At 44.7% G+C, this 251,675-nt stretch overlaps 8 protein-coding genes, 2 long non-coding RNA genes, 1 other non-coding gene and 2 pseudogenes across 16 annotated transcripts; 8 read left to right on the top strand and 5 right to left on the bottom strand.

The window, feature by feature from the left end:
- Positions 1-12,856: 12,856 nt before the first annotated feature.
- On the bottom strand, positions 12,857-44,667 carry HEATR4 (HEAT repeat containing 4). The gene is given in 17 exon segments (XM_045555488.1): positions 12,857-12,903; positions 12,906-13,092; positions 22,330-22,388; positions 23,912-24,071; positions 24,870-24,948; positions 25,948-26,137; positions 26,943-27,012; positions 27,574-27,754; positions 28,741-28,859; positions 31,148-31,252; positions 31,887-32,047; positions 32,903-33,064; positions 35,748-35,891; positions 36,509-36,712; positions 40,472-40,612; positions 41,656-41,846; positions 43,788-44,667. Coding segments are annotated over 17 exon segments (3,069 nt in total). The 5' UTR covers positions 44,657-44,667.
- On the top strand, positions 20,229-32,585 carry RIOX1 (ribosomal oxygenase 1). 3 transcript variants are annotated; one of them, XM_045564198.1, is made up of 4 exons: positions 20,229-22,392; positions 23,105-23,281; positions 25,566-25,569; positions 31,837-32,585. In XM_045564198.1, exon 1 carries the CDS (start codon positions 20,289-20,291, stop codon positions 22,212-22,214), a length of 1,926 nt encoding a protein of 641 aa, XP_045420154.1. In that variant the 5' UTR covers positions 20,229-20,288; the 3' UTR covers positions 22,215-22,392; positions 23,105-23,281; positions 25,566-25,569; positions 31,837-32,585. The 3 variants fall into 3 exon arrangements, with proteins under 3 accessions (XP_045420154.1, XP_045420145.1, XP_045420138.1); XM_045564189.1 differs by lacking the exons at positions 25,566-25,569; positions 31,837-32,585 and adding an exon at positions 27,595-28,016; XM_045564182.1 differs by lacking the exons at positions 25,566-25,569; positions 31,837-32,585 and adding an exon at positions 27,487-28,016.
- A 6,363-nt stretch (positions 44,668-51,030) lies between the features above and the next one.
- On the top strand, positions 51,031-51,133 carry LOC123631124. The gene has a single exon (XR_006732998.1). It is a non-coding gene; the product is annotated as a U6 spliceosomal RNA (small nuclear RNA).
- Positions 51,134-55,893: 4,760 nt separating this feature from the next.
- Positions 55,894-64,204, top strand: LOC123639929 (annotated as a pseudogene).
- A 46-nt stretch (positions 64,205-64,250) lies between these two features.
- On the bottom strand, positions 64,251-64,854 carry LOC123639312 (annotated as a pseudogene).
- Positions 64,855-71,403: 6,549 nt separating this feature from the next.
- LOC123647020 (peroxisomal succinyl-coenzyme A thioesterase) lies at positions 71,404-75,964 on the top strand. Of its 2 annotated transcripts, none has more exons than XM_045564208.1 (3): positions 71,404-72,050; positions 73,820-74,022; positions 75,250-75,964. In XM_045564208.1, the coding sequence occupies exons 1-3, from the start codon at positions 71,537-71,539 to the stop codon at positions 75,853-75,855; spliced, it is 1,323 nt and encodes a 440-aa protein (XP_045420164.1). In that variant the 5' UTR covers positions 71,404-71,536; the 3' UTR covers positions 75,856-75,964. The 2 variants fall into 2 exon arrangements, with proteins under 2 accessions (XP_045420164.1, XP_045420169.1); XM_045564213.1 differs by having other exon boundaries at positions 71,599-71,914.
- Positions 75,965-78,404: 2,440 nt separating this feature from the next.
- Positions 78,405-85,632, top strand: LOC123647034 (acyl-coenzyme A thioesterase 1-like). The gene is given in 5 exon segments (XM_045564226.1): positions 78,405-78,644; positions 78,646-78,958; positions 78,961-79,056; positions 81,328-81,530; positions 84,899-85,632. Coding segments are annotated over 5 exon segments (1,254 nt in total). The 5' UTR covers positions 78,405-78,614; the 3' UTR covers positions 85,511-85,632.
- Positions 85,633-90,520: 4,888 nt separating this feature from the next.
- On the top strand, positions 90,521-91,498 carry LOC123647042 (peroxisomal succinyl-coenzyme A thioesterase-like). The gene has a single exon (XM_045564239.1). It carries the CDS (start codon positions 90,742-90,744, stop codon positions 91,222-91,224), a length of 483 nt encoding a protein of 160 aa, XP_045420195.1. The 5' UTR covers positions 90,521-90,741; the 3' UTR covers positions 91,225-91,498.
- Positions 91,499-91,844: 346 nt separating this feature from the next.
- LOC123646999 lies at positions 91,845-94,107 on the bottom strand. Its single transcript, XR_006738107.1, has 3 exons — positions 93,607-94,107; positions 92,725-92,844; positions 91,845-91,875 (listed from the first exon to the last, which is right to left on the bottom strand). It is a non-coding gene; the product is annotated as an uncharacterized LOC123646999 (long non-coding RNA).
- Positions 94,108-100,630: 6,523 nt separating this feature from the next.
- On the top strand, positions 100,631-132,880 carry DNAL1 (dynein axonemal light chain 1). The gene is made up of 8 exons (XM_045564161.1): positions 100,631-100,736; positions 105,354-105,392; positions 107,986-108,095; positions 111,546-111,601; positions 117,487-117,542; positions 123,075-123,201; positions 124,408-124,548; positions 128,078-132,880. Exons 1-8 carry the CDS (start codon positions 100,734-100,736, stop codon positions 128,116-128,118), a joined length of 573 nt encoding a protein of 190 aa, XP_045420117.1. The 5' UTR covers positions 100,631-100,733; the 3' UTR covers positions 128,119-132,880.
- A 2,382-nt stretch (positions 132,881-135,262) lies between these two features.
- On the bottom strand, positions 135,263-137,854 carry PNMA1 (PNMA family member 1). The gene has a single exon (XM_045564155.1). It carries the CDS (start codon positions 137,135-137,137, stop codon positions 136,076-136,078), a length of 1,062 nt encoding a protein of 353 aa, XP_045420111.1. The 5' UTR covers positions 137,138-137,854; the 3' UTR covers positions 135,263-136,075.
- Positions 137,855-141,890: 4,036 nt separating this feature from the next.
- MIDEAS (mitotic deacetylase associated SANT domain protein) lies at positions 141,891-203,467 on the bottom strand. 3 transcript variants are annotated; one of them, XM_045564146.1, is made up of 13 exons: positions 203,362-203,467; positions 158,577-160,250; positions 157,799-158,098; positions 152,444-152,789; positions 150,241-150,307; positions 149,635-149,777; positions 149,407-149,510; positions 148,982-149,057; positions 148,208-148,296; positions 145,461-145,610; positions 144,071-144,283; positions 142,526-142,722; positions 141,891-142,214 (listed from the first exon to the last, which is right to left on the bottom strand). In XM_045564146.1, the coding sequence occupies exons 2-13, from the start codon at positions 160,008-160,010 to the stop codon at positions 142,040-142,042; spliced, it is 3,294 nt and encodes a 1,097-aa protein (XP_045420102.1). In that variant the 5' UTR covers positions 160,011-160,250; positions 203,362-203,467; the 3' UTR covers positions 141,891-142,039. The 3 variants fall into 3 exon arrangements, with proteins under 3 accessions (XP_045420102.1, XP_045420097.1, XP_045420104.1); XM_045564141.1 differs by lacking the exon at positions 203,362-203,467 and adding an exon at positions 178,510-179,031; XM_045564148.1 differs by lacking the exons at positions 144,071-144,283; positions 203,362-203,467 and adding an exon at positions 178,510-179,031.
- Positions 203,468-203,598: 131 nt separating this feature from the next.
- Positions 203,599-204,915, top strand: LOC123646952. Its single transcript, XR_006738104.1, has 2 exons — positions 203,599-203,747; positions 204,149-204,915. It is a non-coding gene; the product is annotated as an uncharacterized LOC123646952 (long non-coding RNA).
- The last annotated feature ends 46,760 nt before the right edge of the window (positions 204,916-251,675 follow it).

The following is a 251,675-nucleotide window of genomic DNA, read 5'->3' as shown; positions in this document are numbered from 1 at the left end:
CCACATTCCAGGGGATTATGCAAGAATATATATACCAGCAGGAGGATCACTGGAGCCATTTTAGAAGCAACCTACTTTAGGTTAAGAATAATAATAATACCTACTTGTAGAATTCCTTTAAAAATTAAATGAAGCTGGGCATATGTCCCAGCTACTTGGGAAGCTTGAGCCCAGGAGCTCCAGTCCTGCCTGGGCAATATAGCAAGACCTTGTCTCTAAAAAATAAAATAAAATAAATGAGAGAATATGTCCAATGCACGGTCAGCATATATTATATAATATGCTAATGGTACATATAATAACTATGATTACTATTAATGCTATTATTGAGTATATAAATGGCTGGTTTTCCCTCCTAGCTTCTAGAAAGAAACCTTTTATGAGGCATAATGAGATAATATACATAATTCAGGACCTGACACATAGTAAATGCTCAATAACCATTCCTTATTATGAACATTATTAATGAATGTGGGATACCTGACTTTCTCTTCAAGCTGCCAGAAGAAAATGCTATGAACTCTAATAACTTTTCCAGGATGGTCTTATTTCCATATATTTTGTTCCCTTTTTCCATGAGCACCCTATACTTGCCAGAGCACAATTCCAGATTTGGGGTTCATAAAATATGACCAACAAAGCCATGCCCCAGTCTAATTTCCTTCCTGCCCTGTACCAAGAAGGGTATGCTCAAAACCAGTAAGACGGGCTAATTATGGCAGCACCTCCTATATGCAGAAAAGTCTTAGCCTGACTCCATCCAGGTTCCAGAGAGAAGAGTTTGCCTGGAAGAATAAGCAGGGACTTGGCCATGTGACCTTTGTCCCTTTCAAAATAAGTTGGTCACTGTGTAGTCTGCTGAGTCAGTCCTCAACTGAGAATGAGAGAAAGGGATCCTACCCAGGCTCTACAGATGAAATAAGGGAACCCTAGAGGAGGTTTCCACACCTGGGTTGGAAGCAGTAAGAACGAAGAGACTGACTAGAGCTGAGAGGGTGCTTGGCACTGCTCTGGCTCCTACTTTAAAAAAAAATAAAAAAAGAACCAAAAGACTGAATAAAGGAGCAATTTTGCAATTAGAAAGTTGGAAGAAGAGAGTCCGGTTTGCAACATAAAAGAAAGATGGCTAAAGTTGGAGTGACCCAGCAGGGCTGGGTCAAAACTGACTTCCTTATAAGGGAGGAGCGTGATGAGGGTTGGCCTGTGGCCGGGGAAAATGAGGAACTATAAGCAAGGAAACCCCATTATTTTGGCTTTGAGTCATTTCTCAGGGCTCACCCATGATTATTACATAAGAAAGATGGGGAAAAACTAAAGTGTAAATGATCCTTAAACCAAAAACACTGTAGAAAGACAAAGATCCAAGTCTTTACAACTTATCTTATCTTTTCAGGCAAAGGATATGCATTTAAATTCATTCTCTCTCTGTCTCTTTCTCTCTCACCCATATTTGCACAAGTTCTTTCCCTCTATGTTGCACACAGAAGAAAACTATCCTCACAAGAAAATGCCTTAGGATCCTTTAGGCTGGAACTGTTTCCGGATCCAGTTATTTTCTCTTGCAATTTCTACTTCAGTGCTATAGAATTGGAGTCAGTGAATATTCAAAGATAATAACAATTTACACCTCTGCCTCCAAATCAAGGTACCTGTGCAGCTGTGATTTCAAGAGGCCCACTGATTTTCTAAGCTGTACTAGCCCTGGCCCCTTCTCCTGCATGTTCCCAGACATTATCAGATCTGTGCACAGAAAAGCTCAAAGTTCTGTAGGTTTAAAGGGAGGTGTGTACCAATATCAAGTTCCTCTTCCTGTGACTCTTGTTTTCTCTCCTTCCAATTCTGTATTTCCTCTGTGTTTGAGACAGAGGAGACTTGCACATTTCAAAATCTCTTAATAGCCAGAGAAGACCTTGGTCTGTCCCTTGGCAGGTTGGCTGCTTTTAGAAGAGAAAAAGGGGTTAGGAGACGAGGACTTGCCCCCAGGAAGTTTGACTGCACAATAGGAATGATGTATTTATTTATTCAGCCCTTTCCTATACTGCAGTCAGAGCAGTGGACATTTTATTTCACCCTCAGGAAGTGTATTTAGTGGTAGGCTTTCTTTCTTTTCCTGTTAGTTTCCTGCAAAAGGACATCAATGTCTCCCTCAGTGCAGCAGCTGATAAGAAGGATGTTGCTGCTCAAGTGGAGACAGACAAACATTTCCCATCACAGCCGCAGACCATCCCAAGGGCATGGAGAATTAGACCTGGTTGTGGAAATAGCAGAAGAACCTGATTTTCACACCTATTTCCCTGGTGCCATCTTCCTCCCTGAAATACTCTCTACAGTGGGATAAAATAATTACACCTTCCACTTGAGTAGAATGTCACACGTTTCCAAAATAGCGTCACATTGTACAGAAGCAGAGTTGGAGGCACCATAGTTGGCATAGCCTGGTGGTCACTTTGGAGGGTTAATATGAAGAGGCAACTTTGGGTTTAACTTTATGTTTTGGGGAAATCATACCAATAGTATAGGTTTACCCTGTTGGATTCCATTTGCTAGCTCCTACTCATAGTACAGAGCTCATCTTCAAAGTTACTATTATGTTGAGCGAGGGCATTTCCTGATATCCCCTCTCTCCCCACCATTGGGTTGGGTGCCCCTTTTATACACACTGTGCTTCCACTTTGGATACACCCATCCCATGGGTAAACTTGCTTAGTGCCTATCCATCCTGCAACATGTCAGCATTGCCACACCAGGGACAATATCCTTCTTGCTCATAGCTGCCTAGCATAGGGACTGCCCCATTGTGGTTCACTAAATGAATGAGTGAGTCAGGAATTGTCTCTAGGAGCAGCCTGGCCACTCAACACAATCATTTATTTTGGGGTGGTACTCTGGGAGTTATAAAAAAGGCATGTGCTAATTATCATATAATGATCACTAGTGGTTATAGTAATTAGTAGGTAAAAGCACAGTGGTGGAGTATGACTAAATAAAGTTCTCCACCAGTGTGTGCGGGGCCATCCCTGCACTCTGAATTTGGAATCCCGCTGCCTGTCTCTTGGACTCTTGTGGACAGGGTCATTCCTTTGGGAAATTCTGTTCCAAGTTGCCAACATTGGGACCAGAGAGGGTTAAGCTCAGTTTCCTCTGACTCAGTAAAATCTTTCTGATCTGAAAATTACATTAAATAACAAGGCAAGGTGGCCGTCTGCTGCTTTTCCTTCAGGCTCTGAGACAGATATCTCCATCAAGGGTCTGTGTTGAGTCATCCTTCTCCTAGCAAACCAAGTCACCTCCCTCAGGGTGGGTGATGGAAGTAAAGACTCATGCTGCTAATCTCCTCCTCCCACGGAGGCCAAGGTTCAAGGCCGTGGCCCCCTCCCTGGGCCTAGCTTCAAGAAAACACAAGACACTTCCTTCCCATTTCTCCCTCCCTCACAAGCTCAGGGTCTGTGGTTTCCTCTTTCTTCCGCTGAGGGGAGAAAAGGATGAAGATAGAGCAGGAAAAATAAACCAGAGGGCACAGTACTGTATTAATACTTTGTTGGTTTGGGGAAGGTGGGTCACACAGGTAGGGGGGCATGAATTGGGATGAAGGATGATAAGACACAAAGAATACTTGGAGATTCTTCAATGATTCTCACATCCAGGACAGCTAAGGCACAGCCCAGTTGCCAGGACACCAGGGAACACAGAAATGCAATCAGTGGGAGGTGGTGACAGTAAAGAAGCAGGCAGATCTGATACACAGGCCCCTGCAAAAGAGCTATGCCCTGTGGGTGCACCACAAACTGCTTAAAAATGGGTAGCAAAGAGGGAGAGTGGGAGTTCAGTGTGAGCCCTTGAATGAGGAGGCCCACACTCTATTTCTAGCTCAGTCACCAATTTATGGGGAGGACCCAAGTAAAAGATGAATGTCAGAGATGTGGCTTAATCAGCTGCCTATGGGATGGGCAAATGTTTGTGAAATGCTTTGAAATCTCTGGATGAAAGGAAATGCCAGGAAAAGCTATCATTACTTTGAGTGCTGATCATAGAGCATCTTTGAGCTCTTGTATTGGAATCAGAGACTGCAGTATTTTCATCTTAGGTGGACCAGTTCCTGGAGACCTGTTTTCTGATAACACCAATTGAGAACAGGGTCAATGGTAAGGTCCCTAAGGAATACAAGCAAAAATCTCATCACTGGAATATAGAAATTTTCAACAAAGCTTCCACAAGTTTTTTGGGCAGACCGATTCTGCCCGGGCCTAATTAGCCTAGGGGGATGATGTACAGGTTGTGACCTGATAACACTCTTCCTCTCTCTCCTCTCTTTCTTTTACATGTGATAAGGCTACTTAGAAACTTTGACTCACCAAAGAACACTTGGAAATTCCAAAATGATCACCACAATTATAGCTCTCCATCTCCAACCACTTAGCCTTTATATAAAAAAAGGACCATGATGCGCTTAAACCAGATACTTTTTTTTTTTTTCTGTAGAGACAAAGTCTTGCTATGTTGCTCAGGCTAGTTTTGAACTCTCAGCCTCCCAAAGTGCTAGGAGCTAGACTTCTAAGTGTGAGCCACCATAACTGGCCCTTTCAGGTTTTGTTTGTTTGTTTATGTGTGTGTTGGGGGGGGGGAGGTTTGGAGACAGGCAGGGTCTCACTCTATTGCCCGGGCTAGAGTTTAGTGGCATCATCATAGTTCACTGCAAAGTCAAACTCCTAGACTTAAGTGATCCTCTTGCCTCAGCCTCCCAAGTAGCTGGAATTACAGGCACTCACCACCACTTCTGGCTAATTTTTAAATATTTTGTAGAGACAGAGTCTCGCTGGTCTTGAATTCTTGGCCAGGAGTTCAAGTGATCCTCCCACTTAGCCTGCCAAAGTGCTAGGATTACAGGCATGAGCCACCAAACCCAGCCAGATTCTTTTTCTTTCTATGCAGCAGGTACATGACCCTGGTAGTCTCCTCTATTCACCGCCCTGTATACTTTACCATAAAAACTCCCATTCAACTTTCTCCTCTGGTCTCTGGTCTACGAACCATCCAGATTGTTATTCCAAAGGAACATGCTTGTCATTGAGCTTTTAAGTGAAAATATATTCTCCTTCCTGGTTGCTCCAAAGCTAACAGGCTGGCTAGATTCAGAACAGGACTTTAAGCCTGCAACAAGTGCTTACCTGTCCAGAATGACCTAAGCAGCAGTCATCCTGGGTCACAATCATCATAGGAACAGATATGATTTTTCTGCTATTGTACACAGTGGACAAAGGTTGTCTAGCTGATGCAGAATGGATCACTTGATAAAGCCAGAGCTGCCTGTAAACCAAGAAAAATCTCAATGGGCATGTGACTGCCAGGCAAGCTCTGGGGGAAGAGCCAAGTCTATAGTATCTCAAATGGCATGGGTAGGATAAACATGGATTAATCTCTCAAATCCCTAAAATCCTAGGGTTTCAATGTCACTTACAAACTTCCAGTAGAGTTAAGCTTAGGAATGATCAAAAGGAATACTACTTCAAACCATAGGTAATAAATGCATGGAACGCATTATCCAGGGAGAGAAAGAATATAATCAGAATACAGAAAAGATCGGAGCAAATTCATGAATTGCAGAGTGAAGCTGCACGGATCTTCAACTAGCCATTTTTCAACCCTGGTCCTCTGTGAGAATCCCAGGTCTCTCTCTTAGTTCTAGGATCCCAATTCAGTAGGTTGATTAGGTTCCAGTGATCTGTATTATATTTTGCAATGCTCACCTGAGTGATTCTGATTCATAACCAGGTTTGATAACCAGTGTTATCCACTGCTGGATACCATTTTCTCCAAGGTAAGAGACGGTTGAGTGGACCATAGGTCTGACTCAGCCTGTGGTCCTAATTGTCAAACTGCTTGGTTGGCAAATGACAACTCAGGGACGGATACAGGTGTTTGCAACATAGGAACAAACTCCAGGGCAGCCATTAGCCTCTGAATCCACAGATAAAATCAAGTAGTATAACAATCCTCTGGTCCCAGGCTCATTTACAGCCTTCTCCAAGATCTGTAAGTCTTTCCCACCTCCGGGGTGAATCAGCTGGGGCTTTTAGAACAAGGTACTACATTTGGAAGGAAATATTTAGATTTACTTATCAGGATAAGATGCAGACTTCTTTACACATTTCTCTCATGGCTCTTTTTGCACAGTGTTTAACATAGTTACTAGGTATTCATTTATTCAGTAAATATTTATTGATTAAAAATTAGGTACATATTCAATGCCAATAGTTTGTTGCTAAGGATAGAAATAATAAGACAGTGGTAAAACAGAGGTGTGGTCCGCAGCCTCTTAGTTACCTAATGGGCTCTTAAAAAATATTTACCATTTTATCATAGTGGCTGGAGACAGTGAAACAGCCATCCCGGGAAATTCTACCTAAGGATCATTCTACCCTCTTAGGAACACAGCATTTAAGTTCTTCAGAAGATATAGCTAACCTGAGGCCAAGAACAACTGTAAACGGGGTGTCCACCTTTTCTTCTCAAATGTATCTAGAAGTGAAGGATAAAAATTAACTTTTGGCAGGGAGAACTGGCTCACACCTGTAATCCCAGCACTTTGGGAGGCTTAAGGCAGGAGGATCACTTAAGCCCAGGAGTTCAAGGCTGCAGTGAGCTGTGACTGTGCCACTGTATTCCAGCCTGGGCAACAGAGTGAGACCCTGTCTCAATAACAACAATAACAACAACAAAAAAAAAAAAAAAAAGGAAGAAGAAGAAAAAAAAAGAAAAAGAAAGAACTTCCAGAGGATGAGAACTATACCTTATTCATCATTCATCTCTGGATTCTCTCTACCAGATACCTTGTGCTGTGCATAGTAAGTGTTCAGTGTTTTTGAATGAGTTAATGAATGGATGAAGCCTGCATACCAGTTCTGCCACTTACTGTGTATCTATGCACAAGTCACAGAATCTTTCTGACCCTCACTTTCCTTATGATTGGGACAATAACTACCTTACCTACTTGTTATATGACTAGAAATTATGTGTTTTCAGAGTCATTAGTACTGTGTCTGGCATACAGCTGGTACTCAAATGGTTGTGGTGATGGTACGTCCATAACCAGAAGCTTGCAGGAACCTACTTGTATGATCAAAGTGACACCTAGTGGTGCAATTTTAGAATGCATGCCAAAAGTCTAGTTAATTGCTGGTCTGAAACCTAAATTGAGGAATAACTAGAACTAACAGAGCACCTGCTTTACATAAGTTCAGTAACATTATTTAATCCTCACAAGTGATTTCCAACCCTAGAGGCATATTAGAATGACCTGTGCGGCTTTTAAAATCTCCTGATGTCTGGTTCTTACCCTGAGAGATTCAGATTTAACTTGCTGGAAGTGTGGCTCAGGTGGTGACATTTTAAAAAAGCAATTTTCACCTGCAACCGGGTTGAGAACCACTGCAACAGACCCATGAGATAATTCTTCCCATGTTACAGATGATGAAAGTAAAACTCAGAAGGATAAAGTAATTTATACAAACTCACATAGTTATTATTAGCAGAAGGGAATTTGAACTCGAGTCTACTGTTTTCCCACTACATCACATTGTCTTTGCCTCTGCAAAGACAATGGAGGTCTGATGTGCTCCACTTAGCTTCTGCCTGTGAACATCTCAAACTCAGAGGCATTGGGGAGTTGCATGACCCTGTGAGCTGAAGCACTCCAAACAACAATTTGGTGTTGATAGGGTAGTGTGGTCCAATGAAGACACTAACTGCCTGATCCTCTCTTTCCAGAACTTTAAACTCTACTTCTGTTGATGGAAAATTATAGCAGTATGAGGGTGTTTGACTGAATTGAATTGCTACAAGATAAATTTAAAACTTTTTTTTTTGGCCGGGCGAGGTGGCTCATGCTTGTAATCCTAGCACTCTGGGAGGCCGAGGCGGGTGGATAGCTCAAGGTCAAGAGTTCGAGACCAGCCTCAGCAAGAGCGAGACCCCCATCTCTACTAAAAATAGAAGGAAATTATCTGGCCAACTAAAATATATATAGAGAAAAAATTAGCCGGGCATGGTGGCACATGCCTGTAGTCCCAGCTACTGAGGAGGCTGAGGCAGTAGGATCGCTTAAGCCCAGGAGTTTGAGGTTGCTGTGAGCTAGGCTGATGCCACGGCACTCACTCTAGCCCGGGCAACACAGCAAGACTCTGTCTCAAAAAAAAAAAAAAAAAAAACAACTTTTTTTTTTTGCTCTAGTGACATTATAGATATATTAGAGAATTAAAACAGATTAATCATCCATTAATGAGTTCCAGGGAAGCGTGACCATACTGCTACTACACACTTACATGTTTGGCCAAAAACAAATGAGGTGATAGATATTGGCAGATTAAGGAAAATGAAAGGGTCCAATTTCTAGTATCTGAAGACTATTTCCTAAGTTGGCTTCCCACACAGGTCCGGATGATGATCTTGAAAGGTGTGAGAAGCACAAATCTCTTCCAAACCCATTGTGTAGAAACTGCTTCCTTCGTCTAGGAATGGAAAATGAGCAGGTCCTCACTGGGACAGTGAGGAAGGCTGCAGCATCTTACACAGATGAATGGGATCCAGGCCAATGCCTGGCTCAATTACTTGCTAAGATGATTTCTCTGAATTTCATGGGGAATGTTTCTTTGGTTGGATGCTAAGCAGCATACAGGAGCAGGCTGAGAATGTTTTTGGCACTATGTTAGCCTACAATGTTTTTAATATTTTTCAATTAATAGCATTTAAAATTGGGGAGATTTCACATAAAAATCCATACTTTTGGCATGAGATATAATGCAGAGAACCTTAACTGTCCTGGCCACTGCCATATCCCCAGAGCCTAGAACAGTGCCTGGAACATAATACCTGTTCAGCAAATATTTTTTGAATTACTGTTTTTCAAAAAACAGTCCCATGAAGTATGAATTATTATCTTCATTTTATAGTGGAGGAAAAAAAATCTCAGAAAAGCAATTCACCTAAGGTCTCATAGCTGATAGGCAGCAGAATATTTTAACTCAGGTGTGTCCAAACCAATGTTCTGCCATTGCCAGCATCTAACTCTGGTGGGCCTTTCATATTCATGAAAGGATTTAAATATAGACTTTTAAAAACAGCTTTATTGAGATATGGTGAACATAGCATACAATTCACCCATTTAAAGTGTACAACTCAATGTATTTCAGTATATTCACAGGATTGTGAAACCATCACCACAATCTAATTTTAGTACATATTCACACCTCTCCCCAAAAGAAGCTCTTTTAGTGTCAATTCCCATTCCCCTTCCCCACCTACCTCTTCCAGTCCTGAGAAACAACTAATCTACTTTCTGTCTCTGTAGATTTGCCTTTTCTGGACATTCACATAAATAGAATTATATATGCATCCTTTTTTCATATGGCTACTTTCACTTAGCATAATCTTTTTAAAGTTCATCCATGTTGTATCGTGTGTCAGTAGTTCATTACTTTTTATTGCCAAATAATTTTCTATTTCATGAATATACCAAATTTTATTTAACCCTTCATCAGTTGATGGACATTTTGGCTTTTTCTACCTCTTGGCTATTATGAATAATGCTACTATGAACATTCGTGTTAATTCAGATTTTTGATATTATTTCAAAAGAAAGTTAGTCATTATAATTTTTGTGTTAAAAACAATAACTTAAGTGTATATATTAAAAATATACACCTTTTTTCTTTGAGACAGAGTCTCACTTTGTCACCCTGGGTAGAGTACAGTGGTGTCACCACAGCTAATCACAACCTCAAACTCCTGGGCTCAAGCGATCCTCCTGCCTCAGTCTTCCAAGTAGCTGGAACTACAGGCACATGCCACCATGCCTGGATAATTTTTTTTGTATTTTTGGTAGAGGCTAATTTTTTCTATTTTTTTGGTAGAGACAGGGTCTGGCTCTTGTTCAGGCTGGTCTTGAACTCCTGACCTCAAGTGATCCTCCTGCCTTGGCTTCCCAGAATGCTAGGGTTACAAGCTGAGCCATCATGCCCAGCCTACCATAGTATTTTAAAATTCAGTTTTGGCACTTCATTTTATAAAATATAACTGGAGTCTCAAAAAAGAGTGACTAGTTTGCTCTTGGCCTCTGAAAGGTTCTGTTGCTGCCTGCAACAAAACAAGTCCATTTTATCCAACTGGAAAACAAAACCCCAAAGTCACAAAAGCTGTCTTATATTTTCTGGTATATCCATAATGACTGCTAGTATGTGTATTTGGTAAACATTTGCTGATTATCAAGAAATAGTGGGGCAGGGTGGGAGGATCAAGTAATAACCTATAGGAATTTGTGAGAGAAAGGGAGTAAATTCCAAAACAGTTGCCTTCCTTCTGCCCCACAACCCCTAGTTTGCTGTTGGTCAGTTCTGTTGACATGGTTCACAAAGGGATGCTAACTTAGATGGAATGCGTAAACTAATAGAAACATGAAGTTTGGTTGAAAAATGGAAAATTTCTCCAGATGCTGACTAAGAGAAAGTCATGTGGTGTTTCTCCCACATGCTGGGCCAAATAGAAGCTTCCTTTTATGGCAGGATAGGGATCAGTCACATGTCTAATCAGCCAGTGGAGTTAATGAATGTAGTAGAAGCAAGGGATAGAAAACAGGACAAGAGGAGCAATGAAAAGGAGACACCTGAGACATTCATTGTGAGAAAAGAGAATCACCTACCAATGCCTCAGTCAGAAAGGACAGGTAGGGCTTTTATAAAGGATCTGTTGAACTTCTGGAGTATTTTGACATTATAATATTTTGTTATTATGAATAGATTAGCAAAAACATGAGGGTAAGGAGAATGAATGCCTGCTTCTCTGTTGTGAAGAAACAAGTGAACTACTGTGGAAACAGGAGAGGAAAAAGGAGCTGTCATGGAACCCTGCCAAGCTCTTTCCTTTCTCCAGCCTTTTCTCCTGTGCTTCCCCTTACCTGGAAGATCCTCCCCGCTCCTCTGCCTGTCTAAGTCTTGTGCCCTCTCAGATCCAGTGAAAATTCCCATGTCTCCATGACGACTCCTGCCCCCCAACCCTCTGAACTCCTACAACACATCTGCTGCGTGCCACACAATTCCCACTAGATTAAGCATATTGTCTTTGAAAGGTTCCTGTGTGTATGTCTTATAAAACCCCTTGTAAACTCTTCGAGGACAAGGGCCATTTCTTCTGCTACTGCTCCATCTCCCACAGTGCTGATGGCCTAATAGACCCTCTGTCTGGCCTTGCTGGCTGGCTGACTAAAGAGTTCAGTTCAGCTCTCTTGCTCTTGCCAGCAAAGTAAAGAGTGCACAATAAAGTCCTTTCACTATGAAATGACAAATTCAAAGACAGAGGGGCCAGAAAAGTACTCAAACAGAATTATTCATTGTCTCGAATGCCTCATGGTTGCCAGATCCCAGAATCCTCAGGTTAGATGTGGAAATAACTTTGATCTATGTGATAGTGCTTTTCAGATTAGTATTGCACCTAGATGGAATGTGTAAAGTAATAAACACAAATGTGGGTTACATGAGTCAAGGAAAGGGAAGAGTTTCTGATAATGCAGTTAACCCATATACCCAAAGTTTCCCCCCTCTTTTTCATAGCTGCTAGGAGTTCGTAGTAGAAAATATTGCCTTTTCTATTTCTGACAATAACAGTGCCACCGGAAGAGAGGATGTGATTAAAGGAAGAAAAAAGGAGAGAAGTTCACACTGCCATTATTTTCATTATTGAATGTTTCAAAGCTTTTTAGGCTATAAACAGCAAACAGTTTTTAGGAAAGGAAGCTGGATTCACACTGCTTGGGATTCTGGGCATCTCCTTTTCTATGGCAATTTTTGGGGTATCATGTGCTCTTACAGAATCCCATCTTATGGTACAGATTCGGTTTGCAGCTGTTCCATGATGCCTAAATCTTTTAAGTATTAAGTACACCGAGATTCATGAGAATTGCTAATTGGCCTTGTGAAACTGTGGAATTGTTTCCCATCTAAATGTGTTCATCCCCACCCAAGCAGTACAAAGAGGGAAATGATGTCCTGGCTTGGTTTTTTTGTAACAATTCTGTGACATGGCTTTCACGTTGCCCTGTGGGCTGCAGTTAAAGAACCTGCTCCAGTACAAGACTAGACTTGTGAACTAAAAAAAGTCACCTGAGCTATTTCTTTCCTAGACAAATGGGATTCTAGTGTGGGTTTCAGAGGGTGATTTCTACAGCTTGCAAAAGATGCTGGGTCTTCTTTTTTTTTTTTATAATTTTTTAATTTTTTTTTGAGACAGAGTCTCGCTCTATTGCCCGGGCTAGAGTGTGGTGGCGTCAAGCTCACAGCAACCTCAAACTCCTAGGCTTAAGCAATCCTTCAGCCTCAGCCTCCTGAGTAGCTGGGACTACAGACATCCACCCCCATGCCCAGCTACTTTTTTTTCTATATATATTTTTAGCTGTCCAGATCATTTCTTTCTATTTTTAGTAGAGACGGGGTCTCGCTCTTGCTCAGGCTGGTCTCGAACTCCTGACTTCAAGCGATCCTCCTGCCTCGGCCTCCCAGAGTGCTAGGATTACAGGCATGAACCACTGTGCCCGGCCGATGCTGGGTCTTGATATTTTACTCTAGCAAGATTTGGAGCTCTGACCCATATTTAGCATATGATCTTTCTGGGGTATGGAAAAATATGCTCTATCACCTAATGTGATGTCAATTTTCTTTACCCCTTTGTGTAAATGGTGCACATTAAGATATCAAGTCTACTGTTAAATAATGTTTCTTTATAAATATAGTGACAAGATTGAACAATATCAATTAAAGAGACAAAATGGGACCAGGTCCTCTGCTACCTGTGTTGTGAAATAAAAGCGCTCAGACTAGAAATGAGCACCTTTCCTTTCAGAGGGAGAAGATATGATGCTGGAAAAAATCTTCTCTCCGAACATTTACCCAGCTAGAGAGCTGAGTTGTCAGATCCAAATGGCCCCATAGCAATTCTTTTTTCCCGGGAGGTGCGTAGATCTTTGACAAGTAGTGAGTGACCTCTGCTTCCTCTGGTTAAGCCTGGAACTGGACTTTGTAACCAGGGATTTGGTGTGCGGGGCTTCACAGGCTGCAGAGAAATATTAACATATGAGTGTATATGCCAAACATGTGTCTCATATGAGAGACAGACCCAAAGTGAAGGCCTTTTTGACCATGCTTTATCAGAATAGCTCTCTTAACTACTATATTAGATTAGAAAATAGAACCTATAAGTTGAAGACCTGCCTTCCTCAACCCTAGCCTAATATGGAGAATAGGCCTGAATTGCCCACCTAAGAAAGTTTGGGCATCAGTTATCTTTGGGGTTAGCCAGTGTTTTCTATATCTTCATTATTACGCAGAAGTAGCCGTAACCATGGGACACTCTTGTGGCTGTGAGTAAAGACCCTTATTCTTGGGATGTGCTGAGGAGAGGGAGTCATTCAGAGTTAACCGCCCACTGCTCTGTGTCAACCCCATAAGCCAATGTAGTGATGGCCAGGGTTGCACCCAGGTTAAAGCACCCCAGGAGTCTAAATAGTTCTAATATCAATCAAGGTGTATATATAACTCCATGGAATAAATAGAGGGATATCCTCCTCACCCTCAAATAAATTCTCTCAGCCTGGGGCAAAAGTACAAATGGAAGTCTATTTATCATAATGTCTAAATATTTAAATATTACAAATCAAGCTAGCAAAACTTTCACTAAAATACATTCTATCACCAACCTTGACAGGGAGACCAGGTCTGAATTTGGAGTTCTCATGTTCTTTGGAGTTCCTTACCAGAACATGGTGGCGCAGGAAATCTGACCCTCAGCTCACCCATCTCTTTCCATTCCCAGCCCCATCCCACACTCTGAGGACCTCACAATCACACACAAGGACAGGAGACCCTGTTGCCCAGGCTAGAGTGCCGTGGCATTAGCCTAGCTCACAGCAACCTCAAACTCCTGGGCTCAAGCAATCCTCCTGCCTCAGCCTCCCAAGTAGCTGGGATTACAGGCATGTGCCACTGCTTCCGGTTAATTTTTTCTATTTTTCGTAGAGATGGGGGGTCTTCTCACTCAGGCTGGTCTCGAACTCCTGACCTCAAGCGATCCTCCCACCTCGGCCTCCCAGAGTGCTAGGATTGCAGGTGTGAGCCACCACGCCCGGCCACATTTTCTTTTTTTGAAAGGAATCAAGCAAAATATATTTTATCAGAATTTGTGTGTTTACTGGGAACAAATCTGTAGTGGTACTACAAATAGTGAGTTTATCTTTGTGAATATATATCTTCCTCTTGCATTAAATAAATAGGAAAATTTTTCTTATGATGTCTAATGAATTTAATAGGCTTATTTCTGGTTTTTATACTTGATTATTCTTTTTTATTGTTTTTTTGTTTCTGTTTTTTTGAGACAGGGTCTTGATCTGTTGCCTGGGCTAGAGTGCAGTGTATTCATAGTTCACTGCAACCTCAAACTCCTGGGCTCAAGTGATACTCCTGTCTCACCCTCCCAAGTAGCTGGGACTACAGGTATGCGCCATGATGCCTGGCTAATGTTTCTATTTTTAGTAGTGATGGGGTCTTGTTATGTTGCTCAGGCTAGTCTCAAACTCCTGAACTCAAGTGATCCACCTGCCTTGGCCTCCCAGAGTGCTAGGATTACAGCACCCACCCGGCCTGAACTGCATTTTATTTTTAAACAAAAAATGGGCAATATATTGTTCTACAATTTGATTTTCCAATTTACAAGACATTTGGACATCTTTCCTTGTCATTCTTTTTATTTTTATTTTATTTTATTTTATTTTTCCTTTTTTTTTTGAGACAGAGTCTCACTTTGTCACCTGGGCTAGAGTGCTGAAGAATCATCACAGTTCACAGCAACCTCCAACTGCTGGCCTCAAGTGATCCTCCTTCCTCAGCCTCCTGAGTAGCTGGGACTACAGGCATGTGCCACCATCCCTGGCTAAGTTTTTCTATTTTTAATAAAGATGGGGTCTCGCTTTTGCTCAGGCTGGTTTCAAACTCCTGACCTCAAGTAATCCTCCCACCTCAGCCTCCCACCCTTGTCATTCTTTTTAGTAACTCTCTATTAATAGATGTTTGAGTCATTTCCAGTTTTGAAATTAGAAGCAATAAGCATCTCTGTATATATTTGTACACATGGGTGAATTATTTTTATATTTTAGAGATAGGTTCTCCCTCTGTAGTCTAAGTTGGAGTGCAGTGGCTCAATAATAGCTCACTGCAGCTTTGAACTCCTGGGCTCAAGTGATCCTCCTGCCTCAGCCTCCTGAGTAGCTGGGACTATAGGCACATAGCACCATGACTGGCTAATTTTTTTTTCACCTTTTTAGGTACAGGGTCTTTCTATGTTACCCAGGTTGGTCTCAAACCCCTGAGCCCAAGTGATCCGCTTGCCTCAGCCTCCCCAGTAGCCTGCATTACAGACTCCAGCCACTGTGCCTGGCTATGTGTGAAAATATATATATATATATAAACAAAACAAAAATAAATAAATAAATATATTTATTTATTTATTTTTGTTTTGTTTTAGGTGTGTATAGTTTTGTTTTTGTATTGTGAGACAAGGTCTTGCTCTGTTGCCCATACTGGAGTGTAATGGCGTGATCATAGCTCACTGCAACCTCCAACTCCCAGGCTCAAGCAATCCTCCTGGCTTAGGTTCCCAAGTAGCTGGGACTACAGGCATGCACCACCGCACCCAGGTGATTTTTAAATTTTTTTGTAGAGATGGGGTCTCACTATGTTGCCCAGCCTGGTTTGAGCACAGGAGTTTGAGACTGGCCTGGGCAACATAATGAGACACTGTCCCTAAAAAAAAAAAAAAAAAATATGCATCTACTCAAGAGGCTGAGGCAGGAGGATCACTTGAATCCAAGAGTTGAAGGTTGCAGTGAGCTGTGACTGCACCACTGCACTCCAGCCTGGGTGACAGAGTGAGCAAAAACAAAAACAAACTACATTTTTAATTGTACAAGTGACATATGTTCAATGTATAAAATTCAGAAAATACAAATAAGCAAAGGAGGAGAAAATAAAAATCACCTGGAATTCCACCACATAAAGATCATCACTATTAGATGTTGTGGTGTAAGGACTTTCTAACTTTTTTCAGTAGTATGTATGAATGTGTGTATGGATAGGTAGAGATATATATATATACATACACACTGACACATACAACATATTTCCCAAGTGGAATCCTACTCTAACACTTATTTTGTCTGCTTCTTTTCCCCATTCAACAATATACCAAAAACATTATTCCATGTCATGAAGTTATACATGTGAAAATAATTATTAATAGCTACTTTTGTAGTGAGAACTAAATAAAACCACAGTAAAAATGATGAAATTAAAGATAAGTCAGATGCCAGGCCCGGTGGCTCATGCCTGTAATCCTAGCACTCTGGGAGGCTGAGGCGGGGAGATCATTTGAGCTCAGGAGTTCGAAACCAGCCTGAGCAAGAGTGAGACCCCATCTCTACTAAAAATACAAAGAAATTAGCTGGACAACTAAAAATGTATAGAAAAAATTAGCCAGCCATGGTGGTGCATGCCTGTAGTCCCAGCTACTTGGGAGGCTGAGGTGGTAGGATTGCTTAAGCCCAGGAGTTTGAGGTCACTGTGAGCCAGGCTGATGCCACGGCACTGTAGCCAGGGTGACAGAAGCAGGACTCTGTCTTAAAAAATAAATAAATAAATAAAGATAAGTCAGGTTCCAAAAGGCATAGCCCAGTCACAGGGGAAACTAGAGTACAGACATTTCAACAAGACCCTTTATTTGCAAAAATCACAAGACATTGAAAAAAGAAAAGGATGAGGTCACAGGAAAGATTGGGAGGAGACATTTGTATAAGACTGCAGTCCCCAACCCCCAGGCCTCAGACTGGAACCAGTTCATGGTCTGTTAGGAACTGAGCTGCGCAGGAGGTGAGCAGCGGGTGAGCGAAGCTTCATCTGTATTTGCAGCCACTCCCCATCACTCGCATCACTGCCTGAGCTCCGCCTCCTGTCAGATCAGCAGTGGCATGAGATTCTCATAGGAGCACGAACCCTACTATAAACTGCGCATGCAAGGGAGCTAGGTTGTGTGCTCCTTATGAGAATCTAATGCCTGATGATCTGAGGTGGAGCTGAGGCAGTGATGCTAGCACTGGGGAGCAGCTGCAAATATAGATTATTATTAGCAGAGAGGTTTGACTGCACAGAGACCATAATAAATCAACTGCTTGCAGACTCATATCAAAACCCTATCAGTGGGTTTGAAAGTGACAATGAATAATAATAGAAATAAAGTGCACAATAAATGTAATGCACTTGAATCATCCTCAAACCATCCCCCCCACTCCCTGGCCCAGTCCATGGAAAAATTGTCTTCCATGAAACCAGTCCCTTGTGCCAAAAAGGTTGGGGACTGCTGGTATAGGATGTGGTAACTACAAAATGATGGCGCGCCTATAACTGAGCACAGCTTTGCAGGCAGAGAAATATGGTCCCTCCAGGTCACTGTAGGATGTGTCCTTTGTTTACTGAAAACAACTCTCTTTTGAAAGGGCAATTAAAGCTCCCAGTGACAAATGTGACCTGCCTTCTTCTTCAACAATTCCCAAGGGGATCTGCTATCAGGGCCCTGCCAACACATATAGGCTTTGTGTGAACTGGCAAGAGGGGGACACCCTCCTGCTGCTCCTTCCTCCAAATACTGCATCCTCCAAAAAGTGCACAGGACTTGCGAGGAGAACACTGGTTGGTTTAGGCCCCTACTCTGGCCCTTGACCAGGTACCTTTGTGAAGAGCAGTACCTGCATGACCTCGCACAATGGCCTTGTCTGATATGGCCCCTACTGATCTACTCAAGCTTCCTTTGACATATACAAAAATAATTGTAAACACTCTATTCTCTACTGCCACCTTGCCCAATTTAAGAACTTCTCTGTGCCTTCCCCACCCCCAAAACACACACATACCCATTCCTCCCAACTAGGCCAGTGGCACACAAGCCATTCTATAGGGCTTTGCTCCATAATAATAGATTATTATTACAGCTACCATTTTGAAGTGTTTAGCTCTGTACCATGCCCTATGCTAAGTGCCTTACACGCATTATTTTATCCTTACAACAACCCTATAAAGAAGTGGGTTCAATTATTATCTCCATTTTATAGACGTGATAACTGTGACCTGAAAGAGTAACTTGCCTGAGCTACTGTCACAAATAATGAGTGGGAGAGACTCAATTCTTGTTGGTCTGCTTTCCACAAACATTTTCTGTGTACCTTCTGTGTGAAAAGCATTGTGCTAAATGGAAGAAAGGGTGGAAAAAGGCATAAGGAAGTCCTTTCCCTGAAGTTAGGAAGGAATACAAATACATAAATCACCAATACAAGGCACAGTGTGTGTTTTCCTTTGTTGGTTTGTTTGTTTTTAGAGACAGAATCTCACTATATTGCCCAGGCTAGCTTCAAGTGATCCTCTCAACTCAGCATCCCAAGTAGCTGGGACTATTGGCTCATGCCAACACACTGGCTCCACAATGTGTTAAATTCATGTGAAAGGGTCAATGTTCTCTTGTGATTAGAGAGAGAGATGGTAGAGCTTTTGAAGAGAAATGGAATGTGAAATGGGCTTTAATTAGAGTTTGACAAAAGATGATTGGGAGACATCATTTAGAGGGAACGGCATGAGAAAACATACAGATGACATAGGCAAGGAACAGCAAACAGTCTAGCTTGTAGAAGTAGAGTTTAGGGGAGTTGTGGCTGATAAGGCTATAACATTATGTGACTTCCGTACCTAGCTGAAGAGCTTAGATTGGTCAATGGGGCAAATGGATAGGTTCTGAGTAGGGAGAGGACAGGTTTGAGGCCACAGCTTGAGAAAATTAAGCTATCTGTGGTATAAATTGCCACGGGAGAGCATAAAGGTAAAGAGACTAGTTGGGAGGTTATTTGTAATAGACCAAGGTTTCTCAGCCTCAGTACTACACTGTTGACATTTTGGGCAGGAAAACTATTTGTTGTGGGGGGTTGTCCTTTGCATTGTGGGATGTTTAGCAGCAACCACTCACCAGATGTTAGAACCACCCCCTCCCCATATGACATAGCCAAATGTCCCTGGGAAGGCAAAATTACCCCCAGTTGAGAATAGTGTAATAGACCATGTGAGAAATAAAAGAGTGCATATCAGACATGGGTAGAGATAAAATCTAAAAACTTTGGCAAGTGTTTGGATAGCAGTGCAACTAAGAAAGAGAGGGCAATTGGAAGCTCAAATAGAAGCACGGAAAAGGTCCTAGAGGCCATGCACTGTAGTCTAATATGCTTACGTTAATAACTGTAACACTGTAAACCTTTTTGGAGGGCAGTTTGATAAAAACCTATTAATAATCACAAAAAGTATCTTGCCCTTTAACCCAGCACCTCAAACTCCTGGGCTCAAGCGATTCTTCTGCCACAATAAGTAATCTTTATGTACAAAGCACCTAGTTGCATGAAGACTGTGACCATGTTCTCAACAATTACACACCTTCATGCCTACTACATTGCCTGTTAAATGAGACATAGATTTACGATTCACAGGAGGTAGAGGAGAGAAATGGTAGCTAATGAAACGACGGCCCAGAGGATTGGGAAGGGCAAGTATCAAGAAGGCAAGTAAAGAAGTTAATTACTTCTTTTTCAGAGACAGGACAATGACTGCCAGGATTTCTAATGGACAAAGGCGGGAGACAAACTCTTAGGGCTTCCATCAATGAAGCATCTGCATTGCAGAGAACCTAGTGGAAGGGCGATTTCCGGTAGAATCCCAAACTTTGCCCGAGGCATTCCGAATCCCGAACTTTGCCCGAGGGCATTCCTTGAAAACAAGAATTGTGCACTTCCTCGTGGGAAGCTGCTGAGGAGCATCCAGTTCAGAAATGAGGACGTCCGAGGAACACTGCAATATGCAGAGACTAGCAGGAAAAAAGAGTTAAGTAGCCAAATGTCTTTCTCCTGAAGTCCCTAGCAACCTGCTTATTAAATTGCCTTCTGAACATGGAACCCTTGTTAGTTTGGCAGGGATTCTCCGCTCTGACGTGAACCCATGCATTTAAAGATAACGTTTGCTAACACGGCGAGCGGGAGGAGCCGAGTTGAAGAATGGTGGGCGTGGCCAGCCCGGAGCAGCTGGAGGCCGCGCCTCCTTCCCAGAGTGCACCGCAGCCGCTGCCAGCGTGAGCGCTTTCCCCGTCGGCTCCGGCCGGGTCCGGAGGGCTGTCCGGCCATGGAGGGGCTCCGGGCTAGTGCAGGGCTGTTGAGGCGCGGGCGGCCGAGGCGCCGGCGCCAGCCGCAGCCGCACAGCGGGTCGGTCCTGGCCCTACCCTCGAGGCCCAGGAAGATACGGAGGCAGCTGAGAAGAAGTGTTGCGTCCCGCATGGCAGCGCTGAGGGCCCAGACGCTGCCGAGCGAAGACTCGGAGGACTCGAGGGTGGAGTCCACGGCCGACGATCTGGGGGATTCCTTGCCTGGCGGGGCAGCGGCGGCGGTCGCCGTCCCGGACGCGGCCCGGCGAGAGCCTTACGGCCCCCTGGGGCCTGCAGAGCTGCTGGAGGCCGCGCCCGCCACGCGCTCACTGCAGACCCCGCCGGCGCGCCTGGTGCCCCCTTCGGCGCCGCCCGTGCGCCTGGCGGAGGTGCCCGCTGCGCCGGCCCGCGTGGTGGAGAACTCGGCTTTGCTGTGCACAGCCCAGCACTTGGCGGCCGCCCCACATTCCGGAGCCCCTGCGACGCTGTCGGGGCCGGAGGTGGATAGCACCGGTGGGGAGCTGTCCTGCGACTCCCCCCTGCAGCGCGTCTTGGCCGAGCTGAACCGCATCCCCAGCAGCCGGCGGCGAGCGGCACGCCTCTTTGAGTGGCTCATCGCGCCGATGCCGCCGGACCATTTCTACCGGCGCCTATGGGAGCGGGAGGCGGTGCTGGTGCGGCGGCAGGACCGCACCTACTACCAGGGCCTTTTCTCTACCGCCGACCTGGACTCGATGCTGCGCAGCGAGGAGGTGCAGTTCGGGCAGCACTTGGACGCCGCACGCTACATCAACGGACGGCGCGAGACCCTGAACCCGCCGGGCCGCGCACTGCCGGCCGCTGCGTGGTCCCTGTACCAGGCTGGCTGCTCCCTGCGCCTCCTCTGTCCGCAGGCTTTCTCGACCACCGTGTGGCAGTTTTTGGCTGTGCTCCAGGAGCAGTTTGGAAGCATGGCAGGCTCCAACGTTTACCTCACGCCCCCCAACTCGCAGGGCTTTGCCCCCCACTACGACGACATCGAAGCTTTCGTGTTGCAGCTGGAAGGTAGGAAACTCTGGCGTGTCTACCGACCCCGGGTCCCAACTGAGGAACTGGCCCTGACATCTAGCCCCAACTTCAGTCAGGACGACCTCGGTGAGCCGGTGCTGCAGACCGTGCTGGAACCTGGAGATTTGCTCTATTTTCCTCGGGGCTTCATTCACCAAGCTGAATGCCAGGATGGAGTCCACTCTCTGCACCTCACCTTGTCCACTTACCAGCGCAATACCTGGGGTGACTTCCTAGAGGCTGTATTGCCTCTAGCTGTGCAGGCTGCAATGGAAGAAAATGTGGAGTTTCGGAGGGGTCTTCCCCGAGACTTTATGGATTACATGGGGGCCCAGCATTCCGATTCTAAGGATCCACGAAGAACCGCTTTCATGGAGAAGGTCCGGGTCTTGGTTGCCCGGCTGGGACACTTTGCTCCTGTGGATGCTGTGGCTGACCAACGAGCCAAAGACTTCATCCATGATTCTCTGCCCCCTGTTTTGACTGATAGGGAGAGGGCACTAAGTGTTTACGGGCTCCCAATTCGCTGGGAGGCTGGAGAACCCGTAAATGTGGGGGCCCAGTTGACAACAGAAACAGAAGTCCACATGCTTCAGGATGGGATAGCTCGTCTGGTGGGTGAGGGAGGCCGTTTGTTTCTCTATTACACAGTGGAAAACTCCCGTGTTTATCATCTGGAAGAGCCCAAGTGCTTGGAAATATACCCTCAGCAAGCTGATGCCATGGAACTCTTGCTTCGCTCCTACCCAGAGTTTGTGAGAGTAGGGGACCTGCCCTGTGACAGTGTGGAGGACCAACTTTCCTTGGCAACCATGTTGTATGATAAAGGGCTGCTGCTAACCAAGATGCCTCTAACCTAAACTACTTTCTTGTTAATTGCTGGAAGCAAGGCAGTAGTGATTCTCCTCTACCACTGCCACTTTTTTTTAAAATTCATGTTCTTACCTTGATAATCATCAGTGTGCTCACATTTACCTTTATGACTGCTTCATTGTCACAAACCTCAGACGGTCTTCTAGGAAGAACCACCTCATCTAGGTACAAACATAAAAGCAGACATTGGAGGTGGAAAAGTAACCTTGATCCCTGATCACTTCAGAGTACCAGCTTCATCACCCTTAGGCTTCAGTGTACTGTGTAGCACTGGCCATGTCATTCTGCTTGAGACTTAGAAGTTTTTATTTGGAATTTGCATCTTTCATTTGAGTTCTCTTTCACCAGTTTGGGGGGAGGGTTGGAGTCAATCCTGTTTGTTATTAACTTTGTATGGATGTTAGAAAAGTTATTAAAGTGCCAAAGACTGTTTCCCTTTTCTAAGGCTAGAGTATTATGTGGGATGGTTTGAAGAAATGTGGGAGGAGGTGGTAGATAGAGAAAAGCTATAATGTCTGAGATGAAAAGCAACTTGGGATGGTTGTAGGATGTAAATGGAGAAGGTTAACCATTTAAAGAAGAGAAACTTCTGATTGGGGCCAGTTCTCTAACTTTGGGGGTAATTTATTCATTTTAATTATGCTACTTGAACCCCAAACAGCCCAATCCTAGTAGAAAAGTTATTTTCCACTAGCAAGGTCAGCTTTATATTGTTTTTGCTCAGTGCTTGCTTTATCAGTGGCTGGCAATGCTTCCACAGGCGAAGCATGTCACCTAGTTGTGCTGTCATAGGCCTTAGTAAACCAACTTTTAGCAAGCTGGCCATGAGGAAAGGCTGGTGTTCAAGTTACTTTCCACTTTCATTTTTTTCTGGCAGTTGGAAGAAACTTCCCCAAATCTGGCAAGTGAATATTCTCATGGTTGCTGGAAAAGTGCCTGTTGTACCAGAAAGAGCACTGGACTTGGAACCAGAAGACCTGGGTTTGGGGTGGTAGCTGGTAGGCAGCTGGCTGAGTGACCTGAGGCTGCTGCTACGCTTGGGCACACAGATTTTGTAAGTATATTTTGGTACAGCTTGATTTCTGCACCCTCATCATTTAAGTCGTGTCTGGGATCCTATCACCATAAGTGATAGGTTCAGTTATTTAAGGTTGAGAACTTTATAAAGTCTTTTTTAAAATGTTACAAAAGCATAGATGTACATCTATGTAAAAATGATAGCTCTCTCCAACCCCACTTTCCAGAGGCAACCACTATTAAAGGAAGCTTATAAGGCTTTTTTTTTTTTTTTGTGCTCAAACATACACAGCTCTTGTTTTATAAAGACTCGTGTTTGTCTAATATGTCCTTTTATGACCTAACTTCTAAATCAGTTCAAATAGAGCTACCTCATTCTTTTTTTAAGGGATAAAACAACAAATGAATAAAAACCTGGGAGACGGGGAAAAAAATAACAAAAACTGAGTGGATGATGGTCAAGAAGGAAAGGAAAGTAGCCTTTCCTGACTCTTTCATCCTAGAGGGCTCATTACTAAGTCCCAAAACATCCAAATCCTGGAAAAGGTTTATTAAAGGAGTCAAGGACCATTATCATGTGTAATCAATAAATGATTTAATTCTCTTGGGAAAAAAAATAAAAAAAATAAAGGAGTCAAGGGATAGGACTCACCCCTAGGAAACCTACCCTGAAAAGTTGCTTGGAGTAAAGTATGGAGTGCCAGTGGTTCTTGATCTTCTTTGGGTTGAGAGTAAACACGTTTTGCTTCTTCCCTCAGTTTTCCCATGACCTTCTCAAGCTTGAATATTTTCTGTGTCAGCAAGTCCTTTTGGTTTAGTGTGCTAATCTAGATTAGAGCAAATGATGTTAAAAAAACAACTGTACTACCCTAATATGCTGAAAAAAAAAAAAAACTGTACTAGGCAGCAAATCAAAAGGCATTAATAAAGTAACTGATTGCCTCATGCTTTATTAGTATTAGGTGGTACAGAAATGCCTAAGAACATTGTTCTCTTGTGATATTGGTTGGAAATTTTTTACACTGTTAATGAAAATTTTACCTTAGTTTTTTGGGCATGATGAAAGGAACCTGCTAAGAAATTCTTGCTTAATCTGAAGTTGGTTTCGTGAATTACCTTTTTAAAATTCTTTTCCCTCTATTCTTTCATCTAATAGCTTTGAGAAATTAGAACAACTCTTTCAGCTGGAGAGTTCCTTTGGTGAAGAACCCAGATTTGGAATTAAGGAAAATTAAGAAGAAAATCTAGGGGGCCAGCTCCAGTCCCTTATTTCTTTTCTATGCCTATCTGCAAAAATAAGAAAGAAGAACTAGTTGAGTTTAGGAGATAGTGGTGAGAAAATGGCGAGGGACATAGTATTTTAGAAACCACAACAATAAACCCTGATTTTGAGGGCTACTTGATAGGACTAATAGGATTTTGTTTTGTTTTTATCTTTACTAATAGGATTTTATAACCTATTCTTGCATGGATGTTTTATATCTTCAAACAATATGGTATCTGAATTTGTAGAAAGTATTTCTGTGGTGGGGAAGAGGGTATGTACATGCTTGGAGGAAAAAAGGGTCTGAGGAACTCTTGAGAGCCCCACATTTTCTCTTGAAAACTGACTTGCACTTATTTACCTTTTTCTTGATCTTCTGAAGCATGTCTTGGTTTCCTTCATTTTCTAAGTTGAGTGTCTTCATTGCCTGGTAAATTTCCCTGAAAGGTAAGAAGCACTTCTTAGATTGTTCTACCTCATCCTTTAAAAAAGCATAGGGGGGCCAGGTGTAGTGGCTTACACCTGTGATCCCAGCAGTTTCAGAGGCTGAGGCAGGGAGGATTGCTTGAGGCCAGGAGTTTGAGACCAGCCTGGGCAACATGGCGACACCTTGTCTCCACAGAAATATTTAAAAATTAGCTAGGCATGGTGGCACATGCCTGTAGTCCCAGCTACATGAGAAGCTGAGGCAGGAGGATCCCTTGAGCCCAGGAGTTCAAGGCTGCAGTACCACTGCACTCCAGCCTGGGTGACAGAATGAGGCACTGTCTTAAATAATAATAATAAATAAAAGAGCATGGGAGTAGAAAATATAGAACTTGGAATCAAGCAAGAATCCTAAATTCTGATCCTAACTGTGGTTTTGCTGAGCCTTATCCACAAAAATGGTCTGATGCTTAGTTTATAGGGATGATGTGCAGTTTTTGAGATGATATATTTGAAAGTACTAATAGTTACCATTTACTGAGGAGCTTTATGACAGGGGCACTAAAAGTGTCATCTCATTATCTCCACAACCTTATACTGTAGACTGTCACCTGCATTTGACACATGAAAGAATGGTCTCAGAGTGTTTAAGTAAGTGCCTTGCCCAGGCTCACATGGCTATTGCATGTCAGCTGGAATTCAGACCATGATCTTTTTGACTCTAAAGCCTATTGTCACAATAGGCGCTTGATAAATTTTAGCTGAATATATGAATAACTTAAAACCACCTGTAGCGGGGAGAAAAGGTACATGAACTACATGAACTTCACTTTCAATCCAATTTAAGCCAGTTTTTCTGTTAATTTCTTGGGTAGGTAGGTGAATGCCACAGGTGAACCTGTGCTTTTACTGCCATTAGGCAGCCTGGAAAGACAAGGACATACTCAGTGAGCAAGGATGGGAGAGCCAGCAGAGCAAGAGGTCATGGCAAGAACCAGAAGTTTAGTACTTACTTTAGAACAGCGTCATGGTTCTCCAGGAGCAGCACATCTAGGAAGGTGTCCCTGACCTGGTCCCCTTGAAGTTTGAGGGCTAGGATGCTACGGCAAGCTTCCAGTCGTACGCCTGGTGACTGTTCATAGTGGATGGCCCAGAGCAGGAGATCTGTCAACTGGGGACTTACTTCCCCAATCTGTCCCAAAGCTGCAGAGATTAAGGGGCAGCATGTTCCACTGTCCCTGAAGACAGAATTGGCTAAATCCTAGCATCCAGAAATAAGTTGAGTATTGCAAACAATATCTTCCCTTTTGGATGGCAATTAGTCACCACTGGAATTTTAGGAATAGGTTAGAGTGGGACATTACCTCCAAAGGATTCCTTGAAGGGGAACGTTCCATCTCATCCTTGCCCATTAGGATGAGAACATAGACTATTTTCCCTATTTAGGGATGAGATATGGGACAGATAACTTGGGAGACCAGCCTAGTCAAGGCATGGTGATGGGGAAGGGAGGCACAAGGCACGATTACTTCACAGGTTTACCTAGGGCTGATTCTCCTAGGGACCTGCCATAGACTACATCAAAGAGAGAAGCAATGCCCAAGACCCTAAAAAGAAATTAGGAAAATTAGGGGCAGGGTTTTAGTTCTCTAGCAGTCTTGAATATGGTCTGACTTTGACAGAGTACAGTAGATAAAACCTCCAGGGAAAACAAGACGTATCCAACAGCGGATACCTACTTGGAACTTATCCTTAATTCTGTTGGCAGGGATTGTCTTGTCAGCTCTTCACCTTAACAAGTTTGACACGGACCTAGACTCAGGATCCTTAACTGAAAATTTAAAAGGAGAAAATATTCTTTTCCTTCTCAGGCAAGGAACTTCTGAGAAGCTAAGATTATTCCCTCTCCTACACTTCACCCCGTTATTAGAGAGTTTTGGGGAATCATCTATACCAGCATAGGGGAAGGTATTTCATTGAAGAATTGGGGCCACTACTTCTGTAATACCTCGAATGGCAAAGGCCTTGATTTTCCAGTAAGGATCTCTCTCTATCAGATTCAGGAGGCATTCAAGCACCTGGGATGGATAAAACGCAGTGTTGGGTGAGAAGAACAAGAACGAGAATGACCCAGAAACAGGGACCCCACTTATCTCTAAAAGGTGCTATAACTGAAAAATGATCTATCAATTTCAGCGACAAATGAGTTGGAGTCTGAAGTACCAACCTGTACATATAGTATATTAGCTGAATTATCTGGTATCTGTAGATTGATTTTCTCAGCCCACAGGTCTGTGGCCATATAGCTTCTTTTGAACACCTCAATCAGATTTCCCCCTAGTAACTAGGAAGTATAACTCCATTCACTGGAGTTGATGCTAAAGCCCATCAGCACCTAGGTAATGAGAAATTAGTTAACTGAAGTGAGAACAGGGTTCAGGGCTGTGCTCTAGAGTGAAGTGTGGGCTGGCTGGGAGCTAAATGGTCCTAACTGACAGATGTGGCCTATATACCCCCTCACTTTCCTGATCTCTCATTTTGTGTCCTTACAGAATGGTGAGTGTGCTATGCACAACAAGGGAAGGTAATGCTCTCATTAGGTCAATAAGGTAAGATGAGAACACGTTTCCCTGACTCACCATCTTGTCGCGGATCTGCAGGGCACCAGCTGCCAAACAGGCTGCCCGCCGAACTGCTGTGAAGTCATCAGAGAAACAGCGCAGGAAGCTTGGAAGGAGCTTGGCGGTCATGAGCTTGAGCTCACCTATCAGGGAGAGGGCTTCCACACGCTCCTGGGAATTTCCTTGACACAGCTTGATCCTGTAAGGCACAAGGTGCCTTTATTTCCCTCCTTAAACTTTCAGTGCCTACCCCCGCCCCCTCCCCACTAATTCCTTCAGGATAAAATCCAAGCTCTGTGGGCTCTACAGTATCAAGCCCCACCCTTTCCTGTTTAGCCTTGCGCCCATTAGATAAGTTTCGCTGGGTACAGACCTTGACTGTCTTATTTACTTGAAGCTCTATTACCTAGCATATGTTAGGCACTCAGGTACATTGAATGACTGAATAAAGGAAAGTGTCAACTTGCACCCTTTGTCACATTCACATTCTCTTCTCCACTGCCCTCACATGTGCCATCCTCATTTCTGCATTTGGCTCCCATCCTGGAATGCCTAGGCAGTCTTATCCATGCTTCATGAATCTTGTCCTTACTCCTCGAGCCCACATTGAGTATTCCATTTTTCTGCAATAGCAGTTATGGTATATGCCATTTGTTCTAGTTTTTAATAGTATTTGGTATTCTTATTATTTTATTTTTCAGAGACAAGGTCTCGCTCTATCGCCCCGGCTGGAGTGCAGTAGTATAGTCATAACTCACTGTACCCTTACATTGGGAGGCTCAAGTAGTCCTCCCACTTCAGCTTCCCAAGTAGCTGGGACTACGAACACTTGCCACCCTGCTAGGCTAACTTTTAAATTTCTTTGTAGAGATGCGGTCTTGTTATGTTGCTCAGGTTTGATTTGGTATTTTTAATTAGGTATTTATATATCCTGCATGTGGTCATCAGAATTGTGTCATACTTTCGAATTCCCTTAAACGCCCAAAACATTGCTTCATACCTAGTGAGCACTCAATGCTGCTTTCCCTAGCCACATTTAGTTTCTGGAGGGACTGTTAACTTTTTACAGTGGGATCTGGTACAGTGCTGAGAGGAGTTCAACAAATGCTGGCTGGCCGGATCCCCGGCCTCCTAAACACTTCTAGGAATAGAAGAGTATCTTTCCTCATGTTGACTCAGTCTTACTTGATTGTGTCGTGCAACTCTTTCCCAAGGCCCATTTGCCCCAATGCTTGTGCTGCTGCATGCTTTACTTTCTTATTCCAGTCATTCCACATCAGTTGGATCAATTTATGTTTTATATCCTATAAAAAGGTATAATAATTAGCCAGTGCTTATTGAATATTAATTTTGTACTTGGCATTGTGCTAAGTGTTTTTACCCATCCCTTAATCTCCCAAACAATCCAATGGGGCAGATACTATTACCTTTCACAGAGGATAAAATGGAGGCTTTGATTAACTTGCCCAAGGTTAACCTGATGAGAGCTGGAACCAGGGCTCAAACCTGTGTTTCTTTCCCAAGCTCATCCTTTCATCTACTATATAGTGTCAGTGCCAACATAATCTGTACCCAAGAGACAAAATTTGAAAGTGATGCTTAAACTCATCCCAGTTTGCCTGGGACTTTCCTCATTTTAGTACTGAAAGTCCCATGTCCTAGAGAAACCAGAATAGTTGGTCACCCTATAAGTGTACTTCTCAGAGGGGAGGGGACAAGGATTACTACATGATGATTGTGTACATGTGCCCAAGCAAGTTCTCCCTGCTGGAAACATCTCCCTTCTTCACCCCTACCTGGTACCTGATATTTTCCTACTCTTCCTTTACAATTTAGCCCAAAAAGCATCTCCTTAGTGAAGTCTTCTCTGCCCCCTGTAAGCATAGGAAACCCCCATAATACCTTATAGCTGCTTCTGTTATAGCCATTTATAACATTTACCAAGAGAAGAAATAACCTTTGCATCCCTAGTGCTAGCATAATGCCTAGCATGTCAGATGTGGTCAGAAACTGCTTGCTTACTGAATGAGTGAAAGGATTCAGACATAGCATCTTTCTTAATTCCAGCAGTCTGACACGAAGTCCTCCTCATCTTTACCTCGTCCCCTGCTAGCTCTGTATGTCTTTTTTTTTTCTCGTATGTACTTAGAATGAATGCGTGTCTTTTTATTTTAAGTTGGCAATCTGAGTGCCAAGTGCCAAGGAGGTGAAGGTGCAAATGAATCGGATGTTAAAATGATACTGTTAAAATACAGATTCTGAGTTGGCCTAAGGTGAGATTTTGCAGTTCTAACAAGCTCCTAGGTGTTGCCTGTGCTGCTGGTCCAGGACGTTAGCATCAGGGTCCTACAGCACTTGAGACAGAATTAACCCAACCTGAAACCTCTTCAGGTGATTACTAAATGGCCAGATTTTGTGCTTCCCATATTAAAATGTGAGGGTTAAGGAGTGGAGGGTGTTCACATCTCATGGGAATGGCAGTGTTCTGGGCCATTCTGGAGATACCCAATGTTCTAAGGAAAAGATATAATAGCACATAGAAGGGAAAGGTCCCATTTGGACAGCTGAAGATGATTGGGAAACAATGACAAAAAGGTCAGGTGAAAACCTAAATGGTGGTCAGGGTTTCCCTAGCCTGGAATTCTCTCTTTAGTTCTAGCCCAGTTCCACACTCCTTCATAGAACTCTAACCAGTAAGTTCAACCTACACTAATCTCTGTCTCTCTGAAAAGTTTTAAGAGAGTACCTTACATTTATTGCTTGTTCTTAAATCGTTTGTGTATGTTAGTCTTGTTGTTCTAACTGCCATGTCAGTTTTTTGAAAGTAGGGACTGTGGGGGCTTTTTGCTTTTTTTTTTTTTAAGAGATTGGGTCTCACTCTGTCACCCAGGGTGGAGTACAGTGGCGTGCAATCATAGCTCACTGCAACCTTTAACTCCTGGCTCAAGCAATCCTCCTGCCTCAGCCTCCCAAGTAGCTGAGACTACAGGCATGGGCTACCACACCCAGATAATTTTTCTTATTTTTTTATAGACAGGGTCTCCCTATGTTTTCCAGGCTGGTCTTGAACTCCTGGCCCCAAGCGATCCTCCTGCCTTAGCCTCCTGAGTTGTTGAAGGGAACTTTGTTTTATATGTGTGTGCTGAACACTCAAGAGAGCCAGCACAGACCCCTGTATAGTTGACTTGTTGGGTAGTTTAAGTCAGTGCTTCTCAAACTATCTGTAATGAAGGACCAGTTTTGAAGGGGAAAATATGTCATTGGCAGGTACTTTTGTAAAGTCCATTGATACTGAGGCAGGGTAAAATTACTAAAAAGTTCTTTAAACTCCTCTCAGTTTTTGTGCTATTTCATTGTGGATCAGTAATAGTTTGTGGACTGCCACCACACTGAGAAGCACTGGTTTAAGTCACAGAAAGACGTGTTGGCATTTGAAGATAATTGTGGGCTAGAACTAAGAAGTAACAATGTGGGGACAGAGATGTATTCGGTAAGAACAGGATACTTGATAGCAGCAAAAAGTGGAAGAGCCCCCAAGCCCAGCCTTGCTTAGGCTTTTTGTCTCCTGGAAGCAAAGAAAGAGAAGGTTTACTAAGCAGATATCTCCACTGATCCGGCACAAAGCCCGGCAGGCCATTATCCGGTCCTCCCATTGATGACTGTTCAGCTCCACGGCAAGCATGGTGTGTATCAGGGTCTGAGGAGAGAAGACTTGTGTGAATATTCACCATCACTTTTAGAGCTGCTGGAACCTTAAAGTTACATTCAAACATGGCTTCCTGCATAATTAATGTCACAGCACATGAGATGCCCATCCCTAGCAAAGGAAAGAATGAGTTTACAAGAGATAGGGCACTCTGCCATTTAAGCCAACTGACTCTGGGATCATAAATCAGGGAGCAAAATACAGATTTAATAATCTGAACAGAAAACTCCTGGGACCTACCCTTCCTGACTTTAACTATTTTTACCCCTAAAATGATTTGTATGTGCCTGAATCTTTGTGAGTTTCACATTTCTACTGAAAGTAACTAAATACAATTGTAAGTCTGTGCAGTTTTTAATGGTAAACTTCTAGCAAAAGCAAATTCTACATGTCACAAATCTTCTTGCATATATAGAGACCCTTTGCAACCTACTTTCTTTACTTTTCGCTCAGCTAGCTGTTGCCACTTCCTATATATACCTCTATACCCAGGTTCACCCACATTTAGTTCACTTTTACCTATGCTGAGATCATCCTACCCAACCATCTGCACTTTGTATTCCTTGCATGCACAGACCTCAAAGACCCAATTGTTTCCCAAAACTTGGTTGTAATGTACACATACTGTCTTCCCACTGAGACGACTCAGGAGCACACAAGCCCGGTCCTCGGTGTCCTCATTCTTCTTGTGAAACAGCTGATGGAGGATCCTCTTAATCACAGGGTAAGTGGCATCACCTTCCAGAGCCAGGCACTGAGCTGCAGCCCAGCTATCCACACTGTTACCTGTCTCAGTGGGGTGAAAAAAGAAGTTCAGAATGGTGATCTGTTTTCCCCAAAAGAGAACAGTCTTTGGGTTGGTACCCAAGGCTGCTACCAGCCTGTTATCTCACTTCCCTGTGCCTCACTTAGTCTAGAAATCCAGTCCCTTATTTAAACCATACTTAAATGGATCATATCAAGGTTTTAAATATAAACCTCAACCTGAAAAGTTAAATCCTAAAGGCTCTTGTTAGGCAACAGCCATAAGGCACTTCTGACCTAGCTGAGGGATGCAGTTGTTTTCTCCCCTGGAGATTAAGAAGGCTGGGGTGGGAGGTTTTCCTAACACAGAGGAATTAAGCTGTTGAATGTCTATATGCAGAAGGCCAAACCAGTCGGCCAGTTGTTCCCCTCATCAAGGCAAGCAACAACCCATCTTAGAGACAGCAGTTAGGCACCTTGGGCCTTTCACCCGACAGCCTATTTGATTATGTAACTCCAACAATGCATGTGGACAATGCCTGGAAGTTAATACGCAAAAAATAAAAGCATGATGTGTTCAGCTGGTGATTTTTTAATTTTCAAAAAGTATTTAATATTGTTACATCATCTTTTTGATTAAATCAAGTGTGGAAAAAGGCATGGTTTCTAATCAAATGCATCTATGAAAAGCTTAGTCCAGGTACCACTTGGTGGCAGTGTACCTATTTCGTTAAAGTGCCTAGGAAGAACTAATTTTTGAATGTGCTAATAAAAACCCAAACCCAATATAGCAGACGTCACAGAGCATGGTAGTGGAGAGGAAAGCACTGGGAAAGCTAATAATAAATGTCCCTTTATCCTGTATTTCCCAGTGAAAAGTAGTGGGGAGTTACTCACCCTTCAGAAGGGCAGTCTGCATGATGTCCTGGGCAAGGGGATTATGTGACTGAATGGCATATTGGCATATTGCTGCTGCCATCTGTACACTGGGATTCTTGTCACAAAGAGCAGCCTCCAGGGCTGGCTGTAGAACCTCTGGCAAGTCCTGGATAGATGAGGCTTTTACCGTCTCCTTGTCTGTGTCAAAAGAGCCAGGGAAGAGTACTAGCCCCTTTGTTTTTCTCCCCCCCCACAGCTTCCTTCCCACAGCCATGTGGTGGCCAACCTCAGTCTCAGTTGCAGGTGCTTACTGCCATGTAATATAACTAGAGCTTGGCTGAGCCCCTGCAATGGGCAGGATTTTATGTGAAGGGGGTTAGTGCTCACTTCTGTGCTGGTATGTCAGTTCCCAATCTTTCATCATCTGGCTCTAAAGAGCTGTATTTAAGCTGAACAATGTTTCCAGCTAGGCTATGGTGACCTTCATCATTAGTTTTAGTGATGAAAATCAACCTATTTGCCCCATGAGGCTTTATATTTTTAGTGATAATAGCAAATATATTTAGGTAGTGCTTTGGCATTTATTTATAGTGTCTTCACATTCATTTTCTCATTCAATCTTCTAACCCTGGTTGAATTAGGCAAGGCAGGTATCACTTTAGAGCTCAGCAGGTAGTCTTTAGGTTTAACTAAACATTCAGGTTCACAAGACTGTCATAGGTCATACATGGCACCAGAAGGATATGGGACAGAAGCACAGTTTGTCAACAGGGCAGCAGCATCAAGCATTCCTTTTGGCTTGAGTTCTTGAGGCTATTTGTGTAGCATTCCATAGAACCTTCTAGGGACAGCTCAGAAGCATGGAGTTCACTTTGGGTGAAATTGTGCTTTACAGGAATTAGTATTAATATCTCTCTTTTTTTTTTTTTGAGACAGAGTCTCACTCTGTTGCCCAGGCTAGAATGAGTGCCGTGGCATCAGCCTAGCTCACAGCAACCTCAAACTCCTGGGCTCAAGTGATCCTTCTGCCTCAGCCTCCCGAGTAGCTGGGACTACAGGCATGTGCCACCATGCCCAGCTAATTTTTTCTATATATATTTTTAGCTGTCCATATAATTTCTTTCTATTTTTAGTAGAGACGGGGTCTCGCTCTTGCTCAGGCTGGTCTCGAACTCCGGAGCTCCAACGATCCGCCCGCCTCGGCCTCCCAGAGTGCTAGGATTACAGGCGTGAGCCACCGCGCCCGGCCTTAATATCTCTTTTAACAACTCCATAGATATAATTCTAGGATCCACAAAGGGCATGCCTGTTATAAGTTATAGCATTCAGGGAAGCCCAAAGTATGGTGTCCCTATCAGGTATTTATATTTTACTTACAGTTCTTCCTACTCCTAATGTCATTTATCAGTCAGCGTTCATTTTTATCATAAGCAATGTTGCCTATACAGACAGTTCCTATCCTTATCAGGGGAACAGGTGGACATTTAACTGAAGTTTCAAATTCTCAAGCAGAAGAGGGAAAGGTTTTATTCTTCCACAACTATTCTCTTTTTACAGATAAGGAAGTTGAAGCTTAGAGAGGTTAGCTGATTTTCCGAGAAGTAGCAGAACTGAGCCTGTGACTCAGATTTTAGGATATCTAATCATCTGTTCTTTTTACTAATGCTGTGGGCCAATATGCCATCTGTTAAGAATGGACCAGAGGCTGGGCACAGTGGCTCGTGCCTGTAATCCTAGCACTGTGGGAGGCCGAGGTGGCTGGATCCTTTGAGCTCAGGAGTTCAAAACCAGCCTGAGCAAGAGCGAGACCGCGTCTCTACCAAAAAAATAGAAAGAAATTAGCTGGACAACTAAAAATATATAGAAAAAATTAGCCAGGCTTGATGGCACATGCCTGTAGTCCCAGCTACTTGGGAGGCTGACTGAGGCAGTAGGATTGCTTGAGCCCAGGAGTCTGAGGTTGCTGTGAGCTGGGCTAACGCCATGGCACTCTAACCTGGGCAACAGAGTGAGACTCTGTCTCAAAAAAAAAAAAAAAAAAAAAAAAACTAGACACTCAGGACATTTGAAAGGGATCACATGAAAGACAAAATTCTGAGTAAAACAAAAGTGTTCTTTTTATGTATGTGGAAGATTTGGGGATATGATTATAATAATATCTATTGCTGCTTATTGAAGGCTTTCTCTATATGCCACACACTGAAAATACATCATCTCATTTGACATCCAAGGAAATAAGCAGATGCAATAAAAAATGTTTCTGTGTGGAAGCATATAGCAGGGAGCCTGAACCCAGTCTGCATGGTGAGGCAGGGAAGGCTCCTCAGAGGAGGTGACACCTTAGCTGAAAATTGAAGGGCAAGTATAGAAGTTAATCAGGTGAAGAGAGAGATGGAATGTAAGGAAGGGGGTCTTTGTCAAGGGTGATGAGTTCAGTTTTGGACGTATTGAGTTTGAGAGTTTGAGATGTGCTGTCCAGGGGTGTAGGGGACATAAAAAAAAGAGAGAGAGAGAGATGTTCTGTCCAAAGAAAGATTAAGATGGAATTGGGAGAAAAGTGTACGTGTGTGTGTGTGTGTGTGTGTGTGTACACACAGACACATTTTTATGAACGGGATCTCTAAGTGGGAAAATGTGAACTTCCCTGCAAGCCACTGAGCAAACAAGAGGTGATGAAGTGTAGTGCCAAAAATACTGGACTGGAAGTCAGGAATTTCAGTCTCATCTCTGTTGCTGATAAGCTGTATGTATTTGGTTTCCACGTTTGCAAAATGATCTCAAACTCTAAGGTCCCCACTAATTCAAATATTCTGTGGCTTTATGAGTTGTTTATGTTCTCAAGCAGTTCAGTCCTGGCTCTCACCTGATTTCCTCTCGCTGGTGACAGTCCGGGGCCGTTCCAAAGCAGCTGTGGCACATGTGACGATGGCTTGGATCCGAATGTCATCATGCATGCCTGTCAAGCTCCGCAGCAGGTTCTCCACTGTCTCATGGTGCCACTCGATGACTATGCCACAGTGAGGGAAGTGAGAAGAAAACCATCTGGTTACAGTTAGATGTTGTGCTGCAGGCAGGTGACAATAAGTCTGCCCTCTCCCAAGACAATTCAAGCAAAACATTAGCTCATAAGAATAAAGGGCCTGGAGGTGGGGTCTTTAGGGAAGTTACTTCTCTAATGATCCATGTACCCTCTCAGGTAGTTCCCAGACAGAACTCCCCCCCAATCCCATCCTACATTCTATCTGTCTTTGCTAAAGTAACTTTTTCATTGTAACCATCTAAAAAATAAAAGGGGCAATAAAACAAAGTGGTTAAGGATACTATGTTGAGAAATCAATAAGACAGGGTCCCTGCCTATAGAGAGTTCTCAGTTTAGTGAGTTTCCACAAATTACTGAAGTAATACCCACCCATGTAAAAAGCACCCAAATATATAAATCAGCTAATGTTCGTCTAACACCCACTGTGTGAAAGGCTCTTATTTAGACTAGTCTTAATGAGGCAAAGAGATTTTTACATTTCATAAGAGAGGGATGGATTTTCGAAGATTGAGAAACACTAGTCTGAGGTGACAATCACCTGCTCACAAATGCATACCAATATCTCAGGACATCCCTTCACTCACTTAGAGCCCATGCTGTCTTCCATTCCTGAAGCATCTTCTGCAGCATCGCCAGGTCCCAAGTCACATCCTCCTGCCGTGATTTTGCCAGCTTCTTCAATTTCCTGGCTTTAAGAGACTCATCCTCCTCACACCCCTGCAGCAGCCGATCCTTGGCTGGGATGGGCAGGGCAGTCCAGCGAGGGGCTCCTTTCACGGGCCTACAGGCTGTGTAGTGTGGCAGTGTGAGGCCTTCTCACCCCACTGCCTGAGGCCCTGCCACATAGTGGTCCCAGCTTGCATCCCATTCTATTTGTGACTAACACCAGGACAAAATGAAACTTTCCCATGATTCTATAGGGAACTGAGTATAAGTCCCACAGGGAATTATGAAAAGTCCTGACTACAGACATGGTAAGCCCTGAGGATGATGGGGTGAGAGATTTGGGGAAGGGGGAATTGAGATACATACATAAACCTTTAAATTTAACAAATCTTTAGGAACATAAATATGTTTATATGTAACAAGGTTTGCTCATAAAATTTAATATTTGATATGCTGCAACTTAGAGTGTAATTGGCCATTAATTCCCAATTTATTAAGTTTTCTTTTTAATGTTTTTAATTTGGGGAGAGGAATGGTGCTATATAAGCTTTAAAATTTTAAAGATTTTGGCATCTCTGAATTTTTCCTAGTATGACAAATAACAGAAACTTGAGGACAAAAGAAACCATAAATAAATATTACCTAAATATAATTGTTATATTTAAAAAGTTATAGTTGTTGTTATGTTTTCTGGACTTAATGTCCTTCATGGTGCCAAACAGATTCAGAAACCCTCTTTCTCAGAAGAGCAGCTGTGTGGGGAAGGGGAAGGGAAGACAGATAAGAACATTGCCAAACTTACTAACTTCATTATTTGCCACATTGCTATCATCTCATGTTCTAATCAGTCACTACCAGCCATTTCTGTTTCTTCCAAGATTTCTTCCCAACTCTAACACCTTTAGATTTGCTCAGAATCAATTATTTCCTTTGAGCAAGGAGGGCAATAACATTTCTTTCTTTCTTTTTTGAGACAGAGTCTCGCTCTGTTGCCCGGGCTAGAGTGAGTGCCGTGGCGTCAGCTTCGCTCACAGCAACGTCAATCTCCTGGGCTTAAGCGATCCTACTGCCTCAGCCTCCCGAGTAGCTGGAACTACAGGCATGCGCCACCATGCCCAGCTAATTTTTTCTATATGTATTTTTAGTTGGCCAGATAATTTGTTTCTATTTTTTAGTAGAGACGGGGTCTTGCTCTTACTCAGGCTGGTCTCAAACTCCTGGCCTCAAGCGATCCACCCGCCTCGGCCTCCCAGAGTGCTAGGATTACAGGTGTGAGCCACCGCGCCCGGCCATAACATTTCTTCTAACATAAAAAGAGTCCTTTGAGACCCCAGGGAAATTGAGCAAAGATGTGCACACAGTGCATCTCTTCCAAATGGTCCTCCCAGAGGGTGTGTGCAGCCAGGAGCTGTAGGACACCTGGGACAGGTCAGCTCCTGGTGGTTAGACACCTCTCCACCTGACCTTCCCCCACTTCTTTCAGCCCACTTGAAATCCCTCCTGAAGAGGTGAAAAATAGCTGAATTAACCCCATTTCTCCTCTATCTCCCTGCTCAAGGAGATGAAATGGATTTGTGGTGAGAAAGTCTAAGATCTCTAATATTTAACCCGTATGGGAATAAACAAATACAACTGCCACCATTTACTTTCCTTCCAGTTCTTTGAGTTCTAGGCAGATAGAAACACATCCACCAGCCAATTTCCTCATCAAAAGTCATGTAAAGGAAGTATACAAAGAAAGGACTCTTTCATTTTCTACGGGACAAAAGGGGCTATGTACTTTGTTGGCAGAAACAAATGGTGCCTTTGTATCTGTGACTTGTACAGTGAAACCCATGCTAGGTATTTAGGAACATTAATGATGTGGGCACACTAGACAGTTTTATGATCCAATTTTGGGGGAACGAAAGGCTGTCTACTAATGGGTACACTTCTTGAGAAATTTCATCACTTTCAGGAAATCATCTCATAAGTTTTTTAATTCAGTCAAAATGGAGAGGGAAAAAAATTTACTACCACATCTAACCCCAGGAATTTTCCTATTTTTGTCTAGGTTCTTTCATACCTAACTCTATTTCCTGAGATGAGATGATAAAGAATGGTTATTAAAAGGTGTGTATGTATTACTATTCTGACTTTAATTCCCCCAGACCAATCTCAAATGCTATTTTTAAGATTTTGATATGAGTATTCCTGCAACATCAGCTCATTAAATGACCTGTCCTAGGAAAAGGAGGGCAGAGGCCCTGCACCACTGGTGAAGAGAGTGCCTGTGAGCCCGTGTGCTGTTCTCCCTCCTCCCAGCCCCTGGCAAGAAGTGGGCAGTGGAAGCCTCCATGAATGCAATGCAGCAGGATCCTCAGAGCAGTTTCTTTTAACAACAATTTTATTGAAGTAGAATTCACATTCTGTAAAATTCATTCTGTTAAAGTGTATAATTTGGTGGTTTTTAGTATATTCACAGAGTTGTACAACTATTACCACTGTCTAATTGTACAATGTTTCCTCACCCCAAATAGAAACTTCATCATCATCCTTCCCTCCCTTGCTCCAACCCCTAGCAACCATTAATGTACTTTTTGACTCTGTGGATTTGCTTATTCTCAGAATGGAGTTGGCTTATGCAGAAGGTAGTATAGTAATATTAATAATAATGTCTTGAGTTTGTTACAGCATTTAACCGTTTACAAACCACCTCATCCAAGTATTGCCAAAGTGCCTTGCTGCATGAATGATTAGTGCCTTCATTATAATGAAGCAACTGGGCTTCGGAAAACGACCTGTCAAGACCCACTCCAGAGCTTCTCTGGGGTCCTTTCTCTAACTCTGGTGTGAGAGTTTACAGAAGCTGCCCATAGCTGCCATCATTAGCACCTCCTTTACCCTGGCATTGCCTACCCAGCTATTGCCTATCCAGGCAGCACTAGAGACAGAGGTTTGGGGCTGGTGGGAAAAAGAATGGATAACCACTGCTGTTAGTTCCTGCACACCAGGGCGGCCACCTGAACAGGGATACTGCAACGAAAGAGTGGTGGGAAATGGAAACATGGAAAATGGAGTCTCTTAGAGAATATGCATGTTTTGTTTCATTAAGCTCATTTCTTAGCCACCTCCGTTCCCTCTTCCCTATTTGGCTTACAGAACAAGAATGGTGTACTTATGAAACAGAAACTTATGACAGATGAAAACCCTAGGGCCTGAGGCAAGCATAGGCCTGAGTGTGGAGGGTACAGCCAGCCCAAGGGAAAAGGGCAGAATGTCATAAACTTGATGTACTTCCTCTGTAAGCATTAAGATGACATCTGCCTTAGTAGTAATTATTGGCCCTAACTGACTTGGTTACACCTAAGTTATGTCTGATTTCAACTGAATCCATGTTCCACTGAGGCTCTTCCTAGTTAGAGTTAGTATTTTGTTTTGTTTTATTTTATTATTATTTTTTGAGAGAGAGTCTCACTCTGTCACTCCGGGTAGAGTGCAGTGGCATAGCTCACCTCAACCTCAAACTCCCGGGCTCAAGCGATCCCTTTGCCTCAACCTCATGAGTAGCTGGGACTCAGTAGTAGATGATAGCTATGGGTGCGCACCACAATGACCAGCTAATTTTTCTGTTTTTAGTAGAGATGGGGTCATGCTCTTGCTCAGGCTGGTCTGGAACTCCTGACCTCAAGCAATCCTCCTGCCTTGGCCTCCCAGAGTGCTAGGATTACAGGCATGAGCCACTGTGCCCAGCCAGTATTTTATAATGGTATGAGGTGATTTTTGATTGGTAGGAAGGTAGTTGCCTGGATGCTGGTGGTGCCCCAGCCCATGAAGTAGGGCCCTTAAAGAAATAGCCACATTTTCCTCTCCCCCGCCCCCATTATCAGCTTCCTGCTTACGTGCTTCAGGAATTGCCTGGGAACACCACTTTTCTGGACCTTCAGGGAAGACCTCAGATAACTGCTTGCTGTACTGATTGAGGTTTTCCAGGAAAATCTGGTCTCGCTTTGCACCAATTGGGTGGATGATCTGGACTTCATCTGTGAACAAAGAAACAGTGAGTCCCCCAGTACCTCCCTCTTTCTTTTCATCCTGGGTTTCCAGTCACCAGGATCAGACCCTTTCCTTTACTCTAATCTAAGCCCATAGGACCCAGGACTGCCATATTGTGGAGCATTCCTTGAAGGTGACTGTTGCTTAGAATTGTCACAGCTATAAGTCACCATAGTGTCTGTGGGAAAAAAACAGTCACAGCTGGTGGCCTCACAGAGAAGTCCTTTAGAGGCCTGGGAGCCAAGGATGGCATTTTTCCTTTAGTAAGGCAGAGCCTATCTAACTTACAGGCATTGTCCCCTATGAAAAGCTAGACACTAAAGAAGGGGTGCCAAATTAATCCCATCAGTCATGAATGCCTTAGAATAATTTGGTAAACACTTTAGGAAGACTTTCAGCTGACAGCAGTTTAGGAACAGATGGGGGTTGGGAAGAAACAGCTTGGAACATGCAGATCAGGTATCCTGGAAGCCCAGAAATCTAAAGGATGCCAAGATGGAAGAGGAGGGTAGTGGGCATTTATTGAGCACCTTCTATGTGATGGGCATTGGGTAAGAAGCATGCCTTATAGATGCTTTCTCATCTACTCCACTTGAAGTGCAGTTTTCTTAACCTTGTTTTACAAAGAAGGTGCTTAAGGCTCAGAAGGATTTAAACCCAAATCTACCTGACTCCAAAGCCTGTGATTTTCTTTTTCCAACATAGCACCTCACTGGGAGAATATCTCAAAATGAGAGAAGGGAGAAGGGTAGACAGAGAAGAGGTGAGTTGTTTTCAAAATCTTGCCTACTTTACAGTCCATCCTCCACTGCCCCCTTAGTAAGACATGGGGATAGAAAAAGGAGGAAGATAGAGAATAGTTCCCTCCCCACCAGCTGTCACTCCCCCTCCCTGCTGTGCTAGTGACCATGAAAACCTGGGTCATCCAGGGCCTCCCATCCACACCCACAACTGTTTCCAGCCCCCAGCAACCTTCCACTCCCTGGCCCATGTCCACCTCTGCCCCCTCCACAGGGCCCAACTTTATTACCAAAGTAAATCTCCTGTTCAAAGGTGTTGTCTGTGGAGTAAGCAAACTGTCCAGCTTGGGGATTCACCTGTCGGAAGAAGCTCTGGTTTGGGGCCTGAAAGATTCTCTTCTTTTCATTGATACTCTCAGTGGTCTTATTGTCGCCAGGCATGATTTCAGCTGTCTCAGCTCGTGAGAAGTAACTGGGCAATCTTGACAGGGGTGAGAAAGGGGGAAGAAGGGGAAAGGGCAGGAGATGGGCCCTCCTTTCCATTAGATCCACAGCTCACTCCCTTTCCTCTTTAAGCTCAGCTCGTACACATGTGAATATCTAAAGAACACCGATGTTTAATTATTAGCCTTGTCCCCAAGGTGTCAGTTCAATATGGAGCTGCCAGAAGGGCCCATCTATAGCCACCTTTCCCCTCCACAGACAGAGCCACACCTTCTGTAGCCACTGGACAGCAAGACAGAGCAGCTGTGTTCCCAGCATAACCCTTTTTTTTCCTGCTTAACTTTTCAAAGTGCTAACAGCATAACCCTTTTTTTTTCTTTTTAGACAACTGGAGTCATGTTTTACAGCATAACCCTTTTTACATTGATACCCTTAGAGGGTGCATGGATTTGGGGAAGGGAACCCACCTCCTATATCACCTCAATCTTTCTGTTATGTTGTGTGGTTATTTAATGTCTGTCTACCCAGTGGCAGGATGTAGCTCCTTAAAGGTACAAATATATCATTTTTTTTTTTTGGAGACAAAGTCTCGCTCTGTTGCCCTGGCTAGAGTGCCGTGCCGTCAGCCTAGCTCACAGTAACCTCAAACTCCTGGGCTTAAGCGATCCTTCTGCCTCCGCCTCCTGAGTAGCTGGGGCTACAGCCATGCGCCACCATGCCCAGCTAATTTTTTCTATATATATTTTTAGCTGTCCATATAATTTCTTTCTATTTTTAGTAGAGACAGGGTCTCACTCTTGCTCAGGCTGGTGTTGAACTCCTGAGCTCAAACGATCCACCTGCCTCGGCCTCCCAGAGTGCTAGGATTACAGGCGTGAGCCACTGAGCCCGGCCCAAATATATCATTTTTACATTGTATTCCTAGTACTTCCCAGAGTACCTTGAAAGTAGCAGGAACTACTGCTAGTTCTTATAGCTTATATTTGTCCAATAAATGAATAAATAAATGGATTTCCACTTATTTTTATTTTACTCTTGGGAATCAGGGATAGTATAATAGCTCCAGTCTTCTATCTAGCTATAAATGAGAAGGAAAGGCCGGGCACGGTGGCTCATGCCTGTAATCCTAGCACTCTGGGAGGCCAAGGCAGGAGGATCGCTTGAAGTCAGGAGTTCAAGACCACCCTGAGCAAGAGCGAGACCCTGTCTCTACTAAAAATAGAAAAAATTAGCCAGGTGACTAAAATTGGAAAAAATTTTTGTTGGCACAAGCCTGTAGTCCCAGCTACTTGGGAGGCTGAAGCAGGAGGATTGCTTGAACCCAGAAGTTTGAGGTTGCTGTGAAGTAGGCTGATGCCATGGCATTCTAGCTTGGGCAACAGAGCCAGACCCTGTCTCAATCAATCAATCAGAAGGAAGCAATCTGAGAAATATGTAGGTTGTTTGGTTCTCTGTCCTGCACTGACTGGCTCCTTATTCAAAGTAAGGCAGGACCAAACCTCAGTGCCATGAGGTCTCTGCCTTCCTCACTCCACCATGGATACATTTCTGGGAGCACCTGGACTGTCACTGGATCAGCAGTTTGATGGCTAAGTCTGCTGGGGAAGGCTGAGAGCAGATCCCTTTAAGAGTAGCGGTTCTCAACTAGGGGTGATCTAGTCCCTGTTAGAGACATTTGGCAATGTCTGAGACATCTTTGGTTGTCACAACTAGGAGGTTGTGATCTGGTTGGTAGAAGCCAGGGATGCTGCTAGCATCCTACAATGCACAGGGCAGCTCCTCACAACAAAAAATTATCCAATCCAGAATGTCAACAGTTCAGAGGTTGAGAATTCCTTACTTTGAGAAGATCGGAGCGAGCAGGTTGGCGGTGGAGAACATGAAGTTGATGGGTGAGTGCATTCTGAATTACGGAGTATGAACCCACCTAGGAGCCTTTGAAGGGGAGCAGCTATTCTCAACAGCCCTGGCCAGTTACCTGTAGTAAACAGGAAGCAGCAGCTCTGGCTTCTTTTTTTCCTCAGGGGGCAGGATGACAATTTGATCCTCAAACTCTGCTATCTCTTCCGCCTCCAGCTGTTTCAGGAGCTCCAGGTCGCTGGTGGAGGTAAGCTCATCCCGGATGTGGCTCCAGTCATACTGCTGGCGCAGGAAGGCCTGCCACTTGTTGGGGGATACCCCAGACCTTAGAGGACGCTTGTTCTGGATCCATCGGGCCGTGCGCTTGTCCAGCTTTTCTAGCACGATGGCCTCCCAGGCTCTAGTCTCCTTCTCAGCAGGCGGAAGCCAGGCTTCCCTCTCCTCCAGGTTCACATCTGGAGAAGGTGGCAGACCCAGCATATCTGGATCCCTGCAGGGACGAGGGATGCGGGGGCGAGATGCTTCTTGGACTACCCTTGCTGGCTTTGATTTCTTCAGCTTCTTTTCAGCATTGGCAGAGCTTTTTGTCTTCGTAGGCTGAGAGGTGTCCCCTGCTGAGGGACCCAAGAACTTGAAGCTGGCAGGTTTCTCAGGTTGGGCCTTCCTAACCTGGGGAGGCTGGATGATGTCATCTGTGTTGTAGAGGTGGTCAAAGCGGGACTGGCTGTAAGGAATGCCGGGCAGCCCTCGTTGCCACACCACCTCCTCAGAGAAGGTAAGGTTTGCAGCGGCGTTTTTCAGATATTGGCTCCTGAGGTCTGCGTAATGCTGTGGGCTGAAGGGGAAGACTGGGGGCACATTGGAGATGGTGGCACCTGCCTCCTTGCTTTTCAGTTTTGGGTAGGTCATGCCCCATCTCAGCTGTGGGGGCAGTGACTGATAGAAACGATGGGAGAGAAAAGTCTTTCTCTTTCGGGTCCTGGTCATATTGTTTCCCAGCAAATGCTTTCTTTTACACTGACTGGCCCAGAGGCAAGGCCTGGAGATGTGACCAGACACCTGTTAAAGGGATGGGAGGAACTGGTGAGAGCTCTAGGTCGGCAGCAATTGGTAGCCCACAGTAGTTCAGAACGAGAATTACTTGGAAAACAGATGGGAAGGGAGGCCAGGGGAAAACCATGTGAATTAGAGCAAAAGAAAGAAATAGTGCCACATTCTAAATGTTTCTTGTATCAGACCCTTGCATCCTGTTCTCACACTTGTTCCCATAGCTCAGAACTTTATCCCCTATGAGGGATACTGCTTTCCAGCAGTATCCCACGCTTCCAGTATTTCTTCAAACATTGCTTTTTCTCTGTTCAAAAAGGCTAATAGCATAATCAAGTTCAGGCAACTCAGCCTGGCATTCAGGGTTCTTCACGAATATAACCCCAGTTTATGACTCATCCTGACATGTAAGCTCTGCTTAAGCCAGTTGAGTTTCCTAGCAGTTCTCTGAGTATCCTTCCGTCTCTGTATTGAGTGGAGCTTCCTTCTGAGCCCTCTACATGGAATGGCCTTCCATACTTGACACAAGCTCTATCCATCCTTCCAGGCCTAGCTCAATCCTACCTGGTCCATAATTCTTCCTTGACCAACCTAGGCCATCATGTCATAACCAATTTTATAAATCCCTCTTGGTCCATACTAGGTACTCTAACTTAACCGTGTGACACCTCACATTGCTAAACATTTGGCTGTCTGACTGCACTGCCCAGTAACCATGTCTCCTGTCTCTTCTGTCCTTCAGAATCACCCAGCACACACATTGTTACATAGTACTCCTTGTTAAGATGTTTAATAGCTGTAGCATATTTTATCAAGTAGGTAAACGGCTTTGGGTCTTCCTTAATTATCAGGTGGGTTGTTTCCCCACGTTAGGTAGCATGGCAAGCACTGTAGATAACAAATGCTTAGATTTAGTGTTTTTTTTTTTTTTTTTCCTTCTGAAGCACTCCCTTGGCCTAATTATGATAGCTGACAATTTTAGAGTACTCCGCTAAGGGTTTTACATAAAGAAAATATTATGGTCTTCATTTCCTATGGGAAGAAGCTGTAGCTCAGAGAGGTAGGTAAATGCTTCACATCACATAGCTCATAAGTACAGGAGTCAGTTTCAAACCCAGTCTGCCAGATTGCAACTCTGGAGCACTTAACCTCGGTGCCATACTGGCCTTGGCTCACCTTCTGCTCCCCACCACTCCCTGTGTTGGCCTTGCCACTGCCAGTAGCAGGTAGGCCTCCTCACACACAAAAATGAAGGCAAGACCATTATTCTGTGTCCTATCTTGTTAGTGCCAACTCCTGCCCTGTGTCAAAGGTGCCCCCACAGACCAGATCTGACTTGTTTCTCTTCCCTCCCTAATACCCAGCACATACTCTCTCTCCTTAGGGCCTGATTTATCCTACTGTCTTCCATGTATAAAACCTGACCTCATGGTGTTTCTTTCTGTTACGGATCAGCTTTCATTTAGATGCCACTAAGCCAGAATGGATAACATCCCTCAAATTAAGTCACACATGATTGATATGCTATCCCTCCAGGATTTTTTGCATGTAAGACTAAATTTAATAGTTGCATCTATTCACAACCATGAAGGCAATGTGGCCACAAGGGTGCTTGGTATTTAAATAGCTGGACTAGAAAAATCAGGGCAAAGATAGAATGTAGTTACAAGGTGATATTTTTCCTGAAACAGTGGCTACTCTGACTGGTTGAAAATGGAAAGGCTGGAACAAGATGGCCAAATAGAACCCTCTAGCAACTGTCTCCCCACAGGAACACCAAACTGAACAACTATCCACACAAGAAAAGCACCTTCATAAGAACCAAAAGAATCAGGTGAGTAATCCCAGTACACGGTTTTAATATAACATCAAGAAAAGAGACATTGAAGAGGGTAGGAAAGACAGTCTTGCATTGCTTACATCACCCCTCTCCTATCCCCCGGCGGAACAGTGCAGAAAGAAAAGTCTGTGTGCTTGGGGGAGGGAGAGTGGAATGTGGGACTTTGCATTGGAAACTCAGTGCTGCCCTGTCACAGCAGAATACAACACAGGGCATTTAGACCAGCCCTGGCCAGAGGGGAATTCTTAAGCCCAGTGGGAGAAACCTACATCCAGGCTGCCTCTACCACTGACTAAAGTGGCCTAGGGCCACTTTAGAATAAATCTGAGAGGCAGGTCACAAGGACTGCAGTCCTTGGGGAAGCCCTGGTGCTGCACTGGTCTCAGAAGCAGTGCATTTGAGGTGCATGTGACCCAGTGTGACACCAGCTGTGGTTGACAGGGAGTGCAGCTCAGGGAAAGACTCCTTCCATCTGGAAAGGAGAGGGGAAGAGTACAGAAGACTTTGTCTTGCAACTTGGGTACCAGCTCAGCCACAGGAAAATAAAGCACTAGGCAGAATCCTGAAGCAACTGATTCTAGGCCTTTGCTCCTAGACAGTGTTCCCCGACCCACCCCAGGCCAGAAGAGAATCTGCAGCCCTGGTGGGACAGACCTAGTCCTGTCAGAATTCATCATCTGCTGACTAAAGTGCCATCAAGCCTTGAATAAACATCAGCAACAGCCAGGCAGTAGTCACCATAGGCCTTGGGTGGGACCCAGTGCTATACTGGTCCGCCAGGCTTTAGATGTGACCCAGCACAGTGCCAGCTGTGGTGGCCACAGGAGTGCCTGCCTCACTGCTCCTCCAACTTTAGGCAACCAGTGTGGAGAGAGACTCCTTCTGATTGGGGAAAAGAGAGGGAAGAGAGCCAGAGGCTTTGCCTGATAACCCAGGGAATTGTCAAGCCCACGAAGGATGTATCTAGGAGTCTGCAAGAGTCGCAGCATTTATGAACTTAGGGTACCCCCTAGTGCTGATATGGCTACAGACACTCAATCCCCTTTGAATTTGTGGAAAGCCTTCTCAAGAAGGGTGGGTACAAACAAGCCCAGACTGCAAAGATTAGAATAAATACCTAACTCTTCGATGCTCAGACATTGACGAATGTCCACAAGCATCAAGAGCATCCAGGAAAACATGACCTCACTGTAAGGCTGGTGGCAGTCACCCCTCCCCTCCCTAATGGATAAAGAAGAAGCCCATGAGACCTGCCGAAAACAATGCCTGCAAGGCCCAGCTAAGTTAAAGGATGACTACACCTGGATGGTTACCCTGATAAGAGTCATGGTTCCTGGAGTCCACACATACCACCAGCCCCTCCTATTTCTCAATACACGCCCTAAAACTACAACAGAAAATTCCTTGCTCTCCCTACTGTAAATCTTCCTGCCAAAGAAACACCTACCCCCAGCCCTAAAAACATATATAAACCCACTCAGACTTCTGGGCGATGCCACTTTTCGGGTCTCTCTGTCTCTCTCTCTTTTTCCCGGGACCTGAAAATCTCACCTGGGCCCCTCTCTTGGGACTCATTACCCTCACTGTTACCCTCACCCGGGAGCGCGCCAATAAACTCTCTTTACTTATCTCTTTCAACTCTGCTCGTCTTTCTTTCTCTGGTGCTGGCCAATCCAAAAAACCTTACACTCACCAAATGGACTAAATAAGGCACCAAATAACCAATCCAGGAATGACAAAGATACGACCTTTCAGACAGGGAATTCAAAATATCAGCCTTGAGGAAACTCAACAAACTTCGGGATATCACAGAGAAGGAATTCAGAATTCTATCAGAGAAATTTAGCAAAGAGGTGGAAATAATTTTTAAAAATCAAGCAGAAGGCCGGGCGTGGTGGCTCATGCCTATAATCCTAGCACTCTGGGAGGCCGAGGCGGGCAGACTGTTTGAGCTCAGGAGTTTGAGACCAGCCTGAGCAAAAGCGAGACCCCATCTCTACTAAAAAAAATAGAAAGCAATTAGCTGGACAACTAAAAATATATAGAAAAAAACTATAGCCAGGCATGGTGGTGCACGCCTGTAGTCCCAGCTACTCGGGAGGCTGAGGCAGAAGGATCATTTGAGCCCAGGAGTTTGAGGTTGCTGTGAGCTACAATGACGCCATGGCACTCTAGCCTGGGCAACAGAGTGAGACACTGTCTCAAAAAAAAAAAATCAAGCAGAAATTCTAGAGCTGAAAAATTCAGTTGACAAACTGAAAATGCATCAGAGTCTCTCAACAGCAGAACTGAACAAGCAGAAGAAAGAATTAGTGAGCTTGAAGACAGGCTATAGGAAAATATACAGTCAAAGGAGAGAAAAGAATAGGAAAAGAATTAGGTATGCCTACTAGAGCTATAAAATAACCTCAAAAGGGCAAATCTAAGAGTTATTGGCCTTAAATTTAGAGGATATAGGGAGAAAGATCAGGGTAGAAAGTTTATTCAAAGGAATAATGACAGAGAACTTTCCAAAGCTAGTGAAAGATGAATATTTAGGTACAAGAAGGTCATATAACACCAACCAGATTCAACCCAAATAAGACTACTTCAAGGCATATAATAATGAAACTCTCAAAGGTCAAGGATAAAGAAAGGATCTTAAAAGCAGCAAGAGAAAAGAAGCAAATAACATGTAAGAGAGCTGTGATACATCTGGCAGCAGACTTCTCAGTATAAACCTTACAGGCCAGGAGAGAGTGAGATGACATATTCAAAGTGTTGAAGGAAAAAAACTTTCAACATAGATTATGTTTAGCAAAAAAAAAAAAAAAAAAAAAGCCTTCAAACAGACAAACAAGGTAAGGGATTTTGTAAACACCAGACAAGTCTTGCAAGAAATGCTAAAGGGATTTCTTCACCAATGAAAACGAATAGTCAGAAGAAAACAATGTCAATGTTCTCTTGTGTATTGCAGGAGAATATAAAACACTTTATGTTCCTAACACATCAGTATGTCCGCATTTTGCTCCTAAGGCAGGGCGCACTTTGATCCTAAACATTTGAAAAATGAGATGAGGACTTCTTCAGCCCAAGATGACTACATGTAGGGAGTGATTTAGGGTATCCCCAGATATATCCCCTTTGGCCTGTGACATAAAGAATCTTGGGTTACAGTATAAACATCCCAGAAAGAATACCATATTATTATGAATTATTATCTAAATTCTTGAGGAATAGTTATTATCATCTAATATGATGGCCTATTGAGAAGAAAGGAAAAACATGATAGGTCCATGTTGAAAAGGAATGGGGATAGGACAGAATATTGTGAGATTTGGTCAAAATAGGTTTGTTCTGGCTTGTCCTTGTCTGTCTTGGAATCAGATTCTGTACTTTCAGCCATGTTACCTTGGGCAAATGATTTAAAATCCCTGGTTTGCCAATTGGAAAATTGAGAGTCTGATACCTGTTCTAATTTAGTGTTGATAAGAAGCTCAAAATTGGAAACATGTATGAAAGTTCTTTGTAAGCTGCAAAGTATTATATAAATATGAAGAATTGTTATTATTTGTTTAGAGGATACACTATTGTCCTTAAAAGGCAAATCTCTGGTATCCCACAGTTAAATGCACTGGGTGGGCACTTAGGAAAAAATTTAGGGGTATTAGGGAACTAGGCACTTAAAAGAGAAGGTACTTAGAGAAGGGAGAAAGGATTTATGAATGGAGTTTGGAGGCTCTGAATTATTCAAATTTAGATGTTACCAGATAAGCATTGTGAGGTTGGGCCCTCACTCTGAATAAACAACCCTCTGGAACCAAAAGCAGAGTGGCAGGTCCCAGGTCCTTTTGTACACTGACAGTATAAAAAATTGAATAAGTCAATCCCTGGTGTAAGTGCGGACCAGGCCCTGCAATCTGGTAAGCAGCAACCATCAGCATTATCTCTGCACTTCTAGGAACGTGGGCCAGAAGGGCAGGAGTAGGGTTGGAGGGGTTAGGCCACATGCCTCCAGGTAAAACCTGATGAACTTCCTAGATCCCCAACTGTAAAATGTGGAAGTTGAACTAAAGTCCTTTCCTGCCTCTGATATTTTATGAATGTAAGACCCCAACTCAAAATGAGTAGTATATCAGAGATTCCAAATTTAGTTCTACTCTTTTGTTCACCTTCCTAGTTCCCTATCTTCAGCCTTGGTCTGTTACCTTTGCTCTGCACAAGTGGTTGATGTAGGTTGAGTAACGTGTGCTAAAAATATCTTGCTTTTTTTCTTCCTTTATTACAACAGACTGCCTTGGAAGAAGAGGCTACAAAGCAATATGCCTTAACATCTGTATCTTCTGAAAGCTTGTAAAAAATAATACACTGTCAACTCCACCCACAGATTCTGATTCTGAAGTTCTGAGGCAGAATCCAAGAGGGACAGTCACCTTCTGGGGCAGTGTTTCTTGGATGTGGTTAAAGAACTTTCTGCATTAAGATCACATCATGAGTGCTCACTTTGGCAGCACATGTACTAAAATTGGAACAATACAAGATTAGCATGGCCCCTGTGTAAGGATGACACACAAATTCGTGAAACATTCCATATTTTTTTGTAAAATAAAAAAATTAAAAATAAGATCACAAGAAGATTCAAGTCAACGACAAGTTTAACTTGAAAAAAAGGATCACATGAAGAGCTTGTTAAAATGCAGATTCCTGACTGGGTGCGGTGGCTTGCACCTGTAATCCCAGCTACCCAGGAGGCTGAGGCAGGAGGACTGCTTGAGGCTAGGAGTTTGAGACTAACCTGGGCAACATAATGAGACCCCATCTATAAAAAAAATTTTTTTTAAGTTAGCCAGGTGTGGTGGCACACACCTGTAGTCCTAGCTACTTGGGAGGCTGAGGTGGGAGGATTGCTTGAGTCCAGGAGTTTAAGACCAGCCTGAGCAAGAGTGAGACCCTGTCTCTACCAAAAATAGAAAAATTAGCCAGGTGTTGCGGTATGCCTGTAATCCCAGCTACTATGTAGTCCCAGCTACTCGGGGGGGCTGAGGCAGGAGGATCACTTGAGCCCAGGAGTTTGAGGTTGCTATGAGCTATGATGAGGCCACGGCACTCTACTCAGGGCAACAGAGTGAGACTCTTGTCTCAAAAAAAAAAAAAAGCCACCAGCCCAGGGAATGAGCAAGACCCTATCTCAGAAATGCACATTCCTGTTTCCTACTCCCAGAATGTTGACTCAGTAGGCTGCAGATGAGGCCTAGAAATCTGTATTTTAACAAGCTTTCAGGAGTTTTTATACACATTAAACTTAGAGAAACCCCAGTGCCAAAGGGTATCAGTGGGGTGTATGAAGGAAGCTTGGTTAGTGGGGAGAGTAGGATCAGGGAACACAGCTTCTTAACCTGGCTTGTTTCAAATCCTCCTTTCTGCCTCCTCCTCGTCAAAAAGTTCCCCTCACTTTTTAAATCTACTTTCTAATTTCCATTTCTCACCAGCACTTACACAGCTATACAGCTATCTCCAAGAGATCACTCTGGAAACTCTACCATAAAAACAATCTGTTTTAATATATTCGTCTTAAGGATTCCAAAACCAGGGCTGAGAGCAGGGACATGACTAAGATCACACAATACTGGTTAGTATCTGACCCTTTTGACACCTAATCTAAAGTCTTCAGCTACCTCAGGCTGCCTCTCATCTTTCCGCTGATGCTAATGAACACCTTTCAGATATTGGCAAGGCAGCAGTGTTTTGAAATTACCTTCAAAATGGCCTCCTACAGCACAGTCCTCGAAGAGAAGCAAGGTTCTGTGTCTTAAACCTTTCTTGGTTTCTAAGGGTCCAAAGGTGTTTATATCGGTTGCCAAGCAACCAACTCTTTAGAATTCCATGAGTCTACTCATAGAATCTGTGGGTTCAAATGGGATATCTTCAACTATCTATTAAATTTCCTTCTTATAAACTGAACTTTGAGAAATTGCATCATATTCATTGATTGATGGTTTAATGGAATTCTTGGTAATTCTTTGAAAAATAAACCTCTAGGTCTATGCAGCTCAATATCTTTTCCCTATAGGGGTTTGTAAATCCTACTGAGAAAGAGCCAAAGCACCAGAGGAAGCAAGAAAGGGGTAAAAAAAAAAAAAAAAAAAAAAAGGCAAAGCAGGGAACATTTGAATGCGTAGCTCTGACATGCTTCAGATTACCAGGCTGGGAGAACAAATGGTAAAGTAGAAGCTGTCTTTGGGGCCTTTTCCATTCCCCTTTCATCCGCTCCACTGCTACTTAATCTCCTTCATCCACACAGTTCAATTAATTCCATTTTTCCTGATCCCCAAATTCTGGCTAGATTATTAGTCATTAACACTATTTTTGCAAGGGGATTTTTCAAGTCCTGGATTTCTATTATAATAGTATAATTTCAGGCCCACAGACATAATGATCTTCAGAAGTCTCCTTGTGAAACAAACTAATTTATCCTGACAGTAGGAAATATTTCTGTGCCTAAGGCTCTGCCTAAGTGACCCAGGTCATGCTATTCAGGTGGTCACCATCTGTTGTTTCAGGTGAGACTGGCATTGCTGTCCAATAGGGAAACTGACTTTAGTGCCTGGCTCCAGCTGTGCTCAGACCCTTGGGCCCCCAGCAAAGGGTGAGAGGGTACATTCTCTGGTATGAGACTGAAAGATGAAAAAAATTAAAGATTTAAACACTGTTGAAGGTTCCTCAAAAAATTAAACATAGAATTACTATGTGATCTAGCAATTCTACTTCTGGGTACTCATATCTTAGTGGACACATAAACTGGTATAAGCTTTTCAGGGCAATCTGTGTAAAAATATTTAAAAGATGCATTCTTGCTGGGCACGGTGGCTCACACCTGTAATCCCAGCACTTTGGGAGGCCAAGGCAAGAGGATTGCTTGAGATCAGGAGTTCAAGACTGGCCTAGGCCGGGCGCGGTGGCTCACGCCTGTAATCCTAGCACTCTGGGAGGCCAAGGTGGGCGGATTGTTTGAGTTCAGGAGTTCGAGACCAGCCTGAGCAAGAGTGAAACCCCGTCTCTACTAAAAATAGAAAGAAATTATATGGACAGCTAAACATATATATAGAAAAATGAGCCGGGCATCGTGGCACATGCCTGTAGTCTCAGCTGCTCGGGAGGCTGAGGCAGGAGGATCACTTGAGCCCAGGAGTTTGAGGTTGCTGTGAGCTAAGCTGTCGCCACGGCACTCTAGTTCAGGCAACAGAGCGAGACTCTGTCTAAAAAAAAAAAAAAAAGACTGGCCTAGGCAACATAGCAAGACCCATCTCTACCAAAAAAAAAAAAAAAATGCATTCTCACAATTCCCCTTCTAGTAATTTCTTTTAAGTAAACCGTTATGAATGTGTGTAAATATTTGGCTACAAGGATGCTTATATTTTAATAGAGGAAAAGTCAGAAACAAACTAGCAACATAAGTTTGGGTTAACCAACTTACTTGTGATATCATATAATGGAAGAGATATAGCCATTTAAAATGATGGCAGAAGAATACATAATGAAGAAATTTTCATGAAATTAAAAAAAAGGTTAGAGAACAGTATATATTTTTTTAAAAAATAGTAATACATTAAAAAAGACTAGTCAAAAACTACCCCAGTAGCTGATCATGGTGATGTGTCCTCAGGAGGCTGAGCTGAGAAGGTTGCTTGTGCCCAGGAGTTCAAGACCAGCTTGGACAACATAGTGACACCGTGTCTCAAAAAAAAAAAAAAAAAATCTAGTCTCTTCCAAATTCACAGAGAAAAGTAAATATCTCAGCTGGGCATCTCAGAGGGTGCAGAGTTGATCAGAGAGCCTGATGTTTGAATCCCAGGTAGGGTGAATGAACATTCTGGTTTGCCCAGGACTGAGGAGGTTCCTGGGATACAGGTCTTTCTGTGCTAAGACCAGGATAACCAGGAAGGTTGTTCACTTTAGCAACATCATTGCTTTGTGGCGTTGTGAACTTCTCTCCAACCTCCAGGTTTGCTGTGAGAGTTAAATGAATAACACTTGTAAAGCTCTTGAAATGGGGCCTGACATTTAAAGGTAAACTCATTCATTCATGCAGTAAACACTGGAGGATCTAGGCCCAGGGGTACAGAGGCGGGGAAGACAAGGTTCACATCCACATGAGCTTAAAGTACCAGCTGGTGACCAGGGGAGAGGACTAGGCAAAATAATTTTATAATTCAAAGTCTAACAGGGAAATTAACAGGACACTGATAAGGAATAGTGGAAGTGGAAGTAGACGAGAAAGTGGATGGCTCTAGCTTAGGAAGAGCCTCATTTAGAAAAGATTGAAATGTTACCTACTATTATTAGTATAGCAGTAGTGTTATTAGTTATCTCTGAGATAATTCTAGCCATTAAATTTTCTTAAATCTTTTCGTCTTTGCAGTACCACTTATATGTTAGAAACAAAATAAATACATAAGCAAATTAATAATTATTTAAAAGCTGCCAAGTAAACTTATGTTGATACTTAGGCTTTTTTCTTTTCTTTTTTTTTTTTTTTCTTGTTTTGGGACAGTAGAGTTAGTAAGGCTTTTTTCATATATGATTTTATACACATACATATACTGTGTCTACTCATTAACTATTTAATTACCTCAAATCTTCTTTGAAAAAATAACTTTTGTGTGTGCGTGTGACAGGGTCTCACTTTGTTGCCTAGGCCAGAGACCATCATAGCTCACTGCAACCTCAAACTCTTGGGGTCAAGTGATCCTCCTGCCTCAGCCCCACAAGGAGCTGGGGCTGCAGGGGCACATCACCACACCTGGCTAATTGTTTTATTTTTTGCAGAGACAGGGTCTTACTATTGCTCAGGCTGGTCTCGAATTCCTGGCCTCCAGTGATTCTCCCACCTCAGCCTCCCAAAATGCTAGGATAATAGGCATGAGCCACTGAGCCTAGCCAAAAAAATATTAATTTCAGGAAGAAAAATTTTTGTTGAAGTACTTGCCCAACACTTACATGTGCATCTTGGAGTCTTACACACAAATAGAGTGCTATTTAGGTTTACCTTAAAGCTCAGATTACCATGAATTTATGTGGGTGAAGGGCCCACTGAAGTGCAAAGGCACCAGAGACTAAATATAAAACATTTTTTGGATTTGTTTGAGTGCTTCTTATTGACAAGCATCGTGATAAGTGCTTTACATTTGGTTTCTCATTTGATCTTCACGTTGACTCTGTAGCATAGGGATTAGCCTCATTTTACTGGTGAGGAAATAGCTTTATAGAGGCTTAATGACTTTTTTTAAAGCTAGGATATTGGTAGAGCCCAGATTCAGGCTCAGGTTCAGGTGACTTCCAAGGGTGGTCACTATTCACCATGCTACACTGTTCTCAGACTCATTCTTCTTTTGTCCTGTCCCTTTCTAAGGGTCCAGGAGTCGGGCTGCTTGGAATTTCCAAAGGGGGTGATCTCTGCCTTTCCATGGCCTCTTTCCTGAAAGGCATCACGGCTGCTGTCATAATCAGCGGCTCTGTGGCCAATGTCGGGGGAGCCTTACACTACAAGGGCCAGACCCTGCCCCCTGAGGACTTCAACAAAAATCAAATCAAGGTGACCAAAGATGGCTTTGCATACATTGTGGATGTCCCGAACAGCCCTTTGGAAGGACCTGACCAGAAGAGCTTCATTCCTGTGGAAAGGACTGAGAGTACCTTCCTGTTCCTTGTAGGTCAGGATGACCGCAACTGGAAGAGTGAGTTCCATGCTAATGAGGCCTCTAAATGCTTACAGGCCTAGGGGAGGGAAAAGCCCCAGATCATGTTACTCAGCGGCAGGGCACCATATTGAGCCTCCTTACTTCCCCTTGTACCGGGCTTCCCTGCACACCTTGCTGGGCAGTCCTGTCATCTGGGGAGGGGAGCCCAGGGCTCATGCCATGGCCCAGGTGGATGCTTGGGAGCAACTCCAGACTTTCTTCCACAAACACTTGGGTGGTAAAGAGGGGACAATCCCAGCCAAACGTTTATTTCATTGTGTGCCATCTCTGATGCTAACCTTTCCCAGAAATAGCTGCCACAATTGGTTTGTGTATGTGTATTTCTTTTTTCTTTTCTTTTTTTTTTTTTTTTTTTGAGACAGAGTCTCGCTTTGTTGCCCGAGCTAGAGTGAGTACCATGGCATCAGCCTAGCTCACAGCAACCTCAAACTCCTGGGCTTAAATGATCCTACTGCCTCAGCCTCCCGAGTAGCTGGGACTACAGGCATGCGCCACCATGCCCGGCTAATTTTTTGTATATATATATTTTAGTTGGCCAGATAATTTCTTTCTATTTTTAGTAGAGACGGGGTCTCGCTCTTGCTGAGGCTGGTCTCTAGAACTCCTGACTCAAACAATCCACCCGCCTCAGCCTCCCAGAGTGCTAGGATTACAGGCATGAGCCACCGCGCCTGGCCTCCTTTTTGCTTTTTGTAACTACTTAGAGCATTTCCCTCTTCACTGTTAAAATGAATTTACCAGTAAGAATGAGTTTTTAAGATTTTTATAAATTTTAAAAAAGTTTTATACACTGTATACTTTATCAGTTTGGGAGAGGAGTGATTCTGCAAAACACACAAGAGGTCAGAAAAGCATGCCGCTTACTATCTCACAGCACACAACTGATAAGGCTTCAGCTCTGAAAGGAAAGGTAAGCAATACCACTTAACAGTGCCTGGTACATAATGAGAGTTCAATAATTATTTGCTGGATGACTGATTAATAAACAAATGATTACAGTTGGGCACAGTGGCCAAGTTCTTTGGATAGTAAATGTACAGCTGGGGCTTAGTGTCCCCAAGTCCAGTGTCTTCTCCCTTTGCTAAGCTGCTTTATTTCTGTGGTTCTTCATTTTACTTGGGCACAGAGCCATTTGTCCATCGATTTCTGCCACTTCGCAGTTGACCCAGTGGAATGTATGTTTGTGGGTCTTCACAGTCACACAGTGTTGTGTGATTTCAGGTGCATCATGAATTCCCTAAAGCCTGTCCATGCTTTCTGCAAGACAGTAGCCCCAGCTACAGGGAAAGGAAATGGCTCTTGTTTCACCCATATAAGCTTTTGAGAATTCCTAGATTTGGTGGAGGTGGGGGATGTTTCAAGGCACCATGTATTAAAAATACATAAAAGAGTAGATCTGGGAACATACTTAAGCCCTGGCCTTGATTCAGCACTATGGTGTTGGAGGAGGAATATGAATGACAACCAGCCCCACAATGCCTACACCCCTTCTTTTGATTATTAACAATGTATATGTGATTTGCCCCTTATGAAAATTGATCATATGAATGGGGTCATTCTTGTATCCAACTAAAACAGAGTCGAGAGGCCAGGGGAAAAAAGCACACAGGGCACATAACATTGCTCCAAGAATGTAATTTTCTGCAAGCCTGGCAGCTTAAACAACCTGCTGTGACTCTAAGACTAGTTTTACCTACCACTGTCAGTCACCAGTCAGAGCTTGCCAACTCCGCAGAACTTTACTAGAGCCAATGAACTTTCCTTCAGAGCAATATATAACATTTCTCCTTTTTATAAAACCTCCAAGCTTCTCTTTGTTCTTCAGACATACTTAAGATCACCCAGTCTGTGTATAAGCCTCAAATTGTAATTCTTGCTTTACAAATAAAACATTTAAAATTTAGAGCTTTGTCTTTTTTTTTTTTTTTTTGAGACAGAGTCTCGCTTTGTTGCCTAGGCTAGAGTGAGTGCCGTGGCGTCAGCCTAGCTCACAGCAACCTCAAACTCCTGGGCTTAAGCGATCCTACTGCATCAGCCTCACGAGTAGCTGGGACTACAGGCATGTGCCACCATGCCCGGCTAATTTTTTCTATATATATTTTTAGTTAGCCAGATAATTTCTTTCTATTTTTAGTAGAGACGGGGGTCTCGCTCTTGCTCAGGCTGGTCTCGAACTCCTGAGCTCAAACAATCCGCCCACCTTGGCCTCCCAGAGTGCTAGGATTACAGGTGTGAGCCACCGCGCCCGGCCTGTCTTTTTTTTTTTTTGACATCTTCTCTTCAAAAGCACTACAAGGGGCCAGACACGGTGGTTTATACCTATAATCCTAGCACTCTGGGAGGCAGAGGCGGGGGAGTAGGAGCTCAGGAGTTCAAGACCAGCCTGAGCAAGAGTGAGATCCCCGTCTCTACTAAAAACAGAAAAATTAGTCAGTCGTCATGGTGCTAGCCTGTAGTCCCAGCTGAACTCCTGAGCTCAAGCAATCCTCCTGCCTCTGCCTCCTAGAGTGCTAGGATTACAAGCATGAGCCACCACGCCCACCCGGCCAAAGCCCCACCTTTTAATACTATCATACTGGGTATTAGGTTTGTTAAATACGGAGTACAGTAGGCCATTGTTTTGTACTAAGCTCCACATTAGGTTCCAACAGACCAGACTAAAAATCAAAATGGAGTCACCCATGCTAAAGTTCCACCTTACCAAACCCAGAGTAAGTTGTTATCTGACCTTCCCAGAAATCAGGAGAGAGAACAGATTTCCCACACAGGCCAGTTTTTATCTTCAATTGGCATGATAATGAAGTTCTCTCTAATTTAATCCTTACACAAAAGAAGTAGTCTGAAGTAAACTGATGTTAACTGATAAGTTATTTTTTGTTGTTCTGTCTCCCAGTCCCAAGCTTACAAGAAAAGGAGCTTCTAAATGGCCAATAATCTCTTTGCTTTGCTTCTGCTTTCTTTAGCTCTTTCTGTCTATAACGCCAACTTCTGCTCAGCTCATAGGAACACTTACTCTATTTTATGTAATGAACTGTTGCCCAATCCTAGAATCACAATAAAGCCAACTGATATCTTCAATTAAATTTGTTGTAATTTTGTCCTTTGATGATTTCTAACATTTGAATTTAGAATTCAGGCCATAGCAACACTTAAGATCTACTCTCTTAAGAAATTTCAAGTATACATTATTAACTATAGTCACCATGCTGTACATTAGATCTCTAGAATTTATTCATCTTATAACTGAAAGTTTGTACCCTTTGACCCACATCCCTCCATTTCCCTCTCAGCCTCTGGCAACTGCTGTTCTACTCTGTTTCTGTGAGTTTGACATTTTTAGATTCCACACTGAAGTGAGATCATGCAGTGTTTGCCTACGTCTAGCTTATTTTACTTAGCTTAATGTCCTGTTGGTTCATTGGTGGTGTTGCAAATGGCAGGATTTCCTTCTTTTTTAAGGCTCAATAATTTATTCCAGTGTCTGTATGTATGTGTATGTGTGTGTGTGTTTATATATCATACTTTTTTTTAAATCCAGTCATCTGTCAAGGGACACTTAGGTTGTTTTTATATCTTGGCTATTGTGAATAATACTTCAATGAATATGAAAGTGTAGATATCTGTTTGAGATACTAATTTCATTTCCTTTGAATATATACCCCAAAGTGGGATTGCTGGATCACATGACAGTTCTATTTTTAGTTTTTTGAGGAACACCCATACTGTTTTCCATAATGGGTGTACCAATTTACAATCCCACTAACAGTCTACAAGGTTCCTTTTTTTTCATATCCATCCACATTCCTTACGAAAAAGTGTTCAACATCACTAATTATCAGGGAAATGAACACCAAAACCATAATGAGATATCACCTCACACCTGTTAGTATGGTGTTGACTTAAAGGAAAAAACTGAGGCAAACTTAATAAATAGAGAGTTTATTTGGGCCAAGTTGTAGCACTGCAACCAGGGAGCACAGATAAATTGCCCTGAATATACACTTTGATTATACACTTACAGGTATATTTTTAAAGGAAAAGAGGAGGCAATTTCTAAGTTGCTTCCCAAGAATTTACATTAAAATAACATAAGCTTTTGTAGTGGTGTGTTGTTCTTTGTATCACAAATTCCTGGAACATGAAGATAATGAGTGAGGCAGTTAGTCAGGAACAAAATGCCTTTAACGATTGCCCCCCATGGGTGCAAGAGCATGACTGAAGGCCAAATTCATCTCTCTCTGGGCCTGATAAATTTTGGACACCTCACATAGCTCAGACTGCTTTGAGGTATTTTTCTTTTCTCAATGGCTCTTATCAAAAAGTAAAAACAGACACACACACACACACACACACACACACACACAAGTGTTGAAGAGAATGCACCTTTTTTTTGTTTTTTGTTTTAGTTTTTTATCCTAAAAAGTTAAGATGAATGTTGTGTTGTAACCATTTTAGGATACAGATGGACTTTCTTTTGTAGATGACTCTTTCACTTTTCCTGAAATAGGACACATATGCACTCTGATAAAGCAGAATGAAAAGTCTCAATTCATGGGAGGTCCTGTACAAGGCTCTGATACTCTGTGTTTGGAGCTGAGCTCCTCACAGCAGCTTCTGTCAGCTTTCTTATTATGGGAATGGTGTTCCTGTGAGGCAGGAAATAGATTGGTGCTAACCGACTTTTCTCAATCCCCTCTTTCTCCAGTGGAATAAACCACTTTCACAAACAGCCGCCCTATGGAGAACCCACATTTTTCTAGCTTGCAACAAAATGATTAGGGACAAATAGAAAAAAAAAAAAAAAAAAGAAAACGAACACTGAAGCAATCATACTCTCATGTCTCTGAATATAGAAGTATTGGTAACTTTCAACCAAAGGAAATAAAAAATATGCAAGTCAACTACCTAGTTCATTCACCATTAGCTAGATTTGTTCCCTTAAGGCTTTAATCCCTTTGCAAGCCAACAATTTTGTCTTAATCCAGCCATGCTTCTCATTTCTTCTTTTTTTTTGAGACAGAGCCTCACTCTGTTGCCCAGGCTAGAGTGCCGTGGCGTCAGCCTAGCTCACAGCAACCTCAAACTCCTGGGCTCAAGCAATCCTCCTGCCTCAGTCTCCCGAGTAGCTGGGACTACAGGCATGCGCCACCATGCCCGACTAATTTTTTTCTGTATATATTTTTAGTTGTCCATATAATTTCTTTCTATTTTTTAGTAGAGATGGGGTCTCACTCTTGGTCAGGCTGGTCTCGAACTCCTGAGCTCAAACTATCTGCCCGCCTTGGCCCTCAGAGTGCTAGGATTACAGGTGTGAGCCACGGTGCCCTGCCTAGCTATGCTTCTAAGAACGGAAATGCAAACATTTCCCATACATATACTTCACTGAGCCTCTGCATTTGGTACCTGGCAGTGAAAAAGCATGTTTTCCAACAGGTCAGTATTGAAGACTAAGAATGAAAAATCCAACTAAACAACACTCTCTCACTCAGTAATATGTTATCCACACTTTCCCTACTCTCATATTGCCAGAAGGAATCCACTGAATTTAGTTTGTTGGGACTCAGAAAATAATGCCCCAAAATGAAGACCTCAGAAGCAAGTTTTTCTCTGACCTTCTCCTGCCCTCCTGTCTCTCAGTCCCATTTCCCCCTGAGGCTAGACATAGAAACTAGAATCCCTCTTTCCCAAGACAGATCACAGAAACCAGAAACCCTTTTCCCCAAAGCCAGCCATAAAGCCTAAAAATATTACTCTATTACTCTAACTTTCCCTCCGCCTTTCTGTGTAAAAACTGGCTGTAAAGAAATTATCTGACCTACCTTGTCTGACTGTAGGTCATAAGACCCCCGTTCCAGAGAGGGTTCTACCCATACCCAGAAGGAAGGAATGTACGCTCAGAGAGAAGAATCTAGACAGACAGGCCTTGCTGGGTTTCCCCACTCAGTCTACTAGCATTAGATCATACCCTTTTTTGTCCAAACATATTTCTACGTGGCTGTCCATACTTAGTTGAACCTAAGCATAAAAATGGACAATTTTCCTTCCTTTATCTTTGAGTCTTCATTCTGAAGGCTCCCATGTATACATGTTAAATATATTTGCATGCCTTTTTTCCCAGTTAATCTGCCTTTTATGAGTTGACTTTTCAGCAAACCTTCAGAGGGCCTTCAAGGGGAAAGTTCCCCTTGCCCCTACAAGCTCAATTTTCTGCAAATAAGCATCACCACCATAATTTTCACTTTTGAGGAAACTACCTCAAACCTTTTATTAAAGGAAAAATGAATAAAGACATCCTCCCAGCTTAAGACCATCTTCTATCCTTTTGTCTTCTACTACAGGGTAGAATATAGGTTATGAAAACAGGTTATGAAATATAGGTTATGAATAAAGGTTATGATCATGAAAATATAATTTCACATGTGGCACTAGGAAAATGGAATGCTATAAAAATAATCCTCATCACCTAGTGCATATGCTGATGCTTTCATACTGGGTGTTCACTGACAGTAAGTGATGCTGCCTCCAAAGGAACAGCTCTACAGAATGTTTTTGGGTTAGTGTTTCCCCAGCTTATTTCTGGAATGGGGAAAGGAAATTCCATACTAAAAAACCAAAAAACTCTAGAAAATCTACAGATGTTAACCTTTAAACACCAATGAAATAGATAACTGATAAGGAGAAAATATGTAAGAGAAAGACAGACCTCATGAACAGCCCAACAGAGAGAGACCAAATTCTGCAAATGGAAATTTTAAAGCTCACTGAGTAAATCTGTCCTAGATCCAAACAAGTCCTACAATAGCAGATTTTTAAGTCCTCAATTCACAGAATTAAGAGTCCTTAAGCTGTTAACTTTGTCCTGTGTCCTCCTATTTAGAAAAATTTCTACCTAGAATCTGTACAAAAGTGACCAAGACACACCTGCAGGATGTGACAACACGAGATGTTCTCAGCTCTTTTATGAGATGAAAGTCATTTGTTTTTTTCTTAAAGATTGGGGGATCTCAACGTATCACCCAGGCTGGAGTAGCGCAATCACAGCTCACTGCAGCTTCAAACTCCCAGGATCAAATGATCCTTTCACCTCAGCCTCTCAAGTAGCTGGAACTACAGGCGGGTGTCACCATGCCCAGCTAATTTTTTAATTTTTCTAGAGACAGGGTCTCTCTGTTTCCCAGGGTGGTTTCAAACTCCTGGCCTCAAAAGATCCTCCTACCTTGGTCTCCCAAAGTGCTGGGATGAAAGTCATGTTTTATAATTGAAAATGAAAAAGGAAGGTGCTGTAGAGAGAAATGAAATTTCATAGCAGTAGAAAAGCAAAGACTGGCTGAAAGTTTAACTTTTTAAGTAAAAATAACAACAATAATAACCCACTGTATAATTAACTCCTCCATAGTGGACAATCTGCCACACATTCCATGAAGAATGACACCAGCTTACTACAGTGGAAACCTACTGCAACTGCAGCTGCAAGGCCAGGGTTCTGCCCCCTTTCTAGTTCTTTGTACACAAGCTGATGCCACCTACTATATACAAGGCAGTTAGTTAAAGAGACAAGTGAGCTCAGAGTAGCTTCTCTCACCTACCTGCTAACTCAGCAGGAGTAAGTTCACCCAACTGAGCTCTGGCCTCCAATGTGTATCTGTACATAATTTTATAAAGTATCTAAATGCCATTCATTAGTTTAAAAAAAAGAAGAGAAAACTCTAGACCAATAAATTGCGAACTTAAAAAATTAGGAGGGATACCAATTACATTAACAGCACTTTCTTTAAAAAACTGAATCACTTTCTTTTGAAATAAACCACAGTAGTGAGAAACATTTTTCTTTTCAGGTGCCCCATGACAGCACAGAGCTTTACCTGGCAAATCCTGCCACCTTTCAAGTCCTGGGATACTGACCTGCACTAGCACATGGGGCAGCATTACCTCCCAACAGTGTGGAGAAGAGCACATGTCACCACTGGGCAATAACAGAGCTTACAGAGACTTTTGGCTTCTCAAAGCCACACGTAGTTGGAGAGCTTTCCTTGTTCCATGAACATTTCCATGGGGCCAGCCCAGCATGCATCTCCTTCAAGGTCACATTCCACTTTCCAGTGGCCTGTCCATAATGCCCAAATATCTCATGAAGGTTTTCTTCACTGATTGCACCTGTTCTGTCAGTTTTGTTACCCAAGTTAAGGATTGGCAACTTAGATATTGTTTCATCAGTCATTAAAGCATTAGCTCAACTTTGGATTCCATATTATGGTGAGAATGATCTGCACAGTCCATTAGAAAGACAATCCCATTCATTGCTGGGAGATAATTTTTCCAAACCCAACATGCTTGCTCATGCCCATCAAGATCAAATGTTGTAAATGTCATTGCAGCAACTATCAGCTCTTCTGTCAGAGGTAGTGCTGGAACATACTGACTCAATCTATCATCTTTGAGCACGTGGTTTTGCCTGCATTGCCCAAACCCAAGAATACAAGTTTTCCAGATTTTGCGTAGAGTCCTGGGAACTGGAGCACATTGTTGAGGCCATTGTAAATCCACTCAAAAATGAAAGACATTATTTTTTTTAATTTTTTTTTTTTTGAGACAGATTCTCGCACTTTTGCCTTGGCTAGAGTGTCGTGGCATCAGACTAGCTCACAGAAACCTCAAACTCCTGAGCTTAAGCAATTCTTTTGCCTCAGCCTCCCAAGTAGCTGGGACTACAGGCATATGCCACCATGCCCGGCTAATTTTTTTCTATATATGTATTTTTAGCTGTCCAAATCATTTCTTTCTATTTTTAGTGGAGACGGGGGTCTCGCTCTTGCTCAGGCTGGTCTCGAACTCCTAACCTTGAGCGATCCTCCCTCCTCGGCCTCCCAGAGTTCTAGGATTACAGGCGTGAGCCACTGCACCCAGCCCGAAAGACATTATTAATGCTTACAGCGGACAGCTTGGACCCGCCCTCAGAGCACACAGACCAGCAGGAGCACCCAAGACCACCAGCTACTCACTGGATTGAGGATTTGCCTTTTTTTAAAAAAAATCTGAATACCTAATTTTCTTTTTAAAAGATTCCTATAGACACTCAGCAGAAGAATGCTGGAAATCACAGAGAGAAGACTATCCACAAATATTTGGTACATCAACAAAGTCTAAGAATAACAAAGCCTACAGAAACTTGGCTAGTTACATACTACAGTACTAATATAATCAGTATAAAATTTAAAAGCTTTATATTTATAATTTAAAAATTCATATTTGTAGAAGAGCAAAATTTAAAGTAGTCACTAATTGAGAATTACAGAGAAAAGTAGCGGGAAAGGTAAACCAGCTCATTAGAGTTGTAAGGTCATATCAACTGCCAAACCAGTGTAATTTCTTCTTTACTCATGGAAAATATTTCATATTTTGCTTCCATACTGTGTCCAATACTATTTTTTTGAGACAGAGTCTCACTGTGTTGCCTGAACTAGAGTGCCATGGCATCAGCCTAGCTCACAGCAACCTCAAACTCCTGGGCTCAAACGATCCTCCTGCCTCAGCCTCCCGAGTAGCTGGGACTACAGGCATACACCACCATGCCCGGCTGATTTTTCTATATATATTTTAAGCTGTCCATATAATTTCTTTTTATGTTTAGTAGAGACGGGGTCTCGCTCTTGCTCAGGCTGGTCTCGAACTCCTGAGCTCAAACAATCTGCCTGCCTCGGCCTCCCAGAGTGCTAGGATTACCGTGCTAGGATTACCAGTGCTAGAGCCACCGTGCCCAGCCTGTGTCCAATACTTTGTTTCTGTTTTTTCTTAGTTTTGTGGCGATATTACCATAGAATATATATATTTTTTTGAGACAGAGTTTCACTCTGTTGCCTGGGCTAGAGTGCCATGGCGTCAGCCTAGCTCACAGCAACCTCAAACTCCTGGGCTCAAGTGATCCTTCTGCCTCAGCCTCCCAAGTAGCTGGGAGAAATAAAATATGGGCCTGATAGGAATTATGACTATTAATGGGGAAAATTAAGAAATCTGGAACTTGGAGGTTGACTTTCAGAAGACTGTGGTGTATTTAGATTTGAACATAGAAAACATATGGTGGAAAACAAGAAGAAATTAAACACATAGCAGTATTTCACTGCAAGATGAAAATTCTTCCTCAGTTTATCTTCTACCCTGAATATCAAGTAGGCATGAGATACCCTGTGGAAACAAGTCAGGTGAGATAAGGTAAACCCATATGTGTTCCTAGCAGAAATTTTATTGACATTGGAATAGTAACAAGTATTGAAATAGAGCAAAACAAGTGGATGTTGCCAAAACTGAGAAAGAAGCAAGAAGTGTGTCAAAATATAATAGATTCTATTCTTTTTTGTTGGTTTTTATTTATTTATTTATTTATTTTTTTGAGACAGAGTCTCCCTCTGTCACCTGAGCTAGAGTGCTGTGGTGTCAGCCTAGCTCACAGCAACCTCAAACTTCTGAGCTCAAGTTATCCTCCTGCCTCAGCCTCCGGAGTAGCTGGGACTACAGGTGTGCACCATGACACCTGGCTAGTTTTTCTATTTTTAGTAGGGATGGGGTCTCACTGTCACTCAGGCTGGTCTCAAACTTCTGACCTCAAGCGATCCTCCTACCTCGGCCTCCCAGAGTGCTGGGATTTCAGGTGTGAGCCACCTGGCCTGGCCTTGAATCTATTCTTGATGAATCTCCAAACATGTATATAAATACTCTTGTCAGTAAGCTCAATGAACACTCTGTCCTGATACCCTGAAGAGCTGATGCAGAGAAAAAAATGCCACGAATGACTGGCAGCAGGTTATGGGGCTGAAGAAATCATCTATTTTTCTACACCAGATGGGGAATTATTCAATTTTTCTATATAGGCAGGAAATGAAATAAAGTCAATATTCTCTCACGCCTGTAATCCTAGCACTTTGGGAGGCCGAGGTGGGTGGAAAATTTTCCTTTCTTGCCTGAAATTTTAAAAAGCTATCACTACCAGTGAGTTTCCTCCACCACACTCATAGATATTATCAGGTGCCTACTCAGCATACATTATCTCCTTCCCTTTTATAAGCATTCCTGATTTGCATTCAGGTATTGCCCTTCCCCTTGCAACTGTGGGTTTCAAGGAATGCTGTACTCCACCCCAATCCAGGGGGAAATGATGGTGATCTCCAGTCTCAACATTCTATGATAGGAGAAAGAATGTGACTTAATGCTTACTTGGAAATCTGGACGTTCTCTCCCCCACTAAACATTAACAAAGAAGCACAAACGCTGATTACTCTGGCAACCACCTTATCACGTTGTGAATGGCAGAGCAGATAAAAAGAACCAGTTCTTAGTGTCATCCTTGAGCCACCGGATCAATCAAACATGAAGGGAGATCTACTCCTGACTTTTCAGCCAATAAATTTACTTATTCTGTAAAGTTTTATTTTTTAGAACAGTTTTAGGTCCACAGCAAAATTGAGCACAAGGTACAGAGATTTCCCATATACTCCCTTCCCTCAACCCATGCACAGTTCCCTTCCGTCCACCATCAACATCTCACACCAGAATGGTACATTTGTTACAACTTATTAACCTACGGTGACACATCATTATCACTCAAAGTCTCAGGTTTACTTTAGGGTTCACTCTTGGTGTCGTGCATTTCATACCTCTGGACAAATGTCTAATGCCATGTGTCCACCATTATGGTATTATGGTATAATACAGAATAGTTTCACTGCCCTAAAAACTGCCTCTGCTCCAACTATTCATCCCTCCCTCCCCTCAACCCCTGGAAACACTGATCTTTTTACTGTCTCCATAGTTTTGCCTTTTCCAGAATGTCATATAGTTGGAATAATACAGTACACAGTCTTTTCAGATTGAGTTCGTTCACTTAATAATATGCATTTAAGGTTTCTCCCTGTCTTTCCACGGCTTAATATCTCATTTCTTTTTAGTGCTAAATAATATTCCATTGTCTGGATGTACCACAGTTTAATTATCTATTCACCTATTGAAAGACATCTTGGTTGCTTGCAATTTTTAGCAATTATAAATAAGGCTGTTATAAACATCTGTGTGCAGGTTTTTGTGTGGTCATAAGTTTTCAACTCATTTGGGTAAATACCAAGGAGCCTGACTGCTGGATTGTTTGGTAAGAATATGTTTAGAAGGTGAGAAACTGCCAAACTGTCTTCTAAACTGGCTGTACCATTTTGCATTACCATCAGCAATGAATGAGAGTTCCTGTCACTCTACATCCTCACTAGCATTTAGGGGTGTTGGTGTTATGGATTTTTGCCATTCTATTAGGTGGGCAATTTCTTTTATTTTTGTTTTGTTTGTTTGAGACAGAGTCTCACTCTGTCACCCAGGCTGGAGTGCAGTGGCAAATTCATAGGTCACTGCAACCTCAAACTCCTGGGCTCAAGTGATCCTCCTGCCTCAGCCTCCCGAGCAGTTGAGACTACAGGTCCGCACCACCATGCCTGGCTAATTTTTCTATTTTTTTGTAGAGCTAGCATCTCACTCTTGCTCAGACTGGTCTCAAACTCCTGACCTCAAGCAATCCTCCTGCCTTGGCCTCCCAAAGTGCTAGGATTACAGGTGGCAGCTACCATGCCCAGCCTGAATTATTTTTTAATTACGTTGTTGTTACTTGCACTCAGAAGAAGCCTAACTAACTTAACTGACATGGTCATGGAATCATTAAAAGACCAACTTCATTCAAGAGGAATAAAATTTTTACTGATAAAAATAAAGTCATATGACACTAGAAGAAAATAAAATAGAACAAATTTAATAATGCTAGGTAGAGGAAGGTATTTCTTAACATGACACACAGCCTAGAAACCATAAAGGAAAAGACCAAGAAATTCAATATCATAAAATTCAAAAATAGGGCACAAGATAATTAATAGACAAATTACATAATGGGAGAAAACATAGCATATAACAGGTAATATATGAAAGGCTATATAAAAGGTTTCTACATAGTAATAAAGAATATGGGCAAAAGATTAAAAAACACAGCTTTCAGAAGGAAAATATGAGTTGATAATAAATATAGGAAAATAATATTGGGTCTACTTGATGGACTAAATTCATTACTCTTCTTCCACAAATCCCTTAAAATGAAAGCAAAGATAAATTTTAAAAAAGGAATAATTCATAACAGTCTTAGAAGATGAAAAAAGAGTGCTATTTAATGTCCAGAAAGTATGAGGATATAGTATCCCAGAATATAAAACCAGAAGAAACAAGATCCAAAGGAATAGAGGATGTCAGAGGCCAAATATGTGCAGAAAAAAGCTACTCAGAATGGAAAAATACCACCGGGCACAGTGGCTCATGCCTACAATCCCAGCACTTTGGGAGGCCGAGGCAGAAGGATCAGTTGAGGCCAGGAGTTTGATGTTGCAGTGAGCTATGATCATGCCACTGCATTCCAGCCTGGGCGACACAGTGAGACCCTGTTTCAAAAAACAAAACAAAGCAAAGCAAACAAAATAAAACAAACCCCACAAGGACATCTCTAGCCAGTTGCCTAGGGCAAGGGAATTGTGTTATCCAAGTGATGCTATGCTATGCTGTGCAATCTGTGAAATCACAGTGGCTTATGACAACACAGTTTTATTTGTCACTCTTCTCACAATATGCAACACATTGCACAACAGTACCTATCCTCAGTAACTCTTATTCAAGCATTAATTTACGGGTTCAGGTATGTTCTATAAATGTAGCTATATTGTCTGGAACACACTGGTTGGCTTCCAAAATTGCCATGGAAAAAGGAGTAGGGAATCATGATTTATGACGGGTGGAGAAATAGGATGTTATCATTTTTGTTCTGATCTCATTAGAACTTAGTCATACAAACCCAGCAAGTCTACAGAGGAGGCTGGGAACTATAGTCATCCTAAGTACCTGGAAAGAGGAAATGAACTGGTAACAATGAATTTAAAAACTGCATTCAGAATGGTGGGGCACTGGGAACCAATCAGGCTCTTCTGCAAAGACACACATACTGAACTGCAGACCCCTGTGGCATTTAACCTTGGATTATACCTGAGACTGTGCTCTATAAAAAGTGAAGAATCTTCCAGGAGAAGGATCTGAGTTATAAATATATACAGGCTTAGAGACAGAACAGATCTTGAAGTTACTTAAAACCTCCACAATAGAGGGAGGTGGGTGGAGAGGGAAAGGCAGCTCTTCCTTGGGCAACTATACTATTAATAAATACCTCCAGTTCAAGAGTTATGTAGTAAACTCCTCTTTTTTGGAAATAGGGGAGAGGTTGTCCCCAGCCAGCTTGCAAGCTCAATGACCAGAAGTTAAGCCTGATACGGATATTCACATGGGGTACAGATTTACACAGAGCGTATCCAGTCACTTCCCATTCAGGAGAGACCCCCAAGTGGATGCCAGAAACTGTGGACAGTACCAGACGCTACATATACTGTTTTTTCCTACACATACGTTCCTATGATAAAGTTTAATTTATAAATTAGCAACAGCATTCTTGCACTTTGGGGTCATTTGTAAGTAAAATAAGGGTCACTTGAACCCGAGCCTTGCAATACCTCCATGTGGATCTGATAACCTAGATGGCTGCTAAGTGACTAACAGGCGGGCAACCTACACAGCCGGAATAATCTGGACAAATGGATAATTTATATTTCGGGCCAGATAGAGCAGGACAGCACGAGATTTCATCACGCTACTCAGAACAGCAAGAAATTTGAAACCTATGAATTGTTTATTTCTGGAATTTTCCATTTAATATTTGTTCACCCCAGTTGACCACTGATAACTAAAACCACGGCAAGTATGTCTATTGGGCTTGTGCAAATTCACTGAACTGTACACATAGGATTTGTGCATTTCCGGGGTATGCAAGTTATACTTTATTAAAAGCTTTTTTAAAAAAAAAGCTGCCATACAGCCCACGAAGGGACTGGAATTTGGCTTGATCTCACTCACCTCTGGTCTCAGCACGAATCTATTTCGCAAGAACTTTCGCTCCGAGAGCGGTGTGGGGCAGAGAGCCGTTCTGGGAGCGGATGGGGCCACACCCCAAACCTCTAGAGGCCCCGCTCGCCCGGCCCCAGACCTCAAGAGTCCTATTTCTATTGCCTCAGAGGAGACCGGGCCATCGGGTCCACGGGTCTGAAGTGACCAGACGTCTCCCAGGGCGGCTCAGCCATCGGTCGTTCCTGGTGTTGGGGAAGCCAGACTCTGTCAGGACTCGCAGCGCTCGCCATGACCTCCGACGGGCCTGAAGACCTCGCCCTCCGGATCACCCGCTCCGGGTCCGCGATGACGGCCACGCTGATCCTGGAGCCCGCGGGCCGCTGCTGCTGGGACGAGCCGGTGCGCATCGCCGTGCGCGGCCTGGCCCCCGAGCAGCCGGTCACGCTGCGCGCGTCCCTGCGCGACGAGAAGGGCGCGCTCTTCCGCGCCCACGCGCGCTACTGCGCCGACGCCGCCGGCCTGCTGGACCTGGCGCGCGCGCCCGCGCTGGGCGGCAGCTTCGCGGGGCTCGAGCCCATGGGGCTGCTCTGGGCGCTGGAGCCCGAGAAGCCTTTCTGGCGCTTTCTGAAGCGCGACGTGCGGACGCCCTTCGCCGTGGAGCTGGAGGTGCTGGACGGCCACGACCCCGAGGCCGGGCGGCTGCTGGGCCGGGCGGTGCACGAGCGCGACTTTCTGCGGCCGGGGGTGCGGCGGGAGCCGGTGCGCGCGGGCCGGGTGCGCGCCACGCTCTTCCTGCCGCCAGGTGACCCAGGGGGCGGGAGTGTGTGAGGGTCAGTGCCCTGGGCCACTGGTGGCCTCCGTGCTGCTCTAGCTGACGTTTGGCTCTGGAGCACGGGCAGCAAAGCTGGCATTGGCTGTCAATAGCGCTCAACAAAAATGGAGGATTTTGGCGCCAGGTTCTGCACTATGTATACCATTTAATCTCTGTAATATCCCAATGAGGTGGGTGGTGTTATGCTGCAGATGAAAAGCTAGGGTCAGATTGGTAGGTACATTGTCCTCTTTGCTATTAGTCACTCCTCTACAGGTCCCTGTAGGCATCAGCCCGACTGGTCATAGGCAAAATGCTGACGGTCAAGGAGGCTGTTGCCATGTCCCCTTCTCTAGTGTCCTGGGCACACTGGGCCCCTTTTCCACTCCTTCATGTCCCTCTTAACTGCAGATCACAGTTCAGACTTCACTGCCTTTTCATCTAAAGCCATCTTTGGATATTTCTTTTTCTTTCCTCATTTTTAAGTAGACATCTGAAATATCAGTACACAGAAACCCTGAGAGTTGACGCAACACAATGTAAGCTTTATTTTAAATTCTTAATTCTATGTCCAGTCCTCCAACAGAGCACTCTAAGTCAACACCATCTAAAATGTGAAATCCCTCCTTCCATGATATTTTCATGAACAAAAGACTTTTTTTATTTGAATCTGCTAAACTGTATTTGGAACTGATAAAATGCTTGGAAATGACAAAATATTCCTAGAGACAAGACCTTGAGCACAAAGTCTGTCTCCACCATGAAAGTTTTACATATACTGTACAGAACAAAATCAGCAACGAGTGATCTTTGGCACTGGAACAGGTAATTCCTTAGATATTCATGTAGTATCCAAACTGCACACCACATTACATCAGATTGCTGGATAACATTTGAATTTTACATTTAAATTATCTTAAAAAGTTAGAAGTCCTAGCTAACTTTTTCGCATCAGTATGCTAACCTTATCATAACACTTAGTGCCTGAGGTAGAGACTGCTGTAAGAGATTTAAAAAAACACAATTGAGAGCACAATAAAGAAAACCATTTTCAATCTTGGAAGCATATAGCCAAATGTCTTCACCTGGTTCAACAAGCCAACTCTGAAATGCAGAATTCTTTTTATCTCTGTAGAGATTTTACAGTGGAGTAGCTCTTTTATTTGGACTCCTGGATTTTGGAACGCTATGGATTGCTTCTTTAAAAAGTATGATTGTTAACATGGAATGTGTGTAAACCAAATCCACTTAATATCATTATTAAAAACAATAACAGAAATACATTAGAGACAATAGCAAATAAAAATGTTTCAGCTCTTCATGATGTGTGGTAAGAATGAGGACAAGTATGCAATTCAATCTAATGATTCTAACATTTGATGGTGAGTGAATTATTACAGATTTATGAGTTGAAATTTTGTTTCCAAAGTGCCGTGTATAGGTACAGGGGCTTTATTACTTTTAGGTGGTGAACAAAAGACTTGGTTACTCCCTCTTATGACAACTTAAAGATTCTTAGAATTTTGCAAATAATTTATCATAGAATCATCTGGACGGTCACATCATCAATGAGAAGGTACTCTGTGTTTTAGATTTTTCTCTCCCCAAGCAACTTGTGTCCCTTTTCAGTAGTGACTCAGGCATCTGCTCTCTTTCCTTTAATTTATAGGAACCCACTAAATAATTTAGAAAGGTGTCTAAAAGGAAAGCACATTCTTAAATTGTATAATACCTTTTGTCTATAATGTTCCCTTCTCTAGGACCTGGACCCTTCCCAGGGATCATTGACATCTTTGGTCTCGGAGGGGGCCTGTTGGAATATCGAGCCAGCCTTCTGGCTGGCCATGGTTTTGCCACGTTGGCTCTAGCTTATTATGACTTTGAAGATCTCCCCAAGCAACTGGACATCATACACCTGGAGTACTTTGAAGAAGCCCTGTGCTACATGCTTCAGCACCCCCAGGTTCTCCCATGTCTTTTATTTAATCAGTCTCTCTAGAAACATCTCCACAGAGGGTGTCCTTTACCAGGTGCAATGAGGCTATTCTGTTCTTCTTTCACAAAGATTTCTTTTGGAGACTTTTTGAACTTAAGGTACATATTATTTCCACTTTCTCTGCCAGATGGATTCATGGTGTAGAATTAATGGTAAAATCCATGTGAGATTCTTCTTAGTAATATTAAGATGCCTTTTGGTTTTATTTATTTATTTATTTTTATTTTTTTGAGACAGAGTCTCGCTCTGTTGCCCGGGCTAGAGTGCGTGCCGTGGTGTCAGCCTAGCTCACAGCCACCTCAAACTCCTGGGCTTAAGCTGATCCTACTGCCTCAGCCTCCTGAGTAGCTGGGACTACAGGCATGCCGCCACCATGCCCGGCTAATTTTTTCTATATATATTTTTAGTTGGCCAGACAATTTCTTTCTATTTTTTAGTAGAGATGGGGTCTCACTCTTGGTCAGGCTGGTCTCGAACTCCTGACCTCGAGCGATCCACCCGCCTCGGCCTCCCAGAGTGCTAGGATTATAGGCATGAGCCACCGCGCCGGCCGAAGATGCCTTTTGTAATGCAGATTTAGCTTCTAACTTATTTTCTTTGTATGTTTTTTAATCTTTAATTTTCTGTTCGGCCGAAGATGCCTTTTGTAATGCAGATTTAGCTTCTAACTTATTTTCTTTGTATGTTTTTTAATCTTTAATTTTCTGTTATCAGAGTAGATTCTCAGATTTTTATCACCTGTGTCCACTCCTTTAAGAAGCTAAGAACTACTTATTTGGGCTCCTAAGTCTTGTAATCATTTGCCAATATATATGGATGGGGCCTGAAGAATGATTCAGATCTTGAAATAGAACTTTAGATCCACACCATTGGATACACAACCACATTAAAACTTGGATCAGGCCTACCCAAGTGAGGCCCTGAACTTGATAGTCTCCATGAGGCTCAGCATTCTCTAGAGGATGATCCTCTGGAACATTATCAAATATGCCAATGACTTTAAGATTTGTTTGCCATGTGTTCAGCTAGATATTTAATACATGAGAAGAAACTCCACAAATGGTCAGCTGAGGTTCAGGTTCATTCTCTTATGGGCAATTCTCAGATTAAAGCTAGCAATATTTCTAGTTGTGTTTTACAAATATATTTTTGTATTAGATGAGTTCTTCAGTCTTCTCTCTTCTTTTCTTCCAGGTCAAGGGCCCAGGCATCGGGCTTTTGGGCATTTCTCTAGGGGCTGATATTTGTCTCGCCATGGCCTCATTCTTAAAGAATGTCTCAGCCACGGTTTCCATCAATGGATCTGTGTTCAGTGAAAACAGAGGCATACATTATAAACAGACTAGCATCCCACCATTGGGCTATGACCTGAGGAGAACCAAGGTACCTTTCTCAGGCCTCCTGGACATTGTGGATGTACGGAATGATATCGTCAGAGGGTACGAGAACCCCAGCATGATTCCAATAGAGAAGGCCCAGGGGCCCATCCTCTTCATTGTTGGTCAGGATGACCACACCTGGAGGAGTGAGTTATATGCTCAAGTAGCCTCTGAACGGTTGCAGGCCCATGGGAAGGAAAAACCCCAGATCATCTGTTACCCTGGGACTGGGCATTACATCGAGCCTCCTTACTTCCCCATGTGCCCAGCTTCCTTTCACATATTACTGAACAAACCTGTGATCTGGGGTGGGGAGCCCAGGCCTCATTCCAAGGCCCAGGTAGATGCTTGGAAGCAAATTCTATCCTTCTTCTGCAAACACCTGGGAGGTACCCAGAAGAGAGCTATCTCCAAACTGTAATGCATTTGTCTGTTGACCTGAGAGACTCAAGGTCAGAATCTAGTCTTCAATAACCCTGTGTGAATCGGATATATCATGGATAACATTAAATTCACATCTTTGCCATTAATGGTGTATTGTAGGTAACTTTATTAAATAAATTTTGTCATTAATTTTACTAATGTAACATATACTTGTAGAAGATTCAACTATATGTATAATAACACAAAAATATCTCTATTGTTAAAATTTGTGTTTTCTTCCAATTTTTTTTAGGTAATGTTTTAAGACATAGATGAGCTTTAAAGCTGTTGACTTTCTCTGTCACTGTAAGAATGGTCATCTAATGATTGCTTTTAAGCTACTGGTAGTAAGGTAGAATTGTCTTTCACCAAAAGGATAGAGAGAGGTGTTGATATAAGGATGGGCAGCTGACCTTTTCATTCTAGAGGTCAGAGAAGAATCCTTTGAGAGGAGTAATCGGGGGCATCTGTCTCTAGAAGAGTTAAGTCTAAGGACTGTTCCACGAATGAATGTCCCTCTCATTTCCTGGCTCTAATAACAGACCTTGGAAAATCATAGGATGATAATCTTAGAGGAATCATTTCTCACTTTGTCTTCAGGCTACAAATCACCATTAAGAATATTTGAAGAGGTAATGGCTGAGAATTTTCCAAAACTGATGTCAAAGACATCAAGCCACATATTCAAATAGCTCTATAAACCCCAGGCAGAATAAATACAGAGAAAACCCTATCTCATACGTTCTGTGACATTTCTCCCATAGGTGGGAGACCTATGTTCCTTTCCTTCAAGTCTGGATGGACTTCTGACTGCTTCAATCAGAGTAGAGCAGAAGTCATGCTATGTGACTTCACAGGCTAGGTCATAAAAGGCCATAAAGATTCTACTTTGTTTGCTGGGAACATCTACTTTGGGAGCTTGAGCCACCATTTGAGAAGCTTGTCTACCTGGAGGCTGTGTGATGCTGTGAGGAAGCCCCAAACACATGGAGAAGCTAACTGTTGGCACTTGGCTGACAATCCCAGTTGAGGTCAGCCTCTGAGTCATCTCAGCTCAGGTGCCAGATAAGTGAGTGAGAAAATCTCTAGATGATTCTAGCCCCTACCTGTTTGCTTTTCCCAGTGAAGGCTTCAGATAACCTAGAGCAGAGAAGAGGTGTCCAGTCAAGCTCTGCCAAATTGCAGATTTGTGAGCAAGAGAGATTGTTTTTGTTTTATGTGACTGTGTTGAGGTGTGTTTCAGTTATCTGTTGTTGTGTAACAAACCACCACAAAACGTAGTGGATTACAACAATAACTATGTATCCTTCTTGAGTCTGCAAAGTGGACAGGACTCAGTGGGAGTGGATCACTCCTGTTCCAAGTGGCAGTGGCTGTGGCAGTTGGCGAGGCTGGAGGATCTACTTTCAAGGCAGGGATGCTGGTGCGGGCTGCCAACGTGGTTTAGGGGGTTCTCAATTTCCTTCCATCTGGGCCTTTCCATTGGCTACTTGGGCTGAGTTTTAAGAATGAGCATCCCAAGACAGCAAGGCTGAACTGCATGGCCGTGGTTTGATATCATGTTGGAAGCTACATACTATCACTGTTGCCTTAATCTATTGGTCATGCAGTCAAAATGCTCACTGAAGTTCCAGAAGAACATAGAGTCCACCTCTTGAATGGAGAGTGGCCAGGTTCTAGAAAAGCATGTGGAATGGGAAATATTGTAGCCATCTTTGGAAAATACCATCTGCCTTCTGACTACAAATTTCTCTCACATGTCAAATGTACACATCCTTCCACTAAGCCTCCTCTACCCCCTACAAATCTCATTTCAATATAGTATCACACTGAGGCTTAAAATCCAAGATCTCCTTATCTGTATCAGGTCCAGGTACACAAGAGGCTCCTCGGCCAGGCATGGTGGCTCACGCCTGTAATCCTAGCAGTCTGGGAGGCCGAGGCGGGTGGATTGCTTGAGGTCAGGAGTTCGAGACCAGCCTGAGCAAGAACGAGACCCCATCTCTACTAACTCTACTAAAAATAGAAAGAAATGATCTGGACAGCTAAAATTATATATATAGAAAAAAATTAGCCGGGCATGGTGGCGCACACCTGTAGTCCCAGCTACTTGGGAGGCTGAGGCAGGAGGATTGCTTGAGCCCAGGCGTTTGAGGTTGCTGTGAGCTAGACTGATGCCAGGCCACTCTAGCCCCTAGCTGGCGATGGAGCGAGACTCTGTCTCACCAAAAAAAAAAAAAAAGCCTCTAATTCGTAACAAGTGTGAGTTACTCAATAACGTGATAAAACTCAATTCCAGTCCTGAATTCCTCTTAGGCGACTGGTGACTTTGCTACCTGGCAGGTTCCTCAAGAGCCAGCACACTCTTCGAAGGCCAGTGAGCTTCTGAAAAGCAGCAGTAGAAGTTGTTCCGCAACATAAAGAGGTTTTCGATACAGGAGCCCTTAGGCAAGTTCACGTGTGTCTGTATTCGCTCTTGCTGAAGGACAGGGCTCTGGCTCTGGCTTTTCCAGCTCGGATTAGCAACTGCTCTGCCCTAGTGGGCACTTAGCCAGCAGACAGACAGCCCTGGAGGATCTCAGCCACATCCGTGTTCGGTTGTTCCCACGTCTGAAATCAAGGCGCAGATTTGTGGCCTCGTCTCTTGCTGTCCTGCGAGCGTCCGGGCTGTGCCGAGGGGGCCTGAAAAGTTGGGCGCAGTTGCTGGGGGCTCCACCGCTGAGACTACGTGGCCGGATCTCTTGGGTTCCTGCCCGTATGGCGGCGACGCTGATCCTGGAGCCCGCGGGGCCGCTGCTGCTGGGACGAGCCGGTGCGCATCGCCGTGCGCGGCCTGGCCCCCAAGCAGCCGGTCACGCTGCGCGCGTCCCTGCGCGACGAGAAGGGCGCGCTCTTCCGCGCCCACGCGCGCTACCGCGCCGATGCCGCGGGCCTGCTGGACCTGGCGCGCGCGCCCGCGCTGGGCGGCAGCTTCGCGGGGCTCGAGCCCATGGGGCTGCTCTGGGCGCTGGAGCCCGAGAAGCCTTTCTGGCGCTTTCTGAAGCGTGACGTGCGGACGCCCTTCGCCGTGGAGCTGGAGGTGCTGAACGGCCACGACCCCGAGGCCGGGCAGTGCACGAGCGCGACTTTCTGCCGCCGGGGGTGGGGCGGGAGCCGGTGCGCGCGGGTCGGGTGCGCGCCGCGCTCTTCCTGCCGCCAGGTGAGCTACTGCTGGCCTGATTGTGCAGGTCTGCTGGTCTGTGGTCCTTGCGCTTTTACACGGAGGAAGGAGGTAGCTCCCAGCATTCTGGAGGTCAGTGTCAAGGAGACAGGAAAGAAAAGGAAAGCTGGCAGGGGAGGTGGCCCCGTTGCTCCAAAACTGAGAGGTCCTTCAAATCGGGTGCTGTTACAGGACCTCATAAGGAAAGTTAGAGGACACTTGTAATATTTAAAATAAAAACCATTGATAGTTTAGTTTTGATTTTTTAGTGTTTTTCAGTTTTGCAACTTTTCTTTCAACTCTCACAGCGTGTTGTTTAAGTAAATTAGCATTTAGGAAAGGAGGAAGGCCTCTTGCTGTCAACTGGAAATCTGAGATAATTGGATATTTTTACACAAAGAGCAGTCGGCCAGTGATAAAGTGAAAAGATGCTTGTCATTAGTAATCAATGAATGCAAAATAAAACTACAGAGTACATTTCACACCCTCAAAAGTGGCAAAATTTAAGGCCAGGCGCGGTGGCTCACGCCTGTAATCCTGGCACTCTGGGAGGCCGAGGCGGGTGGATTGTTTGAGTCAGGAGTTCAAGACCAGCCTGAGCAAGAGTGAGACCCCGTCTCTACTAAAAATAGAAAGAAATTATCTGCCCAACTAAAAATATATATAGAAAAAATTAGCCAGGCATGGTGGCACATGCCTGTAGTCCCAGCTACTCGGGAGGCTGAGGCAGTAGGATCGCTTAAGCCCAGGAGTTTGAGGTTGCTGTGAGCTAGGCTGACGCCACGGCACTCACTCTAGCCCGGGCAACAGAGCGAGACTCTGTCTCAAAAAAAAAAAAAAGTGGCAAAAATTTAGAAGTCTGACATTACCAATTGTTGACAAGTATGGAGAGGTAACTCACGTGCCCTGCTACCTGGAGCCAAAATATTCACCTACTCTGGGAATCAATTTGTCTTTACTTAGAAAATCGAATGTGTCATTCTACTTGTACATGTTTGCCAGGAGACATATTGTCTATAAGAGCAAAAACAACAAGAAATAGCCCAAATGTCAGTAATAGAATTGATGAATAAATTGAAGTATATTTCCAGCAGTCGAGGTGATTCAACTGCAGCTACAAGCATCAACATTGATGAATCTCCAAAATAATGTTAAGTGAAAACAAACCCCAGAAGAACACATTCAATATCATTCCCTTTAGATAAAATTCAAAAAATAGGCAAAATAAACAAAATATTGTTTACAGTACACATTTAAGTGCTAATACTGTAAAGAAAATCAAGAGAATGGTAAACACAAAATCCAGGATAGGGGAGAGGGAGGAAAGGGGCACATACTCAGGGGGCCTCAGTACTAAACTCTTTCTTTCTTTCTTTCTTTCTTTCTTTCTTTGTTTTTTCGTTTAAGAATTACCACAGTTATCCAAGTAGGTACTGAACTATTTCTTAAACTAGTGTTGGCTATAAAACATTTGCTTTATCATTCTTTAAATTTTATATGTGAAATAGAAACTTTTTATATAAATGAGAATATCCATTAAGTGGAATCATACAGAATGAGTATGTAGCCTTTTGAGTCTGTTTCCATTCACTTAGCTAACTGCAGAATGCTAAGTGCATTCTGGTAAGTGAATGCTTTTGAGATTCATTTGTGCTCTTCTGTGTATCAGTCCTTCTTTTTGTTCCTTAGTAGTGCTCCATGATATGGATATACAACAGTTTGTTTATTCACTTACCAGTTGAAGGACATTTGGGTTGTTTCCAGTATTTGGAGATCATGAATAAAGTCACTATACACACCTCCATACAAGTTTTTGTGTTAACACAGTTTTCATTTCTGTGGTAAGTATATGTTTAACCTCATAAGAAACTGCCCAACAGTTTTCCAAGGTGACTGTACCATTTTGCATTCCTACCAGCATCGTATGAGGGTTTCAGTTGCTCTGCATCCTCATTAGTATTTGGCATTGTCAGTTTTTGGGGGGAGAGTGCAATGTTTTTGTTGTTGTCATTGTTTGTAAATTATTTTTAATCTCAAAAGTAATGCATGCTCTTTGTGAAAATCTGTGGGGCTTCGAGGCTCTGGATGTAGAGAGGAATGTAGATTTAGCCTGTGCTGCTCTCTTTGGATGTCTGAAGGCCAAAGGTCTTTCAGTATTTCTGATTGTCAGTAGAAAACTTTGTCATCACCAGGTAGGCAACAAATGGTTTTTGATATGGCTGCAAAGTCTCAAGAATAGTTTAGTTTTGTGTTTTGTTTTTTCTTCCCAAGAACCGGGGCCCTTTCCTGGGATTGTGGACATTTTTGGAGTTGGAGGTGGCCTCCTGGAGTACCGAGCTAGTCTGCTGGCTGGGAAGGGTTTTGCTGTGATGGCTCTGGCTTATTACAACTATGAAGACCTCCCCAAGGGCACTGAGAACCTCCACCTGGAGTACTTTGAAGAAGCTGTCAACTACCTGCGCAATCACCCTCAGGTTAGCTCTTCTCTAAGTTGTATGGGCTACCTCTCAGGTCTCCTCCTCCAACAGAAGTTGGCACATTCATGACAGCTACTCCCTACCCCAACACACACTACCTTTTATAGTCACTTCTCATAGACATCTTCTGCACAATTCTGTATTACTGTCATACACTTCCTGCTAGTAAAGATGTTCTTAGTTGTTATTCTGGTATTTTAAATTCTAGTATGTTACAGTATTTCACAATGAGCCCAAACACATTTGAAAACCCTGGGTTTGACATAGGAAGTAAAAGGAAAGAAGAAGGTATTACTGTCTGTAGAAGGTGCCAGTTTAAACGTTTAACAGTCCTTTCTCCCCTGTACTTCCTGTCCTCTGCACAGGATTAAGGTGTTTTTTTGTTTGTTTGTTTTGTTTTGTTTTTTTAAGTTTTAAAGAAGGAATGGCAGCCAGAGAATCTGGATACTAGGAAATGTCTTGAGGGTTCTAGACTCAGAATATCAGGGGATGAGAAGATAAATCTGGCTTATTATATAATTCGGTCAGAGCTCAAGGTGGATAGAAGCATTGAAGCTCTTAGAAAAGCTGATAGGAGAGTTGGGTACAGTAGCGTGAGCCTGCAGTCCCAGCTATATGGGAGACTGAGGCAGGAGGATCACTTGAGCCCAGGAGTTCAAGGTTGTGGTGAGCTGTGATTGTGCCTGTGAATAGCCACTGCACTGTAGCCTGGGACTTTGTTTCGATGAAAAGAAAAGAAAAGAAAGGAAAGGAAAGGGAAGGGAAGGGAAGGGAAGGGAAGGGAAGGGAAGGGAAGGGAAGGAAGGGGAGGGGAGGGGAGGGGAGGGGAGGAGAGGGGAGGGGAGGGAAAGGAAAGGAAAGGGTGATAGAGTGTACTGTAGTAGAACCAGCATTAGCTATATAGAGAGAATAAGTATATTTGAGTTTTGATTTTGCCATTTACTACCTTCATGACTTGGGACCTCTATCTCTTTGAAAAATGGGGATGATAATAATATCATTTAATTCCTAGTACTTTTGTGAGGAATACATAGTTGAAACCAGTCAAGGGCGCTGTTGCAGAAGCCACAAGAAAAAAAAAGACTTCATTTGAGAAGTCGATCAAGTGACATTTGTTTATAACATAGAGGACACTGGTCACCGGGACAAGAGCAGTCCTTGTGGAATAGTGCAAACCCTAATTACCCTGGAGGAGATGGGGTAGAGAATGGAAGCTAAGAAAGAGCAACTACAGACAACTTTTCCCACAGATGTTGCTTTGAATGGAAGTAGAGAACTAGGGCTGTAACTAGAGTAGATGGGGCTAAATAATTGCCAGTAAACTGTAAGAGATGCCAGAGCATGGAAGTACACTGATGGGAAAGAGCCAGCAGGGAAGAAAGCTAGCAAGGCAGAAAGAGGGGGGCAGTAATTACAGGAGTGAAATCCTGGAGAATGAGATCCCAAGTATGAACAGAGGGGTGGCCTTTGTTAAAAACAGAAATGTGTTTATTTTTTTCTTTCTAATTATATCTTGAGGTCTCCGTCAGGAGAATGGCAGTAAACTCTAGCCCTGCCATGTTGGGATTCCAGGAGATTTGGATGTGGCTGTTTGCAGTGTGCCTTTCACGGGATATTTTTTATCCTGGCAGATGATGGCCGAATGCCTAAGTGTCTGACATCTGACCAGACGTCGTTAGAGGAAACTTGTTTATACTTCTTTAATGCTCTTGTGACTCTTACTTGACCTGTGGCCAGTTTGTTCCTACCAAGATAGCCACTCTGTAGGATAGCCCTGACCTGAAAAGAAGTTAGGTGTGTGCGTCAGGTGAGACACAGAGGAAGCAGCACAACAAAACACATGAAATAACAGAAGCAGTTAATTACTGACAGCTCCAGACAAAAGAGGACAGTGTGCTTCACAGAGCCACCAGGAAGAGGGGAACTATCTGGGACACGCACATTCAACTAGGGGATAGGGAGCAAGAGGACCTATGGGCCAAGTGCTTCATTGGGGCCCAGGGTGTTACCCAAGCAGGGGGTGGGGGGATGGAGGGGGGATTGGCTAGTTTATAGAAAACACACACAAGGTAGGGAATTTATTTACATGAGTCTGGTGTCGGCCATTAGGTTTCAACATGGTCAGCAGCTGTGAGGTATGTTGGGTTTTGGGTCAGTGGGATGAGGAACAAGTGGGCTATATCACAGACAACCACACACAGGGGAAGTTTTCAGTAGGCCAAAGATGACAGAGTATGACTGGGTTTCCAATAACTTATGTTGGACTTAAAAATAGATGCTGAGGCAGCAACTATATTCAACAAATTTATGTCAGATGCTTCTTTGGAAACAGGACAGAAGACAGGGAGTTTGAGTTCATTTGGAAATGGGTAGATTTGCCAGTGAGAAAATGAGAAGTTCCTACCAAATAGTGTCTGTTGTCATCTCAATAAAAGAGGAAGAACTGATGATCACACCACTGCACTGCAGCCTGGGCAACAGAGCAAGACCACATCCCTACCAAAATAAAATAAAATAATAAAGTATAAGGAGCTGAAAGTAAAGGGGAAAGTGGGAGTTAAAGGGAGAAGATAGGAGAAGGCATGAAGTAGTCTTTTAGAGAAGTGAAAAGTGAACATACCAGTGAAGTGTGGCAGGATTGATGGGCACTGGGGATGCTCATTTGAAATTTGTGGTCATGAAATGAAAGGAAGATCTGTTAGCACAAATGTGTATTTTTTCCTCCAGCAATGTTCATTTGCACAAATGCAGGCCTGGAAGAAGTGAATACATAGATTTAACCAGAGTTAGCATTTTTCTAGGCCTGTATGATCAAAGTTTGCAATGAAGTGATGATACCAATGAAGCATGCAATCTAAGCTGGAGGAGGTGGGAAGTGAGAACATGAGAGAGATACTGAGTGTGAAAAAGTGGTAGCCAGGGTCTCAAGGAGATGGACACGGGTGTTACCAGAATGGCTGAACTGAAAGTATTGAAGATGGTGATCTGAGAGTAGAATACTTGAAGCTGACGTTTTGGAGATGATATAGATATTGATGATGACTCAGTTTAGTTATGACAATGGGACTGGGTAGCTGAGATAGGATACAGAAAAAGATCATTAGAGATACTAAGTCAAGGAGCTGAGCAGCCAAAGTAATTGACAGATCATCCACATGGTTGTCGCCAAGAACGGTTATGGAGAAATTGTGGAAAGGAGGACACAGAGGGAAAGGGTAAGTAAATTTCCCAAGGTTCCAAACTGGGTAAATGGTGGAGCCTAGATTCAGGCTCAGGTTCACCTGACTTCCAAGGGTGGACACCACTCACCATGCTACACTGTCTATTGTTTCATTCTTCTTCTTGTGCCCCTGTTCCTTTCCCAGGTAAAGGGTCCAGGAGTCGGGCTGCTTGGAATTTCCAAAGGGGGTGATCTCTGCCTTTCCATGGCCTCTTTCCTGAAAGGCATCACGGCTGCTGTCATAATCAGCGGCTCTGTGGCCAATGTCGGGGGAGCCTTACACTACAAGGGCAAGACCCTGTCCCCTGTGGGCAGTAACAAAAATCGAATCAAGGTGACCAAAGATGGCTTTGCAGACATTGTGGATGCCCCGAACAGCCCTTTGGAAGGACCTGACCGGAAAAGCTTCATTCCTGTGGAAAGGGCTGAGAGTACCTTCCTGTTCCTCATAGGTCAGGATGACCGCAACTGGAAGAGTGAGTTCTATGCTCATGAGGCCACTAAACGCTTAGAGGGCCATGGGAGGGAAAAGCCCCAGATCATCTGTTATCCAGCGGCGGGGCACTGTATTGAGCCTCCTTACTTCCCCTTGTGCCGGGCTTCCCTGCACACCTTGCTGGGCAGTCCTGTCATCTGGGGAGAGGAGCCCAGGGCTCATGCCATGGCCCAGGTGGATGCTTGGGAGCAACTCCAGACTGTCTTCCACAAACACTTGGGTGGTAAAGAGGGGACAGTTCCAGCAAAACTTTTTATTTGATTGTGTGGCATCTCTGATGATAACCTTTCCCAGGAACAGCTTCCACAATTGGTGTGTATATTCCTTTTTTCAATAACTACTTGGAGTTTTTCCCCCTTCACTGTTAAAATGAAGTTACCAGTGAGAATGAGTTTTTAAGATTGTTATAAACTCTAGACTTTATTAGTCTGGGAGGGGAATGATTCTGCAGAAAACACAAGAGGTGGAAAAAGCATACCTCTTGCTGTCTCATAACACATAACTGATAAGGCTTTAGCTCTGAAAGGAAAAATGTGTAACACCAATTCACAGTGCCTGGTACATAATGGGAGATCAATAATTATTGCTGAATGACTAATTAGTAAGGCAATGATTACCTACTACGGAGGAAAGGCATATAGTATCAAAAATATAATATCAGATTTGTGTCTCCTTTATAAATGGAAGTTAACATCTTAGCTATAGACTGATTACTAATTAGATATAAAACTACTAAAAAATTTCAAAACAAATATATTTTTAGTTCTTAGATGTCTTCTGCTTGGATGAATAAGGATTCTTTTAGTATTAATAAATTTTATGTTCCTTTTTATACATATAGACCCTTAAGATTTAGTTGTTTCAAAAGCTGGTAAAACATCTTTTAGATGAATTACATGAGTGATTTAAACCATGATAAATGTGAAAATAAAATGTTGGAAATTAAACAACATGCTCCTGAATGATCACTAGGTCAACAAAGAAATAAAAATGGAAATTTAAACATTTTTTGAAAGGAATGAAAATGAAAACACAACATACCAAAACCTGTGGGATACATAAAAATCAGTGCTAAGAGGGAAGTTTATAGCATTAAATGCCAAAATCAAAAAGGTAGAAAGAACACATATTAACAACCCAACATTACGTCTCAAAGAACTAGAAAAATAAGTAAAAACCAAACCCAAAGTTAGAAAAAGAAAACAAATAACAAAGATCAGAGCAGAACCAAATGAATACAAAGGATAATTGAAATGAAAAGTTGGTTCTTGGAAAAGATAAACAAAATTCATAAACTACTAGCTAGACTAACAAAAGAAAGAAGAGCCAATTAAACATAATCACAAATGAAAATGGAGACATTACAACTGGTACTAAAAAATACAAAAGATCATCAGAGACTATTATGGACAAATAAATGTTCACAAACTAGAAAAACTAAAGGAAACGGATGAATTCCTGAAAGCATACAACCTTCTGAGATTGAACCAGAAAAAAAAAATAGAATTCCTAAATAGACCAATAATGAGTAGTGAGATTGAATCAGTAATAAAAAATATCCCAACAAGAAAAAGCTCAGGACCTGATTGGTTCACAGCTGAATCCTATCAGACATACAAAGAAGAACTGGTACCAAACCTACTGAAACTGGTCCAAAAGATTCTATGAAGCCAGTATCACCCTGACACCAATGTCAGGAAAGTACATGCAAAAAATGAAAAGTGCAAACCAATATCCCCCATTGCACAATGATACAGAAATCCTCAACAAAATACTCGCAAACCAAATCCAAAAGTACATCAGAAGGATAACTCACCATGATCAGGTGGGTTTCATCCCAGGAATGCAAGAATGGTTCAATGTATGCAAGTCAATAAATGTGATTCACCACATAAACAGAATTAAAAAGAAAAACCATATGATCTTCTCAATAGATGCAGAAAAAGCATTCAATAAAATCCAGCACTGCTTCATGATAAAAACCTTCAACAAACTAGGCATAGAAAGAACATACCTCAAAATAATAAAAGCCATATATGACAACCCACAACCAACATCATACTGAATGGGGAAAAGCTGAAAGCATTCCCCCTAAGAATGGGGACAAGACAAAGGTGTCCACTGTCACCACTTTTATTCAACATAGTACTGGAAGTCCTGGCCAGAACAATCAGTCAAGAGAAAGAGATAAAGAACATCCAAATCAGAAAAGAGGAGATCAAAGTATCTTTGTTTTCTCATAATATGATCTTATATATAGAAAACTCTAAAGACTCCTGCAAAAGACTCCTAGAATTGATAAATAAATTCAGTAAAGTCTCAGGTTACAAAATTAATGCACACAAATCCAGTAGCATTCCTATACACTAATAACAGTCAAGTTGAGTGTCAAATCAACTACTCAATTCCATTTACAATAGCTACAAAGGAAATAAAATATTTAGGAATATACGTAACCAAGGAGGTGAAAGATCTCCACAAGGAGAACTACAAAACACTGATGAAAGCAATCATAGATGACACAAACAAGTGGCAATCATGGATTGGAAGAATCAGTATTGTGAAAATGTTCATATTGCCCAAACTGATTTACAGATTCAATGCAATTCCCATCAAAATACAATGTTATTTTTCTCTGAATTAGATGAAATAATCCTAAATTTCATATGGAATCAAAAAAGAGCCTGAATAACCAAAGCAATCCTAAGCAAAAAGAGTAAATCTGGAGACATCACAGGACCTAACTTCAAATTATACCACAAGGCAATAGTAACCAAAACAGCACGGTTTTGGTATAAAAATAGACACATAGATCAATGGAACAGAACAGAGAACCCAACAATAAAACCATATACCTACAACCAACTGATTTTTGACAAAGCACTCAAAAACAGACTCTGGGGAAAAGGTGCCTTATTCAATAAATGGTGCTGGGAAAATTGGAAAAATGTATGTAGAAGAATGTAATTGGACCCATATCTCTCACCATATGCAAAAATTAACTCAAGATAGGTTAAAGACTTAAATGTAAGATCTGAAATCATAAAAATTGTAGAAGAATACATAGGAAAAACTCTTCTAGATATTGGCCTAGGCAAAGAATTTATGACTAAGACCTCCAAAGCAAACACAGCAATAGCAAAAATAAATAGGACTTAATTAAACTAAAAAGTTTCTGCACAGCAAAGGAAATAATCAACAGAATAGACAACTTACAGAATGGGAGAAAATATTTGCAAACTACACATCTGACAAAGGATTAATATCCAGAGTCTACAAGGACCTCAAATATTTAATAAATTCACAAGCAAAAAACAAACAACCTCATTAAAAAGTGGGCAAAAGATTAGAACAGAATTTTTCAAAAGATATACAAATGGCCAACAAATATATTAAAAAAATGTTCAACATCACTAATCATCAGGGAAATGCAAATTAAAACCACAATGAGATACCACCTTATTCCTGTCAAAATGGCCATTATTAAAAAGTCAAAAAACAATACATGCTGGCATGAATGCAGTGAAAAGGGAATCCTTATACACCGTGGGAATAAAAATTAGTACAACCTCTATGGAGATCGGTATGGCGATTCCTCAAAGAACTAAAAGTAGACCTACCATTTGATCCAGCACTCCCACTACTGGGTATCTACCCAAAGGAAAAGAAGTCATTGTATCAAAAAGATATCCTGCATCTGAATGTTAATCGCAGCACAATTCACAATTGCAAAGATATGGAATCACCCTAAGTGCCCATCAACTGAGAAAACATGGTATACATATACCATGGAGTACTACTCAAGAAGGAATGAAATAATGTCTTTTCCAGTAACTTGGATGGAACTGGAGACCATTATCCTAAGTGAAGTATCTTAGGAACAGAAAAACAAATACTGTGTGTTCTCACTTATAAGTGGGAGCTAAACAATGAGTATATATGGTCACACAAAGTTCAGTGATACACATGGGAGACTAGGAAGTGGGGGAAGGAGAAGAGTGGAGGTAAAGGATCAAAAATGACCTATCGGGTACAATGGATACTATTTGAGCAACAAGTACACTAAAATCCCTGATTTCACCACTATATAAAAACCACTTGTATCCCCTAAATCTCTTGAAATTAAAATAAAATAAAAATAAAAACTGCATTCAGAATGGTGTGGCATTGGGAACCAATCAGGCTCTTCTGCAAACACACAAATACTGAGCTTCTGGCCCCTGTGGCATTTAGCCCTGGGTTACACCTGAGACTGGGCTCTATAAAAAGTGAAGAATCTACCTGGAGGGGTATCCTTGTTATAAATACATAAAGGCTTAGAGACAGACAGAACAGATCTTGAAGTAACTTAAAACCTCCACAATACACAGAGAGGGGAGGGGGGAAAAGAGGGAAATGTAGCTCTGCCTGGGGTCTGTACTAAATACCTCCAGTTCAAGAATTATGTAGTAAAGTCCTCTTTTTTGGGAATGGGGGGGAGGTTGTCCCTAGCCAGCCTGCATGCTCAATGACCACAAGTTAAGCCCGATACTGACATTCACATCCCTACAGATTTACGCAGAGCCTATTCAGTCACTTCCCATTCAGGAGAGACCCCCAAGTGGATGTCAGAAACTCCGGGACAATACAGAATGCTACATATACTATATTTTTTCCCATACACACAGACATATAAATTTAATTTACATATTAGGCACAATATTCCTGCACTTTGCGGTCATTATTAAGTAAAATAAGGGTTACCTGAATGCAAGAACTGCAGTACCTCCACAGAGGATTTGATAGACCAGATGGCTACTAAGTGACTAACAGGCAAGTGACCTATCTATACTGGTTAATACTCTGGAAAAAGGGATAATTCACGTCGGGGCAGGGCAGGACAAGGTTTCATCACGCTACTCAAAACAGCACGAAATTTAAAACTTATGAATTGTTTATTACTGGAATTTTCCATTTAATATTTTTAGACCACAGTTGACCACAGGTAACTAAGACCACAGAAAGTATGTATGTAGGCATTGTGAAAATTCACTTAACTATACACATAGGATTTGTGCATTTTTTTAGTAAGTTATACTTCATTAAAAGCTTTAAAAAATGTTGCCATAGACCCCGTGAAGGGGCTTGATCTCATCTACTTCTGGTTTTACCACGAATAGATTGCAGTAACTTTGAGTCCAAGTGAGAGTGGTGTGGGGCAGGTTGAAGCCACACCCAGAACCTCTGAACTTCCCTGTGCGCCCCGCCCTGGGCCAGAGGAGCCTGGTTCCTTTGGCCCCAGAAGAGTGAAGGCCATTTGCTCGGGGCCTTTTGCTCCACAGGTCTGAAGCGATCAGACGCCTCCCCGACCAGACGCCTCCCCGGCTGGCTCAGCCATCTACCTGTCCCAGCGCCAGGGGACGTCAGATCCCGCCAGGACTCTTGGCGCGCTCTCCACGACCTTCCACCGGCCTGAGGATCAGGCTCTCTGCCTTCCCTGCTCTGGGTCCGCGATGACGGCGACGCTGATCCTGGAGCCCGCGGGCCGCTGCTGCTGGGACGAGCCGGTGCGCATCGCCGTGCGCGGCCTGGCCCCCAAGCAGCCGGTCACGCTGCGCGCGTCCCTGCGCGACGAGAAGGGCGCGCTCTTCCGCGCCCACGCGCGCTACCGCGCCGACGCCGCCGGCCTGCTGGACCTGGCGCGCGCGCCCGCGCTGGGCGGCAGCTTCGCGGGGCTCGAGCCCATGGGGCTGCTCTGGGCGCTGGAGCCCGAGAAGCCTTTCTGGCGCTTTCTGAAGCGCGACGTGCGGACGCCCTTCGCCGTGGAGCTGGAGGTGCTGGACGGTCACGACCCCGAGGCCGGGCGGCTGCTGGGCCGGGCGGTGCACGAGCGCGACTTTCTGCGGCCGGGGGTGCGGCGGGAGCCGGTGCGCGCGGGCCGGGTGCGCGCCACGCTCTTCCTGCCGCCAGGTGACCCAGGGGGCGGGAGTGTGTGAGGGTCAGTGCCCTGGGCCACTGGTGGCCTCCGTGCTGCTCTAGCTGACGTTTGGCTCTGGAGCACGGTCAGCAAAGCTGGCATTGGCTGTCAATAGCGCTCAACAAAAATGGAGGATTTTGGCGCCAGGTTCTGCACTATGTATACCATTTAATCTCTGTAATATCCCAATGAGGTGGGTGGTGTTATGCTGCAGATGAAAAGCTAGGGTCAGATTGGTAGGTACATTGTCCTCTTTGCTATTAGTCACTCCTCTACAGGTCCCTGTAGGCATCAGCCCGACCAATCAGAAGACCCAATTCCCTAACCCTTTGCCCACCAAACTATCTTTAAAAACCATTTCTCCCAAGTTCTCAGGGAGATGGATTTCAGAAATCCTTCCCATCTCCTCACATGGTGCCTGCAATATTAAACTCTTTCTCTGCTGCAAACCCTGTTTTCTCAGTGTATTGGCTCCCTCTTGAGCAGTGGGCAATGAACATGGTTGGGCTATAACAAGATCCCATCTCTACAAAAAATGGAAAAATTACCTGGGCATGGTGGCCTGTGCCTGTAGTCTCAGCTACTTGGGAGGCTGAGGCAGGATCAGTTTGAGGTTGCAGTGAGTTATGATGATGCCACTGCACTCTAGCCCCAGGCAATAGAGCAAGACCTCAAAAAAAAAAAAAAAAGCTTATGGAAGGCATTGTACTTTTTTAAGTGCTAACATGCAGATATGCATCAAATCCAATATTCATGGCCAGCATAATGATGGATTTGGAGGAAGAAGTCAAAATTACTTATTTTTCTAAAGTTGGAGGGTTACTCATCTTTCTCTCCATATATATATATATGTGGGGGGGGGTGTATAATTTAGCTAAAGGACCAAAGACAAAAAGACTTTAATAAGTATTTTTCAAAGAGAGCAGGGTTGTTGGATGGATCTAAACTAAAAACTCTTGGTCCAATGGCCATATGCTTTCAGTGGCAGATATATTAGATCGAGAAATAGGACACATGACAATTATGATTTTATTTATGGGTAAGTGGAATAAGATTTGAAAATAGGATTTCCCCCTCAAATTTAGGATTTATATACATGTTACTGAAAGGTCAGCACTTGTCCCTGAGGCAGGATCAGAAGAACCAGGATAAGTGGTTGAGGAAAAGGAAAGAGGAGTTTATTAATTTGCCAGCAAATGAGGAGAATAAAGACTCCCATCTTAAAATGCTGTCGTCCTACTCATAAGCGGGAATACAGAATTTTTAAAGGGAGGGTTTCCAGCTTCAGGCTATTGGTGTTTAACTATAGTTGATTTTGACTGGTCCCATCTCCAGGGAAGACAATCTCTTGTGACTTCCTCCTGCCTGGAAACTCCTCCCAGAAAATTCTGTTGAGCCATCTCCTGTGGTAGGAAGAACAAAGGACACTCCCTCCCAACCACAGGCCTGAGGCAAGGATGTAGGTTTTAATTCCCAAAAAGACTGAGGGAGGTTTTAAAAAGACAGAAAACATTTTTACCCTTTCTCAGGCCGTTGCCTCTGTTGCATGCACACTCTTCTTCCTTGACAAGTGGTTTAATGAAATGTGCTCACGTGGGTTAATTAACCTCATCTTACACATGCATTTTAATTAAGAATTCTATAGTAGAAAAGAAATTTAAAATTACATGTATCAATACATTCTTTACTGTAAAAGATTCAAGAAATACAAATAAATTAAGAGATCCTCTGGACTCATTACTCAATCCCAGTCTTCTCCCAAGGATCATTACTGTTATCAACTTAAGGTGTACCTTCCAGAACCATTTTGTATGCATATACATCCAAATCTGAAGATGAATGAAAAAATACGGTTTTATTTTATGGGTTCAATGTCTTCTCTTAAAAAAACAAATGTTATATACTGTAAGCTTTTTTCTGCATACAAAAATATACATTGTTAATACTTGTGCCAGGCCACAGGACAACAGAGCTTCTTTCTTCAGAGTATATACATTTGTAGTTCAGTTTTCTGACTGAAAGGCGAAATTTGTGCTTTCTCCTCCCCTCGTCCCCTTGGTCACAACTAGGCTGGTTTTAGGGCTTTGTGGGCATTCAAGTCAGGGGACTAGTCAGGGGACTTCTCTAGTTTCAACTCTCAATCCCTACCATTTTATAGTTCAATTCAGTGTCTCATCTTAAACGTTTAAACTTTACCTTTGACTGTCTTTCTTAATCCCGGGCAAAAAACGGTTTCAAGGAAGGTACGGAATGGGCAGGAGCCTCGCACACTGGGCCTCTTTCAATCAGGTTTAGGGAATAGTGTCCCCTGGTGGCTAGTGAGGGACTTTAGAGAAGACGACGGGCTGGCATTTTCTGTCAGAAATCAGGAACTTCTCCACACATCGAGGGGTACACTCACCGTGAGACCCTGCCTCTTTCAGGCGACCCCGCCACAGGACCTCCAAAAGCACGAACGCGTCGCCCTTTCTTGCAGCCCTTTGCTAGGCCGCGACCCAGGGACCAGCCCAGGTCCTAACGCGGGCCCGGCAGGGTCTATCGCCGCGCGGCCACGCCCCTCCGGATCACGCCCTGCCCGGCGGGCCCTCACCGCGAGCGCCGACCCTCCTGGGCCGCTCAGTCGTCTGCCCGGGGCAAAGACGCGACGATCGCGGCAGCTTGTGTCGGGCAGCCCTAGCCGCGCTCCGAGCCTCAGGGGTTCCCCTCCAGCCCCGGACGTCGATGTCCACATCGTCCTTTTTCTCCCAAAAGGCCGTGACCCTGACTGTCACGCCCAAGACTGGGCTGGCCGACGAGCTCCTGGATTTTGAAGTGGAAGGCTTAGGCCCCTGGGGAACGGCTGAGCCTGCAGGCATCAGCCGCCCGCTCCCGAGGCCGCCTCTTCCACTCGCTCGCCCGCTACGAGGCGGACAGCCACGGGGGAGGCTGGACCTGGCCCGGGACCCGGCTCTGGGCGGCGACTTCCTGGGCGTGGAGCCTATGGGGCTCCTGTGGAGTCTCTCGCCGGCCACTTCGGAGGATCCCTGCCTCAGCCGGATGCCCAGGGGCGTGATGAAAATCCCCCTCAAAGTGGAGGTGACCGTCCACCTCGCGCCGCGGCAGCCGGCAGGGCCGCCGGGCGGGCCCCGCGCTGGCCTCTGCGCAGCTGCAGCGCTGGTCGCCCTGCCCCGAGCTGCGCCCGGCTCCTCTGCAGGCCGGTGGCCTGCGGGGCGTCTTCCTGCTGCCCCCAGGTGCTGGGGGCCTTTTGCGCAGGGGGCCTGGCGGCGGATTGAGGTGCTGACTGGCTGGCCTGTGAAAGCTGATTTGCCTAGCTAATTAGTCATCTGAAAACAAAGCGAGCTCCTTAATTCCATTATTTTGTCTCCGAAACATCGGGTGGTACGTTCATTCCTCAAAATAGTGGATAAAATGAATCTGAATACCTCTCTTCTGCCAGCTGCCCACCCTCCAGACCCCTAGTGCTGCAGACGCTTTTCCTTGCGAGCGTACACCTTGCATGTTTGCTATACTAAGCATAAGATTGCTGTAAGGTTTCCAGCATTAAGTGCTTGTTTGCCTATCTCTACTAGGGTAGAGCTTTGTGTTAATTTATAATAACTTTTCCCGTTATCATTTCTTGTTAAAAATAACAAGAATAGGCCGGGCGTGGTGGCTCACGCCTGTAATCTTAGCACCCTGAGAGGCTGAGGCGGGAGGATCGCTTGAGCTCAGGAGTTCCAGACCTGAGCAAGAGAGAGACCCCCGTCTCTACTAAAAATAAAAAGAAATCAGCCAGGTGTGGTGGCACAAGCCTGTAGTCCCAGCTGCTAGGGAGGCTGAGGCAGGAGAATCGCATGAGCCCAGGAGTTTGAGGTTGCTGCGAGGCACTCTAGGCCCTTTTTTTGAGACTGTCTCAAAAAAAATTATAAAGAAACACAATAATTTAACATATCTTGTTAAAAATGATAAGATTACAAAACTTTTATTGGTACAGTTTGAGTATCTCTTATTTAAAATGCTTGGGACCAGGAGTGTTTGAGATTTCAAATTTTTTCGGATTTTGGAATATTTGCACATACATAATGGGCTATCTTAGGGATGGAACCCAAGTCTAAACACGAAATTCATTTATGTTTCATATACACCTTATACACATAGCCTGAAGATAATTTAATACAGTATTTTAAAATAATTTTGTGATGAAACAAAGTTTGTGCACCTTGAACAATCAGAAAGCAAAGATATCAGGTGTGGAATTTTCCACTTGTGGCATCATGTGGGTGCTCAAAAAGTTTTTGGATTTTGTAGCATTTTGGTTTTGTGATATTCTGATTAAAGGTGCTCAACTTGTATCTCTTCAAGCCCCCAAATGAATGAAGTCCTGTAATACTGTTCACTCTTTTATCCTGGCTGCATGTTAGGATAAATACCTTTTTATTGTTGTCTGATGTACTCTAATGCCCTGGAGACATTCATTATGATGAGAAAACTGTTTTGTTGACCATTTCATAGATCAAAGAACAACGTTATTTTATAAATGAGGAAACAGGCTTAAAGTGTTTTAATCAAATCATACAGCTCGGTGATGCTAAAATCAGGATTCTAGTCAAATTCTTTGGGCCCCAAACTCTGGCTTTTTAGGAATTCTGTAAACAAAGGCTAAATAAATGAATCGATAACTAAAATAATTAAGTTTTTTATTTTGAAAAGCCCAGTCTGCCTCATCCCCTACTCTCATCCCTGGAGATCCTTAGGGACAACTAAGAATCTTTACAATGTGAGATTTAAAACATTTTCATAGCTGAAAGGGGACTTTTTTGGAAATAGCCTGTAATAGATAAGGTCCAAGCAAATTTCCATACTGGGGATTAAATTACTGAATTGAAATAAAATGAACAAGTAAATTCTCAGTCATTTTAATGTGGTAATCAGGTGAGTATCTTTAAGCCAGAGACCTGAAAGCTCTATTTCTAGAATGATTAGAAAGTCTACTATGTTATGTGGTTTTTTTGTTTGTTTTGTTTTGCCGTGGCATTAGCCTCGCTCACAGCAACATCAAGCTCCTGGGCTCAAACGATCCTCCTGCCTCGACTATGTTATGTCTTTTTTGTGGTTTGCTATAGACTTTCTGGTACTCATTTTGCATCCAGAAATGCTTGAGATTTATCTAGTTTGTAAAAAAAGCAGATCAAGATATGCTGAAATACCTGAATGTTAAGAAAATCAGTGCCTTAGCTTTCACTTTGGTGAAAGTGATTGGGAGTGGCTGTAAATACAGATGAAAGCTTTGCTGGCTACCCCTCCCTGCTCACCTTCTGCTGTGCTGCTTGGTTCCTAACAGGCTGGGGTGGAGGGTGTTGGGGACCGCAGCTCTAGAATGCAGTGGTGTCATCATAGCTCACTGCAACCTCAAACTCTTGGTCTTGAGTGATCCTTCCTGCCTCAGCCTCCTATGTAGCTGGGACTATAGGTGTGTACTACCATGCCTGGCTAATTTTTAAAAATTATTTTTTTGTAGAGGAAGGGTCTCACTATGCCACTCAGGCTGGTCTCAAACTACTGGACTCAAGCCTTAAGCCTCAAGCGAGGCTCCTGCCTTGGCCTCCCAAAGTGCTAGGATTACAGACTTGAGCCACTGCTCCCAGCCTTAGATTAAGTTCTAAGTTTTGACTCTAAACTTTTGAGATGTGTAGAATTGGAAGATGTTAAAAGTTCTGATCCTGATTATAATTTAGTTTTAGTTTGGTAGTTGCCTTTTGTTTTCATACAGTTGATGGGAAAGATAAATATATTAATTTACTAGCCTTTGATTTTGGTTGATCAGTGGATGTTGAGCTCGTAACTGGTTTGGGGGGCTCTTGGCAGAAGTTGAAGAATTATTGCCCCAATTTGTAGTGTTAATAGTTTCCCCAAATTAACATTATTTTAAAAATTAAATACAAGCTTCAAATTATGAACATCAACAAAAAGGTATTTTTTTAAACACATTCTACCTCCTGATTTGGAAGTTTTTCATGGAAGATTTTAAAAAGAGGTTTGTTTTAAAACAAAACAAAAACACAATGAAGAGAGAAATAGGTTTTTTATCAAATAACTATAATGGTAATTATAATCTGAGAAATTGACTATTGAAATTTGATCCAATGCTCATTCTAATTTGAATTGATAAATCTCTAGACTATATAAACAGCCTTATGAATTAGTGCCTACACTAGGGTTTAAGTTCTTTTTTATTATTATAAGGTATGTAACTTTTAGCTATTTTGCTTAATCTCTAATCATCTGTTAAATGTGACATTTTTTCTTCTCTTTTGTTTAATTCACATTTTTAAAAATTAAAGATTTCTTAATATACTGTATTTCGTTCTGTTTTTTATCATTTAACACTATTTTACCTATACTTTTCAAAGGGTTTGTTAGATTTTCTGAATGTTGCGACACTGTTTCAATAATATTTTTAAACTTTCTCTTAACTTTCCTTTATCAAGGCCCAATATAAGAACAAGCAGACACAAAGCCATATTCTCTGATGAACAGTTGTTGTAATCTATTTTGTTATTTTGCAGGATATAAAAGAACAAAGGAAGGATCCAAGTTACATAATTCTTTTGTTTTCTGTGTGAATGTTTTTAACTTTTGAGAATCTGCAACTCAGAATGTTCTTGATGTGAAATGTACCAAGATATTGTGAATTAATTTGAAGAGAGTAAATTTCTGATGATACATAGTTTATATAGTGGTAAATAAACATATTCATGGTTAAAGTTTTCTACTGCAATGACTAGGAAGTGGAATTCTGAGCCAGCACAAAGGTAAGATTGATTTATTAATGATATTTTATCATTAATATCGTTCCATATGGTATAATCCATAGCTTTTAGTAAAATAAATTGTTTTTTGGGTTATCAGACATGTATGAGGATTAGATTCCCATTACAGACAAATAAAATTGGTAGAGACATTGGAAGGCAAGGAAGAATTCTAGTTAGGAGAGGTCGGGAGGTATGGAGGTCTTCTGAAAAACACCACAAGAACAGAAGTTGGATATATTATGAATACACATTTTTATTTTCTTTAATAAACATTTTTGTATTTCCTAATTTTTAAAAACTGATTAAATTACCTTTTTTCAAAATGAAATTTATTTTATTTAAAAATTTAAAACATCCACATTTTAGAACATAGAAAAGCAAATCAGAAAAGACAAAAATGAAACATTGCAAAAAACAGACCATAAAAAAAGAAAATGAACATTGTATTAGTTTTCTCAGGCTTCCATAATAAAATACCACAGAATGAGTGGCTTAAACAACAGAAATTTATTTTCTCTCAGTTCTGGATGCTGGAAGTCTAAGATCAAATTGCTGGCAGGGCTGATTTCCAGTGAGGTTCTCACATGGCCTTTTTCTGTGCTGGTGTTCCTGGTGTCTCCTATTCTTATAAAAACACCAGTGCAGTTGGAGTATTGCCCCATCACTTGGCCTCATTTAACCTTAATTACCTCCTTAAAGGACCTGTCTCCAAATACTGCCATGTTGGGGCTTAGGCCTTTAGCATATGCATTTTGGGGAGACACAGTTCAGTCCCTAACAAACATTAAACCCTTATAATATCCTTTTAGATGTATGTTTATGTATATATGTGTCTGTGATATATATTTAAAGACAATCATACCAATTTATTTTGTTTGGTAACTTAAGATTTTTACTTAAAATATCATGACTATCTTCGCATATGAATAGATGCATTTCAGCAATTTTTTTTTTTTTTTGAGACAGAGTCTCACTCTGTTGTTGGGATTAGACTGTAGTGGCTGTCATCATTGCTCATCATAGCTCACTGCAACTTCCAACTCCTGGGCTCAAACGATCTTCCAGCCTCAGCCTCCCAGAGTGCTAAGATTACAGGTGTGAGCCACCTCAGCAATATTTTTAATGGAAGTGAAACAGGGAACTGGCAGGTATTGCTTTGGGCATTGCTTAAGGCATTGCCTGAGTCAGGACGTCTCAAAACATAGTTTCGAACTACTCTGATCAGAACAGGGTGGAGGCAGGGCAAGTTCCAGCAGGTTAGAACCAAGATGGTGGAGAAATTGACTACCTCTTGACCTTACAGCTTCATTATACATTTCATTACCATAAAAGTTTCTAAGAAAACCTCCCACTCCCATCAGGCATGGTCCCACTGACACCATGACACTTCCTGCTAAACCAACTTTAGTCAAAAGGAGGGTGTCACCCTAATTCAAGGAAAACACCACCCCTCCATGAATGTTCCTCCTCTTGTTAGGCTATAATTAAGCCATTGCTTAAATAGAGGGGCAACAGGAACCATGGGGCCAGTTCTCTTCTGCAGGGAGAACTAACCTCTCTGCTCTGCCTGTGGAGTAGACTTTCTATAGTTTCTGAATAAATCTTGCTTTCACTTTATACTGTCAGCTCGCTCCTGAATTCCTTCTTGCACCAAGCCAAGGACTTCAAGTGGCTCCCAGCGTTGGGAGTCACTTTCCTGTGTCAGAAGTATATTATTTCATTGTTTGCACGTTCAATACTACTAACCAATTCTCTTTTGTTCACATTTGGGTTGATTTTTCTCCTTGTTACTAAAGCTTTGAGCCCACATGTCTGTGAAGAATATCTATTTCTTCAGGATGAAGTACTAGAAGTGGAACTGCTGGGTCACAAATTTTTCGAAGCTTTTAATACATATTGCCTACAGCCCTCCAGAAAGGCTGGATCAATTATAAACAGCAGTGTATTTGTGCGTCCCTGTTTCTCCATACTCCTAACAACTCTATCAATCTTTTTTTTTTTCTTTTTACCATATTTAGTTAATTTGGTAGGTGGGAGAAAAAAGACACCTCAGTTACGTAAAACCAACATTTTGTTATATTTTAAATGTGGAATCACGCTTTCAGCCACCCCTCTGGCTCCCTGGACGGTTCCGGGTAGAGAAATACAGGAAATTCTGGTCGAGTGTGGCTCTGGGTATCCTCAGTCGGATGGCGAGGTTAATTACAAGCAGTTTATTCTCCCCTATCAGGAAAAGGACCGGACCGAAAAGGCAATCTGTCGGGGAAAGGAATTTAAAACGTTCTTTTGTTTGTACCCCCATAATATTCTGAAATTAAAAATAAAATGAAATAAAATAAAATCATACATTTCCGTTAGAAAATAATAAATAAAATAGAACGTTCTTTTATGAGACGGGCAATTGTTAGAGAGGAGATGCTAAAGTTTTAAACTTTACGCGGGCATGTCACCGCAGACCAGCTGAAATTGCTCTGGGCAGGGAAAAGCACAGCCCCCGACCATTCCGTGCTCAGTTGGGCTCTGGAGCCCTCCGCGACGCCGGCAGCCACAGGGTAGCAAACGCAGCAGGGCGGGAGGACCCCACACCGTCCCACAATGCCCCGCTCGCACCACCCTTAGGGCGGAGAGAAAGGACCGCTGCCGGGGATGGCATCCGCGGCGTGCGCCGAGAAGTGCGCACGCGCACTGACCCCGGCGGGCCCTAGCAACCAGAGCAGTGACAGTAGCAACCGCCGGAATGGTGAGTACCCTTCGGGCCTCGTAGCCAAAGCTGAGAGGAGATTGGGAGTGGAAAAGGGTGACCGTGGCGTGCTGAGGGTCAGGGGATCCTCGAACAGCGGACGGGAGCCGGCAGCGGTCTCCAGCTCCGTGGAGTCAGAGGCCTGGGGGGAAAGAGAAGCCCTGGCAGGGGGTGGTCTGGAGCGAGGGCGGCCTGGGATGGATTGGAGGTGGGGTTAAGGTGGAGGGACCCTGACACGAGAAATGGGAGGGCGAAGAGCAGGAAATTCTCAAAAAAGAGCGGATTGGAGTGGAAAAGGTGATGGGAAGGAGTGTGTGGATAAAGATGTCTCTTTACATAGAAGTAATTTTAAGTTTCTCCCCTGGTGAGATGAAGGGAGGGGCTGTCACCAGAGGGGTCTTTGTAACACCCATTGCAGCAGCATTCATAACTTGTGATGAACCCAGGTTGCCCTCTGAATGACTGTAAGTGCAGTTATTAGGCAACACCGCAAAACCCACTCTGATGGGTATATTAAGGCATTGTTTCTCAAATTTCAGTATTCATAAGTATGGGCTTGTTGCAATTGCCGATAATGAAGTTTAAATATGATTGGGGAGTTCAGGAGTGTGCATTTCGACAACACACCTCAAGTGATTCTAAAATTTGGGGACGTCCCACTACACCTTGAAAAATGCTGCTGCCTTAGGTTTGAAATTTACCAGCGGTCTATCCAATTAGTTCTTTATGAAGTAATGATTTTACCTAGTGATGCTCCTCAACTACTTAAATTGTGCACTCCCTTGCTTACATACTTGGTATTTCCAACTAGTAGTTTAAAAAGGGTTACAGACCCAGCCAAAGCTATTTAGCAAAATATATGATTGTCCTGCCAGATGGAGATGTTTATGAAGTTAAGTATAATTAGCTGTCTTCTTTTTGTGATTCAAATCCTATACAAGTGAGCAGAAATTGAGCCCAGGAGATTGAAATGATGAAGTCATGCCCACCCTCACAACCACAAGATTAAACACCATTCTTTTAAAAGTAGCTTTCCCCCTTGTTATCCTTACTTTATTCCACAGGCACTTAGCTGAAAATCACTGTCAAGGAAAGCTAAAAGTTCTGGAACCTAGGTTTATATTCAGGTGAAGAAAGACTCAGCTTCAAATAATTATGAAAGTTTGAACCATGGAGATTGTTGAAAATTTTCAAATAGAGAATCAGAAGCAATACAATCATATGCCACTTAATGACAATGGAGGTATGTTCTGAGTGTCATTAGGCAGTTTTGTCATGCAAACATCATAGAGTGTACTTACACAAACCCAGATGGTACAGCTTACAACACACCTGGGTTACATGGTACTGTCTGTTGCTCCTAGGCTACAAACCTGTACAGCATGTTACTATACTGAATACTGTAGGCAATTGGAATGCAGTGGTATTTATTTATCTAAATGTAGAAAAGGTACAGTAAAAATATGGTATTATACTCTTATGGCACTACCGTCATATATGTGGTCCATAGTTGACCGAAATGTCATTATGCAGTACATGACTATAATTAGATTAACTAGCTGAGTCTGCAAACTGGTAGACCTGGGGTCCTCCAGAAATACAAGCCCACATAATATTTAAATTTTTTAAAAATTATCTTCCAATGTCTTTAAAATGATATTTCACACTAAAACCCAGATTTTTGGCTTGTCTGAAAAATCAGAAATACCATGTTTTACCATTGGACACATTTTTTTTACATTTTAGTCTTACCAAAATATAGTGTCATATATTTAGTAGCATCTTTTCTTTATTAATGGTACATAAAATAAGGATGTTACTTACAATTAATGGAGTTTTTATATTTGAAGAAGTATGGCATTAGGGTAACTCTTTTCCCTTAGTTCGACCTGCCAACAGTTGTCTGGAGCTGAGTAAAGATTATCCTCTTTACATGGGCTCTGTCCTTACCTGGTTAGCTTTACCCATTAGTGATGTCCTTTTGGTCCTTTAGGCATTTGAATTTTTGACTCCTACTATACATAGGGGAACCAGTGACCTTATACCAATTTATATTGCCACAAGAGACAGTTAGATTGCTTCCAACTGTGTCTCCACAATATTGTGAAAGTGCCTTTTTATGGATCTATGCAAAGATTTCTCTGGGAAATACATCCAGGAGTAGTATTGCTCTGTCATAACATCTTTGCATACTTAATTTCCCTAGGCATTGTCAGACTGCTTTCCAGAATGGCTCAACCAATTTTTACTTTCTCCAGCAATGCAAGAGAGTTCCCATTTCTCTACATGTTCTCCAACTCTTTAACTTTTGCCAATCTGAGGATGTATTTAGTATCCCATTGTTTTCTTTGCATTTTTCTGATTTTCAATGAGCTCAAACACTTCTTGATGTTCTTATTAGTCATCTGGGTTTCAGCTTCTGTGAATTTTCTGTTCATATTTTTGCCAACTTTTCCATTTTTCTTTTTGTTTTTGAATTTTAGGAGTTCCTTGTGTATTCTGGATATTAGTCCTTTGTTGGTTTCACATTAAAAATATCTTCTCCCAATTTTATTGCTAACTTTGTCAATGGTCTTCACTTGCTGAACTCCATTTGCTTTAATATTTGTCAGTTTATTCTACTGGATTTTCTATATAGATGATCATCTGCACATAGTGACAGTTTTATTTCTTCCTTTTAATATTCCAATTTGTATTTCTTTTTATCATAGCATTGATAAAGATCTTCTATACCATGTTAAGCAGTAGCAGTGATAGTGGTCATCCTTGATGTCTTTGGAATCTTAAAGGGAATACTTTATTTATTTTAATTTTTTGTTTGTATCTATTCATGGGGTACAAGTGCAATTCTGCTACATCCACATATTGCATTGTGGTGAAGTCAGGGCCTTCAGTGCATCCATCACTGGAGCAATGCACATTTTACCCACTGTCAACATTCCCCCTCTTACCTCCCCACCCCTCCGAGTCTCCATTGTCCATCGTTGTACAATCTGCTTCCATGGGTGCACATTATTTAGCTCCCACTTGTTAGAACATGCAGTATTTGTCTTTCTGTGTCTGAGTTGTTTCACATAAGATTATGGCCTCCAGTTCCTTCCATGTTGCTGCAAAAGACATAATTTTGGGTTATTTATTTGTATGTCTTTACTTTCTATACATAAAGGTATATACTTTATAATAAAAACTTCCCTTTTGTTTTGTTTAGGGTTCTTTTTTTTTAATGATTGCCAGCAATAATTCATTAAGAATATCTTCCTTTGTGTACCTTTAAAGATTTAAATATCATGTTCAATTGATTCTAAGATGCTATTAATTATAAGGTGCAACATTATTTTATGTTCTAAGAAAAGAAAAATAAGTTGGAATTAAACTATGACAAATACTTTCTTATTTAGAATTTTTATTTTGTACTTATTGATAGAGTTCTTTTAAATATATTTAAGACATATTGATTTTTATCCTGTGTCATCTTTTATAAACATAAAAAGGAATCTGTGTATTTGAAATAAAATGCTTAATATTTTTCTAAAATTTTACCACTGCCATTTGGCCACAACAATTGTAAATTTTTCCTGATTGTAAGATGCATTCAAATTTCAGTGTTAAAATGTGAAAAAGGTTAGATCTTAGAATCAATAAAAAAGTTATATTTTATTTATTTATTTATGAGACAGAGTCTAGCTCTGTTGTCCGGGTTAGAGTGCTGTGGCATCAGCCTAGCTCACAGCAACCTCAAATTCCTGGGCTCAATCGATCCTCCTGCCTCAGCCTCCCAAGTAGCTGGGCCTATAGGTGCACTCCACCATGCCTGGCTAATTTTTTCTATTTTTAGTTGTTTGGCTAATTTTTTTTCTATTTTTTAGCAGAAACGGGATCTTGCTCTTGCTCAGGCTGGTCTCGAACTCCTGAGCTCAAGTAATCATCCCACCTTGACCTCTCAGAGTGCTAGGATTTCAGGCATGAGCCACCTCACCCAGCCAATAACAGCCAATAAGATATATTTTATTTTATTTATTTATTTAGAGACAGAGTCTCACTCTGTTGCCCATGCTAGAGTGCCGTAGCATCAGCTTAGCTCACAGCAACCTCAAACTCCTGGGCTCAAGCAATCCTACTGCCTCAACCTCCCCAGTAGCTGGGACTACAAGCATGTGCCACCATGCCTACCTAATTTTCTCTATATATTTTTTAGTTGTCCAGCTAATTTTCTTTCTAGTTTTAGTAGAGACGGGGTCTAACTCTTTCTCAGGGTGGTCTCGAACTCCTGAGCTCAAATGATCCACCCGTGTCGGCCTCCCAGAGTGCTAGGATTATAGGCGTGAGCCACCGCGCCCGGCCAATAAGATATGTTTTAATGTCAGGTGTTGAAAGCTACATATTTTTTGTAAACCAAGTGGGAGTGAAGCATTATATAATGATTTCCTTATTCTCTCTGAGAAATATTTAAATAAATCATTCTCATTTCAGGAAATTAAAATACCCTCTTTGCATATAAAGTCTCAAATCAATCCTTTTAATGGTAGAAGCCAAGGCTAATAATTATTGCTTGAAAATTAAAACAAATCATGCCAGTAAAGACAGCCTTGTTTTTTCTTTTCTTTTATTTTTTTAAAGGCAAAAGCAACAACAATCAAAGAAGCCCTAGCCAGATGGGTGAGTACATGAGTTTTCCCTTCTTTTAGAAACCATGCAAGGAAAATTTGGGGGTAGTTATTTAAATCTGGCCATTCAGTACAAGGGATTCTTGTGGTATTGGAACTCTTCAGCCATCTTGACTGTGGTGGTGGATACATGAACCTACTACACAGGTGATAAAATTGTATAGGACTTAACACACACATACAAACATACACACTCATACATACAAATGAATACAAGTAAATTTGGGAAAATGTAAATAAAATCAGTGGATTGTATCAATAGTTATATTATACTATAGTTTTATAGAGTGTTAACCGTTGGGGAAAATTGGGAAAACTGTATAAGGTATTTCTCTGTATTGTTTTTTTATAACTACAGGTAGATCTTCAAATATCTTAATAAAAATTTCAATTTAAAAAATCTGACCACTGGAACATTTAAATATGGAAAGGCTGATTTATCTATTACTGTAAAATTGCTGGAATCTCTGTTATAGCACATTTTCTTTTTCAACTTTATCATCATTAAACAGCATGTCATTTTCAGGTAATAGAGTGGTATGTGTTGTGGATTATCTAAGCTTTAGGACAAGTGGTGGTTTTAGTATTTTGGAGGTTAGAGCAGAGACAGCCAATGTGGCCAAATGTAAATCATGCATAGCCAATTGAAAAAATACTGAATAAAAATACTAAGCATATAGGTACTATCAGAAAGGAAATGACATTATAAAAAACATGTAAATATAAATTACAAATATTTTGAATATCATAATATTTTATAAAGTTTGAACAGTTGTAATTCAGCATTATAGAGAGAATTTCCATAGAGTACAGAGATGACTCCTTAATTTCTGTGCCCTTTGACTTATTTGTCTATGTTATAATTAGTCTTTTGCATAATAATGTAGTTTTTGCTTTTGTAGTGAGGCTTTGAATAAAAAGGTTTTCAGAAGCCTTGGTGTCTAGGGAAAGTAGGCAAAAGTATTATAGATAGAACAGTGAAATATTTGAATTCTTGTTTTATTCCTTATAAATTTCTTGTTTACCCTAATTGCATTTTAAAAATTCATTTCTGTTTGGTTAAATATTTAACGAAAAATCTGTTAAAAAAGAAAACAACAATATAGAGTAGGCTCAGTATTAGATTTGATTTTCCTTGTGTTGGATTTTGGGACTTTACTTACAATAACAAGTAGTTGTTTTTTTGTTTTGGTTTGTAGATTCTATTTCTAGATTACATTATGGCCATACACTTTTTACTTTAGGACTATTTGAAGATATCAGTCTCACTCTTTCGTTGATTAACTGAACATTTATAGAGGATCTACTAGGTGTCACTTTCCCTTCCCCTAACCTACAAATGGATGACACAAAAATAAGTACTGAGTGGATGTGTATTAGATCTCTTTTTACAATTGATTGTGTATTTCCTATTATTGTTGTGTGGTGAATTAAGTTTTTTGTTTTTTGGTTTTTTTTGAGACAGTGTCTTGCTCTGTTGCCTGGGCTGGAGTGCTTTGGCATAATCCTAGGTCACAGCAACCTCAAACTCCTCCTGAGCTCAAGCTGTTCTCTTGCCTCAGCCTCCCAAGTAGCTGAGACTACAGGCATATGGCACCATACCTGGCTAATTTTTCTATTTTTTGTAGAGATGGGGGTCTCACTTTTGCTCAGGCTGGTCTCAAACTCCTGAGCTCAAGCAATCCTCCAACCTCGGCCTCCCAAAGTGCTAGGATTACAGGCATGAGCCACCTCACCCGGCCTGATTTAAGTTTTTGTTTTTTCTTTCTTCTTTTTTTTTTTTAATTATTTTTCTTTTGCCATCCCCGATTTAAGTTTTTAAAAGGAGCTTTTTTGTGTGTCTTACACTGCACTAGGTTATAGAAAATATAGGAAAGCAAAGGAAATGGTCCCTGAGCTTCCAGTTTTATTGGAGAGATAAAACTAACTCTAAGTAATAAGGTGCTTAGAAACTATTAATATTATTGGGCAGCATACACTGGTAATTAAATTTTAAATTGTGTGCTTAGTACTAACATTAAACTCTAGGGTAGGATTTAGTACTAAATTAGAGTAGAGCAATAGCTTTGACCTCAGGTGTGTGTAAAGAGAATGTCTCCCAAAATTCTTGGTGTTTTGGGGTTCTAGCTTCAACTGAACTGTATATAGAAAAAGAAAGATGAGATGACAAAGAAAACAGTTGATCTTACAAGTCTGAATCTGATATTTAAGAAGAGGTTGTTTAGGGACAAGGAATTCTTCCCAGGAGAATGTTTTTGTTGTTGTGCTTTGTTTTGGTTTGTTAACTGATAGGATTAACAAACAATCTTGAAGGATTTTAAGTATTACAAAAATAAAAGTTATGTTCTTTTCTCATGTCCATTTGGTAGGGACCTAACAGTTATTCAGCCATGTAGAAGCCTGGTGATCAGGGTTAGTAAGTAAATGTTTACAATAAGTGAATGGTAAAGAATTATTAAACAGTTTATTAAATTCTAATATTTTTTTAAAATAAACATTGAAAAGCCTGGGAAATTCTGACCTCTTTTGGTTCCACATTACAATCAGGGATCAATCATTTTCTTCCAAATTAATTTTTCTCATAGGAAGAGAAAACTGGTCAGAGGCCATCTGAAGCCAAAGAAATAAAGCTTTATGCCCAGATTCCCCCTATAGAGAAGATGGATGCATCATTGTCCACACTTGGTAATTGCGAGTAAGTTCTCTTCTTTCCTTGTTTCTTTTTTTTCAGAGAGAGACAGGGATCTCACTGTGTTGCCCAAGCTGGACTCCTGGGCCTAAGCCATCCTCCTGCCTCAGCCTTGCCAGTAGCTGGGATTAAAGGCATGAGCCACTACAGCTGGCAGTTCTCTTTTTTCATCCTTCTAGTATTACTATTATGTTTCCCTTTCTTTTTTTTTTTTTTTTTTTGAGAGAGAGTCTCACTTTGTTGCCTGGGCTAAAGTGAGTGCCATGGTGTCAGCCTAGCTCACAGCAACCTCAAACTCCTGGGCTTAAGCGATCCTACTGCCTCACCCTCCCGAGTAGCTGGGACTACAGGCATGCGCCACCATGCCCGGCTAATTTTTTCTATATATATATATTTAGTTGTCCAGATAATTTATCTCTATTTTTAGTAGAGATGGGGTCTCGCTCAGGATGGTCTCAAACTCCTGACCTCGAGCGATCCACCCGCCTCGGCCTCCCAGAGGGCTAGGATTACAGGCGTGAGCCACCTCGCCCGGCCCCTTTCTTTTCTTAAACATTCAAACTAGAAAAATATGTTTGTTTTCTGTGATCTTTATTTATTTTTTTGTTTGCTTATGTAATTTTCCTTTTGGCAAGGCCAAACATGAAAGATTATTGATTTATAGGATTAGTAATAGAGTAATACAGAACAGTACAATACTTTTTCAGTACAGTTTTTATAATATGTTGTTTGAAAATAGAAATTTCCAAGTCTTTTGGGAGAAGCTAAATAACACAATAAAATATTATTCTGTTATTAAATCTACCTGCTTTCTGTTGTAAGATTATCTACCAAAGTCAGTACTGTCCTTACTTATTAGATGCCTAAGAGATACCCCTTAAAAAAAAGCCTTTCAAATTATAAAACTATATTGTAAAACATAGAATACATAAAAAGCACAAAGAAAAAGAATTCACATCAACCAAAATCGCAGCACCTTGTAAGAACCAATGTTAGCATTTTTGTAGAGCCTTCTCATTTTTAAAAAATTCTAATTGGGATCAGTTGACAATTTGTAATCCTTGTAATCCTATTTCCCATGACTTTAAATATCAGATCCCTATTAATTTCTCTTAATTTATTTTCTTAATACTTAACACATGTTTTAGCAGGATTCTGTGGCTAATTTGAAGCAATTATACCACAATGCCTGTAACCATGTTTTTAGGCTACAGTTGTCTCTTGTCGGGGCTGTGGAATGCTATAGAATCACTGAAGGTCTTTTTGACCTCTTCACCCTGTGTTTGTCTAAGTGTGATCCCTTGGCCACCTGTACTTTATGCAGAAGGTCAGCCCCACCCCACATTTGTAGAAACAGAATATCTACTGATGAAACCTAGGACTCTGTATTTACAGTAAGCAACTTGGATGATTCTTAGACATATATTTGTGAACTTGTGCATTAGACTAATATCTGTCCGTGGGATTAAAGGGAAAAGCAAACATATTTAGTTATTGTATGCAACTTATTCTTTATGATGAGAGCACAGTATGTCGCATAAAAATCTACCACAAGAAGCTTTTTTGGCTTCAAGCATGATTTCAAAGTGGTCAAATATCTTTTTCTCATAAAGCCATCTCAAAGGCAAACAAATTTGCAAAAGTTTTGTACTCCAAACCAAAGCACCTTGGAAACCACTTAGCGTCACCTGTTCGTATTTTTGCTGACAATCTCTTTGGGCAGGGTGCCTAAACAAGAATTAATGAATTGTTTTTCAACCATATTCCTAGATTTAAAGGTACTACGTTTTTCACTGATAGTTCTCGGGAGTGGGGGATGACTAGAAAATATATAGGTTTGACTAGTAATTTACACTGTAAAATATTTTCTTTTGTTGTTTCAAGTAGGAAAAATGAATAATTCCTTTAAGTCTTATTGTAAAGGGTAAGAAGCATGCTCTAGAGAGTCAAAACTCTCCTGGGTTTTAATTTTGGCCCTGTCAATTTGTGGCTGTGTAAAATTGCTTAACATTTTTGTTCCTCAATTTCATTTGTAAAATGTGGATAATATTAATAATACTTATCTCAGAATATTGTTGTGATGATTAGGATAGTTAATATATGTAAAGTACTTAGAAGCATAGTAGGCACAAATTAAATGTTCAATAAAATTAGCTTTTATTTTATATATGGATTATATATATATATATGTCATTTTGTTTTTGAGATGGGATCTCGCTATATTGCCCAGGCCGGACTCGAATTTCTGGCCTCAAGTGATCCTCCCTCCTCAGCCTCTGGAGTAGGTGTGCCTGGCTTTATTATCAATGTGCCTGGCTTTATTATGTTTTTTGCATGAAATTTACTAAGATATTAAACATTTTTATCAAGAAAGGAAGATAAAGAATGTATAATTCAGCTGGATGTGTTAGTGCACGCCTGTAGTTCCAGCTACTCAAGAGGCTGAGGTGGGAGGATTGAGCCCAGGAGTTGGAGTCCAGCCGGGGCAAAATAGCAAGACCTCATTTCTTAAAAAAAAAAAAAAAAAAGAATATGTAATTCTGTTCCGTTTTAAAATTTTGTTTTTATATGATTAAAGTAAGTATAGAATAAGTCTAGAAAAATATATACAAACTATTAAAAGTAAGAATCTCTGGAGGTATATGTAGGGCAGTTAAGATTACATGTGACTTTTTTGAGTATACTTGTCTGAATGATTCAACACATGAAAATACATCTCTCCACAAATGCATATATGTAGTTCTGTTTTACTTTTCTTACACAAAGGATCATATAAAATATATTGGTCTGATAAATGGTTTTTAAACTTAACTATGAATCATGGACGTCTTCCCAAATCAGTAGTTATAGCCCAATCTTATTTGTTTTGGTGGCAGTTTAGTATTTCATTATCTGTTCCTCAGTTGACAGGTGTTTATAGATTTTTTTCAGTTTTTTTGCTATTATAATAATACAACAAATAATCTAGTTCATATATCTTTTGGCATTTGTATTAGTATTTCAGTGGGATGTATTCCTAGAAGTGAGATACTGGGTCAAAAAATACATGCATTTAAAAAAGAAAATTTTTTTTGAGACAGTCTCACTATATTACCCAGGCTGATCTCGAACTCCAGGGCTCAAGTGAGCCTCCTATTTCAGCCTCCTAAGTAGCTGGGATTACAGTGTGAACCACTACACCTGGAAAAAATTTAATAGATAATGCCAAATTGCCCCCAAAGAGGTTTTTTTCTTTAATTTTCTATGATGGGTGTCTATGAACTTTTGTAATCAGAAAAGACAGAGATTTCAAAATGAAGGAATAAATGCCATGAGTGAGTGGGAAAAAAGGATACCGTGTAAAAAAGAAGTATGATTTAAATATTATCTTTCATGGGAATTATTACTGAGGAATAATTTCTGATATACCATTTAAGTTTTTCATATTAATTCAAATTTTTCTTTGTTTTTTTAAAGGAAGCTTTCACTGTCTACAAACTGCATTGAAAAAATTGCCAACCTGAATGGCTTAAGTAAGTGATCCACAGTAACAGCTGGTTCTTGGATTTTTCTATTTATTGGAATAACATTCCAGAGACACTATGTAATTCAAGAAGCTGGCACCTGTTTTGTAAGGTTTTTTTGTTTGTTTGTTTTTTAGAAACAGGGTCTTGCTCTGTCATCCAGGCTGGAGTGCAGTAGTGCAATTATAGCTCACTGTAACCTTGAACTCCTGGGCTCAAGTGATCTTCCTGCCCCAGCCTCCTGAGTAGCTAGGACTCCAGGCACACACCACCATGCTCAGCTAATTTTTCTTATTTTTTGTAGAGATGGGGTCTCACTATGTTGCCCAGGCTGATCTTGAACTCCTGGCCTCAAGAGATCCTCCCACCTCAGCCTCCCAAAGTGTAGGGATTACAAGCATGAGCCACTACACCCAACTAGAATATCAGATTTTTTATTATATATTTGTTTGTTCAGATTTGTCTTGTGTGTATTTTGAATTTGTTATATTTAAAATTTAATCTTTTTCTGTGCTCCTTATTCTTGTTAATGACATTGCCTCCTGCCCAGTTGCCGAGGCCTCTGACTCTCTGTATTAAGTTTCCTATGGCTGCTATAACTTGGTGGCTTAAAACAACAGATATTTATTCTCTTACAGTTTGGCGACCAGACGTCTAAAGTCAGTTTCACTGGGCCAAAGTCAAGCCACACTCTCTCTGGAGGCTTGAGGGGAGAATCTTTTCCTTGCCTCTTCCAGCTTCTGGTGGCTGCTGCATTCCTCGACTTGTGACTGCCTCCAGTCTCTATTTCTGTGGTCACATTGCCTTCTGTTCTTCTGTCTGTGTCAAGTCTCTGTCTGCCTTCCTCTTATAAGGATACATGTGATTACATTTAAGGCATACCCAAATATTGAGGATAAACTCCCCATCTCAAGATCCTTAAATGAGTCGCATCTGTATGGTATTTTTGCCATATAAGGTAACATTCACAGGTTCCAGGGATTATAATGTACGTATCTTTTGGGGAGCCATTATGTAGCCTACCATGTTCTCTCCTCAAGCCCTACATCCAAGTCCATCACTAAATTGTGTTTACTCTTTGAAGGAGCTCTCAAATAATTTGTTGCTTTTCCATTTCCAGGAACTACATGTTTCATTTAGACCCTCATCATCTACCCCTTAGATCATGTTTATCAAACATTTTTGACTACTCTCCACAGTAAGAAATACATTGGAGTTCATTATACATTCATATGAATACATACATCAATTAAACACATATACATATAAACTGGAATAAAATTTGCAAAACAATATTTACCCTTACAGCATAGGTTCCAGTGTATATTTTTAACATTTGATTTCTTTTTTTTATTCACAACATACTAAGTTGATTTCACAACCTATTAATGGATCATGACCCATAGGTTGAAAAACACTGCCTTACAACTTCGATGTTAGCCTCCTAATTGATATCCTTTTCTCCGTCTTTCTGCTCTTCAGTTGATCTTCATCACTGATAACCAGAATTTTCTTTCTAAAAATATTTTAATATCATTCCCCCAAATCAGAGATCTTTTAATGGAGCCTCTTTGCCCAGTAAAGACCAAATGTCTTGATGTTGCATTCAAAGTCATCTAAAGGCTTGCACCACCCTATTTATGCCCAGACATACCATTCTTTTTTTATGATTTTGTTCATTTGTTAATGCAGTGCTTTTCACTGGGAACATTCCCTTCCTCTAACAAGAAAATCCTACCAGAAATGAAGATTAGGATCATCACCACCTCCCTAAAGACTTCCCTAATCTCCATTGTCATAGTTAATTACTCCTTTGGGAATATTTGTAACAGTCTACCTTGGATTATAATAATAATTACCTATCTCAAGTATGTGTTACTTGAAGTTATGTGAAGATTAAGTGAGTAGTTAGAATTGTGCCTGGTGCTTATAAAATGCTCAATAAATATTAACCATTATTACAATTAGTTGAGATTATGTTGTATGCTTTAGATAGCAAGTTCTTTGAGAGTAAGCTTCACATATTATTAATCTTTTTATCTTCCATTCCAGTCCCCCCATCCCTGGTACCTTACTCAAAGTTGGCATTTGGTATTTATGCAGTGCTAGAGAGGAAGTGTTAACTATTGGACCTGGGCATAAGATGACTCAATTTATTCCAATTTTTTACTGACTCATTAAATAATTTAGGATATTTCATTTTATTCTCTGCCTCAGTTTCTTTGTCTGTAATTGAAGTAATTTGCATATATGTGACTATTGGTAGCATCATGACAGATTACATGCTTTTCTTTTTATAAAAACATGACTATGATAATAGTGAAAATGGATGACCTTGTACATAGGGCTGGCAATGGGTTTTGACTCACATTCTAACTTTGATCAATTAATTGGTAGTGAGGAAAATTGTATTAAGAAGAGTTCTAAAAACTTAGTGGAAAAGTTGATCAATCATTCATATCTGCTGTAGACTTGAATGAGAGAGTATAGGCATTTGCTATTCTCAACTCACCTCATTTTAGTTCTGCTTGTAACAAATAATACTGCTGCAGTCTATGGCTAGAGAATACATTTTATCTGTGACTGTGAAGCAAAAAGTAGCTAACTGATCCATATGAGAATTGAATTTGTGACTCTAGCTTGCCTCCTACCCCTTTCCTTTGATGAATACTGTAGTCTTACCTATTATGCTGTGATGAAAGGATCTGAAATAAATAGCTATTCCTATTTAGCTGATGGTTTATCAGGCAGAATTACCCTAATGGCGATTTATATTTATTGTATTAAAACTGTGATTAGAAAACTGCATGATATGACTATGTCAAGCCATGTCTAAAAAAAAGCTGCATAATATGAATATTAATAATTATAAAATAATCATCTGTAGCAGATGTGTAATAAAAGAAAAAAATAATAATTAGAAAATAAATTTTTTGGCCAGGCACGGTGGCTCACGCCTATAATCCTGGCACTCTGGGAGGCCGAGGCGGGCGGATTGTTTGAGCTCAGGAGTTCGAGACCAGCCTGAGCAAGAGCAAGACTCCCGTCTCTACTAAAAATAGAAAGAAATTATATGGACAACTAAAAACATATATATATATATATAAATTAGCCGGGCATGGTGGTGCAGGCCTGTAGTCTCAGCTACTTGGGAGGCTGAGGCAGGAGGATTGCTTGAGCCCAGGAGTTTGAGGTTGCTGTGAGCTAGGCTGACGCCACGGCACTCTAGCCCAGGCAACAGAGTGAGACTCTGTCTCAAAAAAAAAAAAAAAAGAAATTTTTTACTATTTATCTTCAGTGAAAAATTATACTTTACTTTTTCAGCTTAAAAATAAACAGTTTATTTTCATCAGGACCTTGTATAAAGGAAACAACAGTGCTTTCCTTCTGGTGGTGCCCTACCTTACATAGCATATAAAATACACAAAATATGTAACTGTGTTATGTTAGAACACTTAATCTATAACTTTGATATCTATTTCCCTGCATAACAATAAGATCTTTTTAGCCATTCGTTATCATCATTTTCATGTGCATTTTTAAAAAAAGGAGTTTTATGTATTAAGTTAGATGTTATCTTTGAATGAGTTGTATATATTTGTTACCTCTGATTTCTCAGGTTATTTCTCAGTCCTCATTTTAGTTGATCAATCAGCATATTTTGACATGGATGATTTTTCTTCCCTCTTTGAAGCACTTTTTTTTTTTTTTTTTTTTTGAGACAGAGTCTCACTCTGTTGCCCAGGCTAGAGTGAGTGCCGTGGTGTCAGCCTAGCTCACAGCAACCTCAAACTCCTGGGCTTAAGCGATCCTACTGCCTCAGCCTCCCGAGTAGCTGGGACTACAGGCATGCGCCACCATGCCCGGCTAATTTTTTCTATATATTTTTAGTTGGCCAGATAATTTGTTTCTATTTTTAGTAGAGACGGGGGTCTCGCTCTTGCTCAGGCTGGTCTCGAACTCCTGACCTTGAGCAATCCACCCACCTCGGCCTCCCAGAGTGCTAGGATTACAGGCATGAGCCACCGCGCCCGGCCTGAAGCACTTTTAATATTTGGCTTTAGGATACTGTCTCTTCCTGGTTTCCTCCTATCTTTCTGGCCACTTTTTCCCAGTCTCATATCCCTGACGTTTAAATATTACAGTGCCCCAGGACTCAGTTCTTGTATCTCCTCTCTGTTATGTCTTCACTTACTACCTAGATTATCTCATCCAGAGTCATGGCTTTGCCATCTATATGCTGATGGCTCCCAAGTTTAAATCTCTAGCCCAGATATCTCCTCTGAACTACAGATTCATACATTTAGTTCCCTGGTATTTCCACTAGATGTCTAATGGGCAACTCGTACTTAACACATCCAAAACTGAGTCCTGATATCTTCCCCTAGTCCCAGCTAAACCAACTCCTTGTGTGTTTCTTTATCTCAGGTAGCAACAAGTTCAGTTTTCCAGTTGCTCAGACCAAAGCCCCTGGTAATTTCTTGACTCCGCTCTTTCACATCTTCTATAAGGCCTATTATTTCTCTAATTTCATGGCCTATTACTCTTCCTTCATTCTCTCACTTAGCCTCTTGTGTTTTATGAACTCTCCTTATGTGGTCCTGCCTCAAAGCCTTTGTACTTGAACTTCTCTCTCTGCCTGTAAGTGTTCTTCCTCCAGATGTCTGCATAGCTAACTCCCTCACTTTCTTCGGGTCTTTACTTAGAAGTCATCTTCTACCTAAAAAGTCAACCACTCCCAACCCCCTGACATTTTATTCTTTTTACCTGCTTATTTCTTTTCTCCTTCACACTTGTCATTATCTAATATACTTATTTACTTTGTTTATTATCTGCCAAATATTAGCTCCATGATAGCAGGAATTTTTATCTGTACTATTTGCTGTAATATTGCAAGTGCAATATTTCTCTATGTTGCCCAGGCATGTCTCAAACTCCTGGCCTCAAGCAATCCTCCAGCTTGGCCTCCCAAAGTGCTGGGATTACAGGAATGAGCCATCACACCTTGCCTGTTGTGTTTAATTTTAATTAATTTAAATTGAATAGCCACATGTGGCTAGTGACTACCATATAAGATAAGGGAGTTATAGAAGCTTAAGTTGTGAAAACTAAATGTATATCTAATGCAAAAGCAATCACAGTAGTTTCTTAGAACAAAATTAAGGTTTCTTGTATTTTATTAGAAATCTATTCTTTTTAATTTGGAAAAATAATATATGCACATGGTTTTATTCAAATGGTCCAAAAGAAGTTAGTAATACAATGAAAAATAAGTCTTCTGACCATGGACTCCCAAATCCTTCTAAAGGCAACCTTTTCTACTTTTGTTTTTCTCTTCCAGAAATAGCCTGTAGATATACAAATAGAAACATCTTTTTAAAAAATACAAACAGGCATTTTATGTTTTTAATGAAATCACAGTCTAATTATTAAAAAGATTGAAAGCAAAAGGTTTTATAAATACTAAATTTATTTTATTTTACTTCTGATCCCTTGTGGAGTAAGGTAGGCTATAATACATAAATATATGTTTCTATTTTATAGTCTGAGTTCTCATAAGAGATTTGAAATATGTATGCTTCCAAACTTAAAATCTTCTTTACTCTTATTTTATCCCTGTAATATTTTTACTAGCCAGCAATGTAAGACCATGAATTCCAAATAGCTAACCATTTTTTTTAACTTAATATTGGCATGATGTGAAATTATAGTTGTAGTATTTACCTTAGATGATAGGTCAATGTTATTTCCTATTTGATTACCCATTTTTATTAACACAGCTTTTCTTACTCATTATATCAGGATATTATAGAAAATTTATTAAAGCTTCTAGATTTACAATGATTTTGTAATATGATTCTCATAAACAAAAAAATGTTTTCTTTCCACTACAGAAAACTTGAGGATATTATCTTTAGGAAGAAACAACATAAAGAACTTAAATGGACTGGTAGGTTGTTATTTATTACTTAAGAAAAATACACACTTTTTTTATTAGTATAAAAATAATGCTTGTCTATTGCAGAAACTTTACAAAGTAGAAAAGCAACTATTAAAAGTGCTTATATGGCCGGGCGTGGTGGCTCACGCCTGTAATCCTAGCACTCTGGGAGGCTGAGGCAGGCGGATTGTTTGAGCTTAGGAGTTTGAGACCAGCCTGAGCAAGAGCGAGACCCCGTCTCTACTAAAAACAGAAAGAAATTATATGGACAGCTAAAAATATATATAGAAAAATTAGCCGGGCATGGTGGTGCATGCCTGTAGTCCCAGCTACTGGGGAGGCTGAGGCAGGAGGATCGCTTGAGCCCAGGAGTTTGAGGTTGCTGTGAGCTAGGCTGACACCACGGCACTCTAGCCCGGGCAACAGAGTGAGACTCTGTCTCAAAAAAAAAAAAAAAAAGTGCTTATAAACCACTGACAATTTAAACACTGCTAACATTTTGATTTGTACCTTTTTTGCCTTTATTCTTCAATGGGTATTTAGATAATTAAATCATACTATACATATTGTTTTACGTCTCCTTTTTCACTTAATGTTTAAGAATCAGTTTAAATGTCATTCATTCAATAAATTCATTGAACATATTTCTTGAATGCCTACTTTAAGCCAGGCACTATTCTGGGCACTAGAGTTACAGAAGAATATTTTTAAAAAGTCCTGATGTCGTAGAACTTACATTATAATGGAAGGAGACATACTAAAAAATAATTGTATAATACATCAGGTGGTGATGAATGCAATGAAGATAAATGAAGCATAGTAAGAGAATATAGAGTGATCGGAACTCTTCTCTGTGGAAGTGAGGATGTAGTCTATAGGGGACAAGTGCTGCAGGCTCAGGGGACAGTAAGCGAAAATGTCCTGAACATGGAGCTGCTTGGTGCCCTTGGATAAGAACAAGAAGAGTTGAATGAGGGAGGGAGTGTGGTCCTCAATGTTGGAGAAAGAGCCAGGAACCAGGCCTTATAGAGCGTTACAGGCCATCATAAGATTTTAGATTTTTTTCCAAGTGGTTTGCAAAGCCATTGGAGGTTTTTGATCAGAGGATGTGACTTCAGTTTTTAAAAATGTATTAAATCTGCATGGATTGACATGAAAGGATATTCCTGATATATTATTGAATGAAAACTCTAAATTACAGAAAAAATACCTTGTGTACTATTAATACAAACAGTTTAATATATATACACACACAGAGCCTATCTATTTATTTGTATGTTCACAAAATTTTTTAAGTATACAAAACAAAATTTTTATTACCTCATGGAGCTGGGGGGCAGGTAGAAGAAAGACTTTCACAGTATATGTCATATATTTATAAATTGCTTGATTTGTTTTTTACAATGAATATATATTACTTTTAGAATTAAAATTTTAACTCAAGTAATAGTTATATAATTAGTAATAAAACATATTGAGTCACTCAAATATTCATACAGTGCATACTTTACATATCAAGCGCTATTGTAGATGCCGATTAGCAAAACTGGCATGCTCAGTAGGGTGAAAGAGAGAGAGAACAAATAAAAATGTCAGATAGTAATGAGTAAGAGGAAAAAATATAAGTGATGAGAGTTATTGCCTAGAGGGCTGCTTTAGAAACAGGATGGTTGGGTCACCTCTGAGGTGACATCTGAGCTGAGATGTAAAGGTTAAAAAGGAGCCAGCTTAGTGGAAATCCATGGTAATAGAGTTTTTAAGACAGTGGGAACAGCCAGTGCAAAGGTTCTCTGGTGGGAATGAATTTGGCATGGTCAAGGAAGAGAAAGGCCAATGGCTAGAGATGACCAGTTTTAAGGTAAAGAAACTGAGACTCAGGAAGTGCTCAAGAATAGTGAAAAGGCATTCTTAAACACTGTTGCTGAGACAGGCAGTTTGTTAACAACTGTCAGAATCTTCAATGTGTATTTACTTTGTCCCAACTATTCTATATCTAGAAATTTTTCATACTCACATATGTGGACAAAGATGGTGGACCAAGTATGTTCATTGCAACATAGTTTGTACAAAAGATTTCAACAGTATAACTGTCTATCAGTAGTGGACTAGCTAAATAAATAAATAATATGCATCAAGGGAAAAGGGTCAGGTAGAATTTACCTGTATGTGCTGAAATGGAATAAATTGCAAGAGATATTGTTAAGTGGGGAAAAAAGCAAAGTGGATATTTATATGTACACATTCTGGTGATAGCTGTTACTTCTGGGGAAAGGAGCTAGGGGTATGGAGTGAGAAAGAGACTTTTCTTTTTATACTTGTTTTACTGGTTGATTTTTTAAAAATCTTGTTTATATTATCCTTTCCATTTTAAAATTGTTTCTTCCAAAACAATACAAGCAAAACATATTTGTACACCAATGTTCATAGCTGGATTATTCACAATAGTCAAGAAGTAGAAGCAACCCAAATGTCCATTGACAGATAAATGGACACACAACAACAAAAAGATAAGAAGCTGATGAAGGAGGGGAGAAGGGCAGGAGGAAGGGGAAGCAGAGAAGAGGAGGAGGGGAAGACTTAAGCTGCAATAGTCATACCTAGATAATCTGATTACAGGTTCCATACTGCAACTTAATATAGTTTTCAAAACTATTGAATATATTTTCTCTAAGTTTGTCACTTGGCTTTTTACTTTATTCATGGTCGTTACGTGGAGTTTTAAAAATTGAGTTTTTTTTGTTTTTTTGTTTTTTGCTTTGTCACCCAGGCTGGAGTGTAGTGGCACCATCAAAGCTCACTTGTAACCTCGAACTCCTGGGCTCAAGCAATCTTCCCACTTTAGCCTTCCAAGTAGCTGGGACTACAGGCGCTTACCACCACACCTGGTTAATTTTTTTTTTTTTTTTGTAGAGATGAGGTCTCACTGTGTTGCTCAGGCTGGTCTCAAACTCCTGCCCCTTAAGTGATCCTCCCTCCTTGGCCTCCCAAAGTGCTAGGATTATAGGTGTGAGCCAAGACACTTGACTGAGTTTTAAAAATTTTTAGTAGTCAAATCTTGATGACTTCTGTGTTTTGTATTTTACACAGAAGGTCCTAACTACTTCTAGATATAAAAAGTCTTATATTTTCTTTTTTAATATAAATTTTTTTAAAGTTTAAAATTTTTAATTTTAATTTATCTAGAGTTTATTTTTACATGTGTCATGAGGCAAGTATGAAACCTTATTTTTTTTTCTCTAAATACTTAGCCATTTATTGGAAAGTCTCCTTTTCTCACTGTTTGGAAATGCCACCTGCTATACTCCCGTGTACACGTGGGTAGGTTCCTGGATAGTCAGTTTCTCTCTGTGTGTTGCTCTTTCTATATATTCCAGCTTCGATATCATGCTGCTTTAATTTTCTTTAGCTTTAGGATATATTTTAATATCTGTTAGGATAAGTCTTCTCTCCTTTTTCAGAATGTTTGCAGCTTTTCTTGGGTATTTACTTTTCAGAGAAACTTGAAAATCATTTTATCAAGTTCATGAAAATAAATTCCCATTGAAAGCCTTAGTAGATTGCATTTAAATTTATAGATTGATTTGGAGAGAATTTATATCTTTATAATAATGAATCTTGCTTACAGAAAGATATATTCAGATTTTTTATATCCTTCAGTAGAAATTTTACAGTTTTAATTCCTATAAGGCTGTGTACATTTCTTATACAAAGATGTATTGCTGGGTAATTTTCTTTAAGTTGACACTTAATAATTGTACATATTTATGGGGTACAATGTGATATTTTGGTATATATACACTATACACTTGTGTGATGATCAAATCAAAATAATTTGCATATCCATCGCCTCAGACATTTATTATTGCTTTGTGGTAAGAACATTCAAAATCTTCTCTTCTAACTATTTTGAAATATCATCATGCGTTGCTTAACCACAGGGATACATTCTGAGAAATGCAACATTAGGTGATTTTGTCATTGTACAAACATCACAGAGCAGGGGTGGGGAACCTTTTCATGTTGGAAGCCAGAATTAATTTAGCTGTAATCCAATAATGACCAATTCAAGAAACTTCAATTAGATGAACTTAAAAATATACATTATTTTGTAAAGATCTAACTACTATGTTCTTAATAATTTCAAAAAATGAAAACTATTTGTTAATTTTAAAGTTAATTAACCTTTTAATGACTTTCTTGTGTCTGCTTTTTGTTGGAAAGCATTTGAATATTTGGTTGCAGCATAGACGTCCACAGTTTCAGTTGATCCTCTAAATGGGCATATTGATTTCGGTTAGGTAGGAGAATGTAGATTTGCAGGAATAAGTGGTTAAAAAGCAAGAAAGCATTTTTTGAGCATGTTGCTGAAGGTGTGGGTATTCTACATTTTTCCATATTTCAACCGGATCTTTCTTAGCATCTGTGCAACTATTGATTATATTTAGCATTTAAGAGGCAGTGTCATATAACCTTAATACTGTATTGGAAAGATTAAAACTGAATATTATACATCAAAAAAGTAAGATAAAAGGATGGATGTGGGCTAGATGGATGGACAGATACATAACAAGACAGTATAGCAAAATATTAATGGAAAATTCTGGATAGTAGATATATATGGATGTTTAATATAAAATTCTTGCAACTTTTTTATGTTTGAAAATTTTCAAAATAAATATTGGGGAAAACTCTAAACTTTAGACCTAGTTCTATTATTTAATACCAGTGTATTCATTTAAAAAGCCTTTAATCTCTCTATAATAGAAATCAAATAATCTGTCCTGTCAACTTTAAATGTTGTAAGGAACAAATAATATAACCTACAGGAATGTAATTTAAAAACTTTACCATTATAGTTGGGCGCGGTGGCTTACGCCTGTAATCCTAGCCCTCTGGGAGGCCGAGGCGGGTGGATCGCTTGAGTTCGGGAGTTCGAGACCAGCCTGAGCGAGACTCCTTCTCTACTAAAAATAGAAATAAAAAAATTATCTGGACAACTAAAAATATATATAGAAAAAATTAGCCGGGCATGGTGGCACATGCCTGTAGTCCCAGCTACTGGGGAGGCTGAGGCAGTAGGATCGCTTAAGCCCAGGAGTTTGAGGTTGCTGTGAGCTAGGCTGACGCCACGGCACTCACTCTAGCCTAGGCAACAAAGTGAGACTCTGTCTCAAAAACAAAACAAAACAAAACAAAAAAAAATTATACCATTAATAAAAATGACAAACTCGAGCAATTATTCCCCCTCTGGGTGATTTTGGTAGCTGTTCTTAGTAAATAAAGTATTATGTTTTGTGAGTTTTTGCTTAGTGAAGCAGTCAGAGAAGGAAGAGTTTGGATCAATATGAAGAGAGGAAGTGAATGTTCTGCTTGGCTCCCTTAATGAGAAATAAAACCCTCCCACACAGCTATCAGCTCTTCTACAGGTAGACAGGAGAGTCTTAGTTCTCTTTGAAAGCTATTGTTTATATGTTTATAAAGAAAGAGCTAAAAGGAAAAGGTTAAAAATGAGCATGTAAATCAAATGTCTTTCTTTTTCAGGAAGCAGTAGGGGACACGTTAGAAGAACTGTGGATCTCCTACAATTTTATTGAGAAATTGAAAGGGATTCATGTAATGAAGAAATTGAAGATTCTCTACATGTCTAATAACCTGGTGAAAGACTGGGGTAAGCTGAGAATGGCTCTTTGCTAACCTTCTACCTCCTGTTCATAGAAAATAGCTGAATAGGGAAAAAGATGTAAATGGGAACCTGTATTTCTAAGCACAGAGAGAAAATGGGAACATTTATTTCTAAGCTCTGAAAGAAATAGCTGTAAGAGTTCCTGAATTTTAAATGCTTAAAATTTATATTTAAATATGTACTTAGAATGAATATAATTGGATAGATCCTGGTCTTATTAATCATGAAAAAAATTTAAGTTATTATCCAAAGGCTGAAGGAATCTGTTTAAATTTAATAATTCGTGGGTAAAGATATTTGATATCTATATTGCTTTGCTTTTTTATTGTACATTATTCATTCATTTATAAGCCATGAATTACGCCAGACTTTTGAGATATAGTTGAATAGGATACTATCCCTGCCCTCAAGGAATTCACAGCTTAGTGGGGAAAATCAGTTTATAGCTAATAATTATAAAACTGTGATAAGTTCTATAATAGAGATTTTAATGAGTTGCTTTAAGAATTCAAAGATGGAGGCATGGGTAGAGACAAAGGCAGTTTGGCTTAGCCTACGCTGCCACAGCAAGGTATAGAGAAGACCTGTCACTGGAGATTGATTTGTTCTTTTTTTGTTTGTTTTTGAGACGAACTCTCGCTTGGTTGCCCAGGCTGGAGTATGCAGTGGCCCGAACATAGCTCACTGCAGCCTCCAACTCCTGGGCTCTAGCGATCCTCCTGCCTCAGCCTCCTGAGTAGCTGGGACTACAGAGGCATGCTACCATGCCCACCTAATTTTTTAATTTTTTTGTAGAAATGGGGTATTGCTGTGTTGCCCAGGCTGATCTCAAACTCCTGGCCTGAAGCAATCCTCCACCTCAGCCTCCCAAAGTGCTGGGATTACAGGCATGAGCCACCATGCTGGGCCAGTTTGTTCTTTTTGCCTCCAAACCTCATCTCCTCTTCTTATCCCATCCTTAGGCTAGCATTAAAGGTAGAAGTAGTATGTCTTCTTTTTTCCTCCATTCCCATAATATCTTCTGAGAATAACTTCATGTGGTATAACTTTCCTAACTACCTTCAAAATCATAAACAACTAATTGTCCTGAATAGTCACAAACTGAGGGTTAGTGATGTTGGAATTTAATCCCAAAAATTGTAACAGTAAAACTTGCTGTTTTAATATGGAAAATATTCTTTGTACTTGTAGCTGAATTTGTGAAGCTGGCAGATCTGCCGTGCCTGGAAGACCTGGTGTTTGTAGGTAATCCCTTGGAAGAGAAACATTCTGCTGAGAACAACTGGATTGAAGAGGCAACCAAGAGAGTGCCCAAACTGAAAAAGCTGGATGGTGAGTGACTCTGAGCTGGCTTGGAAATGTTATCTATGTATAAAAGTTAAATCTGTGGCATGGAATCATGAAAAGGAGGAAAACTGAAGAAAATGATAGGTTATTTCTATCTTCAAGGCTATTTCTGTCCATATAAAATTTAATGGTCCAGGTTTGGGCCAGGGTAAAATGAAAAACTCCTAGGATATTAGACTATTACAAGACCATCCTAGACCAAAAGCTTATAAGAAAGCTAGGCCTTATAAATACATGTGGGGCTGGTCACAGGGGTGCATGCATGTAGACTCAGCTACTTGGGATACGGAGGTGTGAGGATCGCTTGGGCCCAGGAGTTTGGGTCCAGCCTGGACAACATGGCAAGACCCCATCTCTTTTTTTTTTTTTTTTTTTGAGACAGAGTCTCACTTTGTTGCCCGGGCTAGAGTGAGTGCCGTGGCATCAGCCTAGCTCACAGCAACCTCAGACTCCTGGGCTTAAGCGATCCTACTGCCTCAGCCTCCCGAGTAGCTGGGACTACAGGCATGAGCCACCATGCCCGGCTAATTTTTTTGTATATATATTTTTAGTTGGCCAGATAATTTCTTTCTATTTTTAGTAGAGACGGGGTCTCACTCTTGCTCAGGCTGGTCTCGAACTCCTGACCTCGAGCGATCCACCCGCCTCGGCCTCCCAGAGCTAGGATTACAGGCGTGAGCCACCGCGCCCGGCCAAGACCCCATCTCTTTTAAAAAAAGTATATATATTTATGTATATGTGGGGAATGCTTGCCATCCAGCATGTTGGGATGTCTATTCAAGCACAGCGAATGTGTAACAGCAATAATTTCCAAACCTTTTCTTTCATTCATTAATCTAATCAATAAATACTTATCAAGGAACTACTTATTGTGCTTGGCATTCCACTGAGGATAAAAGGTGATTATTAAAATAGTGTCTGTCACTAAGAAAGTTATAATCTTTTGAGGGGATAAGAAATATAACAAATAACTACACAATGCCCTTCTAGTTAAAGATTGTAAAATCTCAAAGTTCAGTGCATTGGTGCCACCTATAGTCCCAACTACTCAGAAGGCTGAGGTGGGAGGATGCCTTGAGTCCAGGAGTTGGATACCAGCCTGGGCAACATAGTGACACCCTGTCTCCAAAAAAAAAAAAAACAATTGTATAATCTTTCTTTACATAAATTTCCTGCTGATAGGTTGAATTAAAGGGGGAGTTACTCAGGGTTTGGTACTGAGCCTCTTTCTTTTCTCACTCTGACACATGCAAACAGTAAGAGAGAAGGATCCTGAGTTCCTGATAACACAAAGTTCTATAACTATCTACTATCTACTTGGAGTAAAAGAAAAACAAACTGCTAGCTCATTTAAGCTAGTTAGAAAGAAAGCTAAGCTTTTTCTCAAGTCACAAAGGTATTGTTTTGCAGAATAATTAGAAATAAATGATAAGTAGTTGCTTTTTTATACTTGGATCAAAACTGTGGTGTTCTCTTTCACTTTCTGTCCTCCCACCCCCCAATTTTAATTTCCCAACATTTAAAACTGGTGTCAATGTCAGTAGATATCCCTGACTGGCTGGGTCAAGTCCCAGCTCTACCATTTAATAGCATTTGTGACATTGTGCTAATTAATTCATCTCACCAAATCTTGTTCGTTTGTAATCTGAAAACTAGAGATGATAATAGTACCTTAATAATCATTTTAGAGCATATATCTTAATGGTATGATTAAATGAAATAATCTATGTGAAACACTGAACACACTGAGATAATTTGTGTTAAACATTGTACTTAGCACAATATAAGTATTCAAAAATACATTATTATTTTCATTATTATAATCATTTTAGAAGATTTTAATATCAATCCAAAACCTCATATGTACAAGAAATATTTCAATATACATCAACCTCATTTTGACTTTAAACTCTACCTCCCCAATTTTCAATTCAGCTAAGTTGTTAAGAAATTTAGTCTGTCATTCTTAAGGTCTCCCCACTATTCTAGGGCCACTCATGAGGAGAGTTCTTCTGGTCATTGGTCAACTGCCTCCAAAGGGGATATCTATTCTCCCCAGTCCTAAGGCCCATTTAGGACTGATCCTGCCTGCTCCCTGACGCATCCATGCTATGCTTGGATTATGGAAGTGCTTTTTGAGAATGAGATTCTTGGTGGCTATAGGAGTATTCTCCCTAGATAAAACAGTCATTCCTCTCTGAGCCTTATCTTCTGCCAGTGTTGCTATTAGGAAGCAGGGCCAGGATTCCTACTGTTCCAGAACTCCCAGACCTCCCCAGGGAAATATCTTTCCAGTCTAGAAAGAATCATCATCCCCCTCCTCCACATCATTCTGTCCCCTCACAAACTGTATCTTCTCAGTGGTCTTCTTAGGTTTTCAAAGACAAAAGCCAGCCAATCTTACAGTCTGTTTCTGCGTTCCATACTGCCCCTGAAGCAGTGATGTGCAGAGATGACTAGCCTAGGGTCAGATTGTGGCTTCAAATGCTAGAACTCAGAAACAGGTTGCTCTTAGTCAGGTGAGGGCCTACAGATGTGTTTTGTTTTCCCTGCAGTGATTTTTTTCTTTTTTCAATTTATCCCCAGTGTTTAACAATTGGAGGAGTTCACATAAAAATTCAAATTTTAACTACATTAAGATTATGTATTTTATTGTGAAAAATGAAGAATATTTCTTTGTGCTTAACTTAGAAGTTTTTGGGGCTGAATGTGGTAACTCACACTTGTAATGCCAACACTTTGGGAGGCCAAGGCAGGAGGATTGATTGAGGCTAGGCAGGAGTTCAAGATCAGCCTGAGTGACACAGCAAGACCCCATCTCTACAAAAAAAAAAAAAGTTTAAGTTGGGCCGGGCGCGGTGGCTCACGCCTGTAATCCTAGCCCTCTGGGAGGCCGAGGCAGGTGGACTGCTCGAGGTCAGGAGTTCGAGACCAGCCTGAGCAAGAGCGAGACCCCGTCTCTACTAAAAAAAATAGAAAGAAATTATCTGGCCAACTAAAATATATATAGAAAAAATTAGCCGGGCATGGTGGCACATGCCTGTAGTCCCAGCTACTCGGGAGGCTGAGGCAGTAGGATCGCTTAAGCCCAGGAGTTTGAGGTTGCTGTGAGCTAGGCTGATGCCACGGTACTCACTCTAGCCAGGGCAACAAAGCAACACTCTGTCTCAAAAAAAAAAAAAAAAAAAAGAAAGAAACACTTGAAGATACAAAGAGTTTAAGTTGTATCGGGCTTACTTTATTTTTCTGCCTGGCATTTGTAGGCATTTTCATTTGCAACTCTCCATCTGGGAAGCTGAATATTCATAAGTATTTGTATATTAATCCATTTGAGAATTTTCCTGAGAGGCTTTTTAGAGAATTTGAGATTAAAGATATTATTTTATAAAATTATTTTTATTATGGCACACTTCACAGTATCTCAGAGCTTCTCAAGGTTAACAGGAAAATATTTTCATCTAAATTTTAACTATCTGTTGACAATGACCAGTAATAATTTTCTTTTTCATCTTAGGTACTCCAGTAATTAAAGAGGATGAGGAAGAAGAAAACTAATTCTACATTTTCCACTTTGTGTTAACTTATTTAAGTGTCATAAGAACAATAGATAAGTTTTATATAATTGTCTATTTTAAAGATTCTGTGTGGGGCAAAAGGTTCTTAAGATAAAACAAATCTCTAATTCCCATCTTTTCTTTTCTTAATCTACTCAGCGTTTTTCTCCCTAAAACTGGTAACACCAACTTTATACATTCTAGTCCTCTTTTTAGAAACTACAAATTTTCTATTTTTGTCTTCAGTCCCAGTTATGTACTGTGTGGCCCCCTTCACTTTTAACAACAAAGTAACAAATGTTCTTTATTCAATTTGTTTGGCTTTTTTAGGTTAGGCATTTTAAAAGATACACTTTTGAATGTGTAGAACATCTTTCCTGAAGGTCCATCTCCTTACAACTCAGAAGCACAAGTATAGCATGCCTTTGGTTGAGAAGGCAGCATGGTGATGGGAAGAGTTCCTCTTAGAAATATAGCAGCCCTTGAACCAAGACTCCAAAGTCCAGTTGGAACAGCTACGGTGAAAATGGAAAAATTAGTACCTTGGAGGCCTTCTAGCTCATATTATATTTACTTATTTGTTTTTCCAAAAATGTGCACATTACCAGCTGGAATTTAGGTTGTGTTTACATGCATGGCCACTTGAGTCATTGTGTACAGTCAGTCATTCTGTGATCCAAGTCAATGGTTAAAGTGACTCTTACAATCATTCCTTTGACCAATAATGTGGCCATGTTACTCAAGTGGACCTGGCTTTAAGCATACTTTTTGGTTTATAGTTCCTTATATGTTAAAAGCAGTTGTTATATTTGAATTCCTAGCCTAAATGTTGATCATTGATATATATCAAAATTTACCCTAATGATTTGGTCTGGTGACCCTCATTGCTGGAAAAAGTGAATGTTATGATTATAAGGGTATAGACTTAAGGATTGAATTTGGTACTTTTCAATAAATGAAACTTAGTATTTCAAAATATATTTTTTGAGAAGTTCTAAGTTAAACAGCTCTTAAAATGTATTATGTAAGTGATTGTGGAGGGAAGAGAGAAGAGATATTTCATTATGGGATCCCAGGCAAAAGGCAATATGTTTGAGGATTGCCTCCTACATGGAGCACTGGAGGTGACTTAACCTCAAAATTGCAAAGCAATAGTTAGATGCAGAGAGTAGAATTTATCACGTAAAAAAAAAATTATTTCTGGAGAATGCAAGGCATTGTGGTCAGTAACCAGATGAAGTCCATAGGAAGCCATGGCTGAATCACTAATAGATTGCAGAAAGTAAATTAGGGGCCCTCAGCCAAATTGTGCCTAAAGTCCCTCAACCAGAGATTACTGGTTCTTGTTTTTCCACCTACTTGTGTGATTTTACTTGCATAAAATGACAGTGAAAGAGGGGAGAATCATTTTTTTTAAAAGTGATTGCATAAGTAGTCCTGGGTTTTAGGAGTTTTCAGCTATCAATTAAGTAGAAATTACTTGATTTTTCTGAGTCACTCTGATCAAAAGGGACCACTGCTTTGACAATCAACTCTAAATACAGATAAGAGGCAAATTAAGTCTAACACTTTTTTAGCTTCCTTTTATCTCATCCTTTCAATCTGTTAGGAAGAAACCTTTACTCTACTTGACTAGGATATACATTCAAAGCCTTTGGGCATTTCTTTTGTGAACCATAGGCAAGGAGCCTTCATTCTCCATGATGATGTTTAAGGCCTATAATCTGAGAGGGAAGACGATCATCCTTACTTATATTTTGTACTTCTTCCAGTAGGCAAGCTTGAAGCGATATTGTTATCTACGGGGGTATGTTTTCTAAAAGGTACCTGGAAATGAGTATAATAAGTAATGGATGACTTCATATTAAATTTATTTGTAAAATGGCTTACAGTTTTGGTGTTTGTTTTTCTGCATTCTATAATATAGAAACGAATTTTCACTTTTTCTCCTTGTTTCTTAAATTCTTTTAATTACTAGTAGTTCTCAGAGAAATGTAAGATACTTTTCCTCTGAAATCTTTCCTTGAACTATCCTTTATTGCTGCAAATTGAGCTGATATTAAATGCCTTTGTTTGACTCTTGGATTACATATTTGACCTACTTAGAATGGATTCTCTCTATGCTTCTGGTTTAAAGCATTAAGCCATTTTAATGGATCATTTAAATTTCTTCTATTCTTGTAACTAATTGTAGAGCTCTGGAATCAGTCTAGTATTTTAATTTTTCACAGCAAATTTGATTCTAGTCTACCAAGGAATTTAACTTTTCTATTTTCTAACTCTAAGCTTATGGCCATATTATCTAGCCAGGCCTTGAAAAGTTTTTGTGTTCTCTGTTAATAGGAACTTGTTCCTTTAAATCAGAGGTTTTGGCACCATTAACATTTCTGGCTGGATAATTCATTGTTGTGCGGGGCTGACCTCTGTACTATAGGATATTTAGCAGCATGCTGGGCTTCTACCCACTAAATTTCAGGAGAACCTCCTCCCCAGTTATGACAACAAAAGATATCTCCAGACATTGCCATCTGTCCCCTGGGGCAGGAGGATGGGAACAAATTCTCCCCTGGTTAAGAACTAGCGCTTTTTACACCAACATTCCTTTTGTCCAGGGTCCATTTGTTTTCACTGTGTAGCCATGTGCCACTTGAGTTGTTGTATGAGAGAAGGTGATGTATTTAGTAATGATGGATACAAGGAAATGGCCACTGGTGTTTCCCTTTTTTCTAATGTTCATTTTCATAATTTTCAAATAATGTTAGAAACTCAGGGCTGAAAGGTTCAACTTACCTTTTTTCAGCAGGGTCTCAACTTTTATTTCTTAACATTCTTGCTTATCTTAGGATAGTAATTATTAACCTACCTCTCTGTTACTATCAACAGAATCCAACTTTATGACAGATTTTATTTTGTCTCTAAAATTCAATATTTTGAGTGTACTTTAGAAAATGGATCATCATTCTTTGTTATTCATTGTCTATAATGCACAGATTTTGCAGACTGTGGAAGTGATTAAATACAAAAAAAATTGTATAAAATGTGATAATCATATAGGAAAGTTAGCTGGTGTCAACATCAATTTTGGGTATGATCAGAAGAATGCTCATAGTAACTGGTCAATAACTTGGTATAGTTACTGGATCCATTCTACATATAGAGGTGACACAAGGCACTTAAATATGGCTCCTGTGTGGAAAGAGAAATTTTAACTTGAATAAGTTCTTCTTCTGACACCTTTTACTAGTGGTCTAAAGCAGAATAAGGAGGAATGAGAAATGAATCTTGATTGTAGGTAGACTTATTCTCAGAATTGGTGATGTGTAATAGAGTTGGCATCTTGTACCTGATTTTTTCTTAGGGCTAAATGGAAAAGAGTAAGGCTCACAAAGGTTAGAGTTGATCATTGACTTAAAAGCATTAGGGGGAATTCTCAAAGCATTCATCCTGACTAGCTAATGTCTCTGACTACAGTCAGACCATCAGTTCACTGAGACCTTATACATTGTAAGTGTTGGTAAAGGGAGAAGAATGCTAAAACGTATGTTATACTTTACCAGAAGTTCATTCCTTTGGCACACATCTGGGCTGTTTAATGTGTCTGTAAATAACAAAATATAAAAACAAGGTTTAGGTTAGCAGAGTTGGTGCTTCTTCTGACATAGCTAACTTGGCTGTACTCCTTTATCTTTGCTTTAGTATGTATCATATCATTTTCTTTTTGTAAAACCATAAAATAGGTGAAATTTTAGAAATTAAGGGTTATATTTAAAAATAACTGAACTTTTAGAAATACTATATCTATATCTCTATTCCTGCCTTTTTATAAATCAGTGACTGTAAAGGAAGAAAAATAAAAGGAAAAACTAGACTAAATCTTACCTTTCTCTGACCTAAGATAAATAGGTAAAACTTTTCACTCAATATTTGGGGAAGTCATAACTGGATTCTAGTTAATTTCCCATATTGGGCAGGTTCAAGGGGAACCAGCAAACCAAATGATGATCTAGCAAATTTAACAAGGGGGTAGGGGAGAGTAAACTATTTTTCAGTAGATTTGCACTTTAATATTATGAACTGGATGTTGGTGGAAAGTACTTCCAAAGGGCAAATGGGTAAATACCTAGCCTGCACATGGATGTTAGAGAATCAGACCTCACCCTTGCTTGTTCTAAGCCCACATTAGCAGATGCTGTCTGTTGGCATAATCAGAGTCAGGATTTTCCTTTTTCCCTACGAGGGTCATCTTCTATGTCTGCTAAATCCAAGATCATCCTTCTGGGGGATGTATCAAGTAGTTCATCCTACTCAGAAATTTGTGAGTTATCTTACCCACATCTAGATTTTAAAATTAAGTGTTAGCTAAGTTAAGTTGTGGCTAACGTTTTATAGGTGGGAAACTCTTTGCTTCTTTCATCAGTAGGGTACCTGCCTCTGAGATGCTATTGCCTAGAGGGATCATCCCATCAAAAGACCAGGGAGTTGGAAGCTGAAGAGAATATACTTACAGTCAGGTACTTCTCCCAGGTTGGCAGTTATGATCACAAGCATCATTCCAGAATCTTTGGCTTCTATTAATAAAACCAACTCCATTCTGAAGAACATTTTAATGTCTATTAATACTTTGGTAATAATCTTTTATATACAGGAATTTTGTAGCATGACTTTATGACTAATCTTATTGTGTTAAATTATTTAGAAATGTTGTGTTTCTGAATGTTATTTTGTGAGATTTGTTTTAAAATGGTAATAAATTGTGTTCTTTTATAAAAAAAGAGACTTGTATTTTTTGGTGATATGATTATTAGTTTTAGCTAATACAGAGCAACTATGTAAACTTCCAATGATATTCAATTCCAGAGAAATTCAGCCTTTGGATAACATACTTCACATAGCTTGTATGTGTCACATGCACGAGAGAGAGAAAAAATGACTCATTTCTTTTTGCTAAATTTTTTTTTCAGTAGTTTACTACCAATGATAATCTCTCTTAGGTTTGTAAATCTTCCTCAAAAGTTCTCTGGGCACCATTTTAAATTATTAGGCTCCTGGAAAGAGTGCTTGCAGGGATGGCAAGTCACTACTGCACTTGACCATTCCTACCTAGTCCTCGACTGACTTCCATAAGTGTACAAGGTAAAGGTTAGCTGATAGGCTCTGAATTGAGAAACAGAAATAACCCAGCAGTATCAGTAACATTACACATTTTGCCAGCACATATTCTGAGCTATCAGCCAAAATGTAATTTTGGTCACAGACTAGAACTGTAGTGCAGTTTCTACTTCTTATTTCACAGTTGATTATGAAGGATACATTTTTTGCAGCTGTCCTCCCTGAAAAAGCAGATAAATTTTAATTTGAACCTATAAAAAAGAAGCCTTAATTCAGACCATAAATAGCTTGTTATTTTTTGTTCATTGTTTCCTATAACAAACGATGGCCATCTAGGATCCTGACATTGTTTTATGTCATATATATGTATTACATTAAATTTATATATATGCACATATAGATATATACAATTATATATAATTACATAAAATAGTAAAAGTCTGAATCCTAGGTGATGACTTTCCTCCTAGGATGTAATCAACTCTGCAGCTATAAAAAGAAGGTGTACCTATCTCTATGTACGGACTGTAGAAGGATGGCCATAATGGGGGGGAAAAAAAAAGAACCCCTATTTATTTTAAAGTGTATATGTATATATGTTTGTGGAGTGGGAGTGTGTACATATGGTGGCTGGTTTGACATTTGGTGGTAGTAGGGGAGTGCGTGTTTATGTGGGAAGAAATGGGAATGCATATAGGGTGGGAGACTGGCATAGTATAGTATACACGTGTAGTGGGAGGATGGAGTATGTTTATGGAGTATGGAGGGAGAGGTGAGAGTGACTGTGTAGACAGGAGTGTGAGAGGTGGGGTGTCCATGTACCTGATGCTGGTGGGAATGGAGGGGAAAGCTATGAGTCTGGTGGGTAGGGGATGGGGACATAGCATTTGTTTATGAAGGAAAGTGAAGACAGGCATATGTTGTGGAGGAGGGAGGCAAGTACATGGAGATGTATGTTTGTGAGGAGAGGAAGGTACAGACATGGGAAGCAAAGACATCAGTGTACAGAAAAACATGCCAAATATTAGCCTTATAAATTCTGTATAACTGTGTGAGTCAGCTATAATTTAAAAACCTTACTAGGGAAAACCCCACTGAACACTTAACGTTCATGTAATCACTCACGGATTTACTAAGGCTCTCAAAAGATGGATATCTTCAATCACTGAATCTCTGCGGCAAAATAAACATTTTAAAGCCGTAATTTCCCTTTTATATCTTCTTGCTATAAAATAGCCACTGTAAAACATTCACTTTACACTGGTGTGATGAGTTATATTCTTTCAGTGAGACAAAAAATTTTAGCTTAAAAACGACTTAAAAAGGAACAAAAAACATTGCCAGATAACCTCCTGCACCCCATTTCAGGATTTTCTAAAATTTTGTAGTAAGTTAACATTTTACTTATATATAGAAGTAAATATGTCTATTTAACCTGACATTTGCCTTGATGAAAACATGTAAAACTTGAAAACATTGAAAGGTATGCAATTTAAATACACATAGTATGATATAAAGCTTAAAAGTAGGCCAGGCCCGGTGGCTCACGCCTGTAATCCTAGCACTCTGGGAGGCTGAGGCAGGAGGATCGCTCAAGGTCAGGAGTTCAAGACCAGCCTGAGCAAGAGCAAGACCCCGTCTCTACTAAAAATAGAAAGAAATTATCTGGCCAACTAAAAATATATATAGAAAAAATTAGCTGGGCATGGTGGCTCATGCCTGTAGTCCCAGCTACTCGGGAGGCTGAGGCAGTAGGATCGCTTAAGCCCAGGAGTGTGAGGTTGCTGTGAGCTAGGCTGATGCCTCGGCACTCACTCTAGCCCGGGCAACAGAGCGAGACTCTGTCTCAAAAAAAAAAAAAAAAAAAAGAGCAAGACTCTGTCTCAAAAAATAAATAAATAAATGAAGCTTAAAGTAAAATAAACAATTGAGATTTGATTTTTTAAATGACATGGGGGAAAATCTGCATCAGAAAAAAGGACATAGAGCTTAATTACACTGAAAATTTTTATACATGTGAGAAAAACAAGACAATAGAATTTTTAAAATGTTTTTATTCATATACTTCTATTTGATAACTTCAAATTTAGAACACTTAGTATGAACAAGAACTATTCCATGATAAAGATTTGAAAAGGGGAAATAGATTACTGTAAATGGGTCACATCAACCTCCCCATGCAATTTATATCTGTATCTTATATGGTGAAAAACTGACTTAGACAGCTTCATAATTGCAGTATTTTTCTAACACCCCATTCTGTAGTCTCAGAATACTTTTCAATTAAACTGATCCACATGTTTAAAGATGAGAAATTTGCATTGTAAAGTTGACTAATATCTAATAAATTCACATTTCTTTCCATTAATATAAATCTGGAACAATTTACAGTAAACACAAACTATTCACGACATTAGTAGCAATATAACAATTCACATTTTTGCCAGACACTTCCTATGAGCCAAGCCCGGCATTAAACATCTGAACATGCAATTTCACATTTAATTATCTCCATGGGAAGTGTCACAGTTTCATGTGTTTTTCCACAGCTGATGATGATGCTATGATGACAGCTTGCACTGAGCACTTGTGTCCAAACCTTTACCTGGCATTTTCGCCAACATGACCCACACCTGTACTGTAGCAGCTCACGGTGCTCGCTTGCACAATTTTACAAATGTTACATGAATAGGCAGGCCTGACTACCCTCACCCCCCCCAAAAGAAAACAAACAAAAAAAATGTAACAGGCTAAGAAGTCTTTACTACTCAGAGACACAACCATAAGACTCCCCTGGGACCAGGAAGCAGCTGTGATCTAGGTCGGCACTAAAGCTGCCTTTCTGGGACTCAGAAGTGTCCCTCCAGGCCTAACTGCAGCAGGGCCGCCTCAGCCTCCTCCTCCTCCTCCTTGGCTTCCTCTTCCCGGATCTGCACCAGCAACTGGAAGAGGTTTGGGGCCGGCCCTTCCGCAGCTCCAGTCAACCACAGCTGCCTTCGAATGGCCCCGCTGTGGTTGGCCCCGGCAATGACCTGCTCCAGGCGCGCCTGGTTCACGTTATCTTTATCAATGGCCCCCTTCTCCACCACCTTCTGCAAAAGAGGCTCCAGACGAATGACATAGGCAGATAACTTTTCACCCGGGTTCTGATAAGTGTTCAGAAATCTGACCTGCGCATCTCTAGAGCTCTCCACGCTCCCAAACACCTGCTCAAGCGCTTTCAGGCATTCGGCAGTGGTTATTGCAGGGTTGTTGGTCTTGAGGATGCGAATAACATCAGCAGCGGGGCCTCTAAGACTCTCCATCAACCGCCGCCTCTTTTCCACATCAGACACCTGCCACTCCTCTATGACCTCATTAGTGTGCTCCAGCCAGGGATCAAAGGTTTCCTCCCCAGGACCCGGGATGTCCCTCCCTGAGAACAGGGTCAGCTTCTTGTACCATATGGACTCAACAAGAGGCTGAATAACATTATCCAAAATATAGTTTAGCATCTCTCCTGGAATCTCTGGGCCTGGGGCCGGAGTAGGGTTCTGAAACCCAAGGACACGGGCAACATCTTGCACGGTCCACCCCTCTCTAGCTAGGAAGAGGTGCAACCTTTCTAAAAATTCAGCATCAGAAGTTGGGGGCTTAAAGACCACTTTCCAGACCCCTCCTTTGCCTGGCATCTCCCTGGGGATCGCGGCGTAATCGACAGCGCCAGTGAGCTCTAACAAGGCTGCTTTCGCATTCTCTTCCCTCCAGAACATTCTCCCGAGTACTCGATAGGGCACCTGGGGCATTGCAGCCTGGAGGGTCTGTTCGATCTCAGCCTCGTCACAGTTCACTGGGATCCCCCAGACCAGCAGAGCTCTCTGGGAGTTCACATCCATCCCCCTGCACCAGTCTTCCAACAGTGTCATCGCCATTTTCCCAACTATCAAGGGCGCCAATTCTACAAACAAGGATTAGACGGAGGCTCACCGTGCTCTAGGACTTAGAACAATACCAACACTCCTCCCAAGTAGGCCCGACGCAAACTCAAGGAACAAAAGGCACCTGAGTCCTGCTCTCGTCCCCTTCCCTGCCCCCAAAGCCAGTCCGTCGGCGCGTCCGCGGAGCGAAGCCTCGGGGATGCTCAGTCACGCGGCCGTCGCCATCTTGCGTCTCGGGTAGGGGTCCGCCGCCTGCAGACAGGGCGTCGCGTCGCCCACAGAAGGCGAGAGAGGGCCGGTGGCGAAGGCAGGAGCCGTCGGGCCGGAGAGCCGCCGGGATGTGGTCGCGGGGCGTGGCCGCCTCCTCAGGCAGCCGGGGCGCTGGGCACTCGCTGCCGCTGGCGGGGTCGATCAGGCGTTCGCGATCGGAGATCGGCCTTCAGGCGGGGGAGCAGCGGTCTGACCGTCGAAGACCGTGCCGTCCCCGGAGGGAGAGACTGTCCCGAGGTCGCAGCGACGGCGGTCGGGCCAGCCCACGAGCGGCTTCTTCGCGGGCGCGGGGACTCCTCTGGTCGGCGAGGACGGCCAAGATCAAGGACTGAGGCAGCGGAGGCGCAGGAAAGACGGCAAGGCCAGGCGCGGCGGAGGCCAGGGCAGGCAGAGCGGCCGTGCGCACGGGCCGCCGCGGACAGCAGCAGCTCGTGCCTCCCGCAAGCAGCCGCGGTGTTAAGTGCCGCAGTGGAGGGCGGGGCCGGCCCGCCGGCGGCGTCCGCCCCGCCCCCGTGGCGGAGTCGCGCGCGCGTAGCCACGGCAACGGTGTCCCGGACGACTGAAGGTCCGCGCGCGCGAGCGGCCCGCGGGGGTCGAGCGGTTGCTATGGTGCCAGCGAGGGGCTCAGGCACTCGTTTCTCTCTTGGCGCATTTCCTTTTTCATATTTTTCAGATCTTTTTTACAATGAACAAATACTGCCAAGCACTGTTTAAAAAATAATCTAATTCTGAAGCGGATTTAAGATATTGTTGAAAATGCACCCATCACGGTGGACTTGTGTACTTAGAGTGCTCATTCAATGAGTCTAGGCTACATATGAAAATATTCTCAGCACCCCGGCTTCCCTGTTCCACCTGACCCCACCCTGCACCCTCCATATTTCATCCCAAGGAAGCTAAAATGTCAGAGTATGCCATTTATGTGTATTTGTGTGAAATACTGAATTTAGACTTTTTCTTGTCTTAAAAAAGACGTTCATCTGTCTCAATTCAGTCATCTTTGTAGTCAGGGAAACACTAGTGTAATATTTCCCCTGTCCTGGATGGTGTCACTGACAATGGGCTGGTAAAACAGAATCCTTATGGTTCAAAAACGTCCAGTAATCTCCCTACAAGCAAAACAAGGCCTACTTATGACAGCAGTCCCAGATAGATAAAATCCCCCCAAAAGAACCCAGCATTCAACTCTGAATTTTTAAAACCTTATTTAATAAAAGGTTTAAAGATACAGAAGAACATTGAAAAGTAAATAAGTTACATAGGTACATTACAATCACATCAGCAAGATTCTCTTTAGTGTATTAATTTTTTCTTATAAAAAGCACACAAAAAATAAAATCTTCAGTCTGGTCTATCACAACTGTACAGCAAAAGAGGTAATATTTATATATATGTACACTATTTTAATATGTAACAGTCTTTTTAAAAAAGGGTGCCACAGGCAGCAAACTCACAAAAGGCAGTGTCTGATCATTTTTGTTTCAAAATAAAAGGAATATACTTATTTATATGCTATTAAAATATTTGTACACTAATTACAGACTGTCAAGGCTGTTCCTGTGCTCTGTCCCCTCCAACGAGGCCTTCAACTTGAGACGAGTAAGGAAAAAGTGAAACAGCTGCAAATTGTTAGAGGCAAATATTAACACAGCAAGATGTGGGGAGGACACAATTGTTTTATAATATGCATACTTCCTGTAAACCTAAGGTGTTAGGCTTGCCAGTCTGATAATAAATACCATCGCAGAAAAGTGAGCCCCACTGAAAACATATTTAAACAGCTGAGGCTTGAGTATGTGTTGTATTCCTCCTTCATCTTAACATCTGGCACATGAGAAGAAAGAGGTTAGGTCACTGAGGCAGTTAAATATAGGCGATCCCTTTAGACATAAGCAGCAAAAGATCTCTGTGCCAGGGGTGGAGGTGGGGCGGCAGAAGGGGTGATGTGTACCTTAGCTGTGAGGGGGCTGCCAAAGGCATGGAGGACAGTAATGATGGCACTGTCTCCTTGGATGGGTAGAGACCTCAGTAGTGGTCTGGAACACAGGCACTAGGTCAGTTTCACACCCTTAGGTGAATGTGGATAGAGGCCAGGAGATGGATATAGTGGGATGGTATGCAGAGGACTTTATAAAGCTGGAGGTGTTTATCATTTAGCTTCTTAAAGCAAAGAGCTCTGAACAGAAGGAAAAAACAACAACAAAAGACGAGCCTAACGTGTTCACGGGGAGAAAGCACCATTAAGAATATACCTATGCCAGCTTCTATGGCTGCACCTACTTTATTGGCAGGTCACTTGCCACAATTGCATCTGCCCTCTAAACATTTTAATTTTCACATTGCATTCTACATATAAATGAATCCTGGAGCATGGGGCCTCCTAAAATATGGTGTCTGGTGGGATTACAGAGAGGTACCATCCTGATTTTCACCAGTTATTCCCCTGGTCTGGTCTATGTGAGCGTAGAAGAGTAGACTCACTTTCTTATTTAAAAAGATTTCCAAGTATTGGATGTTACTACTGAAAAGAAGAGTCTCATATGAATGAAGGAGGTTTCTGTTATCACATGTCCATAAAGGGGCCTGAAACTAAATATAGTTTAAATAGGAAAAACCTTGGGAAACATAAGTAGCACTTTGGGGCTAAGCTGCAAAGGCACTCATATTATGTGAGTAACTTAGAAGAGAGCCTAAATTTGTTACCCTCCTGCTTTTAAAGGGTACACCAGATTTTTGCAGTCTTGAGACATTGAGCTTGCAGAAGCCTATGGAGGACTGGGAAATTGCAGATCTAGGTAGTCATCCAGGAGTCTGGGGGGAGAATAATTTTGTTGCTTCCATAGCTGGGATCCTGTAGAACCATATAACGTATAAATGGATGCCGACCCGATTGTGCAGTTTCAAAACAAAACTCCCTCTCCATTCTCAGTTACTGGCATGATGCCTTTAGGCTACCGTATAAGGAGAGCAGAATAAATACTTTTTGGTTCCTTCCTAACACGCTGACCTGTCATATACCCATCCACTTACAATTTCTTTTGCACAATTAAAGTTGAGTAATAAGATCAGAAAAATAACTGAGTCCCTCTATGGGACTGACAAGTGAGGGGGCCTCCAGAACCTCTGTCCCTTTCACTTCAGCGACTCCATGCCAAATATGGCTTCTTCAAGCCAGACTCCAGGCCTGATAAACAAAACTAGAATTCTGGCCTCTTGCCAATCCCTCAGGCAATTTTAAAGTACAACAGAGAAAGGGCAGCAGCAACAAGTGCCTTTGATCTCCCTTGCTCCTGCTAGTCTTTGTGTGGCTTTGGTGACACCCCCTACCTTCCCACCCTCTTTCAGTGCTACTACTATTCCTATCGGCAAGAGCTTCCAGAGCAACGAGTAGAGGGACCTTAGGGCCTTGGGAACTGGGGGTGGGGATAGGGATGTCAAGAAGGTGCCTTGTTTTGGGATAAATGCACTTGGGCCTCTGGTAAGCAGGAGGCCCCTGGTCCCTGAGAGGATGTTAAAAATTAAATATTAAGAATAAATAAATAGCTCCCAAATGACATAAGTCAAGGAATGAAGGCTCCTGTCCAATGTAGTTAGGAGACCTCCCTCTCCCAGGGAAGGATCCAGAAATCTCCAGCATACAGAACGGGGGGGGGGGGCTGGGCTGTGGACTCAACATTGGATGGGGTGTGGTATGGTGAGGTGGCACAGCTGCTGAGGGCAGGGCAGAGGCAAGCAGCGAGCTGGCACCAAGGAAGAGCAGGCTAGGTCTTCCCAGTACCTGCTCGAGGCTAAGCTCCCTTAGCAGCCTCCAGGACTCAAAGGTATTTAGCAAAAAAGTGGGAGGCAGGAAGAGCCAGGTTTGTCAAAAGCTCCCTCAGGTCTAGCCTTGCAGCTTCCCGCCTCTGTACATTTCTCTTCCCTGCAGCAAGCTGAGAGCTTTGGCCAAAAACAATGGCCCCTTCCCCAAACATTTGAGAAAACTTTCTAGCCCCAGCAGGGCTGCTAGCAAGCAGCAAAGGGATAGTACCTGTCTTGGCCTCCCTCCCAGGGAAAAAGTAGCCACTCTGAGGACAGGTCACTGGAGCAGCTCAGACAGGCCTGGACGCTTGTGCAGGCACAGCACAGCTGTCGGGCTCTCAGAGATGGCCACTACACTCCTTCCAAGGGAGTTCCTTATTTTGGGGCTTGGGGCAGGGCCTGTGCAGCCTTTGAGGTCCTCTGGGGAGGAGGAATAACATTGCAAGGACGGCGAGCTTGTGCTTGGCTCACCGTGGCGGCTTCCTGGAGAGCGGGGGGGGGGGGGGGGGGGGGGGCAAAAAGGAGCGAAGAGGCCGCGGCAGCGCAGCAGCAGAGATCGGAGTGTGCGAGGCGGCGGCGGAGCCCCTCCAGAGGGGACCAGGGCTCTCATGTTCCGGGAAAGCATGAGGACAAAGAGAACTGGATCCTGCAGCCCTTAACACTGCTCCTGGGGCCTTTATAAATAAAAGAGCCGTTTATTTCACTGTCTTATTTGTTTTGCAGAGAAAGTCCATGTGATTCTCTCCTCACTCCCTCCTGAGGTTCCAGGGTGTTTGCGGGCAGCGGTACAGGGGCCCGGGACCCAGAGAGAGGAGAGGGTTCCCGCACTCAGCCCTTCTCGCCCGCGCCGCTCTCTTCCCGCAGGGCCTGCTGGTGCGAGGCGACCGCGGCGGCTGCAGCGGCTGCGGCCTCCTTCTCCCTCTGCCTCAGCGCAGCCGCCTTCTTCTCCTGCTCCGCGTGGCTCTTCATGTGGGCGCTGCGGCTCTTCACCTTGTAAAACACCCTGCAGCCAGGAGGGAGCGCGCTCAGAGGACGCCCGGCCCCCACCCTCGCGGCCCCTCACGGGCTCGTGTGCAAATGTGAGTGTGAGAGCGAGTGCGCGTGCGTGCGTGCGTGTGCGCGCCCGTGTTCCCCCCAGCGGGAATCAGTGCCGTCACCGTCTCCAAAAAGCTGCCCGATGACGCCACAGTCCTAGAAACCCGCTGAGCCAATCAGAAGACAGGAGGACGCCTTTCCCCTCCCCCCCATCGCGGCCCAGCCCCCACCGCTCACCCCCAGGCCAGATAGTGGTGGGGACCGCGCTGGCCGTCTTACCTGCCGCATTTTTTACAAGGGAAAGTGTTCTCCTGATTTTGGGTCTTATTAAATGTCTCCGGTTTTTTCTTCTTTTCCGAAAAAGGTAGTGCCCTTCGTGACTTCCCTGGCCCCTCCCTTGGCTTCTCCAAGGCCTGGCCGCCGGCAGACCCAGGGGCGTTGGACTCGTGGCTCCGGAGGATGAGGATGTCATTGGCCTGGAGACAAAAAAGGAGAGTTGAGTGATTTGGGGAAAGGCCCCTCATAATTATGGGAACGGGGGGCCCTTAAAGGTCAGACACCTCTACTTGTGTCCTTCCAGAGCCAGGGCACTGCCTGCCTCCTCGGAAGCCCATTGCCCATCGCGTCTTCGGTCAGCTCTCCCGTTAACAAAGTTGCTGGTGCAGTAATTCTGTGGGACTGCTCTAGCTGCTCTGGGACTCCTTGATGCACATGACAGGGGGCCTTGGCGTCTGAATTAATGAAGCACGTGTTCAGTTTTCTGTCATTTAGTCCATGCGTGGTCCATCAGGCCCCTGTGATGTGCTGGGTGCTGGGGATACAGGGTCGACGGGCACCCCTGCCCTCAGAAAGCTCATGGTCTAGTGGAAGGGACAGATGTGCGGGTAGCTAGCTCAGGACGATATGGCATGGGAGACGCTAAACTGAGGGGAAGAACAGGGGTCAGAGAGCACCCGGGTGGGGGACCCAATGGCCATCAGAAGTGCTAAGTGTGTGCTCTGGGCTGCCTCTCAGGAAAGTGAGCACAGAAGCCAGCAGAACAGAACTGGAGCGCGTACACAGAGCACAGCTCTTGGTGCACAGGGAGCAGACAGCTGTGTGTTTACGGATGGGGGGTCTGCAAGCCTAAGCATACAACACATTTTTTAAAAAAAAGACTGACAGTAGCTCTCCAACAAACCCCTTCCTCTCCCTCCCCCTTCCTGCGGGGCCTCTCCCTGGCAAGGAGCAGCTAGGGCTGTAGCCTTGCTTCTTGGCTTCTAGTAGGTGGACAGAGAACTGCACTAGGAGTCCAACGACACTTAGCATCTCTGAACCCGTTTCCCCATTGGCAGAATGGGGGTTTATGGGATTACTGTGAGGAATTAATGAGCTAATGGAAATGAAAGTACTTTGCAGAGATCATGGCTGAAGGGCCATTTTTGTTACTCCCATGGTCTCAGCTCAGTCTCAGACGTTCTTGTCAGGGATGCAGTTCTCTCAGGGGGTGCCCTGTCCCCAGTGTCCCACATATCTACTAGGTTTTCACAAAGCATTTTTCCTCTGAATCTCAGATACAGAAGCAGTATAGTATAAAAATCAATAGCAGACTCGAGTCAGGCTGCCTACTAGCTGTGTTATCTTGGGCCTCAATTTCCTCATCTGTAAAATGGGAATAATAATTATGGATTAAATGAGTTAACAGCATAAAGTACTCCGTGTACCTCCTGTTACTATGAGATGTTGAGTATCAATGCATTCCTGTTCTGCCCTCCTCCCCACACCCCTAGACCCAGCTCCTCCCTCCTCCTGGGCCTGGGCTCAGAGAGTGGAGGTCACACTTACCGACTCATTGGCCTGTAGTGTCTGTGTGGCTTTGACAGCTGCTGCCCGCCGGCTGCGCTCTCGCCCCTCTTCCTGTTCCCCCTTCTCCTGGATCTCTGGCTCTTCCTCCTCCCCCTCCTTCCTGGGCTCCTTTACTTCCCTCTTGGGCTCCAGCCTCTCTTCACTTGGGGGCTCTCTTCTGGGAGGAGGCACCCTTGGGAACTTCTGGGAAGTCTATGGGGGACAAGAGCAAGGTCAGTGAGCCTAGAGCTCAGTCACACTGCCATAGTGCACTGATTCTGACCTGGCCAGGGCTTCCCTAGCCCCTTGCTGGTCCTGCTTGTCTAGCCTAGCCCAGCACAGCCTTCTGTACTAGGACTATGTCCTCACTCACAGCCCTCCCATGGCTAGTATGCCTGGGGACAGAAGGAGAGTCTTGAGCCTTGGGAATGCACAGGGTAAGACAGAGCACTTGATTGAGATAGAGCCAGGGGCAGGAGGGGACCATGCCAAGCGGCCTGGTGAGCCTAGAGCTCCAATTCCAAACTATCTTTGTAATGCTTTTTGTATCTCCACCACCTTCCCATCTATGAAATTAGCACCAAACCACACTCCCTGTCTTAGAGTGGCATGTCACCAAGTGTGCACTTGTAACCCTGAGATGATGTTAGGTAGATACATGGACACAGAACTAAGTAACATTCATTTTTCAATTCTCTTTTGATCCTGATTATATCAAGGACAAAGTCTCTGGTTGGTGTTAATGTGTCTTATACTTCTCTAGACTTGATAATCTCTTTAACAGAGAGGTCAGGCTTCACTCTTATAGCCTTGGCAGGTAACACAGTATCTTGCTAGAATTTAATAACACTGTTTGGTTTTCACATATATTTATTTTACCAGTACCTTCTATTTATGGCCAACAATACTGGTTTTCTAGTTAAGATTGTGAGATAAAGCTTCCCTTCTAATTGAGTAAAAAATGAGTTGATTTAAAGAGAAATATTAACAGCACAAGTGGTATGTGAACACAACAAAAGTAGTAAGAGTGACACATGGTAGCATGCAGACATAACAGAAATCACAGAGGTGATATAAGAATAGCTGAAGTTTAGGAAACGGTGTTAGAGGTCTGCTATGAGGAGATAAGTTGATGCTGGTACAAATCCTGTGTGAAATTCTCCAGTGTTCTGCCTGAACACAATGTATTATTACTATGACATTGGTAGCATAGAGAGGGGAACCCAAAGGTCCAGGGCCCGGGACATCAGCTTCTTGGGGCTGTCAGGGACATTGCTTTCCTCAGCCTGCCCTCCACAGACTCCTGGAGAGCGTGGCCTTAGGCTCCCAGCTGGCACTGGTCCCAGGCCCAGCCTAGGTTCTAGGCAGCTGAGCTTGGGCAAGAAATCACCTTAATATCCACTTCAACCTCTTCCTGGGCTGATTTCTCGTCACTTGTATCCACATCCCCAAAGGTTAGAGTCCCGTTGCGGCCGATTTTCACCTGCTTCTTGTAGGTGTAGTAGAACTCCACGCACTGGGCCACGGTCTTGGTCTGGATCTGGTTTGAAGCCAAAACTGAGGTTAGAACACCCTGGGTTGGCTCGCCTTCCTGGGGATAATCCAGCCTTTCCCGTTCCTGCACGTCCCCCTTAATTTCCGGCCAAAAACTAAAGCCAGTCAACCCAGGAAATATAAATGCATTTCTCAATGCCTGTTCTGCAACAAACCACTGATCAATTCTATCAATCAATCCTTCCATACTATTTAAAATAAGTGAATAAATAAATAAAATAAGCTATAAAAGACAACACTGGAACCACCGGGAAGATGTGAATACGGATTGCATATTAATATTATTGTATCAGATTAAATTTCTTAGGTGGGTTTAATGGTACAGTGGTTTTGTAGAATATACTTGTTTTTAGGAGATATATGCTGAAATCTTTTGAGTCATGACAGGATGTATGTAACTTACTTTTTTTTTTTTTTTTGAGACAGAGTCTCGCTCTGTTGCCCGGGCTAGAGTGAGTGCTGTGGCATCAGCCTAGCTCACAGCAACCTCAAACTCCTGGGCTTAAACAATCCTACTGCCTCAGCCTCCCGAGTAGCTGGGACTACAGGCATGTGCCACCATGCCCGGCTAATTTTTTCTCTATATATTTTTTAGTTGGCCAGATAATTTCTTTCTATTTTTAGTAGAGACGGGGTCTCGCTCTTGCTCAGGCTGGTCTCGAACTCCTGAGCTCAAGCAATCCACCCGCCTCGGCCTCCCAGAGTGCTAGGATTACAGGCGTGAGCCACCGCGCCCGGCCTGTAACTTACTTTTAATGATTAGCTGAAACAGAGAAAGAAAAAATGTGTGTGTGTGTGTGTGTGTGTGTGTGTGTGTGTGTGTGTGTGTGTGTATGTATAAGTTTAGATACAGACAAAGAAAGAGAAAACAAATGCAGCAAACATTAACACTTGGTAAATCTAAGTGAGGGGTAAAATGATTGTTCATTATACTGTTCTTTCAATTTTTCTTTAAGTTTGAAATTTTTCAAACTGAAATGTTAAGGAGAAAATGTCTGGGCACCATTCACATTCAAAGCCCACCCCAACCTGGCAACACAGGCAATATTGCCTGCCTCATCAATCCAGGCAAACACTTTCATTCCTCTCCTGACGAGTAAGGGCAGAGAAATGTCCTCACCATGTCCTACGCAGGGGAGGAACTCAAGGAAAACTAACAAGAAAGCCCTGGAAAACCTGAAAAGGAAGCAAAAGGCCCAAGTCTTGCTCCTAACTCTGCCACCAAATGCCTGTGTGACCTTAGGCATGTCACTCACCTTTCTAATTTCAGTTTTTTCATGTGTAAATAATAAGTAGGATAAGTTAAGACTAAATGATCTCCAGGGGCTCTCAAGCTCTGAAATTCTAGCCCTCTCATTTCATAAATCTATGGGTTTAGTTTTTGGACTACTTTCCCACACACAGAGGCTGTTTTCTCTGACACCACCCCCTGTCCGTCCACCCCCACGAGCTCCCAGACTGCTCAGTCACTGCTGGGCTGGGAGCTCCTGTCCAGAGGGCCCAGGGGTCAGTGCGGGTCCTCTCTGCCTGAGGACAGACATGTTTCCTCTCACAGGAATGACCAAGTAACACATTTACTAATTAGATTGTTTATACTTTTACTGTCAATTCTCTCTGACCATTTCACTGACTAATGGTCTGCTCTTTTCATTAGGCATTAGAGGCGGCTCAGTGAATTTCATGGGCATGTACTTCCCAGCAATATTGCCCAATCAGGGAACAAAGTGTTAATAAAACACAGCAAAAGACTGTCCTCACAACAGGGCTCTCGTAGGAGAATTCATCAGCACTTTGTCCAGTCCCTAGGGCCATTCCCAGCACAATCTACAATCCCAGGAAGAGCCAGTTCTTAGAAGTGCTTTTTCCTCTGCCATCCACACAACTCACTCTCCCCACAGCCCAGATTTGTGAGACAGGGCTGGAAAGATGCAATTCCTTGGATTAGCAAAGCACTCTACTCTTCCAAAAGAATAAGGAGAGAGACAAGATAAATCTAGGGAACCTAGACATGGTCAGCTGAGTTCCTGGAAGGAAGCCTTAGGCCAGACAGGAAGTGGGCAGAGGTCCCCCAGGTCTGCTACACAGGTACATACTGGATCCCAGTTCCCTTCACCTTAGGGTACCCTCCTTCCCATCTAGTTCTCCCACCGATTTTAAGTCTGATGCCCCAGGGACTGATGCCCACTTAGGCCTCCTTCCAGATTGAGTCCCTGGAGCACGGCCACAAGACCCTAAGGTGGGAGAAGGGTGCTTAGAACCCATAGAGAAAAAGCCCTAATCTTTTCCCCTTCTTGTATCGTTTGGAAAATCATCCCTGAGCCTACTTAGTGGCATTAACCTGATGATTTTTTCTTTTTTTTCTTAAGGAGCAGGGGTCTTGCTATGTTGCCCAAGCTGGACTCGAACTCCTGGGCTCAAGGGATCCTCCTGCCTCAGCCTCCTGGGTAGCTGGGACTACAGGCACATGCCACTGTGCCTGCACTGACTGCATTTTAAGAGTGCTTGGTCACTGGCAGAGGGAGCCCCAGAGTCACTCAGGCAGTTCCTGGTGCTCACTTGCCCCCGAAACAGAGCCCAGCTCACCAGCTTCTGGACCAGGAAGAAATCCTTCTTGTAGATGGCAATGCCCTTGTTGAACAGCTTCCTCTCAGCCATCTTCCACTGGTCAGAGCCTACCAAGCAAAGAGGGAGCAGTGTGGTGAGCAGGACCATGAGCACTGGGCAATCCTGACTAGCAGGAAGTGTGAGGCCACCCACCCCCAGACTCTGCAGCATCAGAGCCAGCTGCACGTCCTGCTCCTGCCACTCACTGGCCATGTCACTCGGAGCCTCGCTCCCCTTGTTTGTGAAATGGGCACTAATAATAGAACCTAGCTCACAAGCTGTGGTGAGGACTAAATGAAATAATGCATGTGAAACCCTTGGTCCTCTGCCTGGTGCAGATGAAATGTAGCACTAACGAGGATCAAGAACAGTGGCTGCTAGGATTATGCAACTTGGTCAATGTCCCCCTTGAAGTACAGTGCCTAGAACGGGACATGCACTCCAGGGGCCATCTAAGTTCCAGGTACCTGATGCCAATTTGGATGGTACTGCCTGGCTTCCTGTCCCTGCACCTGTGATCTGGACTTTTTTGCCTCAGTGGGCTCCCACCTGCCCACCCCCTTCTTCATTCCCCTACAGGGTACAGGAAGCCCCTGGAGCGCTACTGCAGCTTTAGTGCCAGTTCCCTCACTCTGGCTCTTGGCTTTTCTACCTGCCTCCAACCCAGGGCTGTGACTCAGCACCAAGCAGGGTCCCCCTGATGCTGGAGACCTTCTGAGGCTCTAGGCCCCATGCCCACCCAGTTAGACCCACCTGTGTAGTGATAAGTTGCCAGTGGGTGGTTGTGGGGTCGCAGGGGCTTCTTCAGTAGCAGCTTATTCAGCGTTTCCTACACGGCAAGTAAGGGAAGGTGAGGGTCCCAGCAGGGGTCTCAGTGGTGGACTGAGCATCCTAGGCCCTGGCAAAGGCCAGAGGACCTCCTCAGCCCTCTAAGTAGGGTAGGCACTTACTCTTGCCCCCCTTAACTGCTGAGGGACAAGAGCTTTGGCAGGATGGGAAGGTCACAGCAGATGGGGATGCTCAGAAACCAGGGCGCAGGGCCTCCACAACCCGCTCCTTGGTCAGGCCCTCCTCCTGGCCTCCAATCTGCATGCCAGAGGCCTGGCTCCTGGGCAGCAGACATGGATCGAAGCCAGCTTCCCTGTGAGACCCTCACTCTACCAGGGGTGCCATCTCACCAGGATGTCTCCCCTGGACTCGTGCAGGCAGTGCAGGGCCAGCTCCTGGTTGGTACCAGCTCCAGGGAAAATGCTGGAACAGGCAGCTGTCAGCAGGTCTTCCACTGGATTCATGGGAGCAGGAGGAGGGAGGAGAGAAAACCCCGTTTAGGGCTGGGCTGGGCTGGGTAGGCACACACATCCACCCACCAGCCTGCCTCGCTTGCTGGTTCCCAGGTCCCTCCTCACCTTGCCTCTGCTTTTCGCGGCTGCTCTCTAGGTCCTCCCATGGCTGCCACACCAAGTCTGCCTTGTGGGGGTCTGTAGCTGCCAGGGCACGGTCCCTCATCAAGGGGATTTCCGCTTGGAACCGGGAGCCCACGTTGATGCGTCTGTAGGGGTGGAAAGGGTAGGGAGTGAGGCCTCTCCCTGTGGAGATAGAGAACCTATCTCCCCAGAGATGAGAAGATGAGGGGTAGTAGGCAGAGGCAAGGTCTCAGCTGGGTATAGGCTATCTGGCTTCTGGGGGACTGTGAGGACAGCCTGGCACCTGGAACCACCAGAAAGGCAAGCACAGAGGTTGGAACAGGGAGAAGCTGCTCTAGATTTACAGATGGGGAAAGTCTCTTGGCCCACCCTCCCAAATCTCCTAAAGATAAATTCAAGCTGAGCTGGTCCCTTCCATTCCCTGCAACTTTCACACAGAAGCAGGTGGAGACAGCAAAGCCTAGGGCCCAGAGCAGAAGCCCAGAGAGGGCTCGGCAGAACCCTCCTCTTGTTCCTAGGGCCCGCGTGCACACACTGAACCAATGGGGCCACCCTCACGCCATGGGAGAGAGGCAGGGCTGAACTTACGGCTCGATGCTCACTGGGGTGGCCTCCCCCATCACAGACAGGACAGGCGGGGTGACTTCGGCGCTGTCTATGGGACAAAGAGCAGGTTAGTACACGCCACCCTCCCTTCAGCAAAGTGCCCCCAACCCTAGGTGGCTGCCCTATAGTGCAAGAGTCACAATGGTGACTCACACTTGGAACTCAGGCACCCTGAGTCCTGGCTCTGCAGCCTGTTAACTGTCATGACTCAGGCCCTTTACTAAATATTTGGATGCCTCAGTTTTCACACCTGCAAAAAGGGGCTATTACTACCTGTCTCCTAGGGTTAATGTGAGGACTGAATGAAATAATTCACAGAGACTGACACTCAATAAATATTAACTGTTATTACTACTATGACTACTAAAACCATGTCCCTGCCCCCAGGAGCTCCTACGCTACAGAAGTAACTCCAACATAAAACTATGGTTTCCTAGTAAAGAGGCTGAAACTTTGGGTACACTAGGAAAGTAGTGAAGGATCCCACTGGTTTTCTCATTTTATTTTTTTGAAACCGAGTCTCACTCCATTGCCCACTGGTAGAGTGCAGTGGTGTCATCATAGCTCACTGCAACCTCAAACTCCTGGGCTCAAGTGATTCTCCTGCCTCAGCCTCCCAAGTAGCTAGGACCACAGGCACATGCCACAACCACCGGCTAATTTTTCTAATTTTTGTAGAGACGGGGGTCTCACTCTTGCTCAGGCTGGTCTCTAACTCCTGGCCTCAAGCAATCCTCCTGCTTCATTCTTCCAAAGTACTAGGATTATAGGCATGAGCCACCACACCCGGTCCCCACTGTTTTATAATCATCTTCTCACTTCCTCTCTGGATTTTCTGCCTCAGTTTCCCCCAAGCTAATCTTCTTAAGGCCTCACATGACCAAGACACTCACTTCTGCGACATGAGAAAAACCCTGAAATCCTCCGTTCACGATTCCAGGCGGTTCCCCCCTACCACGTATACCTCCACCGTTGCCTGGACCTCGGTCCTAGCATACTGCTTCCCTCACAGCCCCTCACTCTGCCCACATGGCCCCACCCGCAGCCTTTGCACCAGTCATTTCCTCAGCCTGCCTGGCTTGCTCTCTGCGCAGTTCAAGCTCAGCTCCAGCCCCACCCCCTCGTGATTGCTTTCCTCGCCATCCCAGGCTAGCAGCCTCTGCAGGCTTGGGCTGCCTGTCAGCTGCACTCGCTGGCTGCAGATCCCACGCTGCTGGGAGCCTCAGTGTTTTTCTGACTCCCAGGCTTTCATGTCAACTCCCTGATGACCCTGGACTCTCTTTAGAACAGACCATGGTGTCCCATATATTCTTGGAGCCCTCACAGGATACAGTTCAACGCTTTACACCCAAGTGCTCAGTAAAAACTCATGGACAGATTGACCTCTTCCTTGCTGCCAGTCTAGTCTCTACAGTGACGTCTTCCTGCACAGCCCAGCCAGGGAGAGAAGCCTCCAGGCAAGTGGGAAGCAGGAGGGCCAGAGGCCGGCCGGCCTACAGCAAACCATTTCTCGCCACAGACACCAGGGGGCACCAGAGAGCCACACCATGGGTGAGGTCAGGGTCCGAGGTTAACTGGGTGAAGGCACCCAGGAGCTACCCCCACTTAATCCTCTCCACCACCGTAAGGGATAGGATTATCCCATTTTTCTGAGGAAATGGATCCCTTTGTGGAGTAGGCAACATACTTCAGCAATAGACCAGCCCAGTATTTCCACAATGTCTGCTCTCGGCCTAAGTGGCTGTCTAGGAGAGGCAGGAGACCAGATCTGCCACACGGGATTAAGAGCAAACATGATGTGAGGGGCTTCATGTGTGCTGACGCATCTGATCCTAAGAGGTGGCTATTAGGGTGAGCCACAGGAAGCTGCTACTTGGGGACCCAAAATAGTTGAATATTGACAATTTCATCATCAACCAAGTACCCATCTTAACACTAAAGAAACTGAGTCCCAGGGAGTTTAAACGACTTGCTCTGGTGGGTGTAATAGTAAATGGTGGGGATTAAGATTTGAATCCAAGCAGTCGGGCTGACCCACCCCCTCTTCTTGAACCAGAACAACCTCCTTCTCCGTGGAGCCCCTTCTCCTGCAGCATTCCAGCCCAATTCATAAGCTGAGCCGCCCGCCACCCTGCCCAGTGCCCCATCCCTGCCACACAGCTGTGGAGGGGGTCACGTCACTCACTAGATCGGAGCAGGGTGCGATGGGCACTCTTCGGCGTGATGGGAGGGGGGGCCGGGATGCTGCTAGTTGATATGATGGCATTGAAGTAGAGGCCAGAGCCTTCCCGCACAGGACTGAGGATGGGGGGTGGTGTGTAGGGGGGCAGTTCGAAGCTCCGCTCGGAGGGGTGGTCAGCCAGGCGGACAGGAGAGCGCAGGTGGCTCTGGTATGGGGTGATGTTGGAGTAGACGGGTGGGGCGATGAAAGTGCCCGCCTTGGTGGGGATGATGAGAGGCTCGGGCCGTGGCCGCTGCTTTGGTTTCCGCACAGAAGGCTCCCCCTCCAACCTGACATTCATGTCCTCAGCCTGGAGAGGAAAGAGAACAAAGAGGCTCAGCCAACTCTGTCCCAGGAAAACTCAGGTCTTGACTACTGCTTGCCAGTCTCACCTTCGGAACTTAGTCTGCCCACCACACCCACCAAGGCAAGCCTGAAAAAGGGAGCAGGTCCAGAAGCCTTTCTTATCATCTCCTCTAGGGCAGGGTTAGCAAACTTTTTCTGTAAAGGGCTGGAGAGTAAATATTTTCAGCTTTGTGGGCCACATGCAGTCTCTGTTACATATTCGTCTTCTTTCACTTTTTCTTTTTTTTAATAATCCTGTAAAATTGTAAAACGACTCTCAGCTCTGGATTTGGCCGCCAGGACACAGTTCCCCACCCCTGCAGTAAAGCATGCAGTAGGGCAGGAGAGCAGTGGTGAAGGGCCCAGGCTCTGGAGCTGGACTGTTCGGGCTGGATCTACCGCACTTATGGCCACTTAAGATGACTGAATCTCTCTGTGCATCTTCATTTTTAACACAGGAATAGTAAGTGCCTACTTAATGAGGTAGCTATGAGAATGACATAAATTAATACATGGACATTATTGAGAACATTACCTGGTACTTAGCAATTACTCAGTAAATACTGGCTGTTACCACTAGTTAAACTCCACGCTCTGCAGTAGACGGAAGCCCCTACTGTGTGCCAAGACCTGAGTTGGGCATGGCACCCACAGACCTGGGACAATGGAATAGACAGTCCCTGTCTTCACAGGACTTCTTTTCTCAGAGGTCCTGTTATGACAGACTAGCCCACTCATGCTGTCATCAGAAGTTAGCCCTCCCAGCTCCCACTTCTCCCTGCTCGGTAAGCCTCATGGTCCTCCATATAGAGTAGAAAGCACGGCTATAAGGGAATAGAGACCTCCCATGCTCCATCCCTATACTCTCAAAAGGCAGAGAATGGCCCTACAGGGTGGGCAGCATCCAGGTTATCCCTCTGGGTACCCGTTAAACAGGTAAGGTGGGCCATGTTGACTGGGTGGGCCTGGGGACAATGGGCTCTCTCCCCTCCACAGCTCCAGCTCCCAAAACACCTTCCAGCAGAGAGCCCCAACTCTCTGAGGCCGTGGCCATGTCCTTCACCCATTTGTGCCCTCTTTTCCCTTCTACAGATTAGAATGAGATGAAATTGTTCATTCTTCCACCCTTAGGGGAACAATATGATTGCACAGAAAAAAATACACCAGAGCCAAAGATGCCCCAAACTTACTAGACAAGAAATCCAACATAAACTCAGCTAGCTGTGATGATCTGTATTTTAATAAGGGATTTAAACTAGTCTGAATATTTGACAGTATTTTCCGTGTTAATTTTTTAGGTGTGATAATGGTGTTGAGATTATATTTTAAAAAATGACAAAGTCTTTATATATGTATTTAATATTTCAGATACAAACTAAAGTACTTATGGATGGAAATGACACAATGTTTGGGGTGTGCTTCAAAATAATCCAGTGACAGGGAGAAGTAGAGATACAGGTGAAACAAGATTGGCTGTATTTTGATAACTGTGAATCCTGGGTGATGGCTAAACATTGGCATTCTTTATACCACTCTTTCTACCTTAACATATGATTGAAAATGTCTGTAATACAAAGAAAAATAAATAATGAATTAAATAAACAAATAACAAAAGACACACTTCCCCCAAAAAGCCTAGTATAGTGAAAACACTCATAGGCAAGCATTCACAGCTCTGCCATTTCTTCGCTGTAAGGACTTAGGTCAGTCTCTTGTTTTTTCTGGACGTAGTTCCTCATCTACCTCATCTACGAAATAGGGGTGTTGAGCTGTGTAGTTGCTCAGGCTCTTCCTGCCCACTCTTAGGACAAGCTGCCCAGGCCTCTGGCCTCTACCAAAACTTTCCCCCAGCCAGAGAACAAGACCCCAGAGAGCAGGGACCCTGATGCCCATGATAATCCCGGCGCTACCCTTCCTGTTACAGAGGATAGGCATGCAGGCCAACTCTCCATCCAGCTCAGAGTAACTAGAAAATCTGGACTCAATGTAAAAAGCACATTTCTGAAGGTATCAGAGAGCAAACAGTTTGGCAAAGAATTAAAGAGCCAAGATCCAGGGGAAAAAAAGAAAGTCAAAAAGATGAGCCTAGCACTTGGAGCTGTATTTTCCCTAGAGGTGGATGCCGTTGCTGGGAGAGGCAACTGAGAGGCTGAGAAACTGAGTAGAGCTTTTAGGAAATTCAAGGAGCTTACACAATAAAAACTGGAGTTCAGCGTTTGTCAAGAAAGGAAAGGTTGGTAAACTTCCAGGCTGTGGATTGGGACTCCAAAAAGCTACATGTCAGAATAAAGGTGAATCACAAGTAGACTAGTCCTTACGTGGAATAAAGCCCAACCTCAAATCATCTCATCTTAACCTCTGATTAAACTAAAGTGATTCAGGTTTGCTAGTACTCTTTGCTACCCATCAGAAGAAAAGACAAATCCTCTCTGGAAGAGAACATCACCCAGGGTCTTTAATTACCTCAAAAAATTTTCATATATACTGTCTGACATACAATAAAAATTAACCAGATACACATAAAAACAAAATGTGATGTAAAAATAAGACACAATGCGTAATAGAAACAGGTCCACAATAACAGAGTTATCAGACACAAAGTTTAAGAAGACTATACTTAATTTATGCAATAAAATAAAAGGCAAAGTTGGGAATTTCATCAAAGAACTAGAAATTCTAAAAATGAACCAAATAGAAAGTTGCTAATTGAAAAATAAAATAACTAAAAATAAGAACTCAATGAATAAAATAAGAACTTAAGGTGAGCTGGGTGCGGTGGCTCATGCCTACAATCCTAGCACTCTGGGAGGTTGAGGCAGGAGGATCACTTGAGGTCAGGAGTTCAAGACCAGCCTGAGCAAGAGCGAGACCCTGTCTCTAGTAAAAACAGAAAAATTAGCCGGGCATGGTGGCACCTATAGTCCCAGCTACTCGGAAGGCTGAGGCAGGAGGATTGCTTGAGCCCAGGAGCTTGAGGTTGCGGTGAACTAGGCTGATGCCATGGCACTCTAGCCAGGGCGACAGAGTGTGACCATGTCTTAAATAAATAAATAAATAAAAAGAACATAATGAATGGGTTTAACAACATATTAGACACAGACAAAGAGAGAATTAGTGAAATGAAAGGTCAGATTGAAAAAAATGGAAAATATAGGAAAGTGCATGACAGATATAACATACAGACATGGTGGAAAGGTCTAACAAATATGTTATGGAGTCCTAGAAGAAGAGGAGAGAAAAATGGAGCAGAAAAAATATTCAAGAAGCACTAGAAACTCTAAACAGGATAAATATTATACAAAGAAAAACATTATTCAAGTACAACACAACTGTTGGAAATCAAAGATAATAAAAACAAAACATCTGGGAGGCCAAGGTGGGAAGATTGCTTGAGCTCACAGGAGTCTGAGACCAGCCTGAGCAAGAGTGAGATCCCATCTCTGCTAAAAATAGAAAAAAAATTAGCAGGGCCCCGTGGTGAGCACCTGTAATCTCAGCTCCTCAGGAGGCTGAGGCAGGAGAATCACCTGAGCCCAGGAGTTTGTGGGTGCAGTGAGCTGTGATGACACCACTGTACTCTAGCCAGGGCGACAGAGCGAGACTCTGTTTCAAAAAACAAACAAACCCCAAAATCATGAAAGCAACAAGATAAAAAGACACTTTACATTAAAAGGAACTATAACATAGCTTATAGTAGTTTCTCAACTGTAAGAACAATGGATTCCTGAAGACAGTGTAATAATATCTTTAACGTGCCAAAAGAAAATAACTCCCAACCTAGAATCTCTACTGAGCAAAGTTATCCTTCAAAAATTAAGATGAAATAAAAACATTTTCAGATAATCAAAGACTAATAAAATTAATCACTAGCAGGCTCACACTACAGGAAATACTAAGGGATGTTCTTCAAGCAGCATATATATAAATGACCCGAGATGGAAGCTTAGAGACATGAGAAGAAAGGAAAGCAATAAAAATGGTCAGTTTGGGGGTAAATTTAAAATGAATAACAACTGAACAAAACAATGTCATAATGTCCTGTTGGTATTGAAATATACACAGAATGAAAATATGTGTCAGTAATGCTAGCAGTTAAGGATTGGTAGAAAATAAAGTATTATAAGAACTTTGCATTGTCCAGGAAGCCAACTTATATTAGATTTCAATAAGCCAAGGGTGAACGTTTTAATCTCTAGCAGCACTCCTCAGAGAGCTATAGTAAACAACCATCATGTTATATACTATACATATATATAATTTTTGTTAATAAATAAATAAAAAGATATAAACTGAATCAATGCTCTAATTAAACAACTGGACAATAACAAACCCCAACTATATGCTGCTTGAAAGATACACCGTAAGTAGAGGGAGGCAGAAAAGCTGACAGTGAAAGTATGAGAAAAGATATACCCTGCAGACTTTAACCAAAAGAAAGCTAAATATCAAAAGGCAAAGAGAATACTTAAGATACAAAACTTAAAATAAAAAGAAATTTCATAACAGTAAAGTATCTAATCCAGTTTTAAATAAGTATGCACCTAATAACATTGCATCCAAATGTATAAATCAAATAATGACAGAACTAAAAGAACAAGTAGACAAAACCTCAATCTTAGTGGGAGATTTCAAGATACACATCCCAGTAGTGACAGTGCAAGCAAACATCCCTACCTCCCAGTACCTAGAATAGGGCCTGACCCATATTAGGGACCCCATCAAAATTGGCTCACCTGAAATGAAAGTGATTTACACATCCTAGATTTTCCAAGACAGTCTCAATTTCAAGTATAAAACTGTCCTGCTGTCCCCCATATGTACATTTGTCTAGAAGTCTGTTTTGGAAAATGAAAACAGCATCTCCACGGGTTCCTCGAAACCCTTTTACACCGCCTTGTTCTCCTTTTTCCCATAGGGTCCTAGGCCCAGGAGCACTCAGGTACGGGAGGTGTTTGGATGCGGAGCCTCTCATACCTGTGCTGGAACATCCGTCCCGGGGATGCGGGTGGACCGCCTGCGGGTGACAATGACCGATGGCTTATGCTCAGTGGGGTTCTGTTCAGGACCCTTCCCGTCCTCGTCAACACCTCCAGCTTGGGCTGCCTCAGTTGGGTCCACAGACCGCACAGGCACGGACACGGGGATGATGAGGGGTCCCATCCCACTGTCTTCTCGCGCTCGCTTGGCGGCTAAGGAAGGCTCAGAAAACTCCACCCCACATTTGGTAGTTGAGGCCAATACACTTTTCCGCTTCTCCTCAGAGCCGCTGGCATCCTGGAAAAGAGGGAGATGGGAGGGAATTGAAGGGAGGTTTAGAAGATAAGTCCTGATTTGCTGACTTATCAAAGGGAGGACCCTCACTCCCATTTAATCCAGGGACTCAAACACCCACATTGGCTCCAATGGTCTGACAACCTGGCCTTTCCCCGACCATCTTTTCTCCCACCACAATCCCCAAAACTCTCCATAACTCTCCTTCTGCCAGGTCCTCTCATCCTCCCGATGGCCATCTCAGGCCACAAGTGGCTTACAGATATGTTTCATTTGACCTGCACAGTGGGTGGCACATGAAATCGTATCTAAATATTCAAAAAATATCTCTGCAAAGAAAAGTAAGCAAGAACCCTGTTGAAGGGTGGTCTTGGCACTATTTCCCCACCGGCAGCTCTGGCTACAGCAAAGTCCTGCAGCCTCCTCCGTATCAGCCCAATGCCCCCTGCCAGGTCTGGCCTCCACCCTGCACCACACTCACCTTTGCGTTCTGCAGTGAGGCCAGCTCTGCCGCCTTTTGGGCCAGGGTCATCAAATTGGCCTCCTGGGACGCCCGGCGCCTCCGTCGCGTGCTCTGGATCACCCCACCCCGTAGCACCTGCCCACAGTCCCCTGCGCCTACTGCCCTCATGCCCTCCTCGCTGCCCATGGCGGGAGCCTCCCGCTCCCGACCGTTGGGTGCCAGTCTCTCCCCATCAGACAGCAGCTGCGACTCCCTCAACTCCAGTGGGAATCCCAGGGCTTCAGGATGGGCTTGTGCCAGGGAGCCAGGTGGCGGCTGCTGCAGGGGCCAGTGATGTAGGAACAGATTGCCGGTGGGCTCCTGCCCAGGTTGGGTGCCAGCCCCATCCAGGGCAGTGGGAGGCAGGATACCCTCCTTAGAGAGGCGGCGGGAGCGGCGAGGGAAGGGGATCTGGACCTGAGGTAGCGCAGGCTGCGGGGCTGACTCCTGCAGGAGGGCCTTGCGCAGTTCTGGGTTCATATCCGGGTTGGGAGGGAAGGGATAGGGTGCCATGCTGTGGTGAGGCAGGTGGGACTGTCCCAGTGGCCCAGCTGGCTGCAGGCCAAAGTCCTGGGGCTGCTGAGAGGGCTGCTGCATGGGATAGAAGTTCTCAAAGAGGGGCATCTGAGGCAGGGCTGCCTGCTGCTGCTGCTGCTGCTGCGGCTTCTGTGGGGGGAAGGCGGCTACGGGGTTTGGGGGCGGTGGGCCCTGCCGGAACACCTGCCGGTTCACCTGGGGGCCGAACGCCAGCTGGAACGGTTGCAAGGGCAGTGTCTGGTTTGGGGGTTTCTTGGCTGCATGGAAAGAATTCAGGGGCGCCTGGGGCTGCCCTACCTCCAGCTGCACCTTCTGTGGCATCATTGGCCGCACCGCATTTCCATAGCGGTCCAGCTGTGGGCCACCCCCTTTCTCCCGCTTCAGTGCCTCGGGGTGGTTATAGTAGGTAGAGACCCCCACGCCAGGATGAGGGCTCCCCTTCGGTCCACTGTAGAGGGATAGGCTGTGGCAGTTCCACGTCGAGTGAGGTGGAGGCTGGCCCGGCTGCTGCTGCCAACTGCTGTCACTGACACCCCCACCGCCTCCCCGCTCAGGGCCCCGCCCTGGAGCCATCACAGAGTTGGGCCACTTCACTGAGCCCACCTGCTGGGACAACATGGCTGCTGTGGTCCGCTCAGGCCCATACACCACAGAGTTCAGCAGGGCCAGGCTGCTGGGAGGGGGCAGTTCCAGGGGCTGGGAGGAGGAGGCTGCCCCTGCCGGGCCCTCGTGCCCACCGTACTGCTCCTCCTTCACTCTGATGGACTGCTGTGGGGCCTGCAGGGGTGGGGGCTGCTCCTTGGGAGCCGGTTCCTGGTCCCCGAAGAGGCAACGCTTCCGCTTGTTTTGAGCCTTGGGCTGGGCCTGGAGGTTCATGGTGTGCCCAGCTGAGCCCTGGCAGTGAGACCTACTTCACCAGGTGCCCATCCCCTGAAGAAAGATCCTGTTAGAAGGACAGTCCTTGTCTACGAGCCAGTGAGGGCAGAGCAGTGGCAGAGGAAGATGCTGGGGTCAGGCACAGGGAGAAAGAGTTGCTGGCTCTTCCTTCCTCTTCGGGAGAGGTTCTTGGACTCGTCTACACTTCCCAGGTCATGATGCTCCACAGGGTCCTGGAGCCTGTGCAGGGAAGAGCAGTGATAGTGTCAGCCACAGCCTGCCGGGATGCCCTGGGTGTTGGCACTAAGGTGAGAAAGAGGCCTCCAAGGCCCTCATTCCCACCGCCTCATGTCACAGGGATGAGCCCAGGGTCACAGTGCAGCACTGGTGGGGCAGAAGCAGAGACCTTTGGGGGACCTGCCAGGAAAGCAGCAGGATCCATAGCATCTCCGAGTACTCTGTGACTCTCCTCTTGTCCCATCACCTCACCCTCTTGCTTAGGCTCCAGGACTGCTGCATCTGGTTATATAATTGTGCAACATGCAAAGGCACATGCTAAGGGGGTGAGTGAGGCTGACATCCAACTCAGCCCCTTCTGTCAAAGGTGGGAAAGGGGTGACAAAAGCCACATTAACCCAGGCTCCAGGACCCGGGGCAGCCAGGCCTGATCCTCCTTGCACATATGTCTACGCAGTAGTCTCCCTCCAGATCCAGAAGGATCTTTATCCAGCCCACACCTCCTCCAACATTCCAAACACATCTCAGACACAGGAAGTGGACAGGACAGGGGTCATTCCCAACATGGTCAGCCCTCCTGTGCAGCCCCAGGGGCAGGAGCCCCCTCAGGCCCTTGCAGAGGCCAGGGCCCAGGGCTAGGCTCACTATCCTTAACACGGAGGCATGCAGGTGAGGCCCCGGAAGGGCGTGTTCAGTCCCAGCCCCACCCCAGGGAAGAGCTGCTGGGTGAGGCTCTGCAGCCAGAGTCTTCTCCAAACTAGCACAGAACCTGTTCTGCAGCCCTGGCAGGCTGGAGGCAGGACCCAGCCCAGGAGCTGGTCAGCAGCCTGCCCCCTGCCCCCTCCTGAGCAAAGCATAGTATAACTCAGACATTCCAGGGTGCAGATTGCTAGAACTTAGGTCCAGAAGATTTCTCCACGATAATGTCATGACTAAAGTCCTCAGTTTTTCTGTTTTTGTTTTCTGATTTTTTTTTTTTTTTTTGCAGCGGTTGGGGGGACTGTCTCACTCTGTTGCCAGGCTAGAGTGCAGTGGTGTCATCATAGCTCACTGCAACCTCAAAGTCCTGGGCTCAAGTGATCCTCCTGCCTCAGCCTCCAGACTAGGTGGGACTACAGGTGTGTGCCAGGACACCCAGCTAATTTTTCTATTTTTTATAGAGCCGGATCTTGCTCTTGCTCAGGATGGTCTCAAACTCCTGACCTCAAGTGATCCTCCCTCCTGGGCCTCCCAGAGTGCTAGGATTACAGGCGTGAGCCACTGCACCCAGCCCTAACTTGATTTTTTTGAAAAAGGTTGCTATAGAACAGAGAGAATCCAGACCTGCATTTTACAACTTACATAGCTGCTTGCATGTATGTTTAAAGACTTTTTCTTTCTTCAGAAAGGTTTCATTTGTTTAGGTGTTTTTTTTTTTTCCTGGGGAAATTGGTGGGGAGGGGGTAGCTACATGGCCCACTTCTTCCCCCAGTAAGATTCTGGTCCCGGGTCATTCAGACCAGGAGGGGAGAGGAGGGAAAGGCCATTCAGGCAGCCCTGGAGAAAAAAACCTCAGGCCCTAGATGCTCCAGCTTGTGGTTAGCAGCCCAGCAGCTCCCAGAAAACTGCCAGGAGCAGGGCAGGGCAGGGGCTAGGCGGGCACAGAGCCCTGGCCACTCCAAGTGGCGCCCCCAGCACTGGGAATGCCCCTCCCGGAGCTGTGGTGCTATCGCTGCTCTGCAGGCTTCCGCAGCTCCCAGCCCTGGCTCCGGAGCCTGCCTGCCTCCTGCCTGCCCGGCTGGCGTGACTCACTCGAGGCCCCTCCCTATCTTTCACTTTCACCCAGCACCCAGAAGGGGAGTAACTTCCTCCTCCATTTCCTTCCTCAGCTCCCAGGCCCTGGAGGGAGTGAGAGACCCTCCCCATGCACCCTCTTTGTCTTCATCTATGGAAGGTGGGGGAGGGAGAGGACAGAGACCAGGAGGGCATCCACGTTACCCTGGCCCCCGGCAGGAGAGGGAGGATTCGGACAGAGGGGAGAGCCAAGGGACCGAGAAACAACCTCTTGAACAAACTCCTTTCTCTTGCCTTTAAACCCTCTTTCTGGGACAGCCAACCTAATTCAGAGCAGAGACCCAAAAGCCAGCCCCCAGACTGAAAACCACCCTGGGCACCCCCATGAAACTGCAGAGTGGGACTGTCCGGCTCCGCCTCTTGGGAGGAACATCAGGCCCAGCACCAACCAGCAGTGCCTGTCTGCAGAAGACAGAGAAAGGAAGAATATGCCAGCCTGGCAGGCCCACAGGCCTCCAGGGGGCTGTGAGCACCCCCCACGGGCCCTCACACGCACTCCTGCCTTCCCCATCACAGCCCTGTCGCCTTGTGAGCCACAGCACAGGCGTGGGGCCTGGAGCAAAGGAAGGCCCACGTGGCAGGCAGGCCTGAGTGCATGTGCCAGTGTGGGGCCTAAGGAGCGGCTGGGAGGGGCTGGCAGGGGGCTGGCTGCTCAGTGCCTCACGCCAGGCTTTGGAGGAGACAGGGTGGAGTCTGTGAATGGGGGCGCCAGGCCAGGGCTGCTTGTGCCCAGTGAAGGGGCCGGCCAGGGGCCAGACGCAGGTCTCACAGGGGCTTGCCTGCAGCTGTATGCTCAGGCCTGCAGGAGCTGGGCCTGGCCGTCTGCCTCCCACCCGCGCCCTGCACAGCAGGGAGGGCCATCATGCAGGACACCACTAGGTTCCTGAACCTTGGACAGGGACTTGCTTAAAAGAAATCAAGGGACCTGGTTTTGGGGGAGGCTGAATCACCCAAGAAGCTTCCTGCTACAGAGACCTCCCTATCAAGCCCACTAAAGAGCTAAGGAATGCCAGGGTCGTGGACACTTAGACCTGGGACCACCAGAGAAGAAAGGTCATGTCTAGGGGATGGGAAGAAGAGTGGAAGATACCTGGGAGGATGAGGGGGAGGGGACACACCCAGGCAGCATGGCACTAAGTAGTAATAGCAGCAGCAATAATAATAACAACAAACCGATGCCAGGCAGGTCCTAAGTGCTCTGCATCCTTTAAATTCCCACAATAGCCTCATAAGGCTGGCATTGCTATTTTAACTTGCATTTTACAGGTGAGCTAGATGAGGCTCACAGGGGCTAAGTGATTTGCCTATGGTCACACAGTCATTATGTCACAGAGGCAGGACTTGAACCCAGGTCTGTTGTACCCTAAGATCAAGCTTTTTTTTTTGAGACAGAGTCTCGCTCTTTTGCCCTGGCTAGAGTGCCTTGGCGTCAGCATAGCTCACAGCAACCTCAAACTCCTGGGCTCAAGTGATCCTCCTGCCTCAGCCTCCCAAGTAGCTGGGACTACAGGCATGCGCCACCATGCCCAGCTAATTTTTTTTCCTACATATTTTTAGTTGTCCAGATAATTTCTTTCTATTTTTTTAGTAGAAATGGGGTCTCGCTCTTGCTCAGGCTGGTCTGTAACTCCTGAGCTCAAACAATCCACCCGCCTCGGCTTTCCAGAGTGCTAGGATTACAGGCATGAGCCACCGCGCCCGGCCTAAGATCAAGCTCTTAATCCTTATCCCCAAGACATGCCACTAAGAATCCAGGTCCCTCTGCACACACCTCCCTTCCACAGCACACTCCTCACCACGTCAGAGCAAGGATTTTCTAGACACACAGATATTCTTCCTCATGGCACTAGGAAGCCCCTTACCCCCACCTGAACCTCTGGCAGGTAACTCTCTCCCGTTCTCCGCAAATGCAGCTGAGTCCTTCAATCCTACAGGAAGGGAGGGCAGGGAAAGGGTCTCACCACCAAGGTGCCAGTAGGTGTGTGCGGTCCACCTGCAGGGAGCCTGATACACTTCCTCCTGCACTGGCCACCTTGGCCCCAGCCACTGGGCCTGGCCTCTTCAGCTCCTGCAACTCCACGCGGGGCTCAGTCCTGCTTGCTGCTCGGGGCTGCCAGCTCTCAGACCCCACTGGCACCTCCCAGCCTGCAACTCGGGGCAGGACTGAGCCACTTCCTCCCCTTTCTTCTGCCCCACCCCCACGCCCCTGTACCTCAGGTGGAAGTCAGACTGCCCTTCCTCACAGTGAGGGAGAGGAAGGAAGCCACCTGCTCTGAAGGCTGCTGACCTATGCGCCAAGTCCCCAAGGTTGCAAGGAAGAGAGTGTGTAATGAGGAACTCCTGCAGGCAGCTCACCCCTGGGACCAGCTGCAGGGCCTCTGACAACAGACGCAGGAACGCTGCAAAAGGAAACCCACAGTCGCCACGGGCCCCAAACATGGCAACCCGCTCTGTCGGTCTGTTTGACTGTCACGCTTTATTCACTCTTCCCTTCCTCCAGGCTGCAACCAATCCTTCCCCAGACCCACGGGTGACCCTAGACTGAAGACAAGAATCAATACCAAGGCCTGGAACCTCTGGGGCTTTCAGGAAGAGCTATGGTGAAAGCACTTTCTCTCTACAGAAGAGAACAGTGTGCACCAAGAAAGGAAAACAGTACTGAACCCACATATGTGTTTTGCAGTCACATGAGGGGAAGGTGCTAGAAAGGCCTTTGGGTGTTCAGCGCTGATGGTGACACCAGCTCTCCAGGGACGTCAGCTTGAACACACACTACTCCTCGAGTGCCATCAGCAGCCCAGCCACATGCCCAACATTGGCTGGCCGACCCCAGCAGAGTCCAGTGAGCCCTCACCACAGTGCAAGGGGGCCAGCCCATGGCCACTGAGGGGCCGGGGCCACTCACCAGCTCACTTGGGGCATTCAGTGGGGCAACAGCCAACTGGAGGACGCCCCTGCCCTCAGAGGCTAATGCTCCAATCTCCTGCTTTCACAACCTGGGGCACCCCAGGCCCCACAAGTTCAGCACTAGGAAGAGGGGAAGCCAGAACACATGCACACCCTCCAAGGGCAAGACAGACCCAAACATGGTATTTCCAGGCAGGTCAGTTCTCTGGACACCAGAGAGGATGTCTTAGGGCAAAGTCTAAACTCCCTACCCTGCCCACAAGTTCCTGCAGACTTTGGCTCCTGCCACCTCTTGGCACTGCATGCTTGAGCCTACAGTCAGGGCCTCCAACATGCTGTTCCCGCTTTGCCTCCAGGTCTTTGATCAGGCGGTGCCTCTGCCTAGGAGATGTTCTACTCTTTTCGTCTGGCCAAGTCCCACTCATCCTTCAGGTCTCAGACACTGCTTCCTCCAGGAAACCTTCCCTGACCCCAAGGCTGAGAGAGGAACTGCACTATGATCCCTTAACACCTGCTAAGCCCCCACCACTGTGCTCGGCACACTAAATCCCAAGTGCCTGTTTTATACCCCCCAGCAGACAACAGGCTCCATGGGGCAGAGTTTGCAGACTGCTGTACCTTGGCACTTGGTTTGCATCTGCCTCTTGAGATGCTCATTCAAGACTGCGCCCAAGGTGAGTCAGAGCCATGCCTGGACAGAGGCGCTCCTCACAGCCAGCGCTGCCAACCCAGGCTCCTGACTTCCAGTCTCTCTCCCTGATGCATGTCAGAGCTCCCTGAGATGCTGAGATGAAGTGATGAGGCCCAGCCTCAGGACCCCACCCCTAGCCCCCAGCCCTCTCCAGCTAAGCTGAACACAAGTCCTTCTCTAACCGCTGGCCTGCAAGCCACCTGCCCCTTTACTGCAACTTGCAACTCGCTGCCCCTCACTACATGCAGGCCAACTGGGAAAGTGCCAGCCCCACTCCTGCCCCCAGCCCACTTTTCCTCCCCCAAGGCTTTCCACCCCTGCCTAGACCAGGGCCAGGGACACGAGCCTGTGGGTCTGCTCGCCTCGTGCTCTGACATGGCTGGGCTTCAAGACACTGAGGTCTGGCCAGGGTGCCAGGGGGCCGTAATGAGGGCCCTCCCTGGAGTAGCCCAGCTGGCCCCACAGTCTGGGCTCACATCCCAAAAAGCTCTCTCTCAGATACTTTGGGGTCTCTGGCCAGACTGAGTAAGTGGCCTGGAACTGCCATCTTGGGCCAGTTAGAGTTGCCCAGGCCCTAGACAAACCTTCCCTCTGGACACAAAATAGCTGTCTGCAATGCTCCATGTTCCCGCACCAACTGGGAGTTCACACACAGGCCAGAGGACCCCCATTCTCCAAGCTTCTGGACACATAAGCCCTGTTCTCAAAGGGTTTGCAAACCAATAAGGAAGGAGGCAAAAGAGGTGGCCCTGCCTCCTACAAGTGTCATCTCCCCAGGGAGCAGGAGAGCAGGCAGGAGGCCCTATGATCCTCCCATTCCCAGTTCAGAGAGACCCTGGATCATCACTTCTCTGGACTAAATTTCCGCTTTGAAACGCAGCGCCCAGGCCAACAGGCCAGGGTCTCACAAGTCCCAGGGGTCTCAGCCATCAGGCTGGTCAGGCTCAGAAGCTTGGCCAGGGTTCAAGCTGCCTGCAAGTTGCACTTAGATGTAAAAATGCCACACTGAGATGCTTTTAAAGGGATGTGTATGTGAGGGAAATCCTTTCGGGGCTTATGAGGCACCCTCAGGGCTCCATCCAGCCGTCTAGCCTATCGTCCCCCTCGCCCACTGCCCCACAAACACCTGGGAAGCCAGCAGAGCCAGGGCTGCTTTGCAGGGGGGAAGCTAATACAGACAGAAAACACGGAGTCACGAGCAAAGCCAGGAAAGGATTAAGCCTGCAGGCTCAGCTTCTGCCCACTCTAGGAGGACTGGCTGCCTCCCTCCCAGACAAGGGCCATGAAGCATCACAGGTGGCCCTGGAAAACCCCCTCCAAAGGACTTGGGAATCCCAGCTGGCAGGTTTAGGCTCTCTCCACAGGAGATGCAGCGAATGTCCCAGCTGCCAGGTCCTCAAGTGACTGAGCGTCTGGCGAAGGCCTCATGGGGGACCGCTGTGGCCCTTGGCCTGTCTCCTTACAACCCTCTCTATGCCCTATGGGGCTGGTGCCACCAGAGGCTGCTCCAGCTCCTTCAGCCCCTTCCAGGCAGGCCTAGGGCAGGGCTCTCTGGAGGCTGAGCTTGAGAACGCCCCAGTGTCAGACTCCGCGCTGGGCCAAGGTACAAAGGAGGCCCCTCACAGGAGCCTCCCTGGACACGGCCTACTCCCCCCACCCCACCCCACTGCAGTCCTGCAGCCCTGCCTACTGCCCCTTCATCCATCCCGCAAGCTTTTGCTGAGCGCAAGCTGCAAGTCAGGCTCTGGGAGACACAGGAGACAAGACATAGTTCCGACCCTCACAGGGCTCCCAGGCCAGAGGGAGGAGAGACAGAGAAACATGCTAATTACAGTGCAAGGTGGCCCACGCAGTAGCTAGAGATAGCATTGGGATCGGGAGACCCCAGGGGAGCTCCCTGACTTTCAGCCTTCCCTGGAGCTGTCCCTGCTGCCTGAAAGCCCTGCTTCCACTGTGACAATGTGCCTTGCTCCAAGGCCTACCTACCCTAAGCAGCCCTCCAGCACATACTGCTGTCACCCCTTCTGAATCTTCATGCTCTTATACCACTATCCCATAATGCTCCTTCAATTCCCTTCTGTTTCTGCACCAATGGAGAGGGCGGTGGACTGCTTGTCAGGGAACCAGGTGTCTGGTCCAGGAGCCACCACTCTCTGGTTCCCACCTTTGAGGAACTTAAGAGCCCGGAGTGGGATGAGACCTGCATCCAGGAACCAAAGGAGCACCTTTGTAAAAAGCAAGTGACACATGAAGCAGTCACCACCAGCACTACTTGCATGCCCAGTGTGTGGGGGGGGGTATTGCTGACTTGCATAACCACTTATTCCCAATGGAGAAATGAGGAAAGGTAGGCTCTGAAAAGTAACTTGTCCCAGGTCACACAGCTCCCGAGTGATGAGCCAGGATTCAAATTCAAGCCTCCAACTCCAAACCAGGTCTCTCTGTGTCACACCCTGCTGCCCTTCTGTGTCAATGTCGAGCAGTGGTTCTCAAACCTCTATGTGTGCAGTAAAACCAACCCTGAGAGATGGTTCACAGCCTGGCCAAGGGGGGGAGGTACAGAATGGGGAATCCACGATGTTTCATAAGCAGCCCCGGCGGTGTCCAGGCAGTGGGGTGGGGGAAGGGCTAGAGGGTCAGAGCCTGGCATGGCAAAGTTTCCTAGGCCCCACCACTCCCCACTCCCCATTCTGCTAGTTACCTGCCAGAATGCTGTGTTCAGGAGATATGAGGGGTCTCACAGATCCCTGGGGGGACTTTGCTCTCAGCTAGCCCTAGGGCTGACTGTGGTTCTTTCCAGGCCTGAGGCCCAGCACCCATGTTTGCTATCTGCCAGGCGCTGTGCTAAGTGCATTGTGGGCAACATCTCATTTAACTCTTACTTTTCTTTGTCTCATTTTACAGGCCAGGAATAGTATCTATTCCTGATATATCTATGTCAAAAATATCTATTTAACACAAAAGAAGGCAGTAATGGAGGAACAGAAGAACAAAAAGATATAAGAAAAAAATCCTACCTTATCAATAATTACTTTAAATGTAAATGTATTAAACACACTAATTAAAAGGAAGATGCTGGAAGAATGGATTGTTAAAAAAAACATGATCCAAGTACATGCTGTTTACAAGAGACATACTTTACATTCAAGGACACAAATAGCTTTGGGAGGCCGAGGTGGGAGGATCGCTTGAGCTCAGGAGTTTGGGACCAGCCTGGGCAAGAGCGGGACCCTGTCTCAAAAAAAAAAAAAAAAACACAAATAGGTTGGGAGTAAAGGATGGAAAAAGAGATATTAATACCATCTCTTTTGGATACTGCAAACAGTACCCAAAAGAGAAAAAGAGAGCTGGAATGCCATACTAATATCAGACAAAATAGCCTTTAAGACAAAAATGGTTACAATAGACAAAGAAGAACATTTTATAATGATAAAATTGTCCATCAAGAGACTAACAGTTATAGACATCTATGCACCTAACAGACCCCCAAAATACATGAAGCAAAAACTGTCAGAATTAAAGGGGGAAAGACACAATTCAACATTAAGAGCACATGAAACATTCTCTACAATAGAGTGTAAATTAGGCCATAAAACAAGTCTCAATAAATTAAAAGTATTGAAATAATACGAAGTATGTTCTCCAATCAAAATGGGCTGAAATTGGAAACCAGTAACAGAAGGAAATTTGGAAAATTTACAGGAAACAAACAAAGGTTAGACATAACTTGCCAAATTCTCCCAGCTCAGAAAGGTCCCTCCCTCCTTAGCCAGACTTTTCCAAATGCCAGGGTAGCCCCTCTCCCATCCCCCATACCAGATACACACTGAACATGACCTCAAGCTTGATCCCAGAATGGAAACAGCTGGGGGATGGAGAGGCCTTTGAGGCTGCAACAGCCTGTTGTGTACCCCTGCTTTTCCTCGGGAAATTGGCCACAGGCAAAACTTCCACTTCCATGGCCAGTCTACAAAATATCCAAAAGATAGATCCTTCCCAAAAGAAGGGAGCTAACATTTTTATAGAGCACTTCCCAGAGCAAGACACTTTATGTATCCTAAAATCCAGGCTTACAAATCTCCCATGGACTCGTGTTATTGCCCCCTTTCTACAGAGGGAAACTGAGGCTCTACTGTTAAAGTGGCAGAAGCAAGATTCAAATCTTTGTCGTCTGCCTTCAAAGTCCTTACCTTGCTCTTTCCACCATCCTCCCAGGAAAATCCCAAATCTACACTCTGGGCCTCAGACGGAATGCTACACTGGAGGGCTGCAGCTCTTCCTTGGGGGCATTTCCAAGCAGAGCACAGCATATAACACTCCTCTTAAGAAATAATCCCAGCCTCGGTCAGCCAAAACAGGTTCCCGTCCAGACTGGGGGGCATCTTTAAAAGTCCCTGGGAACCAGGAGAGCCCTCTGGGTGTTGAGGTATGGGGAGCTGCAGGGTGAGTTGGAAGCTCTGGAATGAAAACTAACATACCACATGGAGAAAGGGGGCTCGGGCCTCTCTTCAGAGCCAACTGGCAAAGCAGGGCCCAGCTGGGAAAGCTGAACAGGTTCCCAATACCAACGGATGTGTGTCCACCTAGTGCAATTCCTCCTTCCACAAAGCCGTCCAGAGAAGGATGGAAACTTGTCTGAGGACACACAGCAGGGCCCCAGAATTAAGGACTCTAAAAACAATGCTCCATGCCTTCATTTGGGCAGGCTCTGCACCATTTGGCAAGACACTGGATAAAGCTTGGTGCCAAGGTTAGTCCCAACATCCCTCAAAGAAGCCTTCATCAATACATCTAACATTTCTTGAGGGTGCTACTGTGTGCCAGGCATGGTGCTAAGCACTCTACACACATTATACTGTTTAATTCTCGCAGCAAGGTAGGCATTATTACTCTGCCCCTTTCTCAACAAGGAACCTGAAAAGATCTGAGGGGTCAAATCACTTTCCTTAAGTCACAGCAGTACAGAGGCAAGACCCAGGCCTGCCTGTCTCCAGAGCTCCTTCTATAAACTTCCTCCCCTAGAGTTTCAGGCTTACCCTCCTGCTTGGATGTCACACCAGGCTGTCTGGGACGGACAGCAGAAACCTCTGAGCTTTTCCCTGGAGAGCAGCTTTCAGCTGGCCTGAAAGCCACCGTGATGTTCTGGAAGTGTGGCTGGTCAGGTAGGGTGGCGGGGGGCTCTCGAGAGCCCTGGCGGGTGAGTAGTTATGAAGATGAAGAGGCTACAGGTGATTACCACCACCGGGCCAACCTGTGCAAGGCTCAACATCTTCTACCCAAGAGGAAGCCACACCGCTCCCACACCCTCCAGCCCCACACCCACGGTTGGCCGACAGATCTTCAAAAATAAAGCCTTGACTCTCCCCTGCTTGTCAGATGCCCCAAATCCCCATGGGGCCCAGGCTTATGTCTCTTCTCCTGGCACCCTGAAGTCTGGGTCAGATCAGCTCCATGCATGGGTTCCTAATAGTGCCAGTGTCCCCCACCCAGGACACTGGGCATCAGCCCCCAGCCAGAGCCACTCACCTCTCCACCCGGGGCTCTCAGAGGGCTTTTCCTCCCAAGAACTTATTATAACGTCCTAAATAAAAGCTGTTCATCACACATCCTTAGATCACTGGTCCAAATCTCTATTTTGTGGCTGCTAAGACTGAAGCCCAGAAAGGTAAAATGACTTGCCCAAGGACACATGGCTGACTACCTGCGGAGAGCAGTGGTCAGGGCCTCCCAGGTGGAGTTCTCACACCTAACACCCCCTCAGACCTGGCATTACCAGGTCCTTGACATTTGTCAGGCTCATCTCCTCCCCAGCAGGGAGGTGGAGCAGAGGGTCTGGCGTGTGTGTCAAGGCCACCAAGCATTCACCAGCCCAGGCTCTCCTGTCTGGCCAGCGCTGGAAAAGGCCAAGACCCACTTGGTGACCAGAAGGGAGGTGAGACCAGGGCCTGCCAGTGTGGGGTGAGAGTGAAGAATGGGGGCAATATGGCTCCCCAATACCTGCTAGGGAGCAAGCAGCACAAAAACTTGCCACCAGCAGAGGGGGGTCTCAGCGTGGCTGCCTGGGGCCTCCTGAAGGGCTGCAGAGTAGGTTCAGAGAGTGCGTCACGCCCTTTCTCAGGCCCTGGTCAAGATGCAGGACTTTTGCCAAATGCTCACACATTCCTTGCATTTCTCTAGTCTCTGAGCAGCTGCTGCAGGGCCTTTTCTCCTATGTTGATTTATTCTTTATTGTTCCTGAAATACACCCAGAGGCCTTTGGCACAGTGCACAGGGCACCGGCAGAGCATCCAGCCCAAGCCCCAAGTACACACCAACCAGGCTCTCTGGGACCTGGGCCAAGCCAGCTGGAGTGATGGGCCCCGGGGTGAGACCCAGCAGCCAGGAAGGGAGACCCAGGAACCCACCTAGGCCCGGCCTGTGGTCCCAGAGCTGTTCAGAGGCTGGGATGCATTTGAGGAGGAGGAGACACTTGGAGGCTCCCTGGGAAGCCCAAAAAGACAAAAAGAGCCTTTCCACTCCTCCCGTGCATGAGGGACTGGCCCAGCAATCCCCAGGCCCGCAGCTGAGCCTTCCACAGCAGGGCCTCAGGGCTCAAGGATGGGCTTCTGGCTGCCCTGTGAACCGTTTAGAGAGGAAGGCTGAAGTGGGGTCTTCCCCACCCTTCCCAACCCAAAATATCTCCCCTATCAGCCAGTCTAATAGTGTCCTACCATCAGTGCTTCACTCTGAGGGTCAAAGCATTGTTCCCTCTGCACTGGAAAACAGCCAGAGAAGGGTGCAAGCAGCCTGGTGAAAAGGCCAGATACAATGTGTGCCAGCTTCTCCACTCAGCACTCTGCGAGCCTTGGGCTCCTCATCAGCGAATGGGTACAACATCTTCCTCTTTCAGTTACTGCGAGACTCAGTGAGGTCATACACAGATGAAGCACCTGGCACAAAGTAAGCATGCTCAATAAATGGGATTTCCTTTCCCCCTTGCTGGCAGGGGTGCCTCCAACATCATTATCAGTCTTTAACACCTTGGAGGAAATGAATGGCCTGACTCTTTCAGTTCCACAGCTGGCTGAGAGCAGGGCTGGCTGGGCAGGAGCAGGGCACGGAGACCCAGAGTCTTAGCAACAGTGTCAGGCTCTGCAGGCACACAGGGCATCTGGCCTAGGGACCCAGGACAGAGAGGTCTGGCAAGCAAGTCCGGAGGGCACCCAGCACAGGCCTCCTCCGGGTTCAGCTGTGCCAGCAGGGCCTATAGGGCCACAGTGGGTCGAGTATTTCCTTGAGAATACCTGGCAGAGCTTCCAGGCGCACAAGGATGAGCCACTCTCTTGGGCTCATTCTAAGAAGAGCAATAAAAGGGAAGGTGCCATCGCCTGAGGAAGCCTGGGGAAGGGTGGCCACAGGAAGTAGGAGCAGGGACTCAGCAGAGACTGGGGCCTGCAGAAAGCAAGCAAGCCTGCCCAGAGGCCACCACAGTGAACATCCCACAAGTGGAAGTGCCTGCCTGGTTATTTTTGGCACTTCTGCCTAAAGCCAGCAAGGAAAGGCAGCTGCTAGCAACGTGGAAGGGCTGTTTACATGCAAGTGTGCAAGCACTGCGACAGGGACTGAACGTGCACCAGCAGCCATTCGTGCAGAAGAGCCTCTGCCCACTTTCTTTCTCTCCACGCTATCCCTGTAAGGCCCACTCTGCATGCTGCGTAGCTGACATAGTGAGGGGACTTCTGCTTTCACTCAGACGCAGCCTCCCAACCACAGAACTCACTCGCACACGCAAACAGACAAATAAATAACTATGGAGCCAGCTGAGGACTGAGCCACACCCAGGCGCCAAGACAGTTTTCCTCTGGGCTCTTCCTGCACGGAAGCAGCCCTCCCACCTTCCAAAGGGCAGGACTCAGGGGCAGCCCCTCTTCCCACCCTCCCAAGGCAAAAGTGGAGACAGTCTACGGGAACCTCAAGTAACTCACCCTCTCAGCTTCCCCATCTGAAAATGAAGGAGTTGGACTAGATGTCCCAAACACTTTCCCAGCTCTGGGATGACTCCCAGGAACCCAGGACTCTGACCCGGGGCCAGCTGGGGCTTCAGACAGAGCAAGGTCAGGTGTGGAGGGGGATCTGAGCCGCAGCCAGGCGCTGGCCCCAGAAGCCACCAACATCTGGGAGGAGGAGGTGGAGGGTGGAGGGCCAGCCCACATACACTGTCACTTAAGCCCCTTTCTCAGCTCTGGGGGGCCTTTCTCTCCAAAGACCTGGCAAATTCTGGCAACAGCAGGCTGCACTGGGGCCTCTACCCAGCTGCTGGGAAAAGCTGGGGATCGAAATTGCTTACCATTTTCCTTCCTTTCTGGACCTCACTTCCCCAGAGAAGTTGGGTGGCCTCGGAGGGAACCCCCTTCTGGCTGCAAGCCCAGTATACTTCCCCCTCTCCAAGCTTTAACCAGGATAAACCTTGCCCCGGCTCCCCCCTTCCTGGGACTCCTGGAGGAAGAAGCCCTGCCTGGAAAAAACACTCTCACCATGAGCTCCCTGCGGCTGGGAGAAAGGCAGAGAGAATCGGGAGCACCTTCCCCCGCTGGCCACAGTGCCAGGCTACGTTCCATGAAGAGCAAGCGCAAGAACGACTGCCAGGGAAGCCTCCAGCCCCCAGCCCCGCTCCTCCAGCAATGGCCTCCCTCTGGGAGACCCCCGACCCCACCCCTGCAAAACCTCAGCTCTTTTCTGACATGTGGCAATTTTCTTCTTATATAATATATTGGTGCTCCCGTCATCCTGCTCCTAATTTTAATTGGTGAAAGAGCCAAAGTGGTCTTTGGAGGAACAGCTCCCACCCCCAGCTCCACCCAAACCTCTATGAAGGTCACACTGTGAGGCTTCAGGTGAAGCAAAAACAAGGGGACTTTTTTCTTGGCTGAGAGAGCGGCCTTCCTCCCGCCCACGTGAGCAGTTCAGCCTGGGGCCTGGGTGGGTAGGTTCCAGAGAGCACAATCAGATCTCTGGGAAGCTGAGCCCTTGATCCCTCAGCTGCAGAAACAGAGTCCCTCTCAAAGGCACACAGGCACCAGGGTCTGGGCTGGTCTGGGGGGGAGTGGACCACACAGTTGTGCCCAAGGCCTAGGGAGTTAGAAAATGAGCTTCATTTACGTAAGCCCCAACGGCCTGGGAGACTGCTTTCCTACCACAGGCCCTCATTCTTCATTTTCTCTTCCTGGTAGGAGCAAAAGGCGAACAGGAGCTGGACCTGTGATGGGAACTGGTAAAACAACAGCTACCATCTGTTGAGTACCTATTATGTGCCAGTCACTCTGCAGCACAATCTTGTTTAACTTTCACAGCCTATGAAGTGCTATCATTGTCCCCATTTTAAGAATGAGGAAACTGAGGCCCAGGAAGTTAGTTAAGCAATGCCCAAAGCCACACTGCAAGTGAAGAAGCTGGAGTATGAACCCGGGCCTGCCCAGGCCTCATTCCCGTGTACCCACCAGGCTTCCTTCAGTCATTGCCCCGGCGACTGTCCACACACCATCCAGGAATGGTGTTCTGAGTGTGGGGGCGGAAGTGGGTGTGGATGAGTTTTGCTTGATGGCTCTGGAATCCGAATTGATGCCCCCACTGACTGTTATTGCTCCCAAGTGTATGACTGCGAGATCCCATGTGTACTGGGGTGGAGGGAGGGTGATCTGGATTCCAAATAGCAGTTTCCAACACCAAAGTTATGCTGTAATGCTTCTGATTCATAAAATGAGCTCACAGTCTCACGGTATCCGAATGTTGCTTCGAATGCAAATGCAAATCCCTTAGTAAGAACTGGAGATTTCAGCATACTCCACGTAGCCCCAGCCCAGCACGCAATCTCATTCAGAGTCAGAGTTCTACCATGCAGGAGCAACCCCTCCAACAGAATGCAACCACTGGCTGCACTTCCTGAAGCCTGCAGTGAGTCAGGGAAGAACCCAGCTCATGAGGCTGCTTCTGGACAGATCCATGCCTGCACACACAGGAAGGGTGCCAGCCTCGCCTGGCCAAAGGAAATGCCCAGGTTAGCAGATCCCCAGGCAGGTGGTTCCACAACTCTTTCACCCTGAGGTCCCCTTGGGTTCAGATCAAGATGACCGGGACATGTGCTCTAAGACCAGTTACAGGGCAGTGCCAGGGAACTAGGTTCACCAGCAGTAGAATCACCCATGGTGGACTCACCCTTTGGCAACCAATGGTGCAGTGTGAGGAGGTCCCAGCAGCAGGGACTCACTGGGCCCAACACATCCCAAGCCCACATTGTTTTGATGGAGATCTTTCACTCATTTGTTGAACTAACATGCACTAAACTCTTACAGGTACCAGGCATTGTGGGAACAACACAGAGCTTACAGTAGAGCAGAGGCTACTATAATACTGAAATGTCCTTTAAGCATTTTAAGCATACCAACAGAACCCTCACAGCAGCTCCACGAAGGAGATACTTTATAGAGCCCAGCTCTGAGTCTATGTTTCTGACCACCACACTGCAGCATGTGCACAAATAACTACATATGATGGAAATGAGTGTTCAGAGGGTGGCTAAGGCCTTCAGAAGTGGCATCTGAAATAGAACTAGAAGGATAAGCAGGAATCTCCCAGTCACTTGAGGCTGTCCCCATCCCCATCATGGGCAAGGTTTTCTTCTGGGCAAACCAACTGCAGGAGAGGTACTATCAAGGCCACAGATTCCTAGACTGGGCCCATTCCCCTTCCCGTCTTCTCCCAGAGGTCTTGGTTCTACGGCCACAGGAGGCCCTCAGCTGAATCAGTAACTGCATGTTGTCTTTTCTTTTTTTTCCATTTATTGAAAGCAGCAGCCCACAGAGTCAAACATTGAGGCTATTCTTAAGTCCCACGTTTAAAAGTTAAATTCTCATCCTTGTGGGCACTCCAGGGCACTCTTTCCTGGGGTGGGGTGAGGGGCTGACAGAGCCATAGGGAGCAGGGGCTCTGCCAGCACTTGGAGAAGTCACACTGGCAGTGGGCAGGCTGTTCCAGAGCAAGCTGTATGACCTGGGGGCTTCCTCCAGGTTCTTTACCCTCTTGTCCCCCGGGAGTGACACAGACCAGAGTAACCAGCCAGAGGCCAATCCGATTACAGTGGAGACTGGACCAGGGCCATGCAATGAGATGGTTCATCATCATAATTGAATGCTTATACCCCATTATTCAACGTCCAGTGCAGTAGAAAAAAGAGGACCCATAAACTATCCACCTGGGAAGTTTCTCCTTTCCTCTTGGTCCCGAAGCCATTTAACACCTGTGGAAAGGGTGCAACTCTCTGATCCTAAAGGGGCATGTGCCACACCTTCCCTGGCAGGCTCTGCAGCAAGACAAGTGGTGTCTCCCCTCAGCCAAGGCCCCCTGGGGAGGACTGGCTTCTCCTCAGAGCTTCAGTTCTCCTTCCACCCCCACCAGGCCTCCAGTCTCAATCCTGATGCTACAGGGTACAAGGAGAGCCCAGGCCTCCAGGCCAGGCTCCCCCTGTTGGGGTGAGCCAGACCTCTGCTCCCCCAACCACAGTTGCCAACAGGGATCCCCTGCACACACGTGCCACAGCAGCCTCCGTGGCCAGCCAGGGCCAGCCAGCTCTTCCCCCATCCCGCTACCCGCTAAGGGAGGCTCCACGGCTGGCACACAGGGCCCACGTGGGATGGTGGAAACAGGAAGAAGCCACCGAAGTTGTGACCAACAAAGTTTTAATGGGGCACGTAACTTCCCCTTTCATCTTTCCAGCAGCTCTCACTGGAGGCTAGGCTGGGACAACCGTGGCCTTCACTCTGGGTGGCAGGCACCTCCTCCAGGTCTGCCTGCTGTGGGATGGAAGCTTGAAAGCCCCAGGACACACCAGGTTCCCCTGGCTCCCCACGGCCCTTACCCAGAGGCCTGGGTGGGGGCCCTCAGAGGGGCAACCCGGTGCACACGGTCCTGCATGTGCGACTTCGGAGGGGGATGTGACCAGCTTCACCAAGCCGGCCATATGCAGAGCCCAGACAAACCCTGAGCTCCAGCGTTGCGGACAGGCACCGCGGATGACTGCACCGGCGAGGCCGGGCTGGCCACAGCAGCGCGGGCGTGCGGGGGCGGGCGAGGCGGATGACAGGTCTGAGGTGTGCCAACAGCGCCGGGGTGCGCGGGGCGAGGCGGCTCTACGCTTGCCCGCCCGCCGCCCGCGCTAGACGCTCCAACCTAGGCCTCTACTGCACTTGCCCCGGTTCCCTGACGCCCCTGCACCTCTGTCCCCCAAACTCCCGGCGCGGGCAGTGTCCATGCCCACTTTCCCGTGCACGCTGGCGGAGGAAGCGGCTCCCGCGCCAAGTTCCCGCAGCTCGCGAGCCCCTCGCCGCGCCTCCCAGGCCTGGGCTCCGTCACGCCAGCGGGTCCCTGCGGACACCACGTTTCGCTCTGACGGAGGAGGAGCAGCCGATTCCTGAGCCGCCGCCGCCGTGGGCCCGGCGGGTTGGGAGGGTTTTCCTGCCGGGGCCGCGCCCGGGTGGGCGGGGGCCGCGCGCGAGCTTCGTAGCTGCACAAACACCGCGGGGCTGCGCTGCACACGCTGCTGCAGGCGGAGGGTGCGGGCCCCGGGGGGGGGCGGTGTGCAGGCGGCCACCGCATGTCCACACGCACCCGCTCCCACGGCCGCCCAGGCCGCAGAAGTTCGCGCGCGGCGGCCCCCACGGCCCTGCACCCCCGCTCCGGGCCGCGCATGCAGAGCTGCAGCCTGCCGGGCGAGCGGCCACCGCTTGCGCGCCGCCCCGGGTCCCCTCGCCGCCCCCGCCGCGTGCAGGCCTCAGCCGCCGGCTCCGCAGCCCCACTTACCCGGCTGCTGCCCGAGCTCCTGCCTCGGCTGTCCCCCTTCCTCCACGGGCCGCCGCCTTCGGTCGCCTCCGGGAGTCCAGCCGCCTGCACGCACTCCCCGATTTTAAAAACAAACAGGCGCCGTCGCCTCCCCGCGGCGCTCGCGGGGCTTCCGCCAGCCCGCGCCTCCCGAGGCTGGGAAGTTTGCTGGCAGGGCCCGGGCGGGACGCGCGGGCTGTCACCCCCCGCTCGCGGCGCAGGATCCTCGGCGCGCCCCGCGCCCGTGCTGTCCGCCTCGCGAGCGCTCTCCCTCCCTCCGTGTCACCCCCAGTCCTGCGATGCAGTGTCAGGATTGCACGGCTCTGACTCATCGGTTGAGCTCACAGCTTGAAAAAAAAAGAGAGAGAGGGCGAGAGGCAACAGCGAAGGAGGAGGACTCTCTGGCGTGCTACAAAGGATTGCACAACTCGAGCCTGGGAGCGCGGAGCGCCCAGCGGCCGGCCGGCGCGCGCGGCACCGCGGCGAGCAGAAACCAGCTCTACCACTTCATCAGCACAACTGTCTCGGGTCGGCCTCTCAGCCAGCAGGCCCGGCGCCGCCCACTTCCTGCGACCAAATAAGGCCGGGGAAGGCGTCTTTAAACCTCAGGCGGCTGCCCGGGCTGGGGATTTCCAGCAGACCTCACCTCCACTCTCGAGCCGGTCGCCACCCTCCCCCAGCCCAGCCCGGCGCCCCCGATGGCTTTGCTGGAACCAACAGGCCACGCGGCTTGTTCCTTTCACACCAAGGTCAGGAGGAGACGGTGACGAAATGTTTGGAAACCCATGGAGCCTGCCAGGAAAGTGTGTGTGTGATGTTGGGAGGGCACAAGTCGCTTTCTTCCACAAAGAAAACTCTCTCTGGTTTTGGATACGGTAAATCATGCACAATTCTCTCCAAGACACTTTATTAACAGCCTCCCCAAGTTTCACTTTCTGGCTCACTGGCATCCTAGTGCGTGTAAAGGTTATTGAGAAGCTGGCCCCAGCCCCTAAAGGACCCCTATAAAAGCTCCATTACTTAGGTGATGAAAGCCTTCTGGGTTTAATCCTAGCAACTCAGGCCAGAGTTGGGCAGCTTTTCACTCCATGCCCACATTTTGCCCCAATCAATTCTCTGGTCCAAGCCCTGATGCCCCCTTGCCTGACTGATGGGAAGACGGGAAACATTTTTGCAGCTCAGGAGGTTCTTGCTGGCCCCCACATTGAATGAGGCTCCAGGGCCAAGGGAAAATCCAGGGTGGGGAGCCCGGTTCCTCCTTCTGTGTTTTTCTGGTGTGTTTTGTTGTTTGTCAAGGACATGGGTCAGAAGGAGAGTTTCCTTTGAAAGAAAGACCACTGAAGAATACACTGTGTTCTGGCAGTCACTTTCCCCCTACGGCCAGTCCTGAGACCAGGTGCATCCCTCACTTTCTCCCACTGAGCCTGCAGGGCCAGGTTGGGGCAGGGATGACACAGGCAACACTCAAACCTTCTGCCTAGAAACCCTGCAAAACTTACACTTGGTCATAAGGGGCATGGCTCTCCCATCCTCTTCCACCTCTCTGCTGGCCAGAGCACCCGTGTGCACCTGGAGGTCACACCTCACCAAGAGGAAAAGGGCTTATTTGCACCATGTTATGACATATATGTCAAACTAATGAGCACTTAAAACAGTCTTATCTGCAAAATATAGATAATTATGCCAGAGGACTAGACCAGATGACCTCTTGAAATCCCTTCCAGTTTAAGATCCATGATTCTGTGATTGTAGAAAAGTGAATAGGGGAGGCTGGGCGTGGTGGCTTATGCCTATGATCCTAGTACTCTGGGAGGCTGAGATGGGAGGATCACTTCAGACCAGGAGTTCGAGACCAGCCTGAGCAACATAGCAACACTGCGTCTCTACAAAAAATTTTAAAAAATTTGCTGACATGGTGGTGCAACTGTAGTCCCAGCTACTCAGGAGGCTGAGGCAGAAGGATCACGTGAACCCCAGAATTTGAGGTTGCAGTGAGCTATGATGACCCCACTGCATTCTAGACAGGATGACACAGTGAGACTCTGCCTCAAAAAAAAAGTGAATGGGGGAACCAGGGAAATCACTTTCTGCAAAGAAAAGCCCAGGCTCCCGGGTTTAGCACCCACTAGACAGTATTGTTTCTCCATGCAGCCTACTTAACCATGCTGCATGTGAGAGAGTTTTATCCCTCTCATTCTAAGGACGAGAACACCGAGCTTCAGAGAGGTTAAGTGGCTTGCGTAAGATCACAGGGCAAGCCAATCATTTGTCACGTCTCTGCTCCTCCCACAGAAGAAGGCAGTGGGCAATTGAGGGACTGGGGTGCTCAGGGATGCAGACCCCCCAAGTAGAGGCTAGACTCAAAGGACTCCTGGCAGGGGCTCAGTGTACAGCCTCTCTGCTTTTTCCATTCGCCTGATTTCTTCTCTTCCACTGACAACTCATCCAAATGAGGGAGGCAAAAGCAAAGCCACCTGGTCTCCAGTGCCCACTGCTGCCAGGTTCCTCTGCAAGCCTGTGGCCATCCTGACTTCTCCTGAGGGCCCAGCCCCTGCAGCTGGCCTTGGGCCAGCCCAGAGCAAGCCCCTAAGAGCTAGGACAGACCGGCCCAGGGATGTTCCCAACCAACCAGAAAACCCAGCTGGGAAGCACGTTCCTAGAAGAGCCTGCCACCATGCAGCCAGAGCCCAGCCTCCAGGGAACAAGTGGGAGCCACTCCAAAGGGCACTCCTCAGCCTTGTCCGGCAAGGACTTTCTCCCTGTCCCACACCAGGCTGCGGGGCTGGCCCAGGAAGCAGCACGGGGAGGAGAGCCAGGTGGCAGGATGCACCCAAAACTGAGAAGTCAGTAGCCCTGCAGGAGCCCTTCCGAATTCAGGTCACCTCCGAAGGGAGCAAAGAGAGGAAAGGGGGCACATGTGTGTGCAGGAGATGAGGGCTCAAGACTAGACCAAACAGCCCCCCTGCTCAGCAGAAGCCTACCTCCCAAAAGCGGGCAGATGAAGCTGTATAAAGAAAGCTGCAGCCCTTCCGGGAAAGCCCTGCAGCTCATTTTTGCTGCAGATATGACGATGCAGAATCACTGACATGTGAAGTGAAAGTTTTGGTTTTAGAAGCCCCAGCCCCTCCTACAAGCCTCTGGGGCAACCAAGAAGGGTGACCTTTCGGGGTGGAGGTGTTCCAGAGACTTTACCAATAGAGTCCCATTTTCTCCACCCTCAACCTTCTTTACAAAACTGCAGGAAAGAGGAGTTCAGAACTCCAGTTCCCAGGGAGAGTGTCTGATGAGAAAGAAACACTCCAGGAAGCAAAGCACCTTAGATAGGATTCCAAACTCTGGGTCCCAGCGAGGGCAGAGGATGGCATTCAAGAGGCTTCCTGGGACCGCATCAGCTCTCTGGACTGTACTCAGACCGGTCCGTCACTGCCCTGTGTGGTCATCACCTGTGTCTAGCCCATTAAAATCTTCCAAGAGTGAATTTTGTGGTATGTGAAGTATATCTCAATAAAGCTGTTATGAAGGGGAGGAAAAAACCTTCCAGGGAAGCCAGGTTCTCACCGCCACCCACCTGCCTCCACTAACGTTCTGCTGCCATCATCACTATTTAAAAGAGGAGTTTCCTTTTCCCAGGCCCCATACCTGCGTTCCTGTCCCTTCCCCACCATTTCTGCTCTGTCAATGAGACCAGCACATGCGTGTGCTTAAATGAACAACCAACCTTTCCAAAGTGTGGGGAATCACAAGTACAAATACTGTTAAGGACATCACAAGTCCACAATGCCGGGTTCCTTACGTCCCTTATGTTCTTGTGTCCCTACTGTCATTTCCCTGCAGAATCAAGGTACTACCTCTAGGACCTCATTACCTACAGTTACAACAGAAGAAAGAAAAGGGTGTGGAGAGAACAGAGAAGCAGGACTGAGTTTGGGTCCTGCCTAACTAAAACAAACCCACCATGTGATCTCAGGAAAGTTGTCACTAATCTCTGAGCCTCACTCTTTTTGGCCCATAACAAATGCACTGTGTTTGTTGCACGCACAATGAAAGAATGACCACCCTGTAGGTGTTGAGGAGGATCAAAAAGCAAAAAACTGCTTTATAACTCTGTCATGCTGTGTACATACAAGGGCTTACAATTGTTATTATTTTTACTGTTTTATCCTCTATCTCCTCCCAAAACTAGCTTATCCCTTTTAAGAAACTAGTTCCAGGCAAGATTTTTTTTTTTCTCTGAAAAGACCCCATTGGCCTCAGGGTGACCCCTCTCTCTGCCCAGAGAGACTTTTTCCAGCATCAACTCAGTATCTCATCTGGGGTGTCCCTGCAATGCTTCTCCTCCCAGTCCGTTTTTTGTATCCTTTCCACCACATTTTCCCACAGTGCTGCCCACCCAGCCTGAATAGGGACACCCTTTCACAGCTGTGTCTTCTCCTCACTCCTTTTGCCAGGTCCTGTCTGAGGAAGCAAGGAGCTCAGAACCACCCCACTCATGAAGTTAAGCCACCATGTGCTGAGAAGTCTCTGCACAGTCTTCTCTTTTACCCTTGAAAACCCAGGGGACCCTCCTCCTCCGCCCCCGCTGACTTCACCTGTTCTGGGGCAGAGCCCCGCCTGCCACACCAGCCCACAGCTGTCCATGTCCCTGGCCCACCCCTCCCCTCCCCAGCTCCTCCCCTTGCAGGCCTGGGCCAGGTTCTGAGTGTCTTTGTCAGGCCTGAGAGGGAGCTTCTGTAGATGTCCCCAGTTGCTGCTGTCACTCCGGGAGAGACGTCTGGCTGGGTATAGGGAGAAGGACAAAACAGGTGTGGCTGCCAGAGAGGGCAGGCCAGCAGGGCCATGGGACAGAAACACCCTTTCTAAACAGATCGAGAGCTGCCCGCTTCCCAAAGGCCTCCCTGCAGCACGAGTCCATGCCCTCTGCAGAACCAGCCCCAGACAGACTTGCTCACTGGCTATTCCCTGGAGCTTGGCTTCCCCACATTGCGGCCATGGGCCGGGAGGAACGGGAACCCTGGAGACCCAATGTGTGTGATGAGGCATGCTTTAAAGCATTATTTTTAAATGAAAACAGATACTGATACATCATGGACTAGAATCCAACATTCACGTTCGTGCAAGCGTACAGGTTAAGAGCACAGGCTGAGACCTGAGTCCAAATCTTGGCTCACGTCAGTTTGATGACCTTAAGCAAGTTACTTAACCACTCACCTGCAGAAAGGAATAAGTAAGAGCGTAAAACAGTGTCTGGCACACATTACGTCTGTTATAAGTGTTGGCTATCATTTTTTCTCATCTCCTAACTGACCTCCTTGCTTCTAGTCTTGCTCACTTTACCTTCCACACTGCCATCAGAGTGATCACACCTCTTTTCAATAGCTCCCATGGTCTACTGCATAAAACTGAGACTGTCAGCTAGACTGTTAGGCAACTTTCCCACATGATCCAGCTCTGCCCCACTTCCCAGCCCCAGCCCACACAGCCACACAGCCAAACAACCTGAAGTTCCCCAAGACATCTGCTTTCTCACCCTCATATCTTCATACATGCTCCTCCTCCCTCCACTTTGATCCCCACATAAGCCTACACCCGGGTCTCCCACCAGACTTGAGCTTTATGGCAGCTCTTCCAGGAAGCCTTCCTTGACTCCTCCAAGCAGAGGAAGGCCTCTGGAGTACATACTGTTGGAACCCTCCCAAATCTGTTTTACAAGGCTGGGGCACCATCCCCCAGCTACTGTGATGCATCTTACAACTGACAGCATGTATGGCTTAATTAGCAGCATTTTCTCTTTCTTAGCTATACATAAAATAATGGTGCACCTTATAATGAATGGCCTCCTAGGTTCAATGGTGTATGGTATTATTGTTATTAACTACTGAGGCTCCGTCTCCTGGATTCTGGGGCCTGCCGTGAAAGTCCACAGAGCTGTGAGGCTCTATTTTTTGAGCTCAGTAGCTGTTGGGCAGTCAAGCTCTCCTAAAGTGACCTACAGTTTCTCCGGGATCAGAATGATCCCTGTGTCCAGACACCTCTGGAAACTGCCACAAAAGCAGTCCAATGTGATCTGGAACACGCTCTGGACTGGGCGTCATGACAGCAAAGTTCTAAGCCTAGTTCTTCCTCTAATTTTCTGGACGACCCTACACAGGACCTATGGAACACATTTATTTGAGCATGTGCTAAATGCTTGACATGATGCAAGCCCACTGGATCCACCCAGCACCCTGGGAGGAAGCCATTATCCCCATTTTATAGATAAGGAAGCTGAGGTTCAAGAAGGTTCAACAGCTCTCTGAAGGTCACACAGATGGAATTTGACCCCTAGACTCTGACTCCTTCTCTCTGCTACATGAAGATACCTCTCTGCGCCTATGTTTCCCCAATAAAGAAGTTGAATAAAATAGTGGGTCACAGACTGGGGCCTCACAAGCCATACTCCCTCACAGATGTATTTTATTTGACCCATATATTATATTTTCTTTTAATTGAATTTATTGCCAATATTTTTTGAAATCAGGAAATTTAAACTAAAAATCAGGATTTCTGGTTTGTCATGAAAAAAAAAAATCGGAACAGTGGCCACACTGAGCCCTCCTTCTTGGAGGTGGAGCTGAGCATCGCAGCCTGGGAGTGGCACTGAGATGGGACTTACATTCCAATTGTCCACAGATCCCAGGCCATGGGTCACTGTCATTTATCATCACACTTGTGCCAGCCTCTGTCATTGCATTCCCTCCGCTTCCTGCCGACCTCTGAGTGCATGACCCTAGACCAGATGAACTCCAGTGCCCTCTCCAGCTCCAACAGCCAGTGGCTCCTTCCAGAATCTCCCTGGGCAGCCTCCCTCCAATGAGGTCACTTTATAAACCTGCCTGGCATCTCCCCCCCGCCCCGCCCCCGCCCCTGGGCCTCCATCACAAGGGCCCCCAGTACTGATCCCCCTCACTCCCTCCCACCCCCAGTGTTAGTCCCAGGCAGTCAGAGGGCCAGGCCAGAGTGGCAGAGGCGGTGAGCCAGGCAGGTGTGGAGAGGGGTTACCCAAGGTCTAGGGCAGGGCAGAGCCCCTCCCTCCTAGGGAGGGAGCCAGTGAGGAAGAGAGGACTTCAGGATTCCCGACAGGAAAGTGGTTCAAGGAGATAAATGTAGGCTCTGCAGTCGCAGGAGATGAGCAGGGTTTGACACATGAGGAAACACAAACAGTAAATCATCCAGAGGAAAAATGTACAGTCTCAGCAGCAATTTAAGACATGCAAATTAGAACACCATTAGGCCCCATTATAGCCCAAGTCAACGTGAAAATAAGTAAATAAATAAAACAAGAAAGCTGCTCTTGGCAGGGCTATCGAGAAACAGCTGCATATGCATTGCTGCGCTACTATAAACTGTTTCAGCCTTTCTAGAATGTGCCTTGGCATTGTGTTGCAAGAGTTTAAGACTCTCTTAGGTAATTATGGTTGGGGGATTACTACATCCCAGAAAACAATCTAAAATACCACCACAAAGAAGCTTTTTCAAAAGATGCTCATAGCATGTGTACATAGAGCCAAAAAACTGAAATCCGTTCAGATTGTGGTAAGGTGTGGTCGCAGAATGAAATATGAAAGGGATCGGTACATGGAAACAATCTGATTAAACCATTTGATGAAATCAAGTGACAAAACCAGCACAAAGAAGTATGTAGAGATAAACTTACAAACTGTGTTTAATCTTCCACAGCAACATCAGAAGCCATCAGACGAGAATTCTAAACAGTGTAAATTGTTAAGGTGTAATGTTTATTCTGTTAAATTGATCGAGATGCTTTAAATAACAATGATGATGATGACAATGATGTTGTTGTAAGGGCCACTGAACAGGATTCCCTGGTCATAAAAATGCCCCAGCCCAGGGTTCCAGGGAGCAGGTAGGCCCAGACCTCTGGCTGGAAGAGGACAGAGGGAGGAATTGTACACTGGGACAGGAGGGGTTATACTTGTGGGCAGAGGAGAGCCCCGAAGCTCCAGTTATCTGGAGGGCTTTGAAAGACACCTCTCACCAAAGAAACAAAGTTACACAAATAAACCCACACCACTTAACCTCCAATGTCCTGCGTGCTCTTATGCTGCATTTGTGCTCTCAATTTTACTAATACCTTATTTCAGCAACTTCTGAGGTGATACCAGGGCTCTTTGTGGGCTAGCCTAGGAACCCAACCACCATTTATAGCATTGTTTCTATGGAAATGTGTTTCAAGCTTCAAAAAATTGAGCTGCTGACAACCCTGGGGCACACACGTGGTCTCTAAATTAGGGAACTGAAAGAGCAGTTATTGCTGGGGCCTGGGCTCAGGAAGACAGCTTGTTACTTAGGCTCTGTGGCAGTTGCTGTTCACACCACCAGCAATGATCAGAACGGGGCTCGATGTCACCAGAAGTGGGGGCGCTGGGGGGATGGGGCCAGGGCATCTAGGAATGAACACTATATTCTAGAAAAGCACATGGAGCATCCCCACCCCCACCTCCCCCACCTCCAAGTACACGCACAGCACTGCTTGGCACGGGAGATGTGAAAAAGGCCTGCGTACCCTGATGAGCATCTGGGCCAGCCCTGAGCCCACACTCTTTCCTTTTCTCTTTGATCCTGGAACACCTCCAGCCACAACATCCTATTTTAGTCTGATCCCAGAACAAAAACTCCAAATCTTTGACAGTTCTGGAATTTGGTTTTAGCAGATACATGGATGAGATTGCCAGGGCCCCCACTGGGCCTAGACATCCCTCCACATGTGTTTTGTTGAGTGGCCTCTCTCTGTTTTAGCAGGCTCTGACCTGCCCCCGCAAGGTATGCCCAGGGCTCTCCAGCTCCCACCCAGCTCAGGACTCCAAACGACACCAAGGAGTCTCCATTTCCTGCCCTGGTCACATCCCTCAGCTGGTCACAGTGAAGTGATGATCATGGGCCCTCCAAACAGACCTTCCCCGTGTCAAGAAGAAAGGCTCCCCACAAGGGGAGTGGGAGTGAGAAGGCCATTCAGTGGGCCTCCGGAGGTTCTGAGATGCCAGAGATACGAGAAGGTGGTCAGAAGAGGGTCGGCTGCTCAGCCACAGGGCCACACCTGCAGTTGTGAGTCCCAGTAGAGCTCACAGCAAGATGTGGGGTCAGGGCACCCTGCTTGCCAGGCCAGAGGTGGACTGGATAGATGTGGCTAGCACTACAGAGCAGCTCTAAATTCAACACTTTGCTAAATGTGTGCAACAGTGCAAGCACCCAAGAATCAACCTCACTAGGGCCCCACCTGGGTTAGAAAAGGCTGCAGGAGGTCAGTTTGCAAAGCACACCCTCCCTGCTGACTGTTGGAACTAAAGAAGAGACACTCAGCTCCCTCGACCTGTAGCAGGGGCCTGCAGGACCAGGCAGCCAGTGGGTGGCTCAAAGCCTCAAGGGCCACACTGCCCACCAGGCTGGTTCCCTGGAAACCCAGGTGTGAACAATCTTCTGGGGCCCCGAGCCACTGGCAGGTTGCTGCACCAGCACAGGAGGCAGAGTCCACACTGTGAACCTCACAGTTATGTGGTTAGCCAGTCTGCGATCTCAGGCCAATCTGAACCTTCCAGCCTCTGCGCGTGCATTGCCGGTGGCTGATAAGACAGCGCAGTTTGGTCTTCCTGGTGGTAACAGATGGGAGGCTTGGAGTCCTGCCCCCTGGCCTCCTTCCCACCCATATCCAAAGTCTTTGATGTTAAGGCCTTGTCTTTAAAAAAAAAAAAAAAAAGGATAGATGCTATATATATTACTAAAGCAATTTCAAACACACAAATACTCCATCCATAACCTCTTTACCTAAGTCCAGTATTTACATTATGCAATTTATACTATGGCCAATGTAATCAGTTTTTATGCATTTATCAAGCGTGTATGCAATTCTGTTTTACATTTTTCACCAAAATTCATCAACATTTTCCCATGAATTAACGTCATCTCCATAGTAATATAACAGTGGCACAATATCCCACTTCTGAATTTCAGTGTCATGAATTTCATAGCCACGTGGAACACTGAAGCTGTTTACAGTTTTTTTTGCTATTTTAAGCAATATTGCTATAAATATCTTTGTGCTTATAGCTCTTTCCCTTTTTATCCTATTTACTTATTTTTTTCTATAGAGATGAGAGTCTTGCTATGTTGCTCAGGCTGGTCTCAAACTCCTAGCCTCAAGTGATCCTCCTGCCTTAGCCTCCCTAGTAGCTGGGATTACAGGCATGAGCCACCACGCCCAGCTTCTCTTTTCATTTTTAGAATTATTTCCTTAGATTAAATTCCCCAAAGTAATACCATTAGGTATATGGAAATTAACATTTTCTTACAGCTTCAAGTTCTAGTGCATTTTTCAAATATATTACTCTGTGTGAGTCCCAGCAACTGGACTGTCTATTTTCCAAAGCAGTTTTCCTGACATCCTGACAACACCTCACAATTCTACCAATCAAGGTCTACTCTTTTTTTTTTTTTTTTTTTTGAGACAGAGTCTTGGTTTGTTGCCCGGGCTAGAGTGAGTGCCGTGGCATCAGCCTAGCTCACAGCAACCTCAAACTCCTGGGCTCAAGCAATCCTACTGCCTCAGCCTCCCCAGTAGCTGGGACTACAGGCATGCGCCACTATGTCCGGCTAATTTTTTCTATATATATTTTAGTTGACCAGATAATTTCTTTCTATTTTTAGTAGAGACGGGGTCTCAGTCTTGCTCAGGCTGGTCTCGAACTCCTGACCTCGAGTGATCCACCCGCCTCGGCCTCCCAGAGTGCTAGGATTACAGGCGTGAGCCACCGCCCCTGGCCAAGGTCTACTCTTAATATGCACTTTTCCCACCTTCCCAGTGGGTCGGCATCTGGAGCACACACCCTGTGACTGACGGATGTTGAAGGGAGCAGAGTTGATTTACTGTGGAGGGGTGAGGAAAGAGGACAGAGAGGTGTGGGCAGGAAGGCAGAGGGCTGGGATGGACAGGAAGGGGAGAGTGGGCCCCACAGAGGCAGAAACAAAGGCAGATCCCACATTCTGTCCCTCCCCAAATGAGCTCACACCTCCCTGGATATCAAACCCACTCCACCTGCCACCAAGCTCCCCCTGAGCCAGGAACAAAGACTGATGGGTTCCTGAAGGAGATTTGGAAACACCATGTGCTTTTAGGTTCTGGAAACATACTTTGCCAACAATGTAAGTCACGTGCTCACCAGTGGTCTAACAGGCCCACGTACATGTGGGCTCAGCCTTAAGAGTGGCTCAACTTTAAGAAAGATAAAGTCTTTAAAGAAAGAAAGTCCAACTTATCTGCCATGGCGAGAACGATGCTATTCCAGGGTGCTCCCTGAGTGGCACACAGACCCGGGATAACTATTCAACAGTAGGAAGCCTCTGAGCGACATGGCCAGCTCCCACTGTGAGGCACCAGGGAGATACCACCTGCCAGGCTCCATTCACAGGCTCCCAGAATTTTCCAGCAGACAAGGACCCCATGGAGTCTAAGCCTTCCATTTTACAGACAAACTGAGACTCCAAGTCTCTGTTTGGGGGCTCCCACCGCCGCCTGCAATCACTGTCAGGGGGGCCTGTTCCTCTTGCCCTCTGGCAGAAAGAGCCACAGCCCGTCCTGACTGCCTCATGACCTCACTGAAGGGCGCTTTCATTTTAAAGAGCCCCACTCTCTCCTCTCATGGTCTGCTGACTCGTTTTCCCTAGTTCCTCCTCTGTGCAAAGCCAGCAGACAGTGCTGGGCATGAAAACTAAGGGGACCTCTCGGGGCAGCTGGTATTTATTCTTCTTCAAGGGTTGGGGCTGGTGGGAAGCGAAGTCTCTGCTGCCTTTAAACCAGCGCCTCACCACAGATGCCTCTCAGGGTGAGTAGGGCCCAAGTGCTGGCTTTTGTGTCTCCAAATCCCCTCCCCTCCTTACCAGGGGCTTGTTGGCAGACTCAGAAAAACAGCAGAGTCACCAAGGTGGCAGCTCCACCAGCAGGTGCTAAGGGAGACCTGGGGCTGTCGTGCAGACAACCAGCTCACCCAGCACACACATTCACCTGACCAGGACAGGTCCTGGGCCTGCCCACCACTCCCTCACATCCCGTGGGCTGCCCTCCAGTTCCTGTCATGGGACACCTACTGTGTGCCAGGCACAGTGCTGGGCCAGCCAGGAGCCAGGCACACCTGCAGCTGACTCCCGCGTCCTGCACTGGGGAAGTTCCAGCGCAGACATGCCAAGGTGGTGGCTCAGGAAGGCAGCACGGAAGCAAGGTGCCTTCTGGCTGGCCCTGTGGGTGTCTGCCAGGAGGAAAAGGGCAGGGAGGGCATTCCAGGTGCAGGGGACAACAGTAAGCAAAGGCCACGAGGTGTGCAGTGCACCCGAGGAGCCGGCTGAACGTGCTAGGGAGGGCGCATGGCAGGAGAAGGCCAAAAAGGTAGGCTGGGGCTCAAACGAGAGCCTGTGTGCCATTAGGAGGACTATGGGATGGCAGGACTTGGGCAGCTCTCAAAAGTTGTTAAGTGGGGTGACATGACTAAAGCTGTGTTTTAGTAAAATAATTGATGCAGGTCCTTTAAGACTTCTTTTCCGCTTTAACGCTGCTTTTAACACAATTTCATTTCATCTGGACAAAAATGGGCAAGTTCAGTGTAAATTAGGCCACAGCCAGCTGTGGCCAGGAACCAGGAACGCCCCTGCTTCCTCCCTTCAGGGGCCATCCTGACCCCACATTGGTCACCAAGCCTCAGGATCAGGAATGGCTTCCAGGCCAGGGCTGCAGAAACCCAGCCCATGACACACCCAGCTTCATGGGGGCAGCGGCTTCCTGCTTTGAGGTACTGGGGAAAACTCCTGGAACGCTGGCAGCAAAGAGCCAGTAAGTTCACAACTGCATTTTTCTTTTTCTTTTTTAAGGAAATTAATTCCTTTGTCTAAAGTTGTTGGAACTGAATGACCAAGATTTCAGCCAAGGTGCCCTTGCTTCAAAGAGTTATAACCAGAGGAGATGTGAGAGCAAGAAGGAAGCTGGAGCTCACCCTGTCCGACACCCCCTCATTTTTTTGGATGAGGAAACTGGGCAGGATATGACAGGTGATACTGACAGCTGCGGGCAAACAAAGCCCTAGCAACTTTAGCTCTCCCAGGCAGGAGACTGGGTAGAACATCTCAACTAGGTTGACATCTTCAGAACTGGAGAGGTCGCCTGGGAAGCCTGGGCACCAGGGACCTCAACTGTTCCACAAACCAAGCCTGACGCCGGAACTCTAACTTCCAGTCTGAAAAGCAAGGTAGTAGCTCCCAAACACTCTGTGGCCCTGTGAGTCTCACCCACCCCTGGGGGGAAACAGAATTTAAGCTGTGACTGCCTGCTAGTCAGAGAGAGGCAAGCCTTGGCCTCTGTCCTCACCAGGAAGCACTGAAGTTTTCCAAGTGGAACCAAATGTGCAGGGAGTATCCAGATGCTGGGATGACCTCCCTTTTCCACTGGAATAGTTCAGATTCCAGAGGAGAATTCCAACTGCGAATGAAATGCTCAGATCTCCTGAGCATATAACATTCCTAAAGCTTGGCTGAAGGCTAAGGATTTGGAAAGATGTCCAAAAAGATTAAGATCAAGACGTGGATGTTTTCAGTGGCCTAAGGGGCAGGGGGTGCCCTGTCTCCTCTTCCCACATCCAGCACTGCCCAAGCATGCCAGTCTGAGGGCTGCAACGGGCTCGTGGGCTCCAGGTTCTATGGGGGAGCTTGGACACTTGTCCACTGGCCACGGGCACCCCTGCCCTGGTTTCAGGCACCTGGCACTGTGAGTCCTGACGGGAGGCAGAGTTCCACCTGCCACTGGGGAAGCTGCAGCCTCCACTGCCTTGCTCTTCTGGACCCCCAACAGCAAGGACATGTGCACGTGACTAGGCTGGGCCAACTGCATGCTCGGCCTGGGCTTTGCCTATGGAGTGAGTGAGTGGCACAGAGCAGGGAGAATTCAGAACTCATTCTGGGGGAGGTGACAACACCCAGGTCTGCTGGTGGCAGTGATGCCAGGCTAGCAGCACTGTGAGCTTGGCACTGGTTCTGGCCACCCAACTTCCCTTAAGTCCTGATTGATTTCTGAGCCTCATTCTCCAGCCTTCCTGGACATTTAGTGAGCCATCAGATATCCTTCCAATAAATTTCTTTTCTCCTCAATTCAGCCAGAGTCAGCTTTTGTTGTTTGCAGACCTAAGACCTAGACTACCCTATCATCTCCTTCCACCTGCACATAGTCTCCTTTGGCCCCCGAGACAACATTGTTCTCCTCTGTGAAAAGATTCTAATTAAAATACCCACACCATCCCAGAAGAGCACAGCCACCTACAATAATAACAAACACAGGCAAATGCCAGAAATGCTGAATATAACCACCTGCCCTGGCCCTGGACCTGACCAGATGCCCCAGTGTGGAACATTAATACCAGAAATTAAAGGCATCGCTGTGCCCTTGAGCTCCTCCCTATTTCCTCAGCAGCTCAGGGAAGGGTAGATTGGGAGTCTAGGACATGCACATGCCACTTCAACCTGGGGCAGGTGACACCTGTACCACCTATTTCACAGGGAGGTTACATCAAATGAGAAGCCCCTCTGGCAAAGCTCCAATAACCTCCTAATTCCTAAATCAATAAGTCTTTTCAGTGCCCTCTTTCTTGACTTCCCCCTGATCAACAGTTGATCGATTTCAACTCAATTTAAAAAATGCCTATGTGCCACGTGCTGCACTAGGTGCACACAATCATGGGCCCTGTTTTCATAAAACACAAAGCTCCCTCCTCCTCTGGCCTTCATGACAGCACACTTTCCTGGTTTTCTTCCTTCCTCACCGTTGGTTCCTTCTCAGGCTCTGCTGCAAATTCCCCTTAACTGCACCCCTTAAATGGTGATCCCCTCACCTCCTCCTGTACGCTCTCCCTGGATGATGTCATTAGCTCCCTGAGGTCCAACTGCTTTCTATGCTGGTGGTCCCCAAATGTCTATTCCAGAATGTCTAACACACAGGGGGGCTAAAGGGAAGTCATCAAGTTTGTCTGGAACTTGTCTGAAAGCTGCAGACTAAGCAATCGTTTTTACTTAGATGATGCTTATTTGGGGTAGTTAGGTTAGGATTCATGGAGGTTATAGGGAGCACGGGGGCCAGCACCCCCATGCCATCTCCTGGGGATCTCCTGCAAGACCTGTACGTCCAACTGCCCACTGGACATCTCTTTCAGCTGTCCCACGGGCACCTGCAACTCAACATGTCGAAATTAGACTCATCTTTCCTCTAAAATCTGCTCCTTCTCCTATGGCTCAGGATGAAATCTGGGCAACACCTTCGACTTCTTCATTGCACTGTACATTCGGGTTCATCCTTAAGGCCTGTCAACCCAGCTTCCTTGACACCTTCCTAACCCAGCTTCTCCGCTCCTCCCTCCTTCTAAAAGCAATCGCTCTGGCTCAGACTCCTCCCTCTTGTCCCATCAGCTGCAAGACCTGGTCTCTTTGCTGCCCACCCTCCCCCATCTCCACTCAATCTCCACACTGCAGCTGAATGATCTTCCAAAAAGAAAATGTGGCTGGGTGCTGTGGGTCACCCCTGCAATCCCAGCACTTTGGGAAGCCGAGGTGGGAGGATCACATGAGCCCAGGAATTTGAGACCAGTCTGGGCAACATAGCAAGACCCTGTCTCTACAAAAAAACTAATAATAACAAAAATTAGCCAAATGTGGTGGTACTCGGGAGGCTGAAGCAGAAGGATCACTCGAGCCCAGGAGGTGAAGGTTGCAGTGAGCCACATTAGTGCTACTGCACTCCAGCCTGGACAACAGAGTGAGACTCTATCTCAAAGAAAAAAAAAAAATTCTGATCCTCTCTCTCTCTCTCTCTCTCATACACACACACACACACACACACACACACACACACACACTCCGTCTAGTCCTCAGTAGCTCTCCACTGCCTCTGGATAAGGTCCAAACCTCCTAGCTGACACACACAGCTGACCTGGCCCCTGCCTGCCCCCTCCCGCACCCCCCACCAGTGCTCCATCGTGCCCCACCACTTGCAGTCCCCAGAGTAGAATGTGTAGCATCCAGCCTCCAGGCCTGACCTGGGCTGCTCCCTGTGCCTAGAACGCCCCGACTCCCTTTGCCACCCGGTGGACGCCTACTCGTCTCTGAGGCCTCGGCTCTAACAGCTTCTCCAGGAAGCCTCTCTCTCATTAGCTCCACAGCACTCACCAAGCACAGGTACCGTGCAAGGCACTGGGGCGGTCCTAGACCTTTCTTGACATTTCTCTGTCCCCTGGCCCTGGCAGAAGTCACCAGTCCCCTCCTCTGAGCCCAGGACACCCTGAACACTTTCACACTGACATGGGTGGCACTTAACTGCTCTTGGCTTTTGTGCATGTCTGTCTCCCTCACAGACCAGGAGCGCCTGGAAAGGGGAGTCTGGACCTTCCCTATCTTTGTATCCTCAGTACCAAGCACAGAGCCAAGTACACAGTAGGGGCTCGATAAATGTATATAGCATGAATGGCGAGAGTGAAAGAATGAAGAACGTGAGCGAAAGCACGTTGTAAACCACGATGGGCAAGGTGGCTACTGCTGTGGCTAAGGCCACTTTTCATTTGCTCCATAACTGAGGAAGTCAGATCCTAAATGCCACCTGGGTAGGTCAGCACAGCCTCCTGGGAGAGAAGGTGAAAGAAGTCCTGAGCCTTTCTACCCCCTCTAGTGTGAGTGGAAGTGGGGCTCAGGGAGTTGGCTTCCAAGTTGTCCCAGAGAGCATGCTGTCGGGCGTCCACAGAGGAAGCAGACACAGAGTCACACTGGTTGATTCCATGCAGGCCTCTCAAAATGGCCTGCAATAGGGAGGCTGGGGAGGGGAGAGGAGGGGAGGGGACAGAGAGGGCCAGGGCCTTAGAGCAAAGTGTCTGGTACACATGGACACTGCCCTCTCCCAGCCCCACACCAAGGCCTGGTCAACCCAAGCATAAGTCTTTCGTCTGCAATCCTGGGTGACAGAACTGCAGTTTAAAACCTACTCCATGGCTCTCCTCTCCAGCACAGCTGCTCACTAGCCTAAGACCTTTCTAGCTTAATCTTATATGGTTAACGTACAGCACCTATGACCTTCTCATGCATGGGACAATGCAATCTCTTAGCAGGTTCATTTAGCTTATGCAAATTCAAATGGTCAAGCTTAGTGGAAAAGAGGAAACAAAAGAAAGGAGGGAGGGAAGGAAAATAAAAAAAGAACAGAACAGGACAAGGAGATATAAACACGTGAACCTGCTGCTGTACTCAGGGGTGAGCCTGGTGCCTGCTGCCTCATGGATATCACAGTATAAACACCTCCGTACGCTGAGTGAGGCCGAGTATTTAAACACAGGTATCTGCTTCATCTGGTGCTCAACCTTAGAAAGTGCAACTTCTTCCAGAACTGGAGAAACAGGATAAGATGAATTTAAGTATCAAGAGCCAGGGTGTCTGTTGCCTACCCAGTGCCCTCCTAAAGGACTTTCAAGGTGAATCTTGATTCTATTCTTATTTTCTACCTTACACACTGACTTCATTTTTTTTTTTCTTTGAGACAGAGTCTCGCTCTGTTGCCCAGGCAAGAGTGCCGTGGCATCAGCCCAGCTCACAGCAACCTCAAACTCCTGGGCTCAAGCGATCCTTCTGCCCCAGCCTCCCAAGCAGCTGGGACCACAGGCATGAGCTACCATGCCCGGCTAATTTTTTTTTTCTATATAGATTTTTTTTTTTTTAGCTGTCCAAATCATTTCTTTCTATTTTTAGTAGAGACAAGGTCTCACTCTTGCTCAGGTTGGTCTCGAACTCCTGACCTCAAGCAATCCGCCCACCTTGGCCTCCCAGAGTGCTAAGATTACAGGCGTGAGCCACCGCGCCCGGCCACACACTGACTTTAGAACTTGACCTCCAGAAAATGCAACTCCACCTAATTTCATGTCCCAATGACAGATCCCCCCTCAGTCAGTTCTTCCCTCTGGGTATGACCTGTCTTAGAAGCTGGGCTTCAAGCCTCCTGGGAGGAAGGAGGATGTGGGGCTCTGCTCTGCACCCCTCAGTGTGCCACACACAGTGCAGGGAGCACTGCAGCTGTTCTTTACGTGCAGGTGAGCACAGCTGGCCCTACATTAACTGTCTGTTCAAGGGGTGTCTGTGTTCCTGGGCTTCCTTCTGCGAGTCTCTTGGGAACCGGGACTTCCCTGTTTCTTCTTGGTGTTGCCCAACCTATGTTCCAGCACTTAGAAAACCCTAAGTAATCTTGTTGGCCAACTGAGTCTGGTTAGAAGGCTTTGGGAACTCAATAGGTGGACAGCAATTAAGATCAATTAAGACTGCAACGAGATAATGCATGGCAAGAACTCTATTAAACACACATCCCACTCTCTTCTTAAAGGCCTTCCCTCCACCCCAGGTTTGTTTTTACTTTTTGTTTTTTTTTTTTTTTTAGTTTCCTCTTTTTAAATCTTTGATTACTACCTTAAGGAAACTGAAGAGGTGGAATGCTTGGTTTATAAACAGACGTGCTGGAACTGATGATTGTGACGACTAAGATTATCAGTGCAGGCTGGCGAACGGAAATGGAATGTGGGGTTTGTGCCCTGACTCTTCTATTCAACAGCTGTGTGACCTTAGAGAAGTAACTTGTCTTCTTTGAGCCTTAGTTAAAATGACAGCACAGGTTTCCTTCCTAGCTTTAAACCCTTAACCAAAAGGTTACTGGAGATGCTGTTACTGTAGTTACTACAAAATGGGAGCTGCATGGGAATAGTCCCTAAGAGCCTATCAAGTTCTAAGAGTTGATTATTTTGTAAAACAGCAGATTCTAGAAAATACTGATTTATTAAATTCAGCTTATGCATAACTTTTCAGAAATAGTTTTCTATGTAAATCTTAGTTTCACCCTTTTATGTTTATCAGAATTAGAAGTGAATTAAATATATTAACTGCAACATTATGTATAGTAGCAAAAGAGTAGAAACAACCCAAATGCTGTTCAGCAGGAAACTAGTTAAATAAATTATGGCATTTTCATATAGTGGAATACAATTTAGCCATTGGGAAAAAATGAGGCAGGTTTACATGTGTTGATATAAAACAATCTCTAATGAGGCAACCTCATGTGTATTAATATAAAATAATCTCTAGGATATATTCAGTGAAAAATGCAGGACCCAGAACCCTGTGTATAGTGTACCACCATTTGTGTATATATTCATATTTCCTCTAATCTGCTTAGACATCTGGAAGGGAAGCTGAAAAAGGACAAATTGTAGTTGCCTAAGAGAGGGACACTGGAGGCCTGAGGAGATGAAGAACATTAGAGGATGAAAAATTCATTTTTTCAAAGTTTTATGTAATCAAATTTATCAATAGTTTCTTATGACTTGTGGGTTTTGTATCTTTCTTAAGAAGGTCTTCCTTCCCTCATGGCTAAAATAGATATTTATTTTTCTAATTCTATTACATATATAGATATAGTAATCTCTTTTGTGTATGTTGAAATTATTTTTGAGACTTTGCACTGTAGAACATATCTTTTGCATTTTGAGCTATGTGTAGGTATTACCTTTTCCAATAGAAAACAGAAAACTGGGGCAAGGGGAGAATCTACCAGATTCTATTTTTAAATAAAACAAAATTTTTAAAGAATCTAGCTTATAGGGTATGTTTTATGGTACATGAATCATATCTCAGTTAAAAAAGAAAGAATAGGCCAGGCGCAGTGGCTCACGCCTATAATTCTAGCTCTCTGGGAGGCGGAGGCGGGAAGACAGCTAGAGCTCAGGGGTTCAACACCAGCCTGAGCACAGTGAGACCCCCGTCTCTACCAAATTAAAAAAAAAAAAAGAAAAAAACAGAAATAATAAAGAATACACAAAACAACAAAACTCAGCCGGGCCTTGTGGCTTGCACCTGTAGTCCCAGCTACCCGGGAGGCTGAGGCAGAAGGATCGCTCACAGCCCAGGGATTGGAGCTTGCGGTGAGCTACAATGACATCACTGCACTCTACCCAGGGACACCAAATGACACTCTATCTCAATCACCCCCCCCAAAAAAAACAAGGAAACTAAAAAAGAAAGAATCTAGCTGATAAGGCAAGGTTGTGATTGACAGCATGAGAACTGGGTGCAGGCAACAGAATCTTCCTCATCAAGCCCAATGCTAGGGTTCAGCCAGGGTCTCCCCAAAACTCAGTTTTATAGTTTAGCCTAGTTTTATGGGTCCAACACCTGTTTGGGCAACACAAGCCTGCAGCCAGCAAGAAGTATCTCTGTGCCATCCTCACAAGTCTTGCCTGAAAGCTGGTCCTACATCCTGCTATCAGATGCTCCCTGCAGAAGGCCAGGCCGACCGAGGTACCAAACCATCTCCTCTCAGAACCAGGGCTGAGGCATAAGCACCGTGGGGCAGGCTGACCTGGCCCCAATCCAGATAAGGAGGAGCCAGTGCCGAAGCCGCTCAGACAGACAGATACTGTCTGACACTCGAGGGAAAGAGGTGCTGGACACGGGGCAAAACAATGAGGTGCAAAGCCAGGAGAAGCCAGGGAGAGGCTAACAGTCTTGGGTGAATGTTCAGAATTAAGTCCAGGAACCACGGTCCTTGGTGCCCAGCTTAGGTGTGTGCACTTGTACACACGCAGACAAAATCTGATGGCTACTGGCCTTTGTATCACCACCATCATCATCATCACCAAACATTTACTTAGACTTGCCTGGGGATATAAAGATATATAAAACAGGGGCCTCCAGTTTAGTCAAAAAGTGATAATATTTATCCACCCAAAGGCACATTTAAGGAGCTGAACAAAGGGTGTGATTGGAACTGTGGTCCAAAGGAGAAGCTGAAAATCCTTAGACCAGGATTCTAGGTTTTCCTCAGCACAGGGCCTGCATGGATGTCACTGGAGTCCCCTGGGAAAGCCCACAGGGTGGGACAGGGGAAATTCTTGAGGTGGGGAACACAAACAGGGCTGGAAGAGGAGGAGGACTGAGCCCAGTGGAAGAGAGGAAGCAGGAGGCACTCCAGGCCTCTGGGGCAGCATGGGAGGTAGGGATGCTTGCCACCAGTGGTTTGGACAAACACACAGCGTGGGTCACTGGGTCAGAGCCGAAGGTTAGAGCTGGAAAGCAGCAGAGGCCAGACCCCTGTGAGGAAAGCCCTGGCTGGCCAGCCTAGAAGTTTGATCCTTACCATGCAGACAGTGGGGAGCCATTGAAGGCTGCTGAGCAGGAGGGTGACCCTTGCAAACAGGCATTTTAAGTGAGATTACAGAGCAGCCCTTTATCCGAAGCTTATTCAAAGCCCCGTGTGTGTTTCAAGTGGCACTTGCGACAGAAAGTCATAAAGCATTTACCCTGTGTCATGTACATGAGAAAAAAAGGTTTAAGGGTCTCACAAAGAGATGCTTCAGTGAGAACAAGAAATGAAGGGAGGCATATTTTTAAAAAGGAAACAAATCTGCAGGACAGAACTGCAGCCACAGCATCTGGAAACCTGCAGGGCTTTCTTAAGAGCCTGGGATGCCCTCTTTAGCTGGGGGTGTTCTGACTCCTTTTTTGGAGGTGAGCTGTGATGTCAAAACTCTGGGCTGTGGTTTAGAGGCTGAGACTGGCCAGAAGAGGCAGATGAGTAGAAATGTAAATATCAGGCCTGGATAGCGTAAAAGGCCTCCATTCTACGACTCCATCTGCCTCTCTCAGTAGCACCTTGGGGGTTTCTGCCAGAGTAGCTGAGCTCCCTCATCACCTCCAACGTATTTTCCTCTTAGAATAATAAAATTGTTTTTAAAATCCCTGTCAAGTTTTGAATCAGAGGTTTTTCAATGTTGTAACTAATTGTGCATGACGAGGCAGCAGGCAGGGCAGCTCAGGGGCTATAAACTGGGCAGCAGCTTCAAGCCATAAATCAGCATTTAGGTAAGATGGGAGAGGAAGTTAGGATTAAGTTTCTGGCTCAACGTGGGCTGTGTACAACTGCAGGGCAAGCTCTGCGAATGCAGAGGCAAAGCTAGCAAGCCAGGGAAAGGGCCTGAGTTGTGCATCAAAATCAGCCAGGTGGAACTGCAGATGGGGGCCTGCGTCTGCTCCAGGTGGCTCTACAACTCCAGGGAGCCCGGCTTCCTTCTTTCTCCAGCCTTTGCAAGGGGCCGCTCCCCTCCACGCTCCCAGCCACAGTCCTGAAGGGCTTTCGGACACTTTTGGTCTCTGTAGCTTCCACCTGAACTCAATGGATTGCAAACTCAAAGCTGTCTTTCAGGGTCGGAAGGGAATGTTCCCCCCTCCTATCCTTCAAGAGTACCGCTGTGTATACTAGTAGGCCCTCAGTAAAGCAGTCCCAGCCAGGTGATGAAGCTAACCAGGACCTTGACAGTTAAGTTCAATAAAAACCCAAATGTTCCTAAAGCAGGGGGTTGCGCAACCTGTGGTGACTTCTCCCATGGTGGTGCTTTTGCTCTAAACCTCATTCCCCTGTGGCAACTGTGACCATACATCTCAGACTTTCCAGAACTGTCCTGATTTTACATGTTTGTCCTCGAGTTTCTGGAAGCACACAGGTACCTGCCAGGGATTGTGCCCTAATGTTTTGGTTTGACAAATGGCCACTGTGCCCATGACATACAGCTGGCACAAGACTGCAAAACAGCATTTCCCTCCAGGCAAGCTCAGACACTTGGCTGGATAGAAGGCCAGGCATGGAGGAGCTCCAGTGTGCCAGGGTCATAGGTGCCCATGCACTGCAGTGAGGTGGTGCCACTAGGTCACACAGCAACCTAGCAGGGCTGAGTGCTGCCCCACGAGAGTCTTCTGCCTAGGACAGGGAGAGGGTGGAGATTTGGGGCATACGAAGAATGGCCACGCACAGATCCAGGAAATGCTTTTTTACTGTGTTTCAAATCCCTCTATAAAAGTTAGCCCCCTCTGAGGCCCTCCAGGAGAAACAGTCTGCCTTCTTTCCATACTTGCAGGCTTGGCTCCCTTCCTGTAGGGCAGCATCTCAGAAGATGTAAAGACCCCTGCCCTGACCTGTGCCACAGGCCGTGCTCAGGAAATGGGCCCGGGAGCCCCTCTGGAGAAACTGTGCCTGAGTCACTCCTCTGCCTCCTCCCCACCCAGACATCATCACAGACAGTCTCAAAGTCCCAGCACTTTGCCTTTGGCCACTGAGCATGTTTCCCCTCTGCCCAGAACATAATAAAAGAATTAGGACATAACACCTACTAAGTTTCTGCAGCTGACACTTCAAGGCTTAAAGTCTAGCTCACCAGCTCAGTCACACATGGTCTGATCAGTCAGTCCTCTTTGCAAGCCAGACCCAATCCAGTCACCCGTGCAATTTTGCTAATTCAAACAGCTTTCCGTTTAGGGAGGTTGATAGCCATCTCCCGTCTCCTTTTCCTGCTGACATCATCCCACATTTTCTCTAGACACAAATAAGGGTACAGTTCCTGGGATAGTTTTCAGGTTGCCCAAGGTAGGAGTCAAGGGACCCTGCCCTCCTGAGTGGACTCCGCCTCTCAGGCATTTAGCAAGTTGTCAAAGGTAAAAGAGAGGTGAGGAATTAAGTCACCTAGCTAAGGTTAAAGGGCAAAAAAACTTAGAGACTGCAGCTGGGGCCCAGATCAATCCTGGGCATTTGCAATGCAAAGCCGCGTTTTGTTCACAACCACCGAGGTCTTGCACAATAGCCTATGTATAAACATCCACGCCAACAATGCCTGACTGTGCAATCACGCTGTAATTACAGGCCGGCAGGAAGCTGCTGCTAGGAACGGCAGCATTCAACCTCCAGACATCCCATCTCGGAGTCTTCACCGCTCGGACGCACAATCCTGCACACACCGTGTCCCCGCCGCCGCTGCCCGGGCGCTGCCGCTACAGTTGCAGTCTCGCCACCCGTCCTGCCCGTCAGCCTCGAGTTACTCTGCTGGGATGTCATAAACTTCTCAGCTGTTCTTTAAAAAGCCCTGCGACACGAGGCTACCGAGGGCGGCGGGAACCACCATCAAAGTTCCCAAGCACATTCCTGCAGCCCTAGCAGTTTTAGAAAACAGAAAAGAACGAGATGCCGCAGAGTCCACTGGAAGCGGCTTTCTGAGTTTTATATAGAAAACACTCACATATGTACGTGGGTGTGCTGACAGTTTTTATGGCTAAATTGCAAAGTGTTAGGCCTTAGCGATTACTGTCAGGTTAGGGACGTGGTGGGGGAGGAGAGAGAGTGGTGAAGTCAGGAACGATTTGTTTAAAGGGGACCTGGGGGCAATTCGGGTTTTGTTTTCTGGAAATGCGTAGGGTTGTTTTCCCAAACTTCCAAGTTGCTCTGCTCTTCGTCCCTCGAGGGCCGAGCAAATAAAAGTAGGGGGAAAGTTCCTTTAACTTCCTTCCTGCGACCTCGCCGAGGGCTGCGAAGAGGAAGAGGACGTTTCCCAGGGAAACACCGGGAGGGGGTGGGAGGCGGCTGTGCCCAGCCTGCAGGGATGGGGGCGCGGGGCGGAGGGTCGCCCCAGCCGTAGGCCCCGGGAAGCCCCTTCCCCGCAACCCTCCTCTCGCAAAAGGCGCCTGGAGCGGGCCCCGCTACAGTCCTGGCTGCCTTGAGTCCCGCGGCAGCTCAGCGACAACAGGGGCGCAGCCCGGGACCGCAGACCCCCGCCGCCGAGCTCCCCACTGCAGCGCCCCCGGCACCTCGGCGCCCGGCCCAACCCGGCCCACCGCATCCCGGCCCGAGCCCCGGGACGTTTCCGAGCCCCATGTCGGCGCCCCGGTGGTGGGAGGGGCGCCAAGCCCGCGGCTCACCTGCACGCTGGATCCCCGGGTGGCTCGGAGGGGCGCGGGGCGCAGGCGAGCGCGGCCCGCAGGCTCAAACTTTGTTGCTCTCGGGACGGCGCAGTCGTCACTTCCTCGCGGAGCGGGCGGCGCAGCCCGGGCTGTGACCCAGCAGCTCGCGCGGTGGCGCGCGGTGCTCTGCAGCCGCCCGCGCCCCCGGCTCCGCCCGCCCCGGGCCCCGGGCGCCGTCTCCCCGGCCCCGCGCGCCCTCGGCTGCTGGGGGGCGGCAGCGCTGCGCGCCCGGCCGCCGAGCCGGCACCCCCGGAGGGCTCGCTCCAGCCGCGTCCTTTCCGCGCGGAAGAAGTGCAGTCGGAGGCGCCGCGCTGAAGTGCCCTGCTCTCGGGCTGGGCTGGAAGGTGGTGTTAGTGTTCCGGGCCGGAGGGAGGGTTAGTTCAAGGGGCCCCGGAAAGCTGCGGTTGCAGGACACGCACATCCCCCAGACACAAAGGGGTGGAGGAGGGGAAAGAAAAAGTTTTTCAGTTTGGTTTGGGGGCCAGAAAGGTCATGTTTGAAAGCCGTGTGTTCTATGCTTTCCTAAATAATGCCCAAGTTGGGCCTTATAACAAGGGTCGCCAGTCCCCACGTTCCCCCAAAAGGTCTGTACGATTGTCCTTCGTCATCCCTACTCGATGTAAGTGCACAGGACGTTTATCACGTACCACATTTAAGGGGGCTATTTCAGCGCCCGAGTTGGGGCTGCAAAATGGTTTCTGTTCTAATTCTGCCCCACGATTTCCACCTCTTCCTTTATGCTCAGACCCACAGGTCTTTTGGGGGCCTGATGCATTCCGTGTTTCATCACCAGCCATAAGTGACTTAGAAGGTGAGGTGGAGTCCAGGGAAGAGGAGCTTCGGGCAATAGTAATTCTGAAATTTATCGTTGCCCAAAATAAATTTGCTCACCATATTAAAAACTACAACAAAAACACACCTTTTGGGGTTCTGAAAAGTAGCAGCCAAGTGGTTAAACAGAAGTGTTCAAGGAAGAATTCCTGAGCCCATAGGGCTGGAGAGAACACTGGGTTAGCCTTTGCTGTGGTTTAAAAAAAAAAAAAAGCAGACATCGGAAACTGCAGTGGAGGGCTTTCATAACAGAAACATTAGCTTCATTGTAGCTTGTCGTGGAAAACAGGGACCTTTTAAAATGTTCAAAAACATCAGTTAGGGCTCAACAATTTTCCTTTTTTCCCCAAATACAGCTCCTACTAGCACACTGGCCAGATAAAACCTCCCCCTTCCAATGTTCCATCTTTTTACTAAAGCACAGGAAACCGTAGACTTGAGTGAAGGCTTTGTCCAGAAAGGTGGAAGCAAGACTGATGGAAAAAGACATCTGGGAAATGATCCCCAGGTCTGAGTTAATACCTCATGGAAAGCCGCAGAATCACCCAAAGACTGGGAGTGAAGACTGAAGCTCTCCTAGCAACGTGAAGCCCTCCACGGTGCAGCTGTTGTGCACCAGTCCTGATTTCCTCTGAGCCACTAATTGCACATTATAAATACAAAATGTATAATACAACATAAGAAAAATATTGCTGTGAGAAATAAGTGCATTATTAGACTCAATAATTATAATTCTCTGAAATTTGTATTGCAGCACACTATGGTGGTGGTGGGACAGTGCCCGTTTCAATTTTGCAATAGATAGAAGTAATTCCTTCAGTGTATTCTGCCTAAGGCAACCGATGAGTAGAGACAATATGTCAGCCAGGCTTATAAAGGCAATTATCTGATACTCCGTATTTGCTAAAACAAGAGCAGAATATTTCTTTGTTCCGTATGTGATTCTAAATTCTCAGTCACAATTTCATGAATATTCAGTATTTCTGCATGCCCAGGAGTAATTAGCAGACAGTGTAAATGTGTGAAAGCCTGACACTTACACATAAATTGCTTTTTCTCTCTATGGGTTGGCATTTACCGGAGTACCTGGGGCCCTGTGTGGGGGATGTGGTAGACAGACTCTAAGACAGCCCCCTGCCAATGATCTCTGCTTCCTGGTAGTCACACCCCTGTGTAATTCCCTGTCCTTATGTGTCGGTTGAGCCCATTGACTCAATTCTAACAAATAGAATATGGCAGAAGTGTTGTGATGCCACTTCTGAGATGAGGTTATAAAAAACACTGTGGCTTGCATCTTGGGTGCTCTCTGTTTTTCGTTCCCTCTTGGATCACACGCCGTGGGGAAAGCCAACTGCCAGGTCGCAAGGTAGCCTTGTGGAAAGGGAGTGAGGCTTGCCAGCCACCACTGGGAGTGAGCTTGGAAAGGGATTCCTCTCTCCCGCCATGTTAATCAAGCCTCCAGATTAGACCTTCAGCCCCAGCCAACAGCTCGAATACAACGTCAGGAGAGCCGTTGAGGCAGAGGCACCTAGCTGAGGCTGCCTGGATTCCTCACTCACAGAAACTGTAAGATAGTAAATGTCTGTTGTCTTAAGCTGCTGTGTTTTGAGGTAATTTGTTATACAGCCACAGATAACTTAGTACAGAGGCCAACAGAGAAGCCAACCTAAACGGACTTTTCGATTCCTCACTTGGAGATGAGAACGTGGAGAAAAAAGCAGGGGCCTGAACCAGATCTAAGTGTAACACACACATCCCAAGAACAGACAATCCGGCCCTCACTCCTGTTGCAGAGCAAGGGTCAATTTTGGATTTAAACTAGGTCAGAGGGTGTGGACTGTCACTCCGCCCCAGAGAGCCCTGGTATTGGGTGTCACCTACCTGACAGCACATGCAGATGTCTTTGTGTCACAAGAATTGACATCTGTCCAGGCATCCTCTTATTCCTCCTCAGGGCATCTACCCAGATCCCTGAGGCCTCAGCACAACCTTGGTCCTGGAAGGAGAGCTTGCAAGAAAGGTCTTCAACTCTGGCAGCCAAGAGGGGTGGGTGATTTCCGTGAGAAGGTAAAAAACTAAAAAGTAAGGCTGTGGACCTGCAGTTGAAGAGCAAGTCGAGGACTGTCTCTGATAAGGATCACGTCCACACTGCTTCAAGGGCTAGGAAGAACATTCTGTCCACACGATGGTATCTTTCTCTCAGCATCATTTCCTCTCTGGCTGGAGTGAATTACTTACTTTTAAAATATAAAACAAAGTTTTAGGAAGCAGGGGAGCTGTCATACTCCTCCATCCCTGACCAGAGCAAGCACTGCCCCCACGGCCCCCTCCCCTCAGCCAATCCTGCACAAGCTGGCAATTGTAGAGGCTGCTTCTGTTTTCCCTGCAGAGACACTAGGCTCTGATTTCTCTCATGTGCAGTGGCCGCAGCTGCCGTGTTGCCATGCCGTCATCCGGTTGCTATGACTTGTGAGGTTGTAGATGTGCCAGAACGTGAATCTATTAATTTAACAGGAACTAGGCTCAGCACATATATTCCTTGTTAGGTCATTTGCTTTGCTACTTAAACCACATCCAATGTGTTCAGCAACGGGCATGTTTCCTAGAGTCTGGCTTTGCAAAAATGCCAAATGCCCCAAATTTTGAGCCTGCACAGCCAGTTTTATATAATTAAATTACTGTGGAGGACATAAAGGCATTCTAGCATGGGGATGCAAACAGGTCAGTTCAGGAAAAAAAAAATCAAGGGGAGGGAAGCGGTTAAAGTCTTTGATCTTCATTCTTCATGCAGTTAGGTCTTCTCTTCAGGAGGTGTATGTGCTAATATCCCTAGGAATCCCTCCCTGAGCCCAGCTTGCTCACTGACAAGGTCTGTCTCCAGCACCACACTAGATGTTGTGTGCACAATAAAAGGAATCATCATCCTCTTCTGTCGTGTTGAGCACATGAACAGGCATTTTTAATTCACCCCTTCAATTGAAACTCACTGAGTGTCTACTAGTGGGTATACCAGGGAGCAAAGATGAAAAGAACAGAGTCTTTCCCTAGGGGGAGAGAATGACACATAAATTACATGCAGCATGAGGAGTATTAGAATTGAGCTTTGCAGCTGGGCACAGTGGCTCATGCTTGTAATCCTAGCACTCTGGGAGGTGGGAGGATTGCTTGAGGTCAGGAGCTCGAGACCAGCCTGAGCAATAGTGAAACCCTGTCTCTACAAAAAAATAGAAAAATTAACTGGACATGGTGGTGCACACTTGTAGTCCCAGCTGCTCTGGAGGCTGAGGCAGAAGGATCACTTGAGCCCAGGAGTTTGAGGTTGCAGTGAGCTATGATGATAACACTGCACTCTAGCCCAGGTTATGGAGTGAGACCCTGTCCCCACACCAAAAAAAAAAAAAAAAAAAACATGTATATGTAATTATTAGGATGCATTGCATTAAGTAATAAGTGTTTTATGTAGCATTTATTTCAGTTGTGTACGATATAAATATATGTATATTTGTATGAGGTCAGAATGTAAAACATATTTCCTATGTTCAGGCTGGGTTTAGAGAGTAAGAAATAACCACCACACACTGAGGGCCTCTGACGGGCCAGGCATCAAGGTGTTGTCCCGTTGTATAGTTGAAGAAACCAGCTATTGACATAAGGGACTTTCAAAATCCTTCCAAATTCTCCCTCCTTAGTAAATCAAAGTCCAAGCCTGAATGACCAGCTCCTTGAGTCCTCTCTTAACAGAGCAGAGGCCTTTCCCACCCAGAGCAGGGAGGCCAGCTCAAGGTGGACAAAGACCCACCCCGCTTTCTGGTAGGAAAGGGAAAGGAGAGGGAGGAGGATCAGAAGCAGCTCTTGCTTTTTCCTGCTCTCCAGGTCTTGGATGGCATTACCTAGTGAGTGTTACTCCAAGCACAGAGGAGGCTCTTACTCAGCCCCTCACTGGGGATTCTGGGAAGAAGCTGAATGCAAGGCTATCTTCTACCAAACCGGGGGCAGCCATGTCAAAGTGAAGCTGGTGGTCAAACCTGAGTAGGCAGAGAGAAGCTCTGAGGCTTAGCTTTCCCAAGTCCCCACAGTTCCTACATGGTATGGGTATCTCGTTGACAGCCAGCAGCCTGCTGTGGAACTGCCCTGGTGGGGCACCGTGACCCTACAGCAAGCTCAGGGGAGGATCAGGGGTTTGTGCCAGTGACAGCAGAGGGGAAGATGAGCAGCAAGTTGGCTTGGGGGGTGGGATGGGGGAGGAAGTGGGAGTGGTTGGCTTTGCTGAAGAATGGACCACAAGTTTGCCTACCATGACAGCAGAGCCCAGGAGCTCTAGGTGCAGTGAGTTACGATCCTGCCACTGCACCCCAGCCTGGGCAACATAGTGAGACTCTACCTCTAAAAAACAAAACAAAACCAAAATGTCCATGTCCTAATGAATATGTGAATATGTGAGGTTACATATTCACGTTAAAGTTTTAGATGGAATGAAGGTTGCTAATTAGCTGACCTTAAAATAAGGACATTATCCTGGATTATCAGAGTGAGCCCAAGGTAATCACAAGGGTCCTTGAAAGTGGAAGCAGGAGACAGAAGAGGAATTGGATCAGAAGGAGATGTGATTATGGAAGAATGAATGGCCAGAGAGATACAACATTATTGGCTTTGAGGATGGAGTTTGTGGTCATTTGTTATAGTAGCCATAAAAAACTAATGCAGGGACGTCTTCTAAATCTGGTGTTTTCTGGAAAGTGTTTACACCATATATTAGAAGCCTTAGTTTTCGTGTCAGAACTTAACCAGAAGGCCAGTCTGGGTGAGCCAGATAAAGTCCCAGGATGGCAGGTCACCAGGAGGTTTACAAAGTAACAAGCCACTGGAAAATTGATGGGTTGGGTCCCAAATTCTGAGAGGGTGTCTTGAAAGTACAATCTAAATGCAATCATCCCCTGGCTTAGGGATGATCTCTAATTCACACACCATTTCTTGAAGCTTCTTCTCAGACTTGTTAGTCTAGCAGGCCACAGTGGGGAGGCCAAGTGTAGAAATGGTTAACAAAAGTAAACCAGAGTCAGCTGTCAAAAGCTGTTGTGGAAATTCTGTGCATTCATTGAGCACAGGAGTCCAGCAAGGCTGTACAACCAGCCAGAGTTTGTAAAGGAAGCTTTCTTTTTATACCAAATAGAAAAACACAGGCACAAACCCAAGGATCAAGGCAAGCTGCACAGCATTCCTGGGATCCAGGTGGCCAGCAATGTTGGAGTCTTGGTTTTTTCACTTTGCACAGGTGGCTTTTTCCTGTTTGAGACCGGTGAATATTTATTGGCAGGCACAGCTCAAAGTTCAGAGCTCACTGCACAGTGGGGAGGAAGTCTTTTCACAGTCCTCTGCCAGTAATAAATGTTGGTCCTAGGACATCAGGTCTTAGCATAATGTGGAAGTCATTTGGGCTCACAGGCCCCGAGGTTGCTAAGCATTCATGAGATTGCTTTAGGGCCCACGGCTTCTTTTGGGAAGAAGGAAGTCTTCCTATTCTGGGTGTAGTAATATCTGGGGATTACAGCAAGAAACCCCGTCTGTGGCAGTATATAGAGTCCACAAGGGGCTACATCTCTTTGGGCATCTTTGTGAACTGAAATTGTTCATGGTAGCTCCAAGAAACTGTATAAGAGCTGTAGTTTGTGGATTGCTTAGACAGGGCAAAAGACCCCAGGGACCCCGAAATTACTTCCCAATTTCAAATAGAACTCCCTGGGAGGCAAAGAGGTGGAAGAACCACTTTGGACAGCCAGCTCTAAATTTGTGTGTGTATATATATATATATATATTTTTTTTTTTTTTTGGAGATGAGGTCTTGTTATGCTGCCCAGGTTGGTCTCAAATTCCTGGTCTCAAGCAATCCTCCTGCCTCAGCCTCCCAAGTAGTTGGGATTATAGGCTTATGTGGTTATGCTTGTCTATATTTATATTATATTTCTATTTAGAGCATCCCACCACTTCAGCTGGAGCATCTATGGCCCCCGCAGCACTCTTTCAGAATCACTATCTAAGGCTATCCCACTTGAATGGCCTTTGCCCTGTCGTGTTGGGCTCTGCCTGGTTTCCTGACATAATTTCTGCCCTTTGCCCCCAGTTGGAGGGTGTGGTCAGTGACTCACCCGCCAGGAACTCATTGCCTGAGTCCAGTCAATGGGCTCACTCCCATCTGATATGGTTGCAAAGAGGCTGAGGACCTGCGGAATGCCACAGAATTCCCCCATGGACCATATCCCAGGTCCTAGTATGGTTCCAGCAGTATCTGTGAATGCCTGTCCTGAGCTACTTTGGCCTTCCCTTTAGCCTAAGTATTTATTCTCCTCCAGGCAGAGGGAAAAAACTAAGCCTTGAGGCCTGACAGCCAGAGGCCTGGATTCTGGGTCTTGGTTATAGATACAAAATATCTGTCTCAGGAATGGAGCTTAGGACAAATAACAGCTTACGTCATGGCCCATCTAGTCCTGGTTTCAGAGACTAGACCGAGTCAGGAATCTTGTTGACTGTATCACGATGACTGGGAAACCTTACCACATTAATTTTAGGTATTGATGGACATGATGCAAGAGATGGGTGAGCATCCCACAACCAGCTGCAGTGTGGCCACCATGGCTTCTCCCAGCATGCATCATTTCCAGGAAGCAGATAACATTTGGAAGTTTACATTCTTCTCCCATCTGTGGAGTCCTGGAGCTTCTAGGGATTTCTAACAGCTATGCAAAGGCAGTGAATTGAGGGCTACATACATCAAAAAGCGAGGCACGTGCCAAAAATCCACAAACAAACCTCCAAATACTCTTTCCGTAACCGAAATCAATAAGAATCAATTTAGAATAGACTGGACTAGTGGACTTGGGCTTCTACCTCCCCATCTTCTCCATGCCTTGCCTTCTAGGGTAGCAAAGGCCTGTGAGCTCACTTTCTGTATACTATAGGTATTTAACACTTGTTGGGAGACAATTCTCCATGGTCTCTCACATGTCTGCATGCCTTGTGAGCAGAGTCCCTAACTGCCCTTTGTTCCAGACTATCCTTTTTAAGAGATCTTTCCCAGAGCAAAGTTCAGGCATGCTTACTGCCCATTGTTTAAGATTCGATTCCCTAAGCTTAGGGTTGTGCTCTCTCCTGACATGTCTCACTGTGGGTACAGATGTCACCTGGACCTCTTTGCATTGCTTTTGGGAATTGGGGCTCAGGGAACCAGCACGAGAACATGTCAATACTCTTGCTACTACTATTGCCACAGATAAAAGAAAACTTTTTGTTCCTGACATACCCAGAAGTCTTGTGTCTTCTGCCAGCATCCATAACAGGCTCACTTGTTAGCTTGTGTGTAGGGTAAAATCTTACACCCTCCGTAGTTTTTGACGACCTCTTATTTCCTTCTCATATGACATACCCCCTCAATCCACAGATTCCCCTGTGCCCTGTGATCCTTAAAGCCATCTTAGTAGTTTAGTCCAAGGGGAAACTACTCATACAGAGGTGAGGACAGACCAAATTAAAAAGCAAGATTGAAGCGAGGGCAGGACCTGGTGACAGGGTTGCGATATCCGGAAGTTTGGTTTAAGCCTGAGGCCAAAGGAGGATCATTGTAATTCTGGGCCGTTTATAGCTATATGGTTGGTTGTAAACATGCTTAGGGGAACAAACTCATTGTTTTTCTCATCTGTAAAATGAGTTGGATTATATTGTTTCTGAGGTTCCTTCTAGCTGCAAAATTTTTGCTTTATAAATTTATGACAGAGCTGCCTAGCATACGTATTAGGCACTTGACCTCATTTAAAATAATGATTGCAAAGAGGACTATGACATACTGAAAAGGACATAGCATTAGAAGTTAAGAAGCCAGGCTGGGCACCGTGGCTCACACCTGTAATCCTAGCACTCTGGGAGGCCAAGGCGAGAGGATCCTCTGAGCTCAGGAGTTTGAGACCAGCCTGAGCAAGAGCGAGACTCCATCTCTACTAAAAATAGAAAGAAATTAGCTGGACAACTAAAAATATACAGAGAAAATTAGCCGGGCATGGTGGCACATGCCTGTAGTCCCAGCTATTGGGGAGGCTGAGGCAGAAGGATCGTTTGAGCCCAGGAGTTTGAGGTTGCTGTGAGTTAGGCTGACGCCACAGTACTCCAGCCCGGGCAACAGAGTGAGACTCTGTCTCAAAAAAAAAAAAAGTTAAAAAGCCTAAAAAATAAAATAAAATAAAGAAATTAAGAAGCCTGAATTGTAGGCCTCATCTGCCATCCTGCTGTATGACATTTGGCAAGTCACTTACCTTACCTGGAGGAGGCAGGTGTGAGATGTAGACACAAGATGGTTTTGGATGGCTCAGGAATGTGGCATTAAATTACATAGTGAAAAGGTAATTTTCTCTTCAATTCTCTTTTTATTTTTCTAGTTATGCCAAAGAGAGAGTCTCAGTTTAATGCTAGTGTGTCTTTAACAACTCTTTAATATCTGCTAACCTTCCTTTCTGGCAAAGAAAGAGAAGTCTCAAGCTCAGATACGTCACAGACAGCTCTTTAGCTAGGAAGCATGTGATAAGATTGCCTAGCCATCCTTGCTTTATTTATTTTTGTTTTGCATTCCATTTATGGCAAATAATACAAGTTTTCTATTTATGGGAATGGATGCAAAGTTTCCCCTAAAAGTAAATTAATTATGAAAATGTTCTAAAATTGATTGTGGTAATGGTTGCCCAACTCTGTGAATATACTAAAAATAACCATTGAATTGTACACTTTACACGTATGAATTGGATGTTATGTGAATTATATCTCAATAAAGATGTTTTAAAAAGTAAATTTGAGCCAGATGTGGTGGCACACATCTGTAGCCCCAGCTACTCTGGAGGCTGAGGCAGGAGGATCACTTGAGCCCAGGAGTCCAAGGCTGTAGTGTTCAATGACTGCACCTGGAATAGCCACTGCACTCCTGCCTGGACAACATAGCTAGACCCTGTCTTGGAGGAAAAAAAGTAAATTGATTAAAGTAAAAAGAGGACTAATTTAAATAAAATATTAAGCAATTAATAGTATAGGCAGTCAGTTGACATAGAAACAGTTGTACAAAAGATGCATAACTAAAGTTTGGAAAAACAGTGTGATTTGATCTTGGACAAATTTTTTTTTTTTTTTTTTTTGGGCAGTTTCTTTTTTTTTTTTTTTTTGAGACAGTCTCACTCTGTTGCCCAGGCTAGAATGCCGTGGCGTCAGCCTAGCTCACAGCAACCTCAAACTCCTGGGCTCAAACGATCCTTCTGCCTCAGCCTCCCGAGTAGCTGGGACTACAGGCATGCACCATCATGCCCGGCTAAGTTTTTCTATATATATTTTTAGTTGTCCATATAATTTCTTTCTATTTTTAGTAGAGACGGGGGTCTCGCTCTTGCTCAGGCTGGTCTCGAACTCCCGAGCGCAAACGATCCACCTGCCTTGGCCTCCCAGAGTGCTAGGTTTACAGGCGTGAGCCACCGCGCCCGGCCTGTGGACAAATTTCTTAACCTCTTTGAGCCTGTTTCCTGGCCTACAAAACAGAATGGTGAGGGAGATAACGTAGCACAGGAAACCCTCAGCCCAGGGCCTGACGAAGGGGAAGGGTTGATGACTTGCCTGAGCTCCCATCCTGGTGCCAGCCCCTGAGCTTTCACATATTATTAATACCTCCCCCATCCTCACGATAACCCCAGCAGTAGGTATTGTTATTCCGTTCAGTAACCCCTGGGGAGTAGATACTGTTTATCCTCATTTTGCAGATGAATGAGCTGGGGCTCAGAGAGGTTAATTAATTTGCCTGGAGTCACAGAACTAGAAAGTAGCTCAAGGATGAGGTTCAACTCAGTCTCTGACTTCAAAGCTCCTGCTCTTTTGCACCACACAGCCCACTCTCCACCAACCTTGAAGCCAGACCTGATTAAACAGAATCCACCTGCTGGGGGGGAGTGTGTGGAGGGAGAGGAAAGGGGACACAAAAGCAGCCCTGTAACCTTGTCTCCCAGATGAGCATCCTCCCTCTCGCTGCCAGCCTCAGGGACCCCTGGTTCAGGTTTCCCATTATCTCCCCTGTTCCCAGTTGTCCAGTGAAAAATTCTCTTTTTTTTTTCATCCAGTCTTTCAGGGCTTAAACTTTTTTCCTGTTGCTGGGTCCCCACCAACTTCTGCTGGGCTTTTCTTCTACCATCTACTTGTGTGTTCAGACTTTGGCCACCTGCCTGGCATTGGGACAGTGCTGACCCTTGACCGTCTGAGACTCAGCTGGGTGTGTTGGTCCCCACCCATCTTCTGGTTTGATGGTGAGCTCCTGTGCAGCGACGTGATCAGATCAGTCCCCACCTCAGGCCACCGTCACGTCCTGACTGGACAACTCTAATAACCTCTGGTCTTGTTTGACTCCTGTCCTTCTTCAAGTACAGTTCAAAGTCAGCTTCCTGAAGTATGACCTGATGGTGAAACTGTCCTGCTTATGCTTTAGGATCTCCCCTCTGTCCTGTGGATAAAATCTTGACCCCTTAGCCTGGATTTTAAAGACCTTTGTGAACTGATGCCTCCTGAACCCTCCCACCTCTTCTCTCTCTAATCTTCTCTTCATCCTCTCTGAGCCAGTCATTTTACACTATTTACCATCTCTGAAGGTGTCTACGAATATATTCCTTGACATACAGTTGGTGCTCACAAAATAGTAATTAATGCACGACAACCTCTGGCCTTCAGTCTTTGTATGAGCCATTAATTCCCTTAGTCTGGAGTGCCCTTTCCACCCCTATGCTCCCAACTAATTCTGACTGGTCCTTTTGGACTCTGCTTCCATGTCTCATCCTCAAGGAAGCCTTGCTTGCCCTCCCATGTCAGCTGCACCTTTATGTGCTCTGATGGTATCCTGTGCTTTCCTCTGTCATGCTAAGGCAGAACTATAGCAGAGTAGCTAGAAGCATAGGCCTTGCAGTCAAACTACCCAGATTTAAATTCTCAGTATGCTACTTGCCCCAGCTGTGTGACTTGGGCAAGTCACTTAACCTCTCTGTGCTTCCATTTCCTCATCTGTAAGATGGACATTATAATAGCTATTAATAAGGTTCCTGTGAGGACTATATGAAACAATGCATGGTAATGGCTTAGTGCAGAGTCTGGCATATCGTGGGCACTTGATAAAAGTTAGCTATTATTATTTTAGCACATATTATAATTTGTTGTAAATACCAGTTCCCAGCCGGGCACAGTGGCTCCCACTTGTAATCCTAGCACTTTGGGAGGCCAAGGCAGGAGGATTGCTTGAGGACAGAAGTTCAAGACTAGTCTGAGCAAGAGCAAGACCCCGTATCTACAAAAAACAGAAAAATCAGCTGGCATGGTAGTGTGCCTATAGTCCTAGCTACTCAGGAGGCTGAGGCAGGAGGTTCACTTAAGCCCAGGAGTTTGAGGTTCCGTTGAGCTATGATGACGTCATTGTACTCTAACCCATGAGAGACATGACAAAGTGAGACCCTGTCTCAAAAAAAAAAACCAGTACACTGCTTTGTCTTCCTCAGCTTAAGCTTGAAGATGGAGAATATGTCTCATTCACCATTGAATCCCTGAGTGCCTCACATAGAACCAGACACATAATGGTGCTCAGTACATATTTACTGAATGGGTGGATAAATGAATGAACGAATGAATGAATGCCTCACTCCCTGGTTTAGCTCAGCAGACTGCCTGATCCTGAAGTTCTTTCTGGATTCCCAAAACCAATTTTCCTTGTTTTGGCCTGGGCATGTCACAGCCCAAATCCTGCTTATGGCATTTTGATCTCAGATCTAAATAACTGGTCTCAATACAAGACAGAAGTATCTCCAGGTAATGTAGAAGGGAAAGCTCTCTCTCGTGGTTTGTTATAAATGTCCTCTCAGCACCTACACCTCCCTTTGCTCTAATCTGTCATGATGAGGCATGGGCAGCACCCAGACAGCACAGGTCATTCGTCCCTTCAACAAGGGTTTGCAGAGCCAGGCCTTCCAGAGTGCTGAGGCTGCACGGGAAGAAGGGTATGAGCCCTGCTTCCAGGGGGCTTCCTAAGGAGTGACTGGGTCCAGATCTGGCCAGGAAGGAGACAGGCAGTTCCCATGCCAGGTGCACACAGCAGATGTCAGGATCTACAAACCTCAGGACTGGGAGCCAGGGCAGGAAGGCAGGACCAGGGACTCTGGTTCCCAGGGTTGGGAGCAAGTCAAAGGGGAGGGCACGAGGTGAGCCACACTCACAGGGGGCAGAGCTGAGACTGGCAAAGGTCAGAGTCCAGCAGGTAAGGTCCTCCAAGGCTCAGCACAGTCAGGGAAAAGCCTTCTAAAAGAGCAGTCCCAGTGTGGGGCTGTTGTCAGTCTCATTCTTTTTTTTTTTTTTTTCCTTCCTTTCTCTGGGAAGGAGCTGGGAGGCAGAGAGAAAGCCACCCAGTCCACCAGGATTTCGCACCCCAGGATATAAGGGTGAATAAAGCAGCAGCAGCAGCCACCAGCCAATATTCCAAAGCAGCTTTTGGTCTCCTGTCAAGACCTGCTTCGAGAAGGGAGTGGCTGGGGGTTAGATGGCCAGGCCTGTTTCCCAGCCTGGCTGCTGGCAACACTGCAACGGAGGAACACCAAGGACTGAGGCACAAGGCCCCGAATCTGCTACTAAACCTACTACATGGCCTTGCGTAAGTCACTTCACCTCTTTGGCCTCCATTTCTCCATTTAGGAAAGGAGTGTTGGGACAATGCTTAGGGTGTGCAAACTTCTAATATGAACACCTCTTCTTAAGAGCAAAAAACTTCAAAGACTCCACCTGGCAGCTGTAGTCATTTTGGCATCTGTTGATCAAAAAAATACAAAATGATTAAAAACACTTGTATATCTCTTAAAGGAATTTGCATTGTATTAATCACAGGAGCATCTACTGCCATTTACAAAAGTTAGGGGTGCAACATCCTTTAAGGCTCAGTGTCACAGCCGCCATGAAAAGCTCCTACACAAGTCCAACCTGTTGAGCTTTTATCTTCCTTAGAACTTACGGAAATAACAGAAATAGTTACCTATGCCTCTGATTTGAAAAATGCAAGGGACACCATTGCACTGACCAGCGTTCCTCAAGCTTTCACTTATTTATAAAGTCCATCAATGATGCTAATATTATGGAACAAAATTTGAAAGCAAAGGTGATGCGTGATGTTTGTCACTTTTTGACTGCTCAGCTTTGGACTCCCTTCCCAGGTTTGTAGAAGACTCCATCTCATGAGTCTTAGTGGAAGTTAGAGCCCACTGCTCACCTGTCACTACAGAAGATAAAACACCAGACACTTGCTTCCCAGCCTCCTTTATTAGCCAGGCTTAGTCATGTGATCTGGGCTCAGCCAATCAGGTGCACTGCCCTGAGCTCTGAATCAGGAGCCCACACGAACCGCAGAGTCCAGGAAAGGGAGTGGCCACGGCCATTGCAGCCTTGTTCGGATTCCAGGGGCAGCAGCAGCAGTGTCACTGTTCAGGCTCAGGCACAAGCTGCCCGGGTTCCGAGACCAGGGCGGGATTCTCTGGATAACTTCTGCACCACAACTTTGGTCATGTTCCTGGCTGCTGCCCAGCATCCGTTCTATAAATTCCTCTTCTGCTTACGTCATCCGGAGCCAGTTTCTGTTGCATTTTTAAGTCAGAGTTTTGACCGATTCACAGTCTTACGTCATTTATATTTTGCTTTGGGATACACAGTTCTGAGAAAATTTTGATCATACAGAAAGATGGTTACAGATAATGATGATAAAAACCATTACATAGCGCCCACCGTATGCCAGGCTCTATTCTAATCACTTTGCATATATTAATTATGCAAAACCTTTTGAGGTGGGTCCATTATTAACATCTCCCTTTTATAAACGAGAAACCTGAGGTACAGAGGAGTTAGTAATTTGCCCAAGGTCAAGGACTTAAATGTAGGCAGTCTTGCTCCAGGGTTTGTGCTCTTAACTTCTGCTAAAGGATTTTTTCCTTTTCTTTTTTTGAGGTGAGAATGGTCTTTGCTTAAACCAATCTAGAAGCTAGAAAGAGAAGTAGTGGAAATTTTGTGTTTCAAAGTCAAATGAGTAACTATCAAAATATCCAGCAACTCTTCGTCCTCATTGTAAACATAAAAATCAAGCAATAAACCACTAAAACTTACGACAAGTACTAAACGAAAAAGACAATTTCATATTCTGCCAGTTGTACTTCCTGTTCTAGGCCTGGTAGTTTATGGAGCCTGGTGTACCTGAGTGTAGGAAGGTCTCAGGTCTTCATTGTTCTGCTCTTTATAAGCAGACGTGCCCAGGCGGGCGCAGCCCTGCCACATCCTCACGACACACCCATCTCAGTGCCAGCCCAGGCTCAGAGACGCCGGGAGGGGCTTGTGCCAAAGTTGGCACAAAACTTTGAGTTTACAAAAAAATACTGCACTGATGGGGGTATGTCCAAGGGGCACAGGAGTCAACTGAAAGAGCTCCCAATGGCCAAAGCTGGAACAATTTGAGCAACAAAATGAAGTAGTATTAGATTACAACCCAAAGTATAAAATAAATGTCTCCGAGTCCATACTTACAGAAATTTTTTTAAAAAAACAAAAACAAACACTACTTCAGCCAAGTGATCAAGGTCAACACCACCACCCATAAATTGTGTTAATAGTATGTACCCTTGAATGATATCGTGAAAATGACACTTTACTTCTGTGGTCTTCCTTCCCAAATCCCATAACCCCCATCTACTCGTGGCAGAAACATCAGATAGGATGGGTGCAGTGGCTCATGCCTGTAATCCCAGCACTTTGGGAGTCCAAGGTGGGAAGATGGCTTGAGCCCAGGAATTAGAGGCTGCAGTAAGCTATGATTGTGCCACTGGACCCCAGCCTGGGTGACAGAGTGGGACCTTGTCTCTGACAAAAACAACAAAAAGTAGAAAAGAAAAACATCAGATTAATCCCAATAGAGAGTACTCTACAAGTACTTCTCAAAACTCAGAAGGTCATCAAAAACAAGGAAAGTCTGAGAAATTGTCACAGCCAAGAGGAACCTAAGGAGATATGACATCAAAATGTAATGTAGTATATACTAAATGTGATCCTGGGACAGAAAAATGCCATTATGTAAAAAGTAAGGAAATCTGAATAAACTATGGACTTTAGTTAATAATGGATCAACACTGGTCCACCAACTGTGGCAAATGGACCATATCAATGTAAGATGTTAATAATGGGGGGTGAGAGCTGGAGAAGGCAAGGGTGATATGGGAACTCTGTACTATCTGCTCAATTTTTTTGTAAATCTAAAATTTTTCTAAAAAACAAAATCCTTTAATTAAAAAATAAAATTGGCTACCCTAAAAAAATTAGTTTACTAGGCCAGGCACAGTGGCTCACACCTGTAATCCCAGCACTTCGGGAGGCTGAGGCAGGAGGATCACCAGAGGCCAGGAGTTCGAGGCCAGTCTGGGCAACATAGTGAGACTGCATCTCCACAAAAAGTAAAAAAATTAGCTGGGCGTGGTGGTACGCACCCATAGTTCCACCTACTTGGAGGCTGAGGCAGGAGGATTGCTTGAGCCCAGGAATTTGAGGTTGCAGTGAGCTATGATTGGGCCACTGCACTCCAGCCTAGGTAACAGAGCAACAGTCTATCTCAAAAAAAAAAAAAAAAAAAGTAGTTGGTGATGCAACTTAAACCACCAAGGTCTTGACATGCCAAAAATGAGTATTTAATGCATTCATATTGTTATAGACTAACAATATGAACGCTTTTTTTTTTTGGAGATGGGGTCTTGCTATGCTGCCCAGGCTGGAGTGCAGTGGATATTCACAGGTGCAATCATAGCATACTGCAGTCTCAAACTCCTGTCCTCGGGTGATCCTCTTGCCTTAGCCTCCTGAGTAGCTGGGACTACAGGCATGCACAGCAGCTCCTGGCCCTAAACACTTTTTAAATAGTAGTTTTAAAAATATTTGTCCTGGCACTGTGGCTCGCGCCTATAATCCTAGCACTCTGGGAGGACAAAGTAGGAGGATCGCTTTGTGCTCAGGAGTTCGAGACCAGCCTGAGCAAGAGAGAGACCCTATCTCTACTAAAAATAGAAAAATTTAGCCAGGTGTTGTGGCACGTGCCTGTAGTCCCAGCTACTCATGAGGCTAAGACAGGAGGATCACTTGAGCCCAGGAGTTTGAGGTTGCAGTGAGCTACGATGATGCCACTGCACTCTACCTGGGATGGCAGAGCAAGACTCTGTCACGCACACACAAAAAAATTTAATATATTTATAATGAGATTCTAATCTTTCCATTGGCACCCCTAAATTACCTCAGAGTAGGTGAGCACAGTTTGACATCCACTGATCTGCTCTGATGAAAGGGAAATCAAAGATAATGTCCTTAGTCTCTGTCCCTAAAACTCTCTGGATCTCTGAGATGAAGGAAAAACTCCACACCTTAAGGCAAAGCACTTAAAATCAACTCAATGACTTCCCCTCCCTCCCAACACCACCCAAAACACTGTGTGAGCAACTGTTTGAAGCCAAGGCTGCAGTTGTCTTTGTCCTGCATCTGCCTGCCAAGCCCAGCGCTCCCAGCAGTGGGAAGGGCAGAAGGCTGGAATTAAGTGAGGCGACAGATGGTTAGGACATGTCCTCTTGATGCTCAGCTGCACTGTCCAGCCTGACAAACTGTGTACATTTCAAACGTTTGAGGTTCAACCAAGAAAGAAGAGTAATGATTTTAAATCACTTGCTAGAACACATGGCTAATCCTTGGGTAGCCAGAGAAGAGTACTTTTAAAACTCCACTTAAATCTAGTGAGGAGAACAAGGAAACCCTGTGTGCTTTGTCGGCTTTGAACCCAGATCAGGCCATCCTGGGGACAGTTGGGCATTTGTTCAAGACCCCAATGTGCATACTGCTTTCTCTGCTTTTGGAAAGTGTTGGGTGTTTCTGTCCATGTGTTTATTTGGGGTGAGGGTAAGGAGGAAAGGCTGTTCAGCAGGGAGGTTTGGAGCCTGAGAAATTACGCACCCCAGCGTTTGTCTCTTGGTCTGGAGTTGGGAGACTGCTGGGCCAACCTGCTTCGTGAGTTCAGTCAGCTCTTTTTCTCTGTCCTGGTTCAAGTCCTTATTTCTTGCGTGGATGACACCAACAGTTTTCTGTGGTGGCTTCTCTGTCCTGTGTCAGTAGGCTTTCCTACTGCACAGAGGCACCTCCGTTATACGTCATCTCCCGTCTTGAACGTGGCCTTTCCTTGCCCCACATCTCTCTCCAGCTGCTGCTCCCATTTCTCTCCCCTTCATCACAAGGCTTCTTAAAATAGCAGTCTGCTCTCCCAGGTTCCAGTCCTCACTTCCTGTTCAGTCACCTGCTCCTACTGCTCCACCGAAATGTCTCTTGCCAAGGTCAGCAGTAGCTTCTCTGTTGCAAAATCCAGTGGGTCTATCTCTGTCCTCACAGAACTTGACCCCTCGTAGCATTTGACACAGTTGAGCACTTCCTCCTTCTCGCTTTTAACCATGACACTCTCTCCTGGTTTTTCTTCTACTTCTTTATCCTCCTCAGTTTCCTTGGCAGCTCCTCCCCCTCACCTTGCCACTACATATTGGGGTAACTTAGGGCTTTGTCTTGAAATGGCATCTAGTCCCTGTCTAAAGCTCTCAAGACAATCTCACCTACTCCAGAGCTCTAAATACCACTTAAATCCCGATGACTCCCCATCTTACATCTCCATCCCAGAGCCCAGACTCGTCCCTCCAAGTCCTGCTTTATGTCTCCATTTGGCTGTCTAACAGAAACTTAAATAACATTTTTCCAGAATGGAGCTCTTGATTCTCTTCATCCTCAAAATCTCCACCTCTTCTCTCCCCATCTCCTCACCCCTTTAGTCTCTTCAGCCTTCCATTTGCTCAGGGCAAATTCTAGAAGTTATCTTTCATTCTACCTTTTCCCTCATCCCCCACGTCCAATCCATCGCCATGTTTAGTCAGTTGTACCTCTAACGTATCCTGTCTCTACCCCACTTTTCTTCCCATTTCCACAGACACCTTCTTAGTCTAAACCACCATCATTTTTCACCTGGACAACTGAAATAGCCTCTTAACTGGCCCCCCTACCTCATTCATTCTCCCAAATGTCCCTCCCAAATTCATTCTCCACCAGCAGTGAGAATGAATATTTCAAAAATGTAATTTGAGGGCCGGCACTGTGGCTCATGCCTGTAATCCTAGCACTCTGGGAGGCTGTGGTGGGAGGATCACTTGAGGCCAGAAGTTCAAGACCAGCCTGAGCAACAGCGAGACCCCTGTCTCTACAAAAAATAGAAAAATTAGCTGGGTGTGGTGCATGCACCTGTAGTCCCAGCTGCTTAGGAGGCTGAGGCAGGAGGATCATTTGAGCCCAGGAGTTTGAGGCTGATGCAGTGAGCTACGATGATGCCACCACATTCCCACCCGAGTGATGGAGCAAGACCCTGTCTCAAAAAGAAAAGTAAATACATTTTTAAAAAAAGCAAATTAACAAAAATGTAATTTGGGTACATTCACTCATCCTCTCATTAAAGGAATATTTATTGAGTGCCTACTATGTACCAGGCAGTGAACAAACAAACAAAAATTCCTGCCCTTACGGAGCTTACAGTCTTGTGGTGGGAGACAGGAAATAAATATAAATGAAAGTAAGTTCATGATACGTTAGAAGATGATAGCTGTATGGAAAAAATAGATAAAGGTAAGAGGATCTTAGGGGGCCTAAGTCTGTGTGTTTATTGCAGGGGGTTGCTGTAATTTTAAATAGGGGAGTCAGAAATGTTTGATCTCTAAATATCATTTCCCACTAAAGGAGGTCCTAAGAGAAGTGTCTGATTCCAATTCTGGGCTAAGAAATGCATAAGATGATTCTGGAACCTCTTGTTACACTAGAAAACAAAGGACCTAACAAAGACTACTACGGTGGCATCAAAAGGACTTGGAAGCCAAGTTCAAGAGCCTCCCATTGACCACAGATGGAATAATTTGAGTGTCTGGAGGAATAATGACAGCAATGGATCAAAAGATATGCATGTAAAATCCCTGAGCTCACAATGATACTTTTATTTATTTTTTTCTTTAAAAATGTTTTTAAACTTTTTATTTAATTTTATTGATACATAATATTTTACATATTTATGGGGTACATGTGAGTGCTACATGGGTAGAAGGTGTAATGATCAAGTCAGGGTATTTGGGGTCTCCGTCACCTTGAGTATTTGTCACATCTATGTGTTGGTATAGAATGATACTTTTAAATGAAAGAACATAATTCGCTGGTGACCTTTGAAGGATCCTAGCGAACCAATTAATTATTCTGAAAACTGATAAATAAAAGGAAAGAATTAATCATGTATCCTGCCTTCTTTATATGAAAATAACCAGGAAACCAAATAGTTGATGAAGAAAAGTTTCTCTTTATAGACATATTCCAGCTAAAAAAAGGAGAGAAAATAATAGAATATCATGATTTTACAAGCTCTAGGGAAATAATCAACGTAGGCCGTAACCATCAGCAGCTGTCAACATTGCAAGAGAAGGAGCCAGATATTATTCAACCCCTGATGGATGGACACCATACATCTTGTGAAGTAGTTAGGGTTCCCAGATAAAATACAGAATACTCCGTTAAATTTGGATTGTAAATAAATATCAAATAATTTTTAGGGTAAGTATGTCCCAAATATTCCATGAGACATACTTACAACTAAAAATTATTTGATATTTATCTGAAATTAAAATTTAACTGGGCATCTTATATTTTAATTTACTAAGCTTTGCAAACCTAGAAATAAATAGTCTGGCCAAAATAATTAGATGTGAATCTGCTTTATTTGTTTGTTTTGTTTGAGATAAGGCCTCACTCTGTCACCAGGGCTAGAATGCAGTGGCTTCATCATAGCTCGCTATAACCTCAAACTCCTGGGCTCAAGTGATCCTCCTGTCTCAGCTTCCCAATTAGCTGGGACTACAGGTGTACACCACCACACCCAGCTAATTTTTCTATTTTTTGCAGAGATAGGGTCTCGCTCAGGATGGTCTCAAACTCCTGGCCTCAAGCAATCCTCCCGCCTCCCACAGTGCTAGGGTTACAGGCATGAGCCACCGTGCCCAGCCCAGTTTATGTTTTGGGGATTTTGTTTTGTTTTTGTTTTTTTTCTTTTTAGACAGTCTCACTCTGTCACCTGGGCTAGAGTGCAGTGGCATCAGCCTAGCTCACAGCAACCTCAAACTCCTGGGTTCAAGAGATCCTCCTGCCTCAGCCTCCTGAGTAGCTGGGACTACAAGCATGTGCCACCACAACCGGCTAATTTTTTCTGTTTTAGTTGCCTGGCCAATTTCTTTCCATTTTTAGTACAGATGGGGTCTGGCTCTTGCTCAGACTGGTCTCGAAATCCTGTGCTCAAGTGATCCTCTCACCTCGGCCTCCCAGAGTGCTAGGATTATAGGTGTGAGCCACCTCACCCGGCCTGAATCTGGTTTAGCCTCACAATCTACCTACCAGGAAATAGAGTCTCCACAGGGGAAAATTTCAAATGACACCACCACAGCAATATAATCAGCACTATTCAGATTGTGGGAAACTTTATGCTGTAGGACAGACCACCCAACTTTGTCAACAAATAGAGAGAGCGAGAAAGAGGGAATTTTGTTTGGATTCTGATTCAAAAAATCAAGAGTAGGTGCAGCCACTACAAAAAATAGCCCGGCTTCTGCGGTCTGAGTTACCCTGACTGCAGCCTTCCTCTCTGCTCTCACTGCCTCCTGCCTTTACACTTCATGGTCCAGCAATGCCACACCCTAGGGGCAATTTTGAGAGACTCTTGGGGTCAAGGCTTGTTTTACTAAGCCAGGTTGCAAGTGGAAGGGTGAAGTAGGGAGGAGAGAGAAAGTTAAGATCCTGCTTTTGGGTTGGGAGGAGATGAGAGCTGACTTGCAGCAAATGCAATGTGAGAGGCACTTTGGGGAAGGGGCAGAGATGCTTTAAAAAGGGGGTGACTGGGAATTTTTGTTAGAAATGTGTGGTGTATGCCCCTCCTTTTCCTGCTCACGGAATGCCTTTGGAGCAGGGTGATTTTGACGCTGGGATAGATCTCCAGGGTATAGAAGGGTGGCTCAAAGAGCCATGGCTACCTTCAGGCCATATCCCACCAGATTCTGTTTATATGTGTCTCCTGACCATGAACCCCTGGAGGGCAGAGACTGTGTTTCCAGCTTTAGATGTCCCACTGCCTATTAAAATACCTGTCGCTTGATACATCTCTGGTGAACGCATGGGTGAAATGAGTGAGCAAATGAATGAATGAAGTCCCACCATTTGCAGAGATGGAGCTCTTCTGATAATAGCAAAATGTGGTCATTGGATACATATGATGGCCTCATGAAACACGGAATTCCACCTCTGCCGTTTGCACACACCGTGAAGGAATATTTGACGCTTAGAAACAAGAGTCAGTTCACTGGAGCAGAAGCGCAGGACGCACTTTTCTCTGTGCATGGAAAGCCCAGCCTGCTTCCTGTTTTCACTTGCAGTTCAGCTCTGTGTCTGCAGCGTACGTGTCTTGTGTTCTGTTATGGGAGCTGTGACGAGGCTCACAACACAACCCGATGATGACCTTGGAAGGAGAACCCTGGACCAGTCAGGAAAATAATGACGGCAATCAAGAGCCTGGGAAGCACCCGCTGCTGGGAAGGGCTTGAGCCCGCACCAGTCACTCTCTAGTGACTCAAGAGAAAGAAAGAGCAGATGAAAGACATCACTGCCTTCACCTGCGCCTCTGTCTAGAGGAAAGGAAACACAAAGAGAAAAAGAGAAAAAGGCTACCGGGGTGAGAACACCGGGCTTGAGTTAAAAGGTTCTCCTTATATGACCATGATGTAATCAGTCATTTTTTATATCTGAATCACATTGTTCTTCCACATCATCATCGTATGAGCTATGAACATATCCCATTGGTATTGCTGTTATTAATAAAATATTTTGGGTTTTTTTTCCTGAGGTTTTTAGGGGGGAAAATCTTATTTCCCCCCTATTTAATCATACATCCTATTATTCCCCAGATATGGCTCTGAGGAACTCCGGGTGGTCCAAAAACTCATATTCTCCTTCATTGGTGGGGATTTTCACCACTGGGGACGTGCTGTAAGGTGGGCAGGTGTTACTCAGTGAGGAGGCCTGGGATGGTGGAGTAGTGAGATGCCCCAGACTGCAGGCTCAGTGAGCAGAACCTGTGACTGTCCCTCCACCCTTGACATACAGTAGGTGGGCTATATAGGTTTGTTGAATGAATAAAAGAAAGATGATCACACATATAGAAGTATAAGATCTGCAATGTCTGTTAAAAACTAGAAAAAAGAAGACAAATTTTTCCATTATTTCAGTCTCACGTAGGACCTGAAAATGGCATTTCCAGGTGCTTCTCAAGGAAGCTGAGTCCATTTTGTTAGAGTAAGAAGTATTGTGGCCAGCACCAGACTCCATCAGGAAACCCCAGCACTCTCAGGAACAGTGCTGGGAGCCCCAAAGGATTTGAAAGAATCAAATGGGGAGATTCCACCCTTAGATAAAGACCACAAACCCGTATTTTGTGGACGCTGATGGAGCCTCAGCTTTGGAAGGCTCTATTAGTTTCCCTGGTAAGTCCTAACAAAGTAGCACAAACTGGGTGGCTTTAAACAACAGAAATTTATTGTCTCACAGTTCTAGAGGCTGGAAGTTCAAAATCAAGGTGTCAGCAGGGTCATGCTTTCTCTGATAGACCGAGGGGAATCCTTCCTTGCCCCTTCCTAGCTTCTGGTAGTTCGCCTTGGCTTGCAGCTGCAGTGCTCCAGTCTCTGACTTCATCACACGTGATGTTCTCCTTGTGTGTCTCTGTCTTCTCATGGCTGTCTTCTTACGACACCACTCATATTGGATTAGGGGTCCATCCTACTATGACCTCATCTTAACTGTGTCTGCAATGATCTATTTCTTTTTTCTTTTTTTTTTTTTTTTGAGACAGTCTGTCTGTTGCTTGGGCTAGAGTGCCATGGCATCAGCCTAGCTCACAGCAACCTCAAACTTCTGGGCTCAAGCTCTTGCTCTCAGGATGGTCTCAAACTCCTGAGCTCAAGCAATCCTCCCGCCTCGGCCTCCCAGAGTGCTAGGACTAAAGGCGTGAGCCACCGCGCCCAGCCTGCAATGATCTATTTCTAAACAAGGTCAGATGCTAAGGTACTGGGGTTAAGACTTCAATTTATCTTTTTGAGGGGGACACAATTCATTTTATATAACAGAGGCATTTTGGGAACATATTACAATTAAAACAGGGTTCTGTGTCCCAACTCACTCAGGGAATGAAATTGTTACCCACTCATTCACTCCATTCCGCCTGAGTCTGGTGATCCTTTACTGAGCTTGGGGACCGACTCTCACCATAGCACCAGTCGTACTAGAGAGTAACTTGCCATCTGTCTTTCTCATCAGGCTGCAAGACTAGCCGCTTATTCTCCTTTTTATTGCCTGGGTCTAGCAAATAGTAGGCACACAAGCTTACTGAATAAAATGAATGTCACAGATCACTTTGGAGACAGTCGATGACTATTTCCATAAGTCAGCCACCTTAAAAACCATGCCATTTCTGTGCGGAGCCCACACCTGGTTCCAGGCAGCCTGTAAAATTGACTGTGCCTTTTAACTCAGGCAATACCTTGGCTGCCACCTTCCTGCCCATCCCTCTTGCTAAGTTCCGGTTGCCTCAGTTTCCATGGGTTGCCACCTACCAGGATTTTCCCAGTGAGCAGTGACGTCTTGATGGGTGTTGGCTCCACTTCTGCCTGTGGATGCCTGTTCCTCTTCCCGACTGTTCCTCGCTCCTCCCTTGCCAGCTGTGCATGGGCCAGGCCTGGTCACCCCACCCAGGTCGAACTCAGTGACCCGGGCTCCTGCTCATCTGAGAGAAGGTATCAGGAAGTCTGTGACCTCCCTTTATTTATTTATTCATTTAGGTCCCTCCTAATTTATTTATTTTTTACAGCTCTATTGAGATATACAGTTCATGTACCATAAAACCCACCCTTTTAAAGTGTACAATAAAGCGGTTTTAGTATATACAGATTATGTAACATTGCCATTTCCCAATTCCAGAACATTTTCATCACCCCTCTAAAGAAACCCCATACCCATTAGCAGTCACTCCCCACTCCTACTTCCCCTCAGCCTGTGGCTACCACTAATCTACTTTCTGACTCTGTGGATTTGCATATTCTAAATATTTCATATAAATGAAATCATACACCATGTGGCGTTTTGTGGCTGGCTTCTTTCATTTAGCATATTTTCAAGGTTCATCTATATTGTAGCCTGTATTAGTACTTCATTCCTTACTATGGCTTAAGGCCATTTCATTGTATGGACATGCCAGATTTTATGTATTCATTCATCAGTAGATGAACATTTATTTGGGTTGTTTCCACTTTTTTGCCCATAATGAATAATGTTGCTATAAACATTCACAAACAAATTTTTGCAGGAACATATGTTTTCAATGCTTGTGGGTATATACCTGGGAGTGTGATTGTTGGGTCACGAGGTAATTTTTTGTTTAATTCTTTGAGGAACTGCCAGACTGTTTTCCAAAATGGTTTGTACCATTTTACATTCCCACCAGCAATATATGAGGGTCTAATTTCTCCACATCTTTGCCAATACTTATTATTATCTTTTTTTTTTTTTTGAGATGGGTTCTCACTCTGTCACCCAGGCAGTGGCCTGAACACAGCTCACTGTACCCCTGAACTCTTGGGCTCAAGTGATCCTCCTGCCTCAGCCTCCTGAGTAGCTGGGACTACAGGTGTGTGCCAATACACTCAGCTAATTTTTTAATTTTTTTTAGAGGTAGGGTCTCACTATGTTGTCCAGGCTGGTCTCAAACTCCTAGCTTCAAACAGCCCTCCCTCCTTAGCCTCCCAAAGTGCTGGGATTATAGGCACAAGACACTGTACCTGGCCTAGCTATCTTTTTTATTATAGCCATTCTAGTGGGCATGAAGTGCTATCTCATGGTTTTTATTGGCATTTCCCTGCTGGCTAGTGATGTTGAGTATGTTTTCATCTGTTTATTGAGCATTTGCATGTCTATTCCTTTGTTCATTTTAAAAATTGAGTTATTTGTCTTTTTATTGTAGAGTTGTAAGAATTTTTATATATTCTGTCTACAAGTCTCTTACCAGATATATGATTTACAAATATCTTCCTCTATGGGTTATCTTTTCAATTTCTTGGTGGTGTTCTTTGAAACATAACCGTTTTCATTTTGATGAAGTCCAATTTATCCATTTTTTCTTTTGTCACTTGCACTTTTTATGTGATATCTAAGAAACCATTGCATAATGCAAGATTGTGAAGATTTACTGCTGCTTTTTCTAAGGGTTTTATAATTTTTAGCTCTTAACATTTATATGCATTATCCTCTCCTTTCGTTTTTAGTTAATCATCTCTCAGGGGCAAATGCATTTTACAGCAGGTTTGTTTGGTGTAATTTTCTCTACATCATCTGTTGTTGCCTTTACACTGGGATAAACCATCTTCTTAATAAAGTTGTTCATATTTAGCTCTGTGAAACAGTCATACCTTCAACAACATTTGGCTTCCATCATGTCAAAAACTAACACGTCTATAATAAGATATGCTTTCCGGCCTCCAATCAGAATGTGCCCTGCCGCAGACCAAGACAAGAGGTAACCTGGGCATTGACAACTTTGGAGGTGGTTTGAAGCTTGGTGGTTGAAAGTAGGGCAATTGCCTGTGACCTCAATCCTGAGGAAGAAGGAATACAACTGCAGAACTCTTTGAGGAGGCCTTGCTGCTTGGCAAGCTGTCACCTCACCAGAAGCCCAACCACCCAGGGCTCTTTCTGCATCTGTGGCTCATTGTTCCTGTGGTTTTGATTATTCAGTTCAGCCATTGTCTGAGCCATTGTCTGCCAAGATTGTTGGGTTTGGAAATCCTTCATTATACCTTTGAGCAAATAATATCATACCTTTTCTCTGAATCCTGTATCTGTTGATCATTGTAAGTTGGTGGAAAACTTAGTTTTAGTTTCTTTGGGCATTGGTGTTACATAGTTTTGATCCTCTCCAAATGGTGTATTTGTCAGTGAATCCTTCAGCTTCTACTTATTTGAACCCCTTCCAAAATAAGAAACAAATCCATTTAAAAAAAAAAAATCAAACTCTCTTTTTCACCCAGTTAAGTGCCCTAGAATTAAGATTTAGCACAACTGGAAGAATAGGGCCAGAAAGAAAATTTAAATCTGACATATCTTTGCATATGAAGCTATTACCTTATGCTTTTTTTTGAGCCAAGCCTTCCCAAACAATGTAGTTAGCAAGAGCTAAATTTATAAATTTCCACAATGAGATAATCCCTTTCCTGAGGGAGAAGCAGCCAAAATCTGGCCATCCTAAGTCTTCATTTTCTAGTAAGTCAGTCCACACAATGTGTAGAGAGACAGCTCAGTCACTCTTCCAGGAGAGATTTTTGAAGCTGATCTGTGACTGTCTTCCCATTATCTAATAAATGGAAATAACATCCATCATTCAGAAAGTCACTACATGAGGAAACCTACAAAGGACCACAGAGCACATGAACTCTTTTTTCTTTTTGAGACAGAGTCTTGCTGTGTTGCCCGGGCTAGAGTGCCGTGGCGTCAGCCTAGCTCACAGCAACCTCATCTCCTGGGCTCAAGTGATCCTCCTGCTTCAGCCTCCTGAGTAGCTGGGACTACAGGTATGCACCACCACGCCCGGCTAATTTTTTCTATTTTTAGTTGTCTGGCTAATTTCTTTTTATTTTTTTAGTAGAGACGGGGGGTCTCACTCTTGCTCAGGCTCGACTCAAAACTCCTGACTTCAAGCAATCCTCCTGCCTCGGCCTCCCAGAGTGCTAGGATTACAGGCGTGAGCCACCGCGCCGGGCCAGCACATAAACTCTTGGCTGTCAAAACTCCACAGCCATTTAGAGGAGTGGATCCAAGGAAGGGCTTGGCCTCCTCTGCTGTTGGTTTGCTCCTGGAAATGCCAGGCCCTCCTGGTAGAATGACATAACCAGACCTAAAATCCAAACACTGGCATGGAGTCCTGGTCCATTTCATTGAGTGTCAGGATGCTTTAATAGGAAACTGGGTTAATAACATGTATGTAAATTTTATTTAATATTAAGCCCTTAAAACTTTGGTCCCCAACCCCCAGGCTGCTGACCAGTACTAGTCTGCGGCCTGTTAGGAACCTGGCAGCAGAGCTCCACCTCCTCACCCCTCCCCGCCCCCGGCAGTGGAAAAAGTGTCTTCCATGAAACGGGTTCCTGTTGCCAAGAAGGTTGGGGACCGCTGCCTTAAAAGATACCCTCATGGGTATCTCATCGATCCAGTTGAAATAAAACAGCTACAAAATGGTATGTACAATATGATGACCCTTTTGGTGAAGTGTTTGTGTATGAAAAGAAATACATTAAGGTGTTTTCTCCAGGTAATCAAACTATAATTTTTTCATTTTATACTTTTCAAAAAAAACTTTTTGGATGAGTGTATTTTATTTTCACAATAATAATTTTTAAAAAGTAGGCTAATTCTACTTTGAAAAGAAAAATTCGGTCCTTACCCTGAACTCAACTGCATGTTCAGAATTTTGAAAATATGCCGCCAAGAGCACATATGTGAATCTGCGACTGTGCAGAAAACTTAAAAATAAGCGGCCTTAATCGTGGTGAAGCAGGCAAATGTCTGCTGCTCAAGCAGGCGGGGCCCAGCCCTAAATTCCAGGTCACAGGGCACTTTGCCAGGACAGCGGACTCATGGTGCTTCTGCCCCCAACTGGACAACTCAGGAAAATGCAGGCTCTGGCCTAAGGCGTTTTTCCAGGGATAGGACCCTGCAGAGATGAGTGTTTAAGAACTCAGTGACGTTTGGAAAAACTGGCCTCACTGCTTAAAATTGTTCTGGAAGATCTTGCCATGGAGCAACTAATCATGTAGTAATCTTTTAATACTCCCTACCTACCCCCTCCCTTTTTTTTTGAGACAAGAATCTCACTCTGTTGCCCGGGCTAGAGTGCCATGGCATCAGCCTAGCTCACAGCAATGTCAAACCCCTGGGCTCAAGTGATCCTCCTGCCTCAGCCTCCTGAGTAGCGGGGACTACGTTTGTGCACCACCACACTGGGCTAATTTTTCTATTTTTTGTAGAGACAGGGTCTCACTCTTGTTCAGGCTGGTCTTGAACTCCTGACCTCAAGCTATCCTCCTGCCTCGGCCTCCCAGAGTGCTAGGATTAAAGTCATGAGCCACTGCGCCCGGCCACTACCCCCTTTTTTAACATGTATATTTATCTTTTAAATTTCTTAGACTCTGCCGGGCACAGTGGCTCACACCTATAATCCCAGCATTTTGGGAAGCCAAGGCAGAAGGATCGCTTGAGACCAGGGGTTCGAGACCAGCCTGAGCAAGAGTGAGACCCTGTCTCTACAAAAAATAGGAAAAAAAAAGCCAGGTCTTGTGGCTCTCACCTGTGGCTACTTGGGAGGCTGAGGCAGGAGGATGGCTGGGGCCCAGGAGTTTGAGGTTGCAGTGAGCTATGATGACACCACTGCATTCTACCCCAGGAGACAGAAAAAAACAAAAGTTATACATACTATGTAAATGATATCGTATCAGAGACCTTATTCTATTTCTGACTGTCATCTCTCAACACTGTTCTACATACAACCCTTCCACTTGGCTGTGGTGAGCTTAGTCTCTCCCTTGAGGCTGCTATACTCATCCTATCCCCCAGTACCGAGTCCCTAGAGCTTGCAGCTCCCATTACCACAAACAGCCCTGCAATGAACAACCTTGTGTGCGGTCCTATGTGACAATTTCTCTGGGATAGATTTCCAAGATCACTTACATTTTCTTCCAATACTCTTGTAGTTTGTTTTTTTTTTCTATTCATATGCCTGCTCACATTTGTCTGGTTTATCTGAGCACATCTAGCTTTTGCTATGATTTTGACTATTTTAACCCTTAAAATTTTCTGTTGGCAAAAAACATTCCTAATTTCCACTTTGACCACATATTTTCTTCAACATTCTGCTTACGTTAGGTTTTCTAAGCTCTCAGATTTGTGTTAGATGTTTGTATTATTAATACAGCTTAGGTTTGGATCCCTTCTAAAGCAGAGCCTGAGACAAGGACTTGGGTGACAATAGTTTACTTGGGAGGATATCCTGGGAAGACTGTGAGGAAGAGGGGAGAGTGATACAGGAAGGAGGGAAAGCCAGTGAAAGGTTCATTATTGAGCTGCATTGTCACTGTGGACAATTGGCTCAGTCTACCTGGAGACCTTTCTTGAAGAACCATATAGAAATCACCCAGAGGCTGGGCGCAGTGGCTCACGCCTGTAATCCTAGCACTCTGGGAGGCCGAGGCTGGTGGATCGCTCGAGGTCAGGAGTTCAAGACCAGCCTGAGCAAGAGTGAGACCCTGTCTCTACTAAAAATAGAAATTATCTGGCCAAATAAAAATATATATAGAAAAAAATTAGCTGGGCATGATGGCGCATGCTTGTAGTCCCAGCTACTCGGGAGGCTGAGGCAGTAGGATCGCTTAAGCCCAGGAGTTTGAGGTTGCTGTGAGCTAGGCTGACGCCACGGCACTCACTCTAGCCCGGGCAACAAAGCAAGACTCTGTTTCAAAAAAAAGAAAGAAAGAAAGAAATTACCCAGAATTGTCCTGCTGATGTACAGGAGATGGGGACATTTATCCAGCAACCTTCATCCTTCCTTGGCAATCTCCCCCCATCCCAACACCCAACCACTTCACTACCCCACTTTTCTGCTACAGCTGTATCTGCAAGTGGACTGAGCAAGGATCGGACACAGCTGTGGTTAACAGCGCCTGCACATGCTGATGGCTTCCCGTCTCAAGCACTGGTAAGATTTCTTAGCTTTTTCGCCTCTGGATTTTCTCCTCAGTTTGGAAGCTTGCTCAGTCCAATAGGTCTCCTACAGCTGTCTGGGTATGCATGTCTTTGCTGCTATCTGACCTACTCCTTGCCCTCCCTTTGCAACTCATATATTGACTACACCTGACCTCTCTGTCCTGACACAGCGAGACCCACTCAAACCTCTTCCTGGGCCTGACCTAGGTCAGCAGTCCCTCTGCCTCTCTGGCCCCAGACCCTCCGCTCACCGCCTCTGGCAGGCCTTCAGCAGCCTGGCCCCTGGAAATTCTACACTCCCCTCTTGCCCAGCAGAGATACAGCTTTCATTTCTCTTTCTTTTCCTCTTCTCTCGCATTTACACTTTAATCCTATCAGGATCTCCAGGGACAAGTAAGCCCTACTCACATCTTGACTTACCTGGACTCACAGACAGTGCCCGCACTCAGCTTTAAATAATAAAAACAAGCACAACAATCCCTAATACTGTTTGGGCACTTACTAAATGCCAAGCACTGTGTGAAATATGATTCAGTCATTACTGTTTTTTCACAAGAACCTGATGAGGGAAGTACTATCATCATGTCGATGTTACAGAAGAGGAGCTGAGGCTGGAGAAGGCGGTGCATCTCTCTGATGGAGCTGAGGTTCAGGTACAGGTGCCTGGCCTTAAGAATTCCTTTTTGACCCCTCCATCACCAGTTAGCTTAGCCATTAACTGCCGACTGGTCTTTGGAGAACGGACTTCACTTCTTGCGCCTGGTTTTTGACCTTTCAAATAGAATATAACACCTTGGCTGGTTTGTTGTTGTTTGTGTGGTTTTGTTTTGTTTTTAGTTTTCTTGGTCCATGGTATTACCACCATGTGATGCTTTTATCTGGGACCAACTCTAATGGATTTATCTCTACCAACCTCCTGATTCTAAAATTCTACAATTAGAAATTAATACATGTGATCTCACCTCACCATTATATGGGAGAGGATACATATTAATCCTTTTCAGCCATTTATACATTAGCATGAGTGAACTTATAATCCTCTTCTGAGAGCTAGTTTTGAGAGAGGAGAATGCACTAAGCTCAGATTAAAGGGAAGTCATCACCTTAGAAAAGCTCTTGCACATGTGTACCAGGATTTATATGCAAGAATGTTCTTAGCAGCATTGTTCATAATGGACTCAAAATAGAGACAACCCTATGCATCAAGAATAGAATAGAGCACTTTGGGAGGCTGAGGTGGGAGGATTGCTTGAGGCCAGGAGTTCAAGACAAGCCTGAGCAACATAGCAAGACCCCATCCCTACAAAAAAAAATTTTTTTTAATTAGCTAGGCATGGTGGCACACTCCTGTAGTCCTAGCTACAGGAGGCAGGAGGGTCACTTGAGCCAAGGAGTTTGAGGTTACAGTGAGCTATAATGGTGCCACTGCACTCCAGCCTGGGCAACAGAGAGAGAGAGACTCTGGCTCTAATATATACCTATTATGTATATAATATATATACATATGTGTGGAGAGAGAGAGAGAGAGAGAGAGAGAGAGAGAATAGATCAGAAAAAATGCATCATAGTAGATGCCTACAATGGAATATGATACAGCAAGAAAATGAATGACCTACAGCCAGTGAGTTGTTTGAATCTCGCAAACATAACATTGAGGGAAAGAAGCATGATACAGAAGAATGTATACAGTGAGAATCCATACATATAAAGTTCAAATATAGGTGGTAGATTATAAATAATAAGAAGGAAATTAATATCATGAAAGTTAAGATAATAGTAATTAATTCTGATAGGGTGGGAGGAGGTTGTGATCACTTAGGGGAGACACAGAGAACTTCTTGGATGCTGATAATTACCCTCCTTTCCTTCCTTCCTTCCTTCCTTCCTTCCTTCCTTCCTTCCTTCCTTCCTTCCTTCCTTCCTTCCTTCCTTTCTTTGGTGAGTCAGGCAGCCCCCAACCCAGAACAGGTTCAGAGAGACACCCTGATAATTACTACTTACTGACCTGAGTGTTGGTGAAACAGAGGCCTGCTTTGTAATTATTTATTAAACTATCCAAATATATTCTATGCATTTTTCCATATGTATGTTTTATTTCATTCTTTTGCAAAACAAAAAGGAAGAGACGGAGGGAGAGAGGAAGGAAAGAAGAAAGGAAGGAAGGAAGGATGGATGGGAAGGCCAGCTCCTCAAACCAAACCTCATTTCTTTGTACAGTTAATCTAGACCAGGTTCTGGGAGACCTGGAAGAGAAGCAGTCAGGTTTGGGACAAATGGCACATAGCATCTATGAATATTCAACAGTTCTCCAAGTGATTGGACCAATTTATTCTCTCACCAGCCATGTATAAGAGCTCCCACTGTTACACCTCACTTATCATTTGATACTGTTAGATTTTTTAAATTTTACTTCTTTTGTAGCAATATAAAGGTGCCTTATTGTTTTAAGTTGCATTATCCTAGTAATTAATGAAGTTGAGCCTTCTTTTTTTTTTTTTTTTTTTGAGGTAGAGTCTTGCTCTGTTGCCCGGGCTAGAGTGCCGTGGCGTCAGCCTAGCTCACAGCAACCTCAAACTCCTGGGCTCAAGCGATCCTCCTGCCTCAGCCTCCTGAGTAGCTGGGACTACAGGCACACAACACCTGCCTGGATAATTTCTTTCTATTTTTAGTAGAGACGGGGTCTCGCTCTTGCTCAGGCTGATCTTGAACTCTTGACTGAAGTGATCCTCTCGCCTCGGCCTCCCATAGTGCTAGGATTACAGGCGTGAGCCACCTTACCTGGCTGGAGCATCTTTTTAATATATTTTTGTCTTTTGTGAAATGCCTTTTTTTCTAGTAGGTTGTTTTCCTTACTGATTTATTGGAGTATGTCTTTACTTTGGATATTAGGCCTTTGCTGGTTGAAAATGTCTTTTCAATGGCTTGTTGCCCATGTTTTTCTAGGTGGGAGGGACAGAGGCAGAAGGGGCCTGCCACCTCTGAATTCCTTTGCCTACTGTTTGGGTGCCTCAGGGAATTTGCTCAGCCTTCACAGTCAGTGGCTGCCCTTTGTGACGTTCCTTGGAGTTCCTGGCACCACAACCAGGGGCCCTGCTGTCCTCTCCAGAGGCAAGCTGCCCAGGAAGCAAGAGAGGCCCCTGTGAGAATGACAATGTGTGTGGGGTGCAGACCCAGCCTGTTTTATGTTTTCTTCCCTCCCACTCTCTTCCATTAGCAGAGAATATGGAGTTTTGGCACTGTGTCAGCTTCATAAATTTTACCCATACATCAGTGCCAAAAAGAATACGATGGGAAAGAACTGAGAGGTCGGCCAATTTGGGAAGCCCTTTTACTAGCCTAGATTTTAAGTCTAGACAACAATGGTAGCTGCTACCTAAGAACATGAGCATGACTGTGCCAGGGCAGAGAGAGAAGTTCACACCTTGCCAGGGGGCAGTCACGTCACTGGTGTCAGCATGGGAGGCCAACACAAAGAATGCTCCTAATGGGCTTGGAGGTCATTAGCAACACTCCCTAAAATAACTATCTGAACACGGGACTGGCTTCCAGCAGGAAGTGAGGGGTAATTGAATTGAAGATATATGATTATTCTACATTAATTCTCTCTGAGAGGAGGCCTGACTCTCTGGTGAGGACGGTGTGATGGAGCCTGAATTTATGATCAGTTTAAATAATTAATTTTCGCATGTGACAGGGACAAAAATTTTTGAAGTATAATTAGTCACTACCCTGCCCCCCAATCCCATCCCTTCCCTAATCCCAACCTCTTAAGGAAACTCTTGGTTTGTGAGACATGGAGACTCCACGGTTTGTGGACCAGTGCAGACTGGAGGGTGGGAGACAGCGGTTGAAAGAGAGCCCACCAGGGCTGGAGCCTTTGGAGAACTGAAGGAAGATTTAAGCAACTGCCTTAGGGTGAAATTTGGGGGCTAGAGAACTTGCTATTGGATAAAGTAACTCCTTCCTCAACCAACCTCTCAGAGAGAGATTTTGTATAGGCCTCATTACTTTTAAGGCTATTTGGGCTGGGCGTGGTGGCTCAGGCCTGTAATCCTAGCACTCTGGGAGACTGAGGCAGGAGTATCCCTTGAGGTCAGGAGTTCGAGACCAGCCTGAGCAAGAGCGAGACCCCTGTCTCTACTAAAAATAAAAATAAATTAGATGGGCAACTAAAAATATAAAAAAAAAATTAGCTGGGTGTGGTGATGCATGCCTGTGGTCCCAGCTACTCAGGAGGCTGAGGCAGGAGTATCCCTTGAGCCCAGGAGTTTGAGGTTGCTGTGAGCTAGGCTGACGCCACGGCACTCAGGTGACAGAGCAAGACTCTGTGTCAAAAAAAAAAAAAAAAAAAAAAAAGCTGTTTGGAGTCAGACTGGTGTTTCTTTTGACCAAGATGCAGCGCTGATGTTGTCTTAGGAAGGAAATGGGGGTTCAGACGTATTTGGGTCATGCTTGTGGCTCCTTTATCTGCATCAACTGCGGCTTACACACAGCTCCACTCACTCTACCAGTATGGCTGTACAGGATGTAAAAATGACTGAAAACCTGGGCCCTTGGGACCCCCCTGGACTTCCCCCAGGCACGACCAGATGCCTGCTTCCACTTTAAAGCCTGCAGCTGCTCTGGTAGATGGTTTTTTAATCTTAGGGTAGATCTTTAAATCTAACCTTATCAGATTCCGTCCATTGTTCCATTCAATGGGGTCTGTTTTAGGTTGTGTTTTCTCAGAAGCCAACCCTGAGATAAGGATTTGAGTGCAAATTGTTTATTCCAGAAACATCCCAGGGATGCACCAGTGGAAGCTGAAGGCATGGTGGGCCCAGCTGCTGCCCCGCATCAACAAGGTGAGCCAGCAGGGCGGTGACAAACCGGCGTGGGCCTCCAGAGCATCACGGCCACTGCCTCACTCCTGCCTTCCAGACCGCACACCATCTTTCTCATTCAGTACAGGGAGGGAGCTCTGGGAACTCCTGCTCCAGGTGAGCTATGTGGGCAGTTCGCCTCTCCTGATGAGTGCTCAGAGAATACGATTCTCTGTGCACAGAGCCAGAGCTGCAGAGCAGCATTTTGTTTTCCATACCAATTGAGTTTCTGTGTCTGAGCCCCATTCAGACAGGCTGGCAAACTATTTGACTTCGGTCACTCCTAGTGTTTCCCACTTTGGGAGGAGGCGAAGATTCCACAATCTCACCCGATTCCAAGGTGCCCTTCTCTCACTGGCCGTTGGAGATTACCACTGAGACAACACACACATGGTCCCTTTCCCAGTAGCCCCTTCAAAGCTGGTGATACCTTTGTCTCCACGCCCACCTTGGGACATGAGACTGGTTTGCCTTTCCTCTGGGGTCTTGCCACCTCCCTGGGGCTCTGCCAGGAAACCATGACTGAAGGAAATCTGTTCCCTTCAACTGTCTTAAAGACATTCTACTGTAAAACTCTTTTTTTTTTTTTTTTTGAGAAAGAGTCTTACTCTGTTGCCTGGGCTAGAGTGCTGTGGCATCAGCTTAGCTCACAGCAACCTCAAACTCCTGGGCTCAAGCGATCCTCCTGCCTCAGCCTCCCGAGTAGCTGGGACTACAGGCATGTGCCACCATGCTTGGCTAATTTTTTCTATATATTTTTAGATGTCCAGCTAATTTCTTTCTATTTTTTTAGTAGAGACGAGGTCTTGCTCTTGCTCAGGTTGGTCTTGAACTCCTGAGCTCAAACAATCCACCCACCTCGGCCTCCCAGAGTGCTAGGATTACAGGTGCGACCGGCCCTACTGTAAAACTCTTGAAACTTCCTGCTCTCTCTTGCACTTCTGTCACAAACCTACAATCTCCTGAGGATAAAGGAGATTGCCCTTTTAGACACCTTCTCTGAGGCAATAAAACATAAAGCTCTCTGCTTGGTGGAAAAGAGAAAATACAGAGAGAAAAAAACCCTACAAATTAATCTTTTAAAATACTATCCAGAGCCAGGTGTGGCGCACCGGCAGTTCCAGCTACTCGGGAAGCTGAGGTGGGAGGATCACTTGAGCTCAGGAGTTCAAGGTTACAGTAAACTGTGATTGTGCCACTGCACTCCAGCCTGGGTGACAGAGTAAGATCCTATCTCTCAAAAAAAAAAAAAAAAAAAAGCTCTCCGGGTACCTGGGTTGCAGTGGCTTCTTCCTCTGTCTGTACGGTTACTCTAAGTAGTACTGGCCACTAGAGCTAGAAGCATCCATCTTGGCTGCCACCACCCTCTCTGCCTTGGATGCTTCTCCCAGTGGCATGAAGCAATGGAGTGAGGAGGGCATGGCACCAGTGTGAGGCCTCCAGTTGACAGGAGACTCCTGGACTGAGGGGGGCTGAGAGACACATGTGCTTGAGAAAATGCTGCCTCTTGTTAGCAGCAGCAACATTCCAGGTGTCTGTGGGCCTGTATGTGGGGACAGTGTGTGCACGGGCATCTATGACAGGGACCTTGGCAACTGCAGTGGCACAGCACCATAGAACAGAGAGGGCAATGTTGGATGACTATGTCATCAACTGAAACCTGCTCTCATCTAAAGAGCTACTTAACAAGTTTCTTCTTGCTGAGCCTTAAAATATAAAACTCTTAATGATTTGCTCCGAACAATATAACTTCTGACACACAATACTTACATCTTTATTCTTGTGTTCATCTACCCGCTTTGATTATGTATCTGTCATTTAGCTGTTTCTCAAGATGATGTTCAGCAGTTGGCTGCTTTTTAATCCTTTTTCAACTAGTTTCTGAAAATAGTGGCTTAATTGACTGTTCTCCCTGAGAGTAATTTCATACCGTTGTCAAGGATTTGGTGGCATGCTGTGTTTTGGGGTGTGCTTGACACCCCTTTCAGTTTATTTTCATTCCTGACTTTATTGTACACACCCTTCCCCCTGCCCTTCCCCAGGTACATCTTCCGCCTCCCACACGCCCCAGCACATCTACTCAATGGCGCTGTGCTATCTGTCAGAAGACATTATTATAATGCTGCTTTAATGGATTTTGTGTTCAGGTTGATGAAATGGTGAACTCAACTGAAAGAGGTATGTTCATAACAATATTCATTAACAATATCAGAAAAAATGGAGAATGGCTGCAGTTGTGAATGGATAACTGGCCAAAAACCTGAGTTTGCTGTTCATGTGACACACGTGTTGTTCATGTGCACACCAGTGAGTGTAGGCTCTTTTGTTGGTCTGTGAATTAAATTGACATAAGACAGATTAACAGGAGAAAAATAATTTTACTTACGGACTCAAGAGTCTCTCAAAATTATGAGACTCAAGGAAGGAGCCAGACGATTGAGAGTTGTGTATCATCCTCAACTATAGAAAGGAATAGCCGTTTGCAGCTTCTAGAGAAATGTCTGAGACTAATTACAGGAATGTGAAGGGCGACCATATGTAGGGAATAAAGGTTGCTTGTTATGCTGATAGAAGTTTCTCAGGCGATAAAAGTTGTCTCAGAGTAGCTCTCTTCCTGGTACAGACACCTTTACTAATAAAAATTTCCTTCATAAATATACATTGCCTTTACAAAAGGGAAAATTTATACTTTATTTTAGGCAGGTGAAGTAAAGAGCTTTTCCTGTGTTCACTGGTTCTCTGTTTCTTTTAGCTCGAAATAATCAATTTTCCAAAGTGGCACGTTTTGGGATGACATATTCTGAATCCCTGTATGAGCATTTCCTGATTCCAGTTGCTTTTCTCCTTGTGAACAATTGCAGGCGCCATTCTGAAGAGAAGGCACCTAAATGATAATTTGGTTTTTAAAATTTTTTCATATATTTTTTATTATTATTATTTTTTTGATACGGGGTCTCGCTCTTGCCCAGGCTAGTCTCGAACTCCTGAGCTCAAGCGATCCTCCTGCCTCGGCCTCCCAGAGTGCTAGGATTACAGGCATGAGCCACCGCACCGGGCCTATTTAGGTAATTTTAATATTAATTTCAATCTGATGTTTGCATGAATTTATATGCACAGTTGCCATGAAACAGCTATAGGAGAGTTCAGGAGAAAGATGCAACAGCTCTTGGGCCTAGGTAGGAAATCCATCCAGTGTGAGAGTAATCACAGTGTATGATATAAAGAGGAAAGAAAGGAAACTTTTCTTTATTCTGTTTCAGTCCCAGCTGGTGTAATGACATTCAATTCTGTCACTAACCACCTTCAGTAAGCTCACATCTTAAGGGTTCAGTCTTCCACGAGACTGCTCTCCCTTTAGATGCTAGCCATATGTTCAGGCGGTCCCCAAGCCACCTGCATTTGTGATTGGGTGGCTACAAATTTAGGGGTTCCCATGACCCCCTCAGGTTTGATAATTCACTAGAATGACGCACAACTTGGGAAAGTGCTATACTATAACGACAGTTTTATTATAAAGCGTACAACTCAGGAACAGACAGACATGTAGGGCAAGGCCTGGGAGGGTCCCAAATGCAGAGTTTCCATGCTCAATCACCATGGAATCAGGGCATGTCACCCTCCTGGCACATCAAAGTGCTTACCAACCAAGAAGCTCCACTGAGCTTCAGTGTCCAGAGTTTTTATTGGGGTTTCATTTCATAGGCATGATTGATTGAGCATTGGCCACCTTATTTAACTCAATCTCCATCCATCTCCCCTTCCTGGAGGTTGGGCTGGCCCAAAGTTCCAAACTTCTAATCCCATGGTTGGTCTTTCTGATGATCAGTGCCCCCATCCTGTGTCATCTTATCTCCTTAGCATAAACTCAGGTGTAATCCAAGGGACTCATGAAGAACAAAGACACTTCTGCTTGGGAAATTCCAAGGATTTAGATTCTCCCTCCCACCAACCAGGGACAAAAGCCAGTTAAATCCTTTATTATACTTTTTCTCTTTAAAAGACAGAAGCACCAGACACAGAGTTCAGGAGAGGCTGATAGTAACTGCTATACTATCATTCATTGTTGTAGCATACAGTAAAGTTTTATGATCCATTTACAGTAAAATATAAGAATTTGAAACAGTCTGCAAAACATTTTCATCCTTGGATATAAAAATAGTTTTTGACTCTATTATATTATCTTGTTGTTTTATTACAGCTTTACTTTTTGCTTATATGCACTATTCAAATCTTCCCTTTGTTCTTTCCCCTGTCCCCCAAAGTACATAAACTTATGCTTTCAAATATAATGTATTTATTTATTTATTTTTACGCCACCACCATCACCACCTTCCACAATGTATTTAATTTTAGAAAAATATAACACTCTAGTAAATCATTCTATAAATTATTACTACAAATCATGGGTATGAGTTATAGTAACTTGATCTTTAAGTTTTCACAACTTCCTTTTTTCCAACAGGTAGTCCTGAGCAAAATAATTACCAATGAACTGACATCACCATGCTTTCCTCTGCTGTAAAAAGTTTGAGTAGAAATTCTGTATGTTTTTATGTATAAGAACTTCAACTCATGTGCAGTTATGTGTAGGGGATAAGGCAGTGTTCATGATGATCTGTATCTACATTATCATGTGGATGTATACATATAAATAAAGTCATTACTTAACAAGATACTACTCAGTCACATGTGGTCACTTCTTATGACTGAATTCTGGCCACAGTAGGAGGAACACAGTAGAAAGTACCAATGGGAGATGGAAATTAAAGAGCTTTTGCAAGTGCCAAGAGGTCATCACAATCAAGACTGGCTTATGAGACTGTATGCTGGGGGGCAGATTGGCAGCTCACTTAAACCCCAAGCTCTTGCCCACTATTTCTTCAGCAGACAACAAGAAAAGGAAGAATGGCTGGGGCCAGGTATCACGAAGTCTTCTGTGGAGTATAAAAGGGGAGCCTCATAGGATTGAGGGAGCAGCTAGGAGAGAAATAGGAGCCATTTAAAAGAAGTGTTTGAGGCCGGGCGCGGTGGCTCACACCTGTAATCCTAGCACTCTGGGAGGCTGAGGTGGGCGGATCGTTTGAGCTCAGGAGTTCGGGACCAGCCTGAGCAAGAGCGAGACCCCATCTTTACTAAAAATAGAAAGAAGTTAGCTAGACAACTAAAAATATATATAGAAAACATTAGCTGGTCATGGTGGCAGAAGCCTGTAGTCCCAGCTACTCGGGAGGCTGAGGCAGGAGGATCGCTTGAGCCCAGGAGTTTGAGGTTGCTGTGAGCTAGGCTGATGCCACGGCACTCTAGCCTAGGCAACAGAGTGAAACTCTGTCTTAAAAATAAATAAATAAATAAATAAATAAATAAATAAATAAATAAAAGAAGTGTCTGAGCTTTTATGATGCTGGGCCTTATCTTCTCCTGGTTCTCATGAATTGAATGTGAAAACAGAAAAGAAAAAGGAAAATGCAAACAATAGTAGTTAAAGTTGTTCCTACAGTATGTGCCTTCTCTTTGAAGCTCTCTCCTCTAAGCAATAATTCAGCCCAACTCCTGTTTTAAGATTCTAATGAAACGACAAGATCACAAGTAATGGTGTTATTACTGCAATAATGTATGCTTCATTTTTCCATTACTGAAGGAGAAACCTCTCTGGGGAGTGAAATTCAACACTCAATTTAACAACAGTGCTGCATACTAATTTACATTGAAATGTAAAACAATCCAGTTAAGAAAAACATCCAGAAAAAATGAAATGGGCCATGATAATGATATGGTCTTTCAATTATGCGTCTCATGTTATAAAGATTATAAATTCTTTCCTAAGTGTTAATTAAGGTTCTCAATACCCCTGGTGGTAAATATAAAGGTAGACACTTGGCTTCAGAGAAGTAAAGACAAGACAAACTCTGTGATTGGTCCAGAGATGACTGAGAAGTTGCAAAGAGGATGCAGAGACTGAATTCCTGGTCTCAGCTTCTATTCTATTACTTAATTCTAAATAGTTGATGCTTTTCAAACTCTGACCACAGAACCTGAAGGTTTGACTGAGATACTGTGGACAAATTGAATGAGGAAAAGAGCCCCTATATATGGTCATACAGACTGATATAATAGACTTTGGAGACCCAGAAGTGGGGAGGCTGAAAAGGGGGTGAGTGATGAAAAATTATCTATCAGGTATATACTGTTGGGGTGATGAGTACACTAAGTGCCCTGACTTCACCACTACACAGTTCATCCATGTATCAAAAAATTACTTGCACCCCCTAAGTCTGTTGGCAACAGACTTCCCAATAAATTTACAAATATATGTTATATTCTTTATATACGTGGAAGACTATGCTAAATACTAAAGCTCTAAAAATGAATAAGGTACAATCCCTAGGTTCAAGAAGCTCAAGTCTAGTAGTGAAAAAAAAATATTAAAAGGATTGTCAAACAGGGCCACAATACACTTATACATGATAGAGAGACAACAAATGCCCTTGTGTCTGGTAATTCACAAAATAACGTGAAAACATAGTAGTGTCATTTTATTCCATCATTGTAATCACCATTCACCATGCCACTGAAATGCTCTCACCAAGATCACCAACAATTTCCCTGTGGCTAAATGATTGAAAAGTCACAACAAGGAAGTTCTCATCTTCCTTGGACTTTTTGCAGCCTTGGAGTCTGTTGACTGGGCCCTCTTCTTTGAAGCAATCTCTTTTCTTGACCTTCATGACATTTTGCTATCTTGGTTTTCCTCCCACTTGTCTGATTATTCTCTCCCTGCTTCTTTACAGATTCTTAGTGCTCTACTCATTCTGTAAATGTTGAGTTCTTCAGGGCTCTTTCTTGGGAGAAGAGATTCCTATATTTTTCTCTATTCCTCTTTCTGAGTGATCTCATCCAGTTTCACAAACCCTGACTTTCCAATCTGTACCTCTCTCTAGGCCAGTTGTTTGTCTTGGACTCCATATAGACTCATATATGCTTTGCCTGTTGGCTGTCTCCACTTCAGTCTATTTATTACCTAGTCCTGTCAATTCTAACTCCTAAACATTCCATAATCTGTGCTTTTCTCTCCATTCCCACTACTATTACCTATATTCAGGTCACCATTATCTTTTGCTTAGACTCCCTGCCACCAGTCCAGCCCATTTAAAATACAGTCTCCTTATTCCTGCCAGGTGACCCCTTTAAAGTGCAAATATGATCAGGTCTACTCCTCTTTAAAGTAAACAAACAACTTTTAATAGTTCCTCCATTGTTCTTAGGATAAAATTGAATTTTTTTTTTTTTTTTTGTGAGACAGGGTCTTGCTCTGGACTGCAGTAGCTCAATCATAGTTTACCTCAGCCTCAAACTTCTGGGTCCAAGAGATCCTCCTGCCTCAGCCTCCAGAGTAGCTAGGACTACAGGCACACGCCATCATGCCTGGCTAATTTTTAAATTTTTTGTAGAGATGGGGTCTCGCTATGTTGCCCAGGCTGTCCTCAAACTCCTGAACTCAAGCAATCCTCCTGCCTTGGCCTCCCAAAGTGCTGGGATTACAGGTGTGAGCCACAGCACTCAGCCTGTCCAATCACATTTCTACATGGCTATCCATTATTCATCGAACCTAAGCATAAAAATAGAGTTTTCCCTGGGTCTTTAAGTATTCGTTTCTGAAGTCTCCCTTGTCATGTAAAACTTTGACGAAATAAATTTGTAATATTTTTCTATTGTTAACTTGTCTTTTGTTATAGGGCTGTTAGACATGACCCTTACGATGGGTGAGGAAAAGTAACACACATTTCCACTCCTACAATTATTATAAAAGTCCTGGCCATATCTCCATAGGAACAGTACATGAAAACAGGACAGAGGTGATCAACAGATGGCAGCAAATTAGACATTTTGCTAGGAAATGTAGGTGTGTTCACCACTATTCAAAAATGATAGCTTAATTGACTGCTATTTAAAAAACTAGCCAAGTTATTTGATCTTTGGTAAGTCATATAACTTTTCTTTTTCTTCCTCTGTAAAATGAGGGAGTTGAATTACATCAGGTTTTCTCAGAAAAAAAAATTTTTTTGAAGCCAATGCCTCTTTTGATGCACACAGAAATCTCAAGTCTGTCTCTAAAATTATTTGGAATTCAAAAATAAACTAACAGATTTCCATTTATGGCCAAGTGAGGCGATGGGCAAATCCACTTCCTGAAAAAAACAACTATAAAGCTGGACAAAATTAACATAAACTATTTTGTGCTGCAGAAATTGACCAAAGGCATGCAACAATCTGAAAAACATTTATGCTTGAAGAAAGGCTGAATGTCAGGCAAGAATCTGTGGTATCTCAGGTGTTCTGGCCTGGGGCTACTCCCACTCTCCACATCCACCCCAGCTCAATATATCAAGGTCCTGCCAGGGTAGGCAGGTCTTGAGGACTGGCAGCTTTTCTGCTGTGGGTGAAGGGTGATGACACTTTTTTGGAGCAGTGGGCTATGCCCATGTCTAGAGGCGTTGTCAATGGAAATGATTTCTCCAAGGCAGGTAGGTGAGCAGAAGGTGGCCGACAGCTTGGCTCTATTAGCCTGAGGTTGTAGTTGTGGTTGGACAAGCATGTTCCTAGCTGAGGCTGGGAACCATACATGCCTAGTGGAGACCAAAGAGGGGCCAAGCTATTCATACCTGCCTGGCTGTTCCTAGGACTACAGATATGTGCATAAGAGACACAAAAAGGCCTATAGAAAGTAAAACATGGAGGCTGGCCGAGGTGGCTCACACCTGTAATCCTAGCATTTTGGGAGGCCAAGGCAAGAGGATGGCTTGAGCCCAGGAATTGGAGGCTGTGGTGAGCTACAACGACGCTACTGCATTCCAGCCCAGGTGACAGAGGGAGACCCTGTCAAAAAAAGAGAAAAAAGTAAAATATGGAGCAAACCTGAAGACAGTCTGAACTTTGAATATACTCCCCTAAACATTTACAGAAACATCGGCAGAGGAGGAAACATGCCTCATCACTTTTTGGAGTACTTCCTTAATTTCTAGCAAAAAAAGATGTTCCAGACTCATCTGGTACCTACCCTGCCCCAGCCCTGGAATCAGCCATTTCTCTAAGGAGCCCTAAATCCCTTTTATCAGGTGTATTAGCTACATAAACAACTCAGACAGGAGCATTGGTGAGAAAGAAGTCCCCATTGTGGGATATACTGCTTTAGTATTCCACTTCAGCTGGTGAGGGCAAAGATTCTAGAAATGCCATATTATAAATTTCACCAGCCTGAGCAACATAGTGAGACCCTGTCTCAAAAAAAAAAAAAAAAAAAAAGGAAAAATTAGGCAGGCATGGTGGCACATACCTGTAGTCCCAGCTACTGTGGAAGCTGAGGCAAGAGGATCACTTGAGCCCAGGAGTTTGAGGCTGCAGTGAGCTATGATCAGGCCACTTGCACTCTAGCCTGGGTGACAGAGCAAGACCCTGCCTCTAAAAAAAAAAAAAATTGAACACTTTATACACTTGGATTCTTTGAAATGATTTTATGACACAGACAGGTCTCTCTCCATCAGTAGCTCTGCAGGGGAGAGGAAAAATCTGTTTCATCTCTTTCTGAGACTCCTTTTGCTAATTTTGAAGACTTAGCATTTTTAAGGTCAGGTTCTCGATTTCATTAGTCAACATTGTAAGCAAGAAGTAGGCTAGTGGAGCTAAATATTACTGGCAGAAGTGGAGGAAGAGATGAATAGGCTTTTATTTAACAACAGTGAAATAAAGAGCTTATGACATTAAAGTCCCTAAAGAAATCAGTCATGCCAACAGAAGGTATAGGAGAAAAAAAATATGCTTTGCAATTATGAGATACATCATCTACAGTGACTTAAACTAAATGCAGTGGGAGAAATTTCATGTCGAACTCAGGACATCTCTGACAGACCATTTTAGTTCCAAGCTCCCTGTGCAGTTGGCTCCCTGTGAAGTTCATCTTCTTCCATTGCCCAATCCTGCCTTCTTCCCCCTCCTTCCATAGGTATTGATCCCAAAGACATTCCCTAATAAACATCCTGCACACTAAACTCCCCCTCAGAATTTGCTTTCCAGAGAACCCACCTTGTAATAGGCAGAAATGTTACCTTTCTTAAATGCTCAATTTTTCTGAAAAAGCACTTGTTTAAACCTGAATATCTCAGGATTCAGTTATAGTATTCCTCAACTACAGAACTAACTTCATATAATAATTTAAAAAATTGGCTCTAACATATGATACCATTTATATGAAATGTCCAGAGAAGGCAAATCCATATAGACAGAAAGTAAATTAGGGGTTGCCAGGGCTGGGGGTAGGGATGGGGAGTGACTGCTAATGGATGTAGGTTCTTTGGGGCAATGAAAATATTATAGAATTAGATAGCGTTGATGGCTGCACAACCTTGTGAATATACTAAAAGCCACTGAATTATACACTTTAAAATGGTGAATTTTATCATATGTGAATTATATCTCAATAAAACACTTAAAATATAGGCTCTAGCATACAGTTTTGATGTAGTTCCTGTGAACTTTAGACAAATTGATCAATATGAAAGTTCTATTCATTCATTTATCTACGCAAATGACATTTATCCATGCAACCAACGTTTATCAAGCACCTTCTTCTAGGCCTGATATAATGAAAGGTGCTGGGAGATTGAGAAATACAAACTTAATGCTACATGGCCCTTGAGTGTCTCCCAGACTAATAGGGGAGACACAGGTGTGGTTTTTATCGCCTACTTTCTTGTATTATTTCTCTAGGATATATGTTTGGGTTTGCATTTATGTCATTATGAACAATTATCACCTCCATGGAAAGATGTTTATTTAGCACCAAATTATCTTTGATGTTGCACTAAGTGCTATAAACCATGCAGCTGGGACAGACTTGAATTATGTCTCCTGAGTAATTTGCAATCTGACCAGAGTTGACTATACAGGCAATCATATGAGGTCATTTTAATTTAAAAACAATTTAATGAATGAATATACTAACATATCAGACTAAGTATTTATATTTACTATGTTTAAATGAAACAATAAATGCCATATATTTTTGGATAAAGTAGAAATGAGAAAAATTGACATATCCCTCAGTTAAGTCTAGAAAATGATTATCTCAGAAATTGCTTGAATGATGAAAGGGCAGCAGTACAAAGGTCTGCAGAGTGGGAAGAGTAAGGAATTTCAGATTTATGGCAAATACAGCAAAGGGTTAGGTGCTTGGACTCAAGTAGGAAATTTGCTCCTTTACTTATTAATTAGTTAACCTGACTTAGTACTTACCTGATTTAATCTCAGTTTCCTCATTCATAAAATGGGAATGAGAGCAATAGAGTTGTTTCGAAAACTAAATCACATAGGGAAAAAAATCATATAAAGCATGATCTAACTCAAATGAAGCATTACACAAATGATAGTAATCCTTAGTGTTAGAGAAAACGTATAAGTAGAGGAGAAACATGAGGAAAATGTGTCTATAAACCCTTCACTTGTTTCTTGAATTTTGGGGAATGGGAACTCAAATCTAGGCAGTAAAATCATACTTGTTACAAAAAGTTCATAGGCCCTAACATCGAGACAGCCAAAACTAATTTAATATTTCAGGGCTTCTTTTCTACTTTGAAAGACTGTGTCTTTTAAGATCAAGTTCTAGACTACCTTGATTTTTTTTTTAGAGACAGGGTCTCACTCTGTTGCCCAGGCTGGAGTATAGTGGCCTAATCATAGCTCACCACAACCTTGAACTCCCAGGCTCGAGCAATTCTCCTGCCTCAGCCTCCCAGTAGCTGGGACTACAGGCATGAACCACCGCGCCTGGCCTATTTTATACTAAAACTTTTTAGTCTGTTTGAGCATTTTCTTTTTTATCAGTTGGTTGTTATTGAAGGTCTACCTGCCTAATTCAGGATGGTATCTCTTAGGGTTTGAAGTCCCTTGGGATCCAACTCTGTCCTATGAATACGCCTAGCTCAACCCAGTCCAGCACAAAAGGAGGAGATTAATAATTAATGAAACAGAGAAATCAGCCCACTTTGGCTAATCTCTCTTTGACAGATTTGGGATTCTTTGTGAAATAAATACTAAGTTTAGTCCTTAAAGATGTGCAAAAGGGCCCTGGGCCAGCAATCTAGAGAGGTTTTAATGCCAGCACTGCCCTAATCAGCTGGAAGGTGGGTGCTCCCATCATGTCAGCTCTCCGAGCCTCAGTTTCCCCATCTACAAAATGAGGGGTAGGCTTGACGGTCCCTCTCTTGCTATAATTCCCAATCCGAGGTTCTGGGAGAAGTCCATAAAAGGAATAAAATTACTTCAAGGACTGCTTGATGTGGCCGGGCCAGGTGACTCACGCCTGCAATCCCAGCACTCTGGGAGACCGAGGCCGGAGGATCGCTTGAGCTTGGGAGTTCGAGACCCGCCTGAGCAAAAGTGAGACCCCTGTCTCTACTAAAAATGGAAAAAATAGCCAGGTGTGGTGGCGCATGCCTGTAGTCCCAGCTACTCGGGAGGCTGAGGCAGGACGGCGGCTTGAGCCCAGGGTCTCAGGTTGCTGTGAGCTAGGCTAACGCCACAGCACTGGCA

The sequence above is a fragment of the Lemur catta genome, chromosome 1 (assembly GCF_020740605.2).
Source record: "Lemur catta isolate mLemCat1 chromosome 1, mLemCat1.pri, whole genome shotgun sequence".
Lineage (NCBI taxonomy): Eukaryota > Metazoa > Chordata > Mammalia > Primates > Lemuridae > Lemur > Lemur catta.
Note: the sequence above shows the minus strand (reverse complement) of the source record. Positions and strands in the feature narration are given on the sequence as shown.

Excerpts from the sequence above, each read along its gene's own strand:
- RIOX1 (XM_045564198.1), top strand. The coding sequence starts at position 20,289 with ATGGAGGGGCTCCGGGCTAGTGCAGGGCTGTTGAGGCGCGGGCGGCCG.
- LOC123647020 (XM_045564208.1), top strand. The coding sequence starts at position 71,537 with ATGACCTCCGACGGGCCTGAAGACCTCGCCCTCCGGATCACCCGCTCC. Across the intron at positions 72,051-73,819 it reads CACGCTCTTCCTGCCGCCAG|GACCTGGACCCTTCCCAGGG; the intron begins GTGACCCAGGGG and ends TCCCTTCTCTAG. Across the intron at positions 74,023-75,249 it reads ACATGCTTCAGCACCCCCAG|GTCAAGGGCCCAGGCATCGG; the intron begins GTTCTCCCATGT and ends CTTTTCTTCCAG.
- LOC123647042 (XM_045564239.1), top strand. The coding sequence starts at position 90,742 with ATGACGGCGACGCTGATCCTGGAGCCCGCGGGCCGCTGCTGCTGGGAC.
- DNAL1 (XM_045564161.1), top strand. Across the intron at positions 108,096-111,545 it reads TCCACACTTGGTAATTGCGA|GAAGCTTTCACTGTCTACAA; the intron begins GTAAGTTCTCTT and ends GTTTTTTTAAAG. Across the intron at positions 117,543-123,074 it reads TAAAGAACTTAAATGGACTG|GAAGCAGTAGGGGACACGTT; the intron begins GTAGGTTGTTAT and ends TTTCTTTTTCAG.
- PNMA1 (XM_045564155.1), bottom strand. The coding sequence starts at position 137,137 with ATGGCGATGACACTGTTGGAAGACTGGTGCAGGGGGATGGATGTGAAC.
- MIDEAS (XM_045564146.1), bottom strand. The coding sequence starts at position 160,010 with ATGAACCTCCAGGCCCAGCCCAAGGCTCAAAACAAGCGGAAGCGTTGC. Across the intron at positions 158,099-158,576 it reads CCTCACTGCAGAACGCAAAG|GATGCCAGCGGCTCTGAGGA; the intron begins GTGAGTGTGGTG and ends CCTCTTTTCCAG. Across the intron at positions 142,215-142,525 it reads CCTTGTAAAAAATGCGGCAG|GGTGTTTTACAAGGTGAAGA; the intron begins GTAAGACGGCCA and ends TCCTGGCTGCAG.